General features: G+C 43.3%; 1 protein-coding gene across 1 annotated transcript; it reads right to left on the reverse strand.

Moving 5' to 3' along the window:
- Positions 1 to 105638: 105638 nt before the first annotated feature.
- On the reverse strand, positions 105639 to 243521 carry Rbfox1 (RNA binding fox-1 homolog 1). Its single transcript, XM_051168095.1, has 13 exons — positions 243424 to 243521; positions 231698 to 231836; positions 230264 to 230407; positions 222491 to 222544; positions 215228 to 215320; positions 213399 to 213459; positions 203943 to 203996; positions 182856 to 182936; positions 160840 to 160972; positions 149849 to 149888; positions 138024 to 138088; positions 107409 to 107484; positions 105639 to 105794 (listed from the first exon to the last, which is right to left on the reverse strand). Exons 1-13 carry the CDS (start codon positions 243519 to 243521, stop codon positions 105672 to 105674), a joined length of 1161 nt encoding a protein of 386 aa, XP_051024052.1. The 3' UTR covers positions 105639 to 105671.
- Positions 243522 to 281331: the final 37810 nt, after the last annotated feature.

Genomic DNA, 281331 nt, shown 5'->3' on the forward strand with positions numbered 1-281331 from the left:
TAGTTAGTAGATGGTGAACTGGCCCATATTTCATGTTTCTAGTCAACGCTTGCTCCTTGCATTACCTGAAGGGCCTGAGTGCTCAGCTGATAAATGCTTTGTAAGCTTAACAGATCATTTATCACCACCATAGCTAATGTCATTCTGAAACTTAATCCAAAAGCACTCTGAGAAATGCCTTTTCTGCCAGAAAGTGTCTCCGCTGTCATTCTTTAAGGTGCTGGTGGGGCTGCCCTACTTCTTGATGCCTCTCTGTCTGTGAGAGTCTGTGGCAGTGCTGGACCCAGTCTCTAGAGCTCGCTGCTCTCGGGCATCTTCTTCTCAGCATGTCCAGGATGAGAGTCGTATTGTAGTACCATATTCTCTAATCACAGGAGATGATGTTGGTGTCATAGACATAGTCTAATGTCACTCGAGGGATTAGCCTGTGGGTATGTCTCTGAGGAACTGTCATAATGGTTGATTGATGTAGAAGGACCTCACACATTGAGGACAGTGTCACCTCTGGGCAGATGACCCTGGATCCTTTAAGAAAAATGGCTGAGTGTGAGCCTGGGTGCAAGTTAGCAAGCAGTGGTGCTCTACAGTTTCTGCTTCAAGTTTCTACTTGGGTTCCTGCCCTGGCTTTCCTCAATCACGTGACCTGGAAGTGTAAGCCAGATAAACCCTTCCTTCTTCCAAGCTGTTTTTGGTCAGTGTTTGATTGCAACAACAGAGTAGAGCTTTTGGAAACACACTCCCTAGTGGGTAGGAGGATCTTTGTGGAAAAGCTAAGATAACCGAAAGCCAGGCAAACATTGCAGCACTGAACTGGAAGGCCTTGGGGTGGGGGTTAGAAAGAAAGGACCACTGTAGTCCCCAAAGTGAAGTGTTAATTGGGTTTGCCTCATTTCAATAGGCAGCCCTGTCAGCTATGGGAAGAAATCAACCCAGTTGTACTTATGTAAATATTAAAGGGTCAGTGGTACGCATAAAACCATTACCAAAGAGATAAGGAGGATTTTGTCAGGAACAAGTCTATGGCCATATATTCACCATTTCATAAGCCTTCTCTACTGTCAGGTTGGCTTTGAGTAGACACCGTGTATGTTCTATGTTTAAATGCGATATAATAAACATGATAAGGAGATTTAGAATTTTATGAATATCACCTATGTTTACTAGACCTGATTTTATTATATTTCCTTTAGGTATTTATCCCATTTTTAAAGGAATAAATTATTAATCTGAAGGTGGTGTGTCACAGTCTTCTAATACCAGTTACCTGGGAAGCTTAAGCTACAGGACTACAAGTTCAAGGCCAAAGTGGGCCAAGTACTGAGGCCCTGGCTCAATACAAGAGAGAAAAAGGCTGGTGATGTAGTCAGTGTTACAGCGCTCGGATAGCACACCCAAGGCTCTGGCTTTAACCCTTAGTATTGGAAAGAAGAAAAAATATACGGTATATTGATTTCAGAACTTTTATTTTCAGGTATATTTCTCAAGTAAAATGAAGATATATATTCTCACCAAAAAGCTACTTATAAATTTTTACATTTTATTTATTATAATCATGTACATCTGGTAATAATCTAAATGTCTTTCTTTCTTTCCTATTTTTGGTTTTATGAGACAAGGCTTCTCTGTGTAGTCTTGGCTGCCCTGGATTTGCTTTGTACACCAGGCTGGCCTCAAACTCAGCCTGCTTCTGCCTCCCAAGTTCTGGGACTAAAGGCATGCGCCACCACCACCAGGCCTAAATATCTTTCATGAGGAAAGAAGTGATAAAAAATGTGGTACATCTGTGCCAAGGAATACTATTTTTCATTTAAGTAATTTATTCATATTACATCTCAATTGTTATCCCCTCACTTGTATCTTCCTGTTCCTCCCTCTCTCCCTCTTTCACCCTATTCCCCTCCTCTAGGCCTGTGACAGAAGGGGACCTCTTCCCCCACCATATAATCACAGTCTATCAGGTCTCACTTGAGTAGTCTGTTTCCCCTTCCTCTAAGTGCCACCAGGCCTCCCCACCAAGGAGAAGCAGTCAAACAGGGGGCACCAGAATTCATGTAAGCAAAAAATACTAAATTCGTGCTATGGAAAACAACTTTAATACATTGTTATATTAAATATGTAATTTATATATATTATATATTAAATTATATCTGATTTATATAATTATACTATATATAACTTAAATATATGTAACAATTTAATAATATGTAATATATTCTATATAATTTAATAATATAATTAAATTACACATATAATTTTATACAAATATATGCTATATAATTATACTATATATAATTATATAAATCATATATAATGTAATATATGGACATAATAATTAGTATATACTAAAAACCTGAGAGAACCTAATGGAGGGATTAGGGAGTGAGGAGATGAGAGGATTGGAGTGAGAGGATGAGGGGATGAGGATGAAGGGATGAGAGGATGAAGGGATGAGAGGATGAAGGGATGAGAAGATGGAGAATGGGGGATGGGGATGAGGAGGTGATAAGAGGGTGAGGGATGGGAGATTTGAAGAGTCTGTCCCAAGAGTTTGATTTGTTGTTGCTGAATAATTGTTTTGTGAAATTCTCAGAGGGCCATCTTTATGTTGATTGGTTGATTGATTGATTGATTGATTGACTCATGGAGATCACTGCATATACGTGATGTGTGTGTGTAAGCTGGAGAACAGCCTGTAGACATCAATTCCTGCCGCGCGCCATGTGATATCTGGTTATCAAACTCAGATTGCTAGCCTTCCTAACAAGCACTGTTACTGCTGCTCATCTTGCCAGCCCAGGATTACACGTCATAATGTGTCCTTTTACTGCATCCAATTTCTATTTCAATTTGGAAAAAAATGTAGCTTAAGCTTTTGTGTGAATGGGGTATATATATATATATATATATATATATGACTCAAATCTAGTGAGGCAACCTAAAAAAGACAATCGGTTTTTTGAAAATGAGGAGGTGGGGGAGGATAGGAAAAATAGAACGATAAAGGGTTTGGGGATGGAGGATGGTGCGATGTATATGCCAAGGCTGGGAAAGGGTTCCAGACTTTTGGGAGGGTGATACATAAGACAGTATCATGAACTGGGTAGGAATCCAAAATTCAAAACATGGTGGTGGTGTTTCAGTCTATGTAAGCACCCGTGGTCCTCGGTTAGCTGACTCTGTTGGTCTTTTTGTGAAGTTCTTGTCCCCTCCACGTGTCTCTCTAGCCTTCTCCCGACTCTTCTACAAGACTCATGGAGCTCTGCCTAATGTTTGGCTGTGGGTCTCTGCATCTGTTTCAGTTGAGTGCTGGGTGAAGCCCCTCAGAGGACAGTTATTCTAGTCTCCTGCCTGCAAGCACAGCAGAGTGTCACTAATCGTGTCAGGGGTTGTCTCTCTCCCGTAGGGCGGGTCTCAACTTGAACCAGCCATTGTTTGGCCCTTCTCTCAATCTCCGCTTCATCTTTTTCCTTGAACACCTTGTAGGCATGGTAAATTTGGGGTCAGAGATTTTGTGGATGGGATGGTGTCCCACTCCTTTCACTGGAAGTCCTGCTTGCCTATAGGAAGTGGCCACTTCAGTCTCCATATGCCCTGCTGCTAGGAGTCTTGGCTGTAGTCACCCCCATGTCCTTGCGGAAGCCTACCCCATCGCAGGTCTCCAGCTTGCCTCAGAGATGGCCCCCATCTCTTTCCCTTCTCTCTCCCAGCCCTTTCACCTCCCACCCCTGCTCTCCCACCACCTGATTCGCACCCTTGTTTCCCTTACCACCTCTTCTCCCACACAGCCCTATTTCTTCACCCGCTTCTGTTGACTACTTTACTTCCCCTTCTTCAGGAGAGTCAAGCATCTTCCCTTGGGCCCTTCTTGTTACTTAGCTTCTTTGGGTCTGTGGGTTGCAGTGTGGTTATGCTGTGCTATATACCTAGTATACACTTACATGTGAGCACATACCATATATGACGTCCTGGGTCTGGGTTACTTCATTCAGGGTTATATTTTCTAGTTCCATCCAGTTGCCTGCAAATTTCATGAATTTCTTGTTTTTAATTGCTGAGTAGTATTCCAATTTCTTTATCCAGTCTTTGGTTGAGAGGCATCTAAGTTGTTCCCAGTTTCTGGCTGTTCCAAATAAAGCTGCTATGAGGGGAGTTGTGCAGGTATCCTTGTGGTATGACTGGACCTAGGTCCCCTACACATATGTCACTGATGTGTAGCTTGGTCTTCATGAAGGTGCCTTAAGAATTGCAACAGGCAATTTCTCTGACATAGATTTTGTTGTTTGCTTTTGGATCACTTTGGATCTCTCTCTCTCTCTCTCTCTCTCTCTCTCTCTCTCTCTCTCTCTCTCTCTCTCTCTCTCTCTCTCTCTCTCTCTCTCTGTGTGTGTGTGTGTGTGTGTGTGTGTGTGTGTGTGTGTGTGTGGTAGGGGGACTCTGCTGGATAAGTGGATAAATTTGACTTCTCCAGGTATCTGAGTTGTGCTCACACTATGAAGGTGGACTCCCTTTTCTTGGCAGGGCTCCCACTACCCCTGAATTGGTAAAGCCAGGTTTTGTAAGGAGAGTCACATAGCCCTAAAGGAAACTTACAGGCCCTTTCCTGATAAAGAACTTGTTCAGGCAGCCCAGGGAATTTTGGAATTATCCTATGCTGAGGAGATCCTAGCCTCCAGCAAATGACATTTAGCTGTACTTAGAAGCTATCCCTTCACCCATAAGAAGTACTGCTTTCTCTGTGTGATAGGACCCCATGTCACTTCTATATAAATGAGGTACTCTACCACTGTATGTAGATTAAGAATCCTTCACCTTTAGCCCTAGCAAATCAGACACATTTACCCTTAAAACCCATCCCCACTGCCCAAGGTTTATAAATAAAGGCTGGCTGGCATGCTCAGGCGCTCACTCTCTTGTTCACCCTTCCTCCACCATGACCTTCTGAGACTTCATTTATTCGGCTTGGGGGTGGGGGGGGGGGGGGGGGGAGAGGGAGAGGGAAGGGAGGAGGAGGGGAGGGGCAGTGCCACTGAATGCCAAGTGATCAGACAGCAATGGCTGAACTGTCTTTGCAGCTGCTGGGGCCTTCTTCACCTCTGCGGCTAGTTAGGTGCTGATCCCTTATGAGACTGGGCACCTGGCCTAGAGCCCAGGCAACTGGATTTACCCTAAAGTGTTCTAGCTGCCCTGATTGAGAAGGGGGCCCTTGGGATCTTTGATCATCCCAAGGTCTTCCTAGTGTCTCTAGAGGCAAGCAGTGCCTGGACCAGCCTGCAGCATGTGGTACCAGACCACCCACCTGAAGGACAGTGAATGATCTCTCGCCTCCCCCACTTCCCTGTCATTTCTTTCTGGTTTGTTTCCAATGGAAATTTGTTGCCCTGTCTTTTCCTAGGATTTACTCTTAAAAGCCTTTCTACAGGGCTGCAGGGGATGACTCAGTAATGTTCCCGGAATCTTAGCTTCTGACTCTGTAACCTGTAAGTGCCTCCATTCTCCCAGCACAGCTGAAGGCTTGGAGGAGTGCGCAAGCGTGCCAGTGGAGTTGCTTCAACACCGAGACCTCTTCAACTCTAGGCGCCCATGTGCCAACCTTGTGGACTTCCAAAAGCTTGCAGAGATACTCAGGCAAAAGGCTCCTGAGAGAAGAAAGCCGCTGACTCTGAGGTCATTTTTCCTCGCTTCTTTCTGCAGAGCCTGTGTTCCTCTCCCTGTCCCAGTGTCTTCCCTGGTTGCAACACCACGGTTTCTGGTTGATTGTCATATACACTGAAAGTCCTCTGTACAATGTCTCTTTTAAAACCATTTTCTAATACTTCTAAAGAAGGGGGAAAACTGCCAGTGAATTAGATCTTCTCAAATTTTCCTCTTTGTGATCTTGATTGGGTCAAACACTTGAAAATTATGTTAAGAAGCTTGGATCAAAGTGAGTCAAATAGGGTTGGCTCTAAGTCCCTATAACTTCGGGCCACCATCACTGAACACAAAGCCATTTCCTGGCAGGCTGGGAGAGGGAAGTTACAGCCACTCCCGCCATAATGAGAAATTGAATGAAATTGGCTGGGCTTCATCTCAGAGGCTGGGGACAGTTTATGATTTATTAAATAAGACATCAGCGAAAAGAGACAGCCAAAACAAACCTCCACTGCTGAAATGTAAACTTACATTGAAAGCGGGGAGCGCCTATCTGTGCTCTAAGGATGAGCGAGCTAGGGGAAAACAGTTATCACAGAATAAAGGGATAAAGCACAGAATGTGAGGGGAGGGAGGCTCTGGGGGAAGCTCTGGGAGTGCTTAGAGGTTATGCCGCAGGGGCGGGGCTAGGGAGAGAAATGCTCTAATGGATGTACACAAAGAATTAAAACATTACCCACATTATTGCTTTGTATTTTAGTAAAAGAAAAAAAGTTTAAAACAAAAACGTTGAAAGACAAATACAATAAACACACACACACACACACACACACACACACACACACACACACACACACACACATATATATATATATATACCTCCCAGAGCTGACCAATAAAAATTGTATAAATTTGCTTTAGGCAAACCCATCTTGTTTTAGGTGCATATGTTTCTCCTCTCCTCTCCTCTCCTCTGTTCTCCTCTCCTCTGCTCTGCTCTCCTCTCCTCTGCTTGCCTCTCCTCTCCTCTGCTTTGCTCTCCTCTCCTCTCCTCTGCTCTCCTCTCCTCTCCTCTGCTCTCCTCTCCTCTGCTCTGCTCTCCTCTCCTCTGCTCTGTTCTCCTCTCCTCTGCTCTTCTCTCCTCTGCTCTCATCCATCCCCACTGCTCTCTTTCTCTCTGCTCCTATTCTCTTTATCTTCTTTCTCCTCCTTTGCACTGTCGCTGTCTTTTCCCACCACCAATAAAGTTGGAGATATCATGATCTGATCCTTCATTGCTAAAACTCAGGGCATTCTTCTACATAACTTAAATGGTCTTTTTCAAGCCATGGTCTGTAAATCTTTCAGTACATAAAACTCAAGAAAAGACCTTCGTTTTCACTCTCTGTGAATTTTCTCTGGTCTAGAATGACTTTGGGCAAAATACATTTTTGGTTTTGGTTTTATTCTTGTGGTGTCTATTCAGTTTGTGTGATTTATTCTATGGACAGGATGAAATGTCAACTCTACCACTCCACTCACTTTACTGGACTGACGGAGTCTCCCTCTGAGGTTTAACATACACTGTTGAGGCCGTAGAGTTACAGGTTGGGGAAAAACCAGCCTAGTGATGTGCTGCAGAGTTTGACATTGAGTCCACACATTGGCCCAGTCTATGTTCTTCAAGAGCTGGCAATGGGTAAAGAAGAAAACACCTCAGGCCTGAGCATGATGTGTAGCCAGGCCCTGCACCAAGGAGACCAGATGCTAGCAAGTACATCTACCACAGTGGCTTTGGTTGTCTTCATTTAAGTCTGATGTTAGTGTACCTGAAGATCACACACTGGCTCCTTAAGATGACCAAATCCTTTTCTAAAACAAACCCAAATGCTCCTATTGCCCTGCTTAGAGTCACACGCAAAGCAAGCAGCCTGGAAAGTGCCCTGTCTTCTCCATAACATTTCGACCAAGCTGTGAGTGTTGACATGAATTTCAGCATTGCCATTTTCTTACTCATCATTGCTTTGTGGAAAGAACATGCAATTTTTTTTCCTTCTAGCCACTTTGAAGTATCTGGTAGCCAGGAATGTCTGATAGTGGTGTACATCCATAAGCCCAGCACTCAGAAGAAGCACTGGGGAAGATTGTAAGTTCCGGGACATTTGGACCTGCAAAGTGAGTTTCAGGTCATTCTGGGCAGCTTTGTGAGATCTTTTCTCAGAATACACTCTGCAGGAGGACGTGGAAAATCGGGGAGAGGAGAAGGAGGAAGAGAAGGAAGAGGAGGAGGAGGAAGCGAAAAGAGAAATAAGAGAAGATAAAAGATAAAAGGGGAGAGAAAACTAAACACCGCATTATCACTGTCTATAGTTTTAGAAACCGAAGCATCCTTCTCAGGCCTAACAGCTACCCCTTAGGCTTAGCTCATGAATTGGCCTTTAACATGACTTATTTCCAGAGACCCCGATTCATTTATACGCCCACCTTGAGAACCCCCTTTCTGGGCAGATGTTGGCAAATCCTTTTTTCTCCTATTCCAATTTACTTACAAAAGGACTGTCCTCCAGTGCTAGCCATTACCCTGAGTGGCTTGCACAGATAGACACCAGTAAGTGACCTCCTCCCCACATGTCTGCCTCTTGTTTTGAAATGGACAGTGAAGTTGAAGAAATTGGGATCTGGATCAGATTTCAGATGAAATCCAGACCCCGGGCAGAATAGTATGACCACACTGTTCCCACTAAAGATCCTCGGAGCCTCCAGGATGCCTCCTGCTCGGGTGCCATCGCTCCTTTCCCCGAAGCAAAAGCCCCAGGAAAGGAACCCAGGGAACTGCTGAGTCAGCTTTGCGTGGTAAACATCTCCTTCTCCTCCTCCTAGTCAAGGCACAACTGCATCTGAGACATTGGTGGAAGAGACTTACTGGAGTTCAGGAATGTGAATTTTGGGGATTTCTCAACAGTCTGGCCCAGCCAGGCTCAGCCATCACAACAGCTGATATAATGTGTTTAAGAGGCAGCAGCAGGGTGCATATTGAGAAAGGGAAGAATGACAAACTTAAACAGTTTATCAGTGTTCTGGCTAGCTTTATGTCAACTTAACACGAGCTAGAGTCGTTTTGGAAAAGGGTCTCTCAATTGAGAAAAATGTCCCCACCACACTGGTCTGCGGGCAAACCTGTAGTACATTTTCTTACTTGATGGTTGATGTAGAAGAGGCCCATCTCACTTGGGCAGTGCCACCTCTGGGCTTGTGGTTCCAGGTACTTAAGAAAAAAGGTGAGCAATCCAAGCGGGGAACTCTAGCCAGGAGCATCTCCATGGCCTCTGTATCATCCTGCCTCCAGGTTCCTGCCTTGACTCCCCTTAGGGATGGAGTGCGACATGGAAGTACATATGAAACTCACCCTTCCCTCCCCAAGTTGATTCTGTTCCTTGTGGTTTATTGCAGCATTAGAAACCCAAAGGCAGAAACTGGTACCGAGTCGTGGATATTTCTATGATGGACCTGACCATGTGTTTTTGAAAGAATTACTGTGCATTTGAACTCTGGCTGGAAAAGCCACTGAATGTTGAGAGCTCAATGGGTGGTTCCATGGAAGCTTTAAAGTGAAAGATGCTAAGAGCGATGCAGACAGGCCTGGCTTGTGAAGTTTCAGAGCGAGGTTTGAGAATCCTTTAAAGAGTTCTTGAAAATCAGCTGTGTTTAATGAGAGAGCAGAACAGCTATGGTAAATCCTTTGCTTTGCTGGAGCTGAGAAATTAGTGGTGATTAAAAAGAGACCAGCATCGGGCATGTCCCATGAATGTCTTCGCTTATCAGGAAAGTGGGACAGAGGGGAGGACATCCTATTGGGACTCTAGGTGACGGAAGCATGGGAGAATGGGGAAATAGAAGGATCCAAACGGTCCTAGAAACCTATAAGAAGAACATTATGATGGGTAGATCTTGGCCCAGGGGTCCTGCTCAAACTATCGAACCCCTACTCAGATCTACCCAATGGACAGGACGTTCTCCACAGTTGAGCAGAGAGTGAGGTCTGACTTTCACATGAACTCTGGTGCCCCATATTTGACCATGTCCCCTGGATGGGGAGGCCTGGTGGCACTCAGAGGAAGGATAGCAGGCTACCAAGAAGAGACTTGATACCCTATGAGCATATACAGGAGGAAGATGTCCTCCTCAGTCACAGTCATGGGGAGGGGAGTAAGGGAAAAATGGGAGGGAGGGAAGAATGGAAGGATACAAGGGATGGAATAACAAGTGAGATGTAATATGAATAAATTAATAAAATATATTTTAAAAAAAGAGACCAGCATCACTGGAGGGAAGTCTTCTGTGGAAGTGTTTCTTCAGTTGTCCGAACACAGCTGTATTCCAGAGATGACCAAGGTTTTTGGTCTTGGTGTTTTATCCAAGCAGTAGAAACCCTAATGAACACAACCAACACAACGGCACATGACACTGAATAAACTGGTTACAAACATGCCATATATAATCATTAAGGAAATTGGAAGACCCCTTTGCTTGGAATATTGTCAATACTTCACTTGATTCTCTCTCTTTCTGTGATGGAAGTATATTTGAAATAACCCCTTTCATCCCTAAGTTGCTTTTGATCATTGTGTTTTATCAGAGCATTAGAAACACTAACACAGAAATTCGTACCAAGTCACACATATTTCTGTCTCTGTCTCTGTCTCTCTCTCTCATGTGTGTGTGTGTGTGTGTGTGTGTGTGTGTGTGTGTGTGTGTGTGTGTGTGTGTGTGTACAGATCTTGTACAGGTACCCACAGGGCTGTGCATTCCCACTTGTCATAGCCATGTTTTACCCAGCAGATAGCATTTCACAAAATTCCTCTCCATCCTCCAGCCATACAGTCTTTCCTCCCCATTTCCCATGGTGCTCCTTGGACCTTGAAGGAGAAATATTTTCAATTTATACTTGATCTTCTAAAACAATCACCTTGTAGTTAGTTTGAGATTGTATGATTTTTGTTTTCCCACTGGAACAATATTCCTTTGTGATTTCCCAGGTCAAGTCATTGGAAACCCACACACAATGTTTCTGGGTCCTCTGCTCAAAGTCTCTCAAAGGTGAAGCCCAAGTGTTAGTCAGTCTTAAATCTTATAAGAATCTGTGCTCCTATTCCAAGCTAGAGGACATTCAAAGAATCCAGTTATTTTATTTTTCCTTTATTTTTAAATAAAAATGGATTTTTTTCATATGATATCTTCTAATCATTTCTTTGTCTCTCCAAGCCATCCTGGATACCCTCCCCAAACTCCCTACCCATCCAAATCCATTAGAATACAATTAGTTTACATCTTTAAAATACATACATTTCATTAGGATACAAGCAAGCCTCTAGTGGGTATAGTACTGAAGGCTGCTGTTCAGACTGCTACCTGTGTGGGCTACTACATGGACAATCGCATTGTCTTTCTTGTCTGATAAATGGCTGATCCATTTTATTGTGAAGTTTGCCTGATTCTCTCAGGCTCACCTGATATGACATCAGCTAGAAATCATTGATATCTCACTTGATTTACATGTATCTTGCACACTCCAGGTGATGACATTTTATAAACATACTGGTCAATGGGAGGTGGAGATTTGGGATGTCATCTTGGACCCCTACCCACTACAACTTACTACTGTTTGTGCGGTTATGAAGATAGCTCAGTTAGTAAGGTTGATAATGCTTGGCTGGTAGGTAGGAATCCCTGAGCTTGATCCCTAGAACCCACATGAAAATACAAAGATGAATATTGTAACTCATGCTTGTAATCCTCGTACTGGGAAGACAGAGAGAGGAAAATACCCAGTGATCACTGACCACACAACTTAGCCTGCTTCGTGAGCCCCAAGGCATCGAAAGAACTTACGTCAATAAATAGGTGGACAAATCAAGATTGACAAGCTGTGGCCTAAGGGATGACATTAGAGATAGTCTTCTGGCCTCCAGTGATACACAGACAATATTCCTTATGTTTACTTTTTTCCTTCATTCAGGCTTGACACTACCCAATTCTAAACTCTTTACAATGCCTTCATATTCCAAACATGATTCCAGATTAGTGTTCCAAGACTCCCTCTGTTACCAACTTGAAGTTTCCCTTCTCAGATACTTTTCTGGAGCTACCCGCCCCTTAGGACAACACCTAAAGGGACTCCCTACCTCACCCATCATCTCTGCTGAATTCATCTCACTTCCCAATTACAGTGTTCATAGTCTGGGTATGTGTTGGGGAAGGATAGCAGGCTACCAAGAAGAGACTTGATACCCTGTGAGCATATACAGGGGGAGGAGGTCCCCTTCAGTCACAGTCATAGGGGAGGGGAGGGAGGAATGGGAGGATACAAGGGATGGGATAACCTTTGAGATGTAACAAGAATAAATTAATAAAATATATTAGAAAAAATAAAAAATAAAATGGACATGAATTCTTTAACAGGGATAACAGGGCTAAGAAACAAGAATAAATTTGTGACCTCCTATTACTTAATGCTTCATACTTAAAGTGCAGCAGAGCCCCAGTGGGGTGTGCCAGCATCTGCTGTAGCCACAGGCAAGTGGTGGAGCCAAGTTACCAGGTTATATAAATTGCCAAACATGCTGGTGTACTTGGTTCCTGTGGATGACAAAGAAACAAACATATGGTAGCTTCTTTTCTTGTGACTGTGGCCAATAGCTGACAAAGACAGCTTAAGAAGGGAGAGTTTATTACGGCTCACGGTCTGAGAGAGCATGAGGGAAGGCATAGCAGCAGGAACAAAAGGGATGTGGCTGTGGTGTGTCCATGGCAATGAGACAAGGATGCTGGGGCTCACCCTGCTTCCTCCTTTCTTATTCAATCCAGGACCCCAGACCACGGAATGGTGCTACCCACAGTTAGGCTGGGTCTTCCCATCTCATTCACCCCAAGCTGGATAATCACTCATAGTTATGGGCAGAGCTCTCTCCTCTCGGTGATTCTGGGTCCTGTTGGGTTGACTATCAATGTTAACCATCATACTGATAAAGGAAGGAGAAAAGTAAAACAAAACAAAACAAAAACAAACAAACAAACAAACACTTGCACCTTGACACATTTTCAAAAAACACTTTTCTGACCTAGTAGTACAGAACTATCATCCTAGTGTACCTGGATCCTGAGGCAGGGGAATTCTAAGTTTATCTTAACTTGGGTGGGCTACATGGCTCCGAGACCAGACTCAGCACCTTAATAAAAGCCTGTCTCAAAATGTAAAAACTGGAAAGAGCGCTGGGGGTCAGTGCTAGAGCATCTGCCTGCTATACACCACAGTTTGATCCTAGAACTGTGAGAGGAAAAACCAGTCAAGGACGGTAGCCATTCTGGGAAGCTGACTTGGTGAGCCGATGCGCCGAGAGTCTTGGTAGATGTCTGTAATGTTCCATCTACAAAAGTGTGTGCAGGCCCTCCTGGAGGTAGTAGTGCTCCCCCAATACCCTTCAAAATTAGATTTACTTGGTTACAAACTGCACACATTAAATGAGCAAAGCCATTAAACGAGGAGGGCTGCTGAGCTAAATAGCTGAGCATTTAACGGTTCACCGTGGCATTACCATTTTTATGGTCTATTAAAGCAATTGGAATAATACCGGCTGAACGACGAATCAGGTAATTTATAAATTACCACATGCCTGTGTAAAACACAGAGCCCCCTTCCCACATAATAAGATGTTGGAACGCAGCCCGCCTGTGTCCTTCTGCTGCTTCTGCCAATGACTGTGACCTCTGACCTTCCTGCCCCCTCTTTCCAAGCCCATGCTTTAGAGAGAATTACAATATTCCAGGTCCTGCCCTTTGATGTGTCTTTATTCCCTGATCTATTTTCAGTCCCAACCGAGGAAGGTGGAGAGTCATTATTAAGAATTAGGAGAGCCATTTTCTAAGTTGCTGCCCTTAACTTTGGCAATTTAAAATGGAAAAGAAAGGCGCTCTGTCCTTGCTGGCTGGCTCCATCTCCTGCCAGCCCCTAATGAAGCTTGAAGCACAGACGTCACCTTCCACCGACTCTCTCCCCCGAACTGGAAAAAAAAATCAGGGGAAAGAAAATGCGCTATTCCCTTTTAGCCAGGAGCCACATGCTTCTGGGAGTTTTAAAGAGAAATATAGAACGGGCAAGATGAGCCTCTCTGCCTACCTAAATGAAAGTCATTTTGGAAATCCTTAACTGTTCCTGGTGCCAGCAGCCCAATGGCACTCCAGGTAGAAGAGCTTGTCACAAATGGCTGCTTCATCACTACAGGGGATAAGCAGAGGATGTCACATGCAGAGTTGCTGGATCCCACAGTCCCCAAGAAGCTATATTTTGCATGGTAGCTTCTGAGAGAAAGCATGGGGGGGGGGCAGGGAAGGGTAGCTGAGACACCTCGAGAATTCCACAGCTGAGAATTATGGAGCCCTTGGGATTTTGGAGGGAGCACGGGCTGAAAAGAGGGGGCACCAAGATCCCTAAACAAATAAGGTCTTCTCAAGAAAAACAAAAGTTTCTGCCACACAGAAAACCTGGAAAAAACTCTTTTGCTAGATTCCTCATTTGCGATTCTTCGTCTCTCTCGATGATGGAAATGTGCAGACAATAGATGCCAGTGAGGATGAGGCTTCTGTGAGGCGTGGACCGCACATCTGCTCTTTTCTGTCCCTTTGTCCTGATTCTTCCTATGACAGCGATATCTCTCTTTGTGACATCATAGAAGGGGCCAGTTAAGACACAGCTATGGCTGCACTGACTCAAACATTGCATTGCAGTCCTTCATCTGCATGGCTGATACTTAAGAGAGCCCGGGGCTCTATTGCTGTGATACCTCAGAAAATCCCCAACACACACTCTAGGAAAACATACCATGATCATTAGAAAATAATCAATTATTCCAACATTTGCAGTTGTTACACTAGACCATACTTTCTAAGCTTGCTTCCCCCCCCCCCCAGGCTGTGGATACAGCTTGACTGTATCTCCATTTAGTGGAAGGGCATTGCCCATGGAACCAGGCTGGCATCTCTTGTTTCATTTCATTCCTTTCCTCTCAGAACCTTAAGAGACAGCTGATCTCGTCTTTAGTCCATCACTGTGAAAACAGTTTTGGAAAGCCAAGTATTGGTGCTGGAGTTTAAGCAACTGGGCACTGTGAAGTTACGCTTGTGTTGGACTCCAAGCATCACGCAACATGATGAAATGAGGTTCCATTTCATCGGTCCATGCATGAGCATTAGTTAATCTTAAGCATTTATCTTCTGCGTCCACATCCAAGACTTACATTTGATTACAGCTGAAGTGTCACGCACAGGCACATGCTTCGAGGGCTCGTGTCCCAGCTGCTGATACCTTTTAGAGGCTATGGAGCCTTTAGGAGGTGGAGCCTGGACATAGGAAGTCAATCACTGAGAGCAGGGGTTGAAGGTTGTTCCTGGCCCTGATTTCTACTTCACTCTTTCTGCTTCCGGGTTCATCATGATGTAATCACTCTGAGTCACATGCTGGTGCCACTATGAACTAAGCCGCCTTCCCTACTGGGACCTTCTGAAATCATGAGCCAATATAAGTCTTCTTTTCCTAGATTGTGTCTTATGGTATTTTTTCAGTGACAAGAAAAGTGGCTGTTCATAGGAAGAAATCTTTGAGGCTCCCAAGCCCCCGTTTCCCTATGTGCAAACTAAGGATGGCAGTATGTGAGGCACAGCATCGCATGGTGGTATGCATGAAGCAGGAGTAAGCAATGGGCGTAGAAGCTTGTCTCTGGCCTGAGAAGATGGGTCAGTGGATAAAGTGCCTGCCGCACAAGTATGAGAATCCCAGAGCCCTTGTGAAAGCCAGGTATAGCTTTCTATACCAGGTGCACATCTGTAACCCAGTGCACCTATGATAAGATGGGAGGTGGAGGCAGGAGAGTCCCGAGAGCTGCTCAGGCCAGCTACCCTGATACACAGAAGAGCAAAGAAGAGATGATCTCAAACAAGGTGGAGAATGAAGACTGACTCATGAGGTTGTCATTTGGCTTCTATAGTTAGTTGGGTCACGGTAAGCTCATGTCTACACACACACACACACACACACACACACACACACACACACACACACACACACACACGAGAGAGAGAGAGAGAGAGAGAGAGAGAGAGAGAGAGAGAGAGAGAGAGAGAGAGAGAGAGAGAAAGAGAGAGAGATTAAGAACTTGGCTTAACACTGGTCCGTAGACTTGGCTTGGATGTTGTCTGCAGCATCCTTTGATTTGCCAGCGTTACCAGTACCATTCATGAAAACATTTTCTTGTGGTACTTTCATGGCATTGTGTTAGCACTTGTGAGTTGTGCATGCAGAATTTGGGTGCATCTGTATTTGTGTGTGTGTGTGTGTGTGTGTGTGTGTGTGTGTGTGTGTGTGTACATTAATGTTCATGTGTGGGAGCAGAGATCAACACCAATTGTCATTCATCGAGTGTCATCTACCTTTGCTTACTGATCAGGGTGTCTTCAGTTGCCTGTACTTAGCACTTCCTGTAAGCTGGCTAGGCAGTAAGCCCCAGAGACCTACTCATCTCCACCACCCCAGGGCTGAGACTGTGAGTATACACTACCATGCTTAGATTTTGTAAGTGGGCTCTGGGCATTGAACTCAAGTGGCCATGCTTGCAAAGCAAGTGCTTTATGGACCAATTCAGCCATCTCCCTAGCTGAGCCTATCTTTCTCTGTGTATAAATTTAACAGGTCTACTGTGGTTTAATTTACATGCCACAAGACTCACCCATTCTAGGAACAATGAGTTTTTGCACACACAGTGCACAAGCACAACCAAAATTCACAGCTTGACATTTTCCTCGCCCTCAACACATTATTTCATGTCTACGTGTAGTTAACCCATTAACCCACCTCAGCCTCAAGCAACCACTGACCTGCTCTCTGTCTTTACAGCTTTACCTTTTCTAGAAATTTCTACATTGATTTTTTTTTTACCCATTTTAAGTTACAGTCCATCTATCTTAAACACTGGAGCTGTTTGTTAAATTCCCAGGCTCCACCACACACTTACTCAGTTGGTGTTAAGTTAAAGGCAGGGTCTTTCTACAGTTCAGAAACTACAGGGGGCAGGAGGCAAGGGTATCTGTAGAGAGCAAAATAAAAGCACCTTTGGGTAAAAATTCCAGGATATCAAGGTTTTTCCCAAGCCAGTAGATCCCTAACAGGTAAGCATAGAGGTACAAGAGAGGCTGGTTCCCTGGGGTGACAATGGGGGAGGAGCACTCTAATCCATTGCTTTTCCAGACTAAGTCCCTCAGAGGGACCCTTAGGTCTGTCAATGAGCAGCCTGGCATATTCTTCCACCTTGAGAAGCCCCTGCTGGACCCAGAGGACAAGGCTTCTTGGCTATCATTAGTTCCTTGTCCCAGGGGAGGAAGCAACCCCACCACATTTCAGGCTGCTCCTCCTTGGACCATCCTTAGGGAACACAGCCTTAGCTCAGGCTGCTCCTGAAGGATTTGTGAATTGTCCTCAGAGAACACTGCCTTCACAGGCCACCATGAGCCTCAGCTAAAGAAAGTGACATCCGAGACTCCAGGGTGGAGTGTGAGGGGTCTTCAGGGACGGCCATAGATGTCCTCAGGGTTTCTTGTGACAATGTTAATGTCAGGATGGAGTTTGCTGAGACTGTGGTGACTTCCCAACTGTGATGTTTTATACCCAAAAGGTGTGAAGGCTGAGGCTGTGCCAGCTTCACTAAGCCATGTGCGGGTCTGTGGAGAAATACATCTGGGAAGAGGGGGCTATGGTGACTTGCAGAATACATGCATCATCTAGAAGGGACAGCCATGGTTCAGTTATTGCCACTTGTCCCTGTGGAAATTGCAGAAGTCATCTTTTTCTTAAAAAATAATTTACTCAGATTACATCCTGATAGTTATTCCCTCGCTTATATCTTCCCATTCCCTTCTCCTTCCTTCTTTCACCCTATTCCCCTCCCTTAGACTCATGACAGAAGGGGATCTCTTGCACAAAGTGCTATACCAACCAAAGACAATACAAACGCCATCTTAACAAAGCTGCTGCTGGTCTGGACTTAATAAAACCCTAATCCTCATGTGAAATCTTTTTTTTCCTTTTTAAAAATTAATGTATTTATTCACCTTACATCCTGGTCATAGCACCATCCCTCTTCGCTTCCCAGTCCCATCTTCCCTCTCTCTCTATTCTCCCCTCCCCTATACCTCAGAAAAGGGGAGGGCCAATTCCAACCCACCCTAGCACATCACTTTGCATCAGGACTGAACATGCCCTCTTCCCCTGTGGCCTGACAAGGCAGTCCCAGCAGGGGGAAGTGATAAACTGGCAACAGTGTCCATGCCAGAGACAGCCCCTGCTCCCCTTGCTAGAGGACCCATGTGAAACCTGAGCTGCCTATGCACTACATTTTTGTAAGGGGCCTAGTTCTAAGTATTGCATGGTCCTTAGTTGATGCTTCAGTCTCAGCAAGCCCCTCTGCTGCTCTTCTTGTGGAACTCTTGTCTCCTCCAGGTCCTTCCTGCCCCCCTCCCCCACACTGATTTTTCCAGAAGACTCCCTGCTCATCACCCAATGTTTGGCTGTGAGTCACACCATCTGTTACCAAACGCTGCTGGGTAGAGCCGCTCAGAGGACAACTCTGCTAGGCTTCTGTCTGCAAACATAGCAGAGTGCTGTTAATAGTGTCAGGGGTTGTCTCTCTCCCATGGGGTGGTCTTGAGTTGAGCCTGCCATTGGTTGCTCATGTGAAACTTACATTGTAGGTGACAATAGAAAGCATATGAGGGCTCGAGTGGGGGCTCAGCAGTTAGGAGCACTTGCTGCGCTTACAAAGACCAGGTATTCAGTTCCCTGCACCATACTTGGTAGCTCACAACTGCCTGTAACTCCAGCTCCAGGGGATCGAATGTCCTTTTCTGCTCTACATGGACGTTGCAATGTTCTTACTTAGACACACACACACACACACACACACACACACACACACACACAGAGTTTTTAAAATTAAGAATCAAACATTAACAGAGAGAGAGGTGGGGAGGGAGGGAGGGAGAGGAGAGAGAGATGGGGGGAGACACAGAGAAAGAGTGAGAGAGAGAGAGAGAGAGAGAGAGAGAGAGAGAACACATGTAATCTGTATGCAACTTTCTTTGCATAGTTCCCTTTGACCTTTTCCAAGAATCCAGGCTAATGTAAGAATGAAAGAGCACACATATGGGCTCATGCTGCCTTGTAGCTGAGGCCCAGCACTGTGGTCATTCAGCTTTATCCTTCCTAAGTTACATTTCTTTTCCTAAAATTACCACCAACAGTGTCCTAGAGGTATAACAGAGTCACAAACATCTGCCTCAATTTTATGTGAAAAAACAAAACAAAACAAAACAAAAACAAAAACCATGGCAGCTTTGCCTGGTAAGGTGTCACATGCCTGTAACCCCAGCTCTGGGGAAGGCAGTAGCAAGTGGAAGTGGACTCTGTGAGTTCGGGGGCAGCTTGGTCTACAAAGTGAGTTCAGTATAGCCAGGGTTACATAGAGAAACCCTGTCTCAAAAAAAGCAAACAAAATGACAACTTTGAATAATTGCACTTCTGTGAAGCTCCATCTCTAAAATCAAGCTGATGAACACCCACTACCACCTAAAATATTTCTCTCTTTTCTATTTTGCTTATGATGACAATGCATCCCACGAGGGCCGGTAAAACAGCACTTAATGTGTGTATGCAAGTTTAATGTGTAAAACACACACACACACACACACACACACACACACACACACACACACACACACGTAGGAAAGAATTAACCCTACAAAGTTGTCCACTACACTTGCATCATGCCAGGCGCACACCCACCCACACTAACAACAACAACAATAATATGGTAAAATGATACACTGTAGGAGACAAATGTTCCTAAATTGCTTAAGTGGACAGTGCAATATTAAAATGTTAAATGCTATTGAACAACTGTTTATCACTAGAGCACTAGGGAAACTGAGTCAAGAAGTGTTTTTTTTATGTAATAAAATACTCTGACAAAGCAACTTAGGGAAGAAAATGTTTACTTTAGCCTACAGTTCCATTACAGTGGGGAGGGTAAGGTGGCAGGAACATAGAGCAGCTGGTCATGCATTAGAAATCCAGGAGCGACGCAATAGAAAAATAGTCCTGTGCTGTCCAACCATGAGGCCCACTCTCCACAAACAGGCATCCTCCAGCGAACATCCATCTTCTAAGAGTTCCACCATGATCCTAAACAGCACCACGGGCTGAGAACCAAGTGTTCACAAGTCGGCTCAGAAGATTTCACATTCAAACAACTACAGAGTTCAAGGTCAGCTTAGGCCATATGACAAGTTCCTGTGTCAATATCATGACAAAAATAATGAAAAAAAGAAAGAAAGAAAGAGGACATCGTATAGATTTGTCTAAGCAATAGGGAAATAATGACAAAAACTATAAATAAAGCTAGGAGAATAGAAACTAAAAATTAGCCTAAGTAAGTACAAGTGGAAGAAAGGACGAAAAACATGAAGCCAAGGAGAGGAATACTTACCCCCAACAAACAAGGAGTTGCAAGCATGTTCTTGCCATTCTAGAACAAATTTAAAAAGTAACAAACATTACTCAAAGGTAAAATAATATGAAAATACTAAAAATACCAATGATAAGCAACACATGCAAGGGACAAATTAAAGCAAGAGGGTGAAATGACAGTGGTGACAGACACCTATCTGGCCTACAGGGAAATTTTTTTAACTTGATGACACCCATAAAAATATTTTTAAAGTATATTCAAGTAATCTGAGTGAGGATAATAGTTATGGGAGATAAACCTGAATGACTTAAACTATAAAAAATGAAAATAAATTTCCTTGTAGGCAACTACTGCAAATAGAACAAGGAATTAAATGTCTTCCAAAACAATACACAAGAAAAAATGTTTTGAAATGTAGAAACAAAACAAAATCTGAATTATACAAATAAATTACATGATATTTTTTCAAAGAAAATTTGATTAAAATATACAAAAGGTATGCTTTATTTATATTATTAAACAAATTACTTTAAAATAACTTTCTAAATTTTTAAGAATACAGAAATTTGATTTAAAATGAAAGGAATTTTATTAGTTCTTGAATTTGTCTAAGTTGCATGTCATATGGGAAACTATGAAGCAAGATGCACGTAAATGTCATTTAGATGCATTCCCAGCCAAAGGAATTGGTGTTCTCTAACTGCTGCATGCAGAGAGCTTCCATAAAGAGTTCAAGGAGGAGGCTGGAGATGGGAGGCAGAGGCAGAGATGGTGATGAACAACACTAGACATTGTCTTCTGACCTCTAGCCACCTGCTGTGGCCTCTGGGGACACACACACACACACACACACACACACACAGAGAGAGAGAGAGAGAGAGAGAGAGAGAGAGAGAGAGAGAGAGAGAGAGACAGAGACAGAGACAGAGACAGAGAGAGACAGAGACAGAGAGACAGAGAGAGATACAACATATAAACACTAATATTATATACGCACATGCTCAGGCTCATATGTGTGCCTCTGTATGTGCATATACATATGTACGTGCACCACTACACACCCTGCATGTATATACACACCCTATGCTCCCCCTCCACAGGATTAAAAAAAGTGTAACAAAAGCCAGAGAGATGGCTCAGTGAGTAAACACGGTTGCCACCAAGTGTGAAGCCCTGAGTTCAATCCTTAATACCCATGAGATAGAAAGAAAGAACTCACCTTGACATCTGACCTCCACATGTGCACAATGGCGTGCTTATGCCTGCACATAAATATATATATAATCACATACATAAATAAGTAAATGTAATTTTAAATTAAAAAGTAAAAGAGAATAACATAGAAAGAAATCGGGACATGACGGTCTGTGTAGAAAATTAGTCCCTGCTACTGAAAACACAGTTTACAATTACCACCTGAGAGCAAAGGCAAAAAAGTCAGCCCCTGTGCACAGTTGCTGAGACGCAATGTGCAGCGCTGCAGAGCTGGCCATTTGCACGCATTCCACAGGTCTAATAAGGGAAGCCAGAGAATTTGAGAGGAAGAAGCTGCACACCAGGAGCATGTTCAGTGCCGAATGTGGCTCTGTAAAGTGCTCACGTTTGTCAACTACGGAAGTCATGGCTACAGGACAATGCCAACCATGACACAGAGCACTGTAAAAGTTAACACTGACATAGCTGAGCAACCTGGAAAGTGTGGAAAAGTGAGTTCATGATCTATTCATGCTGAGAGCCTCCGCTCTTATCACACACTCAAGCCAAGTAATACAGAAAGGAAAGGAATTTAAGGCATCATGATGGTTAGAACGTTCTTATGTTTACACAGTGTGTTTTCTTGTATAAGAGAAAACTCATATAACTGTTTCTTCTTCAGTGACGACAGCTGTACCAGGGGCTCAGCTAGCCTACTTCAGCTCTTCTGATTTTGACACAAAGTATTATGGAATTTGATTCATTTACTTTTTTAAAACTGACACACGCATAGGTTAACATATGTTAAACCTATGTTTGTGTAAAATTATAGCTGCCATATGACTGTTTCAAATGGTTGTCAGTGTTAGTTATTCCTCCCACCCTGCCATCTCCCACACTGCTTAACTCTTGTAGCTCCTGGTAAGTTGAACAAGAGTATAGGAGCAGCATAGATTGGACTTCATGGGTTGTTGTTGTTGCTGTTGCTTTTTTAAAAGGACACAAAGTTGGATGAGTTGGGGTGTGTATCTGGGAAGTGCTTGGAGGCAGGGGCTGAATATCATCAAAAACATTCTGTGAAATTCTCAAAGTATTAGTAAAAGGTGGAAAGAAATAGATCCCTTGAAAACAAACAAACAACACCTACCTTGTTTATTCACCTAATATTAGTTAATTGTGAGGTGAGATACATTTCCCCGTTGAGCTGTTTAGTAATTTCCCCCACTTCCTCATTAAAATACTATAACATGCCATTGCCATGGCAGGCACTTACCATGCTGAAACTGGGGCAAGAAGATTGTTTAAGCCAAGAAATGCAAGACTAGCCTAGCCAATATACTTAGATACTGACTTAAAGATGAATAAATAGATAGATAGATGATAGATAGATAATAGATAATAGATAGATAGAGAAAAGAAGGAAAGAAGGAAGAGAGAAAGAAAGAGGGGAAGAGAAAGTTGAGAGCAGGAAGAATGAAACTGTTTCACTTGCAGAAAAGCAGGTGAAACAGGAGTCCATCATGTGAAATGAAATAAGCTGACCTCAGAATAATAATAATAATAATAATAATAATAATAATAATAATAATAATAATAATAATAGTAATAGTAATAATAATAAAACCCACATATTTTCTTCTCATATGTGGAATCTAGACTACACAAAAATAAGGCACAAAAGTAGACGGGAAACTCTTTTGGGAAGAGGATATGGCATCTCGGCATCACTAAGCAAATAAGTGTATGAAAAAGTAAATAAGTAATCCTAAGAGAGGTCACACAGAGGACACCTTCCCTTCCTCAAAGTTCTTTCCTCCAGTGCATCCTGATGACAGTCTGTTCCATCTGTCTACACACTGTCTCTTTTCATTTCACCCATCTGCAGCCATTGGGACTGGGTAGATGGCTCAGTGGTTAAGAGTGTGCACTGGCCTTACAGAGAGCCTGAGTTTGGTTCACAGCATCAATGTTGGGCAGCTCACAACTGCTTGCAACTTCTATTCCATGGTTTCTAACATTTAGGCCTCCAGGGGCACTGCACACATATGGACACACCCAGAGATACACAGTCATAAACATATCTGAAAGTTGAAAACAAACAGTTTTTTTTTTTTTTAAATTGCAGCAGTCAAAAGGGAAGGAAGCAGACACATCACCCGTCATCAGTGAGCAAGAAGCATGGTGCACTCTCTGTGCTTTGAGATGGATGAGGAAGTCCAACCTCATCTTGGTAGGTTTATGTCTCCAGCATTTGATCATGACTCCTCTTCTGACTTGAATTTTTAAGTAGCTAAAAGACTGAAAACTCTGATGACCTTTTCCCAGCAGGAATCAGGAGGAGGCTAATTGAGACTGTAGGTACTCAGCACTTTCGAATCTGATCTTTCAGTTTGTATGTACATGACTTTTTCATGTCGGAATGTGGCTTAATTAAGCAAAATGTCTTACGTGAGGATTCAAATCCCCATTTAGATTAAATGAGTCTATTTAGGATCCACTAAGACTCTGAAAGTTGGCTCACACTATAGCACATTACATTACATCCCCATACCACAGGGGAATAAAAGAAAAGTTCAGAGACAAAATCACCGAGTGTTACAGCCATGTGGGACCTCAGGGACCATTGAGAGCAACCTCACATTTCTCCCACAAAATCGACTCACGGTCAAAGAAAATTGGCCCTGCAAAAGGAAGCGCCTGATAGTTTTTCTGAGTGCTCTGAAGTAGATACCACCCAGTGGCACTGTGGTCCAACGGAGGAGTGTGTTTCCAAGCTGTACAAGACCTCAGTCTAGTCTCTAACTTTGTCCAGCAACATATTGAGCAAATCCAGAAGAGTCAATTTCTTTCTCTCTCTAACCATCAGTTCCTGTTTCATGGCTCCTTCAGTAAAACCTTTGCTTTGCCAGCATGAGACTCTGATTTCAAGCCCTGACATCCAAGTTTTAAAAAGCTGAGTGTAGCAGCACACACACACACACACACACACACACACACACACACACACATATATTATTATTAACTCATTCATATTACAATTCACACCTCAATTGCTCTTGCCGGGCATCATGGCACACACTTTTTATCCCAGCACTCAGGAGGCAGAGGCAGGTGGATTGCTGTGAGTTTGAGGCCAACCTGGTCTACAAAGCAAGTACAGGGCAGCCAAGGCTATTATTACACAGAGAACCCCTGTATCGAAACAAAAACATCTCAATTGTTATCCCATCCCTTGTATCCTCCCATTCCTCCCTCCCTCCCACTTTCCCCTTATTCCCCTCCCCTATGACTGTGACTGAGGGGGACCTCCTCCCCCTGTATATGCTCATAGGGTATCAAGTCTCTTCTTGGTAGCCTACTATCCTTCCTCTGAGTGCCACCAGGCCTCCCCATCAAGGGGACATGGTCAAAAATGGGGCACCAGAGTTCGTGTGAAAGTCAGTCCTCACTCTGCACTCAACTGTAGAAAGTGTCCTGTCTGTTGGTTAGATCTGGGTAGGGGTTTGAAGTTTACTGCATGTATTGTCCTTGGCTGGTGCCATAGTTTGAGCAGGAACCCTGGGCCCACATCTACCCATCATAATGTTCTCCCTGTAGGTTTCTAGGACCCTCTGGATCCTTCTATTTCTCCATTCTCCCAGCAGCACACATTTGTAATCCCAGTGCTGGAGTGCTGGGGCAAAGACAGGAGAGTCACTGGCCAGCCAGCCTAGCCTAACTGGTGGGTTCTAGGCAAGTGAGATACTTTCTCTGGGACTCTGTTGGAAGGTCAAAGTCTGGCATTTCTGGATAGCCTCTGACTTCTGTACAAAAGCAAAAGGCTCCCTTTCTTAGTGGGATCCCCTTTTCACCTGATCTGGGGAACCCTAGATACCCTAAGGAGCATCACACAGCTCTCAGTGAATACTACAGACCTACAGACTGGACCCTTTCCTGATTAAAAAACAAAAACAAAACAACAACCAAAAAACAAACAAACAAACAAAAACAAAACAAAACAAAACAAAACCTGTTCAGCAAGCACCTGAGGATTCCTGAAGACACCCACCCTATGCTAATAAGATGTCTTGGTGTTTTAGCTTTTATCCAATGACCTTCTAACTGTACCTGGAGATTCTCCCTCACCCAAAGGATAATTAAGTACTACTTTTTCTTCTGTTGATAGGACTGTTTTGTTACATTGTAGATTAAGTTCTCTGGCACCCTAGCCCTAGCGAATTAAACACATTCACCCTTGAACCACCTACCTACCCTCCCCGCCCCACCCGCCTGACTGCCCAAGGTTTATAATGTCCTGGATTCACAAAAATAAAGGCTGGCTTGCTCTCTCACTCCATTCGACCACCAGTTCTGTCTGAGACTCATTTATTCTGGGGAAGAATCGCCATTGGATTCCCAGGTCCTGACAGCGATGGCGGAGCTGCCTTGGCAGCCACTGAAACCCACTCCATTGCCTCCAGATCGGTTCTGACTGCCTTCTGGCCGGTTTCCGGTGTCCTCCTGCATCCTCTGTCATGCTTAGCACGGCAGCTAGACAGAGGGCTGTAACACTGTTGGTACCATTACAGGCTTTGGAACTCCCAAGTTTCCACTGCCACCTGATAAGAGGAATCTCATTTTAAGAGAGCTACTTGTGACACCCAGTGGAAAACTTAGTTCCGCCTCCCCCATGAGACTGGGAGTCTTGCCTAGTGCACTAGCCTTGCCCTGAGATTTCAGAGCCACCCCAGAGTGAGAAATGTGATCTTTTACAGGAGGTCCCAGCTCTAATCCAGAAGCAAACAACACCTGGACCAGCCGGCCAGACAGGAGCCTAGCCCAATGCCTGATGAGGAATGATACTTTCTCCCAAAAAAATGGGATGGATGGGACCTGGGGAGTGAAAACAAGCCTCTGTGTCTGTTCACACACTAATTATATTTGCTTGATCTTGTAAAAAATCAGGACGAGAAGAAAAAAGCCAGGTTCTCCAAACAGCTCAGTTTCAATATGGCAACAGAATCCCCTCTCCTCTCATCTTTAAACATAAGCCTGACCTGAAGTACCCCAGTGTTAACCAATCCCATGTTTTCCACTGTCCATCTCCTTCTGCGCTTCACAAAGGGAGTTACTTTGAAATGACCAGCACCCCCCTCCCCCGCTCTTTCATTTCTTCTTTTCTCAGCTCTTTTCTGCCTATAAAACCACCTCCTTCTCTGCTCGGCTCACCCAAATGGTTATTATTCTATTTTATGCATCTGATTCCTGAATCAAAGTTAAGCCAATTAAGATCTTGAAACGAAATCGTTGCAATTTCGTCTTTTGACAGTGGGTGCTCATCAAAGTTTATTATTGCAGCCATGGAATGCTGATTTAACAGTAACAATGTAATTAATCCACAAGTTGGACTGAAGGAACTGGGGAGACTTTAGTGGAATCTGAGGAACATCCCTAACTCGATCCTGCCTGCCCTCCGCTGCTCTTTTTCGAAAGTAAAGATCCCTCACAGTATTGACACTAATATTGACTTCTAGAAAAATGTGAAAGAATACCATGCATGTGGATGATCATGCTGTTGCGCTTATGTTTGGGTTGTGTTTGTGTGTGCCTGTCTGTGCAGGATAGAGGACAATCTTAGGTGCTATCCTTTTGTCACCTTGCACAGACTCTTTGAGACCACATAAGACCTCTGTCTGGCCTAGAACTCACTAAGTTGATTAGGCTAGCTGCCCCTCAAGTTCCAGAGTCCCAGCTTTCCCCACATCCCAGCAGGGAGTATGCATCCAGAGCGCCACGCCCAGCTTTGCATATGGAGTCTAGAGCTGGGACTTAGGTCCTCTGGCTGGTGCAGAGAAGCACTTAACCTACTGACATGTCTCCTCAGCCTGGGAAAACCAAAACAGTAAAAGTGCTTCCTTGCAAGCAAGGGAACAAGAGTCAGAAACCCCACCCAGCCATGGAATTTCTCTTTGGCAGAATGTGAAATGGGTTCTCTGTACACAGAATTTGCTTGCTACAGAGAGTGAAGGATGCGTGGTTAAATGTTTCTCTAGAAACTCTAGGGTGAATGAGGCCTGTATTTATTTTGAGTGAAGCTGGGCTAAGTAGCTCAGTCAGAGAGCAGTCAGAGAAGTTTAGCACCATCCAGTGAGGGGACGGCTGTCCATTCTCATGAAAAAGACTTGAGCAGCAATGACTGACAATCTAGATGTGATGACAATGCCACATGAACTATCAACAGAGACCAAGGCCAAGGGTCTAGAGCTGGATTGAACAGGGTCTTGTCTGGACAATCTTGAAAATTATCATAATTTCTCTTTTGATTGTGTGTCCAGCTCTGTGGCTTAACCTTTCATCATAGTCTCCAGAAATTAGTCTCATTTTGTTATTTCTTTCATGTTGTTGGTGGAATAAACAACAACAGGGAAATAGCATATAAAAAATCACAGAGATCACTCGACATTGTAGAAGGCTTTTATGCTAGTAGCTCTTGCCCTAAATTTTCTGACTTCTTTTGAGTAGATGAAGAAATGCACCGGCAGCAGAGAGGCAGTCAGTTTAAGTGCTGGACCGCTGTGATTAGCAGCCTAAATGAAGATGTTAGCCTGATGTCTTTGCTGCTGAGAACAGGTTTGAGTTACATTAAGAAAAAAAAAATCAAGTAACTATTAGTTGGGATGACACAGAAATAGTGCATAGGAGATAATTATAGAAGGCTAGGTATGTACATCAGTGGCAGAAAGGAGGGCCTAGCATGGGATATCTGTTGGCTTTAATACCCAGCATAACACAAAAGGAAACAAGTACCAGTGGCATGCCAATCCTTCCAATTAGATAAAAAAATATTTTTGCTAAGTTGTTTTAAATGCCTGAACCTGTGTCCGACTATCAGTTAGGCAACTGAACCCTGAGACCTCAGGCATTCCACAGAACTCCAGTTTACCTCTGTTCCCTTCAGATGAAAGATGAATAATCAAGTCTACTGCATACAGTGAGAGAATAATGTAAGAAATCTCCTGGCATAGAACCTCATAGTAATGACGATTGGTAAGCGAGGATGTAACCACATTCAACAAAGAACATCCAACCAAACACAGACACGGCTGAGAAAGATGAATGGAGGCAGATCTATCTACGGTTCACATCAGGTAAGAGCACAGCAGCCATCAAGGGGGCTCCCTCTGGTCAAAGGATGGGGTCTTGGGGCTTGGCTGAGGCCTAACATGCCATTGGTGAGTCACCTGGGCAAGGGCCTATCCCTAGGTTGGCAGGTTCACTCAACTGATGCTAAAGAGATAGTTGGAGTTAGTGTCATTTTAATAAGCTGTAGGCATCCCTGTCCCTGTCACAAGGTGCCGCACGCCTTTAATCCCAGCACTTAGGAGGCAGAGGCAGGTGGATCACTGTGAGTTCGAGGTCAGCTGGTCTACAAAGTGAGTCCAGCCCAGCCAAGGCTACACAGAGAAGCTCTGTCTTGAAAAACCAAAAAAGAAGAAAAGAAGGAAAAAAAAAAAAAAAAAAAAAAAAAAGGTCAGGCTGCTGGGTAGGTCTGCTGGTTTGCTGAATTGCTGAATTATTCAGAATTTAGAACTCCTTTCTTTTTTGTTTGTCTCTGTTCTAAGCATGCTTCCCTGTCACTCTTTCTCTAAGACTTCCCTCTTCCCTGAGGCAAAGTTCCATGTCTTAACTTAAAGGCCTTGTTTCTTCTTCTTCTTCTTCTTCTTCTTCTTCTTCTTCTTCTTCTTCTTCTTCTTCTTCTTCTTCTTCTTCCTCTTCTTCTTCTCCTCCTCTTCCTCCTCCTCCTCTTCCTCCTCCTCTTCCTTCTTCTCTTCCTCCTCCTCTTTCTCCTCCTCTTCCTCCTTCTTCTTCTCTTCCTCCTCCTCCTTCTCTTCCTCCTCTTCCTCCTCCTCTTCCTCCTTTTCTTCTTCTTCTTCTTCTTCTTTTTTCTTCTTTTTCTTCTTCCCCACCTCTATCCTCTATTTCCCTCCCTGTCCCTCCCCCTCCACGCACCCCTTGTTTATTTCTTCTCTTCTTTTCTCTATTCTTCTCCTCTGGGAAGTTGAGGAGATTTACATGCACCTGCACCAAGGCATTTCTTTAAATGCTAATAATGTTTGAGTCTTTTCTTCAATTATAATATTAATGAGACTAAGAACCCCAAGAGAGGACTTGTGTCTTTTGGGGATCATCTGGCAACCATTCGGGGTTTCCCCAAAGTTTCAAGTACTTGTGAGGAGAGCATAGGAGTTCTTTCTGAAGCAAGAATCTCCTCACACAAAGGAAACGTGGGGATTTATTTATGGGGGATTTATTTATTGTGTCTATTCATGTAGGGAAGGATGGGAGAGCCAGCACACTCCTCAGCATACTCAGTTAAAAAGTACATTTTCCCAGGAAGCTCACACAAAGTCATTTTTTAAGAAGAAAAGATGGCAGACACATTATTGAGAATGCTTAGTTTTAGTTCAACACATTTGAAGGGCTGGAATGACAGGCAGGACTGTAGGGCAACGTTCACTTTCGTATCATAAAAATGATGGAGAAGAACACTTCTGAGCATGCTCAGCACATTTATAAAAATGGCTGATCTGAATGTATCTGGGTCTGTTCAGTTCGTTTTACAAAGATGGTGGGCGGAATATATCTGGGCATGATCAGTTTATGTTACAAAGATGATGGACAAGAATGTATCTGGGCATGCTCAGATGGATGGAAATGTGTCCAGACATGCCTACATTTCTTCCCAAAGCTTTAAGTCAAAAGAAAAGCCATTTTGAATGTGGCCATGTAGGATTTCTATCTTACAGATGGTAACAGAAATGACAGTATGCATCTGGTTGCTGCACCATATAGTGTTTCCTCTTTTACTGCAGTGAGCCTTGCCTGTTTCCTCCTTGGGTTCACTCTAGCAGGAACTCACTGATACATGTTGAATTCATTAATTAATTGGGAGAATGTGGATGTCCTTCCCAGAGTTAACTGACCAGACTGAACACATTCCGCAAGCATGGAATTGTAATATCAATTTCCCCCTACTGATGATTGTGGTAGCATGCTTAAATTTTCAAGAAAGAGCCCACAGAGAGCCATTGTAAAGACCTGAGTTACACTTCCTGGATAAGGATTGTGACAAAATATTCTAGCTGGTGACTACAGATGGTGTCTCTTCCACCATAAAGGTGTCTCGTCTGTTTTCCTTGCCACATTTACTGCATTAAGTACAGAAGCCGAAAGTCCCACTGGCTGCTTTATGTTGTGTTTAAAAAGTTAATTAAATTGCCAAGTTGTTAAGTTGTTAAATTTAAAGTTTCAAAAAAATCTATTAGCAACTTTCCTCCTGATTAAAGCTGTGAGACCCATGTGTTTGATTTTCAACTTGGTCCTCTCCAGCAATAGACATTAAAAAATAAACCAATTCCATTTTATGACCAAGCCTTCTTTGATGCTTTGTGTATGATACATTAGGGAAAACAAAAGAACAAGGATGAGTGTGTGTGTGTGTGTGTGTGTGTGTGTGTGTGTGTGTGTGTGTGGTGGCTAAATTACAATTCATTGGCACACACAGAACTTCCCAAGAACATATTATCTGGGAAGGGTGGGATGGGTAAGCAGAGTGAATTAAAGATGAACATCTGTCAAAAGTTAATATACGTCATGTTGCATCTGATAATCTTCTCTCAGGGCACTGGAAACAAGAGGCTCTTTCTGATCTTCGTGACGCTACCCTACCTACTGGGTGGTGCCTTGTGTGGAGAACATCACCTGGCAGTTTTAGGAGTCAAGCTGATCTGACCTTCATTTCTGCTTTGACAACTATAGGGCTGGTAGACCATCGTCCTACTCTTCCATTCCTCCGGTGCTCCGATGAGACTGTTGCAATGGATACCTCGGAGAAAATGAGTGAGACTGAGAAACACATCAGCCAATTTTAAAAAGTAGCTGCTGTCAGAGAGGCTGTGTGACGTAAAGACCGCACAGAGGCCAACACTTGTGCTTCCATTCTCATAGCAGTGCAGCCAGACTGTGAACTTGGGGAAGTGCCTCAGCTCTGTTGAGGTAAGTCTGGTGACAGCCTATGATTAACATGAACATCAAATAAACAAAGTGATAATTAATTCATAGAAGATGCTCAGTACTAAGTACATTACTTACTATAGATTAGTTCTTATTATCACGGCTTCCACAAAAGACATGTTCTGATGTATGTTTGCATTTGCAGTGTGCCTATGTAGTAGCTTATCTGTCCATATCTATATCCCTTCAGAGGGGAAAATATAATAAATTCACACCTTAAGAATATCTCTAATGGAACCAGTGTTAGAATAATTGAAGTCGTGGGTTGGCAGAGGCCTCAGACAACATCAATTGTACTGGAACTGCTAAGCGAGTCTTCCCTGCCATCCTCTGATGGGTTGTCATTGGGAATGTGATGTGCAACTGTCTGTCTTCTGACAGCCTGCTCTGCCACTGGACAGATCTAAGTCTAAGCAATCTCATTCTCCTATCGATCCGAAGCCAGCCTCCTTCCCATAGAGGGGTTACGCCGAAGACATCTGCTTGCTCTTCCACATAACAGCTCTTCAGAGACTTGATAGCAACAGTCAAGAGTCCCCAGGCTTCTCCTTTACGGGATAAAAAGCTCCCATTTTTCATGAACATGTTTTCAAGAGTCACTTAAAATGCCACCACCCTTTGAAAGTACCCTTGCTCTCACTGGGATATAGAAAACACACTCCTCCCAGGACCCTCAGGCTATCCTGGCTAATGCCCATATTCTCCTTACTATGGCTGCATATTTACATGTTTGCTTTTCCCAATTAATCGTTATCTTAGAGGCTTCGGGTTATTTCATCTCCATATCCTGGTGATACCTAATCATGGCAAAAAAATAAACAAAAAATAGTACATGGTCATCATCAAACAGGTGAAAGTGGGGACTGGAGAAATGGCTCAGAGGTTCAGAGCCCATACTGTTCCTGCAAGGAACCTGAGTTTGCTTGATTTCAGCATCTGTATCAGGCAACTCACAAGTGACCCCAGAGGGATCACTGCTTCTGGCCTCCATGGACACCTGCAGCACTCATGGGTTCATTCCCACACAGATAAACATACGATGAAACTATGCAAAATAGTGAAACAAATGATGTTTTTAAGTAGAAATAGAATTTCCATGCAGCCTAGTAATCCTCTGTGGACATGTAGCTAGCTATGCATGCGAAAAGACTGAGACAGTGTTTTGAAGTAATATTCTTCCGTCCATTCACAAGCAGATGTTTAAATTGTGAGTCACACCTATAGCCCGAAGCAGAAGAAAATCCAGCTTTAGGCTGCACGGAAGTTGAACCCTGAGGATAGGAGGCTAAGAGAAAGAAGCTAGTCACAAGATGTCAATTCCATGCACTGTTTCACTTTGGGAAGTACCTCAGAGACTCAAATGCGTAAGCCGTCTCTCGGACCCTGCAGGTAGTCTCTTGTTCCATAGTCACAGAGCCTGTTTATCAGACAGTGAAGGTGACTTGTGCAGATCTGAGAGGTGGGTATCAACCTCACTGGCCTTTCTCTTTTATTGCTGCTATCAGCCACATTGTTTTGCTTGAAATTCATATTCTATAGATGGGCTCAATAGCACTGCAAGTGTTGGGGGTTCTGCACCCAGTGTCACTATATCCATTCAATAGAGTACTTATCCACTGAGGCCAAGTTTCCCTATATGTTGATATTACCTGAGAGATCCTCTCCATTTACAGAGGATGATTTTGCCCAAGACACCTGATTTCCATCTCACCTGCATCTGGTGAGGGGTTCCATTTTGGGCATGAGAGCTAATAGACGTAGTATTTGCAGTCAGGTCAAACTGCCTCTTGTGCAAGTGCCTACGTTCAATAAATAGTAAACTTGACTGTGTGAAGGAATCTGGTGAGCCTCAGAATTTCTGTCTTTAAAATAGGTAGCGTGACAGAGATCGCTATAGACTTGATTTAAGTTGCAAAGATGTGACATTCAGAGGTTGCTAATGAAGTAAAGAGAAATATCCTAGGTGATAAGTTGCTTGTCTTGCAAGCATGAGGATCAGAGTTGGATCCCAAGAAGCCATGAAAAAAGACAGGTGTGTGGCTGTAATTTCAGTATTGGGAGAGGGAGAGAAGTGAATCTCCAGTGATTTCTGGCCAGACAGCCTAGCTAGCTTAGGTCCTGGTAGGGGACCCTGTCTCAAAAACTGAGGTGGTGCTGGGAACATGAAGGACAGAAGTAGCAGAATGTGGCTGACACACCATAGGTTGAGGGAAACAGAGGCAGGAGTACACCAGAGGCTCACTGCCCAGCCATGCTAGCTGAATCTGAACATTCCAGACTCGGTGCTATGATTTACATCAAAACTTAAAGTGAAAAGTGACACTCAGTGTTGACTGCTGCCCTATATGTACACACAGATTACTGTACCCAAACACTAAAAAAAAAATTAATTAATTAATGAGGATGGCATGTGAGAAACAATATTAAAAGTTGTCTTCTGGCCTCCTCATACACACACACACACACACACACACACACACACACACACACACACACACACAGCCTATTTACCATGACATACAGAACCCAATTCACTTTAGTTTTTGCTTTAAGACTCTTCTTGCTGTGGATGTCCATGCTTGGTGGAAGCTTGGCAGTCCAGCCTAGAGACAGCAGCCAGAGATAACTGTGTCCTTGTTGGGCTGTACTGAGTGAGGACCAGGGGCTTCCTTCTCCATGGAGCCAAAAGCGTGCTGTCATGGATCTTAGGATTCCAGGAAAGCAGAACCAGGCTGCATATGACTTCAGACCCCTTCAGGAGGCCTCACGCCACTCAGCAGACTCCAGTCCTTCAGACTTAGCATGGCATGGTTAAACATCATTGTCACCTCAAATAGATCTGGAATTGACAAGGAAGCACACCTCTGGTCTGATCTGTGTAGGTATTTCCAGGAAGAAATTAACAGTGTGAAGAACTTCCTCCCCCAGAGAGGGAGGGCCCTTCCTGCAAAGCCCAGGAGAGGTCCCAAAGGAAGGGCTGGGTGACTTTGCCTGCCCTCCTCCTTCTGATGAGTGTGTCTACCTTGCTGTTACCAGTATCTATCATTGACATTGGAATAGTTTCTTCAGCCTTTTAATTTGAAAGGAAGACCACTTGCTCTCCGGGATCCTCTATGACTTCCAAGCTAGATCTAAACTGCTGAGGTACTCATCCTCTTAGTCAGAGCAGCTCCCAAGCTCTCAGCTTCTCCCAGTGTAGACCCCAACTGCTGGACTACCCAGACAAGCTTTGTAAATCCACGTTCATAACACGTATTCATCCTAATAGTTCTGTCTGCTGGCAACCCTGACCACTACCTGCACCTAACTTTTCTCTTATGCACACCACACAATTTCTACTTGAAGGGCTACGGAATCCCACAGCATCCCCGGAGCTCTTGCTCTCCACTTTGCTACAGACCAATATTTGTCTGTAGCGCCTGAGCCTGGTACTCTCAATCTTAGTTGCTCCTTTTGAGCTAGTACGTCATGATTTGAGGACACCATTTATACTTCTGTGGTCCTGGGGATTAAAACTGCAGCACACTTATTATGTGGCCCTCTGCAGTGAGCCCTCCTTAGCCTTTTTTTTTTTTTTTTAATCAATTTTAATTTGGATACAGGGCCTTGTTAGGTTTCCCCAAGGTAACATTGAACTCACTTTGGCCTTCAACTTTCAATTCTCCTGCCTCGTCCTCTGGAGTACCTGAGATGACAGGACTGTACCACTCACCATACTTCATTCCAGCCCAATACTACCCCCAGGAAGTCTCTAGCTTCCAGATTGGCAGTCACCGCTATTCTCTGTGGCAAACCTGTTCCATGCCTTATTCATGAAACCACGTTACTACCTTACTCCATACAACCTTGGGGTGCACCTCCCAAAAGCCAGCCTGGTGCCAAATCAAAGTTGGGCACATGAGTCTCCAGTATAGAGCAGGGAGGATGAGCCCAGCTGTCTGCCATGAGTGGCTCACACTGGCTTTGGCTGAATTCCTTACATAGATGAGGCAAACATTCGGTCCTCATTTTGTGAGCCAGCGACTGTGGCTCCACGGTTGCCTGTAACTGGACTCCATTATGGAAATGTTGCTAAAGAGGACCACAGGCTCCAAAACCCATTAACCTGTTTTCTATTGGTTTACACATTCTTCTGTGATAAAAATAGTCTGATATTTGAATTTAAGAAGTCTCTGCCTAAAGGGTAACAGAAGGATATTAAGAAGCTTATAATAAAGAGGGGATTATCAGAAAAAAGAAAATGGGAGCTAGGGAATGGATGGTTCTCACACTTAAGGCAAATCAGTTTTGGGGGTAAAGTGCTTTCCAATATGTGATAGGGCTGTCTCAGGAAGCAAAGCCCCTCAGCATCTTGGTCACACCACAGGGATTTGCAGCACTGTGCTGCTGAGCAGTTGAGTCCACAGCATCTTCCCTCCCACTGCCCATGGCAAGTGTGTGTGCGCAACATCCCTCTCTGAAAGTGCAATACATCTTCTGAGGTCCTTCTACTGCATTCTCAACCTAAAAAAAAAAATCCTTTTTGGGCTGGGGAAATGGCTCAGTTGGTAAAGCCCTTGCAATTCAGTAACCAGGACCTTTATTTAATGTTCCACATGTGAGAGATGGCTGAGTGGGTAAAGGCACTTGCTGCCAAGCCTGCTACTTTGAGTTCAAATCCAGGGACCCACGTTATAGAAGGAAATAAAATACCAATACAGCTTAGAGATGCACTCTGGCCTCCGCTCGAGCAGTATACCATGAACGCAACAACAAAATAAATAGAGAAATACATTAATAATGTTTTAAATTCCAGGTGTGGTGGCACATACTTATAATCCTAGCACAAGAGAGGAGATGCCAAGACAGGCAGATGCCTGCTACTCGCTGGTCAGTTTAGTTGAACTGGTGGCTCTGTCTAGTGAAGAACTTTATCTCATAAAAGAGGGATAGGGCTGGATAAATGGCCCAGAGCTTAAAAATAAATCCAATCTTGCAAAGGGGCTGAGTTCAGTTCCCAGTACCCACTTTGGAAATTTCACAACTGTCTATAGTTCCAGCCCCAGGGAATCCAATGCCTTCTTCTGGCCTCTGTGGATGCCTGTCCTCAGATCTACATATTCTCACACAGACAGATGGACAGACAGACAAACAGACAGATCGTGAACATGTGCATGCGCGTGCGCACGCGCGCACACACACACACACACACACACACACACACACACGCATGCACAAGATCAAAAGAAAGTGAGAGAAAGAGTGGGGGGGGAGAGAGAGAGAGAGAGAGAGAGAGAGAGAGAGAGAGAGAGAGAGAGAGAGAGAGAGAGAGAGAGAGAGAGAGAATTTGTCTTTGTTGTACCTAATTTCCTCTGGTGCCTGTTCTCCAAAATCAAAACCAAAGAGACTGACAGCGCATGTTGCAATAAGTCCCCCAACACACACACTGCAACACCCCGCTATGTGACAATACACCTTCCACACACTAGCGTTTCTGCCAAATTCAGCACACTTAAAATTTGAGCAACATCCATCCTTGGCTCAAAATAACGTTTATGTTAGTAAGCTGGAATTGCTCTTCTGAAGCCAGAAGTTAGTTTTCTGACTATTCGATGGAAGCCCTGTTTGGAAACTATAGCGAGCGCTAAGTGCTAGGCATGTCTTTTCAGCTGGCTGCCCCAGGTTGCACCTGTCCTTTGATTGCCCCTTTACCTTTTCTCCCTTGGTCCTGACAACTCACAACTCCCACAGAACATTGAGAGGCTCAGCTCTGTAGTATCATTAAATTTTCCCAGGTTATCAAACAGAAGCACAGGCTTCTCATGTGAGAATTCTAATGTAATCAGAAACTGTAATTCTCAGTGCTAGAATACCACTGGCCGACAATGAGGCCCAATGATAACATTGTAACTTCATCTCCCACTTGGGTGTTGTTCATCTTGACTCTCCTTATCTGTACATGTTTGTTTTACTCACTGTTCTTCAGGTTAACATAATTTCTCAACCAACATCATTCAGAAATGTATTATTTCATTCCTGGTGGACATGGGTTCTGTTTTGTCACTATCCTTTTATTTCCACAAGATATTCAGTATGGATGCTGGAGAGATTGTTCACCTGTTATGAGCGTTTACTTCTCTTGCAGAGGAACCAATTTCCCTGATGTCAGGTTGCTCACAAGCATCAATAACTCCAGCTCCAGGCGATCTGGTGCCTTTTTTCTGGCTTCCAGGGGTATCTGCACACATACATGCATATGTGTGCACATGTATGCATGCACACACACACACGCATGCACAAATAAATACAACACTTCAAAATATTAAGTATTATAACAAGTGAGATAAAGAAAACTTGCTTAGTTCTCTGTACTGTTGGTGGTCTGTTCTTTACATCAAAAACTGAGTAAAATTTATTTGGGGCTTGGTTATTTTTTAAGAGAATTTAGCAGTGAAATGTCAATCTTCTCCACAAAGATTTGAGTCTTTATGACACCACAGCTCAAATGTTTCTTTCTGATTTTTTTGCCCCGGCCACTCTCTTCTGATTGCCACTACCAACCTAATACTCACCAATATTTAGATTTCCACTTGCACATGAGCAAAATGATGGGTTGTGCACACTCTTTGGTGTGGCTTTTTAAAAATTCTGTATTAGCTGTGTAGACTTAATCTGTATTGTCTTATGTCATTGCTGACCATGTTTATGACTGTGTCGCAATGCACTTCCCCATTCTACTGGTTATACACGTTACTGTGTTTTCTTGTGTCCTTCTACACATTTGGAGATAATATTCAAGGCTTAGTTGGCCTATGCCAGCTGAGCACTGTCCTCTGTACATTGCAGTCTTTGCTCCGAGGGTTTACCGTCTTTCTCTGAATATCTACTTGAGTTTGTTTTTTCCTATCTTTGCTGATTTTTTTTACTTTTTTTCTTTTTAAAAATTTTTTTCTTTGAGACAAGGTCTTAGATAGCTCAGGCTAGCCACAAACTCACCCCTGTAGCTGAGGATGACTCTGAAGTCCAGCTCCTTTTGTCTTTCTCTCTGAAGAACTGTGATCCTAAGGGCGTGCCAGCACCCTGGCTAGTATTTGGTTTCTTGATTCTCCTCGGAAGTGTCTTGAGAGAGATTTCTTCCATGCATTTTTTAGTTGTTTTCATGTGAACAACAGAGGCTGTTATAAACTTTTTGTAACAGAGAGGTGCATACTTACTTCATTTGTCCCTACACCATGGCTGCAGAGAAGGGACCATTTTATCCATCTCACAGGTCAGCAAACTCCCACTCAAAACATGAACGATCCAGAACAGATCCTGATAGCTACCACTTCTGAATAGGATGCATCCTGAATAGTCTATATGTTCCAGGAATTTGATTCTAAATATACTATATTCTCATGATGGCCTATTACCCACAGGGGGTCAAGAGCTAAACATGATACTCAGTAAAAACCAAAAAATACAAGCAAACACAGGAGCTACACAAATATGTTCAGAAAATGTGAAGGTAAATAGAGTTCACTTATTTTGCTTTAACTACAAGACTATAAATCTTTAATAGCTTCTGCGCTCTGAAAATTCCCAAGGGGAAGCTAAGAAGGATAAAGAGTAGCACTTCCTAGATTGAGAAGCCTTTGAGAGGTTATGTTCTGTTTATTTTTTCAAACTTTTTGTTATGAAATTTTTCAAACAAATGGAAGGTTTGAATTATGGAGTGAATGCTCACATTGTTATACAAACTCTACAATGGATGCTTTGCTCTATTTGCTTTTTATCTACCCATCTTTCCATCCATGCAGCCAGGCATCCACTCATCTGTGTGCATCTGTCCATCCAACTAGCTGTTTGTCCATCCATCTATCTATCCATCTATCCATCCATCTGTCTATCCATCCATTCATCCATCCATCCATCCATGTTTCCATGTATTCATCTAACTATCCATACCTCTCCCAACATTTACCCACCCACCATCAGTTCATCCCTCCACTCATCCTCCATCCACCTGCCCTCTACCAATCTGTCCATCTGCCCATCATTTATCCATCCATCCATCCTTTTATCCATCTATCCATGCACCCACCCATTTACCCATCTATTAATCTATATTGTTAAGTATATTTAAAAGAAATTTATGATATATATTCATAAATATAAACTAATCTTTTTAAACGTGAGAAAATTATTTCCCCTCTTTGAGAATTTGTATTTATGTATACAATACATTGTGGTCATCAACAGGTAAAACTGTATGAGGCAAAATGCACAAATTTTAAGGCTCACTTCCTTACCAAACAATGATTTTGACATATCATGTATTTGTATGGTGTAAATTCACCATCCCAGAATGCTGCCGTAGCCTCATCCATGTTGCTACCATTCCCACTCACTCTCCCAGAGAAAACTTAGTGTCCTAGATTTTTTCACTGCCTCAGAGAAAAATCACCATTTGCAGTTGTTTTCAAAAGTGAATTAGGTTTTTTTTTTAATCCTAAAACTTTATTTAAGTGGAATCTGTGTTCACTTTGTAGGATGCTGTGGGAGTCCTGCAAGTGCTTCTCTGTATGTGTGTGTCGTTTCCTTTCTTGAATGTGTCACCAAGGGAAGACGCTATGGAATGCACTTTAGGGATGTTGGGATCTTGATTTGTGAAAATAATGAAAACTTAAGAATATGAAGACTTCTGTCTTTGATATGAAGAGATAATCATCACTTTCAGTTTCAATTTATTTTAGTTTAACTTTTTTTATAAGCTTTCATACATGCAAGAATTGTATTGAACATCAAATTGGAATTTTAAATGTCTCTCCTGCACAAATGTGGAATGTCTCCAAACTAGAAGGAGCAAAAGCGTGAGCATGGGTTTTTTTCTTTTGTTTTGTTTTGATTTTTTTTAGCTTTACCACATAGATTTGTCTGTTTGTGTTTGTGCATATATGTATACATAGGTATATTCACATATGCAAGTACTTTTGCTGTGAAGCGTCTTCCTCAGTCTACACTATATCATTTTTTGAGACAGGCCTCTGGAAGCTTATTATTTTTTTGCTAGTCTGAGTGACCAGTGAGCTGCAGGCTCACACGTGCCTTGCCCTTGCAGAGCTGAGGTTGCAGAAGTAAGATTCAGGGGTCCTGTCTTTACAAAAGTCTCGGGTTTCCAAACTCAGGCCTTTGTGCTTGTGCAGCCAACACATTCCCACCTATGCTGCCTCCCAGAAACCCGGGTTATTTGTAAAGTACCATACTCAGGGTAATGTGTATTTGTTTCTCATTGTCACACACAGTCACTTACTTATCATTCAGGTTTGCGCGCATGCGCACATACACACACAAACCTGGAATACCCAAAATAAAGAACTCTTGGAACTGTAAAGTTCTGTGTGCTTGCTGACTATTGCCATGGGTGCTAATAACGTGAGTATTCTTTCCCCACACACAGGGCTCCTGGGAATTTAAAGCTGTACAACTATGTAGATATTACCTAATTCATGAAGCGTTTTAATTAAAAAATATTTTATTGCATCTTCACTTCTTTCATGTGTGCATATTTGAGTGTGTGCACATGTGCCACAGCATATATGGAGAGGCCAGGGGACAAATGGCAGGGGTGAGTTCTCTCTTTTCATGGGATAGAACTGAAGTCATCAAGGTGGGAGCAGGAGCCTGTACACACTGAGCGTCTTGCTGACCCATGCACTTCAAGTTTTAAGCATGCATTTGAGACCTGAGTGTGGAATAAATAATCAGTTGGTCCCAGCTGATCTACGGTTGAAACATTCTTTCAACTATATCCTTGCTGTGTAATAATTATATCCCTTTTAAAAGCTAGCTTTATAGTTAAAAAAAATCCTTTAAATACAACTTGGTTTTAAATTAAAGACATTTGAAGAAAACTTGTATTCACATGTTGATGTCTACACCACCATGGGGGTGGGGTTGGGGTGAGGGTGGGGGAGGGAGTCTAGCATGGCCCTGGTCTTGGCATAAAGACTCCTATGTGCCTCTAAGGAGTCCCTCAAACCTGGAAAACAAGATGGCTAGAAACCCTAATCTCCTTTCTGATTTGAGGTAACTTCTAATATTCTCAAAGGTCTCTAAAGGACAACCTCATAGCTGCTTCCCCTTATTTCTGCATTTTCTACTCACGTCAGGTGTCAGGACCATGGAGAGCACGTCTTAAGCATCATCGCAGGACAAGGAGTCATCTCTATTTGAGGGAGACAGTAGAGCGCTTAAGAAACAAGACTTCAGGAATAAATGTGTGAAATTGTCAGTGAAGAATTAAAGTTTAATCCTTTTGAGGTCAGAAAGGATACCCTGGCTGCACCTCTGAGGCCTGTTTCTGAATAGCTGGCCTGGTTAGTTTTTGCCGACTTGACTCAAGCTAGAGTCATTCTGTAAGACAGAACTTCAAATAAAGGCTCCCACCAGATTGGCCTGTGGGGAAGTTTCTTGATTAATGATTGAGTTGGGAGGACCCAGCCCACTTTGGGTGGTGGCATCCTTGAGGAGGTGGTCGTGGGTTATATAAGAAAGTAGACCAAGCGGGTAATGGCGAGCAAGCCAACGGGCAGCGCTCCCTCAGTTTCTTGGCCACTCATAGCTATGTTACCTGGGACATGAGATGAAATGAAACCTTCCCTCACCAAGCTGCTTTTGTCTATAGAAACCTAACTGGGCTGCTAGCTATACGCATTTGAACACCTCACCCCCCCCCAAAGCCCCCAAGGCCTTGCCTCTGGAAAGAGGAGACTAAGCATCTATCTCGAGTGACACTTGGTGGACGCCATGAGATCACCTGTGCCCTCTGCTCGGCTGTGTGTTCAGCATGGGGTGGCATGTTGTAAAGCAGAGCCCTCTGGGGAGTGATGGAATTTCAATGTAGTTTTGACTTACATCTCTCTGATGGCTGAACAGTTTTTTTACATGTGTATTGGCTATTTCTACTTCATCTTAAGGGGGAACTTTCTGCTCATTTCATCTGCTTTTTATTGCCTGGGCTGTTGAGGTTTCTTTCGTTTAGCTCTTTCTGTATCTTTTGACGCTATAAAGGATAAAGTTGTATCATTTGCAGGGAAATTGTTGCAACTGGAGATTATTATTAGAACAAATAAATGAAGGCAGTCTCGGAAAGACAGCTCTTTCCTGTTTTCCCTGCATTTGTGGGCTCGAGGCTTTATGGGGGCATAAAATTAGCTATGTACAGATGACAGGGAAGTAGACTCAAAATTCTGAGGAACACAGGTTATGAACGGGAGTGGAGGGGAGAATGGGAACATGTTTCATTACGGGGAAATGTGCTAAGTATACATTATACACTTCCGAAGGGCAGGGAGCTGGCTCTGTGTGTAAAGCATTGCCACTCAAGGGTTAAGACCTGAGTTCAGATCCTAGGCACCCACCTGATTCCAGATGGAGTGGAGTGCACCTGTACTCCCAGGGCCCCTGCGAGGAGACAAGAGAAACCAGGGGAGCTTCAGGGCCAGCTAGCCTGTCCTACAAAACAGCAAACAAAAGAACCTGCTTCAAATAAGCAGGAAGAGAGGACGGACACATGAGGCTGCCCTTTGACCACCACATGCCTGCCATGGTACACATGTGCTGTGACACGTACTCACTTGGATCTATGCACATACACACACATGTGCACACATGCACACACACACACACACACACACACACACACACACACACACACACACACATGATTGTGCTTACCCTGGCATAAAAAAATGAAAATAAAAAACAACAGCAATGTCAATAAAGTTGACTCTTGTACTTTTTGATTTGGGAGCCCAGATTAGAAGGCAGTTTCCTGGGGACACTCCCCACCCCACGCCTCCTGGTAGGATTCAGTGGAGAAAGTTCACTTTTGCCAGATGAAAAGCAGCCTGAACAGCAGGCATTCGCCCCAGCTTGGAGGGTTAAACAAAGAGGTAAGCACAGGCACGTTGGGATGTTTTTGTCAGGCTCTTTTAATGTAAACCTTTTTCATCTGCCCTGCAGCTTCAGAAGACGTCTCGCTGAAGTCACTCTGAGACTTGTGCTGGAATGAGACTTTAATTACCTGTCTCAGGCACAAGGGTGGTTCAGAAAGAGAGAGAGAGAGAGAGAGAGAGAGAGAGAGAGAGAGAGAGAGAGAGAGAGAGAGAGAGAGAGAGAGAAGTGAAAGATTTTAAATCTTCCTCTGTGTCTGCATTCCTTCCTCTTTCTGCCTTTCTTTTTCTTTCCCCCACACAGTGAAACCTTTTGTTCCTGGCATCTTCCATATGCCATCCTTTAATATTTAATCAGCCCCCACCTCAGCAGAAGACTGCTGGCCTCATTAGATAATTAATGGTTGCCCACATCACAGTTGCTTCAGTTAATACATCTGCAGCCAGCAATTAGCGCCTGAGCTTATTCGTCGTTCTGGCTCCATTTATTGGGGAAGCAATTCCATCTTGATTGAAGCCGCTGGGATTGGTGAATGTGGACAGCTTGCCCCCTCTTCCAAGGAATTCTTTTGTTTATTTTTTTTAAAGCATTTTGCTACAGTTTAGCAACACTGTGCATCCAGCCACTGCCTGGAACCATTGATGGGGAAGATCCCCCTTTTATAATTTAGAAGATAATTAGGTAATTCTGCACAGGAGTACACAGAGGCTGGAGGAGTCTCCAACTTCAGAGTGGCAAGGAGGGGAGGAGCTGCTGGCTCAGACCCAAAGCTGAGAAACCTGTGTTCAGGACTGAGCTAAATGACAGGGTCTACCATATGAAGCAATTGTGACAAGGGGGTCCCGCCGCTTGAGAGAAAGCTTCGCTTCCTTCTGTCTCTAAAGTCAATGTAGAGGCTTCGCCTCATCCCCACCCCACCCCACTTTCTGCAGCTAAGCTGAACTGTGTCTTGCTCACCTGCTTCAGAGGTGGACTCTGTGGTGCCTCCTATAAAACCAGTTCATTTCAGGTGATTCAAATCTTGGCATATCACCAAGATGATGTCTCTGTTCCAGCTGCACTTGGCTCCTGATGCCAGGAACCAGGAAAGATGGTCATTAAGAATGTAACAATGGCATGATATCTGGGTGACATTTCATAGGTCTATGGTGAGGGCTGGGGGCTAGGGGTGGGGTTGAAGGGGATGCAAAGAAAATGTACCTTAACCAACAGAGAAGCGAGGAAGGAACAAATAAGAAAGTCACAAATAATGTCTTAGTTATTTTATTTTTCCTGTTGTTGTGATAAAAAAATAACGATAATTACTCTGAACAAAGCAACTTTAGGGAGGGAGCTTATTCTGGGTCACAGTTCAAAGGCATGGGCTTCATGGCATGAGGCTGTAAACAAAAGCTCCTGATAAGACCCTGTGTCTGCAGACTGATCAACTGATTAGAATTTTTGCACTATAGAGAGGTTATAATGTAGTGGGTTCAGAAGCTAATTACCTTGTCTTATGATGGTTCTACCTCCTGGAACAGCCATTCTTTGCCCCCTGTGTTGTGACAGATTAAAAAACACTTTGAAAGCTATTAACTTTGGAGACCAGTAGCTTCCACCAGTCTAAGAACCAAGAATGGCATCAGAGAGCACCTGGAGCCAATGGCAATGCTTTCCTTGTCTTGATGTGCCTGCCTCTCTGATGTACCCACCAATGTATTTTAAGCTTGCCTTGATTTATGACTCTCTTTGTTCTGTGAAATGATAAAACCTCATGAGGCTGCTTCCTTGTTGGAAGAGGGAATGGAGGTAGCCTAAATATGTGTTCCTGAGCCATGGTCGCTCAAAATGGCTTCAGAATAAACTATTTCTTATTGCTATTAGAGTGAGAGCTATGGTTTTTACATCAGCAGTGGCAGGAGATAAAAGCAGCGGGTCACATCAAGTTTTCAGTTAAGAAGCAGAGAATTGTACTTCTTAGCACCCTTTCTCCATATATATGGTCTAAGCTTCCTGCCCAGAGAATGGTACCACTCATTGTGGGCCAGTCTTCAAACTTCAAATAACATAACCAAGAAACCTATCTCCCCCAACACACACACACATACTCACACATATTCACACACATACACACTCGTGCATTGTTGGTGTTTGCAGTCTGAAACACTAATTTCTAGGCACTATCCTAGCAAATTCACTTAGTGTCTCTGGGGTTGTTCTTATATTTGGTATATTTTAAAGTACACTGTTGACTGTGAGGGTCAATATTGATGATCAAATTGACTGAGTCTAGAATCACCCGGGAGATAATACTGGCCATATCTGTGAGAAAGGTTTTAGATTTTGTTAAGTGATATGAGAAGACCTACGGAAATTGTGGATCTCAAAAGGTAGATTCCTGGGCTAAAGACAAAGGAGATATAAACAAATACCATTAATTTTCTCCCTCTGCTTCTGATTGCGGATGCAGTGTCACCAGCTGCCTCTTGGTCCTACTGCCATAGCTTTCTGGCATAATAGCGTATACACTGAGCCAGGATAAACCCTTCCTTGTTTAAGTTGCTTCTGTCAGGCATTTTATTGTAGCAACAAGATGGGTAACGGACACAGGGATTCTGATATGCGTTCAGACTCACCAACTTAAAGGCAGAAGCCTGAGTAAAACAGGGCAACTCAGGGTCATTTGAGTGGTGGGAGGCAAAAGGGCAGACAGAGGAAGCAGAGGATGTTCCCCCTTCTAAGACAAGACTGCAAAGCCCTGGACTCTCAGGCCCTGGATTATTCCACTGTTCTTTAAGTATGGCCCAACCAGAGAGTCTGCCATCAAACATGCATAGCATATTTTCTAGGTCATGGTGACACTCTGCTAATGTCACAGTCTCAACATGCTCTCCTAAAGAAATGCAGCCAACCTGTTACTTGCCGAGGGGTAGAAAGACAACGAGAATGAAAGGAACCAAGGATGGGCAAGCTCTTTCCAACGCCTACAGGGAGTTCCAGCTGAGCCATCATGGTTTCTAAAAACACTTTTCTCTTTGAGAGGATGCCTTTTGCCAAGTTAGGAAAACACCCAAGGCTTATGGTAGCATCCAATTTTTTTGCCAACACCGTCTGAAGTATGAAGTTTGCCTGGGTTTGGATATATTTCACTTGCTAAATGACTTGCTTCACATATATGAGGACTTGAGTTCAAGCCCCAAAACCCATGTCAAGAAGTTGAGTGTGTTGGTAAGCAATCGTTACCCCAGAACTGGGGGAAGCAGAGGTAGATTAAGTTCCTGCTCCATCCATCTCAGCCAGCCAGCCTAACCTAATCAGTTCCAGGCCAGTGAGGACTCTGTCCTAAAGGATTAAGATGGAGGTCAGTGAAATGTCTCAGTGTGTCAATATGCTTGTCCATCAAACCTGATCACCAGATTAAGTCCCCAACACCTGCATAGTGGAAGGAGAGATCCAACGTCAAAAAGTTGTCCTCTGACCCCTACTTTGTACCATGGTATACACACACACACACACACACACACACACACACACACACACACACACACACACACACACCATTTGCAATCCTTGCTCACCAGGTTTTTATTCCTCATATAAACTAAGAGAATGGAAAAAGGCTTTGGGATAGCTATGCATTTCCCAGTACATATCATTTCACATTGGAAAATGGGATGTTTTGGGTGGTCTGTGAGCAAATTTTAAAATAACAATGTTCAGATCTGTGTGAGAAACATATTAGTGGTTTGGATGTATAAGAATTCATTTTGATGCATTTAGCAGATAACGAAGAAAAAATTGTGTACATACTTCTGCTCTATCACATGAATAATTCCTATACTTTAGGAGATATATGCTGATAAAGACAGAATGTGAAGATTTCTTTGTAAGAACAGTATTTTGATACAGACCCATGCCTTTTCAGTTTGGCTGTATTCTTAAAATAGTGAGCATTGTGTGTAGGTGCTAGATTTTAAACTAGTTTATTTGGGGTCCCTTAATGCTTCTACCTCCCTTCCAACCCCCCAATACAAAGTAGGAGAGAAAGAAAGTGAGAAGGGACATGGGACATAGACATCTTTAGACTTAGTTCTTCCTGGTTAGGGTCATGGGGTTCTTGGGAAAATATCTATTTGAGTCAACAGGAGAGCAGTCCAGCAACAGCAAATGGCCAATGCAGAAGGAAGGCGAAGCAGCCTTCTTCCTCCTCCATTGGTCTCCTTGAAGTCCCTCCTTCCCTCTGGGCTCTAATATTTATACTCTCCCAGACTCTTCACAATTCCACTAACTCAAGCTGGCATAGAGCACACTCCACACAGGCCATTATCAGCTGTGGACTAGATTAAGCAGCCCAATATACCACATTTGGTATTAGAGCAAAAACATATGTACATATCACAACTGATGTTTTAAAGAAATCAAAACTTTTGCTATAACAGTGCCCATGTTGACGTCATACATTCTGAACCTTTACTAGGAGTTTACTAGGAAAGCCAGGGTCTTCTGTCACTTTAGGAGAGCCTGGATGCACATTGTGCTGTTGCCTTCTTGCTCCACCCCAGCTCTGAAGAGCACACCATACCTCTGGGACAATTGTTTATATCTATAGTGAATTCTAGATCAGTTTACAGATACCACCTCATGTGTTCCAGTCTTATTTCTGTTGCTGTGATAAAACATCCTGACAGCACAGAGAGGGGAGGCTTATTAGACTTATAAATCCAAGTTGCAGTCTGTCACTGAGGGAGAATCAAGGTAGGAACTCAAGTAGTTAGTCACATCACATCTTCAGTCAAGAACAGAAGAAGTAAATTACAGGCATGCTGCCCACTTGCTTTCCCTTCTCTTTTGACTTTTTTCTTGTATAGCTCCAGACCTCTGGCCTAGGTTATAGTGTCACCCATAGTGGGCTGGTTCCTCCTGCATCAATTAATAATTAAGACTACGCCCACCCCTACACACCAATCTGATCCAAGAAGTTTCTCAGTTGAGGTTCCCTTTAAGGATTATTCTAGGCTAAACCAGCATGCTGAGCCAAAAGCTAAGAATGGATGCTTCAGTGGCCATGGTGATACATGCTCTTTAATTTGAACATGCTAGAGGTAGAGGCAGAGAAATATCCATGAGTCAGAGGCCAACTTAGTCTACATAGGCAGAGAACCTAGTAAGGGGAACATATGGCATGTGAATTGTAGTGAATGCGTGCTTAGAACTTTCAAATCCTTTCAGGAGTCCCCGCCCCTCTAAGGAAAAGCAACAGAAATGTCTAACTCCTCACTAGCTTCCAGGATGACTGCTGCAGCTGGGCTTGGTGGTGTACACCTGTAACCCTAGCATTTGCAATGCAGAGTCAGGAAGATTTCAAGTTCAAGGCGAGCCTAGAATGCACAGTAAAATCCCATTTCAAAAGAAAGAAAAATGAAGAGAAAAATAGATGTGCATTGCTGTCACTCTTATAAAACATATTTTATTAGGCTGTAGTGGGATCAAATATGTTCTTAGATTAAACTGAATGAGACTGCAATGTTTCTTGGTAAAAATATTACCAGTCAGATGTCTCATAATGGAAGAACTGTTAAGCAAGCCTGGACATACTCTGTAATACTGTACAGCCGTCTGTAGGAAGGCTGTGGAATCATATTTAATAAGAAAAATTTCACTCAAAATACAGTCTTTTGAGCACAACAAGACAAATAAAAAGAATAATACATCCAAACAACATAAACAGTGTTGTTTATTGAGAATTCATTTATGCATAGAAAATGACACAGCATGATTTATATCAGTCTTGTGGGCTTTTTCATTTTTTTTTTCTTCATGGTCATGATGGCTTCTGGTTTATTTAGGAGAGCTTTTTAAAATTAATTTTAAATTAAATTTTAAATGGAGGCTGCATTGATACTCTCTCTGCACTCCCCCGTGCCCCCTACCACTGCCACCGCCCCAGTTCTGGTCTCTGTCTTCTCCTGGCACCTTGCCCCCCTCCACCCCCCGGACAGGACTCTAAGTCACGTACTTGCTGCTTTCTCTCTTCAGCTTGTGAGCTGCATTAGGATTGCTCCTTCGCTGAGAAGCCTCCCTGCACCTCTGAACACAACAGGACTCCATGCTCCCGTTTCTGGCCAATCAGAGCTGTCATCCAAGAAGATACTGGTTTCCTTCCTTCCTCAGGCTCTCTCTCTCTCTCTCTCTCTCTCTCTCTCTCTCTCTCTCTCTCTCTCTCTCTTTACCCACAGCTGGATTTCCATCCTTTTCATTCCCTGACCTCATCTAGACCTAAATTGCTACGCGACCAATCCCTTTACCTCAGCTGCTGTTAGTAACTCAGAGTCACAGGAAAGGATCATGTTCCTCAGTGGGATATGTAAAATTTAAAGTCCCATGTCCCCAGAAGTCACACAGTCCTAGACCAACTTTGAGGCTTGGTTTTTTTTCTAGTGCTCATCTGAGTTAGAAGAGATCACTGTGGCAAGGCGCAGAGGCACACAAGTGTAATTCCAGCACTCGGGGACACAAAGGCAGGGGAGTTAGAGGCTAGCCTGGTGCACATAGCAAGTCCAGGACAGCCAAGGCTACACAGAGAAATCCTGTCTGGGAAAAAAAGAGAAGAGTTTACTGTGGACAAAGGATCACTATGCATTTGTGGGAAGGGAAGCCAGATGAGGCCTGGGTAAAAAGGGATCCCTGGATACAAGGATGTCTGCCCTACAGATTTAGAATAGCACTGAGGAATGACTCTGTGGAGGAAATCCACTTAGTTCAGACAATTTCTCCAGCCTCTGGTCACAGTTCTGATGGAATCTTATCATGATACCCCCAAGCTCCTCAGCTAATGGGTGGCAGCCTCTGAGCTTCTGGGACAGCCTCTTTGTCCCCAGTTCTCTGCAGGCCAGTTTGAATCCTCTGCCGCTGTCAAGCTAACCCTTCTCTGTGAGCATCCAGGGGTCCTTCTGCTCTGTGGCACTGAGCACACACAGATGTGCAGAGTGAGCCTATCTGAGTCATTGATACTTTTCCTGTTTCCCATCTTCAAAATGTGAGAGCTCTGTGATCTCATCTGCTGAGATTCCATTAATAGAGATCTCCTAAAAGTCAGTCTCCTCGCACGGCTAATATTAAGCTGTTATTGTGGCAAATGAGCTTATTTTTACTTTCAAATGAAAATATAAATAAGTAATAAGTAAATATTAGCAGTCTCAGTTCCATAATGAATAAGGATAGAATCAGGAGCTGAAAGAGTATGGGCCCATTAAAGAGGCTGGGAGATAACATTTGTTGACATTTTACTGCTCTTAGCTTTAATGTAAACGCAAGGCAATTAAGTTATATTCAACACATTCCTCTTGTAAATATTTTCTGTTTCTCATATAGTAACCAAGATGTCTTAGAACGATGCCACGTTAGTGGGGCCAGGAACTGGGAGAAAGCCTCACCTGTCATCTGCCGGTACAGAAATAGCCCACACACGTGACTAAGAGTCTGTTCCCTCTTCTAGCCATGCTGTGACTCTGCCATTCACTGTTGCTGGTGCATTCTGCTTTTTGAGTTGTTTGTTTGTTTGTTTATGTTGTTGATCTCTAGGTAAATCTATAAACTTCTCGGAGAAGATGAATCACCCAGCGCTTGAATGAAATGAAGACAAAACAAGCTTGAATATTTAAACGTGCTGCAGTGTCTTCGCTGATGGATTCTTTCAGACTCCGGCTCATTCTTTTCTTTGATATCTACTACTGGTATAAAGTCCTAGTTTATCATATAACATTACAATTTATGGTGTAACCAGCTTGTGCACTGACTATAAACCCTTCATCAATGCCACTGTAAAGGGTTTATAGTCCATAAATAGAACAGCAAGACTGTCTTCCCTACTTGTTTTGCCCACGACACAGCACTTCAGACATGTCAGCCTGGTTATTTGTTTTACATGCTGGGTGAGTTACGGGGAAATAAGTGGATGCATTGTTGTGCTCGCCGAAATCCAGAGACAGCTCAGGGTCACAGGGGAGACAAACAATGGGATGCTGGCTGGGAAGAGACAGGAGAACTAGCCTACTCCCACCAGATCATCAATCTATAGGTAGGAAAGACAAAAGTAAGACTCCAACTTCCAGTAATTAGGAACACCCTTCTTCTTCTGAAACCAGCTGACCGAGTAATGACGTCACACCTTCAATGAATGGGGATGGAGAACCCTGCAGTTTTTCTGTGTCCGCCACTTGTCTCACAGGGCTCATTCAGTTCTCTTTTAGGGAATAAGGCAGACCCTAGAGGTGTGTGGAGACCCCTGGGTTCAATTCTAAATGAGGCTATCTTCTTCTTTTTTTGTTGTTTTTGTTTTTCGAGACAGGGTTTCTCTGTGTAGCCTTGGCCATCCTGGACTCACTTTGTAGACCAGGCTGGCCTCGAAATCACAGCGATCTGCCTGCCTCTGCCTCCCGAGTGCTGGGATTAAAGGCGTGCACCGCCACGCCCGGCCTGAGGCTATCTTCTTCTATGGGGTCTCCGGCTTTTCATTCTGATAGATAGATAGATAGATAGATAGATAGATAGATAGATAGATAGATGATAGATGCTTGTCCCAGCTACAAATGCCAGGACAATTTTAGCTCCCTCGCTTTCCTCATTATATGACTATTGAGGTGGATATAAAGGCTGATGTTCATGACAGTGGTGATGTTGGTGACAGGGCTGATATGATCATTCTGAGGGTGGTGACGTTGATAATGACTATTGTAAAAAGTGGTGGTATACTTATGGTGATGGTGACGGTGAAGGTGGTGATATGGTGATGGTGAGGACCATGATGGTCATGACAATTGTGGAGATGGTATTGATGATGATAGTGATGATGGTGTTGGGGATAATGGGGACTATAAAGGTAACGATGGTGGAGATGGGACTGGGAAAAACCACAGAGAATTTTGTAACTTTTTACCCAGTCCTGAATGTATTATGCTTTCAGTCCCAGGCAACTTATTTGGCAGAAGGAATGCTAAGTGTCACTGAAGCCCTGGGGTGTGTCCATAGCCACACAGAATGAGCAGGAGTTAGAAGCCAGCATTTGCATTCAGTAGTCCTCCGTTTTCATCAGGCTGCCATACTTTTCTTTTCACAAGGGATAGATCCAAAGTCACAATCTAATAACACAAATCACGTCTACTCTTCCCCATCAACATAAGAATGCAGGAGCCCACTCTAAAATCTCTAAAGGAGAATACCAGGAGTCCAAGAGCAGATTGTCTTGCCTGTATCTACTTAGCTTCAATGCCTGAGTAGCCAGCTATCAGGCCACCCCATGATAGGTCCTGGAGCCCAAGATGGAGCTGTCATTTCTACAAGCTGAAGCTGACACTTTCTCTGTAAAAGCCGCAGTGTCCCACCAGCTGCTAGTCTCTAAGGATACCTAGAGAGGATGTTCTTTCAATCTCCATGGTACCAAAGATGTGTGAACTTGATAAAAAGTTGAAGAGAATGCACCTCCTTCCTCAGTTCAAACTCTGCTAGTCTCCTAGGCCTCAAATTGTTGCTGAAATCAAGCCCTTTCTCCCAGTGCGTTATACTAGTTACTTGCACCGCTCCAATAGAGAGCCTTTCTCTAACTGGACCAGAAGGATGTGCCCATGGGTACCCATCAAGAATTTGGCCAGTCTTCTTCCCATCATGCAGTGATTGCCCAACTCTGCAATGTTTTGTAGCAATGGGAACTGGAACAGACAACTCTGTCCTTAGTGAGAACTTTTAATCATATTCCAGAATGTTCTGATGCTAACTAGATCTAGAGAGAAAACCTTCCAGGAAATGAAAAGGCTCAGTGGAAAATGTCCTTCAATCCTGAGATGCTGAAGGAGGGAGAAAGGCCCAAGTTTAATTATCGACACATTTGAATATCTTCATTCTGAACAAGGCACAAAGAGGCTCAGGTGAACCCTGGGGGATTTCCAGCCAAAAGCTGGCTAATCTCCAGTTAAACAGGGCCATTATCTCTCACTCCCCGGGAGAAAGTCAAGCAGAACTGATTTGATTAACAGCAGATTAACCTCTCTAACACAGCCATCCTGGGTTTTACACCTGTCACTTTAGTATGACAATTTATATTTATTCAAAAAGCCATGAGACAGTAAATTAAACATTGCCCTAATTAGAAAAGTGTCATATGTTACAGTGGGGAAGCCACTTGATCTAATTTTCCAACAGGCCCCGTGCAAAGAGCACTGTCAGTATGGCATTAGCCAAAGCCTTATAAACACCAGCACTCTTGGGAAGACCAGGATCAAGGCAGCTGCAGTTCCATCATCACTAGCGAGAAGAGAGATTCAGAACTCAATCCACTGAGCATGGATCATGACCCTGCAAAGCCCTTGGCAGTGGTCTGGCCTTTGGAGTTCAGTTGCACCTGCCAGGATTTGGCTCTTTAGGGATTACAGAATCCAGTAAGAGAAGTTTTTACTTCGGTCTTGGTGAGGAATATATATTCCCGATGCTTTGAAGGCAGAAGTGCAATATTTCTATTGAATGCAGCCTTGGGGAAAGGGTGGCAAAAATATTGTCCAGGAATGGAATTGTAGCAGTTAATCTTGATAGTCAACTTGACAAGGTCTAGAATCACCTGGAAGACAAACCTCTTGGCATGTTTGTGAGGGAGTTTTAAAATTAGGTTGAGATGGGAAATCCCACCATAAATATGGGGCAACACCACCCCATGGGCTGGGATCCTGGACTGAAACAAAAGGGAAGAGCAGTCTGAGCACTAGCATTCATCTCTCTCTCTCTGCTTCCTGACCTTGGATGAAATGTGACCAGCCACCTCACTCCCAAGGGTTTACTTTCTCCAGCAAGACTCCATCTTGTAAAGATTCTGTAAGCCTCTCAAATGTCACCGCCAGCTAGGAGCCAAGTGTTCAAATGCCCAAGTCTATGGCACAGATTGAAGACTTAAGCTCTAAAACCCACTCACCACTCTGCCCATCAACACATCCTCCTCCAAACAAGTACCTCCTTCTATTATTTGGCATTTGCTTTGGGATGCACACACTTTAACCAGCGCCACCCACAGGAACGTGGCTGTGAGCATGAGCTTTCCAATGGCTACACCACTGACGAAAATGGCTACCCATCTCCAAGCAGCCATTTACTGCCAATAGCTCCCCACCAAAATGCCATGTGCCACCAGACTCTATGCTTGCCTATTGTTTAATCTGATGCGTGGAGTACAACATAAAGGTTTGTCTGACCGCAGCAGCTATTCATTGTTTTCTGTGTGGTGTTTTTATGGTATTTGGTTTCGTTCTTCTTATTTCTCTGTGGCACCTCATTGCTTGAGGCATCAGAGGTAGTCCATCCTGTTCTAATGTGGTAGGCATTTGGGTTGTCAGCAGTTGCAGAAGCAAAGAACAAAGACAAGGCAAGTATTCCAATGCACATCGTTTGTAGCATGTCATTGTTCCTTCCATTGATCCTATTCCAAGGAGTGAACCTATGTGACCAGCATGTTTTAACAGCCTTGGGAGCTATCTCCACACCACTTTCCAAAATGTGATCACTGTACATTTCTAGCATCAAAGGAAGATATTATAGATAGTCTAATAATATATATATATATATATATATATATATATATATATATATATTTGACTCATTGTGTTTCCTTAAATTTACATAACTGCTATAATTTCAAGGATCATTCTCCTGATTACTTTATTCACTCACCAGGTTCAAGCCAATATCTCCAATATCTACTCAACATCTTTATGCTCATAGACTTTAGTTTTTTTTCATTACAAATTATTTAATAAATATTTTACATACTTCTTTGGGCATATATCTCTTTTTTATCTGGAAGTATATGTGTGGGTTCAAAGAGCAGCACATTCTAAATTTTTCAATATTGCAAAACCCCTAATTATGAATTTTTAATATGTATATGCAGTATTTATGTATGTCTGTTTGTATGAGTTCTTTGCGTGTATGTGTTTGTGCTCATGTGTGTGTATCTGTCTGTAGTGTGTGTATGTGTGTATGTGTGTGTGTGTGTGTGTGTGTGTGTGTGTGTGTGTGTGTGCGTGCATGCTACATGAGTGGATTTGCCTGTATAGGCCAAAATCGAGTATCAGATCTCATGGAGTTGGAGTTACAGGTGATTGTGAGCCACTTGACACAGATGCAGGGAACAGAACTCAGGTCCTCTAGGAAAGCAGAACACAGCCATTGACTCATTCTTCCAGGACATCCTCACAAGTATATATTGATAAATTCATTAAAAGATAAATAGGAGAGGAAGGAAAAGTACAAAGGAGAGATCATGAATGCACAAGATAAGATGTTGCCAATGTTATGTATGGGCTGTTTCTTGGTGTTTCCACAATGAGCTAAGTTCTTGAAGTATTTATTTCCTTTTTATGATTCCTTGTGTTATTCTGGTTTCCATTAAGTAAAAAAAAAATACAGAAGAAAATGGATGTCAAGTATGACTACAACCCTGTGTTGCCTGCTAAGAGCTCTCTTCTCTCATGCACACTCTCAAAACAATAAGAGATTCAGACCATGAAGCCATGGTTATTCACATACATGTGTAAGTGCATCTCTAACTCACTATTGAGGCAAGTGTGGTTCTCTATTCTCCTGTTAATCAGATGAGGCATTTTCAACTTATTGTCAGTGGTCCCAATTTCCCTGGGCCATGGCCTCGAGGTCTTACAGGAAGTGTATAGTCATGCTTCATGCTTGAGAGAAATCCTGCCATTGCTGTGTAAGGTCAAGACCGTGCACCTGCTCAAATCCTCTGGAGCCCTTGGAGAAATAGGCCTGCCAAGTTTTGTTCCACATCTCAGGCTTTCTGCGTTATAACTTTGTGCAGTGTCTGCACAATACTTTACAGCTGCTCTATGGGTGAAGGTCTTTTCTCTGAAGGGAGCCATTTTTCTACTTACACCAGAAAAATGTCACACAGTACACTAGATTCTTACCCTATCACAGTTCCTGGTCACTGTATAAATGACCAAATAGCAGTGATATGGGTAAAGCTTGGACCACTGAATAATGAAGCAAATCACTGTAAATGCTAACACTGAGCACTTCTTGTGTGTCAGGTACTGTGTTAAATGTTTTATACATGTTGTTTTATTTAACCCTCATGACAGCACTATGAATTATTACCTAAAATTCATTATTGAAGAAATGTTCTCAGTCAAGAGAAATGACCCATTCACTCCACAGTTAGTATGATGCACAGGAAAGTAGAGCAGGAGATCTGTCATATTCCAAAGTTGACACTGCTGTTATTTCTACTTATGGACACAGGGAGGGACTCAGTAAAACAGGAAATCACATCAAATCAAAATTAAAATGTTAAATAATCAGGACCCAAACATTAAATTTCCTATGCAGAAGGGATGCAGGGACTATCTGCAGACCTGAAGTTAAGGAGAGCACTATATGGAGCAAACCCAAGTAGTCAACAAACCAAAGAATTGATTAAGAAAATACAGCTTATATGCACAATGGAATTCTTACAAGCACAAAGAAGGGTGACGTTACATCATTTGTAGGAAATAAATGATAAATCTGGAGATCATCTTTTTAAAAGATAAAATGGAAGCCAGGTGTTGGTGGCATTTGACTTTGATTCCAACACTTGGGAGGCAGAGCTCAGCAGATCTCAGAGTTCAAAGCCAGCCTGGCCTACAGAGTGAGTTCCAGGACATCCAGGGCTACACAGAGAAACCCTTTCTCAAAATAAACCAATGAATAAATGAATTAGTTAATGAACAAATGAATGAACAAACAAACAAACAAACAATGACTCATGATGGAGGGGCACACTCGCCATTCACTTCTACATCTACTCTACAGGCACATGGGTCACATACCGGTGACTAAGAGTACACATAAATGCAAAATGTGGGTGATAAAAAGAGCCTAACTTTGGGGTTCAAATGTCTCCTGGAGAACTTGTGATCATTTTCTCTATAAATCTGGCTGGGGGTGGAGCAGGGCAGACACCAGCCATCCCTCCACTGTTGTCATCTCTTTACCTGCTACAGCAGACAAATGGACCCAGGCTGTGCTTTAGACATTAAAAGGAATTTTTTTCCCTCTCTTTGGCTTTGCTGCTTTTCAGTCTTGTGTACAGGAGAGATAAATAATGTTGGAACATAATAAAAATGCTTTCAGCTCCCCCGAAGCTAAGAAAGCATTTTAATGTAGCTGAGTGATGTTACAAGCCCTTCTCTATCAAGCAGCGTGAAGGGAAAGTTCTTCCAATCTGGCTGTGTTCACAGACTTCCCTAGAGAGGGTCAGGAAGGGTTTGGGGAGGGAAGGGCTTGTGTTCACCCTACTGGCTGGGTGTTCAGAAAGAAGACACCACGCTTTCTACTAGCTACCCCGACTCCCTACCAAGCTGACTCATGTGATTTCATACCCCCAAAATGGACGCTGGCTCTTCACCCTACTCTGCCTTGCCAATGTGGTCATCTTTCTTACAACGCCTTCCCTTGTTCTTTCTTCTAATTCATGTTCTTTTTTTTTTTTTATTATTTTATTTTATTTTTATTTTATTTATTTATTTTTTTCTATTAATTTATTCTTGTTACATCTCAATGTTTATCCCATCCCTTGTATCCTCCCATTCCTCCCCCTCCCCCCATTTTCCCATTATTCCCCTCCCCTATGACTGTTCCTGAGGGGGATTACCTCCCCCTGTATATTCTCATAGGGTACCAAGTCTCTTCTTGGTAACCTGCTGTCCTTCCTCTGAGTGCCACCAGATCTCCTCCTCCAGGGGACATGGTCAAATGTGAGGCACCATAGTACGTGAGAAAGTCATATCCCACTCTCCACTCAACTGTGGAGAATGTTCTGACCATTGGCTAGATCTGGGTAGGGGTTTAAAGTTTACCTCCTGTATTGTCCTTGGCTGGTGCCTTAGTTTGAGCGGGACCCCTGGGCCCAAATCTGCCTATCATATTGTTCTACTTGTTTTAAGAGTCTTTTCAGACATTTTGTCCTGGAGAAGTTGTTCTCTGAGCCCTTTGTGTCAGAGAAATGCCTTGATTTTCTGCTAAAATGCACTTGAGTTACTTCATTATGCACATCTTCTTGAACCTCTTCCCCTTCTCCCCATAGGTGGAGCCATAAGGAATCTGTATAATCGAAGATGAGATAGAGGGCTTGCTGCAAATATCACACCTTAATAAAACAAGATGGATATGTCAGGCTTGAGAAACTGCTCAGTGGGTATGAGCTGGTTCTGCTCTTGCAGAAGATTTGAGCTCAGTTCCCAGAATCTACACCCAGTGGATCCAAACCACCTGTAACTCCATCTCCGGGAGATCTGACTTCCCCGCTTCCGGCCTTCATAGATGTTCACACATACATGGCAGACTCTCACACACCAAGACCCATGGCTAAACTAAATTTTTAAATATTTTTTCTAAAAGATGCAAGTGCCAGCTGACCCACCCTAGCAATGAAAGTTGCACAGACCTGAGACTGATTCTCACCGGGCTGCTAAATTTAGAGAAGAAGCCCAACATTCCAGAAGCCAGATGGACACACAGGACTTCAAGTGGCAAGCACCTCTGTGCACCCTAATTATATGCCTGACATGTCCCCAACACCCTCACTGATGCAGGAGGTACCATCCTCCTGGCCATCAAATTTTAGTAAGGTCCCATTCTTCTTCCCATGTGATGGAAGTTAGGGAATTCCAGTGGTGCCTAGTGTTTCAAGGTACTTTTAGAAAAGATTTATTTTTTTATATAAGTGTATTGTATGTGTGTCTGGGTCTATATGCCAAGTGTGTGTGGTTGGTGGTGGAGGCCAAAAGAGCAGGTCAGGTGGCCGAGAGCTGGAGTTATAGGTGCCTGTAAGCCAAATTATATAAGATCTGGGAACTACATTTGGGTCTTTTGGAAGAGAAGCAAGTGTTCTTTAATCATTGAGCTATTTCTGCAGCCCCTAAAAATCACTTTATAAATTTTGCCTTTCATGTTTCAATGTCTCCCTCAGTGTCTTCACACAAGAAGTGTGAAGAATCTCTGCTACCGAGTCCATAAATTTACTTGTTTTTAAGAAGTTTGATCATAAAATGAAAGGAGCACAGGGCTTAAGGATCAACATATCAGTTCCAAGATCAGGCAATTAGGTAAGATGTTGACTGTCAAAAGTAACTGAAGTCAAGACATAAAGCATAAAATAGACACGGTGGTGATGGAATTGTACCTGCCTCATAAAGCTGTTGTGGAGATACAGTGGGTCGAGATACACAAATTATGTAGAATGCATACACAAAACAAATACTTCATATGCATTATGGAATGTGGTTATAATCCAGTACCAGGTACTGTGCTGGCCATAAGGGAACTGGAGATGAAGAAAAGTGTGAGGACCCTGGGGATAAGAGAGTAATACTTACTACCTCAGTATTTAAAGCTTAGCCTAAAGTGCTATTGACAAAGTGACTCCCATGTAATGAGAATAATAAATACCAAGAAGATAATGAGCACGGAGTGAGCCTCCAAAAGGGCCAATTGCTTATTCAATTATTCTAAATCGCTTATGTGCTTCCTATGGATTATGAATTAAGCCTACGTCTTCAGGCATGGTGCTGGACTTGAGTTCCCACACACATCAGTATGGTGTGCATGGTTACTTATTACTCATGGTTGTTTTTATTGTTTCGTAGGTAGTAATGAGAATAGTACTATTTCATGGGTTAACACTTTTTAAATTTTGTATTTATTTATCTTTTATTGCTATTTGTATGTGTGCTGCATGTGTGTGTGTGTGTGTGTGTACATGCTTGCTATAAATGCTGAGATCAGATTTTGTTTTTTATCCATGTTTACTATAAATGACTAAGTGATGAGACAAAAGTTTGTATACTTTTGTCTTTTTCTTTGATTATTGAATCTTTATTCTTTATGTCACTTTTAACCAACTTTGAAATGCAATTATGTACATGAGCTCTGCTCACCTTCAGCTTCCATTTAAAAACAGTTGCCAAATCCATTTATGTGGATGGCTACTACTCCCATCAATATTCATCATTATTTCTGCTGCTCTCCGGCTCAGTGAACTCTACTAGCCACACCCCAGATTCAGGGGACCACCGGGCCTGTTAGACTAGTGAAATTTCTCATATAGTTAGATTCCATGAGTCGGAGTTTTTTATATCATGTTTACTTTGTTCATTACAATGTTTCATATGTCTGCATATTTCTGTGTTTGTCACTCTTTCATTCTATTGTATACCCAGGAAGTATTTCACGGTATAGGTATAACGTGGTTGCATAACCATCTGTATTGTGTCCTTTTTAGTTTTGGGTTATTTTGAATAAAAGTGATATGAACACTCACAAGAACAATCTGTGTGTAAATAACTTTTCAATTTTTAAAGTGAGTTTATAGCAGCATAAATATTGGTTTATATTTAACTATATGAGAAACCAAACTTATTTTGAAGTGAACCATTTTTCAATTCTCTGGTAGCTGCAGTTGCTCCATATCCTTGCTAACATGTCATGTTGTCAGTCCCTACATACTGGACAGCCCTCCATGGATAAAAAGCTGATCTATACAGGTAAGGTCATAGTTTCCCTCTGTCAATGATCCCTTGACATCTGAACATAGTAGAGATGTATTCATACACACTATAGGTTTCTGTTTTACTGTATAGAGAGGGGAGGCTGAGTCCCTTTTAAATTATTATGTTCAGAATGGTGAAAGACTGGGTTTATTTCCACCACATAACAAGATGCTTGAGTTGTGTCTGCCGAGGATTCAGTTATACCTGCAAATGTCCTGTTTGCTTCTTAGGCTGTAGCTCTCATCCTCGTGGTCACAATAGGGCTAATCTACCTCAGAGCAGTGCATCAGCACCCCATGTAGAAAGGTAGGAATATGGCCTGTCAGTGATTTATATTAAAATGTCTATTAGAGCTATGGATTAGAAACATGGAATATAAATTAACCATCCATTATATATTTACACAGCTTTGAATATTTCATCTCTTAAATAGCTAAACAATTTAACACCTAATCCTATTTCATGTTTTTTTCTGAAAATGGATGAAACAACATTTTCATAATGGCAAAATTTGTTTACACTTTTATTTTATTCTTTAAGAAACAGCACATGGAACTGGAGAGGTGGCTTGTTAATGAAGAGTGTTTCTTGCTCTTGCAGAGAACTGAGGTTTAGTTTCCAGGACCCATACTCTGTGTGTTAAAGCTGGCTGTTACTCCAACTCCAGGATATCTAATTACCTCTTCCAGCCTCTGAAAGTTACGTGTGCGCATGAGCGCGAGCATACACACACACGCACACACACGCACACACACACACACACACATGCACACACTCACGCACGCATGCACACATGCACGTGCACACACAAACACAAAGAGAGACAGAGAGAAGAATAAAAATAAATCTATAAAATCAACAAGTGAATTGTGTGTATTTGCTGTGTACAATGTAAACTTTTGGAATATAGATTTACACATAAAGAAATAAGAAAGAAGGAGTAAGGGGGAAATGGGAAGGAGGGAGGGAGGAATGGGAGGATACAAGGGATGGGATACCCATTGAGATGTAATATGAATAAATTAATAAAATATATTAAAAAAAGAAATAAGAAATAACACAAATACTTACAATACGCAGTGACTAAATCTGACCCGTTAGCGTGTGTTGTTTCATGTGTGTCATTTATTGTTTATTTCTTGATTTCTCTCCGTGTGCATGAGCACATGTACGTGTAAACGTGCTTGTATCTGTGCACATGTGGAGGCCAGAAGAGAGCACTGGTGTCCCTCCATCACTCTCGTCCATTCTTTGTGTCAGAATCTCTCTCTGACACTGAGGGTTGCTTTTGGTTTTGGTTTTGGTTTGCCTAGACTGTAAGCCAGCACATCCTGCAATCCTTATCTGCTCATAGGCTGGAGCTGAGGTTGCAAGGTGTACAGGACTTGTTAAATGAGTGTGGAATCTAAACCCTAGTCTTCATGATTGCATAGCAAGTCCTCTTTATCTACTGAGCTTCTTTTTAGATATATACACACCATATATGTATTATTTTTGTGGTAGGTACTTTCACCACAATTGCTTAGCATTCTGTAAGAATGCAGTATTTCATTACTAAGTTAACTCACCACACCGTGCAGTTAAACTGTAATTATGACTTTAGGTTCCAGGAAAATCTTAAGGCCATTAAATATAGAATGTCTAAATATGCACATGTGTGTATACATACACACACACACACACACAGAGAGAGAGAGAGAGAGAGAGAGAGAGAGAGAGAGAGAGAGAGAGAGAGAGAGAGAGAGAGAGCCACACAATTGTTTGGCGAATATTTCTCCTGATTTTAAAACATATATTTATTATGTTCCTAAGAATGTAGCCACTATGTCTACTCTGTGATTTTAATTTGGTATTGATCTGTGTAATGTCAAAACTCGACACAGATGACAGCATTATTGATAGAGTGCTTCAGGGGAAAGGTGTGTGCTTGTGGCAGACCCAGGTGTTCTTTGAAGACAAGCATGGAAAGGTGTCCCCAGGGATTAATGATTTTATAAAATAGACTATCTTGGAGCTCAGCCCTCATAAGGAAATTTAACCATTATTCTCATGTCAGGAGCAGAGAGGTGACTCTCTTCTTGATGGCTCCAAACTATTTCTTATGGGAGCAAAAATGTAAGGGAATAAAGTAGCAGAAAAGGATGCTTTACCTAAAACAGCATTATCTTCTTATCAACACACTGAACCTCCTCGTCTTCTGGAAGCTCCAAGTCAGAAGCAAGCTAAAACAGTTGATCATTTGAGTTAGCACCAAAAAGAGATCAAGAGCCCGTGTGATCAGTGAGTGAGTAAGGGGGCTTGCTGTCTAGCAATCTGATCTCCCTATGTGTGCCATAGCATGGGAATGCCAGGCCATCCTCAAACCAATACACAAACACATGTAATTTTAAAAAGGAAAGATCAGATGAGTTCAACATTAGTGAGTGAATGCAAAGCACGACACAAGCTACAGCGTGGGATGCCCTTTGTCCTGACTGTCTGGTGTCTTTACTTTGTACCTTAGTAGCCTTACAGTAGTCACAGAGTTGTCTGGCAGACTGTGGCATACCAGCATGCCATCAAAGCCCCAAACAGAAAGAGCCTGCCTGGTCAGGGTGAGAGACCAGTCTCAGGAGTTTATTTAATGCTATCTGGACAAAGGAGCTCCTTCCTGCCTTGGGGCTCATAAACCCTAGTAATTCCAGCCCAGCTCTCTCTACAGCACTTGGTAAAAGCCCTTTCCAAACATAAAAGAGGAAATTCAGGGTCAGAGGAGCCAGGCATGGTGGTGCATGCCCATAATTCCAGTTTGTAGGCAGTTGAGGCAGGAATATGATAAGTGCCTTGTCACCATGGACCACAGTGAGACTGTCTTGGAGAAAAAAAGAAAAGCTGGGTATGTAGCTCAGTTAGTATAGTATTTGTCTAGTACGCAGGAGGCTCTAAGTTCAACCCCCAGCACCATATAAACTGGGCGTGGTAGTGCATGCCTATAATTCCGGCACTCAGGTGGAGGTATGAGGGTGGCGAAGGAGTCCAAGGATATTCTTGTCTACATTGCCAGTTCAAGGTCAGCCTGAGCTACATAAGATCATGTCTTTAAAAAAATGGGACTTGAGAGATGGCTCACTTGGTAAAAAGGGCCGAGTTTGGTTCCCAGAACCCACATCACATTGAGCAGCACACAAGTGCTTGTTAGGCTAACTCCAGTGGAAACTGTACCCACCCAATGGGGCCCCTACACTCATGTGTTCCTTCTCTCTCTCTCTCTCTCTCTCTCTCTCTCTCTCTCTCTCTCTGTCTCTCTGTCTGTCTCTGTTTCTGTCTGTCTGTCTGTCTCTCTCTCTCTCTCTCATACACACACACACACACACACACACACTCAGAGTTAAAAATAATAAAATAATTGTCTAATAAAAAGGAAGGAAATAAAGAAGAGACGCTAGTGAAATTGTATCGCTGGACTCTGTGAGTCGCCATGCATCTAGGATTCGGAGTGACCTCCCTGGTGGAGGCTGTTATTGCTTCTGGCAAGATTGAGTTGTTTTCCTTTTCCCTGTTAAAGATAAGTATCTCCTGTCTATGACACTATCCCTATGGGGGAGATGCAGGCTCTGCATCCTAAATATGTGGTGTCTCATAAGGAGAACTTGTAGATACTGGAAGCAGAGCTGGGGAGATGGCTCAGTTGCTAAAGGGCCTTTCTTGCAAGCATGAGGACCTGAGCTCAAGCCCCAAGGATTCATGTTTAAAAAAAAAAAAAAAAAAGTCAGACATGGTAATATACGTTTCTAATTCCAGCCCTGGGGAGGAAGAGGCAGATGGAGCTTTCTGGCCACCCCCGCCCCCTAGGCAACTCATAAGCTTTAGACCAAGAAGAGATTGCACACGTCTGAGGAAGAAGATGGCCCACTCTAGTGGGACACAGGAAAGGTTGTCTTCTGGCTTTCGTGTCATCTGCACAGACATGTATGTGCACCCCTCATGCATGTGTGTGCGCACACACACACAGACACACACACAGACACACACACAGACACACACACACACACACACACACACACACACACAAACTTATTCACATCGACACGTGCTAACTGATCAATAAAACTGTTCCAATCCAAACGCCAGAGGGACAAGTAAGCGCAGAAAAATATAGAGCTTTCAGTCCTCATCCCAGCCTGCCCCAAGCCCGAGCCAAGCAGGACAGGCCCTCACCTGGCTCCTTTTCTGTCTGAGTGGAGTTTTGGCAGATGCACCTCCGACGTGTTTGTTTTTGGGATTCGTTGTCTTGCCCGAGTAAGCACCAAGCACAATGAAACCTCTGTCTCAAGGTGAAAAATTACTTTTAAATTTTCCACTTAGCAAGCTGTGTCTTGGCATCTTCACTGCAGAATAGCAAGGGGATGATCCCTGGGGGGCTCCGAATGGAACGGAGACAGCTTCCAGCCAGGCCTGTCTGCAGACAGACATCTCCCTCGCCGTACTGCTCCCTTTCCAACTCAACTTGTATCTATCTTCTCTCTCTTCCTCTGTCTCTTCCTCTTTTTTTCCCCTTGGAGGGTCTAAAATGACTTTGAAAGGCTTTTGGATCAACAGATTTCCTCTGTGATGCCAATTTGCACGGTGCTTTCCTATTGATTTAGCTTGTAATTTATTTCTTTATTTCTGACACATTTCACTTACATTCCCAGGTAAGGGGGAAGTGCTGGAGCCAGAAAACTGTAATTAAATAATCGGGTGGCTGGCAGCCCTGGGAGAGGCATGGAAACGGGTGTGCATTCTCACCTCTCTGCCTGGCTCATTCGTTTAAGAGGCTGACTTGGGAACGACCAGCGATGAGGAAGCAGGCTTCATATTGTAAACGATAAAGCAACAGTGGTGCCTTCATCGTGCCATGAAATGGTCTCTGATGAGCTCTGGCACGCCTGGTTCACCCAGCTGGAAACTAGGGAAGACACAGGTCTACCGTGTTATCCATACCAGAGCCTTTAATGAGATGGCAGGGCATACAAACTGCACACTGCACAGTATTTTTTTTCTCCTAGACTCAATCTATACTAAGTCGATAGCCTGCTGAAGCCCAAGGTTTCGTGTATTTTTTCAATTTAGTTGCTGTCGATGGCTCTGAAAGTGCTGATCGCATCAAACCGCCCCTCTCCCACACAGATTTCAATAACTCGAGGAAGAGAGATTCCAGTAGCTGGTGACGGCACTTTAAACAAGCAATATGTCCTCTTCCCTCTTCATCAGCTCCCTTTCAGCAGAAGGACTGCTCACCGGGTGTGATGTTGACACTGAAGCCCCTCACTGCCGAGGATTGCTAGCAGATACATATACTTACGCATAGCAGAGTGACCGACGGTGGTTAAAGACAAAGAGTAGAAGCCATCTTTTAGAAAACAAAGGGCAAGCCGAGATGATGGAAGACTGGGTTAGAACCCCTGTCAGTACTGTAGAGGGCTTGGGTTTGGTTCTCAGCACCCACGTGGGACAACTCACAACCATCAGTCACTCCAGCTCCAGAGGATCTAAATACCCACTTCTGGACTCCTAGGGTACCTGCACCCATATGGTGTGGTATATATAGACATATACATTATACATTCAAAGATAAAATCTTGCAAAACATCAACAACAAAAGTGAACCAGCACCAAGAATAAGTCACCTCGGGAGATGTGGATTGCTTCAAGGAATAGTAATCTGGAGTCGGCAAACATTTTATATTTGGGCCACTGACGAACTACTCTGTTTTGTTGGGTTCAAAGCACACCTGATAGGTGTTCCCCACTGTACCAGTTATAGGCTGTTTTATAACCCTTTGAGACATGTTTTAGTTTAAAAATAAAACAAAACAAAAATCTAGTTTATCTCAAAGACCATACAGAGAAAGGTTATAGCTCTTTGTCTTTTTCCAAATGGTGTTTAGTTGAACCTGACCCTTGGAGTTAACTTCCATGGTCATGTGTAAAACCTTGTGTGTCAGTGAGAAATCTTAGGGCTTAGAAACTGTTTCCTGAGTTCAGTCTCAGCCTTATCTGATACTGGTGGGGTCACCTGGTGCTAGTCCTTGACATCTCTGAGCTCCATTTTTCTCATCTGGAATACATGAATAACAGCTGCCTTATCAAAGTCAATTGTAGTCGGCTTTGAAAGCGATAACCTTGAATTTTTTTCCAGTTCAGTGCTCTAACCCTAATTCTTGCAGTAGTGGCTGGCATTCAGTATAGAGTAGATAAGATTAATATTAAAATTCCCTCATTTCTTATGAGAGAATCTTAAAAAACACTACCTACAAGTTTGGAAAATATGACAAATTAAAAGATAAAGAAACACAAGGAAGAAATAGTACACATTTGTTTCAAGAATATATTGAAATAGCTGGACGTACTAGCGCATGCCTATTGTTCCAGCTGTTTGGAGGATAAGGCAAGACAGACCTGCTACACACAAAAAAAAGTTGAATAGGACATGCAGAAGTGAATCCTTAAGCCTGTAGCTATAGCTAAATTCTGAGAGGTATTGTAGGGCAGTCCCTAAAAGTATCTGAACGTCACCAATCCTTGTGGTTTGGTTCAAACTCTGTTTTTAGAGTGTTGCAAGCAGAAGAAATGTTCTTAATGCCGTCAAATGTGTTATGAGCGTGAGAGGCGTAGAGCTGAGTGAGAGTGCCAGTGTTGATTCAAGAACAGAGGGGAGCAAAGAAAATACCTTGTGCAATGACCAGCAAACAGGACAGGAAGAGGGAAAGGACCAGTCACTCCAAAGCTAGTTACCCCAGGAAGCGATGTGTGTTTTTCAAAGATATTTCAAGTTCTACGGAGAAGACTCAGTAGGTAAGGTGCTCCCTGCATGTGAGAACCCGAGCTCCCATGCCCAGAATCTAGCTAAAGCTGTATTTCATGTATACAACGTAATCCAGTGTTCTCTGGGATGATGGGAAAGCGAGGACAGGAGAATCCTTTGACATACAGCCAGTCTGCTGAACATGAGGACAAAAGTAAGAGACACTATTGTGGAAGGCAAAGACTGTTGGCCAAGATTGTCCTCTGGCCTCCAAATGTGCACTGTGACACACACACACACACACACACACACACACACACACACACACACTAAAAAGAAATGAATACTGTAAATTCTGTGTATGTTTCTGAAGTTATCATTTAAGACAGCTATGGGAAATTCTATCATGCACTGTGTGGGGTGTGATGAGAAGAGTGTACAGTAGGGACCATAAAATGAAAGTTCAGAGCCAAGCATGGTGGCGCACGCCTTTAATCCCAGCACTCGGGAGGCAGAGGCAGGTGGATCACTGTGAGTTCGAGGCCAGCCTGGTCTACAAAGTGAGTCCAGGATGGCCAAGGCTACACAGAGAAACCCTGTCTCGAAAAACCAAAAAAAAAAAAAAAAAAAAAAAAAAGAAAGTTCACCTGGGATAAAGCTGATGTGGTAGGAGGTTTGTTACAGAATCTAAGGTATCAGAGAGAAATAGGGAGAAGAATTAACCAAAATAAGGTGTGTGTGTGTGTGTGTGTGTGTGTGTGTGTGTGTGTGTGCAGGTGCCTGTCCATGTCACAGGCATTGAATCCTCTGGAGTTGCAGATTTCTGTGAGCTGCCTGATGAGAAGGACCAGTGAGAATGTGGTTGAACATTCACTTCCTCTACTGGAGCAGTATGCAGTTTTAACCACTGAGCCATCCTACCAACTCCCTTATTCATCTTTTGTTGTTGTTGTTCTTTTCAAAAAATGTTATTGATCAAATGCTTGGGATAAGGGAAAGAGAAGATGATAAAATGGAGGAAGGGGAAATAAGACCTTGTCCTCTAGTCTTATCCACACGCATCATCTCTCTAAGCCTTATTTTATTTTATGTTTTTTTACAAAATAAGAATAATGAAACCTGTCTAGCAGGACCATTATAAGGTTCCTCATTCTAGTACCTGTGAGGGAAAAAACAATCAAGCAAAAGCTAATTATAAGGCCTGTCACACACCTGTAATCACAGCATTTCAGAAGTAGAGACAGGATTATGAGTTCAAGGCCATCCTGTGCTATATGTCTCAAAGCTTACAAGAAGCTACTTGTAAAATCTGAATTTAGGCCAATCTTCCACTTATTAATTCTGTTTTTTTTAATAGAGAATGCATACTCCTAGCAGTATGAAAGAGTTTACAAAGAATGGATCCTCCCTCCCCTCTCTGCCTCTCTCTGTCTCTCTGTCTATCTCTCCCTTGTCTCTCTCTCTCTCTCTCTCTCTCTCTTTCTCTCTCTCTCTCTCTCTCTCTCTATCTCAACGCGCTCTTCTCTTTCTTCTCTCTGTCACTGTCTTCTCTCTGTGTCTCTCTTTCTCTCTCTCCTCTCCTCCCATTGTCTCTTCTTCGACTCTCTCCTTCTGTGTCTCTTCTCTGTCTCTCTCCTCTCTCTCTTTCTCTCTCTCTCTCTCCTCTCTCTCTGGTCATGTGGTTTTCACGGAGAGCAGAAGAGGACATCAGGTCCCCAGGAGCTGGAGTAAAAGGCATCTATGATCTACCCAACATGAATGGTTGGAACCAAATTGCAGTCCTCTGGAAGACCAGTAAGTATGCACTCTTCCCTATTGAACTATGGCTCCAGCAACATCTGTGACATCTCCTGTTTCAGGAAAACGATGACTGCGTATTAGCTCTGCTGCCCCCCCCCCCTCTCTCTCTCTCTGTGTGTGTGTGTGTGTGTGTGTGTGTGTGTGTGTGTGTGTGTGTGTGTGTGGTGTGTGTGTCTACAAAAATACCTGATACCTTTGCTGTCCAGTCTTCAGTGCTCTCCAGCCAGTGTGAAGGAATAGAAATATTGCTGGCATTCATTTCAACCAGAGCTAGCCAAAACAAGCAGGCTTGCCGAATGTTGTTTTCTATCCCTGTCTCCAAGAGCAGCCCATCCTAGGACTCTAGCCCAGCCTCATCCCCTTGGAACAAAGGCTATCTCTTTCTCTCTCTTTTGCAAGCTCTAGGGCCCTAAATCTGACTTCCTTGGAGAGGAGGACAGCTCTTGTCTGCCAAGAGTAACAGAGGCCCCTACATCTGTCATGCTGATCCATTCAGTCCTCTGGCCAGATCTTGCGCGTGCTGATCCATTATGCCGACCTGCAGATACTAACATTAGTGTGTGAATGCCCAGAGCCAAAGGCTGGAAACTGAATCTATAGCAAGGAGCTGAGCGGGCTGGCCAAAATGAACCAGGACTTATTCTATTAGAGAGAATATTCCGTTTGCTCCAATAACGAGAACTCTATTGAGATCGGTTAATTCAATTCTGCCCATCTTATCAGATTTATTTTTAATGAAACTGAACAATAGTTTCATTTGTTATGTTATTAGTTTTCCCAGTAGAAGCCACGAGACTTCAGCACAGGAAGCAATGCAGACAAGCTTCGCCAATGTCTCTGGCTTATCAGTGATGCGTGCCAGTTTGGATAGTACACTGTGAACTACTTACTTCTCTCCTCCGTGGGGTCTCCTTTCTTGCTTTGGGGATTTAGAGCTGTGAGGCCATCTCTCCTCTCATGTAACCTCCCTGGGCTCTGTCTAATCTTGTCATTCCCTTGTTAATCAATCTTCCGGGGCTCCTTACTGCCTCATTTCCACTAGTTGCTAGCTGAGTGATTATGGCAAAAAAAAAAATGGCTTTAACCTTGCTAAAGCCTTTATTTGGTTTTGTTTGTGACTTTTGGAAAGTGATGATAACACAAAACTTTCGTAGTATCTCTGTAACAATATAGTGCATCTTGCAAGTGTTTCAGGATGTTGTATATGGTACATAGTAGGCATTCAGGAAATATTAATCACTTTAGTTTTTAAGGTTTTTCCTCCATCTCTTTAATGTTTCTATTTGACTTTCTTTGAGAGAATATTGACTCTTTGGGGGGCGGGGGGAAGAAGTGTTGTATAAACTAGGCAAATAGTTTTGCACGGAGCTAACCTGAGTGATTTCTAATCTTTCCATTGATGTGTGTGTGTGTGTGTGTGTGTGTGTGTGTGTGTGTGTGTGTGTGTGTGTGTGTAGATGTATATATACAGGTGCATATACCTAGGCACACATGTGTGGAAGACAGGGGAAGTATGGAAAGTCCTACTCTAATCCTTTCTGTTGTAATCCACTGAGACAGGGTCTCTCCAAACTGGAGTTTGACTCTACTGGCTAGACCACAAACTCCAGCAATACTCCTGACTCTGCTCATGAGAATATGGTGTTATGTCTGGTCATACACAGGATTTCTATGATGCTAGGGGTATAAGATCAGGCTTGAACAGTCTCTCCAGCCTCTGTGATCTTTATTGTAAGACAGGGTCTTACCAAGCTACTCAAGATAGCTTTGTATTTACTAAATAGCTTTGGTGGGTCTTGAACTTGTGATCCTTCTGCCTCAGCCTTTCAGGGAGCTGGGATGATTGGCAAGCTTGCACCCCCATTCCTTTCATATTGTGACATTGTTGATATCTGTTTCCTGAGGCTGGCTAAGTAAGTATTCAATGAACACTATCATGGCTGGACATGTTGCTATGTGCCAAATCTACTTCCGTTGCTATCGTGCTTCATTTTGTTTGTTTGTTTTGTTTTTCGAGAGAGGGTTTCTCTGCGTATCCTTGCCTGGCTTTATAGACCAGGCTGGCCTTGAACTCACAGAGCTCTGCCTGCCTCTTCCTCTCTGAGTGCTGGTATTACAGATGTGGGCGACCATGCCCAGCTGCTGTCATACTTTGTTGTATTTTCTCTCTGATGCTTCTCTTATTCTTCCAAGGTTTACTGTGGCATTTCTTCCCTCAAATCTTCTCATTGCAGATACAGGACATTTATCCTGATAGCAAAATACTCACTATATATTTAAATGTTCTCCTGAATTAAAACTCTTCCTCCCTACCTCCCCCCTCTCTCTCACACACTCACACACACACACTACAAAAGCATACTACATTTAGTTCACACCTCAGGTTTAGGAAGACACTAGCAGTTTTTGATCAGGTTCCCCGGAAGGAGAGTCTTTTATTTCTACTTAATAGTTTATATTGTGAGAATATAAGGAGAAACAGTGAAGGAAGGAAGACCAGGAAAACATGCAAGGAAACAAGTGAGATAGAAATACGGCATCCTGGCAAGCCTAGTCTCAGATGATAGAACTTTCTAGAAGGTTGATCATACCACTGAGGTTTCCCAAATATGTTGGTTCATTTTACTTATGTCTTTGTATCTATCTATCTACTGATCTATCTATCTACATATCTATCTACCATCTATCTACTTTTGTCCAGCAGTGTGACAAAAATACATGACAGAAGTAACTATAAAAAGAAAAACTTTTGTTGGGCTCATTGTTTCATGGAATTTGATCCACCATGGCTGAGGTCTGTGGTGGCCACGTTGGCTTAGGAAATGGTGGAGGACATTTGCATGGTGCTCTTTCATGTCTCGGCAGAAGAAGCAGAAAACTTGAGTCAGAACCAGAAATGGTATGCTCAAGGCCTGTCCACAGAAACTGTCTGCTAACTAGGTTCTGAAAATTTCTAAAATATCACCAACTCCTGGAGTCCAGGATTAAATGCAGAAGCCTGTTGGGGACATTCCTTATTCAAACTGTAATCCTACCCATGATGGAAGGAGAAGGCTGACAATACAGCCCTGCTGTTTTGGCACTGGTTAGGTTTACTGTTGTGGATGACATGAATAAAGTTTTAAACATCTCAAGGAGGTTTTGTCCCTGGAAATTGGAATGGAACTGAGGCCTAGTGTATGCTAGGCAAGCAGTCTACAACAGAGATATATCCCCGGCTCCAAAGTCACCGTGCATAGGTGGATACAGATGCGAACAGAGACTAGGTAAATTCTGCACTTCCTGGCCATGGGATGCTGGGATGGGAAAGAAATGAGATCAGGACTTTCAATCAATATGTTCTAATAGTCAAGGAAGACACTGAGCTTGGCATCTCCAGAAGCATTGTGTCCAGCAGCTTACAGTGTCCCAGAAACACTCAGCTTGGTGCCAAGGGATGCCTGGAAATGTCTTGGTGATATTTCAGCATTGAGTAATTTATTGTTTCTTTGAGGTTGAAAAAAAAAAACAACAGGGTGGGAAGAGTTTGGGCAGTACAGTTCTGATACCTTCTCCCCAACCCCCACTTCCATTTTGAACATGTTTAATTGGAGTGTTGTGTAATTAATTGCATGTCTATTGCAATATGGTGTTTACTTACAAAGCACTGTGGGCCATGTCAGTGATTAGCCGCTTTCTCTGACGTCTGCCGGAGTGCTAATTACAAGCAAACATGGTACACTTTCTCTGACAAAGACACAGGCAGCCATGGCACAGAGGTCTCTCCGCTTCTCAGCACACCCCTTTTGCCTGCACGGTGCTCCTAGTTGGCTTTGCTGGAAGTGCTGATCCAGCAGCTCAAAGAGGAGTTGCCAAGAATCAAAGATGGCTAAGTTTCTAACAATGGCTCAATGATATTGACATCTCAGGAGCCATTCCCACCCCCAGTGCATCCTGGCTCTGGAGATTGGAAAGAGTCAGACAACCTGTGTGTAATAAATCACAGCCCTGGAAACTCTGTGCTTGCTCACAGTCTCTGCCAAACAATTATGCAGCGAAATGTTCTAATTGTCCTCCGATTTTAATGTTAATACCCATTTCCATAATTCCTCTGGATCTTTACGACACTGTTTGACACTTGCCAACCAAGCAAATGAACTAAGAGGAGCATGCACAGATGGCTCGCTTTCTGCATTGCACCCGCACACTCGGATCCGCTTTGTTTTCCTTTTGGTTTAGGTGGCCTTTCTGTTCTCAGAGAGGCCAACTCTGAGTGCCTGCCTCCTTTTTAATGTAGCCACCTTAAAACTAGCCCTTCCTGCCTGGGGAGACAGACAACACAGGCGTCAGAGCAGAGTGTATTGTGCTGGATCAGATAAGGTCCTCAGCAGAGCATCATCAGTTCGGTTCCCACCTCACTCAGCTCCCGGACCAGGCCATTTTTTCTGTAGAGGAATACTGGCTGCCACTTCTGCTTGCAAGCGTGCACATCTGGAAAGTCCCACTCCTGTGAGGTGGTGTATAATGCGTCTATGGAAATGAACACAGAAGAAAGGAGTTCAACTGGTTACCAACACTTCTTTGTTTGTGACCTTTTGTTTTCTCCCACAACCAGAACTGCGATAGGGTGAGTTTTTCCAAGTTCCAACACCATGGCCTGTTTGTCTTCATGAATGACGCGCCCTCACTGCAGACAGGAACACCAGCACAGCAGCTGAGTGGCAACAACCACTAGGAAGCCTGACCAGTTCCTCTCCCTTTCCCTTCTCACATCTGTACTGCCTCGCTGACTCCGGATATCTCAGCCTATGGCTCATCGGGCCAGAGCTTCCTGTTCCAGCTCTCCACACACACTGGTAAATCCCTCAGACCCAGTCACTACTTTAAGGCAAGAAGACACTCTACCAAGGGAGTGCCAAGCTAGAACCTGAAGAGGGACTCAACCCCGCAGAGGCCTGGGGCACCTCCCTGAGACTCCCACATCTTGTCCTGACCCACCCACCCCCACAACACACCCTCTACTGTTTCCAATAGCCATGTGTAGCCACAGCTACTATTATCATTATCTGAATTCCACCAGCAGGATGCCTAAGACTTAAGATGCTTTCCCTACATCAAAGGGGAGGGCTGGTAAATGACTATAGTTCTCTGCAGCTCCAAAGGTCTTGTCTGGAAACGTGCACACTCCCTCTCACCATAAGTCTGTGGTACCACTTATGTTTTGGGAGTGATTGAGATGGTGATTTCCCAGAGATAAGGACTCAGGAAACATGAGACAGATTAGAGGTGCAGTGTGTAGGGAGAGGGTATCGGGAAGAAAAGGGTATCATGAGTGGAGATTTGACCCCAGGATATTATACCTTGGGGAAATTTCTGGAATCCGCATAGGTCACAGCACCACTGGAGAAGGTAAAGTGGGGAGGGATTTAAGAAATGATACCTTTAAAGCACTGTGTGGTTGGTGTGTCTGCATCCCTGACATGTATCTTCTCACACAGTCCTCATAGCATCCTACTTGTCCAATGGAGTACACCTTGGAAGCGGTGATGGGAAGCCTAGCATCCAGCCTAGCGTCCAGCCTAGCGTCTCCTCTGGGGTCTCTGCTCCTACGACACAAGGGAGTAGTCAGTGTTATTACCGAGGACAGTCATCAGCAGTCAGCTTTAGGCTGTAAAGGAGGCCAAGAAGAGACCAAAAAAAAAAAAAAAAAAAAAGAGGAATGACTACTGACCTTTGTTCCCGCTTCTGTAGTTTATTAAACTCATACGATGAGTGTCTGGCCTGGATATTGAGTGCTAGTTGCTGGTGCGCCAAGATTTCATTAGAACAATCACTTTGTGTTTTTTAAGGGAATGTGAGGGCAAGAGACAGATTCAGTCCCACAGTCTGAAACTAAAGCTGAAATATAAGGCTTATATTCATACCAGTGGCAGCCACTTAAAGTGCCTCTAGACCCCAAGACACAGATGTATCCTGATGCTTTCATTTGCAGAAGTGTTTGGCTCATCTGTGAAGAGAACATTCTATTCATTCCTGCTTAAAGTCATAGTAACTAACAATCCAAAAGGCATTTGGTTCTGTGCAGAAAGATGTCCTGTAATTTACATGATTCTATTACTACAAGGACGTATATGTGTGGCGTGGGGGAGGGGATTATTTCATCTACATCACATTCCTTTTGGCAAGTAATACATTTAATTAATCTACATGGAGTTCTAGTACAACACAGTTGATTAGCATAGTAGACAGTGCCTTTTTAATATAACAAATCTACTGAGAAATATCTTTTGTTAATGAGTTGCAACATTTGGAGAAAGGCTGTCTTATAACCAGTTCATGAAAACAGCACCACAGTTTTTATACACATGCTCAAAGCTGACAGAGAATGCACAAAGCCTTGCATTTTCTGGGATTCCTTTCTCGGTCTCCCACAAGTTCTTCTCACATGAGCTAGCTGGAGTTCTGTATGAATGGCTGCAAAGTGGGGCCTCCACTGTGGCGGCAAACCTCTCAGCATTTCTGGAGCGGTTATCTGGAGTCGGTCAGTTGAGGTAAGGACACCTGCTGTGAGTGTGGGCAGCTCTGTGCTGTGGGCTGAGTTCCTGGACTAAGTGAACAGAAGAAAGCAATCTGAGCACCAGCACTCATTGCTCTGTCCTTCCTGACAATACAACTGGTTACCCCTGTGTTTCTCCTTCCACAATTCTCCTGCCATGACGGTGTGTATCTTCAAACTCTGACTCAGCACCAACCCCTCCTGTCTAAGTTCCTTTTTTTTTTTTTTTTGCAGGAATTTGAAATGACTATTGCAATCACACACCCTTATAAACCTTTACTGAATGTGTGTTCTGGGTCATTTGAAGGCAGTGTATTTATACTCAACATGTTATAATGAATGAGCTTGAACCTCTTTGTGAACCTAGGTGCAAATTAAGTTTGTTATATTCTGCAGCATTATATATGAATGGGGTATTTTCTACCCTGATTCCACGTTTACACAGAGTGACTCCATTAGGTACAAGGTACAGGTGTGTGTGTGTGTGTGTGTGTGTGTGTGTGTGTGTGTGTGTGTATTTTGTTGAGAAAAGATTTTACTATCTAGCTTTAAAATCTGCCTGCTTCTGTTCTGACTGCTGGCATTAAAGGTGTACGTCACCATGCTTAGCCTCCACGAAGTCTACTTATTTATTTATACGTAACTTTTATTAATTCTTGAGAATTTCACACATATATACAATGAAATATGATCACATGTATCCCCAATAGCTGCCCTCAACTCCCTCAATCAGCCTCCAGCCTGTGACACGTCTGTGTCCTCCTCCAACCTTCAGTATTATTATTTTCTTTTTCCTCTCTTCCTTTATTTTCTTTCTTTTCTTCCCTCTTTTCTTCCTTCTGCTTTGTCTCCTGCATAGCACCCTAAGTCTAGTTAGGATCAACAGTAAGAGCACAGGTGTGGCACCATCCGCTGGAGCCTGAGAAGCTATCAGTGACCACACTGGGGATGCGGGCTTGAGAATACCTCCTTCATCTGTGCTGGGCTTTTAACTGTCTTGATCTTATACCAATCACCTAAATTTTCTGGGAATTCCTGGCAAATACAGATGAAGGCTGGGGTACGATTTATATGTACGTAACGACTCACCCCCAAACTTAACAAACCCACACACCTGTGAGACCAGATGCCTATAAAGATCTAGCATTTGGCCCTGCCCTGCCAGATGGACCCCTCATTTATCATCCTAGCCAATCTCTGCTTGAGTGAGAGCACTGACCTGATGTCTATCACCGCAGATTCATTTTTCTTGTTTTAACACTTAAGCTGAATAGTATTCCATCGTGTATATGTTTCGCATTTTCATTATCCATTTGTCCGTTGAAGGACATTCACGTTGTTTTCATTTCCTAGCTACTGGGAATGGAACAGCAGTGAAACAGCTCCAAGTCTTCAAATATGAGTACATATTCTGGACTAACTGCAAAACCCAGGAAAGTAGAAAGGGACCCTTGTGGAGTAGTGTATGAGCAGTAGAGAGGGGGATAGCAGGGCACGGGGGATCTGAAAGGGGAAGTTAGAGCCCCTGATATATATATATATATATATATATATATATATATATATATATATATATATATATATATATATATATATATACACTTATACAAGTTAAATGAACATTTACCATCTGAGACGACAATGCTCTACCCAAGAGCCATAGACCATGTAAAAAGAACCTCAACATCAGGCATGTGAGGTCCTCTTTAGAGTTATTCAAGAAACTGCCCAAACATTATAGGCTATTGTCACTCTCCTTGTCTGCACAGGTATGTGCTGAGGACACCATGCACTTCAGACACACAGCCTAGAGCTCCCTGAGCTGGGTCAAACCTGAAAGCCTCCTTCCTGTGAATGTGGTACCTGAAGGTGGCATTCAACCTCTCAAAGGAGGGAAGCCATCAGCAAGCCTGCCCAGCTCTGATACCTGTGAATCAAAGCAACTACCATCATGCATGCTAACCCTAAGGGTGTAGTACATGGCATGCATAGCTTGGCAGTAACAAATAAGTCTCTATATAAACATGATATCTGCTTAAAAAGAGGGAGATTATATTTAGTACTGGAAACCTAGCTGGCTACGCAGGGTCAGTGAAATGACAGATTTTGAAAGAGAACCTACAATGCCACTTTGCTAAGTCAGCATAATCCCTAACTAAATGTAAATATTTGTCTTCATAGCCACACGTTAGTGGAAGATTACAAGAGCTAGAGGAATAGAGACTTTGATGTAAAATTGTGTCTCCTAGAAATGTCAGAAGCTACACCCAGGAAGTCTCACCAACATGGAGGCCCAAGCTTGAGCTGAGCGAGGACAACATCAATAGATATGCTAATGTGAACAGGGAAAAAGCCATGAGACCTCAACCATGGACAAAGAACTACAAGCAACTAGGAAGTACTGAGAGCTGAAGAGATAGTCTTTCCAAGGGAAAAGCAAACCAATTGGCTATCCAATCTACATATCACAATCATATATATATATATGATTAAAGAAAAGAAAACCGAATTTCAAAGAGAGCAAGGGAAGGTACATGGGAAGAGAGGGATGGAGAAATTATGTAATTATAATCTATATATGTATAATTTAAAAAGAAAGCCATCTTTTTGTGGTCTACTAGAAGGTCATTTTACCTTTAAGAATAGATACCATAATGGCAGGATACAAGGGATGGGATAACCATTGAGATGTAATATGAATAAATTAATTTAAAAAATAATAGATACCACATTAGATGAAAAGACAGAAAAAAGTATTTCCAGGAAATAGGACCAGATAAGAAACAGGTATCATCATGCTAAAAGCTTGAAAAAGATTTTTCAAACTGAAAATAATCAGAGGAGAACAGGATCAAAAGAACAGTTAACCAAGAGACATTTCATCCTAAACATACATGCACCAAACACTGTCATACCTACATTTCATAAGATGTGTATGTCTAGACTTCAAGACATAGGTTAGCACCACTCGGCAATAGAAAGTGATTTCAATACTGCACTTTGCCCATTAGACAGATATCTGGACAAAAGAATAGTCAGAGAAAGATCAGATGGGCCATTTCTATTATCCAGGCTCATGTCAATGAAACTGGTACCACCAGCCTATGCTGTGTACTGAATCCTGTGTGTGCCTTCAATTGTAAGTGTTGAAGTTCCTTTGATGCAGGGTGATACTGTTTGGAGTGGGAATTTGGGAAGCTTAGGTTTAAATAAGGCATTGATGATATGACATTAACGCTTTTATAAAGAGGTACAGATTAAGCTCCCCTTCTCTTTCTCTTTCCAATCTCTCCGCCCCCACTCTCTCACACATACTTAGTCTTATTTATGCAAGAGTAAAATAAAATATCTTTAAGCAATTTTGTGCAGTGTATAGAATTTGTGCCCTCATGCACTTTGGCTCAGTCTCTGTAGTCTGGTATTATATGAGAGTCAATATTAAGAACAATAATAATATCATTATTTAGAATAATTATCTGCAATATAATTATTAATTATAACAATAATGATATCATTATTATTTCTATTCATAGTGGTATTTGCAGTCTATCTCCTTCACCATTCAGGCTACCTTTTCCTCCATAGACAGTGGTAATCAATAATGGTAAACAGAGGAAGCAAATCACTACTTTCCAGGGCCAAGAGGATGGTTCTGTAGTTAAGACTACTTGCTGCTCTTCGTGAGGACCCAAGTGGGTTCCCAGCACGTATATTGGGTGGCTCATAACTGTCTTATGCCGACTCCAGTTCCAGGGATCCAACACTCTTACCTGTGGGGGGTTCCTATATGCATGTTATGCTTGTTAATGCAGGCAGGTACACACACATGTGCGTAACAACCTATTTTAAAACAGAGTAAAACAGGATCAAACCTCTCATGGCTTTCCTCATGCTGTGCCTGAATTTCTTCATAGTCTTGAGAGGAGGTTTGAATATTCTTTACCTCAGATGCTTGGTGTTTCCAACATTCCCTTTCCAGGATCTATGGGGAGATGTGTTGAGATGAATTTTAGGCAAAAACGTGTTTAGTAATGCCAGGCATTCTCATCAGAGGAAACTGGGATAAGACAACATCAGCCTACAGAACAAAGGAAAATCTTAATGTGTATAGACTTTAGAGACCAGGGGTTTCTGAGCTTAGAAGGGTGGAGCCTCTAAGTTTAGAGGGGCGGGGCTTCTGAGTGTAGAGGTTGGGAGCCTCTGAGCAAAGAGGGACAGGGCTTCTGAGTGCAGGGATGGGGAGCCTCTGAGTTGAGAGGAGAGAGGTCTCTGAGGGAGCCTCTGGGCTTAGCCAATTGGTGAAGGCTCTAGATAGAATATGAGGGGGTGACTCAGGGAGCTATTCCTATTGTCCCAACTTACCGAATGCTGCCCACTCTTGGTAGTTAGTGGCTCAGAGAAGGTACTAAACAGGCTCATTTGTGATCTAATTTCAGAATATATTTTCTGACTTTAACATCATTGCACAGGCATCCGTGAGATATGTTGGAAAGGAGACCCAAGTCCAAAAACAGAACTAATTTGTTTATGTTCACATAATCTAAAGATGTTTTTATGCAAATATTTCAAGCCGCTTCTGTATGCGACAAAGTTTTTGTGTCTGGAATTTCTTCATGTGATTGGCTGTTTTTGACATTCAAAATATTTTTACTTATTTAGGGGCATTCTGAATTTTGGATTTTTCATATGGGATCTTTAGACTGTATGAAACTCATTTTTCAGTTGTGGAAGTTGGGACTTGTGGCAGATCAGATGCAGTGAGATTTTATAACTTCTCATCATTCAACTTGACGAGAGATAGCATGCAGGTGGACATGGGACAGCATGCAGGTGGACATGGGACAGCATGCAGGCACACATGGGACAGCATGCAGGTAGACATGAGGCAGCATGCAGGTGGACATGGGACAGCATGCAGGTGGACATGGGACAGCATGCAGGCGGATATGGGACAGCATGCAGGCGGACATGGGACAGCATGCAGGTGGACATGGGACAACATGCAGGTGGACATGGGACAGCATGCAGATGGATGTGGGGCAGCATGTAGGTGGACATGGGGCAGCATGCAGATGGACATGGGACAACATGCAGATGAACATGGGACAGCATGCAGATGGTGTGGGGCAGCATGCAGGTGGACATGGGGCAGCATGCAGGTAGATGTGGGCAGTATGCAAGTGGACATGGGGCAGCATGCAGATGGATGTAGGGCAGCATTCAGGTGCATGTGGGCAGCATGCAGGTGGACATGGAACAGCATGCAACTGGACATTGGGCCAGCACAAAGCTGGACATGGGGCAGCACACATTTTTATGACATGTTCAGCCAAACAGAGACATGGAAAAATACATCACCCAGCCTTTTAATAGCATGCTCAACTATAGACATTTGAAACAGGCAGTGGGAATTCCAGAGACTCAAAAGCATGGTGTTGATATTTGGCCCCAACACACACCCAGCCCTCAGCACATCTCTCAGAGACTCTGGTTCTCAAGCAAAGAGGTAGGTTGTATTACCCAGACTTTTGGGGTTTTGACCAAGTCTGTTCTTGTCCTCCAGCAATAAATGTCATCAATAGTACTTTTTTTTTTACTTTATTCCCCCCCCCCCGATTTTTCCCATTACATTTAGAAATTTGTCAGTAGAAAAAACTTTGTTCCAATGGAGATCCAGGCCAAGGAGCCAGAAAAGAAACCAAAATATACAATGAGCAATATGAAAACTGTCTCTCCTCTCCAAAGACAGAAATACCAAGAAGATCTTGAAGACCTCAGCCTACCCCAAATGTGTCGAGCTGTAGAAATGCATCTGGAAAAAAAATAAAATAATCAGGACAGAAATAACAGCAGTTTTTGTTGTTGTTGTTTTTATTGTCCCCCAGGTGTAAGTGAAACACCATGCCTTATACTGCATAGCTTCATTATTCTGTTTTATCATAGGCAGCTGTAGGTTTTAGAAGAAGGGACATCTCAAGACCCTTAAAGATACAGGAAAAGAACCATCTGGGATTTGGTAGTTGACCAAAGACACCTTAATAACAAGGCCTGAGATCAGCCACTGGGGGGTAAGCAGACAACAGACACTTGTAGGAAATAAGTGAAAGGCTCCTGCTAGGACATTTGTGTTCTGTGTTATTTTCAGTCTTCTTGTGCACCTCCTGTGGGATGGGAGGGGCTGAGTAGCCCCTAGTGGAACTAACACCCAGAGCAAGGACCTCCGAATACTGCTTGTCCTGAAATAGAAGGAAGAGACAATTTGAAAAGCTTAAATTCAAATAAGAAAAGTTGTTTGCCTCCCAGGGGCATGTTGGTCCACTCTTCTCTACAGGGACACCCTGGGGTCACAGTGTCCTGTTTCTATAATAATATATGGAGATGCCAATGGAGCCTTGCAGGTTTGTCCAGTCACCCATGATGTCACTTGTTGGGGGAGTGCTTTCTATATGGCAAGACAGTCTAACAGCATGCTTTTGAAGAGGAGTCAAGGGGAAGGGGAGGGGTCGGTTAAGATTGAAGACCTGAGTTTGAATCCCCAACACAGATTTAAAGCCAGGCCTTGGGCTTATAATCCTAGCACTGGGAACTAGGGACTAGTAGGAATACAGGCAAAGCCTAGAGTCTCCAAGTTCAGTGAGAAACTTTCTCTCATTAAAAAATAAGATGGAGCATGTCAAGAAAGGCATATGACCTTAACTTCTGGCTTCCACACACACCTGCACACAAACATACTTGTACATAGACACACTCATATACACACTTACACACCACACACACACACACACACACACACACACACACACACACGAATGAGTCGATAGATACCTGTAATCATTTTGACACTGGTCTCATTTCTGTAGAACTGAGGAAATTCATGTTCAAAAGATGAAGTGACTTCCCCAGCTTCATCCACAGAGGAAATGGGAAGGCTAGTTGTTAATATCTTACTTTGCAGACATCTCAGCTTTGAGTTTCCATGTGTGTGTGTGTGTGTGTGTGTGTGTGTGTGTGTGTGTGTGTGTGTTGGGTCCCAGATGAACCTGATTGTGCTGGCTAGTTTCATGTCAGCTTGACACAGGCTAAAGTCACCTGATAAGAGGAAACCTCAACTGAAAAAGAAATGCATCCATAAGATTGTGCTGTAAGGCATTTTCTTAATCAGTCCTTGATGGAGGAGGACCCAATCTACTATGGGTGGTGTCATCCCTGGCCTGGTGGTCCTGGCTTCTCTGAGAAAGTCTACTGAGCCATGAGGAGCAAATCAGTAAGGATCCAGGACCCAGGAGGTTAAGGGAGTCACCAACCTAGGAAACAGACTCTGTAGCACAGCATTGTGCCCAGATCTTCTTTTACTGTTCAGCAGCAAACATTTTATACAGCTTTTGGACCAATGGGGAGTTGACAAAGTTCTGGGGTAACCAACCATCCCACTGTCAATATAGGGATGTACCAGGCCTGCCAACATCTGAGGGAATTTTCATACATATGGGGAAAGCAGCCACTGCCTCATTCTGGGGCCCAATCTGAGGCTCTACCAGTTTGCTGAGATCTTCCTTTTCTGTCATGTAGTTTGCCAGCAGACATGGGCACTCATATTATGATGCAGTGTGGAATCCTCCCTCACTGTCCACAGGGACCCACCAGGGGACCACAGCACCCACGAGCTCCTGCTTTCAGGTTCCTTCTCTGTTTGAGTTCCTGTCCTGACATCTCTCAGTGAGGAGCACTGCTGTGGAAGCAGAAACCAAATAAACACTTTCCTCCCATAATTGCTTTTGGTCAAGATGTTTCATCACAACAGTAGCAACCCTAACTAGTATGACCCTAACTAGTAAGACCCTAACTAGTACAACCCTAACTAGTACAACCGTAACTAGCACATGTTGTTCTAGGCTGTCTTTCGAAGACCAGTTCCAGGCAAATGTGTTATTATTTACCTATGTGTTTTATTTAAAAGAGAATGAATATTCCAAGATGCCACACATACCAAGGCTCTTGTGAATCTTTAGAGAGCTGGGTAGATAGTCATGGATCTATGAAGATGGTATAATCACATTATATAAGAGCCTGCTGCTGGAGCATTCCAGGAAGCACATACCTTTCCTATAAAGCTTTTAAGATTGTATGAAGTTCAATGTCACATAGATTAAATAAAGCAGGAATGTCTAGAATACATGGGAGCATCCACAGCCAGCCTGACACATTATATATGTGTGTGTGTGTGTATATATATATATATATTTGTAGTGCTGGTAGATATTCAGCTTTCAGGGACTGAGGTGACTGCATAAGAAGCACCTCTGGCAGAAATGGGGAAATACATCCCCATGTCATGCAGACAGGGGAGAGGAGACAAAGGACATTCAGATGTGCAGTCAACTAACCAACAGCAATACTGAGCCCCTAGGCCTTTCTTCTGCTTTTCTTTCTCCCTCTGCCCTCTTTCCATTCTCAACCCCCTCCTTCTATTCCTCCCATTTCTGCTTCTTTTCTCCCTTTTAACATGGACGGACAGATGGACAAGTGGTTGTTGCTCCTGTAGACCCTGCTGCCTTTGAACTCTCTATGAAGCCAAGGATGACACTGAACGCCTCCTATCTCTCTAGCCCTAAGCATGGCATGTGCTGCTGAGTACTTTTTTACATGACAAGTCTGATGTGTCATTAATGTCACAACTAAGCAAAAGGGCTAACATCCCTAGTTTGTGACATAAAGTTCACTCATCACGGGAAGAACAAGCAGAGTTGGGAGGCAGACACCTATTGCTTTGCTTCCAAATCCTGTAGTTGTCTGGGTATTTTTAGAATTTTAATATATAATTCGTTAATCTTGAAGTTGCTGTGTGTATAATGCGTTTATCTTGAAGTTGCCATGACACAACGTTTGACAGATGCAACTTAAAAGAGGACAGGGTTTCTGTTGAATGCCAGCTGCAGGCCCTATCAGGCCATAATGGTGGAGAGGGTAAGACAGCTGGTTGGGCAGAAGTGTGGAGCTGGCCACGTGCCTGCAGTATGCAGAAAGGTGGGCTGGGTTAGAACTCTTCTGCCTAGTGGCCTGCCTCTAGCAGCTAGACCCCACTTCTCAAAGTCCCCAGAGCTTCTCAAACTAGTACAACCTGTTGAGGACCGGGAGTTGCAAAATCTAACCCCAACACTGCAAAGGACAAACTCCATGGGGCGTGACCTCTTTCTACACCAAGGATGCGCTGCGCATGTATCACCTGCACTGAGGTCCTTGCTCCTCTACTTGCTAACCTTATTCAAGGTTATCAGTGCTAAGCTTTTCCGGAACTGTCTTTACAGTTGAAAGTTGACGTCACATCCTGCTGGGTTGCTCCTGTCCAATTGCACATAGTTTTTTGAATTCTGTGAAAGGTAAAAGAACAAACAAACAAACAAACAAACAAAACAAAGCAAAAACCACCTGGAAACTGCACAGCCCTAAGCACAAATCCTCCCATAAGTGACACCTAGGTCCCCATCTTCCAGTTTTCTCTGCCTGACATTCCACTCCTGTGGGTTCGTGAGTCCCCCAAGAGTAAACAGATTGAGCAAGAAGGTAGAAAGCAGAGTCATGTCCCGCAGAGCTGGAGGGAGCTCAGCTGTTTGGAGGATGTGCTCCTGGAACTCACATGATGTACTGTACACTGTTTGCCATGAATAATTTACCTCTGCTCACAAAAGATTAAAAAGAAACAGCAGAAGAACATTCATACGACATGTCACCCTTTCCCCGCTGTCCCATCTCCCTTTATTTCAGAGTGCAATTTTCCCACTGGTGAACCCCTCCTGGCTGAAGGAAATCTAGACAGTTTGCCATTGGACGAGGTCCTGATTTAAAGTTTTATTTTTAATATTAAAAAGATGAGTGGTTCTTTCATATCCCAGAAAAGCAATGAGTAAACAAATAAAAAATTCATTAGAGACAGCCTGCTATAGCCCAGATGAAAGTTTGATGTTGGAACTTCACTTTCAAAAGCCTAAACTGCAGTCAGTGGGTTATTAGCTCAGCAGGCATCCAAACCAGGAAGGACCAGTTGCAGAATGGGTGATGTCTATGCTCCTGGTTTCTTCAAGGCTTCAAAAAGTAGCTCCCAGATGGGGAGGATGCTTCGTCTGAGTGGCTACAGTCCCGGTTATGTTGAGAAAATTAAATTTCAACGCTGCTTTGGAGTCTTTACTTGCTAACATTTGTGCCTCAGTATTTACCAGCTTCATCATGTGCCACCGAGGACACATGGAGGAGTGACAAAGTTTCAGGAAGACATAATGTGTTATGGCTGCTCAACTCACGCAGCAGGATGGAGTTTTCACTTTGATCATGCATTCAAGCCCTGGGGCTTGTGAGTGCCAGCGTGCACTCCACACCGGAGGTATGAGACACTACTCTAATATCTTCCCTCTATCCCTTCATCCCTCTATGCCTCCATCCCTCCATCCCTCCATTCCCTCCCTTCCTTCTGTTCATAATCTCTTCCCTCTCTCTTCTTTTCCAACCTCAGAGACATTTCTGTGCCACTGAGGCAAGCTTTCCCAGGAGATAATACCCAGGGCCAATCAGAAGCTTTCTCTGACACGTGCTAGTTTTCTGGCCTGATTTTCCTGCGAATGGGAAGGCTTGGATATCTCTGGGTTTTCTCATAGGTACCAATACAGAGTGAGCTACTCCAAGGAAGAGAAGGGAAGACCTTGATGTAAAGAGTGATACCTGCAGGCCAAAGCATAAAGGGAGATAGAGATGAGGGATGAGGAGAGACTAACTTGAAAACCTTGCAGCTAGAAGAGTTAGGGTTATCTAATTTGAAGCTACCCCAAAGCCCTCCCGGGGCTGGGGATGGAAGGGGACGTGTCATGCTACAAAAGAGCTATACCACTCAGCTACATCCTCAGACACCTTGAAACATTTATTTTGAGACAGGGTCTTCACTAAGTTTCCCAAACTGACCTTGAACTAGCTCTATAACCTAGACAGGCCTATGACCTATGACCCGCCTGCCTCAGCCTCTGAAGAGGATGGGATGAGAGGTCTGCACTCAAGACTTTGGCTTCCTCTTGTTGCTATTACGAAGTCAGTTCAAGCTAGTGGTCCTCCCCTGCAGCAGGATAAACACGGTAGGAAAGCCTTCACTCTGATTGGTGTCTTGAATAAATATTAATTCCAATAAGCCATGCTTACTATTTTTATTGTAGGATTTTATCTTGTCCAGAACACTTTCCTTAGAAGTTCACCAAACTGGAATTACATGGTAGTATAAAAGTGGAGACCCTCGATGTACCCACGCTGTGGCGCAGCACTTAACTACACTCTGTTTTTAAAAGCTTAATTGTACTCACACACACACACACACACACACACACACACACACACACACACACACACACACACGCGCAGAGGTCAGAATGTTTACCCATCCATGTTCTTTTACTTATGATAGGAATGCTGCTGCAGTGGACAACTAAGAACAGGCATCTGCCGATACACTGGTTTCAGTTTTGTTATTCAGTAGCAGAAAAGCTAGGTTGTGACATGGTCCCATTCCCAGGTTTTTGAGGAACCTCCATGTTACGGACATAAGCATACTAATTTCCATCTCCCAAATGGTGTCCAAGGGTTCTCTTTCTAGCTGCACCAAGCCTTGCTAGCTCTCATTGTGGTTTTGATGTGTGTTTCCCTGATGATAAGAGATACTGAGAGTTTCTCATATCTGTGAGCCTTTTGCATCTCTCTGTTTCTCTTACAGAATTATCATTATTATTATTAGTAGTAGTAGTAGTAGTATATTGTGGAAGTTAGAAGCCAGCTTTTGGAGTGATGGGCGCTCTTCTTCCACCTTTACATGGTTCCATAAGTGGAACTAGCATCACCAGACTTGGGCAGCAAGAGTTCCTACTGGAAGCCATCTTTCTCTCTCTCTTTTTCTCTTTCTTTCTTTCATTCATTCTTTCTTTCCTTCCTTCCTTCCTTCCTCTCTATTTTCCTTTCGAGACAGGGCTTCGCATAGCACAGGCTAGCTTTGAATTCACTATGTGGCTGGATATTGCCTAATGCCTTCTGCCTGGTATAATATGTGTACATCACCATATCTTGTTCACTTTTTATAGAACCATGTATTCAGAGACTTTGCCCACTGTTTTTGTTTTCTTGTTATTAAATAGTTTGAATCCTTATACTTTGGAGATGAGCTCATTATCTGTTATGTGGTGTGTGAACATTTTTCCCCAATTGTGGATTGTATCTTCTCCTTAATAGTAAATGAAACATGTCAGGCACACAGGACAAACATTGCTCACTGTCATCCCTTTGGAGTCTAATTGTTTGAACTGATAGAATCAGAGAGTGGAATGGTGGGTACCAGAGAAATAGGGACCATGGAGGACAAAAGAAAGAAATGTGGGTGAAAGGGGGACAAAGTGTTAGCAGAAATGAGGTCAGGCCTAGCACAGCACAAGGATGAAATGCAACACTAGTCAGCCCAATTTTCCCATGGTGTAGGTATATGCATACATATATACATGTATGTGTTTTCATATCTGTATATGAAAACATAACACTGTACTGCATTGATATAAATTATCTATCAATTAAAGATAAAAATAATCAAAATTAAAACCAACCGATGCAAACAAGAAGGAAAGCAAAAAGGAAAGAAGGAAAAGGAAAGAAAACTTCAAAATTTAAATATATATCCTATAGTCTTATTCCTGGATTTAACATTTTTATTTATTTATGCATTGTGTATATGTGAGTGATTTCACATTTTTCATAGTGTGTATATCAGAGGACAATTTGAAGAAGGTAGTTTTTTTTTTTTTTTTTTTTTTTTTTTCCTTGTGAGTCCCAGGCATCTGGCTTTGGCAGAAGACCTCTTTGGCCATCTTTCTGGCCCACTAGTCCTGCTGCCTTTTAAACTCAGCAGGTCAGTTACATTATCTTCTAGAACCTCAGTGCCCACTTACATACAGTGAGCATCAACTCAGAGTCTGGCTGTTCACAGCATGCCCAGATCCTCTAAATCAGAAGCCCTCCCAACCCCACCCCCGGACCCCCAGGGAATGCTCAGGTTCACATAGTGTGTAAAACTCTCCCATGTGGTTACAGTGTGTGGCAAGCTCCCCAGACCCCTCACCTGGTTGAGAGCAACACTTCCTATCTGTGATATCAGCGGCAAGCAGAGCATCTGAAGTCAATTCTGACTTCCCCAATTCCATGGCTTTCTCATACCCAGAGAGTGAAATTAACATTCCTCCATACTAAGCTGCTGAATGGGGAAATAGTGTGTTGTATGGTGATAGTTAACTATTGCAGGGGGTATTGTGTCTTAAGTAGTTGGGCAGTCCATAGAAAGTCCAGGAGACACTTCTATGTGCCATTTCCTGTTGTAAAGACCCAGGCTGATCCGCCGCCATCTCTGTCTTCTCTGAATCATTTTTCCCTCATCTGAAAAATAGTTATGGCTTTGGCTACATTGAAAAGTTGGAATTATAGACAAACATATTTCCTAGGATCTTTTAATTAATTTAACTAATTTTTAAATTAAGTTAATTTTAACTAACTAATTAAATATATTGTTTATGTATTTAATTAAAAAAATTGCAGAGACCACCTAGCCATCTCTTGTCACCAAAGGAAGATTCCAGTACCAGGATTGGCTTACATATAACTCAACGGGGCCCCACAGGAATCTTCAAACACCCCAAGCTGTTGCCAAGACTGTAGGTTGCTCGCCATAAACTGACATTGCTGAAGACCACACCCACACAGCTCACTGAACTTGGAGACGCTGAGCTGACGCCTATAAAGAGTTTTCATCTCTACATGTGCTAGTGTCTTAGGAAGGTACTATGCATGCTACCAATGGAGATTCATAGACACTTAGCCAGCCACAAACACTTTGATTTACAATGCTGGCCTGCCTGAAAAATATGGTGGCAGCAATGGTGGTCCAAAGCTTAAGGGAGTAACCAACCAGTAACTAATTTGACTTAAGGCCTACTGCATGATATAGAGGAGACCATATCCTAAAACCAAGTAATACTTGTCTAAAACCATTTTAAAAAGGCGTAGTGATAATATGACTACTAATGCTACTCTGCTATACTCATAAATGTGCGCCTTGCGCAGCCATCATCAGAGAAGCTTCCTTCTGCAGCAGATGGCAACAAATATAGGACTCACATCCAGATATTAAGCAGGGACTGAGAGACTTTGGAATACTCAGTCCTAAATGGGATCTCTACATCCAATGCTTCTCCTCAGAGCTCAAAGAACCCTCATGGGAAAGAAGGCAGATAGAGTGTAAGAGCCAAGGTAGATGGAGGACACCAGGAAAACAAGGCACAAAGCTCGTACAAACTCATGGAGATTGAAGCAGCATGCACACAGGGTCTGCATGAGTCTGTACCATGTCCTCTGTGCTTACATGGCTTCTAGTTTAGTGTATTTATGAGTCCTGGGCATATAAATGACTAGGTCGCTAATTCTTCTACCTTCTCTTGGGCTCTTTTCCTAAAGTTGGTTTGTCCTGCCCAACTTTGATATGATTTATTTTGTCTTATTATGTTTTATTTTGTTATTTTTTTTAAAGGAATAAATGAATGAATGAAAATCTAGCCACCAAAGTAAAGGATAACATCTGAACTTTCACTTATACCTGTGGAGAGAGGGAAAATCAGTTTTCTGCAATAGAGTGACACTGGATATAGCAAATACTCCAAGGTAGGTCTCATGTTCAGAAATAGTTAGCCAATATATAATGGATTCCACAGTTTTCTTTGTTTGTTTGTTTGGTGTGTGGGGGGGTCCATAAGTGCAATGCCAATGGAGGCCAGGCAAAATTGTCAACATCTCCTAGACCTGGATTTAGAGGAGATTGTGAGTAACCTGCTATGGTTTCTGGGAACAATCTCTGATCCTCTTGCAAGACTAGCAAGCATTTTAAATCACTGAGCCATCTCTCAAGCCCCTACACTGGTGATGTAAACAAGTGTCACGGGCAAGATGTTAAAGTCGCCTTTAAGGCTTTCTCAGTCTCATAAAAAGGAATCTTGGTTTAGTTCTACTCTTGCAAGTAGGCAGATTTGCCTGGTGATAGTAATAGATCACTCTAAAATTGACTGTGTGCTGGTACTGAGAGGTTTCCATGGTTGAGCTCAAGCCAATCAGAGAAGATGGATGCTTAATTCTCATTCTGAAGGGCAAATAGAATAGACATCAGCAGCGGTTGAAGAGAAGGAACGTGATGGGAGCCTATCATACATGTCCTCTGAAAGACTCCACCCAGCAGGGAATGGAAGCAGATGCTGAGACTCACAGCCAAACTTTGGGGTAGAGAGCAGGGAGTCTTATGGAAGAGGTGGTGGGTAGAAGGCACTGGAGGGGACAGCAGTGCCACAAGGAGACAAATGAAGCCAATAAATCTGGGGCCCAAAGTTGAGGGTGGGGCCTGCAGAGACTGATGCACTAACCAAGGTCCATATATGGTGAGGACCTAGACCCTAGGCCCCTTGCTCAGATGTAGTTGATAGACAGCAAAGTCTCCTTGTAGGTCCCATAATATGGTAAATAGGGGCTACCTCTGACATGGACTCTGGTGTCCACACATTGATTACTTCCCCCTGCAGGGTGGCCTTCCCAGACCATAGAGGAAGAGGATGCAGGCAGCCCAGGTGAGACTTAATAAGTTGGAGTCAGATGATAAGGGAGGAGGATTATTCCTTCCTGAGGACTAGGGAAGAAATGGAGGGGATATGAGGGAGCGAGGGTGGGCACTGGAAGGATACAAGGGAAGAGGCTACAATCGGGATGTAAAGTGAAGAAGAAGGAGGAGGAGAGGGGAAGGAGGAGGAGGAGGAGGAGAGGGGAAGGAGGAGGAGGAGGAGGAGAAAAGTTCAGCCATTATCACTGTGCTTGTGCTTGTGGACCCAGACAAATGTTCCTACTGTGAAGATCCCAGAATCTGACAGATGTCACCTGCTAAAGGCTAGCATAAGCATAGGGTCCCCAAGGAACTCAAGAAACTGCTAATAACCATAATGGGCTCTGGAGATGTGTCTCTATTGTGGTCCATATCCTCTTTTCAGCTGTGGTGATGCTGGCCCTTGAGCCCATGCAACCCACCTTTGGAAATGGTGTTGTCATAAATATGTGTCAATTTCTTTCTATGAAAAGGTATTTTTATTATTTTCCTACCTAACTAGGTGATGTAGGAAATACCACGAATATACCAGGTTGCACTTTTCTCAGCTGGCAATGAGACACAAAGCAATAGTTCCTTGACGCCCATGAATCAAGAGCAGTCAGTCATCTGTCTTTGGTAGGATTCAGTGTCTTAAGACATAGGTGATATTGTCTGAGTGGGCACCGACCTTGCTGACTTGCTCTGTCATGAGACCTTGCTCAAGTTTTTTTTTTCCTCCTAATTTGGTTTTCAGCATTGATTGTGTCTTCCTTCATTATCATGCAAAGGTTCAGGTGGAGGAATAGGTTTCACGTGTTTGTATGAAATGTCCACAGAAGGGCAGTGGCACACTATTGTCACACTGTCCAATGTCAAAGCAAGGTCTACTTTGCAATTGTGGTCATCTGGAAAAGAAGAATCTGTAAATTTATGACAAACGTTACACGAAGCTCCCATTTTTGGGTTGGAAATAGATCTTTCCAGATCGTTCTGTTTGATATCATCCATTTTAGTGCTGCTGCCATTGTGTCTCAAGACCCTTATCAAATGACGTGAAACAAGATATTGTGAGGAGAAACTGACTCTAAAATCTGCTTCTGGACACATGGATCTTCATTCCAGAAGCTGCACGTTCAACAAGGCTCGGCTGGTGCTGTCAGCATACTGGTGGTGTGCTACAGAGAGAGAGAGAAACCACACACAAGCCCTTGGGCTCCACCAAACCTTTTGGGGGTGCTTGCTGCCTCACTCTCAGACCTACCATCTTGCCTCAGGTGTGTTTTTTTAATTCTTTTTTTATTATTATAACTGATTTACATTACATCTCTATTGTAATCCCCTTGCTCTTACCTTCCTGTTCCCATCCTCCCTCCCTCTTCAGCCCTATTCCTGTCCCCTAGACCTCTGACCAGTGGGGTCCTTCTCCCCCACTCTCTGACCAAAGCCTATCAGGTCTCATCTGGATAGCCTGCATCCCCTTCCTCTGTGTTCCCACAGGGCCTCTCTGCCAAGGGGCAGTGATCAAATTGAGGGCACCAGTGTTCATGTCAGAGGTGGTCATCTGCTCTCCCCTCCCCTTCTCCCTGTGGAGAATGAGCTGTCCATCGGCTACATCTGAACAGGGGGTCTGGGTTCTCTGTTTGCAACGTCCTCGGTTAGTGCATCAGTTTGCTCAGCCCCCACCCCTGGGTCCTGATCCTTCAGCCTTGATAGTCTCCTTTTGGACCTTCTGACACTCACCCCACCTAGCTGCCACCTCTCTTCCACACAACTCACAGCTCTTAACCAAGAGTCAGGCTTTGAGTCTCAGTATCTGATGATCTCCAGATGGATGGAGTCTCTCAGAGCACATCTATGTAATTTTAAAGATACAGTGTACACTGTTTTCACAACAAAAGGCACCAGTAATCAAGGGCAGCGTCAACCTCAGAGTGGCTGGCCAGATGCTGTAGTGGTGACTTATTGTGACCATGATTCCTTTCCTGTTTGCCTTTTTCCCACAGGTCAGAGGTGGAGCTTTGTTGATGAGTGGAGGGATGTATAGGGAACACAGAAACAAGTGGGTGAGGGGCAAGAGCGGGATCTGCAGCACTGCTGTGCACTCTAAGACGTCTATGACTGCTATACCTTCCGAGTTCATGGTTCACTACTTTTAGCACTCAGAATTTTCTACCTTGGTCACAGCAACCTCCCAAGAAATGGGTTAGGTTTCAAGAGTACCTTCAAAGTACATTATAGCCCTGTATATGAAGCTCAGTATCATGCACAATAAAGACTGTATTCCACTTTACAACTGTTGACTAGTAACTACAACTAGATTAAGGAGTGGCCCTCTGAAGACAGCAGCTAGTGCAGGCAAGCCTACTTTCACCTTTCTGAGAAAACAGAGGAGAGAGAGGGCAAGACTTCACCTCGACTCAGCTATAGGACCATGAGGACCGTGTGATGATGGCATCCCCCGTGGGGTGGCTCCATCCCAAAAGTTAGGTTACGAGAGCTTGGGATGAATTCAGACAGATGGATTATGGTGGCCTGAGGATGTGTGGTCTGATGTGGGATCCCTGGATCAGCTGTGGCTCTAGAGCCCTAGACAAAGGACTGGTCCAACCAGAGGCATGCTACAGTGTGAGTTCCCACAGACAACAGAGCATCACAGGGGGGAAGGGTAGCAAAGTCATCTCCCTTTGCATAATTTATGTTTCTAACACGTTGAAACAATAATGCTTTTAGTAATCAGTTAAGTGTATTTTAATTATTATTTTATATTAAGTTTTATTATGTATATATTTATTTAATAAAACATATTTTATTGTTATAATAAGTGAATTATTAATTATTAAGTGGGTTATTAATTATTAATTTTGTGGACATGGAGACAAAAATCCCTGCTGTGCAGTATGAAAAGCCTGATTCAGTGACTCATGCCTATAATCTCAATGATGGAAGGCAGAGGCAGGAGGATTCCTGCGGCTGGGGCTCACAAGCCAGCCAGGCTAGCCTGCTTGGCCATCTCCAGGTTCATTGAGAGACTCTGTCTCAAAACAAAAACAAACCGGGTATGGTGGTACATGCCTTTAATTCCAGCACTGGGAGGTAGAGGCAGGCAGATCACTGAGAATTTGAGGCCAGCATGGTCCACAAAGTGAGTCCAGGACAGCCAAGGCTACACAGAGAAACCCTGTCTCAAAAAAAGCAAAACAAACAACTTAAATAAGGATTGAGATAACTAAAAGTAAAAGTACTTGCTGCCAAGATTGCCACACATGGCAGGAGGAGGGAAAAGACACCTGCAGATTATCTTCTGACTGCCACATGTGTACAACAGCAAGCACATGCTCACATACACGCACACACACACATGTAAAATAAAAGCTTCAGCGAAGTCTTGTTTTCACACAAGCTCTCCAGCTCACCAGCAAGTGCCATAGTTGCATGTCGAGCTCAGTGGCAGAGCGCATGCCTCCCTTGACAGGGCATTTGTTCCCCTCAACACTACTAAATAATTAGATTCGGGGCGGGGGTGGTGGTGGTCGTTTACTATCATGTTGTATCAAGCGAGAAAACAACCTGGCAGCTAGGGACTCAGAACATGGCTGATCAGACATTCATGAGAGTCCTTCTGGAGTCTGGGATCTTCATGGTTGAGCTTTGTTTTCTTTTCTTGTCTTCTCTCCATCACCCCCCACTCCCACCCCGTGCCGCTGCCCACAACCCTCAGTCCTCCTAGAGGGAGGCTTTCTCTATGCAAGAACCCTGGTTGTCCTAGCACTTGCTTTGTTGACCAGGCTAGCCTTGAACTCACAGACATTCATCTGCCTCCGCCTCCCACATGCTAGGATCAAGGCTGTACACCACCGTGTTCTACTCTTCTTCCTTTTCGTTTTCTAATCCTAGAATCCATGTGTGTGGGACAAGAGTAGATCTTGGTAACTGTAGTGTGTGTGTGTGTGTGTCTGTGTGTGTGTGTGTGTGTGTGTGTGTGTGTGTGTGTGTGTGTGTGTGTGTGTGTCTGTGTGTGTGAAGAGAGGGGAGAATGATAAAATATATGTGTTGTAATATTGATAAATATGCCTCCATGCAACGTATTTGTTATAAGGAGATTTATTATACAAGGGAAGAGGAAATGGGGGTGGGGTTGGGGGAGAAGGGGCGCCCAGGGGGACTGAGGGAAAGAAGGCCAGGAAGTGGCAGAAAGAGAGGGGTGGAGGGTAGGGGGCAGGTTAAGAGAGAGGCATGGGGGGCAGGCGGGTTATATCCTGCATGCCTGGTGCCGGTGATGACATAGGACACAGGTAGTGACATAGGATGTTGTCAGGACCATAAGGGCCTCTGAGGGTGGGCCAGTGAGTTTCCTGCACACAAATACAACAACGTGAGTGAGAGCTGTGGAGGCCAGAGGACACCTTTGGGTGCAGTTCCTCAGCAGTTACCCACTTCAGTTCCTTTTCAATTTTTTCTTTTCCTCCAACTCAAGTTATTATGATTATTTTTCCCAACTCTGTTATTTGAGGGCGTCAAAAGATCCAATTATCTGCCTGTCCCATGGTGCTCCAAACACATCCTCTGGTGTTTCTGTTACCTTTTTGCCCCATAGGTTATGTTGCTTCAAATTCTTGATGTTGAGAACTAGAGTTGTGATGGTTGTGAGCCACCAAGTGAGTGTTGGGAACGAACTCACGTCCTCTGAGATACCAGCAAGTGCTCTTAACCAGAGGCCACGGCCTCCCTTACATGTGTGAATCACAAAGTCGGGCTTTGCTATGTTGATTCTTGGGTTCGAACTCAGGTCCTCCTATTTGTCAGGCGAGTGCTTTACTGACTGAGCCATCACCCCAGCCCTCCAGGTCAAGGCTTGAGGTTCATGGAAGGGAGGAAAGATCAGCGAAGTGGAACCTATGGGACTTCTCCCATATTCCTGTATTCTGAGAACTTTATTGTAAGTCTCTTGCTGAAATCAGATCTCAGGTGAGTTGGTGTTTCCCTTCCCCATTTTCTAAAAGAGGAAGTAGATTGGAAATGACCACAGCTCTAGCCAGGGTCAAGTGTGATAAATGGGAGACACACGTGAGGCAGAGAGCCTCTGGAGCTTAGTTCTTCTTTCTTCTGGACGTAGGCACCCTTTGCTGCTGTGCGGACCCAAAGCACAGACTGCCAGGATCTTACTGGACAGGCTGGTGGGGCACACTGAGCCACAGCACACCGTGAAAATGTTCAAAATGTTTCCGTAAATGTTTTGTGTTTTTCAGTCGAACCTCATCTGGGGTTCTTGTCTTTTTTTCTTTTTTTTTTTAAAATCAAGCCTTAAATTAGGGGCTTTATGTTTGTCCCCAGACCAAAGGTAATTGATTTTCCAGAACCCTCAGCTTCAGGGTTGTGCAGCCTTGAACCCACACTAAAGTCTGATTGTGGGGGGCGGGGGGTCTCACCGATAGGAAAGCTCAAAGGAGGCGAATTCAGTTGCCTAAGACCACAGGGCTCTTCGGGAAGAGGTGGGGTGTGGGGACCCGTGAGGCAAACAAAGATGGTGAGAACCACTGTGAGATTACAGAGGAAAAAGACAAATTCAGCCAGACATTATTTTAAAAAAAATAAGGAAAACCCCTTCAGCCACTAAATCTTGCTGTCCCCCCTTCCATCTGTGCAGCTGTCGTAAGTAGGCCTTTGACTAAATGGGTGACACCTATTTATCTGTGTGTGTGTGTTGTGTGTGTGTGTGTGTGTGTTGTGTGTGTGTGTGTGTGTGTGTGTGTGTGTGTGTGTGTGTGTGTGTTTTAATCAATTTGGCAGAGTCTTTTCGTTTTAAGTAGCAGAAATTTTGCTTTTCAAACTGGGAAGTTTTATGTTTTCCTTCCACTGTACCAGGGCAGAAATAATTCTGAATATCAGTATTTGAATGGCGTAATTAAAATGGAAAGATTTGCAGAATTTTTTTTTCATATGCTTCTATTTGTTGTAGGTTAAAGCATCATTTCAGCTGACTTTCTGAATTACCCCTATGCCCACCACACACATTCAGACCAGTGAGAGGAGGACAGGGCAATGCATCACCTAGTCACCATAACTTAGGACAACTTAAAAAGGAGCAAGCAGCTGCCAGCTGGTCCCCTGGCTGTCCCACCCGGCCTCATCAGGGCTGTGGGCTCCAGTCCTTCATACAGTAATGAATTGCAGTACCTCACTCTAGTCAGCATTGGAGTGTTTGGAGGAGATAAAAGGCAAGCTGTGCACACTGCCTCTGACCTGCTTTCTCGGTTCTCCACCACTTCCTGGTATGGCTGCAGGATGTTTGACTTCCCACATGTGAACAGGAAGAGGCTGCTTTGCCCCCTGCAGTCATTACAGTCTGCTTGAAGGTGGATTTTGCAGGGAGCTGGAGCTAAGATGCTGGGGCCTTGGGAGATTTAACATTTTGCTGGCTGAAACTTCCAATTTGCATTCTGAGCCTTCCAAGCCATTCCCTGCCCGCTTAGCACCCTTACCCTACTTTATTTGGGTTTCCGCACTTCTATTTCCTACCTACACCTGCTATTTTTTTCCCTTCATTTCTTGAGCCTGGGGAATACTTCTGCTCTTCCTGACTTTTTTGCTTCACTCAGGCGACACGCCATCTGTCTATTTCAGTCAGAGAGCTAGGATGTCAAAGTCACCAGCACATTCTCGGTGTCCTGAGGGATATGGTGTGTCCCTTCATAGGCATGCAAGATTGCAAGGTAATGTCCAGGAGAGGGGCCCTTGTGGTATCGCATCCCCTAAACCAAAGTTGCTTAAACTGCGTATTACTGTGGGGGTTCTGAATGACCAAAAAGCAATTCAAACCGACGGAAGATGAATTCAGGTTGCTTCCGTAAGTGCTTACCTGTGCTGAATCTGAGAGTACGTTGCAGCTTCTGTTCCAAATGTAGGACACATGCATGTGGCACTGTGCACACGGTCATAATGAGTCACACTACCCAAGGTACCCAGAATATCTTGGTTTAGAATTGATACTGTTGTATCTTACAAATTGCAGTTAAAAAAAATTTATTTTACTATCATTTTATTTATTTTGTGTGTGCACGTGTGTGTGTGTGTGTGTGTGTGTGTGTGTGTGTGTGTGTGCTGGTGGTAGGAGTGTACCATGTTGTGCATTTGGAGGTCAGAAGACAACTCATGAGAGTTGCTTCTCTCTGTGTTACCAAGTGAGTCTTGAAGAATGAGCTCAGGTGGCCTGGCTTGGTGGCAGGCACCTTTACCTCTGCTGAACCATCTTGCTGGCCCAGCTGCGCTGTTTTTACAGTACACACAAGTTTTTCCACTTTTCTAGAATGGTAATGGTTTAATTATGGAAAACAAACACTTTCAAATATTTCCCTGTCATCATCTCTCAGCATGTTCATATAAAAATCGGTGTATCTTTGGATTGGCTTGTGTTAGAAAAACAAGCACATCTATGTTTAGTGGGCATATTTGTACTTTAATACATGTTCAATTCTATACATGCCATGATTGTTTTAGGATGAATTTCTTTATGGTGTTTATCCAAGACTGATTGGTATATTTATTTCATACACTTATACACTTGGGGTTATATTAAGATTTCTTGAGGAAAAAAAAAGATCGTCAGTGGAAAGAGCTCAAAGGAGCCCTGATCTAGACCAGAGTTCCCTAGCCAGCTACTGGAGGCCGGTGCCTCTGAGTGTGCAATACGTTGGCGAGGAAGGGCCTTGTATTTGCTCTGTATCTAAAGTGCTTACAGGTTCTGGGTCATGGGCAGCTACAAGGATGAAGGTCAGGGTGTGTGTGAAGTGTGCATCGGCATGGAGCAGTAGATACTGTGCAGCCAGCCATTGTGTCCCGTATTGCTGCTTAGAGCTGCTTGCCCTGGGCATGTCCCCAGCCTGCTGGAGCTTCGATTCTGGTGGGTAGACACTGGCAGTAACACTCATACCCACTGAGGGTTCAGGAGGACCCAAATAATAAGAGCTACAATAATAATACTAACAAATCTCTTTTGCTGATCACCTACTTTAAGTAAGCATGTCCTTAGGGAGCTATTTGTTGGGCATACAATTAAATATATTTAGTGAACATGCCTAAATCGATTTACTATATTAGAGCAGGGAATGCTTGAAATTACAGAACTTGGGAAGCTAAGGCTGGGGAATGTTCTGACCAAAGCTAGACCATCCTAAAACAAAGTAAAATAAAACTGTGGGCAGCAGAGGTAGCCTGGGTGGGAAGGTGCTTCACATGTAAATGTGAGGCTTGAGCCACAGGTGGGGTGGCATATGCTTGAGAGATAAAGCTGGAGGAGAGATCCGGACAGCTGGGCCCCTGCCTGAAGCTTGGTAGCCTATCAGCTTAGCCTACTTGATGAGCTCAAGGCCAATGGCAGAGTTTATTTTAAAAGCCCAAGGTGGCCACGTCCTAAGCGATGACACCAAAGAGTGCCTCTAGCCGCCATGTTGGTCAGCTCACACAACTCATCTGCATGTAGACTTGAATCTATGTGTGCCTGCCTATAAATATATATGTTTCAGGTGTAAGCCTGTGTGTGTGTGTGTGTGTGTGTGTGTGTGTGTGTGTGTGTGTGTATATATGCTACTGAAACATGTGTGTATGTGTTTGTATATGTATGTAAGCAGGATTCCTTATTACAAAGAAAAACTGCTATATCACAGGCCAGGTTTTAATGCATCTAATTACCCAAGAACACTACTGGACAGTTAGATCCTGTATTATTTTTACTGTTGAGGCAGCGGAAGTTCGGCGAGGTGAAGTCACGTCTTTGTGTTGCCAAGATGGCTTCGCAGATGAATGAGTTTGAGGCCAACCCTGACTACCTGAGCGTGGTCCCCCAGGTTCCATACAGTGAATGGAGAAAACCCTCGTACAAGATGTCATTTGAATTCCACGAACACACTGGGGAGGGCTGCATGTGTGCATGTGTATGCATATGAACATACATTATCTCCCACATATATACCTACATATAAAGTAAATAAATTGGAAAAATGTAAATATAGCCTGTTTCCTTTATATCGACAAATGGGAATTGCATATATATGTGTGCAAGAGTCCCAAATATAAAAAAAAAAAAAACTTCTCTGTGTGAGTGTTTTTTCTACATAAAAGAAAAGTAAAAGAGCCACTGCCAAACCAACATCTGTAAATTTCCCACTAGAAATGCCTGCTTCCTTTCTCCTGGTGTGGAGCTATTACTTTCATATTTAGTTTTTTACTTCATTGCTGATGAAAGTAATCCCAGGCTGTGGAGAGGAAGGTTGAAAGCACACTTCATGTGTAGGTGCATGTGCTTGTGTGCATGTGTGCACACAGATCTTACACACATGCATATGTGAGAACATACATTCTTCAGCCTGCATGAAAGTGGAGCTCAGGCTTGGTCACTACGGCCGCTGGAAGATGGTACCTTCCATACAATGATGGCTTTTCGCTGTGGAAGTTTACCAGCTGAGTGACACTTGTGATTGGCTCACCAGATACAATGTAGAGAAGAAGTCAATGAAGTTCATGTTGGTGTGACACTGTTCTAGTAGACAGAGACAGAGAGAGAGGAGGCGGGGGGATGGAAGGGAAGGAAGGAGGTAGAGAGGGAAGCAGAGAAGGAGGAAGAGGAGGAGGAAGAGGAGGGAGGAGCGGAGAGAGAGAGAGAGGAGAGGGGGGAAGAGAGAGGAGAGAGGAGGAGAAGGGAGGAGGAGGGAGAGAGAGAGAGAGAAGAGAGAGAGAGAGAGGAGGGAGAGAGAGAGAGAGACAGAGAGACAGAGAGAGAGAGACAGAGAGAGAGAGAGAGACAGAGAGAGAAGACTGGTGCTTACAAAGGTTAGAGGCTGTGGATTTCTCTGCAGCTGGGATTATAGGCAGCTGGGAGGGGCCTGGTTGGGGTCTGGGAATGAACTCAGGTCCTCTGGAGGAACACATGCACTTTAACTATGGATCCCGATGGTCATATTCCATAGAATTAGGAGGTGTGTGCTTTCAGGACCTCAGGCAGATGAGTGAAAAGCTTGTGGCATAGGGCTATGGGTTAGCTTTTCTTTGCCTCTTTTTAAACCTTTACTCTGTTCTCAGATTGACAGGCTTGTTAAGGTATTTACAAAAGGCAGCATTAAGATATCTTTAATAACTACATTGGGTAGATTGTTCAACCATGAAGGATTTCTTTCTTTTAAAAAATTAATGTAATAGAGATAAGGCTCAGTGGTTAAGAATATGCACCGTCCCTCTGGTGGACCTGAATGACTACCCAGCACCCACATCGACAGGCTCTTTGAGGCCTGTAATTCCAGCTCCAGGAGAATCCAAAGCCTCTGATCTCACATGAAACTCTGTCTGTCTGTCTGTCTGTCTGTCTGTGTCTGTGTCTGTGCCTCTCTCTCTCTCTCTCTCTCTCTCTCTCTCTCTCTCTCTCTCTCTCTCACATACACACACACACACACACACACACACGCGCGCGCGCGCGCGCGCGCACGGGCACACACACACTTAAAAATAACTAATTTTCCAGGTAGGTTTTCAAATGTAGCCCAGACTGGCCTTGAGCTTGAAGACAATCATCCTGAGGGCTTGGATTGCAGGTATGAGCTTCTACGGCCAACTTCCAGTGGACTTTAAGTTTTTATATTTTGTGTGTATGTAAATGCATGTGTATGCTGAGGTGCAAGGACAGAGTTCAGAGGACAACCTGTGGTAGTCAGGTCCTCTTCCATCACATGGGCTCTAGAGATTGAACTCAGGTCCTTAGACTTGGCCACCAACACATTTGCTTTACCTTCCTAAGTCCTGAGGGGATTCCTAAGTGAAATAAGAAACGCAAAAGACAAAACCTGTTGCCTGACCCATCCTAAGCAGCCGGTAGTGTGAGCTCTCAGGTTTCTTTACAAATGCCCCTTCTAATTACTTGTATTTGAAATGTACAGTGTGCTGATATTGCGGTTATACCACAGACTGTGCCATACTGGAGGACAGCTAAAGTGTTGTAAACTGTTTCTTATACATCCCCACAAGGGTTCATTAACTTCTTTGGATAGACAAAAAAAAAAAAAAAAAAAAAAAGATCTAACCCAGAGGAACAGAATGGCTTTAGGATCATCTGGTCTACCCCTGGCCACTTGGTGGCACCCACTTCAGTGTGTGTGTGTGTGTGTGTGTGTGTGTGTGTGTGTGTGTGTGTGTGTAAAATTGACCCTGTCAAGAAATCCCCAGAGGCAGAAGAACTGAAAACACCAATTTAGAGGTACCTTTTCAGACTAAGCTTTTATTTTTGATATTACAAACCAGTTTTCTTTATCCACAAACCACTGTAAGTGATATAAACACTAATTTCTAAAGACAGATAATACACATTTTCTGGGTTTGCAGATTGAGTGACGTGTGTTAAGAAGCCACTATATGCCGCATTAATCATTTTTTCCATAATTCATAATAGCAATAGTTAGTTAGATAAATGAAAACATTCCAAATAAATACTGTTTTTTTTTTTTAAAAATTCAAAATGTTTGTTCACACCTCTGACATGACATTTTAAAACGACTTATCGGCAGCTCAGCGGAGTGCCTGGACAGGGATTCTGCGACATTGGTTGGCACCCACTCACTCTAACTGATTTTTATTAAAACTACATACAGTCATGGGGGGAAAGTACAGTTCGTAGATGAAAATCAAAACTGCAAATGAGTTTTACTTTAGCCAGCACAGTAAGAATTCCATGTTTGTGATTTCATACACAATGCAGGCTCTGGGCTTGGAGAGCTGGGGCGGCTGGGAGGGATCTGTTGGTCCTTCTGCAGCCCACTTTTTCTATTACTATCTGTATCCCATCCGGGGTCGAATGCTACAGCATCATAAGAAACTGTTGCCTTGGATAACATCCACCAGGCGCACACATGGTCATCCCACTGCAGCAGGTGGAGGAATGAGGACCTTCAAGTGATGCTGCCAAGCAGTCACCCTCAGACCCCCGTCTCTCATCTCTCCCTACTCAAAGGGGTCCTGGTGAAAGAAGACCAATTTCTAGATCCTTCCCTCCTCATCAGTTCAGCAGTATCTCTCCCTTCCCCTCCTTGCCTTTTCCTTTCCTTTCCTTTCTCTCCCAAACCATGATCATCCGTCTTAGATATCGAAGCTACAAAAAAAAAAAAAAAAACTTTTGTTTTCAAATCTCATGAAACTTTATTGATGGTTTAATATCCAACCGATCTTACGGGCATGCACGTAGGATGACGAGGAAAAGCTGGATCACAAACACTTTTTTTTTTTCTTTTTAAAGTTTTGTTTGGTTTCGATTTTTAAAGCAGAGTTGTTACAGCAGATTGGCGGGTTCACAGCGTGAGTTGATAACTTACTAAAGTGCGTGCCATGGGGCCTGCACTGCACACACAGGCAGTAACACTACTCAGGGGACAGCTTGCTGATATTTTATAATTTAAATACAAACACAGGAAGACCCATGACAGATACCCCAACTTAGATTAACTTGTAAACAGGACAACATGGGGGGGTGGAGGGGATTCAAACAGAAGAAAATCACAGGCTGCAATTTTTCGGCTGCGTCGCTCTGGCCCTTTTCCAAAAAAGGATGGGGCAGACTCTGTTCTTTTGGGAGGGTTAGAACGGTTCTAGTTTCAGGTTTTTGTTTTTGTTTTTTGTTTCTTTTTTGCCTTGTTTTTGCTTCCTTCTGACAACTGTCTTGGGCCTTGGAGACAGAAGTAGAGATAGCAGTTTAACATAACCCTGGGGCACTGGGGAGAGGGAAGGGCAGGCTCTCACAGACTGAAAAATTGCAAGTTGCTCACAGCGCAGTCATGTTTTCAAAAAGTATCAAGCTGATGAAAATACCGTGATTATCTCTATTCAATGATTGCGATACTTGTAAAATGCGACTATAAATCCAGATATGATTATCATGTAATTCCATAAAAATTATACGTCTGTCTCTAACAGTTAATCTACTAAGCTAAAACTAAAGCCTCAGAGACTCTCTCTAGAACATAACTCCACTGCACAGATGTAAAGTTTATACATATTTTTTAACTGGTACAAAGAATTTAAGTTTTTATTACTTTCTTTTTTTTGGAAAAAAAGAAAAAAATAGAAACAGTGCTTTTTATCACCTTTTTATTAATGTTAATTTTTCCCTCCCATAATATAAAAGTCAGCAGTGATATCAATAATTTCTCATACTGGAAGAAATATAAAAAGAATGCTTATTGATGGCCTAACTAGTAGTCTTTGCTTAAATAACTAGTGGGTATGGAAGAAGCTGAGTACCGCGGGTGGAATGATCAGAGAGCAGACCTACACAGCTTCCTTCAACTCCAACCTCAGTCCTATATGAAGCAGATTCTTAACACGGCCTTTGGCTTGACTTTGCCAGGAGTAACTTAGAACCATAGATTTATTATCGTTGGTGCAGTGGGTCATTTAGATTCATCAGTTACTATATATATATATATTTTTTTTTTTTTCTTTCAGCCAAACCCCAGTCCCAAACCCCTAAGCCCCTCCCGGCCTCCCCTTTTACAGAAGAAAATAAATAGATGCAGAAAGAATGACTTGTCACTTAGACTCTTCCCAAACAGCTTAACCCCAGTAGCTTCATGTTCAGCATATATAATTCATTTACATAATATAGCACTCTGGATATGGCCCTAAATCGGTTTTTATTCATATCTAGTCTCTCTCTCTAGATCAACCACAAAAATTCCTACAGCCAGCAACTGAACTACGAAAACCTTCAGAAACCAAAGACCCACAATATTAAAATACACAGAACAAAATATCTGAGGTATAAGATTAAAAAAATGTAATTTTTTCTCTCTCTCTCTTTTTTTTAAATTTTTTAGTTGTTGTTTCTTTGAGTTGCTAAAGTGATGTCCTACTACGTGTGGTGGGACACTCAGGCCTCGGGAAGCTTCCTCTCTCCCCACACTGGAAGGTTGCTTGTTTGTTTGTTTTGTTTTGTTTTGTTTGTTAATGGTTCTGTCACTTAATATGGAGCAAAACGGTTGTATCCCCCTCGGTATATACTAGCCTGCAATGAAGAAAGAACGAGACCCACATCGTCAGCATGGCTCCTAGTCTTGGCATCAGTCAAGGGCGCAAAAGCATTCTGAAACAAAGCAATTTGAGGGGTGTCTTTTTTTACATGTTTCCTTTTGTAACATGTGGATCATCAAAAAGACTAATGTAAAAAAAAAAAAAAAAAAGTAGATACTTAAAACCAACCAAAATAGAGGGCACCCCCTTCCCCATCCTGGGACCTTTTCAGAAAGCTAATGGTATGGTCAGTCCTAACCTCCTTCTGCAATTCCTTATGAAAAAAAAAAATTATTTCCAGGAAAATCAATTAGATCTGGTGGTCCTACCAGCTATGAGGACTCCGGTTTACGAACAGGAAAGAGAATGGGTAGGAACCGGTTCGTTTTGCTGGTTTGCTCCTTTGATGAGCAGTTAGTTAATATGATGTTCCACTGGGAGAAGCTCTATCTACACTCAAAGGTGATTCCGGATGATTTGTTGACTGTAGGGATGTGCCATTCCTTTCCACCCCTTTCCTTAAGTGGCCTAGGTGTTGAAGCGGGGTTGTCCAATGCCACGTTGAGATAGAAATAAAAACCTACTTCTGGATTTGCCTGGGCAACCTACGGGTTCTGATGTTGTGGTGGGGGTGGGACAGGGGCACTGCTGCGTGTGGTTAAGCTTGTGTTGAACCGGAAGCTTCTAATCCTGCTTGGGTTTCTATGACCCGAGGTCCAGGGAACTTTCTAGCCATAGCTTCCTATGGCGATGAGGTGACACCTAAGCATTTCCTCTTTGCTACAGCTATTGGCGATTCCAATGAATGCCCATGGGACTGAGTTTTCAGAGAGGACTGATATTCTCAACTCAAGCAGAAGACTGCATGCCAAGGCGCTGTAATGATCGCATATGCTCTCACGCGATGGGCACGTCTTACTGGACTCAAGAGTTTTAGTGCATAGAAGTTTGAACAAGTACAGGCAAATTCACCCCACCCTTGCCCCCCACTTTTGCCCTCCCCCTTACCCTTCCCAAAAGAAAACAGAAAAAGAAACCGAAAATCCCAAACTCCCCACCCCCCCCAAGGAAAAAACCAAAACAAGACAACCCCCAAAGCCAGCTGATTCCTTAATTCCTTATGTACTAGGCACACACACAAAGTGTGCCCCTCTGTCTACTTTCTCTCCTGGGCGACTATGACTTTAAACATGAATTGTAAAAGGGGAGCAGAAGCAGGCAGATGCTCAGCTGCCTGACAGCAGAGGCCTGGAAGTGTGCAGCTTAGCTCCTCTGAAGTCTGTGCAGGGGCTGGAACCTTGGGGCTATGTGAATGAGCAGCAGGGGAGGGAAGGGAAAAAAAAAAAAAGAAAAAAAAAGTTCTGCATTGACACTGCATTCCGTTAGTGATGGATTTAATTATCAAAATGACTAATTATTCCATTAAGGTAAGTGCTCGCTAGGTGAGACTTGCAAAATTAGAAATATAATAACTTACATGCACTACATTGCCAAGAAATTAAGACATTTATCAAGTTTACTGGGAGGATTAATGTGGCATTTTAGCTGCTGTTAGCACAAGAGACAAATTCAATTAAGGGAAAGTGAGAGGACTTCAACCATCAGCCCATACTGAGGCCCCAGCTTGGGGTGGGAGGGCAGGGAGGAAGGCAGGAAGAGCGGAGGACAAGGAGGAGCCGCTACTCACCATGGCACCAACGCCGTAGGTGGGGGCTGGAGCAAGTGTGTGGTGGTAGGGGTCGGCAGCATAAACTCGTCCGTAACTGCAAAGGAAAGAAGAGGTGAGACTGGTTCACGATGTACACTTCCACTGCAGCAACTCCAGCAATGAGATATAAACATCGAGACGGCATGGAAGGGCTGTACTCATCCTAAACCATGAAACACCCCTCCTGCATGCCGCTCCCGCCCGCGTATGAGGAAGTTCAGGCTGAGTGTGGTGATCCACTTAACACAGCTGGTCATATGGATGTGTTCCATATGCAGTCATGTGCAAGTCAGTGACGGGGACCCACTCTGAGGAGCACCTTGTTATACGATTGTTATCTTTGAAACATCACAAAGCACATTTACACAATCCATGGAATCCTTGGTGGTAATATCTCAGAGGACTACTGCATAGATGTGGCATTTAAATGTAAGCATATGTGCGCACGCACACACACACACACACACACAATCACTCACATCCACCCACCCCCACCGTGATGTAGCTACTTCAGAGGTAGAGGCAGACAGGAATCAAACATGAGAGAGACTGGTCTTGAGAATTCCAGTGTGCCCGACAGAATTTAATGCTGAAGAGTAGATGAGTTGGATGCCTTTGCATATGATTTGACTGTCACCGAGCAAATGAGATCAGGCATATCAGAAAGGGCCCCGTGATCTGCCTGTGCAGCTCCTATCCAATGCTTCAGGAATCCAAGAACCAGCTGCACTTAGATGAGACACCGTGAAAGGTCCGTGGGGCCCCTGGGTCAAATTCAGAAACCATAGCCTGGCTTGGCTTCCATCTTAGCATTGAAGTATCTTATCTATCCTTGGCCTGGTTTCAAAGAGAGGAACATTTGGAGCATGTTAGTCCAGTTTCCTAAACTTTTGATTTTTCGTCTGTCTTCGCTGTCTTCACTCTCAATTACAATGGCTTCAAGGGCTGGCATTAGAATGAAAACAAACAAGGCCTAGAAACCAAGTGTATGGGGTGTTCAGTGAATTTCTAGTTTACATCACACCGCTGTAGGCAACATGGTAGACAGAACTGGAGCAGACATTCAAACCTGCCAGGGTGATATGCACACTTTGGTCCATAGCACACATATCCTTTTTTTTTTTTTTTTGACACCCATCCCCTTATATCTTTCTGGAGATGGTTGGAACAGTGAGATTTTGATACTGACCAATGCTCAGTTGCAATCTTAGGCTAGGATTCCTGGAAGGCAAGTGGAACATGAAGACTCTAGCACAAGTGAATTATGGAGAGGGTGCTCTCTAGAGGAGAAAGGGGCAGGCATAGCAAGAGAGAGGAAGAGAGCAGGGGATGGTGAGTTGGACACAGGCTTTGATCTATTCTGCAGGTTGCATGTTCGAGCTGGTCTCTCCAGGGAGGCAAGTAAGCAAGTTATACAATGCCGAGTAATACAAATGTAGCTGGAGGGCTTTGCTGTGGGGGGAGGGGAGATAAAGCACTCAGTTGAGATAGCTTCCTTTAGTGGTGAGCCAGTGTTGGAGCTGCGGTGGGCATGGCTAAGCTGCCTTGGTGGACAGCACCCACAGCAATTGGAGGATGGAAGATGGAGGATGCCCCAGTCCTACTTATCGGTATCTCTGCATTTTTATCAGCTTTTGATTCTGACTTTAATTTTTTTTAACTTTATGTTATGGAGGAAACTCATTGTTGATCCCTCGAAATGCAAGTTGAGTACACTTTAGTGCTGTTCACTATCTTTCCCACATTTTCCTTCTAATCGTTTTTCTTGGAGCCTATTAAAAGCAAGAGGTGACCCAAGACACCAGGGCAGGACTCAGGGCCAGTGGCAGGTCTAGGAGTAGACGGTGAAGGCACAAGACCTTGCCCTCCTGCTCACCAGATGAGAATCTATCCAGTCAGTCGACTTGCTTTGCACAGTAGAACACAGGGAGGTAAACTGAGCGACGGGCCTTCTAAGCCTTAGACTTAGAAGAACAAAACAACAGAGGATTCCAGCTGTGGCAGGAACACCCCATGGGTGGTCTCTAACAGTCACACCCGTCCTGCATGCGTCCAATGACCAGGAGCTGAAATCCTGTGGTCTGACCTCCAGCATCTAGCCAGGGCGTCCCCCATCCCCAGCAGCCCTGCTGCCGTGAGTCCTGCTGCTCAGAGGCACACTTCTCTCTGACGTCAAGAGATGGTCTGCTCCTGCTCCCTTTTCTTTCACTCAAATACCTTTGTGTCTCTTTGTTCCTTAGAAATACACATTTCTATCAGCCAGCCCACTGTCCGCGAGGAGGAGTAGATGGAAGGTCGAGGCATGAGGATTCTAACATGACAATGGCATTTGGTTTTATTTTTTAGGTTGTTTCTTAATACGTCACCTGGTAAATGTGGTTACATGAAGAGAAGGCAAGCAGAAGACTCCCAGTGCTTATTTTAAGCGACAAGCCGCAGAGTTCTGCAGATTGAGAGTGAAGAGGGGAGTTTTGGACGATTTGTTCTTAACTTTGAGAATAGACAGACTGTGATGACAATGTCCACTTCGGGCTGGGGAAGTAGTTGGATTGGTCAAGTGCTTGTTTTGCAAACGTGAGTTAGAGCTCCCAAACCCATATTTTCAAAAATGCAAAGTATGGTGGCCCTGGGGCAGTAGATTCCCACAGGTCCCTGGGGATTAGTGGCCAGACAGGTTAAATTACTTGACAAGTCACAGGTCGGTGAAAAATCATTAGGAAACATCTCTTTAAAAATGTGTGTAATACCCTGAAGAATGACACTTGATGTTGTCGCCTGGCCTCCACACACATGCACGCACGTGTGTGCATAAGTACTGCACATATCAATGCGAGTCCACTGCCCATGAGCCCTGTGAATAAACTGAACGAAAGCACAGCTTCTACCTTCTAATCCGCTCTAATTATTTTTGGAATTCTAATACTGGGCATAGCTTCAACCTTTGCAGAAAACCCAAGGTAACGCTTTGGCAAAACTCTCTTCCAAGACTGAGGAAAATGCAGCCACCCCCAAACTGTTCCTCCCAAGTGAGAAGGCTCCTGTTCTCCTCGGGGTGACCTCTACCTTCAGAATACCATGGTTTTTATGATGATTAATAAATTTCATTTCCACCAAGGAAAAGGGACCATGTCAGCTCGACCAGAGAGCAAGGAAGCTTCTTTTCAAATGCTAATTTCTAAACACGCCCTTGTGTGACAGGACAATTTAGACACAAGGTTATTAGGGAAGATGGGGACTTGAGCAGTACTTCTTCAGCAAACATGCCAGGCACGTAGACACCCCAATGTCCTCGAATCTGGGTGAGCACAGCTTGAACAAAGAGCAGCAGTTTCCAGGGATCCCCGCAAGAGTGAGGGTACCGTGGCTTAAGGCTGCCGTGTCAGAGTCTGATCTGGGATGAGGCTGTCTTTTATACCAGCACTCTGGTGAAACTGGACACGTGGCATAATCAGACCATGAGACTCTCCTGGCCCCAATCCCAACAAACCAGCAATCCTGACGAAATATGCTCTCTGCATTTCACATACGGTATCATTACAGAAGGTACCAGGTCAACCCAGCAACCTATGCCCCCAACTCAAATCCTTTTAAATCAAAAGCCATTTACCATTCTTAGAGGTGCATAATCTGTCCATCTATCCTTTGGTTTTAATCCATCCATCTATTTCTCTACTTAATTAAAGGTAAATCTGTACAACTTGTATCTCATCATTCTTCTGTTGAAGACCCTCCAGTGGGTTTTCAGGAGTTCTAGAACCATATTCTCTAGTCCTCCTTCAGTCCTTAATTTGTCCCATGTGGCCTAGGTATTCAGGTCTCACCTGTAGTCCTTGAACACAGGCGAGCTGAGTCTCAGGTCCTGACCACTCACCCCTCTTCCACTTGAACCCTTTCTTTTCAATGTTTATGTTTGGATCAAATGTCCAAATGCCACCTCCTCTTCTGACCACCCTCTCTAAAAGCTACTTTTCAATCATGTCTACCCTTAATGTCACATGGCACATCTCTGATAACTTCATTTACTTTTCTACACACTTGTTCACCTGTTTCCCTCACAGTAAGAAAGGTCCATGGAGCTGAGGCTGTGTCTGCTCTGTGGCACGGGCCATTTGGAGGAGAGAGGAGTGAATCAGGATTTTAAAGATGCTTGAACTCATAATTTTTCTTAATTTAAAAAAAATATATGGTGTGTGTGTGTGTGTGTGTGTGTGTGTGTGTGTGTGTGTGTGTACTACTATCATCCTTCACACTGTTGCCTTAAGTCCAAGGTCTCTCACTGAGCCATCCTGGCTTGGCTGGCTGATCAACCGAACTCTAGGAATCTAGGAGTCTGTTTGACTCCCCAACTCCCCAATGTGGGGGTTCCAGACACATGCAGCCACGTGTGATGTTTTATGTGTGCACCCTGCTTTTCACACTTAGAGGGCAAGCACTCTTCCCCATTCAGCTGGCTCCCCAGGACCATGCTGCACACCCTACCAGGACACAGATTCTTTAGTGTGTACTTCCTGATCATTCTCCTTAGCCATGGGCAGACACTCCAAACCCTTCAAGATACTGAAAAAAAATCTGGAGACTCTTGCAATGGAATGCAGAGCTTTGCAGCCCTGCTAGATCACAAACAGTAGACAAATGACCACAAAGTCTAAATCCTTGTAAGAAAGTGAATCATAGGGTAGTGGATGCCTCCTCTGTTGGCTGCTCCATCATGGGTTGCAGCCATAAGGTGTCAAGTTAAAATGGGGTGGCAACATGGAGTCCCTGGGGGAGAAGGCCAAGAACCTCCATATCCAAGTTCTGTCTTTACACTGTCCTTGGTCTTCTAAGTCAGACAAGACTCTTCTGTTTCCCAGTTCCACAGCCATCCCACTGCAAAACTGTGTGCCTCTACCTGAGCTCCAGCAAATTTGCATGTGATACATTTAAAAATTGTCTACAGAGACTAGAGAATATTAGCATGCAGGGCTTCTTACACAGGCTCTCCCAAGCTGGCCTCTCTCGACTGCTCCTACTTTTGATTTCAGAGGCAACCGAAAGCTTCTATTATAATGTACTCACGGGCACTTCGAGCAATCACATTACAGCTGCTGTGATATCAAGAGCTACCTAATTTATAAGTTACAGCTGTAGCTTTAATGACCCTACTTGAACTCAAGGTTACGTTGCAGTGACATGAATGATTCTTCTACCTCTTGAATGAGAAATAGGAACCCATATTTCCATTTGTATGCATCTGTATGTGCAGGGTGTGTGTGTGTGTGTGTGTGTGTGTGTGTGTGTGCGTGCGCTGTGTGTTTGTACATGTGTATAAATGCTGATGTATGTAAATGTCAGATATTAATATCAGGTATACATGTGAGGCTAGAGGTTAACGCTGGGTGTCTTCTTTGCTTGATGTCCATTTCATGTACTGGGACAGGGTCTCTTACTGACCCTGGGAACTTGCAAATTTGGCTAGTCTAGCTAGCCAGCTTGCCACATGACCTGGCTTCTATGTGAGTGCTGGGGATTCTATCTGCCATCCGCATACGTATATGGTAAGTACTTTATCCATTGAGACATCTTCCCAGTCCTGAATCCATGTATTACAAAAATGTTTTGTCGATCTTAATGAGACATATCAATAGTCCTTATTGTTAATGTTTTCAAAAATCTAGTTAGGACAAGCTGAGTGCTAATGGAATCCAGTGTGCCTGGGTGGGTAGCCCAGTTACGGCAGCCTCACAGCTTTCTTCTAAGTGAGGTGTAGTTAATTTCACTCCTTTCCAACTAAGAGTCTTTTATGATCTCCTTAGCTTGATCTTCCCACAGCTGGGAGAATCCCTGTGTGGCAGGAAGGTGGGTGAATTTGGTTTCCCCCTAAGATCAAGTTTACAGGGCAGTGTGGTCTTCCTAGCCAGTCCAATTGTGACAGAGAAGGAACTGACTTGTGTCCCTTCGGCAAGAAGAATGGCTGCAGAGGGTACCTTCACGTGAGTGTACCCCTGTCTGTGCAGTGCCTTTAGGGACTATTGTACTCCCTTTCTTTATAGCTGGCCTATACAGTCTGTAAGTATATAGGAAAGTGAATCCAGGCTAACCATATACTTATCAAAAAGGTATGTGGGTCCAGTGGTTCTAAAGCCCTGCTATGTGGTGAGTGCTGGGGTTGGACAGTGGATCTTCTCTTTCATTTTCTGATTGAGAGCCAACAGGGATCTAGTATTAACCAGCTTGTTGGCCTACCCTAGTGCCCACTCTTGGTGAGACCCTCTGAGGCAATGAGGAGGGAGGAGGTGGAGAGGTAAGTTGTACAGAAGACATTATTATTCCACCCAGATAGTCTCCCTGTTAGACCACTCTCATCTGGTGAATTCTGAGGACTTTGCAAAAATGAAGAGGAAAAGATTCTGAAGAAAGCTCGTCAGCCACTGCTGCACTGCTGACAGGATGCGTAGCTGAGCTGTATCTCCCTCCTATCCAGTGTGGAATGAATCAAGAGCACATATGAGAGTTTGACCAAATCAACACTCATTTAGACCACACTGCCTGCTCCTCCCAGGCATGCATCCCATAGAGAAGAAAAGGCTCTTGGAAGGCACATGACCTTTGGGGTCGTCTTTTTCCTGCAGCAGGATTCTTTCACCCAATCACCATCCATTTTCCAGAAGAATTACGAGCATTACTCTTTCAACTCAACCCGTTACTATTCCTCACTTATAAAAACAGGCAAGCAAACAAAACCTTACAGATGTCAACTTGGGGATGCCTGCTCAGGAGGCCCTTGTAATTCTGTAAGGAATCTGGACTCCATGTCCCTGTCAAATCAGATAGAATAATTTCTCCTGTCATCTAAATGCAGTTTCAATACCCTGCATTAGTCTGAATCTCAGTGGGGGAGGTGTGAAAGAAAAACCTTGATTCTAGATTTACCAAGCAGAACAGCAGCCAGGCAGTTAGTTAAACACAATAAGTCCCACATCGGGCCTTGCAGTATGTTAGTGTGGAATGAATGCCTCACCAGATAGGAGAGACATGGGCATATGCAAGACAGCCTCTTAGAAACCCTCTTTCTCTTTGTCTCTACACCACTATCGTAAAAGTAAGTAGGAATTTCCCATCATGCTTTGAAATCACCGTGGCATCCCAGTGGCAGCATAAAATACACAATCATGGAACTGTATCCTTCATCAGATCTACAATCTGATAATATCCTGCTGAGAAGTGGAGAGGAGCAGTAGCTAAGGATCCTTGGGTCTGAAATCTCCGGAATCATCTGCCTGTGCTACTCCTTTGCTAACTAAAGGCAGGAGTCCTCACAATACAGGGGTTGCATCTACAGGGAGAATGGAGATGAGTGTGAGTCACCAAACAGGCATCAGTTGCTGACTGAGAATGCTGTAAATGATGCCCTCTGTCTCTTGGATGTGGGGTGGGGCATATATGTGAGCGTTCCCCCTATTGGGCTGACCATGGGGGTTTGGGATGCTGGTCTCCCGTATGCTTACGCAAGCAGATCAAAGACTGTCAGAAGTAACACAGTGAGAAAGACGTAGGTTCTGGGCTCTGAACCCCAAGTTGTGTTCTTTTATCCTAACCGCAGCAACAACAACATCAGTAAAACAACACACACACACACACACACACACACACACACACACACACACACACGCTACTTTACTTGGAAACACAAAAGCATTAAAGTAGGGAGCACAGTACCAATGAATTATGTTTTCTGTAGAATAATCCAACTTCAAAGAAATAGAACAGCAGCCACAGAGGTAAGCCCGACATCTTGTTTGAAATTCCATTGAGGTCAGTTGGACATACGGTTTTGTTTTTATTTATCTCAATATATTTAAATACAATCACTTTACGATTATTAATGGAATGGTGTGGACAACAATGAAAACCTACATGTTTATGAATTATTCTGTATACTTTAGACTTAGAAATACAGATGGGCTAACCACAGCTCAGGGATCAAAGTCACGGAAATAGAAGAGCCACATCCAAAAAAGGGTCCAGTATTCTCCTTACAAATGGGTAGAAAGACTTCCCAGGTGTGCGCCTAACTCTGCTATGGAACTGCCTGGCAGAACTTGCTAGAATGCTGACATTCGGGTTTCTTTTCAGACTCAGGAATCCATGCCCAAGGTTAGGTAGGGGTGGGTGGGGTCTGAATGGGCTCTGTATCCGAAGTAGGTCTCACACTCTAAACTTAATAATGATCCTTCTTTCCCTAGTTTTTACTGCTGTCACCTCCTTCTACTTAGGCAAATTCAGTTACCTATATATCCCTAATTTTCCCAGGTAAATGGATAAGGACATTTTATTTTTATGAGGACATTTTATTGTTATTGCATGCCATAAGCCTGGAACAGTGCCTCATACACAGCAAGCTCACAATAAACGGGATTATTATTTTTACTAAATACCTTTGCTTACATGTTCCCTCTGCACCTGGTACTTCTAACAAAATGCACATCACACTCCACTGGAAACAACACCAATTAACTGCAAATCAGTTTTCTCCATGACAACTTTGCTGAGCAATCAGAACAGCCTGATGCAGGGAGGACAATTAGAGGAAGCTTGCTGAAGGATCCATTAGAGGAATGACCAATTTAGCAATTTCTCCTAAATATTACCTGAGTGCTTATTGCAGGTGTGTGCATGCATGCAGGCTCAAAGAGGGTCAAGGAAGGAAACAATGCGCATCTCTAGCCCGGTGCCCTGGATGTGCCAAATATTGCTTCTTTAAGAGATCGGTCTCACAGTGGATGACTCAAACAGCTTTTGATATTTTCATTTAGCTAAGTTTATTTTAAATAGACACCTATCCCTGTTTGAGTATCACAAGCATTGGGAATTGGGGCTACTTTTCTACCTGGGTTCTGGGGCTTGGACAGCAGGTCTTCTTGATTGTGCAGCAAGAACTTTACTGACTTAGCTCTTTCTGTAGTTCCTACTGTGATAAATTGTGTGTGTGTGTGCACGCGTGTGTGCATGTGCATGCACGCGTGCACACGCGCAGACTCATCTACACATGTACATATATAGCTTATTAAATGCTAACACACAGAATTCACTCAATAACAGGAAGTGACTGATGCATCATCCTGAATAATTCAGGAAAGTCCACAAAAGAGATAGCTGTTACAGGGGCAAACGACTTCATGTCACCCTCCACACTAGGCGGTAACTCTCATACCGCACTAGAGGAAGAGAGGGGGTGGTTATGGTCAACACTGATTGTCAAGTTGACCAGGTCTAGCCTCATCTAGGAGAGAAACCTCTGGCACATCTTTGAGGGAGACTCCAGATTGGTTTGCTCAAGGAAGAAAGATCCACATTGAATATGGATGCCACTATCCCATGGGGAGAGGCCATAAAGTCAATAAAAAGAAGAAAGCATTCATTCTTCTCTGCTTCCCAACTTTAGATGCAGTGTGACCAACTGCCTCAGACTTAGGCTGCCATGCCCTCCTCACTAGGACTATATCCTTAAGCTGTGAGCCGAAATAAAAGCCTCTTTTCCTTAAGTTTATTTGGTCAGACATTTTTGTTCCGACATTAAGACAAGTGACTTAATACAGGAGTTACATTTAATATGCATTGGATTTGTGCTTCCTAACCCTAGCACCATATCCTGCTTATTCTCCTATGAAATATTATCCAAAACAACTACTCAAACTCCCATGGCCAAGAGTCACTGTAGGCTGTCATCACACCTTCAAGGTGTCCATGGAAGCTTTTTTCTACTGCTCTTATAATAGAACTTTCTGGTGTCTATCAAGATCTCTGCCTGACTGTTAAATAATAAGATTGAAATGAAACCTACAAGAAGAACATCACGATGGATGGATCGGGGCCCAGGGGCCCTTGCACTAACCAAGGACAATAATACAAGTAGTAAACACCGAACCCCTACTCTGATCTACCCAATGCACAGTTATGTGGAGAGTGGGGACTGACTCTGACATGAACTCTGGTGCCCCATATTTGACCACTTCCCCTTGGTGGGGCAGATTGGTGGCACTCAGAGAAAGAATAAGCAGGCTCCCAAGATGAGACTTGACAGCCTATGACCATATAGTGGGGAGGAGGTCCCCCTCAATCTTAGACCTTGGGGAGGGGAATAGGGTGAAAGAGGGAAGGAAGGAGGAACGGGAGAATACAAGTGATAGGATAACAATTGAGTTGTAATCTGAGTAAATTAATTAAATAAAAAAAAAGAATTAAAAAAATAAATCCTCCAACGATTATGGAAAATACCAAATGGCTTCACACCCTCCTAGTCTTAACTTGTCTGAGCTACCTTCGTGAGCTCCTGCTACCTCCTCGCTATCTCCAACACACACACACACTTGCTCTGACCTCCATGGATACTTTGCTCCTGAAACAGTGAGCATGCCCAGTCTCAGTGCCTTCGCACTGGTTCTGTGCTCAAAATGATGACTTCTTAATTGAGAAATCCGCTGTGATGATTAGTTTCAGCTGTCAACTTACTACAACTTAGACTTTTTTGGGAGAAGAGTCTCAATTGATTTTTCTTTAACAGGTTGCCCTATGAGCATGCTTGTGGGGGCCTGCTTTGACAGTTAATTGATGGAGCAAGACCAAGCCCATTGTGGGCCATACCATTACCTGATCAGAGGGTTCTGCCCTATCCAGGACTGGAGCAAGCTAGATGACAGCAAGTATGCAGTGCCTGCTTGCCCTTGACAATGGAGTGATGTGACTCGAAGCTTGGGTTCCTGCCATGGGATCTCCAAAGTGAAGGACTGTAGCTTAGAATCACAAACAGAAGAAACCCTTTCTACTCCTAAGTTGATGCCTGTTGTTGTTTATATTACAGCAACAGAAATGGAATGTATGTGTTTCATTCCTTGAGTAGATTTATGTGTTCTACAGTGACACCATAGTGAGGAAAGCAATTCTGATCATGGGAGCTAAAGCTGCATGGCACCTTAAAATCCTTCTCCCCAACTCCTTTTTGAATACTTAAATCTGTTCTTAGAACATTTCTATTGTTGTCCTGTGTGCATGCGTGTGTATGCATGTGTGTGGGCATGCATGTGACATGGCAGGCAAGTGGAGCTCAGAAGACAGCTTGGGGGGGTTGGTTCACTCCCACTATGCAGGCCCTGGAAATCAAATTCAAGTTGTTAGGTTTGATGGCAGGCACCTTTATCCAGTGCGCTATCTCACTGGCTCCAGTCTAACTTTATATACGAGTATATCCCATGTTTCTTCATCTGTGCCATTTGGGGTATGCTCACCACAAATTTGGCTTATCCCAAATTATTTGATGCTGTGACCTCAGGGCTTAGATGCATCCCTAGCATGTGACCACAGCTTCTTAGTTGCCAACAAACTTGAAAGAATTCCAACCGTTAAGTAACTTGATTTTTCAGCAGCCTCCATTCTCACGTAAGACTCATCTCGTTCCACTGCAGTCACTAGTTCATCCTGAAAGTGGTCTAGTAAAGCACAGAGGCAGGAGATGGTTCTCAGTTGGTAAAACCACACCCTCTCCCCTTTCCACCTATCACAGTATCCAACCTACAGAAGGTTCTTGATGTTATACATTAATAGATTTATCATGTGGGCTAGGTAGGTGCAGCAGGGCCTTCCACGCTGCCGCTAAAGGGACAGTCTCCACTTGTTCCTTCCAGGATTGGCCCCACCCAGAGGAAGACTGACCAACTCAAATATTGGAATTTTAAAAATCACTTAGTCAGATAATTGTTGTTCTCACACAAACGGTCTCACGAGAACAAATGTGAATGAGCAACTACTCCACACAGCTAGCAAAAGAGTCACCACGAGGACATCTTCTGCAAAATATGCCCACGGAAAAGCATCCCACTGTCTTGGGGAGCCCAGGGAACAGATCGTGACCTGCCTCTGCTGATGTTTAGGGATCATTGTGCCACCAGTACATTACAAACTGCATGCTCACATCTCCCACCATATGCTGTCTTTTCCAAGAACCCATCCTTCTAAGAATTTTTAAAATAAAATCCTGCGAGCTCTACAAACCAGAATTTTAGGAGTCTTGATTTTCTTTTCTTTTAATTCAATGCAGGGGATTAAGCCCAGAGGTTTATTTCTCCCAGGCATGTTTTCTACCACCAAGCTCATCCTCACATGAATGGTTTTCTCTTCTTCAGAAAAACATGCGTGCTTGGTGTTGTATCCTGGTTGTTGATAGATACCAGGATGCCACAGGCCTGCCCTCTGTGGTGCTTCTTTGACAAGCAAGTGAATGAGCTGCATAGGGTGTATGTGTACTGGGATTTCGCAGCTTGCAAGGGAAGGTCCCCAAGATGACATGGGTTCCATTGCTGTTCTGAGTTCTCATTTTGACTTTGTATGGGAAGCAGGCTAGCTGCAAGAAAATCTGATGGATATGGGTATCATTTTCTTCCTGTTTGATTCAAAACTTCCACTCCTCCTTATGCAACACACAACACGTTATTAATATGGCCATCAGAGGAACAGTGCCATCTTTGAAGTGCAATCTATAGCAATTCATTAAGAATTTGCTGAGTATCCCCTCCTAGAGAAGACAGGATAGGGGGAGAACCAGGGCATGCTCATGCAAGCATTACATGTTGCTTCTATATAGAAGGTTGCATGTGGACCACTTGCAAACATAACAGGGGTTGTCAGATCTATTTTTGATGTTACCAATTTTCTGTTTTTAATCTATGATGTCAAAATATAGCCCGAGACACACTGGAGAACACATAAAGTTTAGCATGAAAGGAAGTGAGTCTACAACAGCACAACCACAGACAATACGGACTGAAATGTTAAACCACCATTCCTCCCAACTCAGGTCTTTTCCCCATCCCATCTCTTTTCCTTTACTCTAGAGATGTTAAGCTGTTCCTCTGTCCCAGGAAACTATTCCTAACCCTGCCACTCCCAGAAATGCGATTAACACTCCATTTTCCAGTGTAAGGCATTAATGTACTATTTGCTATGGCAGCACTTCTGATTGGGAGAAGCAGAGATACGTGAGCATAGAGATAAGGGGAGGAGAGAGCAGCTTCAGGAGCAAAGGAGCTTTATGTAAACATGGTGAGCAGTTGCCTTAGAAAATGAGCTTGTGTAACTCTTGGAGTAAAACCTCAATCCATTGACAATGCAGAGAATGCCTTTATAAATGACCCAGATGTGGAGACCTGTGTGGCCCCGCCACGAGCCTGTTCCTAGCTCTGTCCTTCCTTTCCTTCAATCTCTTTAAAGACTCTGAATAGAGCCTGAAACGTTATTAATAATGTTCACCTTCGTTTACTACTCCGTTGATAAAAAAGTGACTGGGAACAGATACATGCTCCATGTGTTAGACTGGGTGGTATGTATGCTTTCGAACATCTGTGGTATGCTGTTATATCCACTTTCCTTGGTCAAAACCATCCACTGGCAAGACTGCTTAGTGATTATCTGAGGTAACTAAGGTTTTATCCCTCCCCCAACATATACAAGGAGAGAGAGAGAGAGAGGAGAGAGGAGAAAGAGACGAGAGAGACGAGAGAGTGCGATGAGAGAGAGAGAGAGAGAGAGAGAGAGAGAGAGAGAGAGAGAGAGAGAGAGAGAGAGAGAGAACAGTCTGTATTCATTAAGGAACTATCTAGGAACATAATTAAGCAATTCCAAATTTAATTGCTCTGGACCACATTAAGGTGAAATGACAGGGGTTGTTTTGACGGACATATCATGCAAGTAGGCAATTTCTATTAACCAATGGCCTGGTTTTGAACACAAGATAAATCTTCCTTTCTCTAAGTCCTGTGTTGAAGGAAAGGAAATGGAGGATCTTTAACTAATGGGCAGAAGATCCCCTTCTTATGAGACAGATGTAATTACATTTCCTAATGCCACTGGCTTTGTGAATGCAGTCTCTTATGGCCAATAATATTCCATAAAGATACCAAATAATTTCCATTTCAATCTCTAGGAACCTAGTACAATATGTCAAAGAAGCGTGAGAGTCACATCGTGTTCCTAAGCTTCCTTGATCAGTATTTTATAAGAGGAATACCACTTATTCCATGATTTCTGCTGTGCATTTGTTTGCCACCATGCTTAGTCTTCTGAACCAGGTATCAGTCAAATCAGACAGTCAAACATCAGAGTTAGGGAAACGCCTCAGGTATTCTTCATATGGTAGCCTAAAAGCTTCAGCTACACTCAAAAGTATATGGTCTTCTTCTCTCTTTATAAGAACTAAACTTTCTACAGTGACAAACTGCAGCATGTGAAGAAGATAAAAAGGAAAAAAAAAAGGATACTGAGACTCAGATGGGAGCATCAGGAAGTAGGAATGTCTGTTACCTGCAGAGGTGTTACAAGAAATCTCATCTGTTGCAACGAAGACGAACTGATTTCTGGAAGAGAAGATAAAATTCACAATACTGCTCGCTCAGGGGGAAAACGTGCTCTCTGGCAATTGGTTCCATGTGCACAGGTGAAGGGTGGGGAGGGGGCTGCGTCTGCATGGGTGTGGCCAGGAAATGTGCCGATGGACTGTGGACTTGGAAAGCTTGGAAAGATCACAAAACAGGCATGCGGGACCACGTAAATGAACTCATGAGGACATAGGGATGTGGGCGTGGACAAGCTATTGTGCCAGGGTATTAATACTGCGTGTTACCAAAGCATGCCAGGGTAGATGGCTAAGGCCAAGCTATTTCAAGTTGTGCTTACACATATTTTAATGTTAAACACATACTACAACTTTTTAAAAATCCAGACTATTACTAGGAAAAGAGTGTACCAGGACTAACTGGGAATATCATAAAACTCCATACATTATGATATACTATTGAAAATTGTTTTTTAAAGGAAGGAGAAAATACTTTCATTACAGAAGTGAACATTATATGAAATTAGGTTATGGGTAATAATTTCTTTATCGAATTAAGCTTGTTATATGAAGGCAAACTGATCTTCACCAACTGAAATAATCCCTATCTTTCCAAATTATTCTTTTTTAAAAGGGGGCATTGTATGTCATGATGCACATATGGGGGGGGTCAGATAATAACCTTGCCATCTGCCTTGTTTGAAACAGCATCTCCTGGTATTTCCAGCTGAGTACACTTGTCTACTTGGTCTGTGAGCTTCTGAGGATTCTCCTGCCTCTGCCTTCTACTGCACTGCAGGAGTGCTGAAACTATAGGCACACTCCACTGTGTCTGGATTTAAGTGGGTCCTTGAGGAAACTGAACTCAGATCTTTATAGCTACACAGCAAATTTAATTGCTGAGTCATTTCCCCACCTCTCTTAATTTATTTTGTAATGATGCATATTGGAGAGAAAATTAAAAAAATAGAAAACGCTATTTCACTTTGATTTACTAAATCCAGAAAGCTGATACAACTCCTTTTAGGTGTTTTCAATGGTGGTAGTTCCACAGTGTAAGGTGTTCAGATGCAGAGGTTCTGTTTATTTCCACAAATATATATATATACATATATATATATATGTATATATATATATATACACCTTGCTGACTGGAATGGCTCAATGAGATTGGCTAGAGTCTCAAATTCCTTAAAAGCCCCCCAAAAGATGCTGGGTTCTCATTTGTTAGATTTTTATTGTGCATAGGGATCAAGAACCCAGATAAATGCATTTCTGGGGGAGTCTTAATATGATTGCTTTTGTTCCAGTGTTTCAAAAAACATCCAGCAATTGAGCATTTCATAAAACATCTTAAGAGAATTTTACTGTCGCAAGAGGTGCACTTCTGAATATAAACAGAGATGCCTCTAGAATATTCCCTGGAACTTAACATTCAGTTGAAAATTCTAGTTGCTTCTCAACCAATAAAATCCCAACAAAATTATAGACACTCTGAGAATACTGTCTTCTATAAATCAAAAGTCAAAACTAAGTTCATTTATCACCTACCTTAAAACAATAAAAGTTTTGTGGGATCTTTCCTACATTTTTATTATGACCCAAACTTTTTAAAACATAGAAACTATTGGGTTTCGGATTCCCTAGGTTTGATGATCTATCTGAAAATGAAAGAGATACGTGGTGTGGAATTTGATTTGACCTAGATAAAGGGTGGTGAGATTTGGCATGCCTAATCTGCAGGTAGAGTAGCATGCATTAGACAAGCACTTAAAAGGACCTCTATTCACAAGGAGCTCAGCCATAGTTGAGCATGGCAGCCTTGTCCGTTCACAAGGTGGGCTCTTAGGAGAAGCATTCCCATATGCATGCTGTGTGTGGGTGTTATTATTTAAGCAACTCTGCCTGGCTCATAACCCCCAATTCCATAAGACACTGCAAACATGTATAGTGCATCTGCATGGTCCCCTTCTAAGGAATAGTCTATGTAACCAATGATGACTTTGAACTGATCCTCCTGTCTCTAATTCCAATGTTGCTACTACAGGCATATGCGCCTACAACTAGTTTTATGTGGTGTCAGGGATTTAATCCAGATTTTCACGTATGGTAAGCAAGCATTCTACCAACTGATCTACAACGCCTACTCTTAGGTTGCTAGGTGAGGTGCACTGGGCTGACTGTAGGCAACTCACACAGATGTTAAATGGTTATTGAAGGAATAGAGATACATGGCAAAACTAAACCCAGAGGTATTATTATAAAGTAATTAGATCTTAAGCTTTCCAGAATTTTATGCAATATGATGCCTTTAACAGTGATCGTTCGGATATCATGACTTTGAACACTTATAATGCTACATTTCCCTTGTTCTTTTTCTCTCTTTTCTTTCTCTTTCTTTCTCTCTTCCTCCCTCTCTCCCTCCTCCCCCTCTCTTCCTTTTCCCCCTCTCCCCCTCCTTTTTCTCCACCTCTTCTTCTTTCCACCCTTCTTTACTTTCACTCCTTTTCCTCTGCCTTGTCTCCCACCGTTCCTTCTGGCACCCTTCTGCTCTTGGATTCTCTCTTCTCATTGGGTCTTTTTTTAATCACTTGTTTGGAAGTAGAGTCTTATTACATCACACAGTCTGGTCTCAAGGTGCTAGGATCAACAGATCTTTTTGCCTGGGGCTTCTGAGTAACTGGGCCTATACCATATCATTTTTATAACTCTTGAAGATGTTTTGCAACAAAGGAGATCATATCTACTCTGACAACCTACTTTCTATAAGGGATTGGTTTATCTGGCTTCTGTTAAGTAAGATGAAAGCTCAGAGGTCTAAGACTCATTTCCGTTAGTGACAGAGAATGAAATGGCGCCCACTCCTGTAATACCAGAATGACTTACAAAAGGCTTTCCAAAAATGAGGACCAATTTAAGCATGAGTTCTGTGCTATTCTGCTTTATTTTCAAATACATATAACCAGCTCCATTCCCTTCCAGAAAGATCTCCCATTAAATGAAGCAAAGTACCTTTCTATAGAGCTCATCAAATATATGAGATCAGTCTGTGTGTGCAATTGCCTTCTAAGCTTTCGCTTTTACTGGTTGATTATGGATAAGATCAATAGGAAAATTGCATCAAAGAGGCTCAAAGAGGAGGTTGGTGTGATGGCCCGAGGAGCAATGGTTCGGGACTTCTCAAGGGCTTCACATTGGTGATGTCTGTCACTGTATACTATGCCATTTTATGGCCATTTCTGCTCTTTCTATGCTAAAGGAGACTTTAAGACAAATGTTCTATTTAGATGCCTATAAGTAGGCTATGTGTGCATTGGTTGTATGAGGCCACTTATCCCAAATTACCAGAGAGAGAGAGAAAAAAAAAAAAAACATGATGAAAAAGTGCTGTCCACAAACAAACTCAAAGAATTAAGTGACCTGAGCAGGGCATATATAGGGAGCCAAGTCTCACCATAAGAAAACAGGCAGGTACCACGAGCCACCTCCTTATGCTGGCCATCATATGTTTTCTACTCTCCGTACAGACCCATGCGTTTAAACATCCCTCTACACTTTATTTTCAACAAACTGTCCTGTACCTTGGTTGTAGATGACAGTGTCCGCCATTTTCAGCCTTGGTAGGACATGTTGGTTACCCTGGGAGAATTCCTTGCAACCACACTGTGCCCAAGACCCATCGAGTGAGCATCTTTATGGACAGAGCCCAAGCTTGGGCTGCTTCTCCTCTCCTGGTACCTCACGTGCACGTGAGTGCTACTTGTATGTTTGAGTGGCTTGTAACTTGAGTGGTCCATAGACATACAGGGAGAGCTAGGGGAGTGCCAGCCACTGGCTCTTCTCAGCTCTGGGTTCTGGCTTAGCCGATCAGCATCAGAGTCTGACAGACACTCTGAATATTAACAGCCAACACTGAGCCGGGAAATCTTGCATTTCAAGTGTGGAGAGCTATGCTTCTTGAGACTCCTGACTCTATCAAATACAGATTGAACATTTGCCTGTGATATGAGGCTGCTAAGTGGCATTCATACCTACACATGTTTATTTCATCTTCCTTACCACCCCTCTTATGATTATGAAAGATGAGTAACCTGAGGCAGGACATTATCTGGAATCTTGCCCTCTACACTCACTTCCTCTGAGATTCTGCTCAGGGGCCATCATATGGGGGATGCTCTATCGCCTCTAGGAAAATTTCCTATAATATTGCTTTGAACATGCAACTTTGTTACGACAAAACGATAGTTATTTGAATTCCTCTCTGGGTATGATGTAACTGAGGCTTGAGAGAGATAATTATATAGATATTCAACTGTCCATGATACAGAAATGGCACGTGTCATTTTATCCACAGACAGCCTACCATTTTAAGATGGTTTTCATAGACTGATCATCCAGAGCCCATCTGACTCAGCTGGTGGCATGTTTACACTAGTCTTGTGGCTTGCTATAGATCAGCTTTATTTCTCACTCCTCCCCGCCCTAGGTTAAGTCTCATCTACTTGCAATCTTCTTCCAAAAATAATGACCCACTGAGTTCTAAGTATCAAGTGAAAAAAGTAGCCTGGTAGTATTTCTCAAGGGGATTTGAGAAGCCAGAAAGAGGTAAAGGGCAGGCGTCTGGCACGCATGAGCAGGTGAGGCCAGATGGTAATTGTCCCTTCTCAAATAGCACTAGTGTTGCTTTACTATTAAAAGTTCTATTGTCTCCTCACTTTTGGCACCTCAGTTCTATACTTTCATTGTTAAACACTCTGGGTCCTGATGCTCATAGTGAGTCTTTGCGAATCAAATGTTGCAGATGTTAAACCTAACACAACACTTATGCACATTTAAAGCACTGCACGATGCTGGCTACAAACATCCATCCCTACAGCTGCAGGTTGGTTTCTTGGCCTGGCAGATGGTAGCAGGGGTCTCCCAAGACTGTAATGAGAAGAAGTCAATTTGATTCTACCTGTAGGTTCTGGGGGATCTGTTAGTTATAAAGCCCAGAGGGTTCCAACCTTGACTGACTTTAAGTGTGTGTGTGTATGTGTGTGTGTGTGTGTGTGTGTGTGTGTGTGTGTGTGTGTGTGCTACAATTCAAATTTGGGTGCTGTTCCTCAACATTTTATTTTTATTCTTTGATGATAATAATGACGTTTGTTTGTTTGATTCATTCATTCATTGTTTGAGACAATGTCTCATGAGGTAGTCCTAGCTGTCCTGGGACATGCTGTGTAGACTAAACTGGGCTCATAGGCACAGCCTGCCTCTCTGCCTCCTCAGTACCAGGATAAAAAGAATGTGTCACCAGACTCTAATTAAAAATATTTTAAAATTGCATTCATTTATTTGAGTGTATGGCCACACATGCCACAATATACATGTGGAGGTGAGAGGGGAAATTACTAGAGTTGGATCTCTTCCACTATGTGGGTCTGTCGGATCAGGTCATTAGGATTGGTGGCAGACCCCCTTACCCACTGATCCACCTTGCTAGCTCCATTGCTTTTTAAGATGGTCCTTAACAGTGGGATGGGGTGTGCCCTTAGGGCCTCTGTATCATTGGAGAAGGACTGTATTGGACATGTCTATCTTCACCCTCAAAATCTCAACTGTGCTTTGCTTTTGATATTTAGAAAAGCAGAGTGAAATATCTACTTTAGATGAGTGTTCAATTTTTCTTCCCATGCCCAACTCTAAAATCCTATTCTAGAATGTTCAGGTCCCAGTGCGTATATTTGCCTTTCCTGTGGAGATATATATATATATGTGTATGTGTGTGTATGTGTGTGTGTGTGTGTGTGTGTGTTACATAGATGAGGTGTGACATATACAGACAAAGCAGCAAATAACCAAATGAAGTAGAAAAGGCTCCAAAAGGATCTATCATGACCCCTTTATTAAAAAAAGATGGATATATGAAAGCACATTTAGAGTCACTTCATTTGGACACAACCCCTTCGCTTATATTGCATTAATAAGGCTTAAATTAAATGAAAAAGAGTTGCCAGTTTCTGCTAAGTTTGACTGTGTAATTAGACGACCCTGGACACTACATAGTCACCTTTAAGTGTCTTTCCCTTACCTGGAGACAGTGTACACATTGCTTGTCATCTACAGCTCTCCAACATCTACCCTCCCACCCACTATCACCTAATACGTATTTCCACTCAGATGAACAGAGCTAGCAGAGACTCTAGAAGGCAGAGCTGCCACTACAGACTGTGTCTCATTAGAAAAGTCATTTCAGCTTTCAGGGATATCGTTTTATCCCTAGGAAATGGAGCTAGAGAAGAAAATATGTGTTCCTCATAGACTTTGTACAGATTTAATGGAAAATGAAACCAGTGTGGAAGATAGAATATCCTCTTCTGTCTCACTCGGGGCAGGGGCAGGGAGGAGGGAACAGTCAGCACCGATCTGGAAGTCGGATTTGTCCTGGAAAGGGTGAGGGTCTCTTTTAGAAAGCTTCTACATCTCTGGTGACTCTATCTCTGTTGTAGGTGCACGAGAAGAGACTCCATATCCAATGAGGAGCATGGATGCTGTGACAGTGCGTTTGAACTCATTGAACAGTCCTGGAGTTGAGTGACACCGCTACCAAAGACGATGGCAGTGAGGATGGGCTACTGAGTGCTGAGCTCAGGCTATAGCTGAAGAGCTTCCATTCAGAACCATGTACAGCCTCACAGGAAGCCATGGGGTAAGTACCACCCATCGCTCTCACTTTATGATAAAGCAAGAAGAAGACTGAGAGTCTCTATACGTTGCCCATGTTCTCTCTTGCATTAAATAACTGTACTAAGATTATATTCTGGCTTAAACATAGATTTGTGATTATCTTTTGTAAATCAGTGGCAAAGACTGATTGGCACAAGTATACATTAAAGAACAGGAACAATAAATAAAAGTTTCTATTTCACACCATCACTCAGCTGCATCCTGTTGTGGGCTACTGAGCAATTTATGGTGTCTCAATATGCTACAGTTCCGGTGGGTCTTGGAGTTGATCAGGATGAAAACCAACGCACGGTTTATTTGGGTTGTGAGCCTAGACTTTAGCTGCTGAGCCATCTCTCCAGCCCAACAACGCACACTTGAAATGGAGTCAATATATTGCTGTCGCTCCTCTCAAGCCAGTGCTTACAATGAATTGTCTCTATGCTAATCCATCAATCAGAAAGTAAGTAACAAATAACATTTCCACTCACTAGTTCACCTCACTCATAGTTTGATGGGTATGATTTGTCCTCTGAGTAGATGAGGAAAACTAAGGTTCAGTGACATTAAAGGAAACCAGATGTGGCTTTTGGAGGGTTTGTTTTATATTGATGGCACCCTATTATACAGTCAGTGACAAGATGCTATCATGGAACCACTTTCTCTGCCTATGGCCTTGGGGGTTGAGAAAATGATAATTATGGCCATCGGTCAGTTAAAGCAGGTGACCAAAGAGGAATATATTTTGAGAGATATCAAACAATAAAGAGGTTACTGAAGGGCCTGGAGAGATGGCTCAGTGGTTAAGAGCACTGACTGCTCTTCTAGAGGTCCTGAGTTCAATCGCCAGCAACCACATGGTGACTTACAACCATCTACAATATGATCTGATATCCTCTTCTGGCATGCAGGTATGCGTGCAAATAGAGCACTCATACATAAAATAAATAAATAAAATATTTTTAAAAAGAGGATACTGAAGAATGGAGAGTGGACAGGGGACAATAACAGGTAGGTGGAACCATGGATGACGGTTATTGGAGGTGTGGCACCCTTCTGTCATCTCTGGCAAAAGCATTTCAAGGTAAATTATGAAGATAGCTCAGGAGAAAGAATGTTTGGTTTAGCTTTTTGGACTCCTTGAAATCTATTCATCTGTCTAAACATCATGGGTTATTGTACAGAAAAACTAAGCTGAGATGGAAGGCCACAGAGCTAGCTAATTAAGAATCTCCTCAGCTCTCATCCACCAACATCCCATCCCCCAACAGTAAGCTGTTTCCCCTCCAACTATTTTGTATGTTAATTAAGTATGAAGTGCACTACAATTTTGAAGAGCACTGAATTCCAGAGGAATCCATCACTGTGACCTACACTGGGGAGAAAAATCATCAAGAGTCATTCGTTTCTGTCAGATGGGTTTTTTTTTTTTCATGAATTTCTGCATACAGATATAGAAAAACTTAGATGCCACGTGCCAAAAGGAGCCAGTTCAGAAAAAGCAGCCAAGCTGCACTCTCAGGTGTGTGGTCATAGCTTGCTTTGATAGACTGAGAAGGAGGAGCAGAGATGGGGAAAAAATCCTTCTCACCCAAAAGATAAGAGGGTTAGCATAGGAGCTAGTATCAGAAAAGGGAACAGAAAGACAAGGGCTTTAAATTTGTAATTTTAAGTGTGTGTGTGTGTGTGTGTGTGTGTGTGTGTGTGTGTGTGCAAGAACACAGGTCAAAATCACAGTAGTCTTAGCTTGGCTGGGAAGGAAGATCTAAAGATTTGACTGTGTCCCAGCATTGAGATTCCAAATGCTTGCCGCCATTCCTGGCTTTTACACACTCGCGGGGAACTTGAACTTGCGTCCTCATGTTTGTTCAGCGAGGACTTCTCCCAGCTTCAGGCGGAGCCATCTACAAACGTTTCACGAACTAGTATTCCACTTCAGGTGTGTTTCCTTCCACTCTGCTGGGTGACTGCCACCGAGAGAGTTCACCCTTTATTTGTGGTAGAAAGGATTCGCTCCGAGGCTGTGTGGGGTCTGTGTTCTCAGCACAGGTTTCTGACAGACCTCCAGGAATCCAAGGCTTCCTGAACATTCGTGGGAGGGCCCTGATAGCAGTACTTAAAAGATAGATTTCATTTGCTTTTTTGTGGCCCATCAAGTCAATGATCTGCAGCGCGAGAAGCATGTAATTAGGCCATGACACGACCCAAGGAGCTCTTATACCTTGCCTTGTCACCTGCAGAAGTGGCTCCCTGCATGGCTGTGACGGCCATGGTCTGCTGGGTTTGGAATGCCTTTAATCTCTCCCTGGTCCCTTGTTGGTCCAGTCTGAAGATTATTACAGGTCTATTTTTTTTTAAGTGCCTCAATTACATATTCACCCAATAGTGCATAACACTAGAGAAGCCATGGTAGGTTATGAGTAAAAGATAATTAGTTCTTGAGGCAAAACTTGGGCATATTTAAGGTGTGTGTGTGTGTGTGTGTGTGTGTGTGTGTGTGTGTGTGTGTGTGTGTGAATCGTCTCTAAGTTAAAAAATAAGAGAAAAATCAGAAAATAGATCCCTTTACAACATCAGTATTTCTCTTTGCCGTTCAGAGTTTGCCATCTCTGGACCCAAATTTCAAGCCCTTTCTGCTCCTTTCTTTACAGTTTCAGAATCATCTTAGCTGTTCTCAAATTAAATCAATGACAACTTCAAGGGTACATTGGGAGAAAACAGGATTAGCAAAGTTGTAACTTTTTTGGGGGGAACGTAGAATCCGAACAAATTTTAAAAAGCAGCAACGTGTGCACATGGTGTATTAAAGAATTTGCCTGACATTTGAGTCTTATATGATGGTATTCTCAGAAACACATTCCTTTTTCAATATCCTGGAATTATCTGTAACAATTAACTTCTTCTCTTCCTGAAGGACTTATGTGTCACCCAAAACAGTAACTCAATCTGTTACATAGTAAACTTTCAATGAAAAAGCAAAAAATAAACAGATATAAAAATAAGACAATACACACATATCTGTGTGTACACGAGCATGCCATATAGATATATAATTATATATATGTATATATGCTTTCTATATATGCTTTCAATATAGATGTTTAATAAAATCCTGAGTGTAGTTGCAGCAGTGGCACTGCTGAATGGATATAAATAAAGACAGTAGTGACTCATTCCTGCTACATTCCTATGATAAGGTGACAGCGCATCTTTTGTTTTAAAAAGAGCAAGAATTGCTCATCACAGTGACAGAAAATGACTGAAAACTAGAACCAGGAACAACGTCAGTAAGCTGCTATCACAGGTTGCAGAAAAGGCTCCTACTCTCTGCCACTTCCTACCTGACAGACAGGAATGACTTCAGGAGCTTTGTCTCACTGGGCCATGCCAGATGATGCTCTTGGCTCTATCCTAATCCCTCTTGAACTTTCACCCCAAGTCCTGCGTTGACCTGGGACCATCGTTCTTGCTTGGCATGACCACATTTTGTGACACCCTCTCCAGGTTTTCCCAAGAGTTTTCTCTCGAAAAGTAAAATGGAAGCCCCACCCCCACCTCCCCTACCCTCACCCCCCACAACTGTCAAGGTTGATGTTTTCAAGGCAGAGGACAAAAAGGGAAATTGGCTATAAAGTAACAAAAGAAGAAACAACCCATTGTTTTCTCTTGCTAGGAGAGGTACCTTTTAGCTTCCTGGCAGAAGGAACCATGGGCACAACCCACTAGTCCCCAAAGGGAGTAGATGGTCGGCCTCCATACCCCACTTTCCCAGCTCTCCTGGCTCAGGAAGGCAGTGGCTCTGTGAACTTGAGACCTCTCCTCACACATGTCCCTAAGAACAGGCATGGGCTTGCTTCTCATGTTCAGAATAGTTGGAATTCTTATTACATCTGGTTTGGAAAAGGAGAGTTGAGAAACCAGAAAATGCAGCCAGCCCCTCCTCTGGGCTGTCTGTGCTCATTAAACCCCCTACACAGTGTACACATTACACACTATATTTTAGTGCATGACTAGAAAAAAAGAGTCAAGTTCAGATGATACAATGATTTTTGTGAAATAGCCTTTTCTATAATAATAATAATAATAATAATAATAATAATAATAATAATAATAATAATAATAATTCCTGAAATGGTGAGCTTTTTATTCAGGATGCTCCTTTATTTTTTATGGTATCAACATTAATTTCCATATACATGTTTATCTCTCTCTCTCTCTCTCTCTCTCTCTCTCTCTCTCTCTCTCTCTCTGTATAATTGTATAAGGTATATATAAATTAGATAAAGATGCAAAGTAAATGGCTTATCTTTGTTTATTTGTCTATTTAGTTATTTTTGTTTTTCAAGACAGGGTTTCTCTGTACAGCCCAGGCTGTCCTGGAGCTTGTGTTGTGTTGTAGACCAGGCTGGCCTCAAACTCACAGAGATCTGCCTGCTTCTACCTCTCAAGTGTTGGGATTAAAGGCATATGCTACCACTGGCCGGCCATGACTTATCATTTTAAATGAAGCCATTTGCCTATTCTCATGGTGGTAATTTGGCAATCTTAAATCTGAATCCAGAAAAAAAAAAAACTCCGAGGCTAGACGGAGGGGTTGTGCTGCATAAACGGGAGTGGACTCAGACACCTCAGCTGCTTTAGTCGCCAGACTAAGGTTTTACCCAAGAAGTTAGTTCTTGTTTGTGGATTTGATCATGATGAAATGTTAGAGGAAGGAAACGTGGACTTTTGTTCCCTGGCCCTTGTTCTTTCCTTTCCACTCTGTCCTTCCCTCTGTCTTTCTTCTCTGTCCTCCCTCTCTGCTTTCTTTCCCTTCCACTCATGGCTCTAAGCATCCTCTCTTTCTCTTCACATCCATCCATCTCCCCATCTACATATGTTTTTATTTCTGCTTGCATCATCTATATAATTTTTAATGACACCAAAGGCATGCCTACTCATGCCTATTACACTCTAAGAAAGATACTAATCTAATCTTCAGCTTCAGAGTCCCTGGTCTGGATGGTGGTTAACACACACCATGATTGCTTGAACTCCGCAAATCCTGGCTTTCTTGTTCTGAGATTTCTCCCCAGACTCTCAGAAGTTGCCAATAAGTGTGTTAGATGACACCATTTTGCTTATGTTTATTTTAAGTTGAGGTATATGTGATTGTCAATATTAAACTTTCTTTTCTTATCACGTAAAAACAGTGAAACTTTAAGGACTCAGGAACCAAAGAAAGCTACATTGAAAGCAAAACCCTGTTGCTCGCACGTTAACTTAGCCTAAGAATGCCTATGTGGCCTGGTTCTGCACTCTGATGTCAACTCTCGCATTTGTAAATCTGTATTGCAAGTAAATATTTCATAGTTTCAGTTGAGTTTTAATAAGCACCTCCTACCCAGAATGTATCTGTACATAACTATTAATATTCCATTCTATCTATGTTCTAGAACACATCATTCTTGGTTATTTTAAAAAAATGCATTTTTATACTATAGCAACTCAAAGAAAACCCCATTATAGTAAAAATACTAGAAAACGTATTTCAGATAAAAATAAATTTCAACATAAACGGATTTCCTAAAAGTGTCAACTGGTGGGCACTAACTTTCCAATGAGCACATTCTTATCTACACACAACTTGATAGAAATCTTCCTTCTTGCATGATCCCTCAACTTTCAGTATTATATACTACCTTACTTTTCAAACTAATACTGTACTTTTTGACAAGAAAACCACATATTAGTCGGTATAAGAAATAGACCCTGGTACAACTGTGTTTACTGTTACACTTGACAGTAAGACATTTCATGCTTGGCTCTTTTCTAAGTGCTCTGTTTCTAGCTCCTGTCTTTCCTAACGTGGAGGGGCACTTTCATGCACCAATCCTTAGGGAATGTTAGAGTATCGGCAAGCAGACAAGCATGACCAGGCTTTGTCTTTCTAGGCAAAGTACTTCATCTATGCTCTATACACATCACATATCCCCCCACCCCCGCAACTACGAGTGGCATAATACATTGAACAGGGCATCTTCCTCTCTTCCCACCTCCCATTTGGACAGCCAAAAGATGCAACAAGGACCAAGCCATAAAACACAAAGAACCAAGAGCCAATCAGTAAAGAGAGACCTGCACCCCAGGCTTATTCCAAGCAAGCCATTCATGGAGCTAATGTGATGGACTTGTCCAACCCGGCACGTACCGCAGACACATCAGCAACACCGAGTAGCATGCAATGACCAGATGACCACAGGCCCCACCGCCATGCTCTGATTGGTTCAAGCTCAGAAAACAATTTCCTTGAGAGTCTGGACAGCTGGCTTCCATTACACCAAAGCAAGATTAACAAAATGAAGAATTGATCAGGTTGAGTGTTTACCGAATTCTTATAAGATGCCTGGGAAAGCTGTCCACCTAACCCTACTCAGTTGTCAGTGAGGCGGTGAGGTTTCCTACTTCATTTCAATCTTTGTGGCTTGGGAAAAGCTTGGCCAGCAGCAGATGGTCTTTGTTCAGAAGGTCAACACACAGAGACCCTCCAGCTGCTCTGAGGTTGTCAATATATGATCATTTAGCCAGAAGATGGTGGACAGGGAGCTGGAAGGTACCCATTAAAGACCTTCCCGGCAGTGCTGAGGTTACCTCTGTTCAATACTTCTTGAAGGGTTCCTGAATCTTTAATTGTATAAGGGTGTAATGTGTGTTGAGGAAAGTTAAAATCCTACCAGCGGGTAGGGGCCAGGGAGCCCTGCAGACTTGTTTCCACCTTGGAGAAGGCTGAAGAGTGAATCTCAGGGAAGGCTTGATATTGAGCTGCTTTTGATTAAGTTGATGACCTGTGACCCTTTCTCAAACATTCCCCACTCTGATGATTTTCCTTTGGAGTCTGAAAAGTTTTCTTTTGGTTTGGAAGTTTATCTCTTTGTCCTCCTGTCTCTCTTGAAGAGATGAGGAAGTAAGAGCTTGTTGCTACCGATGCTAATGACGGGATAGTATAAAAATACAACAATTCATCACTGCCCTAGATAGACTCTGTATCTTCTGTAGAGCCTCAATAGCTATCGTGATAACTCTCTATTTTCCTCTGACCATATTTAAATAAAGCCCCTTCTTGGTCTGCATTGATTAAAAAATAAAAAGTACCACAATTTAATAATGATAAATCAAACCAGAAATTCCATTTTAGAGATTGTTTTCTGGTAATTGACCTGTTACTGAGTTTACCTCAATGAATAATTCCATAGGTGATAAGTATTCTGCTCACAATAAAGTTAAATAGAGCCAGTAATGAATTTCCACAGCAACCAAGAGGACCTAATGTGCAAATATGTCTAATAAACAGCAAGAGGCCAATCCCGTGGAAACGAACATAGTTAGTGGGTTCCATCAGCTGCAACTGTTACTCTAAGCTGGGAATTGCCATTATTAAACATTTACCAGTCCAAAAACGAGGATAGTTTTTCTGTAGAATAAATCACCAATAAGAATTCTTAGTAATATTAAAATTGCAGGTTTTATACAGATATTTACATAGATGGTGTTTCACAATGCAGAGAGTTTTAACAGTCTCAGATGGATGCACGTGGAGATGGTGCACTTCCCCCAGTAACGCTAAGAGTAGTATTAAACATTGTTTGTTTCTGTCAAGTGTCTACATTAGTCTTATTGAAGAAGGCGATTTAAAGTCTATCTTTGTAATTAACCTTTTCTCAACTTGGGGCTAGATAACACTTATTCTTAGGAGAAGCAAGATAAACATTCAAAGAAATAAATCTGTTTAAGATTCTTATAATTATACAGCAGGCTAAAGTTACTATGATTATAATTACGTACAAAGTGGGCGTTTGAGAATTTAGCATCTAGAGATATTTTCATAAAAATAATTAAGGGCTGTAGCCGAGCCACATTACAATTGAGACTGTGTGGATCTTCGGTGCATGGAATTTAATAACATTTAAGCCTTTTCATTTGTAGAATGATCTCAAGTATTTCAAGATTGTCATCATTTTTATTAGCCTCTTTGACCCTCTCAATTGTCCTAATCCAGTGGCAGAGAACACTGAAGATAATAATTTACATGAAGCATTCTGTCTCTTGGCAAACTGGCTGATTGGGTAAATGGATAATTCATGTATTTACAAGTCTGTCTGGCCAGTGTCTTGGATTTCTTTGAAGATTTTCTACAATTTGGAAAACGTGTTATGAGTGCTCATGAGAAAATAGTGATAATTGCTGTGTGTAGCCAGACAGCAAGCCGCAGCTCATTTATGCCGAGTTTGTGTGTGGGGCTAAGTACGGCATCTTAAATTCAGGGATTTCTTTTTTGCTTTATTAAACTGCAGGGGAATTCTGCAGCTGCTGCATGCTAACAACCCTTCTTGTGAGAAATGGGATGAGGTGCAGGAAAAGGGCACCACAGCAAACCGGGAGGAACAGCATGGCCCCAAGCCAGGCTGGTGCCCAGTGTCTTCTGACAGTTCTCACTCATGGGCCACACCCCTCACCTGCTCGCTTACCTGTCTGACCCAGCATGCCTCAGCCACACATGCAAATCGTTACCATTATTATTTTTATTCATGAAACATCTCCTCAAATGAAAAAGAGTCATCAGGAAAATAAGCACCCTCCGGGACATTCACGCATGCAGAGCACCTAAACATTCACATTGATTCCTCAGAGAACAGAGCCAGGAAATCGCATTCAATATGGAAACACACGCATTTTGTTGTTTGGCTGGTTTACTGCCCCTCCCCCTTCCCCCCATCCCCCCCACCCCCACCAACCCCCAACAAGGCACCTACATAGAAATAGCTATAACTGTTTTTGGAAACATCATCACATCGCCAAAGCCTGGGGACCAAGGCATTCATACACATTCATTCGGAATTCTGCATTTCTCAAATACACTTCTGTACCTCCAGCAGCCAGTCTCCATGTGAGGTGTGCCGTGCAAATAAAAGTTGGCTTATGTTTGTAAGTTTGGGCACTGGGTACTGCTAAGATCAATGACTCCCCTTATGAAAGCCAGGTCAACTGCCCATTCCTTTATTTTGAATTCAATAGAGAAGAGGGGGGTTGTTTTCCTGGGTGCCATGTAGCAAAGGAAGTGAACCTGTAGGCTTATTACCGTCTCATTCTCTTCCTATGAGCTAGGTACATAGAAGGCCATGAGAAAGTTGTACCACAGTGTGTGTGTGTGTGTGTGTGTGTGTGTGCGTGCGCGCGCGCACGCGCTTGCTTGCTTTCATGTGCAAGATGCATAGTTATAGGAATAAAGAGATCTGAAAAACAGCTATCCAGGGACAAAGCAGATTTTCTTAGCATTACATCAGACAGGGTGAGGAGCTCACAATGAGCAAAGCCTAAGCACCCATCTTGGTTCCAAGTAGCCTGTTGCTTCACCATGGGACGTAACTTGTAGGGGTTTCCTCCTCAGTAGTCATGCACTTTTCTTTTTCAAGCAAGATCAAATAAGAATAAGAATCTCCTGTCCCCACCGGCTGTCTTCAAGCCATCTAGAAAAGGAAGCCTCTTACCTGTCACTGTAGGCAGCGGCAGTGGCAGGGGTGGGCTGGGCGTAGCGGTATGCAGCATAACCACCCTAAAACACAAGGAAAGATGAGGCTTAGGAACACAGAACCCAGTTCAGCGACACCCAGCGGGGAGGAGCCCACAGCAGAACAGCAGGTACCCAAGTTCCACCCATCCAAGGCTGAGGTTAATGAAAGCTTAGTATCAGAGCAGAAGTAGAAAAGTACTGAAGAGAGAATAGGTTGAACACCAGGCCTGGCTGTGTGTTAAAGGTTAGAAACCCTGAGCACATCTTCCGAAGGCAGAACCCCAGGGCCCTTTGGAAGAAACGCACCTAAGTGTTAATGGCAGTGTCCTGGGGGTGAGGAGTGAATATTCTTCCGACTTTACTGAACTTTCCAGGTTTTCAGAAATGACTATGCTTCAGCATAACTTACCAAATATTAACTTAAATTTTATTAAGTGACCTTCGATTATTTCTTTATAAAAAGTAAATACTCTTCTGCCTGATATTAATTTTGAAACCAGAGGAGTAATTTTGTGTGTGCGCGCGTGTGTGTGTGCGTGTATGTGTGTGTGTGTGTGTGAGTGTGTGTATGTGGTCATTTAATCACTGATGTTTTATAGAAGGCTTTATTAAGATTCCATAATTATTACAAAAGTTAATAATTGTCAAAAATTCTGTCATTTCAGCTGAAAATATCACACTGCTACAAGCCACTGCTACAGGTCACACATATCCCTCACGTGCATTCAGATATGGGATTTGGATTAAAAGAGGGGAATATGATAAAGCCTTCCAATTTGTAAATAAAAGCATTATGAGAAAAAAATCTGAAAAGGAAAATAATTAACATTTAGTTCTGTGTCCCAGTAATGGCCATTGTTCAATTAAGCAAAGAGGAAGAGCAAATGGGCTTATTGAAAAGGAATTGTGTGCAGTGGAGCATTGATTATCAAACTGAGAAAATAACGGCTTCTTGCTCAACAGACCAGGGCAATATGTCAGCTACCACCAAATGATCTCAGCATAATTAACAAACTGGATCAGCAGGGCCTTACTCAGGCTCTAATGAGAAGGCACAGTACTGCAGTCCTCCAAGGGATGGAGTCTCCGCTTCGGTGTGAGGGGCAAACTCAGGGCAGAGGGCTGAGTTAGAGGGCTGACAACAGCAAAATGCCCAATGGCAGGGGGGCAAAGTTGGCAAGTGTCATCCATGTGGCCTTATACACAGGGATGAAGCGAGGCTGCAAAAGTAACTTTAAACATGCAGGAAACAACTCTCAATAGTTTCTTCCAATGTCCCTTCCTGCAGTCCTCTACCCTGTACATGATAGCTCAAAAGAGCCAGTTTTTCTATGAGGAAATTTGTTCTTTGGATCAGCCTTAGTAAAGACACACCCAAGACATCTTGGTGGATAATCGCCAAGAAAACAGAGCCAGGAGTTTTTGTGTCAGCTTTCCTTAAGGAAAAAAAAATGTGTAATCTAAAACAAAAAAGGTCTTAGCCAGACACCACCTGGTGCTCCAAACACCGAGTTCTCTAATGAGGAATGGGGGAACTCATTAAAAGTGCTGAAGAGTCATAAAAACAAAGCAGGTGTCAGAGCTGCACGGAACTCCAGAGGAGGGATGATGGGCCAAGGAGAAATCAGGTCACCAGTTTTCTAGAGTTGTTCTTTTAATCTACTTGACTATTTTTCTTGGCTTTCATGAACTATCAGAATGATATAAGTATGTGAGTCTGTGCATTGAATTTAATGAGGTAGGAAGGTGTTAGAATTGCTTGGCCAATGGCTATGAGGCATTAGCAGCAATTGGATGGTATGTGCATGTGGCGGTGGTGGTGGTGGTGGTAGTGTGTGTGTGTGTGTGTGTGTGTGTGTGTGTGTGTGTGTGTGTGTGTGTGTCTGCCTGTCTGTCTCTTTGTCCACAGCAATACATAACTAAACAAACAAACAAACAAGAAGCAAACAAAGCTATTTGTTCTGACTTCTAAATAAATTCTAAATAGTGACATGGATTCTGTTGCCAGCAATGTCTCCTTTGCAAACTCTTGCGACTCAGATTACACACTGTTCTCTCACCATCTGCGAAGGATCTGCCATGACAGTGAGCAGGAAGTGGACAGTGGGAAGACAAGGGCAAACAGAGGTCACCTAGCTTCCCTGCCTTTATCCCGGGAATGGAAGTGCAGCTATGCAAACCTGCACTGTCTTTAAACAAACACAAACAAACAAACAAACCTGTTTTTCTTTTTTTTTTTTTTTAAATTCTATTTGTGAGATTTCCAACAATCCAGTCTCCACCCCTTGAGGTACACAGAGGAGTGGGCTGGGCTTTCTGCGTGTTAGGCAAGCCCTTATCAACTGTTCTGTATCCCTAGCCAAGTTTATGTTTCAGTTTTTATTTATTTGTATCTGTGTAGATGTATGACACCTGTGTGAATGTGCCTACAGAGGTCAGAAGAGGACATTGGAGCCCCTGGCTGTGTAGTTAAACATGGTTGGGGGTACCCAAGGACAGGGCTGAGAACTAACACTGGCCCTCCTATGAGCAGCAAGCCCTTGTAACTGCAGAGTGGTCTCTCCAGCTTCCACCAAGTATTCCTCAGACTCAGTATCCTACTCTGCTGCCATCTTTAGAGTGAGTGAAGTGGTTTTGACCTTGATAACATGATGATGACAACAATGTCCTCCCTGCGGCTTGTCCACCACGGTGGCCAAATGTCTTAGGCATTTTCTTAACACTTGAAATGTGGGCAATGCAATTAATTGACATTTCAATTTTACTTATCTTTCATTGATTTGATTTAATTTTACTTTATTATTTCTATTGTAGGTACTAGGATCTGGTAAATGCTGATACGATGCTCTACCATTAAACTATTTCCCAAGTGTTTCTTAAAAACAAAACAAACCTTTCTTCTTTTTATTTTGAGACGGAGTCTTATAAAGTTGGCCTTGAGCTGATGATGTAGGTCAAACAAATTTTGAACTTGTGACCCTCCTGTCTCCATTTCTCAAACACTGGGATTACAGTTACACCAGACTGACTAAGAGTACATCAATTTGTGTTATATGTGTGTTTGTGTGTGTGCACATATGAGAGAGTTCATGTGTTTAGGGGCCAGAGGACAACCTCCTTAGGCACTGTTCTCTTTCTCTCCTTCCTTCTTTCCTTCTTTCCTCCCTTTCTCTTTCTGTCTCTCTCTGTGCTGGGTCTCTCATTACTCTACGACTTGTCAAGCAAGCCCTATAGATCCTACTGCTACCTTTCCAGCTCTGGGATTAGAAAGAGACGCCTCTGTGCTCGCGTTTAAAAACCAAATGAACAAGCAAAAGAAAACAGAAAAACCCTTAGTTCTGAAGATCCATCTTAGGTTTTTCTGCTTGCAAAGCAAGCACTTTACCAAAGGAGCCCCCCTCCCCTACGGTTCCCAGTTAATTTTATTTAAATGTAAGCATCCACCAGGCTGCTGGCTATAGTGTTGGTCCCTGCAATATGTGATAATGGGGTGAAAAGGATTTGGTGGCTTGATCACGCCACCGCTCTGCACTATACATTGTCCTTTCCTAGCTCTCTTCTGCATGAAATTCATATTACAGCAACGGTGGGACTGTGCGTCGAGGCAGTGTATGTGCACACACTGTAAAATGGCCCACAGATACAAACTGCTTTAATTTGCTTTTCTAAAAGGTGACTCAGATGAGCTGTGTTGCTCTGTGCTCCACAGCTTGTTGAGCAGAGCCACAGCTTCTGCGTTATTTTGTGCTGATGTCTGAAGAATGAAATCTGCCTCCTGTTTGAGGTCAACAGACCCAGGTCTTGTCGAACCTGGTGCCTCCAGACCCCACTAACGAAAATAATGTCACAGAAAAGGAGACATTTTCTTTCTCCAAATCAAAGGAGAAAAAATAGGTATCACACAGTTGTATCTATTCTATTCATAAAAAGATTTGTGTGTGTGTGTGTGTGTGTGTGTGTGTGTGTGTGTGTGTATGTGTGTATGTGTGTGCGCGCTTTACTGGAGAATGAACCAAGGGCTTTGTGCACAGCAGACAGGTACTCTATCACTGACCTACAACCCAAGCCTTCTTTCTGGCTTCAGGTTTTGAGACAGGATCTCATTAACTGACCAAGCCTATACTAGCCTTGAACTTGCAATCCTCCTGTAGCTGACTCTCAAGTGCTGGGATGGCAGGGCAGTGCCATTGGGCCATCTGTGCTATCACCTCTCACTTTGCATAGCAGTTTTAATGTCAGCTGTAGACCACATTTTAAGACTTTTTGCCAGTGGTGGATGGATGTATTGACTTTTGTTTTTTTTTAACTTCCTACAGATTTATTCCTTTGGTGTTTCTTTAACAGTGAGGAGCAGGGTTAACAAGTGGAATAAAAATTTTCTGGCTACCTACAGTGAAAGCAGGGACATGACAGGAGACATTAGATATGCAGAGTCTCACGGAGCGAGGCATGAGAGGTTGCTGATTTAAAGATTCTACTGTATTCTAAGAACATACCAGAGATTAGAGAAATCCTATTCTAAAAAAGCTATAATCCCCCACATACTTTGTGGCCTGTGTGTGTGTGTGTGTGTGTGTGTGTGTGTGTGTGTGTGTGTGTGTGTACACATGTGCCATGGCTTGAGTGTGGGTGTCCCCTTGCATGTTGGCCCTTGCCTTGCCCTTTGCTGTTTCTTACAATGCACAGGAGCCTGGTTGGCCTGTGGGCTTCCTAGAATCTTCGCCTCACGTCTCCCTGTAGCAGTGATGAAACAGACAAGGGGTGCTATATCTCGCTCTACCTGGTTTCTTTGGTTCTCACATTTGTACACCAAGGGCTTCACCTGCTAAGCAGTCTTCATAATCCGAAAATTCTTTCTTTCTGGTAAATTTATATCAAGTCTAGATACATTTTAAGGCAGGATTTTATCATCGTTGTTATTGTTAATCATTATTTCTGGATTTGTTGTGTGTGTATACATGTAGTGAGTGTGGGGGGGCATGTTGTGTGGTGTGGTGTGCACACATACCACAGTTTATATGTAGGGGTCAGATGACAACTTTCAGGAGTCACTTCTTTCCTTCTACCTGGGTTTCTGTGCGTCAAATTCAAGGAAGCCACCAGGCCCTAGCAGCTAACACTTTTACCCAGGCATCCAACTTCCTGGCCCATTAAAAAGACACTTTTTTGATTGTTTAAATTTTGTGACTCAAAAAATGAAAAGCCACATTCGACCTCTAACATGGCAAACTCATGATCTATCCGCGTCTACAAATACAATGCTGATATTTGGAAGAATATGTCCCAACCCCACTGCGGACGTATCAGAAGGCAGCAAAGATAAATCTGCATTAAAACTGGAAAATTCAGTCAAGGCTGCATAGCTCTAGATTAGAGACCATTTGCCCTCCCGAGAATTGTCTTGTTAGTCAGGATTTCAGAACAAACCCACAACCACAGTGATGAGGGCTTTCCGTCAGTCAGAAATTCATACCTGTAGCAATTTATTGCCATACACTGGCTCCTGATACACTACTCTATAAGGAAACAGAGATGTAATGTTTTCAATGCAAAAAAAAAAAAATGAAATAAATAAAAGAAAGTGCACAAGTCAGACAGCAACCCTGGAGCGATTCATTTACAAGTTTGCTTCTCTTATAGCTCAGTATTGAGAGCGACCTGCCAAACCAAAGGCGGGGGGGTCAGTTACAATGTAGGTGAACATGGAGCTAGCTCAAACTGCATGCTCTGCATTTGGGAGACACCGATGCTCACTTTTAAGAAGACGAAAGGATATCTTCATGGCTTCTCACCTTTTACTCGACACCCCTACAGTTTCGGTATTATGGATCTCTCTTTATCTCGTGGTTGGAATTTTCTGGGCTTACCTGAGGATCTGGTTTTTATGCCAATGACTTCGGAGGCTAACATAACTGCGCAGCAACAACCCAACCGAGACAACAGCTTTTAGCCCTTTCTGCTCACACAGCAAAATGGCATCTCACAATGGCAGTGATCACACTGAGGGCTTGCGTGGTATTTATAAGAGCCTTGGCTAGTGAATCTGTGGGTGCACATAAGACAGCCATGGGAGGTGCACACACCCTTTATATGCTTAACTCAGATCTCAGCTCGGCATTGTGAGCCGCTGGGAAACGAGAGAGTTGCTTCTGGAGCTATTTCACATGGGCCGCTGGAGGTGGAAAGAGAAATAAGTCTCTGCCTTGACATTTAGGGACCTACCCTATTGGTCTGTGTATACACTTTTAAAAGTCACTTGGCTTTCCTTCTTTTTAATTGCACTTTAAGTGCACGGAGCTGCACTTATCCATGTTTATTTAAATTCCCTCTCACTGTCTTCTCTTTCTCTCGCTCTCCTCCCCTGTTTCTCTTTTCTCTCCCCACTTCTTACCTTTCTTCCTAGTTTTCATCGTTCATTTGAATGTTTCAGATATGGATATTACTGTCTAATGGTCTGCTCACCCCTTTAGGGTTGAGCTAGCCTCTTCTTCTTTATCTTATTTTTGTTCTGTCTTTGAGTGTGTGAATGGATGTTTCTTGGGCAGCTCCAGAGGCCAGAATTCTAATACCTGGCTTGTTACATGGTTTCCAGGGCTGGACTCTGATCCTTAGGATGGAGCAGCAAATGTAAAGCCATCTCTTCAGGCTCATTCCCTCATAACCTCTATATTATCTTCTCTTTCTCTTCCCTGCCTTTCTCTTCCTGAATTCCACCATTTTAAATGGATCTCATGTCCAGTGCTTAAGGGTTGAACTCTGTCTTCAGACCACGTGGGCTTAAGCCTTGGTGTTAAGGAAGATTTTGGAATAAATTATTTCATCATTTTTTGGTGGGGGCTGGGAGCGATTCCTCTTGTGAAGAAAATGGTGTGGTAAAGTTCCTGCCTCATGGGCTGTGGTGAGGAGGAGATGCTGTGGTAAAGATTGGATGATAAATATCCTCTCCTAGCTCAGCCTCCTAGAGTCTGAAGATGGCTAGTCTAACACTGATCCCCACCTGGACCCTTTTATCATAAAGTCTTGGGAAGGATAGGCTTGGTGTTGAAGGTTGGGGTGGGGGATGCCTCCTATCTGTGTTCCAGGCTCTCTTCTCCTATTCCCAAGCTCACTCAGCATGGAGCGCACCTACTTACTGGCGGAACTAAGAAGTAGTTTTGTTGACACAGAGTACCGCCCAGAAGCTCCAATAAAAGGGAATGTGAGCTTTACATGTTGGGGGCGGGGCTCAGCCTTGCTCCTCCTCTTCAGAAACTTAAGAGTCCTCTTAATAAAGACCAGGCAGTGCTCGTCCTGTCTGTGCATTCTGTCTTCCTCCTCCCCGCTTTATCCTCTCGCCTAGTTTACTGCTGTCTTACCCCAGTTTCCAGCAAGCATTCGCTACATTCCCATTGACCTACTGTAACCCTGCCCTGTCTTTTTGTTCATTTTCCATCATCATCCTTGATCAGATGCCCGTCTTCTTTTACTCCCTGCAAATGTCAGCTGGTACTTATTGTCTACGTTGGGGTCAGTGTCCAGCTTTGTGATGTCTACAGCTTCCCCTGCGAACAGAAGACCCAGCTCTGTAGGTCCAGGGAAGTCTACTTCCACAACTTTCAATTAATACTGCTCTTACTGTTCTTTCATTATTATCAAATTTGACACATTTTTTTTTAATTAAAATGAGTGTGGTGGTTAATTAATTATCAGCTTGGCAGCGTCTAGCTTTGCCTAGGAAGCAAAACTCTGGCGATGTCTGGCAGGGAGTTTCTTTGCAGGGCTAATTGAAGTCTGAATGGCCACCCGTCCATGGGCAGAGGTCTCAGGCTGCATGAATAAAGACAGTGGAGTGAGCACTAGCATGCATTTCCATCTGCCTCCTGACTGTGGATGCCATGTGACCAGCTGCCTCAAGCTCCTACCACCTTGACTTACAGTCATGACTGAGTGTACCCTCAAACCTGGTCGCAAATAAGCCTCTCTTCCTTAAATCCATTTTGTCTGTAAGAAATTTAACTAATAAGTTTATTCCAATACTTTTCACTAAGATACACGTTAACTTTCAGACTTTGTATGCTATTTACAAAAATGGAATGCCTATCTTTTGAAATAGAAGTGTGTGTTATAGCCCCCTCGGGAGGAGGGCTTCAGTGATAATCCTGCCAATCCCTTGTTCCGACTCTGATAAGTTGCTGTCTGCATGGTACACAAGTTTATCCCAGAGCCTACATCCTGGCATGGCACCACCCCTGGATAGGAGGGATACACTTTTCATAGCTTTTCCTGAGCATGTGGTCCATGGCTCTTCCTGACAAAACTGTTCTCTATGGCGACTTCCAGGCATCTGTGATCATTTTCTCTCTTCCCTCAACCTTCTCCGCTCTAAAAACTTTAAGGCGATCATTGAAGGGAGGAGCCAGTGGCTTGCCTGTAATGAGGGGCGGGGTGTCGGTCTGGAAGGTTTTTCCAATCCTTGGTGCTATGGCAGTACTAAAAGGTCGGAGAAATGCTTAAGAGATTCAACTTTGGTGACAGGGGAGCGAGACCTTGGTGGACAATGTCAAAAGGAGGGAGGCAGCAGGGTGCATACAGGGAGTAGGGCAGTGGCTTTGGGGAGCTCTCTACTGTGATAGCGGTTGACCCTCTCTGATGGGCTGCAGGGTGGGGGAGGGACTGAGCAGGAAGGATATGCCTTGATCAGATGGAACCAAATCAGTGGCTTGTTGCCTTTACCTAATGGATTATAGAGAATCAACTGGAGACAGATCCAGCTTAACGCATCCTGGAACCCTGAAACTATTTGTTGTATTAATAAACCGTTCTTTAAATGCGTCAGAATCTGGAAATGACTTTCAAGAAATCTCTACAGCCAGCATGACTTTAAACGTGTGGTCCTGAAGGAGTCTCTACTACTCAGTCTGCAGACCAATACCTCTGTGGGTCAGAAGCACAATTGGCATCACATTCAGGTGATGCTTTCAGTGCGGCTCAGCTTTGCTCTGTGAATTCCAGAGTGTAGGCAATAATTCACGCCACTTACTTCCTTTGAAGTCAGAGCTGCCCATGTTCCTCCTGCTCTGCTGCTGAGGCGGAAGGTCCCAAGCTGTAGTCCACTCCTATGACACAGGGACACACCTCTCAGCAGCACCGTGCCACGGTGCTCTGTGTGAGCCCAGAGGACAACCGCTGAGTGACTGAGAGGCCAACTAACCTAGTACCTCAGCAGGGTTACCTCATCACTTGGAACAAACACTGAAGTCACATTCCATTGGTTGGAATGGAAGGAAAAAGTAGTATCGGCAGTTTGCAAGACGTGTCACCAGGCAGTAGGACCTGATCTTTGCCGCAATCTTCGTATTTGTAACTTTGGGGGCTGTTCCACTCAGCACAGGGAACTTGAATTTCTGGGTTACAAAGGCTTCTAAATGTACCCCAAGGACACAGGAAGCCTCTTCCTGCAGGACTACTGATGCTCCTGTGTGAGCTTCAGTGAGCTCAGGCAGTTGCATGCCCACTCTCTGAGCTACTTTGTTTGCTCTCACATGCTCTGTGGGCTCCTGATGTAGCCCTTAGGACCCCAGAATACACAGTGTACAGTGCTAAAATCAGTCCTTTCCTCCCCTCCCTCTCTTTGTCTCTCTCTGTGTGTATATGTGTGTACAAATGCACACATATTGGAGGTGTGCACACAGATATGCAGAGGCCCGAGGTTGACAGCAGGTATCATTTTCAACTGAACCTCTGCCTTACTTTGTGAGATGGGGGTCCCTTACTGAACCTGGATCTCACTAGCTCACTGGGCTGGGTGTCTGCAAAATCCTGGGGTTCCTCCCTTTTTTGCTAGCCCAGTTCTGGAATAACAGGCATGCACTGAGAAGTCTGGACATGTATGTTGGGGCTGGGACTCTGGACTCTGTTTTCAATTTTGCATGGCAATCACGTTCCTGACTGAACTATCTCTCCCCAGCCCTGTTTCCTGTTGTTGTAGCATCCTTGGCCCTACCTAATACTTTCTTCATGCTACATAAGAATCCACAAGGCCAGACAAAAGATAATACATTTGAAATATGCATGGGAAAGCACAATTAATAAATTATTTTACATATGAGAAACTGAGGCACAGAGAGGTGGCTACCCAATAACGGACAGGTAATTGCACTGCTTTTATTTTTAACTAGGGACTCTCATATTTCTTTTTTCTTGAACAGATGTTAATAGAGTCTGTTTTATTTCCACTGGATTTTATCTCTTAAGTATATCCTCTGACCTCCCAGATTCAGTGAGGATAGGTTCATTTGCATAATCCACACCAGGCCACAAGGAGGCTGTGGCTATGGACCTGCTCTTTGAATTCATTTTACACCTGAGGGTAGGACCAGGTTCTGCCCACCTCATACTTGAAATAGCATGAATTCAAATTCTGGGGAAAAGGGCACAGATGGGGCAGCTTAAGTGTTGTAACAGAGGGAAGTCAGTTGTTCTCGGGATAAATGAATAACATGTTCATTCATGCTAGTCTAAGCAAGAGGGCAAAACTGTACTAACCGGAAGATGACAACAAGTGTCTTGGATGTGATCAGAAGGAAACTAAGACCACCACTAATGGAGATTATTACCTTGCTGCAAAACTGCAGCACTGTAAGATTCAAAAGGGATGAAATAAAATAACCAGCTATTTTCTGATAAATAGCAACAATTTGTGCAGATACATCGTTTGATTTTTCTTATATGAAAAACAAGTAAGACTGTTTAATCATGCTCATTCATTAATGGTAAATCTGTGTGTGTGTGTGTGTGTGTGTGTGTGTGTGTGTGTGAGAGAGAGAGAGAGAGACAGAGAGAGACAGAGACAGAGACACAGAGAAACAGAGAGACAGAGAGACAGAGAGAAATAAACAAAGAGAGAGAAAGAGACAGAAACAGAGAGAGAGACAGACAGAGAGACAGACAGAAACACACAGCGAGAGACAGACAGACAGAGAGAGAGAGGGAGAGGGAGAGAGAGAGACAGAGACAGAGAGAGACACACAGAGAAAGAGAAACATACACACAGACAGCGAGAGACAGAGACAGAGACAGGGGCGGGGGAGAGGGAGAGAGAGAGAGAGATTTTGGAAATGGATTGCTCTACTGCCTGCTTAGTTTATTCCAAGCAATTTTCACCACGCCAGTGTTGCCTCATGATGTGGCACACCCTCCTAAGGAGGAGTTTCATGAAATGGGACAAATCAGCAAATAGTTCTAGATCTGTTTGGAGAGATGGAGACAGTGAGAGGTTAGAGAGGAGGGCCTAACATTCCAGGCCTTACACATTGTGGTGGCAGAATTAGATGTTTATTGCTGTGTTCAGAGAAAAGGGAGAAATGGAATATCCTAGCCTGTCGATAAATAATTACTTTTATAATGAAAGCATAAAAAACTATCAGCCATGAAAACACCTTTCGCTTCTCTGCAGCTGGTAACTACAGCTGTTGTTCCGCATATCAAACTTAAAGTGCACAGAGCATATTGAGAGCTTTAGAGAGAACGTCACTGTGGGTGGGGTTTCCAATTTGGCATGAGAGAAAAACCACCTTTTTAAATGGGTGCAGTTGTGTTCGTGGCTTCCAAAGCTGACCAGGTGCGAGTCATTAATTCCCCTCAAAGAGCAAATCACGTGTCCTTTGAGCTCATGACCGGCAGCCCTTCCACCTTGAAAGACATGGTGGGGATTCCCTTTTGACCCAGAAGAGGTAATTTGTCCCTACTGACTTTAGAGCAACCTTGTATAAAGAATGACTCCTGGAGGTAAGGAGGACAGCATGCACGTTAATGAATACTTACATAAATGTCTGCACCATAAAATCCATCCTGGTAAACAACACTGTAAAGGTGCACACACAAAGAGAAACATTCAGATTAGTGCAATTCCCCATGCAGACGCACCAACCCCGCACAGGCCAGGTTAGTCTGGTCTCATGATCCGAAACACAGGAACTGAAGAGAGTTTCAAACTGATTAAGGAGGTTGGAGACAACGGCTGCCCATCAAATTGGGAACTTTGGGCTGGGTTCCATGGAGGCTGGGTTTCATTGTGGACCAGAGTCAGGGCGTTTTTGCTTGGGCACCAAACCAATCTTCCCACTCTTGGACTGGGGTGCATTGCGTGGCTTGGACACACAGAGAGGGCTGTGTGTATTTTCAAGTAGCTTGCACAGACTTGAGCATCTATCTTAACAATATTAAAAGTTTGGAACGAAACCACAGTTGCCCTCCCTCGCCGAACACAAAACACAGCGTCTGTTTAAGAGTGGCCTTGCAAGGGGAGAGCCTAGGAGCAGTTCACCTTCATGGTGGGATAGAGCTGAAGGGCCTCAGGGGACACTCGTGTAACACAGGTGGGTTTAGGCACTTTCTTTTGTAATTCTTTCATAATGTAGTATTACCCGTGCTGGGTCTGTGAGACTTTTATTGTCAGTGTAGCAGAAACTCTGTTAGTGTACGGTTGTGTAAAGATGTGCAGATATGCATGGTTGCGAAATACGTGTGCTTTTCACATGTACAAATGTATGCGAGTGCCTGTATGTGTTTGTATGCTCCAAGCCCTTAAGTATTAATGAGTGTGTAGTGGGGAGGGCTTAGTTGTGTATATGTTTAAAAGTATTCAGATAAGTCATACTGAAACTAAGGCAATGTTCCATGTTGTGACCAAATAAACATAATTTGGAGGAAGCTCTGCACCCCCAAAAGAAGCCATGTCTAGGGGGCAAAGAATGGTCTTGTTCTCTAGTGTCTTGGAGTACCAAGGAAAAGAAGCCCGATGCTATGTCATCAAAAAACTCCGTTCTATTTCTTAAGTATCTGAGTGGGTCACAGAGGCCATGTGCACCCTGGTCACATGGCAGGCTTCTGCAAGAACAGCAGACATCCTGAGTGTAAAGTGCTGTACATCGAAACTGCTTTTTGCAGAGGATGGGAGTTGTCAGCAACCTCCCTTAAGCATCGTCCCATGAAGTCTCTGGATGATTCATGATGCTGGCAGCGGACCAGGGAATCCATTGTTGAGTCGAGCCAGGGCTCTGATAGAAGCGCAGCTTTCAGGAGCAGAATGGGCATGCAGAAGAGCCAAGCATCTTAAGCCAAGGGAAAGGGCATCTCACCACCTAAGCACACACTCACACACAGTAGAGACGCGGCTTGCTGGAGAACACAGCGGTACACTTCAGAGTTGATTGGCTAACTCCCAAGTACTATTATCCTCAAAGTGTGGCAGGGATTTCACACACTAAAGAGGTTGGGAGGCATGGCTTTCAGCTGTTGTTTGTATTTGATCCTGGTGGGATACAATCCACAAGAGCACTCATCAAGCAGTGCTAAACCCTAATAGAAAAGGCAGCCTGAGGTGTGTAAGGTCCTGAGCTAGCCTTTGAATTTGCTTTTGACATTAGCAACATAAAAAGGCACTGTCGTGGGGTCAGAATGCAAGGTTGGCTTCTACCAAGAGGCCTTAGAACAGATCTGATGAAAAGTAGGCAAGCAACAGATAGTTACTTAGGGCCTCCAAGCGCAGACCTGAGCCTGGCTACAGCAAGATCACATCTATGTCATGGTTTCATGCCATCAGGCCTTTGTTCATGTTACCCCTTGGTTTCTAATGTCTTCTGTCCCAGTATCCTCATCCAAAAGCAGCCAGATGACCACGTAAGCGCCAGGCAAGGTGCAGAAACATAGACATTTGCATTAAAGTGCAACTTTGCGGCAAATGGCTCTGCATCTGGGACCAAGTTACTAAGACATCTGAGCTTGAGTGCCTCTTTAAGGTGTGAAAAAAAGAAGTGGGTGTGCATGTGCAAACATGTAGGATTTAGTCAGGTAATGCTTTCAAAATGATGACCGACATGCTTAACATTGAAGCAATACTTTCTACAACTGTGATCCAAGGCCTGCCTGAAGCTGAGTTCCCAAGCTCCCCCCCCCCCCCCCCGCCCCGAACACTAGCGGCAGTGTGTCAGGCTGTCTGTCTGGGCTGCTCATTAATTTCTTCCTCGTGCAAAATGCATTTGGGTCTCTGCTTTGTTTGGCCATAGAAGTTAAATCCATAGGATTCTTGTACATTGATTGCATCTCGTTCGAGGTGTAATAGCTATCCGTTCAGAGATGGTACCCAGATCCTAGAGAGGAGTGAAAGATGGAGAGTCTTTTTTTTTTTTCCTTTGTCAACTCCAGGCTGGATTTAATGACTGGTCAGAGGATGATGCCACTGCATTGTGGGTACTTATAATGTTCCCACTTAGGACTCATCAGTTTCAGGCCAGCTTGGGCCACTTGGTGAGACCCTGTCTTACGATTTTATTATTATTAGAGTTGTTGTTGAGCACCTGTGGTCTGAGAATTGTGTCTGGTTTGCGTTTTCAGCTATAATGGTTAATTACATCAGAGGGAAGGAAGAGATAAGATTGAAAAACAATCCCAAATCCTGCCAGTACAGAAGACTAAATGGGTATTAATACTTTAAAACATAAGTATTCATAGGCAGGCATGGGTGGCGCACGCCTGTAATCCCAGCACTCGGGGAGGCAGAGGAAGGTGGATCTCTGTGAGTTGGAGGCCAGCCTGGTCAAGAGTATTCGTTTAAACATGGGACGCCTTGCATTTCCCTCAATGTGTATAGGCTAGACAAGGTCTGTTTTATTTTGTGAATAAGAAAAAGAAGAGAAGACCTAGACCTTGGAGGCTCAGTGGCACACAGCACTGAGCAGGGGTGGAGAGCCATGTGGCATGTCTGAGACTGGGTCTTTGCCGAGAAAATGGCTGCTGCTCTCTCCAGAAAGAGTGTCTTGCATAGGGCTTGGTGTCCTGCCAGGCACATTCCCATGTATCTGTATCAAGAGCCCCCGAAAGCCAGGAAAGAACACACAGTGACATTTGCCTTCAGGGAGCCTTTGCTCTGAAAAAGAACCCAGTTGCTGTGGTGTGTAGTCTGCCACGGTGATAGAAAGTTATTCCGAGGCCTCTGATATCCAAGTTTATGAGACATGGAATTGAAAGCAAACCATGGACCAGCTCCCTCACTCTCATAGGCACAGGCAAATAGGATGCAAGCTCTGTCTTTCTGCATTGGAAGGTTTCCTCTGCCCCACCCACTGTGCTGGGGCATCATGAGTGAGTCTCTCCCACCACTCTAGAGATCTAGAGTCCCCAGAGAGGAAAATACAGCCACAGCCATGCATCAAGTCCGAGTTGCAGCTGCAGAAGGGAGGAACAGAGGCACCCTAAAAGGGAAAATGATAAAAAGAGGCAGCAACGGTGAAGCCAAGAAGGACTGGCAGGCAGGCAAAGGGAATAGCAAGTCCAAGAACCTATGGTTGGAAGATGCCTGGGGGAAGCGCAGGCTTGGTAGCTTTGGGTCTCAGAGTCTTTTAGAAGATGGTGGCTTTTAGGCAAAGAAGTCAAGAATTCCAGCTGTGAGAAGGACCTGCCCACTTGTGCCAAGTACATTTTGGAGGCACAAGGGGGACAGTGATCTCCCTTCATGATGTTAACAACTTGGGAAGCCATGAGGTGACATTATCATCTTCCTCTCATTGGCAGAGTAAACCTAACCCACTGCAATGGGTTGCCAGTTTTACAAAAGTGCACTTTCCCCCTGAAGTATTAGTTACAGGACAAGCGACACTAATGTTTGCAGGTCGACTGCTCTGGGATGGGTTCCATCAAAACACCCTGTGCTTACACCCTCCTAGTGTCCCTTCCAGGGACAAAACCTCTTTCCTCTCCATAGACACCAATAAGTTGACTTACATAATAAATATTCTAGCCTAGGTCTTGTGGTTCCATAGCTGAGGTCCTATTGACATGGCACACAGTGGGGGTTGAACTAGAATGTGCCTGGGACTCACCTGGAGGCCTAACTGAAACACAGATGGCTGGGCCCTATGCCCAGCACAGAAGTCTTGATTCAGTAGATCTGGAAGGGATGGCTGGCTAAACAATTTTTATTTTTTTCAAGAAAAAATAGTCCAGGTGTTATTTTTAATTGTATGTAAGACACCACTGAAGTTCAGACTCTTTAGGATCCTCTTCTCTCTCTCCTCCCCTCCCTGGGTCTCATATAGGCCAGGCTGGCCTGGAACTCACTAGGTAATCAAACACAACCTTGAACTTCTGATCTCCCTGTTTCAGTTTCCCAAATGCTTGGGAAACAAGAGCGCACCACTATGCCAGACTTTGCTGTGCTAGGGAAGAAGTCTAGGGTTTTGTGCATGCTAGACAAGCGTTCTATAAACTGAGTGACATTCCAGCCTCTAAGGTACTGTTCTTGGGGAGTTGTTGAGAGTGAGAGAGCCATTACAGAGTCCTAGGGGCCTTTCCAGGAATGGCTCCCATTGCTTTTCTAAAGTCTTAACAAACAGGTGCACTTAAAATATCAGATACATATGTATCCGTAGGAAAAGATGATTGGGACTTACATAGAGGAAGCAGCTATGGATACACAGCAGGTCCGGTGCTGCAGAAGGGAGTTGCGGTCATGAAGTGAACAGATGTAGTCCTATTTTAATGCAGAAATGGTCTGTCTAGCCAGGCAAAGGTAATTGTGTTGCTTGTCAATCACTCCAGGACTGCAATATGCTTTTGCCAGTACATGATGCAAATGCACATCTCATTTTCTTAAGAAAGTAATAGTGGTAGTTAAATATTTGGATGGAGGCAAACAGGGAGTGATTGCACTAGCGCAAATTAGTTTACTTTGTAACAAGAGAAAGGAGAATAAAGAACAAGGAAGCAACAAAGGCAGAAGATGCCCCGGACTAAGCAATCTGTTTGTGTAGCAGAATATATCCCAACCACAAATGTATCTTTGTAGGAAAGGCATTTAAAAAACACCTCTTCCCTCCTGACCCTTCCACCTGGAAAATAAATTACATTTTTTAATATGCTCAAACATAACTGTTCAGAACGGTTATCGGGTGGCTCCATGCATAGCCTGATATTTGTATAGAACTGTATATGTGTTTGTATCTGTACACTTCTTCAGGGAGAGTGCATATTTTTAATCAGATTACCAAAAGCATCTGTGGAAGTCCTGCCCTCACTAGAGCCATTGTGAGTATGTGGGATAGGCCACACCTTTCTTGGGTCCAGGTGTCCGGTGACTATTTTGCCCATGTTTGAAATGTCAGGCTCCTGGGGACTTGCTGGTGTCTGGCACAGGCCCCTAAGCCTCGGTGCCCACGTCTTCCTGGTGCTTGGTTGTTGGGAGCGGTTACTTGCTATGCATGCATATGTGGTTGTGTGTGTCTCGGGGTTTATTCTTATATGGGATAACTTTAAGATGCTTGCGGTGCCCACGTCTTCCTGGTGCTTGGATGTTGGGAGCGGTTACTTGCTATGCATGCATATGTGGTTGTGTGTGTCTCGGGGTTTATTCTTTAAGCATCTTTAAGATGCTTGCTCCTGGGGCACAGTATGACCTTTATTACGGTGATGCTGAGTTGCCCTAAGATACCTTTCTAGGTAACTTTGGAAATTGTGTGCAGAGTATCCTAATAAGTTACTTGAGGATGCACAGAGTGTCTTAATCAAAGACTGCTGTGGCAAATGGATGGCTAATAGATTACCAACTGGACAGGATTGAGACTCACTTCCTGACACACCCCTGGGCGCCGCTGTGAAACATGTCTAGATTGCGTCAACTGTGGTCGGAGAACCACCTTGACTGTGTACAGCAATGATTCTTGGGGCTCAGACTGGACAAAAAGAGAAAAGGCCGGGAGAGCACAAGCGTCCACCTTTCTCTGTTTCCTGATTGAGGATGGACTGTGAGCAGCCATCTCAGGCCCCTGCTGGCATGCCTTCCCTGCTGTAGAGGACTGTACCCATACATGATGGGCCATCATGAAGCATCCCTCCCTTCCTTCCTTGAGTTGCTTTTGTCCGATATTTTGTGGTGGGGGGAGCAAGCAAAGTAAATGGTATAGATACTATAGAAGAAAGACTAAAGGCCCATAAGCAACATTGGATATTTAGGCTTCCATCTCCTGTAATGCTTCTGAAGGGCAGCATATAGTATCACCATGCGACATGCATAGTACAGACTTCTTAGTATCCCCCTAGTAACTATGTGGTGAAGTAAGGCCTGTGCTGCTGTCCAAGGAATGGTATTAACTGCTGTGTCCTGTGTGGGATGCTGTGGTCACTCTTATGAATGTGTACCCAATTCCATCTAGAGTGCCAGACTGCAGTCTCCTTTAAACAGCAACTCCGTAATGGATAATTTCTCATGAATATGACTCATTGGATGATAGGACATTGTGGCTTCTCCTTCAAAGCTTCAGTTAAGACAAGAAGAAATAGGAAGACACTCATCCACTGGACTTGTTGAGACAGTCCACTTTGTTTAGCCTGTGCAGTCCATAAGCTTTTGGCATGTCACTGTCTATGACTGTGTCTTGCTTTGGGGGTGATATGGGGTTTTTGAATTTCAAGGGCTCCCTAGCAAAGAGGTAAAATACATATAAAAGCAGAGATATTTGATCGACTCGTGTGCCCCTCAAAAGAAGGGGGGCACTCAAGAGAGAGAAGCATAGGCAACTTACAAAAATGTCAATAGTCACATCAAGCTCAACAAGACTAGCTGCAGTTCAGTAAATGGGTCTTCACATGGGCCTTACTCAGCCATGACCATGTACAGCTCTTCCTATTTCATCCTTCATCAACCCTACGGAGCTAGGTGCATGTTTTACTCTCCTGTCAAGGAAACTGCATATCTCCTTGTAGCTTTCTAGGGTGGTAAACTGTGTTTACTATGCATTCACTCTCTGGAGTATGATTCATTGGCAGCTGATAGAGAGTTGCTGGCTGTGTTTAGGGTTCTCTGCTTATTCCTGTGATTCCTTTACTGTTCATCAGCAGAAGTATCGCTCCAGGAGCGATGACCATATGTCAGTATTACCAGAGACTTTTACTTAGGTATGCCAGAGAAAACAGAAGAAGACCCCTTCACCATCGATGTAGTTTAGTTGCTGGGAGGGGCAGAAAACAGATGCAGATAGTTTACTTATTGAGTTTTCTTGGATGCTTAGATCAGTGTTGTAACATCCAAGAACTACTCCAGGCTCCACAGAGGTAGCCGTGAAGATTCTGTTATATGTCACATTTGAGTGTGTGAGGGTGTGAATGTGTTTGAGTATGTGCATTTTCTTGGAGTGAATGTGAGAAAGTGTGTGTGTGTGTGTGTGTGTGTGTGTGTGTATGTGTGTGTGTGTGTGTGTGTGAGAGAGAGAGAGAGAGAGAGAGAGAGAGAGAGAGAGAGAGAGAGAGAGAGAGAGAGAGAGAGAGAGAACATAGAATATAGAAGGCCAATGTGGACACCTTTCAAGCTGGGAATTTTAGTAATATAGATCCACATTGGATATTGCATGAAAGGCAGGCTGTGGATAGATGCATCCTCATTTGGTGATAATAAGAATTTATCTTCAATACATGTGCTTTGTGAGACAGTGCCTCAGAAAAGACAGGTGATGCCTTGGTGGGTGGGTATTCACAGGGAAAGATCCTAATGTGGCAGTCTGCAAAGAGATGGACATAATCTTGTCACTTCTTCTCAAAAGCCTTTTCGGAACACCCATGCTGGGCTAAGGCTCTACCTCTGGTAAACAGGCCTCTAACTCACCATCTACCATGTCAGTTAGAGTCATTAGCTTGTATGTTGGGTGCAGACCCCATCCAGAGAAAGTCTTGTGAATGTGGTACAGGCAGCGTACAAAATACCACAAAATGTAACTACTGTTGAGTGTTGGGTGATTGGCTCAAGAGAACTGGAGTAAAGATATGAGCCAAGCCTAGAAACCTTCCTTCAAAGGTCTTTTGAGACAGCAGCTTTGGGGATCCACAGTTTCTAGATCACCTTCACCATGATATTTCAGGCACTGGAAATAGACATGGGCCTGCAGCATCTTTGTTTATTGCTTCTATTCAACTCAGAAGCAGGCATCTTTCTCCTCTGGAAAACTATGCTCTGGGTACCACTTTGCTCCCTTCAAGAGATGGTCTGCCTTCCTTATACTCTAAGCCAATGAGTCCAGAAAAAAATGAAACTTTCCTCTTACATTGTGGTTTCACCCCTTTTATTTGTAAACAGCTGCGTTCTAGCTATCTGTAATCCAATAAAATTCCTAGGTAGGGAAACAAATCTCCATTTTCACCAGTACTTTGGGTCTTACAGATTCTTGACATCAACCTTTTGCCCCATGATGATAATTCTTTATAATCAATCAATTAATCAATCAATCAATCAGTGTATGTGTGTGTGGTGCTTGCACATGTGTGTGCAGGAAGGGCAGTGCAGGACCTATGACATCTTCTATCATTCTTTATCTTGCTCTCTTGAAATGGGGTCTCACTTAACTAGAAACTCTTTTGTACTGGTCTGGCAGGCCAGTGAGCTCCCAGTGCTCAGGTCACGGGCTTGCCTAGCTTTTCAACATGGTGTTAGATTCAAATGTGAGTATTCATGTTTGCAAAGCAATTGCTCCATCTCAGTGAGCAGAGCTATTGCCCCAGCTTCCGACACTGACAGTTCCATTTTTATTGCTGAGTCCAGGATTTCAGCTGTAAGATCTTACCCCAGCCCAGATGAACTCAATCCCTTTTTTCTCAGCACATGCCATTGTCTGTGCTCTGTTGTGTTCTATGTAGGCCAATAGCATGTTCAAGGAAGCAGATGAGCATAAGCCATCATTACAACCAGTATGGTTAGGACTCCGGGAATATTACGTTTCAATCCCTTCCTAAAGTGTCACAAACATGTTGTGTACTATTTGGAAGTGCCTGATTCTCCCTGGCGAATGTGGCATTAATTAGTTATGCATGGTTATTCCCGGCAAAAAGTACATTCATTATAAGTTAGTAAATTTCAATTTTATGGCAGGTGTGTTATGTTGAGGTTCTTATAAATTGTTCATGGGAGGTTAGGCCATATAATTTTACTTAATTTTTTCCTGTTCAATATAGTAGCGAGGTACTGACTAGGGGTGTATATACAGAAAAGCTACAATTACCATGCACTAAGACGATGATTTTTCAGACAGAATAATGTAGTATAAATGTGCTATTTTGCATTTATGGCTTATGAATCTTTCTTTAGCAATAACATGAACCCAGATGGCTACTTATCTCTTTCTACTCCCGCTTCCCCCAGTGTCCTCCATAACCCATGTATCAAATGGCTTGTACTGAGTGAGTGTTACACAGAGTGTAGAGCCAAAGGTTGTTTATACAATGTGCAAATACAGTGAGGGCATGGGAAGACTTTAAAGGCAGTTGCCTCTTGTTTTCTTTTCATTCACAATCTTTCTTGTCATCTTGACCCACTAAGAAGCGTTGCACCCACTCACACTAATGGCCTACACAAGAAACCGGATGTCGGTAGCCCTGCTCCCTTCCTTGCCTTTACCCTCGCACTTTCTCACCTCGCCTCACTCCTGCTTATTCTCCAGCCTGCTCCATAGGCTCTCACGCCTCACTCCTGCTTATTCTCCAGCCTGCTCCATAGGCTTTGTTTAGTCACACACTTCAGCTCAGCTCTTCTGGAGTGGGTGAGACATGAATAAATAATGACAAGAGGATTTCCCTTTGTCATCAGTACAGCGAGGGAGCTAGGGGATGGGGGGGTGTTAACTCAGATTTCCTAAAAGATTTATATGCAGCAAAGCTTTTAAGAAAATGCATTTAACCCTTTTCATATGGTTCTGTGCATAGACCTATGCTATCTACCAGAAAGCTAGTTAGTCACTGGCCTGGAAAAGCTCACACCAGATTCTCCAGAGCATCATCACGGCGGAGTCTTCTATGCTACAGAAGTAAGGACAGCAAGATCCACACTTTTAGCTCTGCCCTGAGGGTGGGGCTGCCCTAAGGATCACGGGATGCTTAAGCAACATCTGCAGTCTCTATGTTAGATATCATCGCCCATGCCTACCCTGTTGCAACAATCACAAGTAGCCTAGACCTTGTCCTAATGTGAGGATACTGCCTTCGAGGCACCCCTCTTTGTGCTCAGAGGTGAAGGAATGCATTTCCAAGACTCCCTAACAGATGAGCGAGGAGGTACCACTTCAGGGTGGCTTCCTTTAAGTCAATCCGTCTCTTTTTTTCTCCTTTCATTTCCATTTCTCTCCTTTCTTCCTTCCTTTCTTCCCAACTATTCCTAGATTTTTAGTTGTCAGGTAATGACATCCTATCACAGTAAGCCTTAACTGGCAGTTGAAAAGAGAAAGGACAGGATGGGACATTTTGGAAAGTGCAAGTAAAAGGCAAATTAACTGTAATTTCATTCCTGTCTAGACTGTTGTGTTTGACTCAATCACCTCATTTTCTCAGGCAAAAGGTCACACACCTGGGAGTGCAAAATACCTATGGGGAGGGGAATAAGATCACCCCAGTGATTTTTATGTATGGGAAACCTTATGTCCCTTTGCATTCAAGGGGTAAATATAGTCCAACCTCCTTAATAGCCAGATGCTTGCAGTCATCAGAAATACATCTTTGGCTGTAACCATTTCTCTGTTCTCCAGCATTCAGCCTCAAAGAGAATTTACATAACAACATGTGACATGTAGAATGCTTAAAGGCACCAACCATGACCAGACAAATTACACTCATTTTTCAATACTCTTTGCAAGGTGCTTTGCAGCAGGCGCACATTAGGCTGCATGCTGGGGAGGTTCTGGTGGGGTGGTCAAGACCATCATGCGCTCACAAACACTCCGTGCCTCTGGGGAGGGAGAGCAGGTGCAGGGAGCCGCCCCCCCCTCCCAGGAGGGTGCAGCACTTACCCGCCATAGGCCGGGATTGGGGGTGGGGGCGCTGCAGCCCTGAAGGTGTTGTACACTGTACGGCCACGGCCTCGCAGGTGAGCCCCTCGGTAGGCAGCTGCAGCAGTGGCGGCTGGATATGGGAAGCCAGGCACTGTAAGAGAGAGGAGAGAGCAAGACACCATGAGATGCACATGTGGCCTGGTGAGGAGCATTTTCTGGACTCTGTTTATATGGTGAGAAGGTGGAATGATACAGCCTACCCTCTGTTAGAAAGATTCTAAAGGCAGGGAAAAGTGCTGCAAGCTTAGAAAGGAACACGGTAAGCATGGTGTAGGTACGGCAGATGTTTCTGACCGTGAGAATATGTGAAATTACAGACATTTACAGAAAATTCCTAACAGGAGAAAAGCTCCCCGCATAAACTTAAATTATATATATGTGTGTGTGTGTGTGTGTGTGTGTGTGTGTGTGTGTTTGCAAAATCTCACAGTCTTTTGGAAAACATGTTTGTCTAAACATGTTTTTGAAGATATACGACGCATATATACACAGTCACATGTGTGCATATGCTCCTATTTGTGTGCATGCAAGTATTCACACATTTATATATCTACATATATTCATGTGTATTTTTACATGCTAGCAGTTATCTTTGAGGTCAACTGCGTACAATGAAGAGTTCCTTATGATTGTTCATAAGTTTCCCTATCTGCTTTTACTTATATTCCACATTTCTTTTATCTTCATACCTGCCTGGTCACAAACTTAATGCTCTTGCAGGGAAGTTGTGGGGGACAGAATACAGGGCTTTGGCCATTCTTCCTAAGCAAGTGCTCTTCCCTGGAGTGGCATCCCCACCTCAGCAGGAACTTTTACTTGAGGCATTACTGAAGACACGCACCCTGAGTGTGAACATAGCCTTGTGTCCTTAACAGTTCACCAGCATCTCACAAGCCCAGGAGCATCAGTGCATGGATGCCTGCATCTGTAGACAGGAAAGTCTGACTACTAAGGGTTAGGGAAGAGGAGTTCCTGGGTTCCCTGGCCTGTGGAGAAAGAGTCAGGCATGGTGAAGAGTCAGGAAAGGGGTATGCCTGGCAATTTCTTGAATCGCCTCTTGTAAGGTCCTCAGGAAGGTTCAAGCATTCATCAGGAAACAATTCTGCTTCTAGCTTCGGGTCACTTGCTGAGCCTTACCGTGTTCTGCCTGTTGCGACTCCCCAGTTTACCTAAAAGGCCCTCTACCGCAAACCTTATCCCACACAGAGACTAGATTTCCGAAAAACGTTAAATGAAAAATCTACTGTCCATAAAAGCTAGTCAGGTCCCAGAAACCACAGAGGGGCACAATAGGAACTCTGTAACAGCTCACACACACCCAAATTCCCTTTCCCGGGCATCTGAAGTACTTCTAACTGCGCATTATTATTCAAACCATGCTAAAGATATTCTTCACCTGGTATCCACACCACTGAAGGGGGCCTAAGCTCCTTCCCACTAGGACCACTAGGAGCAGAAGAACCCTGCCCCAGGGATCTTATCATATTCAAGAGTCCTTCTCACACAGGCTCAGGTGTGAACCTGGGAGGGGATTGTAGGAGGACCGCAAAAGACAAGAAAGAAAATTAGAGACTGAGACATACAGAGACTCCCTCAGGAAGCACCGGCTCTCTTGGAGGTGGAGGTGGCCATGGAAGTCTCAGAGCAAAGCCCTTCACTGTGCACAGAGTGCATTTGTACCTAAGTGGTGGGTGAGCCAGGCCTGTTCCCAGTTCTGCGTGAATTCTTTGCAGGGATGATTTTCTTGAAGTGAAGACCAATTGCCAGCAATTGTCTGGAATTTGGTCCATGTTCTCGAAGGCATGGCAGTCTTTTATACTTTTTCTTACAGCACGAGTAAAATGCTAAGACCATAAAACAAAGACAGACTGCCTTTATCCTCCTATTTCTACCTAAAGTTTATTTTTGAACTGTTTTATGATTATGATTAAAGACAAATTATGTGGTTTTATAGAGCTCTCGTGCCAGTTCCTAGCACACAAGCTTCCTGGATTTCAATCAATATGGCAGGCATAGAGTCTTATGTCATACTGGAAAAAAACCAGAAAGTCCTGAGCTCATTCAAGCGTATTACGATGCAGCACAAAAGATGCTTTAGGATTCAGGACAGAATGAGTGGGAATGATTTGATCCTGATTCTGTCTCACCATAAGGCAAATAAAAATGATCACAGAATGTTTTCTATTTTCAGAATAAGGAAAATAAGAAGTGTACAGTGTGCTTGAGCTGCTGCCCTGCTGCATGAGGGCAACCAGTAATTCTGTTGACCCATCAATCTCTTCATTGGAGCCAAAAGAGTGAGACCAGAACCCTCTCAGGTGATGACCAGATTTGGAGGATTTAGATGTAAAGGTGTTATGTGAAGCTGATACTTGACACTGGAGTGAAGGCAGCGAGTGCTGCTCAGAGTGGAAATCCAGGCTCTGTGTTTGCTTGGGTGGAGAAAGTGCTTGCAGATACTGAGATGAGTCTCTGGAATCTATCAAGCGAAGCTTGTTAGCACTATCCTTTCCTTTGTATACCCGCCCACACACATAAAATTTCTTTCTGAAGACAGATGCTATAGACCTCCTATGTCAAAACCGAGTAGCTTGGATTGCAGAGAGAGAGAGAGAGGAAGGACTCTTGCTTGGTGCTAGAAAGCAAGGCCCATCAGAGCAGGGCTATCTATCTGTCCTGCCCTTTGGTTTGGAGCTCCTAACCGAGCTCACTCTGGAGGTTCCTCATCCTTTGATACCTAACCACCTCTGCTTCTAGGAGAGCAGTTCCTCGTTTTCACTATCCACTTTCCGTCACTGCCAGAACTGCAAATAAACACAATGCAAGTGACAGAGTCTGTCACAGCCCTAGAAAGAGCATCTTTACTGCAGTCCTGCGAGATGCTGCACTGGTCCAGAGATGCCACTTGATACAGAATCCACAAGTTTCTGGTGGAAGGAGAGACTTCTTGAACAAATGTGGCATTTAGAAGTATCAGAATCCTCAGTTTGTTTAGGTCACTTTGATTTTAATATACATGGCATTTCAAAAATGGTTCTTGGGGCTCCTCAAGAAAAATGCTTGCATTCACAGCACAGTGGTGTGAGTTTTTGAGTCTAAGACTTTATATTTAAAAACAAATTAAAAAAAAAAGGCATACTAGTACAGGCTTACAGCTGGCGAAGCAGTCAAACCTAAGAAGTGAGTCCCAGACCATAAGAGACCTTGCCTGAAAATAACACAGTGGATGGCACTTCAGGAGGATTGGGATGAGGTTATTGACAGGCATTCACACACTCTCCTAATGACCCTACACACAAAATGCTGCTTTTTCTAGGTAAATTTGTCAAGACAGGCAGTGCCTACTAAGAGTGACTTATATTGCTCCACCCAGATATCCCACAGTGTCCTTCCCTCCCAGCAACAGCTCTCCCTGAGCACAGCTAATGCCATCCACACTCACAGAGTCACTGCCTGTGTTTCTTCTCTTCTCTGTTTTTGTCCCATGGCTGCTGATGATAGTACAGCTGGTCAGGTGCCACAAAGTCACATGGTCAGTTTCAAGGGCAAAGAACATATCTTTTCCTCAGACTTCTTTTATACTCATAGGGTGGAAAAAATGGAAATTTTCTTACTTGCTTACTGAGTGCAGTGGTTTATAAATGCTGACATGTGGTTAAATGTGTATTTGAAGCAATTACCTGGGCAGATAACCCAGACACAGATTAAACACAACCAGAATGGATTTATTCTTCAAATATACATGGGGAAATTTTCCTCTTAATGATTCATTTCCCCTGTGAGGCAACAGTTATCTTATTGAGTTAAAAGTATTTTATCATCTATGTACATTTTGGTTCAAGAGTTTGTATCCAGTAAGAAGATAATAAATGCTTAGTAAGTGCAATGTGGAATGCTAAATAAAAATCATATACTCTCTCTCTTTCTGGAATGGAATAAGCGGACATTAAAAGAAAATACATAAATCTGTCACCTTGGCTGATATTTCTATGTGAGCTGTGGGTCTAGTGGTTCCTACCTGTAATACCAGCATTTAGGGTGCTGAGGCAGGAGAATTATAAATACTGAGGCCAGCCTGAGCTACATAGTGAGATCCTGTCTCAAAGGAACAAACAAACCAAAAAAAAAAATCCAAACAACAAAAAACAAAGAATAATGCAAACAGAACAAAAAGATGCCAATGTACAGGCATCTTTAGAACCATAACCCCTGACTTATCTTTTTCCACTCCTGATCAATAACTTGAGATTATTAAATGCCTAAATAAGACCAACACTAAGTGACAACGGAAGTGTTCAAGTTGATTTGTGGATTCGGAATTTAATTCTGGATTTCCTCCTGGATGGAGAAATGAGGGAGGGAAAACTCGGGCACACCCTCTTAAACCTGTGCAGTGTGAATCAAAGTTTGGAAAGTCAGGTGTCAACAATATAAACTTGGACTTATCGCATAAGCCACAACGGACATTAGAAAAAAACTGGATCAACAATCCCCTAGGTGTCTGGCATGAGTCCATTCCCAGCTCTACCCAGGCCCTGCCAAAGCTCTTCAATTAGAGAAATGAGTACAAGAGCAGGTATGTAGAAGGTGGGCTGTCACCTTGCCCTTGGGATAAGGACTCTTTCTGCACCAGGGAAATTCAGTGCAACAGAAACAAGAAGTCCTCTGTGAGACTCAAGCTCCAAGGTAAATCAAGAGTTTTAAGTGGAGGAAGTGTGGGTGTATCAACCAGCCCGATTAGCCCTTCACCAGAGTGTCTACTGCTTCCTGCCACCTCTCCCTCAAAAAATCCAAGCTCCTGCCTCCAATGCGCCTCACGTTCATGTTCATGTATTTACAGTGACTAGTCCTCCTCCCTTTCTGTCTCCTTTGTGAGCATGGTGCTTACCTTCGAAAATAAACACAAATGAGAACATTTCACCAGCCCAGAAATCCCAGGAGAAGAAACACAAAGCCAGTGGAAAATACTTGAGGGTTATAAACTGCATATTAAAGTTTTAGAGCTCTGGGAGAGACAGAGGAATAGCAGATGCCTACCCCGACAGGGGGGCAGATCCTGCAACACAGCCATAAAAATATACAGCCTGCTTTAATGGGCAATTATTCTTTGCATTTGTGCGTTGGGTTGAATTTGCATGAGATTGCCAGATGTCCTGGTAAAGGTGTTGCCATCAGAGCGCAGGGTTCTCTTTGTTGTGTGCCTCCTAGCACTTTGCACTCTGAAGCCCTGCTTGTTTCCCCGCCCTTTGAAGATGCCAGAGCACTTGCTAATTTGTGGTTGAGTTATTCTGTAGGTAATGGATGGTAGGAAGCACTCAGCTGCTTGAATTTGGGGGTGCAAATGTGCCTTCGACAGCAGGTTCAGGGTCTTCCTGGATTCCCTTGTGGTGAGGACTCACATTTCCTGTGTCAGGCTATAAATTAAGATATGGTGCCATAGTTAACAAATGCACCAGGGCACCATAAACAGCCAGCCTAGCCCCTTAGAGGCAAGCCGTTGTCAGGAAACATCTCGGCAAGAGGTCCAAAAACCCTGATTACTTTTTCCAAATGGCCAAAAATGTTTTCAAAATGATGCAAAATTAAAGCCAACCAAGCTGGTATGGAACACAGGAACAAGACCACATCATCCTCTTTAGCAGTGTCGGGTGCAAATGTAATGTGACAGGGCGTATTAAGTTCTAGGTCAAAAAACAAAGGTTTCCTTTTAATCCAATACTTTTAGGGCTTGGGGGGAGGGGCGGTGGTGTGGGGAAAATGATTCATTCTTTCAGGCATTTATATAAAGACCCAAATAGCCCTTGAATTTGTAGAATTTCTGGTTCTTCAACCCACATTTGGGATCCACTCTCGTTACAGCACAAATGATGTTAAATGCTGCTTCTTGGAAGTGAATAAATCTACATTTCGGACAAACTGGTTCCATATAGGACATCCTCATTTGAAATGCATTGAATGGGAAAACAAAAAAAAAAAAATTTCTAATTAATGTACAACTCTAATCACCATTCCCCACATGGAAGAGTAATTTTTCACTGTTCATTTGCTTGGTTTAATCTCAAAACTGACATAACAGAAATGCAATGCCCTATAAATCTCCGCTCGTTTCTTTCTTTAATATTCATATTCCATTGAACTGCGGAGGCTTGTTGCTGCATTCTGCCACAGAATCCGAAAGTGTCGATAAAAATATTGTGAAAGGCAAGATGTGTTCCTTGCTGGCTGTGCTGGCCATTTGTTGGGGGGGGGGGGGACACACAATAAATGGCTGGTGGATCGTCCCTCGGCTGGCTGGCTGGCGGGTGATTACTGATTAATTACCTTGCAGCAAATTGACACGGCACCAGGAAATTGACACAGCCCTGATTAATTAACTTTTTATGGGCGGTAGTTACTCACAAAACACTGCGCACCATAATTGAATCTCTTTACATAACAGTCATGGTACAAAAGTTTTAGTCAAATCCAAATTAGCCAGAAGTTTCTAAGGCGGTTGTGTGTCTGATTAGGATGTGTTTGTAAGAACTGGCAAGAATTTGAACTTGGAGAGAGATATGTGCTCTCGAAAGGAGATGGGGTGGCGGGGGGGGGGGGGAGACAGGAGACCATATAGGCGTGACTTCCAAGGCAAAATGTATTGATTTAAGACTTGAGCTAAATTTTGAAAAGAGACTGAGATGTGGCTTTTTCCCCCAGCCTGATGCGTCTGATGCCCCTGAGTGGTGCTGGTAGGTCTTTTTTTTTTTTTCCTTTCGTTTAACCTATGAAGACTAGTATGGATTCCATGAGGCAAATGTTGGCCTGTTGCTGGGTTTCATTTTCTCATGTCACTTCTTATGTCTTGTCCCTTAAGCTGATGCTACCATGTTCCCTCACCTTCTGCTTCCTATTCCTATTCTCTCTCTCTCTCTCTCTCTCTCTCTCTCTCTCTCTCTCTCTCTCTCTCTCTCTCTCTCTCTCTCTCTCTCTCTCTCTCTCTCTCTCAAATTTTTGCTTTTTGAGACAGGGTTTCTCTGTGTTAGCCTTGGCTGTCCTGGACTCGCCTTGTAGACCAGGCTACCCTTGAACTCACAGCGATCCGTCTGCCTCAGCCTCCTGAGTGCTGGGATTAAAGTCATGCGCCACACCTGGCCCTATCATTTTTTCTTACCACCTGTTTGACTGACACATCCTTTTATAGCTCTCCATTGGACTATGCTGAGAGCTACATGTTGGGGACTATGGTGTCTCCAACATGGACAAAATGGGACAAAGGGATCATCCAAATGTTATATTATCAGATAATCAGAATTTTGCAGCAGTTCAGTTACAGAGAAAACTGGATGGCCGGGTAACCTGAACTTGGAAGTCTTGTTAAAAGGCTACCTAGGCAGGTGGCCCACTCAAAAAAAAGGCCTTGGTTACTCAGGATTGCGAGCGCTGAGGGATCCTGGATCTCACTCGTCAAAACCCCAGGCAGTGATCCGGGGAGTAATGCTAGCGAAGATGTGATCGCAGTTGGCAGAATCCTAACCTCTGAGACTCTGTTATCAGATGGAAGGGATTCAGCTACAGGACAGCAGCCTGGGTTTATCAACAGTTGCTAATTGCCAGATGCACAGATTAACCCATCAGATCTTTGAAAAACCACATGAATCTGGGTTATTGGTATTTTTTGCTTTCCTTGGGGCAATTGGGATCTAGAGCAACTCTGTAGCCTGTAAGTTGAGACTCTGGGCCTTATCTTTTCATCTAACCACTAGATAGCCCCAGTCCAGTTTCTACTGTGCTCTCTGTGTTCTTGAAGATAGCCCAGCATGGCTACCCTCCAATTGCCTGCATAAGCTGCAATGCCCTCTCCTGTGTTTCTACTACATCCAAGGGAGCCAGCCTCAATCTATCATGGTCTGGGAGAATCCGCAGGATGCTTCGTTGACAAAGTTCCTGGAGAGTTCAGTACACTCCTTATTGGGGAATATCCTGGGAGAGGGGCTATGCCCTTATGTATTTAGGATCTGAGATGTCAAGACATTCCTGAAAGCTTCATTTCTCTCTCACACAAATTGGGCACAGTCCACAGATTTGTTTCTGAAAATCCAAGGTTAGCCTATTTTCCTTTCCTACTGGCATTTATATAGATAAATAGTAAAGGGATCACCCTGAAAGCAGCGAGAACCTGACTTTCATTCTCAAGACCCATATTTAAAAGTTGTATGCTGACACAAGCCTTTAATCCCAATGCTTATTGGGGGAGGGTAGAGACATACAGATCCTTGTGGCTAACTTCATTGGCCAGCCACCCTAACCTAATCAATGAGCTCCAGGCTAGGTGAGAGACCTTGCCTCAAAAGTAATATGGGGAAAGGCAAAGGAAGGTGCTCGGGTCTACTTCTGCCCTCCACGGGCACGTGCACATAGGCCATGCACACCCACGTCCACCAACAACCCATATCTAAAGTTGGGGCTATTTGAATACAAAACCACCCTTCCACTTTTGGGTGCTGTACTTTTTTTTTCCCAATATGCAATTAATTTGTCAATACTGTTATCACATGTCATTCTACCCACATCTTGGCTTGAAATAAATCTCTTGCTTGTGCATAAATGGATGAGCTAGAAGAAAACCGTATAGAAAACCAGGCAAGATGAGCACACGGGATTTGTTCTGGGTCACAGGATTGCTGTTCCTGAGGCAGAAAGATTTCCTCCCTCAAAAGAGTCAATTCTGAAAGTCAGAACAAACCCTACACTCCTCACCCATGGACAAGAATATTCTCAAACCGTTCATCTGTGTGGGGCCAAGTGAGACAGCAGCTTTGGGCTCACTAGCCACCACACTGTTCCCACTTGCCATGGAATCCAGCCATTTTCTCTCTTTGTGTTACAAATGGCAGAGCTATTCCAGAAGGGTACTTCATGATGGCTGGAGGTGTAGTCCCATGCTTTTGGTGGAAGAGGTCCTCCCTGTCACAGATCGCTCTGACTCACAGGTATTGACAGACCTTCCCCAGGAATAGTTTTGTAACATTTCATTCAACAAAATGGAAATGAATGAATCTCCATCCTGGAGTGTTTAACTTGGCAGAGCTACAGCCGGCATTTGCAAAAGTGCTTTCTGTTGTTGGAGGGAGCAGAGAAGCTGGAATCTATTTTAATTTAGATGGAGCCATTTGCCATAATCTCTTAGTTTGACAAAATCAGTACCAATGTCAACTTATTTTTCTTTTATTTTTTTCCCCAGGAAACCATCAGGGGCGGGGGGGCAGGGGAGGAACCAAATAGTTTATATAAATAATGGCTTTATCGAGTGCATATATATACAGTAAAGGTTCAATTGTTAAATCATTCATGATCTATCTAACAGCTGGCTGGAACAGTGAGCTCGATGGATTGCCTCTCCAGGTAGGAAGCAGGGCAAGTGAGATAAATTATCTGCCTTATGCTGGGCTAGATTTCCCATGGTTCTCTGGGGCTGCTGCAGCTTTTGAGCTTGCAGTCCTAATGGGAGAGGGGGGCGATGGCCAGTGACTCACAAGAAGTATGAAACGCAAATGCGTTTGCTCATTTCACATGTAGCCATCACTGGTCTGTCAGCGTTGAGGCCATGTGCCTTTCAGCATCTGCCCGATAGTTTAAAAACAACATCAACATAACAACAACGAAACCTGAGTTTTTGTCAACACCCAGAATGAACTAGTAGGCTATGTGCCATCTGCTCCTGCTAATCACGTGTCTGATTTAGGAGTTGGAATCCCATGGCCCACTTACAGAAGGATGGCCATTTGGAAATTGCCCAGTAGTCTAGTCAGTACACTAATAAAACCTTCCCAATCGGTTTCTGTGGTGAGCTTTCAGTGATTCTGCAGAAGGTAAAGAGAGAGAAAGAGAGGCCAGCCTATTGCTTGAGTCGCTGTTACAACTCCAGAAGTCTGGAAAGAACTTGCACGGACCATCTCTTTTAATGCCCACATATAAGGAAGAATGCCAGACAGTTTGCATAGCATGGACACTTGGTCACATCACAGCTAGAAGAGAAGCAGATGATCATCACACTGCACTGCAAATCCTTCCTCCTATGTGCTGGGAGAACTGTGTGAGGCCACTAAATGGAAACGGGGTGCATTAGTGAAAAGTAGGACTCTGTGCAGCTTGAAGCGATTGGTTTATTGGGGGTGGGAATACGTGAGCCTTCAGAGGCTAGGTAGCCATTAGATATCATTGCATAGGCTTGTTTTTGTTTTGTTTTGTTTTGTTTGAGATAGGGTCTTTCACTAGCTTGGTCAATGCTATCACCAAACTGGGTGTTCATCAAGCTCCCTGGATATGCCTGTCTCTACATGCCCAACCCTGAGATTACAGTATGTGCCAACACACCCAGCTTTTCTTATATGTGCTTTGAGGACTGAGCTCTGTCCTCATGTTTGCACGGCACACACTTTACCATTGAGCTATCTTGTCAGTTCTTTCCTGTTTTTACACAGAAAGAAGTGAGGTGTCAAAAGCCTACCTTACACGCAAACAAAAGCAGCAAGGATGGAATCTATGTACACAGCCAGGGTATTTGGGCCTAAAGCTGCATTTCCTTGCCACTGCACTCAAGTTCTCTGGCGGCCATAGGTCGCCATGTAGTGACTCTTATCTGTAACTGATAACATGATTTTAGAAAGCTTGCGTTAGAAGTAAAGCAAATGTTTACATTCTTGGGTGGATATGAACTCTCCCAGATTCTCTTTCCTTCCACAAGAGGCTAGCTCATCTTCCTTTCTGACATCCTTGTACTGAGTGGGGGAAGTTTTCTTTTGATGAGGAGGAAAGAAATCTCAAGTTGCATTTCTGTCTCTGTGATCAGAATGCCATGCAAAGAGCCCCTGGAGCCCCTGGTGCAGCTCTTGAAATACTCTGGCATTCTTTCCCCCATCCTTAGTCCTGGGACGCTCTTCTGCAGGTCTGCAAACCTGGGCTGTTAGGGTTAGTTGCAAACCTGGTTCAATTTGCAAGTCTGACTATCCTGGGATGACACACTGTCCCCTGTCCGCTTTCAGGAATCAAGCTTGCTTTTAGCTTTTCACCTCTAGAACTTGCATGGGCAGAGATCTAAACGGACAGTCTTCCTCCCAGCCCTATTTTTAAATCCACAGTAGTTTTAGGAAGCAAAGGAAGTGCAGACCAGCACTTAAAAAAATAAACCTCTCAACATAAGTTTCTCAAACTATGACGGATTTCTCTGTTGCCCCTGTTGAAGCTACAGACTGGGTAGGCATTGTAAAGGCGCTGAATGTTGGAGCAGCACTGGGCGGTTGATCCTCTTAAGCAAATGTGAGCATTAAAAAAATGTGTTCTCTCAATGCTATCACAGGCCTTGGTGTTTCCAGGGAATTCCTCCAGCACATCTGCCTCCCTGCTTTTCAGAAACATCTCATCTCGGCCTTGTTCCCCGGCTTTGTGTGTGCTGGAATCCCAAGGCAGCATAGTTTATTGTTTTAATATCTGTCTGACACAAAGCAAGCACAGCCTCCAGTGACTCCTTATCTGTCATATGTATTTCTGTGAAAGAAATATCAAGACAAATAAGATGTTTGGGGGCACACCACGGGATGGGCGCTTTTGCAACTGGCAGTCTTTTACAGAAGGCAGACCCCCACTTGAAAAAGACGAAAGCCACTCTTCGACATTGAGATTAATAACCAAATGGAGAATATACGATTAGTAGTCACATGAGAAGAGCTTGCTGGCTGGCAGATCCTTCCCTTCAAGTAACTGGGGGAGGGGCTGCAGCTGGGTGTGGTAGCACGTGGCGACCACCCGAGCTCTCAGGAAGCTAACCTAAGAGGATGGAGAGTTTGGAGCTAGCCTGGGCTACGTTGCGGGACCATATCTCAAAGTTAGGGAAGCAGCAGCAATAGTCTGGATGGTCAGGCAGTCATCCTGTTTTTATCCTCTAGGAAAACAAAGTGACCAGCAGCCACCATGAGAGATGTGCTACTGCTCTGACACAGCCAGAGTAAACCCATCTCAGATGCTGATGAAGGAGCTGAAGTGCTGGTGGCAAAGACGCCAGTGAACTTGTTTAAACATTTGTTTTAATATTTTAAAGTCTTGTGTATGTGTGTGTACATACGTGCACAGATGGCTGAGACCTCCAATCCACTTGGAGCTACAGTTATAGGCAGTTGAGAGCCTGATGTTTGTAGCCAGCAAGTCCCCACTATCTTTGTCTCTTTGCCCCTTCCCCAAGACTGGGATTACAGGCACGTATGTGCCAGTGACTAATGTTTTACGTGACTGTGGAAGATTTGAACTCAGCTCCTCATGCTTCCTTGGCAAGTAATATTACCCACTGAGCCATTTCCCTAGCCCAAGCTTGTTTTTAAATGTGATACAATTATACAAGAAGCTAATGGTACCCAAAGATGATTATTAAAAGGATGTGTTGCTTCCACTCTCAGGTAGTAGCTAGCTGATACGCTTTGCCTTTGCGGATGAGAACGAAGATGAGGAGGAGGAGGAGATTGGTGACAGAGTGCCCTCGAGGCCAATCTGGCTGCAGATTATTCTGGTAACTAAAATTTTATTGAAGCTCTGCTGTTCACTGATGTTCAGGTGGAGAGTCTCTGGTGCTCTGATAGATGCTGATAGGATAAACCTAACCGTCCTTCTGCAGAGCAATTCTGTGAGGCCTTGTTCAGAGAGGAAAAACTGCCTCTCCCAAATCCTGGCATAGGCCTGAGAAAGTGGATCTTGGCCCAATTAGAGATGCTAGTCAGCTTGTCTAGGGTACCAGAGAACAATCCTGCTCTGGTATTTTTAGAAGCCTAACATGAAGTTGTTTCCAACATCAAGTTTTAAAGGTATTTAGTAGGAAAGACCCTGAGGGTTGAATGTGAGGAGGAAAACCCATATAGCTCTGGGACAGTTTCCTCAATCCATTTAGGCTAAATTTCCTGGTGAGATAAGATGGTATTATAGTAACCGCGGTGGTTTTCTGAGGATTATAGGAGAAAGATCATTAAAAGGGTTGAGTAATGACAGTAAGTAAATAGCCATTTCCTTTCATTGTTTCAGTTCTAGCAGTAGGTACTGTCTAGTAGCAACTGGGACTGTCACCTTAGAGGGCAAGCAGCAAGTTAGGAAAGACCCCAAAATTCAGTAATCAATAGTTTTAAAATCAGTTTTCTGAAAAAGTAATCCATGGCCAGCACATAAAATGTAGATGACGACGCGCCATGCTGAGGTGTTACACTGGACTCATTTGGCAAAAGAAAAGAAGTAATGTTTCTGCTTGCCTCTTCGACAAATTTCAGTATGTATTCCTCATGGTTCTTTCCCATTAATCTCGAAGTTTAACAGTATTATATTAAAGTATTAAAGTATTCCCACCTCGTTTCATCCTCTCTTTCTGAGGGCTCTTTGCTTTCTGTCTGAAGCTCGCATGCCTCGCTTGCTCATCTTGATCCTGGCATTAGGATTCTTATACAGCTGCCCCAGAAAATATTGTGAAAAGTCATCTGAGAGGCAACCAGGAGGCTCCCAGCACTGGCCACAAGACAGAAAGGGCAGCCCTCTAAACCTATCTATATTTCAAGAGTACGTTGACCCTCGTGTGCTTTATCTGTGAGCTGAGCAGTGTCTGCTGCCGCTCCTGTATGGAGAAGAAGGAAGGGGCAGCTAGGAGTTAGTTTTAGTCTTTACTTTAATTACAGAAACCAACAGCGGTTCTACCTGTGGCCTGAACTTAAGCTGGTGCAGCTCTGATTTATGCCTTTTTCTGCCAAGCCATTCATTGTTTTAGGGGTGTTATGGAGCCACCTCCATAAATCCTAAGGTCTATATAGCAATTAGAAGCATGGCATCACCACTTGCCCACGAGATTCATAGAAGTGAACAAAGCAGGGAATGAGTCTGCAGTTTGGTAATATTGAGGTTTCTAAGCATTTGCTTCTAGTCTCCTATGTCTATGGAGTAGGACTAGAGATAAAATTGACTTCTTCACGTTCCCCTTTCTTGTTTGTCCCATATGACTGCACTGTTCATCAGTGACTCCCCTAGAGCTATGGAAGCATGCATGTGTGCACTGGCAACAGATGGACCGGCAGAGACATTTCTGCAGGAGAATGGTGTGGTAGCTCTTCATCAAGGTGCTTGCAGCCAACGGAAGTTCGTCTTTCTCCTCCAGGCCCCAACCCTGATGTCCTGATGCTCCACAGACTATTTGGCTATGGGGCTTTAGAGAAGGGGTTAGATTTGGGTGAAGAGGTCTTCAGAAAAAGATTAGGGAAAAAAGGTGAGTGTGGAGCTCCTGTTTGATCTGTTTACCGTGTGAGGCTGTAAGAGGTGAGCCATCTGATCACTGAGGCAAGAGTCATCACCAGGACCCAATCATGCTGGCACCTTGATCTTGGATGCCATCTTTCTGAGTAATGGCAAAATAGATGTCTGTTTCCCAGGCAACCCAGTTGATGGCACTCTGCTATGCTATCAAACTACTGGGCTCCTGGTAGGGATTTTTTAAATCTGCAATGAAATTTAAACATGACAATACATGACAAGACAGATATATCTGCCCCTTACAACTAAAAATGTGTAATAGCGTTTGAGTAACAAATAAAAAAAAAAGGTACGTTTCAATATCAATGCTTGTCACAAACAGCAATAATACACTAAAAAATTGGAATGTATAAGAGGTTAAGTACAATTCACAGTTAAATGCGTGAAAGATGGTGATTATGATAAAGAAGACACTCATGCAACAGAGAACAAAGGCAGATGTCTTCTTTCACCTGTATAGTTGGCAACATCCACAAGACCCAAAACATGTCATTACAGAGGAGCGTGTTAAGATGGGCTCAGATGTCATGACCGGGGCTGTGGATGAGGACTCTGAAGCATGGGTACTCACGGTTGCCATGAACACATCAACCACAACCTTCGGGAATGTGGAAGCGGCTTTCTTTGTCTGGATCTGAGTGATGGCCCATTGACTCCATGAAACAGTTTAACAATGCCAAAGAGGCCTCAGGCATGATGGCCACAGCATGTTAAATAAACCCAAACATGATAATAGAGAATATGCACAGAATGTGTATACGAGCACTTCCCTCTATATCAAAGCACAGGACTAAAACTTTCCTCACCCAATTGAAGAGTATAGTCCTCAAATTAACATGGTAGAAGAATATTCAAGAAGGCCACGTAGATTACAGATTTGTAAAAAAAAAATTTTCCAAGTGTGTGTGTGTGTGTGTGTGTGTGTGTGTGTGTGTGTGTCCAAATGTGCATGAGTGAGTGCTTTCTGCTTCCCAGAACCACCTGTAAATTTTCTATTAAAAAAAAAAAAAAAACCTATTCATTGGGCTGGAGAGATGACTCAGTCATCAAAGGCCACGCTTACAACCAAAAATATGAAAGAATCTATTAATACATTTACAAGAAAACAGCACCAAGGGACATTTGCTGTGATGTACAAAAGAGTTGGTGTTGACCAAAAGCATCACTCCACGTGCTAATTCAAACCAGGAGTGGGTTTATCCCTTTACGGAAGCAGTGATTGCCTTCCCAATAGCATCACCTTCCATCTTTAGTACTGTGAGCTATCTGCCCTTTCTGTTTACACCAAGTTAAGCTTGGGGCTATTCAGTAATATCCAGAAGAGGTAGGCATCAAGCAGATCACCAGCCCTGCCCCTGCTTATCTCAAAACTTCTCTGGCCAAGGACCATACAGCTCACAACCTGTCTAATAACATCCTCAGTAAGCATGTTACATTTGTAGAAATGTATCCTGCCTGAATTCTTGATCTTCTGCTCTGACTTTAATTCTCGGACAGAATGTACAAAGTGTATCCGGTTTCTGAGAGTGGTTTACTGGATTATATGGAAGGCTAAACAATATCCTATGATATGTTTAAGTCAGCAAAAACTGTGGGGTCAGGTGGGAAGAGCGAAGGGACTGGGTTGTACTGAAAGGCAGTCCCAAGTAAAAATCTCCCTCTTAATGCATACTTGGATCACATCAGCAAGATTTACTTAGTAGGGGAAACATTATGCAAAATGCATCTTAAAAAGCAGACAACTTCAGTGGGAATTATTTTCCTTACAGGTTCATCCAGCAGGGTTCCCTTAAAAGCCATCTCCCCTACTGCATGGAAGGGTGTTATTTACAGATGATTATCTTTGCCTAAGATTATGGACAATTTAATTTGAAAACATTTAAGGCTAGTTTAAAAATAGAGAGCACCTCCATTGAGAATTCTGTTTAGATATGTACTCCACTTCTAATTGTGTTATTTGTCTTCTTAATATCTAGTTTCTAGTGTTCTTTATATACTTTGTATATTAGCCCTTTGTCAGAGGTGCAGTTGGTGAAAAAAATCATCTCCCATTTTGTAGGCTGCGGCTTTGTTTAAATGATGGTGTCCTTTGCTTGACAGAAGCCTCTCAGTTTCATGAGGTCCCATTAATTAAGTGTTGTTCTTCGTGTCTGTTCTGTGTTCTGTTCAGAAAGTCTTTTCCTGTGCCAATGAGTTCAAGGCTACACCCCACTTTCTTTTCTATTGGATCAATGTCTCTGGCTTTGTGTTGAGATCTTAGATCCATTTGAAGTTGAGTTTTGTACAGGTATGGATCTGTTTGAATCCTTCTACAAGCAGACATTCGGTTTTACTAGCCCCATTTGTTAAAGATGCTGTCTTTTATTTTTAACCAGTGTGTATTTTTGGCTTCTTTGTCAACAATCAGGTGTTCATGTGTGTATGGACTTATGTCTATGATGTCAACCCAATTCCACTGATCAACAAATGTGTCTGGTTTTGTGCCAATACCATGCTGGCTTTATTACTGTAGCTTTGTAGTACAACTTGAGATTGGGGAAATCCAAATGACCAGGAAACACTTGACAGCGTCCTTAGCCATCAGGGAATGCACACCAAAACTACTTTGAGATTTTTTTTCATCTTACATCCATCAGAGTGGCTAAGATCAAAGACACAAGTGACAGCTCACTCTGGTGAGGATGTGGAGTCAGAAGAATACTCTTACACGGCTGGCGGTAGTGAAAACTCATACAGACACTGTAGAATCCTTTGTGGCAGTTCTTCAAAAGAGGGGAATGAATTCATCTCAAGATCCAGCTATACCATTCCTTAGTACGTCTGTAATGGAAGCCTCATCCTACCACAACGGCATTTGTTCAACCATTTCATTGCCAGCAATGGGAAACAATGCAGCTGTCCCTCAGCAGAATAATGGATAAATAAAGAGTGATACATTTATACAATGGAGTATTACTCAGCCATTTAGGAAACGGTACCATGATGATTGCAGACAAGTGGACGGAAGTAGAAAAAAATCATTTTGATATCACAGATCCAGAAAGACATATATGGTATGTATTTCCTTTATGTGGAAATGAAAATCAAGTTACAATCTGTAGAACCATATACTGTAGGTGTAGAGTGAGGGATTAGAGGGAACAGACAATGTATAGGCTGCTGTCCACCATTGCTGAAGACAACACTACACAGCTCACCAAGCATGGAGATGTCGATCTGGTACCTACATGAAGGCGCCTCCACCTCTATGTTCTAGTGTATTTGGTATAGGAAATTACTTTGTATGCTACCAAAAGAGAAACATAAGCACTTAGCTAGCCATAGATGCTTTGACCTACTATGGAGTAGTTTGCCAAATATGCCACAACAATGGTGGCACAAAGGATTGTGGGAATAATTAGTAACTGATTTGACGGAAGGCTCACTGTACAAAAGGGAGCTACACCCAGCACTGCGTAGGTAAACAAGAACTTGAAACTAGTTAAAACAGAGTCCTTGGGTAAACCAAATAATTCTCGTCTTAAAATAAAAACAACAAAAAATAGTCATGAAATGGCATTCTGCTATATTCGTAGTTCAGTGCCTTGCTCAGCCATCACCGGAAGAGCTTCCTCCTGCAGCAGATGAGAACAACACAGAGACTGACAGCCAGGCATTAAACAGAATGTGGGAGACCTTGGAAGACTCAGCCCTAAAAGGGATGTGTCCATCAATTTCCTCCCCCCAGAGCTCAAGGAACCTCCAGAAAGAGGAGGCATAAAGAGTGGAAGAACCAGAGGGGATGGAAGACACCAAGGAAACAAGACCCTCTAAATTATCAAATCAAAGCTCATACAAGCACATAGAGACAGAGTGGGATGCACATAGCCCAGACAGTTCTGTTCTGCACTATATTAATTCTTCCGGTTTAGTGTTTTTATGCAGTTCCTCTGAGTATGTGATTGAGTGGCTCTCTGATACTTCTGTCTTGCCTGAAGCTTTTTTTCCTTCTGTTTGTTTGTCCTTTTGAACTTTGATTTCATAGTTTCTGTTATTTTCTTACATTAAAACTGAAAGAGAGAGAGAGAAAGAGGGGGGTGAGAGAGAGAGAGAGAGAGAGAGAGAGAGAGAGAGAGAAGAAGAAGAAGAAGAAGAAGAAGAAGAAGAAGAAGAAGAAGAAGAAGAAGAAGAAGAAGAAGAAGAAGAAAGAAGAAAGAAGAAAGAAAGGAAGGAAGCCATTAAGGCAACAGAACTGTCATTTATATCTGCTGGGAGCAAGAAAACCAGTTTTCTCCAATGTAGTGATAACAACTCCAGGGCAACTCTCATGTTCAGGAGGAGTTGACCAACATATAATAGATTCCACAGGATTGTTCTATGTGTCTGTGCTTGCATTTGGTTACAATTTGGTGGCTTTTGTTTTGTTTTCTATTTATGTTGTTTTATTTTGCTTTCTTGGTTTGGGGAAAGTTTGTTGTTATATTGGGGTTTTGCTTGCTTTTTTGTTTGTTTATTTTGGTGTTTGGTTTTTTTTTGTTTGTTTTTGAGGAATAAAGTTGGGTGAACAGGGAAAGAAAAAGGATCTAGAAGGACTTGCGGTGGGGGGGGGGAGGAGAAGAATATGATCAAAGCATATCTAAAAATTGTTTTAAATAGTAAAAAATGTAAAACTGTAGAGAACTCCCCGATTGATGAGTAACTTCAGAAGTCAGTTAACATAGGAATAGTTCACAGAGTCTAACTGCCACATGCACCTTTTTCTCAGGAGCACAACTGTTAGTCAAAAGTGAGAAACCCTGCATCTTCGAGGTTAAAAAGGATACCCTAAAACACCACTAAGAAGTAAGGGAGCTCCACTTGAAAGAAGAGGTGGGATTTCAAGAAACACTCGGCTTCATTCAGATCTCAGAGCAGAGAGGATGGAGCTCTTTGCCCTGCGAGAGTCTGACCTGAGAGGAGAGGGCCATGGACACAGTGGCTGCATGCTTGTACAGCAGGAAATGCACCTTTGTTCTAGAGAGTGTGTTTTTACCTGGTAGGAAAGAGAAAACGGGACAAACCTTGCCAAGATGCTGTCTTTCTGCAGACAGCTGGGCCAAAAGGCAGCGAAGAAGAAGAAGGGAAGCCTGCGTGGTGTGACCATGGAAACCTGCGTGGTGTGACCATGGAAGCCTGCGTGGTGTGACCATGGAAGCCTGCGTGGTGTGATCATGGAAGCCTGCGTGGTGTGACCATGGAAACCTGCGTGGTGTGACCATGGAAGTCTGCGTGGTGTGACCATGGAAGCCTGCGTGGTGTAACCATGGACCCTGCGTGGTGTGACCATGGAAACTTGTGTGGTATGACCATGGAAGCCTGCGTGGTATGACCATGGGAGCCTGCGTGGTGTAACCATGGACCCTGCGTGGTGTGACTATGGAAGCCTGTGTGGTGTGACCATGGAAGCCTACGTGGTGTGATCATGAGCCATGAGTAACCTTTCCATGGTGCTAGTGGAGTCCTTTACTCTGCAAATTACTCACCCATCTCAGCATTCCGAAAACCATTGCTTAAGATTGCTTAAGTGTTTACCTAGGCAATATTCTTAGTAGAAGAAACTAAGTATCTCTCTTTTAAAAAGAATAAAAAGAAAAAAAGAAAAGAAAGAAAGAAAAGAAATTAGCTATTAATTGCTTCCTTTAAAACTGCTATGGGAAAGGGCATTGCTTTTAATATATTTGAAAATAATTGCTATGAACTTGAAGATTCCACAATTGGGGCAACAGATTAAAATACAATTAAACAATAGCATATGAGAGGACATTAGCATATTTTCTAAAGGTCACATGGCCGATCCGTGACAGTAAGAAGTTGAAAACTGTGTAGGTGAGGTGACAGATGTTACTTTATTAAGAAGTAGCTAAGCTTGTGTAATGTATGTGAGGCAGTAATGCCATCAGAGTCCCACTACTAAGAAGGCCCCTTTGCATTGATGCTTAGACACTGATTCTGCAAGAGACATTTTGTAATAGCGTAAAGTACCATGAACCTATAAAGAATACACATTGAAATAATATAAATACAAAATGCTCATTTTTTTATGACAAGTTCTCACTATATAGCTATAGGCCTGGCTGGTATCGAACTCAGGACACACTTGGCTCCTTAGTTTTCTAGTGCTGGGAAACGTCGTATGTCTTCACACCTGAGAGTAATAGACATTTTCACTCAGTTTGGCTTACAATCCTCAGAAAATGGGTAAGGATAGGGTCTGGCTCATGGCTTTAGTTTGCTAACTCCTGACATCATTTTTGCCAACAGAGAGTTTGTGTGAGTGAGTGGAAGGAACAAACTATATCTGTAAATGCCTCTGAACATTGAGTAAGTCCCCTGGATCCAGGTTAAGGCACTGTCCTTGGAGCCCTCCATTCCCTCACCTGTAAAACAAGCAGTATAGCACCTACCTGAAGCAGGCATGGAGAAGGCTAGCATCTATGATGACTCACAAGGGACAATTTACCTCCATTCAGAAAGAACCACTTCTTATTCGGGATAGAATTCCGTGAGGCACAGAAAAATACCCTCCTCATTTAACCAGTTCAAGACTGAGTTTAAACATGAAATAGCTGCCGGATGATCCCACCTCTTACAGACTCAATATGTCCCAGGACTGTCACCTTTACAGTTTGGGCCCCAGGTGACTTCTCTAATTGGTCTCACTTTCACAAGCTGGTAACTGAGGTGTCAGGTTTTCCCCAGCAGTGAGAATTCTCCTTCCTTTCACTGTTGTGATTATCATGAATTTGCATCTCAATGCTACTCTTCCCTTAGCCCACTGGCCATCCCAGGGATCTTCAGACCTGGTTATTTTTGGACACTAAAACTAAAGAGGGCACATTTGCCAACTAAGGGAATCTCCCAGGACTGCTAATAGTCTCTGCATTAGATAATAAGACTCAGCCCTAGCTAAGAAACAGAAGAAGGTGGTATCAAAGGTCTGGCTGTGCTTGTCCAGTCTGCTCTGGAATCAGGTATGGTGCTCCCCAGGCCTTCCATCCAAGTGTTTAGTTTTCTGTTCCTGGCTCTTGGTGGCCATATTTACATGTATATGTATTTATATACATATATACAATTTAACCAGAGCATTTTTGTATTGCTATCTTCTAGTTAAATTGGGGGGAAAAAACTTTAATTTCTCTCCCTTCACTTTGGACTCACAGCCTTGCAAAGGAGCCATAAGCTGGCCACATTTCCTGTAGTGAATCCTCCAATACAAAGGGACAGAACAAGACACCTGCTGGGTTATGGGGTGGTTTGCACATTTAAAATACTTTACCATTAATTTGTAGAGCTATGGTTATGCATTAATATTAACCATTAATATGTAGGCAATGGCCTTTACTTTCTCTTCCTCCCACAACCTTTTCCACCAACCAATGTCCATGTCCCATTGTGACAGTCACTCATGACAGGTTTAATGAAGAATGGCTGGTATACGTCTGGGAGGTGGGGTTACCATGAAAGGGAGCAAGCAGAGGGGTTCTGATTCTAAGGCAATGGAGAAACAGACATGCTTATGAAACTCCACTCCATCTTGTGAAGAGGACAGCCTGAAGGAAATTAAATGGGGTGTAGAGACTTACATGGCAAGGAGGATGAGTGGACTCACGCATGCATATCACAAACAAAAAGAGCCACAACTGTGGGCTTACTTGCGGAAGTATATACAAGTGAACTGGGGCCACTGTACATGGAAGATCCCTCCTGGTTGGCCTGGCACAACAGCACCGTGCCTACAAGAGAGAGAAAGAGAGAGAGAGGAAGAGATGGCGTCTGGTTTGTGGACAGCGCACTACATCTGCGATCATGGTAACACAGACGAGAAAGGCAGAGAAATGAACACACAGCCACATCTCAGAGCATAGGAAGCCAAAGAGACCGAAGGAAACCCACCCCACCCCCCCTTCCACAGCTCACCAAACACATGCCGTGCCATTTCACAGGACGGTTAGCTAGAGGGTCTGCTTAATGCTGTACAGCCCACTTTCAGGCAAGCAATGGGAGGGCTATGGCATTCTGGAAAGGGATCTTAAGAAGTAGCAGCAAACCCGTTCCCATCCCCCTGTAAGCATCCCCTGAGTAAACTCATTTGATGATAAAAAAAATAATAATTAAAAACAAAAACAAAAACAAAAACAAAGGAGAGACTTTGGAAAAGGCAATTAGTATGAGTGAGAAGAGAAAAAGAGAAAGTAGTGGAGGAAATGATGAAAAATATATACATGAAATGCCATAATGGAAGCCATTGTCATGTATAATTAATATAAGCTCATTTAAATAAACCTTTAAACTATCAGTAAAAACCAGACAATAAAATTGGACTGAAATACTCCTTTGCTCTGTGATCTTTATAAGTCATTGTCCCTCTCCAGGCCACACTATTTCTAGCTGAGAAATGGGCATAAATATACCTACCTTCAAAAGGTGTCCATGGCAAGGGTTGTCATTTTATAATTGCTCCATGAATGGGAAGTCTAGGGATCGGTTTGTTCAGTGACAACTTTTCCTAACCCTGCCCTAAACTTTTATCTTGGGGGATGAGTTCTTTGTGGGGAAGGGGGGAAGGAGGAAAGGAAAAAAAGACTGCTAGATACATCGTCCCTATGGCCCATGCTGGATGCAGCCCAACACTGTGGGAGATGACTGCTGGCCTACTTGCTTCAGGTTGCATCCCAGGAGCTCGCTGCTTCCTGCTGCAGAATCTGCCATGCTGACCTGCGGGCAGCCCGGTACTGCAGTGAGGGCTCGCCTCTGCCTGATGTGAGGGACAGAGCAGCTGGCTTATCCTTGTAAAATGGAAATTTACAGCAGGGAGGAATGGTGGAGTTCTGAGACATTTCCTTCTTCTGTGCCGTGCTTTGAACTACCCACTCGCATCAAGGATGACTGGCCCGGAGGCCTCTTTTCAGTGTTAATTTGCCTCCTCTACTGATGTTAAATTCAGACTCAAAGACTGCAGAGAATGCAAGCTGCTTGGTGCGCGTGGGGTAAACTGATGAAGGATGCTGCAAATGCCTCCCTGGTTTCTGTTGGTTTCCCTGACCGAGCTGGGTCAACTTCTCTCACTTATTTTGGTACTGCAGCAGGAATGTCATCATCCACAAAATGAGCACACCTCAGGAGCCAGTCTATCTTGGGGAAGGAGTCTACCATCCTGCCCTGCATGCCATCAAGATCAACAGACATATAGTTCAAACTCCTAAGGGTCATTTGGGTTCCAGAAGCAAGAAAACGGATAGTCCTGTCTGCCTATGTTAAAAAAACAAACAAACAAACAAACAAAAAAACCTTCAGGTTCTAACAGGACACATAGTACACCAGAGGGACCTTAACAATTGTCCCTCAAGCCCACGTCCACCTTCTCTAGAATTTGAAAATTATTTCGAGGTTAACATAACGGTGTATGTGTGAGTGCCCACGTGCCATCAATCAACATCAACTCTCTTCCATTGTTCTCTATCTTATTTTTTGAGATGAGGTTACCTACTCAGGTAGGCTGACTGGCAGGTCACTGAGCTCTGTATGTGGGTGCTGGAGGTCTGAACTAGGGCTCTCATTGTTTCTATGGTACGTGTTTCACCCTCCTTCCCCCCCAAACAAAGATGCCACTGTCTTCCTCCAGCCACCATGTCTATTAATGCTATTCCTGTCATACATTAAAAAGTAGCTTGAATGCATCACACTTGTCTTATCCTTGTGCCTGGAACCTCTGCCACCCAACCCTCTTTTTCCTTTGCCCTCCAAAGAGTCCTGGCCTAAGCCCAGGCATGGCTTGCTAGTCAGTATACTAAGAATGGGTGGGGCCCTGTCATGATCAGCTTTTCATGACTTGATGTTTTTTTTTTTTTTTTTTTTTTCCTGTCTACTTCATTTACGTTTATCATAATACAAGAGCTGTGCCGTGGTCTAGTTGGCCCTCCATAAACATTTCTGGTCACAGCAGGTAGTTGGCAAGGGGACTAAGAGAAAATACCTAGAGTGAAGAGGGGGGTAGTTCTAAAATCAGCCCCCGGGAGGTGAGTTATTCACCAGGACAGGTAGCTGTGACAGCAACAAGTCCTCTGTAAAGCACAACGCATGACCTCGCCATGGGTGGGTATCTCGTCTGAGTTTGCACACCGCTAAAAGTCTCACAGAGCAACAGAGGCTACTATAGGACACAGAGAAAGCGAGCCTTCTGAATCTCCTCCCTGAAGACTCTGGGCGGGGGTGGGGGGGGATTGTAAGACAGTTCCCCCACGGCTCTCTCCTGCACATTCCTAGTTGAAAATCAACCTCTAAAACAAGATCTGAAGTTTCTTGGTTGAGAGTGGGCCAGAACTTTAGAGAGAGAGAGAGAGAGAGAGAGAGAGAGAGAGAGAGAGAGAGAGAGAGAGAGAGAGAGAGAGAGAGAGAAAGCATCCAATTTTAGCCAAAAACACAGCTAAAGGATGGTTCAGTATCTGCTGTTAACCCCCTGGGTCAAGTTTCAATATCCTTCGTGAAATGTGGAGAAGTCTACTGGGACACAGCACAGATTCTGGGCAGAAAGCTGAACTCTGGCAAGGTTGAGTGGAGCTCTCTTATTACTCTCGGGCTGTGGCTCCTAAGAGGCCAGGCTAGAATCGCTTCTTTGCATGTTCCCTTAGTAGTAAAAGAGAACAAAACAATCTTTACGCAATGACTTTGACCTTTTGGAAAACAAAAATCTATGCTAGGTCATAAGACTTGGGTTTTATTTTACCTAAAAACATCCTCTAATTGAATTTGCAAAGTGCTTATGGTGAGTTAGTGTCCTGCTTTGTGACCTTTGTTTAGAGGAAAGCCTGGAATTCAATAAAAGCACAGCAACAGAGAGGAACAGCGCGGGCCCCCATGCATCTCAGGGACAGGGCTGGTTAATGCATATTTGTTTTTAAAAGTAGGTCAAGTAGCTAACAGGGTACAACCAGCCCTATAAAGACTGTTTACAAAATTATCGTAAGCACTTCCCAATGCCGCATATACACATCCTCTTGGCAAGTTCCTTCAATTCTGTGTTCTCCCAACCCCGGGCAGAGAACACACAACTTAGCCAGCACCATAACCACTGGGCAGTTCTATCTACTCTTACATATGGGATCCTCTTGGTAAGTGAGGAGTGGCAATGGGTCTAAATTACACACCTACATAGCCACTCTGTAACCAGGGTAGACATCAGCTTTCATATCACCTATTAGTTTGTATTGTCCTGGACTGCCCAGAATCCTGCTCAGCGTGACTACTGGCAGTTGCTACCATTTGCTGTGAGTTGGTAGGGAGGTGAGAGCTCTATGCCCTCCTTGCCCTGGGGGCTGAGTTAAATCAGATGGAACTGGCCTTTCTACCTCTGACAGGATTGAATATTAGTAATTGCACGTGGTGCAGCCCTTTTAAAAGTTGGCTTCTCCTGACTTTCTTCTGCATAGTTTAAAAGTGACCTCTTCCTGTCCCACTCATCAGGAGTGAATTAATTAGTTCCTCTTCATGGTCTTATCATATTCATTTTAATTCCCTGGCAGATCCTTCCCCTTATCTACATATAGCTTTTCCCTGCAGAACCCCCTATGGCAGGGCTAAGTCGTACCTAGTGAGATACCTACCCTGGGCAAGGACTAATGAGTGCAGTTGAATTAGAACACTTTTTTAAGGATCTACTTTTTATTTTCTTTGTTAAAAATGGTGTTTTTTTTTTTTTTTTCATCCAACCTCTGAGAGGCACCTTCCACTGCCTGGTGTTTATGGCTGGAAATTCATTTGCTTAAAGCTTAAATACATTCACAAGTTGTCTCTAATATACTCATCTATTTCACCACTGTCCCAGGTTTATTGACAGAGAGAGAGAGAGAGAGAGAGAGAGAGAGAGAGAGAGAGAGAGAGAGAGAGCATTGTGGTACATGCATGCAGGTATACTAAGCCTGTTACTAACCCTGCATGCAGAGTAAGGGCTCTTCTCCACTAAGCATATCCCCAGACCCTTTTGTGGGTTCCTTTAAGGTTGAATTATATGGTTGGCTGAACAGCAACCCTAGCCACCAGGCTCTGAACCAATGATAACTACAGCTGGTCTGCATCTACAAGCAAGATGGACTTGAATCTGAGGGTGACCAGGCACTTTTCCAAAGCCTATCAACCTTGTGCAGAAGACCAGAGGCTTTAGCATCCCCAGTTTTGGGAAGATGTCCCCATAGGCCATCTCAAGTAAGATTTATAAGTCTCTATCTGGCAAAGGGAAGCCATTGCGATGTCTGAAATGACATCAAACCCTTGTTCATCTGGACATTTGCCCTGGCATTGGATGTGGGGGACAGGGTCATTCCTGACCCTGGCAATTTAGCCTGGAAGGGACATGTCCTTTCACAGACAGGAAGCATGGTGTCAAAAATTTTAATCCTGTTGTCGATCACTAAACAAACCAACTAGACTTAAGCAAGCATAAACAATGATGTAACTTTATAACCTCTGCACAGGCAACTGCTCCTCCCAGGAACCAGTGCCCTGGCCCCCATAACTCCGCGCCCGCTGCCCGCTGCCTGCCTCCCCCTGGCTGTCTCTTGCAGACAGGGCTCTGACTTCTCTTTCTCCAAAGAATTGGAAGTACGTCCCTTATATCCTTCCTTCATATGCTTCTATGTGGATGAGCATCTTTCTTTCCTTTGCTCTTTCTAACTGGAGAGGTTTACAGTTAAGCTACACATCCTTCCATTCCCCTGGGTCCAGGAACCCAGACCAAGAGATGAGAAGCAACTGAAGACAGAAACCCTGGCTTCTGAGCAAGTAGTAGGGGACATTTCTGAGCAAAAATAAATAAATAAATAAATAAATAAATAAATAAATAAATAATTGAGGAGGATGGGAAGGATGAAGCAAAGGATGCTCAGCAATGTCCAATCAGAGTGAGAGAAGCAGAGGCCTTGGCCAACATCCCTGTGAATGACTATGCTTGGTCCTAAAGGACTGGATAGCAAAAAGAAAAGAAAGAAAGAAAGAAACAAAGAAACAAAGAAAGAAACAAACAAACAAACAAAAAAAAAACAAAGAGAGGCTAGAATGAAAAAAAATGCTCACATATTTGTGAAGCTTTTAGCTTGTTTCAAATAAACAAGGTAGAATTTAGGAACGATAGCCAAGGTTGACGCCTGATGCTCCCTCCAAATGCACATGGGTATAACCACATGCACATACACATGCACACAAAAAGGGACATTCTGTATGCCTGGCCACTAGGAGTGGCCAATTCATTTCTTTACCCCAAGACTAATATATTATGAAGATTTTTTTTTTTCTGTTTAAACATATTAAACAAACGGATATCTGGGTTGCTCTGAGATCAAATGAACAGTGGTACACCCATTAGGAAGGTTTTGTGTATCACATGCTGCCTCGCATACAACTGCAAACCTCCATCAGGCTAGTGAAGTCACAGAAGAGCAGAGCTCTCTGCTGGCCTCCTCATGGGGTTTCTCCTGTCGCTTGCCCCTGTAAAGTCTCAGACTGTAACAGCGTATGAGAGAGGAAGGCCAAGGGCTTCGTGAGTGCAAGGAGCCCATTTCCTGAGCTCAGCCTGCTCTCTTCCTGGGTTCATCTGGGGAAAAATGAAGCTGTAAGGATCAGTGTTCAGTCTACAGAGATTTTTAAGTGTCTGCCATGTGTGAAGTGACTTGATGGCTCTGGAGATTTTCTCTCGAACTCTTTGGGTTTTTTTTTTTTTTTGTTGTTTTTTTTAAAACTCCTAGCATACTAGCATCTCTAAAATGCACCCGATCAGAGACAAAGACAAACACATGCAAAAACAAAGAAACAAACAAATTAGAAATGATTCTGAACACCAACCTGAGGCTATGTGATCAGCTATATGATTCGCTGGGATTAATAAAAGTAAGACATTATTTCAGCACAATTTGCTTTATATATTTATAGCTGGCAAGAATGGTTTTTGTTTTTCTGCTGTCTGCTACAGCAGGCAAGACTGAAAAGCTTAGTCATCATCAATACCAGAAAATATATTTATTTTGGCTGGGGAGGGCATTGGGGAGGGTCTAGAGAAGCTGGGGAGGAGAAAACACCATCAAAACATATTGTAGGGAAAAATTAAATAAAAAGAAAAGTATAAGTGTGTGAACATGTGTTCACATGGGTGCAGGTGCATATGGAGGCCAGAGGAAAACCACAAAGTGTTGGGAGTTGTTTCTCAGACACCAGGTTCTCTCACTGGCCTGGAGCATGCTCAGTAGGATTGGCTGTCTGGCTAGAGAGCCACAGTAGAGATCTTCCAGGCTCTACCCACAACATCACTGAGATTATAAACGCACATCATTATGCCTGGCCTGCTTAAAAACAAAACAAAACAAAGAACCCCCAAATCTTCGTGTTTGGGGATTGAACTGAGGTCTTACAGGGTAAAGTCGTTTATCCAGAAACCGTCTGCACAAACACAGAATAGAATTCTGTGCTCATCACTTGCCAAGGGATGTTTACCTGCCTTTGTTCACGCCCAGTTAAGACTAAGAAGGTCAGGTGGGTATTGGTCTTTCAGATTTTTTCAAAAGGCAAAAACAAACAAACAAAACCCAATAATGACAACCATTTTTTTTTCTTTTTTTTCAGCTTTCTTACCAATCAGACAAATTCTGGGGGAAAAGGGAGTTATTTGGGCTCTACTAATTATTCACTTTATCGGGAAAAATGTTTGCTTCTTGCTTCTATCATTATTAAATAATTTTAAGAAGTTTTAAAATTAGCATAAAAGTAAAGAAAAAAACAAAACAACGCCCCCCACAAGGATTCAAAGTGAACAGCCCAGCTATAGGCATGTAGGAAATGGGTCCACTGCCAAAACAGAAACCAGCCAACTTCTTTCTATGTGGCGCTAGACTTTGGAAAACGGTGACCACCCATATCATTAGAATCCTGTGACACAGGACATGTTACATAACGACCACTGAGGCACCTCAGGGCTTCTGACTCTGAAAGTCTGGGTGAACTCTACAGACCTGAATGCCTTGAGTGGTCCCTTGTCATGGATGGACCACACTTTGTGAGTTCCCCACATCTCCAGGGCCCTCAATTGAAGCTTTATACTCCATTGTGGGGATTTACTATAACCTTAGTTGAGTAGAAAACTGGGTGCCCTTCCGGATCTCACCCCAAGGTCTAGTTCAGAGGCTCAGAAATGTACATATCCAAACAAACAGCAGCCACATAAGGTTTCTCATAGGATAAAAGTAAGCCTTAGTAGATCTGTTCCAAATTACTCCTCCCTGCAACACACACACTGAGGCTATCTTCCAACTCAAGAGTTTGAACTGATCTTCAGGCCTCTACCTCTCTCAAGTGCCGGGATAACAGGAATGAGCTACCACACTCAGTTTCTGTAGTGCTGGGGATTGAGCCTTAGGCTTCATGAGTGCCAGATAAGAGCTTCTGTAAAAAACAACAACAACAACAACAACAACAACAACAACAACAACAACAACAAAACAAACAGTGCAACGGTATTTTTGTCCTTTTCATCTGTCACTATGGATGGTTGTCTTTGCTCTGCAACCTGGACCACACTTGTCCCTCCTAGTGGTAGCCTCTCTGTGAACTGTGGAGGTGGGTTATTATCCAGATTCTTCAGAGGACCCTGTGAGTTTTCCTACCTGAGGGAGAGGTGTGTTACGGGAGGGATCGCACAACACACAAATCCATGTGGTCCAGTCCTAAGCCCCAGGAGTTCAGAGCCCAGCATTCCAAGGGGTGATCTTAAAATATTATAACTGGGTTAAATGAGGCCATATGGATGATCCCTAACAGAACAAGCACTGCTCTTCTAAGACAAAATCTGGATACAATCTTTTTTTTTTTGAAAAAATTATTTTATTAATTTATTCTTGTTACATCTCAATTGTTATCTCATCCCTTGTATCCTCCCATTCTTCCCTCCCTCCCATTTTCCCCTTATTCCCCTCCCCTATGACTGTTCCTGAGGGAGATTACCTCCCCCTGTATATGCTCATAGGGTATCAAGTCTCTTCTCGGTAACCTGCTGTTCTTCCTCTGAGTGCCACCAGGTCTCCCCCTCTAGGGGACATGGTCAAATGTGAGGCACCAGCGTACGTGAGAAAGTCATATCCCACTCTCCACTCAACTGTGGAGAATGTTCTGACTGTTGGCTAGATCTGGGTAGGGGTTTAAAGTTTACCGCCTGTATTGTCCTTGGCTGGTGCCTTAGTTTGAGCGGGACCCCTGGGCTACAATCTTGCATAGAAGGAAGACCACATGAATGTACAAAGACGACAGCCATCTTCACAACCTTAGAAAAGGGTCCTCAGAAGACTCCAATGCACCAATGCTTTTGCTGTTAGCCTTCACAATGTTGAAAACAATCGATTTCTGTTGATAGCTACCCTGTCTTTGATGTCTTCTGAAGTGCCAGCACACAGCAGTCTCCTCACAGACCTTGACTTGAGTGCCAGTGAGGCACCTTACCAGCTTGTCTTCCCAGGTGGCACCTTACCAACCTCAGACTTTTGCTAGACTCAAAGAGACTATTCAGTCTCTAAGAGAACATGTTGTTTCTAATTGATGAATGAATCCAGAGCCAGAAAGGGCCGTAGATGCTTCTGAAGTCACATAGTTTTGAACATCAGATTAGCACTAAGCTAACACTACCACAGTTGATATCTAATGTTCTTATACAAGCCTGAAAGATGCACTTCTCTGAGGGGCTACAATAGAGTTTCCAGTACAGGGATATTTCCATTTATCTGGGCATAGCTATCACTGGAAAATGTTGCATGTATATATAATTCTAATAAGTCAAAATATGTTTCAATTTTCCTGGGAGATTTCCATATTTAAAGGGGCCCTGAAGCAAATCTATTCCATAAATAATCCTTCAACCTAATTTATTTTTCTAAGTTTTGATTTTCATAATATTCATAAACAAATGCATCATTTCTTATCTTTCTTTTCACTTCTTCATTTGGCACACTTTTAGGCTTTGCATAAAAGTTACAAGAACAGTTCCAAGAATCTGTTTACCATTTTCTCCCTGATTATTTGAATGACATTTAAAATGACTTTTCTCTTCTTTATCTATCCTCTCAAATTTTAGGCTACCTGTGCTTTTAAAAGAAAATGCTTAACTCAATATGAGATTAACAACAATAATTCCAGAAGCTTCTCAACAGCAGCCCAGACCAGAGAATAAGCATCATTGGGCACTAGGTCTCAGCCCTGGGCCACCTATGTTCTATCTGCACTGTCCCCCTTTGCTAAGAATGGAAAATTCCAGAAAATATGAACTCTTCTAGCTTAATGCAATTCTCACATTGTGATACTTGACAACACTCTTCCTGAACTGAGGATTATGGCTAGCCACAGTCCCTACATCACTGAAGCTACCTTAGGAATTCAGAGATTGTGATTTGGCTGGAACAGCAGATTCGCAATCAAAAACTGTCCATAGAGCCCTCTGGTCACATTGAAGAGCCTCATCAGGTCTTGACATCCAGCAGAGGGTAGCACTGGACAGAATGGATCTTTGCTAGAAAAGAAAACCCTACTTGCAGGACTGAAGTAAGACAGAAGAAAGAAAACCCAGACTGAAGAAGTGTTTGATAGTATAACTCAAAAATAAAAAGAAAGGACCAAACAATGGCACCAAAAAACCAGGTTTCAAAAATTTTCCACTAGCTTTTGTTTTCTGCCTGGAAAGACTGACTCTAGGGTAAGGAATGAACTATTTCGAGACCTCATTTTCCTACACCTGTAAAACAGGGATTAAAATGGCTGGTTGATTACGTAATGTTATGATTTGGTCAACACATGAAAGAGTTGGACAAGTAGTTGTTGAGTGGTCACAGTAATATTAATAATTATTAAGAGTCTCAAACTATGACATTATCAGAACTATTTTGTTCCTTTAAGAAAGTGGCAGCCAAGATTATTACTGTTAATCATAATGATGAAACTAAGGACAAATACTTTGAAAATGGCAATTCACTGCAAACCTTCAAATATGGTGACTGTCTATGACAATACCTCTTTGGCTTAGGGTGTGGAACTGAAAGTCAGGGCCACTGAGGGCTGTGGTCTCTCCTCCCACATTCCTATTGGGCAAGGACCACTCTGGGTAAAGGTACAAAGGCAGTTATGGCTGTATTTGTGACATGTGGCACCCAAATCCACCAGATTGCATTTATTTGTCACTTTTGCTCCCAGGTAAAATCAACTCATTTGTAAAGTCCATCCAGTGAATTCAGAAGTGGCCTCTACCTCTCTTTCTTTCTGGCTTCCCCTCCCCAATCCCATCCCTGGGAGTCAGGCTGGTCTCTAAGACAGAGGAGAGTCACAAAACCTGCTTGGAGAGGCTCCTGGTGCCTCCTCTTTACATTATGCATGCTTTCACAGAACTCTGTTCTAGGATGCTCTGGCTATTTCTCTGGAATGGAGGAGACTAACATCTTGAGTTACCTTTGAAAATATATGCTATCTCTGAATCTCTCAGAAAGTTACTAGATACAATTACTTAAATGTGCTTCCCAGAAACACTCGCATATATCACACACATACACACACACACACACACAAAGAGAGAGAGAGAGAGAGAGAGAGAGAGAGAGAGAGAGACAGACAGACAGACAGAGACAGACAGACAGAGACAGAGAGACAGAGACAGAGAGACAGAGACAGACAGACAAAGACAGACAGACAGAGACAGAGAGACAGAGAGAGAACTTAAGTATACATTTTATAATAAAAGCAAATATATTTCAGATAGTGAACATTATTCTCAAAAAATGACAGAGAACTTTTATTGGACCATACAGGGTTCCAATTTTCTTCATATCACATGCACATCGAGGAAACAGCCAGAAGACCCAAGAGAGGATTTTTTTTTTCAGGGAAAACATCAGTAATATTGGGGTGTTTGTGTCTTAGAATGATAAAGGGCTTAATATAATAATGACTATACATCGATTAACCTTTGCATCAGATTTGAATATGTAACCCATTAACTAATTTAATCTCTCAAACAATAACAGCCGCTGGCATTATTCTCTGAATAGTCCTTGCTTAGTTTCCATAATGGCATACAGTTAATGAAAACTCCATTAGAATGTTGCATGTGGTGTAATTAATTCTGGCTGTTTTCTTTTGGTGCAAATAGCTAATGTAGATCCTGAATTCTGTTTTCTACTGGCCTTATTAATTTTTCATAGACCAATATTTTGACTGCAATGGGTTGTAACAGTTCCAATGAAGTTTGGAAAGCCTATTAAGTGCTAGTGACGTGGTTCACCCAGATGGGACCGTGCCTTGTGTGAGCTGCCTGGTCAACACCGTGACATTGTACCAAGCTGGTGCAGGGTTGGAGCTGGTGGTGTGGCTCAGTGCTCAGAGCTCATATTGGTCCTGCAGAGGACTGACCCTGGTTTCCAGCACCGATTTCTCACTGGGCAGCTCACATCCAACTGAAGTCCTAGGGGATCTGATACCCTTGGCCTCTGAGTATCACTGCATTTGGCAGCACCCCCGACACCCATACTTTTAACACTATTTTTAAAAATTAAAATGAAATGAAAAAGTTTAAGTCTGCAGAGTACATAATTAGTGTAAAGGTGTGTGGTGGACTATTTGGCTGATTTGAAGCTACTTAGATGACAACTTCATTAGTTGGACAAGTAGGCGTAGCTGTATTTTTTTTTTTGAAAGAATATGAAATGTGGAAGCAAAAATAATAATCAACAGCACTGAATAGTTTATAATCAAAGGGCAGTGTAACATAAATAGTTCTAAAGACACTCATTGCTTCCTGTTTGAGGTGTCTGGACATTGTCTCTCCCGGGAAAAGGTTTAGACTGAGGGAATTGAGTCTATGATCTCTTCCTTGCTGGTCTTAGCTTAAATCATCAAATGTTTGATTCGGGGGACTGTTGAGCAGAGGCTGGTGGGGATTGAGGTGTGTGTGTGTGTGTGTGTGTGTGTGTGTGTGTGTGTGTGTGTGTGTGTGCGCGCGCACGCGCGCGCGCGCTCGTGGAGCAAAGAATAGAGAACAGCTTGAGTGTCATCCCTAATTTTCTTTTTAAAATAGAGTCTCTCACTGGCCTGGAAAATTCCCTACAGGCTCAGCTGGCTAGCAAGTGAGCCCCGGAATTGATTTCTGCCTCCCCATCCCTGAGTATTTAAGCAGACACTGATATGACCACTTTTATAAAAGTGGGTCCTATGGATTGAACTCGACTCTCTTTAGCATGAGTTTGGGGGATCAAACTTGGGTCCTTTGTGTTTGCAAGTCAAATAATTTACTGACTGAGCCACCTCCCCAATCTAGTAACAGCCTTTATAATAAATGATATCTGGGTACTTATGCTCTTTTAAATGTCAAATTTTAATTTATTATCTTATAATTTCATCTGTATATATAGTATACTTTAAAATTAATTATTTTTTCTTTTATTTTTTTAATGTTTAAAACTGGCACACAATGACTGTATTAGCCACTATTATTTAATTTTCCAGGTACGTGGGTATGATAGACTCTTAGTCCCTCTCACGTCTTCTGCCTCTGCTATTTGGAGCCTCCTCCTCCTCCTCTCCAAGTTCCCCCTTTCATGACCTATGTGTCTTCTGCTTCCCCATGCTTCTTCATCAGCTATCTCTCGGTGTAGGATGGGTAGAATGGACCAGCAGAGATTGTCAATCATTTGGTTTTTAGCTGTGCTTTCGATGACAGCCTACCCCTCAGAGAACACATTCCAGAACGCATATTCCTTCCTGTAGTATTTTCAGCAACATTTCTGTTGAAGGGATCCCTTGATCCCAGCCAGTCAATATGCCTCAGCCTTTGAAAAGAACTTAACTTTTTCCAGACATTGCCACCTGAGGTAACAGATACAGATGGAGGCCCTATACCTTCTTCATTCTTTCAGAATTTCTTTTTTTTTTTTTTAAGATTTTTTTTTATTAATTTATTCTTGTTACATCTCAATGTTTATCCCATCCCTTGTATCCTCCCATTCCTCCCCCCCCCCTTTTCCCATTATTCCCCTCCCCTATGACAGAATTTCTTAATGGGTTCTAAGGCTAAAAGTTGAGCAATGCCTTGGGACTCTACCTGCCTTCCTACCTCTGCAAAAAGCTTTTTCTACTTTTTTTTGGTCAGTTAAATTCCTATTTATCCTTAACTACCCAATTCTCATCAGCTTTTTTGGTTCCTAATGCAGGAGTGAAGATTGTTGTTCTTGGCAGTGTGTGTATGTGGGTACATATGCACATGTATGCAAGCTCCAAGTTGCTGTTCTTGCGTGAGTGCATATGTACGTATTTGCAAGCTCCTGCGGTATCATTTTTTGTACACTGGGTGTCTTGTTTGGCATCCTTGGATGCCCTTTGGCCTTTGAAGGAAAGCATGGTTCTGTTCTTTCTCACCTCGGCTAAGTGTCCTTTGTCCTGTAATTTTGTAGTGAAGAAGAGTTGGGATGGGGGGAGGGCGGGATGGCTCACAGGGCAAGGCACTTTTTGCAAAAGCGTGAGGACCTGAATTTCAATCCTTAGGGCCCCTGGAGAACCCGGTCTCAGTAGCTTGTGTGTGCATCCATGTTCCGACAATGAGATGAGAGGTAGGCACAGAATCCACAGAAGCTCCTAGACTAGCTAGCCTCACACAGAAAGCCACAAACAACCAAAGAGTGACCTTGATTTCAAATAAGATAGGAGTGGCAATCACACATCTACACACACGCACACACATTCACACACATATAAAACATATGTATACATACTACACACGTGTGAGCCGAGTAAATGATCAGGAAGCAAGTGGCATTTTACATTTGCAGTGGTGTCGTTCTTTGCTCACTCCATGACAAGTCTGGTACAGCGAAGGAGCGTCAGTGGAGTTCTGTGTGTTCCTGCCAAGCCTAACCACTCCAAAGGTGCAGTCCTAAAAGATGCTTGAATTGAACGTCCCTCTCTCTGTGTGACCTACATGCAGCTCTTCTTATAGAGAAAGGCCCAGCACCCTTCTGCCTTCGGAGAAGCCAGCCTTGACAGATTTCCCATGCAACAGAAAAAAAAAAACTCAAAAAAATTTATTTTAAAAATGCATTTAGTTTTAACCAGCTCAGCAAGTCCTGATCCTATCTGAAGATCAAAAACCCCCACAGGCTCCATCAAAGATGAGCTGTGTTCCCTCTGTGGGCCAGGGAAGGACGAAGATAAAAATTAAGGCCAAATGTGGGCCAGGATGGAGTGAAATCTGAGAAGACAGATGGGTGCGGGGGGGGGGGGGGGGGGGGGGGGGGAAGAGGGCAGGAAGCAGAGTGGATCTGGTCCCAATGAGGAGGCAAAGGTAAACAGATGTACAAGATAAGAGCCTCTGAAGTGGAACCTTTACAGGCTGGAAATCCTCAGCTTGGGGACTGAAATAGGGATGCCCTGTTCCAGCTCACTGAAGTGCACTGCATTAGAATTTAGCAGATGTGTAAATTATACACAGCAGCCCAGAGCCAAAGGTTACTGTTGGCGAGTACATTCTCTTTAAGGACAAACGTCAGTCTCTTACGTCCAGCCTGTCCTCTGGGTGAGGATGTCAAGACATTCATGCCAAGAGCGATGTCCGAATATTTACTGCATGGAGGCCTTTGAGTGGCAGTGGGGGCTTTGGAGCATATACCACTGTATACCGAGGTGCTAGGGTTGTGAGCTAAATTGTATGCTTTTGCCCGGAGTTCTGCCACACATGTACCCTGATCTCAAATAAGATGAGCTGTGTGCCTGGGATCGAGGCTACTCTGTGTGCCAGTTTCCTTTCCTGGTGCTGCAATAAAATACCCTGACAAAAGCAACTTAAGAGAACAAGGTTTGTTTTGTTCAACTATTCAAGGGTAATGCCCAGGAAGGTGGAGCTAAACATATGACCGGGCCAGGTCACAATGCGTCCGTAGTCAGCAAGCAAGGAGCAGTGGATGCTCAGGCTAGGATTGCTTTCTCCCTTTTATTCAGTGCAGGACCTCAGCCCATGGAATAGTGGCACCCATATTCTTCTCACCCCCATCACCCTAATCTATACATCCTCAAAGCCATGCCCTGGGCATGTCTCCTAAGTGACAGTTTTGTCAAGTAGACAAACAAAAGACACTACACATGGCTTTTGAACAATATGACATTTTGCAGATGTTAACATGTTCAGGATACAGGAGAAAAGCAGGATAGAAACTCATGCAAAACTATGCTAAAGCTCCTCTATTAAATGGATTGGATTCACTAAAGGACAAGTGCGGGGGTGGGGGGGAACTGATGGGAAAGGGGTTTCGTGCTACCTTCCTCAGGCACAGTTCTGAGACGAATCACAGTTCACAGTGCCTGAGTGCTCACAGAGAACCCACACATTTGTACAGATAATCCAAGGTCAAATGCACCTGCCCTTTTGAGATAAGCAATCGCAGAGCGCTATATTCCCAACCCCTCGGTTTTAAACTTCACGTTGAGATCTCAATCTACTATCCCATCACCTGTTCTCGTATGCAGTGGTCCAGGACCTGGCTCCCTGATATAAACATAGCCAATGGAGGCGCCTCCACTGACCACACTAATCCCTTAAATTATCTACCTTACTCCAGAGCCCGTGAAGACCTCCTGCCTTCATCATTGCCCCTGATCCGACCCATGACCTTGGGATCAGCTTCCTTTAAGACCTGATCACCTTTCCCATGGGATGTTGCAGTCTGGCATCCCTTTTTCTTAGTACCTTTTTTTTTTAAATCACCCCCTCAAAACAAACATAACATGTTTTACTTTTAGGTGCTTCGACCAAGTCTCCTTCTTCTCTTCTCAAGTATTGCTAACGAGACTAATTGCCCCTAGGACTCAACTTCTCCTCCAACATCTTAATGTCTTCCACTGGCCATGCTCTGCTTCCCCCACCCTCCCTCCCTCTCTCGTTCTAATGGCAACCCTTTCTCATCTTTAAAACACAACCCTGTTTTTTTGATCTGAATTTCACGAGAACTTCCTTTCTTTCCTCTATTGCTTGTGTCTCCTGGAGTAATGTAACTAAATTGCAATTCCCCTTTGCGGGCGGGGTGTTCCTGAGCCACGGGAGTGAGTTATGTGTGTTCGAGGGCTACATCTTCTGAATCTTGTTAAGCTGTGCCACACTCTAGCCCCACTGATGGAATATTTAATCTCTGAAATGAGTTGGCAGATATGATATACAATGTGTGGAAGCTCTGCACTGTGGGTCTTACTGGCAATGGAGGAACAGAACGTTGCCGTTTGTCAGGACCACCATGACAGCTCTGAATAACCTTCTGTCTCTTATTTATTTTGCTTCCCTTATTGCGAAGATTAAAGGTATATCGAATCAACGGTTTTATTGGATAAATATCATCTCTAAAAACACTGCATTTTCATTTAAAAGTGGTGAGGGCTTTTTTTTTTTTTTTTTTTTTTTTTTTTTTTTTGGTATGTGTGTGCATGTGGGTGCACATGCATGTACACATGAATGTGTGGGTATGGGTGTGTGTGCGTGCGCGCGCGTAAAGGTAATGGGATGACATCTAGTCTAGTTCCTCAAGAACTACCCACGTTGGTTTTTGAAACTGGGGCGTGGGCTTTGAAAAGTAGTCTAGGCTGACTGGCTGCAAGGTCCCAGGAATCCGTTCTTGTCTTCCTCACCAAGCAGAGATTATAGTCACATGCCACAATGCCTCACTTTAAAATTTGGCATCTGGAAATCAAACTCAGGTCCTCAGATTTGGACCCCCTCATCTCAGTCATCTCCCCGGAACTCAAGTCTGTTTTTCTATTAGAAAAGACAAGTAGGTTTCTCTGCGGACAGGGCTATTTATTGTAAGACTCTTTTATAAGCCTTCTTTATTCTGATTCTTAGACACACTCTTTCTAATTACACACAATAATTTGAGGTATACCAATAGGAACAGATACCCACATATATCCTATTTCTATTAGCACCCCAAATTTTATTTAAACACTGAGATGTTGTGGCTTTATATTGTTCGAAATCTTCAAAAACCTATCTGTTTCTTAATTGACTTATCAATCATTTGTCTTGAGAATAAACCTCACAGGGTCTGAAAATAATTAGACTTGGGGAAATAATCAATACTGCTTAGCTTTATACGAAAACACCCACCTGTCTTTGGAGAAGATTTATATCTCTTCCTAGAATATGCAGATTTATGTATATTTGCTTCACCACACTTGTATTCAATAGGAATTTAAAATAGTTCATAAAAAGTATGACTGGAGGAGAAACCAGAAAAAAAAAAAAAAATCCTCCAAAATGGAAAACCTTTTCAAACAGCTTTCTAAATGCTTCCCAGGATGTGTGTGTGCATGCAAATGTCATAATCTATCAAAGCAAATTAATACTGTTCAGCTAGTAATTAAAGGTCTTCATTAAGAAGTGTGCCCTCCCTCCCTCCCCCCATTCAACATCAGCAATAAAAATGCACTGGGGGGCACCAGAAGGTTCTATAGGAAAATCAATAACTTGCCATTTTATAATTAAAAGAGAAAATAAATGTTAGGAGAAAGTCCACTAAATTAGGAAAATTACCTTTAGGAGAGATTGAAAATATTGATTTTAATTTACAAAATCCGTGAACTTTCCATGCCCCATTTTGAGAGACAATTGGAGGCTGGGTGGTTCATTCTACATACGCTCGAGGAAAATCAATAATTATGCTATGGGAGTGTCATGGAATCTGTCATGAACACATCTTAGACTGAGAAATGACTAATGAGTTTGGCTTTCCAGCTTGGACATACATGGGGTGACCTATGAAATATCCAAAGCAAGCCAATGGCAAGGTCTTCACCTCAGATATGAGGTGCCCTCCAAAGTGCAGGGGAAATCCAGAGGAGCTTTATAGCGAGGAAAGTTTACAGAGCTTTGTAAATTCTTAGTCATGAGTGTGTAGCTGGAAGGCATAGGTTATCTTATCCAGACTTCACATTCATGTGATGCTTTCCCAACTGAGCTAACGTCGTGGTCTCCTTCTTTTTGTTGTTGTTGTTGTGTTTTTATAAAACAAGGTTTCTATTTGTAACCCATTCTGGCCTCAGACTCAGGGAAATTCTTCTGCCTCAGCTTCCCAGGTGCTGAGGTGCGTGCATACACTTCCATGCCTGGTTTCTTGCTTTAAAAGACAAACTTTAACTCACTGGAAAATAATATCATAGATATCCTTGGTTGTTTAAGTTTCTTCGAGTTTGTCCTCACACAACCAGTTCATATTCCTAAATGTAGTAGCTGTGATGCAACAATTCCAAATGACCAAGTGGCTTTTGTGGTTTGGACTTAACACAGTGGAAAGACCATAGTGCAGAGCCATGCAAGTATAGAATTAATATTTATAAAATATAAAGAACCCATGATATCTACTTACAAAGAACTAAGGCGCCCAAGATTAATCAAAACCCAACATTGTGTGTGTGTGTGTGTGTGTGTGCACATACATGTGTGTGTGTGTGTGTGTGTGTGTGTGTGTGAAATCCTAAAGAAAGGCATATACCCTTTGTATAACTTTGTGTCTTAATTTGGAAAAGTGTCACAGGTATTTAATACATCCGTGTGTGAACTGTACTTAGAACAGTGCCAGCCCACAGAAGAACACTGAGCACACAGTATGGCTCTTCAGCTTCCCTCCTTCTCTATCCTATGACCTCTCTGCTGATGCTGGGCCTTGATGTAGTTCCAGCTAATGGTCTGGTGCTATTGAAGAAATGCAGATTCTTTTGTGCATGCATAGCTAAGTCAGTCTAACACTGTCTTTGTGTTCCTTCCCATCAGCGGGCATGCACCGAGGGACAGAATCCTGGTGAGGGGAGGCAGGGATGACCATTAGGAAGGAAAAAAACTATACAGTGCTCTCAGGTCATGCCCATGTCTGTGCCAACCTCCCCAAGAGCTTCCTGCTTCTTGCTCTGGTGCTTAGGGTCCCGAACACAGGCACACATCACAAGTGCTCACATGGCTAGAGAACCTGCCACTGCCTTGGATCTGTATTTTCATGGCTGTCTCCTCAGGTATGTGAAAAACATATCTTCTCTGAGTTTGCATATCTACAGCACTGGACACGATGTACCCCAGAAATAACAGTAGCCTTCCAGGCTGCATCTTGCTCCTGAACAGATAGCCATTCCCCTAAGCCCAGATATTAATGCCCCAAGTAGACATGCTGAGGACCCACAAGCAAGTCCTATTCCGAGTTAGAAAAGCAATCTGAGGCTGAGAGTGTGCTCAGAGCTCAGCAGGATCAGCTGGCAACATACCTACCTCCACCAGGGCACAAAGGGTGAATATTAGTTTCCTCATTCTTTTTTAACAAACATCCCCTATAGTGCTGATTATGTAGCTAAGGGTTCTCATACTCCTTCCTTATATTCTAATAAACTGCTTTGCACTTGGTGCTGCCATAATCCCCATTTCAGAGATGAAGAAACTGAGGTATAGAAAGGCTTAATGACTTGTCCAGAGTCACATATGTGGCAAACAGGGGAAGAAGCGGTTGAATGTGGGCTGTCTGGTTCATTCCCCAACTTGTTTACTCTCCTGGGTGTCATCTTAGGAGGCAGGGTACACACTATAATAGCTGAGAAGCCTTACAGCCAAGTGTGTCCTCCCCTGTAAGAGTGATCACACCTGCTCCATGTCGTGCAATCCATAGGCACAATCTATGCTCGCACCCGAGGAGGAATCCCAAACACCGTAGAGTTGAAATGCAGATTTCAGCTTGTGGATGGCCCCTCCCCAGCTTTCTCCAAGGTTTCATTTTTAGTTTGGTTCTGTATAAGAGGAGCTAAGTTCGGTTTCTTTCACATCCTTTAGGGGTGATATTTAGTGTCAGAAAAATGGCAGGAGTTGGGCAACAGGAAGCAGTGAACCAAGATTTGCCTCCATCACTGATCTGCTGGGCTCAGTTCAACTGTTTACCACTTATAAATGCCCCAGAAGAAACATGCCAAGAACCCATGAGGAAAGCCTGCTACTAGGTAGGCTACCAGACTTTCAAGACAGCATTGAAGACATCAGGATCAGGGACAGGCTAACCCACCATAGAAAAGCAAGGAATCTTAGCTCTGGAAGGTTCTAACTCCCTCCCCTGATTTGTTTGCTGAGTTGTTTGAGTCAGTGGATTTCCCTACTAAGAGGTAGGTGGTCCTCACTCAGGGAAGAGGGGAGAAGAGAGACATATGCGTGAAGCAAAGAAGTGAGAAGGGAACTGGTTAAGCCAAACTGATCCATGGAGAAAAACCTAAGTTATTTTTCCCTCCTAACTTTCACATAAGCTCTATCCTAGTTTACACGTGGCTAAACTGATTGACCCCACCCTCTGCTTTATTAGGAAAGAGGAAAGCAGCTCTGAAGGAAATGCATAGCTAACAGGGGAATGGGGAGCCACTGCATTAAAATGGGTATGAGCCTCCACCCATCTGTCCAATGTGCTACTGAGCAAAGACCCAGTGCTTTCCTAGGGCAAATCCATGTGAAATGTCGCAGGGAACAGAGCCTCGTGTTTACCTCACAAGGTCACTAGTGTGACTCTCCTTCAGTTACTGAAGAGTTTCAAACACTGTTGGCTTTGCCCAAAGAAATCATTGAGAACCTGTTAGGACATAATCCCTGGTTTGGACTGAGCTGCAAAACCCATGACTTAGGGACAGGCAAAGCACATTTAGAAAAGACCAAGCAAGACTTTTGCGTGCAAAGCAAAGTTCCTTACCTGCATAGAAGTCGGGGCTGTAGACCGCGCCCACAACTGGATTTAATTTCCAGCCTTAAAATAAGCACAGAAGGATTACATCACATTTGAGTCAGGAACTTCTATCCCTTCAGGTAACCACAGTGAAAACTGACTGAAATGGTGCACTTGTTTGCATGTGGAATTTTCAAGGCTGTGTAAATTGAACATGCACAACATTGCTTGCAAACTCTGGAGTCTATGGTTTTGGTTTTCTGCGAATGTAAGTGAATGGAATGAAAAAAAACCACTGACCGGCTACAGGTGAACCGTGTGAAAAGGACAGAACATGTTTGAACCATATCAGTAATCCCACATGCGTTCACTTTTCCCCTTATTTTATATAGCATTGCTAGATAGTCCCTTACGTGGTTTCTTGGGTTGAAGTCACAGATCTTTCAAAGCTTGCATAAACAGAACTGTTTGAGGAAACATACTCTGACGATCAGTTGTTCTGATCATGACCTCTAAGAGAGTAGAGAATTCCAATTCTCTGCTGTGTGCTTTGTGAGTAACAGAGACAATGGTAGCTTATGCCCTAGAGATCTGGCCTGGAATACATTTCAATGCACTCAGGAAGCATAAAAAACCTTAGTCAGTGGGAAATATCTAAGGTAACTTTCAAATCACCTGTCTATGACATTAATTGTATTCTCTAGTTTTCTAAATGTTACCAATGGAAAGAGGCTTTAACTATGAACTCTGGCTTCTTAGAAATCCTCAATCAAGAAGAAAGCATACAAGAATAGCTATAAGCTGAAAGCACATTATGGACCAGTTGGCTGGCTCGTTTTACTTACTTACTTACTTACTTATTGCAATATAAGGAAATAATATATAATATGCCTCAAAGCTTGTGGTTGGCTCTGATCTTCCTAGTTAATCTCTATGGAAATTAGAGCAGCACAGTTGTCTTTGAGACAAGGTGCTTCATAGCCTACCAATCTTATGTAGCCTGGGCTGAACTTGAACTCACTGTGTAACTTAGGATGGCTTTGAACTTCTGATATCCCTGCCTCCTCTGGAGTGATGAGATTACAGGTTTGCGATACCATACCCAGGTAGGTTAAGACATTCTGGAGATTGAATTTAGCGCTTTAGTATGCCAGGTAAACATTTTCCTAAGTGAGCTCATACTAAGGGCCAATTAACAAATATCTTTCAGCACATGAACCCAAGAAACAGAAATGGCTGGTTTTTACACGCTGCTATGGTTTGAATGAGATGTGTTCCTGGTGGGCTTGTGTGTTTGAGCATCTGGTCCCTAGCAGGCGGTGCTGTTTTAAGAGGGTGAATAGCCTTTAGGAAGTTGGACCAAGCTGGAAGCAGGGGTATGCTTGGTCTTGGACCTTGAGGTATATAACACAGCTTCAACATAAAAGCCTGCTTAAGTCATCCTTAGGCCTCAGTGACTGTGCTACATCCCTTACCATCTCTGACTCTTTCCTTTAAACAAGGCTGCTCACTATGAGATGAGTCAGGGAGCTTGAAATCATGGCTCTTGTGCTTACATTGTATGCTGCCTTCACTTCTCCCTTTTCCCTCTCAAACTTGATTCTCATCCTATGCTCCCTTTCAACCAGGGGCACCTCTAATAAACAGATCACTCAAAAATTTCCTCAGTAGTTGCTACCTTATCGTCACATCTTGTGTGCAATCCATTAAAAATACTTCATTAAACATGGGAGAGTGCCTTCCTTCTTTACAAACAAAACAAAGCAATAACAATAATTAAAAACCACCACTGGGGCTGGAGAGATAGCTCAATGCACTGCTTTTGCAGAACAATGAAGCTCCGTGCCCAGCACCCATGTTAGCAGCTTACAATATCCTATAACTGCAGCTCCATGGGCCTATGACACCTTCTTCTGTCCTCTGCAGGTATATATACTCACATGAACTTAACTACACACCCACACTCACACACGTGCAACAAACACACACACACACACACACACACTTAAAAATCATTATCTTTAAAAATTAGAAATAAAAGACCCCATGTATTTTTCCTTCCTCTCCATCCATTCTATTCACAATGGCCAAAGAGTTATGTATGGAACCAACCATCTACTCTGTTCTGCTACCCATAGCTCTGCATCTTCCTTCTAAACTCAGGGTAAGACAAACCCCTGGCCTTAGACTAGGAGACCACTTACTCTAACCAAAACCACTCACTGTGTGCCACTGTCTCCATCTCTCTAAGATATGGGGCATTGATCTTTTTCATCTGAAAACCACCCAGGCCAAGTGAACATGCAGAGGTTTGCTGCCTATGCTTGGAGAACCCTTTCCCAACAATTTCCCAAGTGTCCAGTTACTGTCTGGGTCTCTAATTCCTTTACAAAGCTTAATATTTGGTGCCACTCTCCTGTCTCCTCTTATGGGCACTCAATGATTCCTTTCCCGGTTACATTTTCGGCATGGCTGCCAACTATCTAATTCTATTTTCTCTGTCTTTTCTTTTCCTCCCCTTCCCTCCTTTCTTTCTCTTCTTGTATTCTCTTTCATCCTCCCACATTAGAATTGAGAGTAAATCTGGGCAAGATTGTGAAACATGAGACCCAGCCACATAAAAGCATTTGAAAAATACTAAATATACCATAAACATGGACGTGGCCTTATACTGAAGAAGTAGAAGTCACAAAGGGCTTTTGCGAATGGTCTCATTTCCTTCTGGCTAGGATTTGGTCTCCTTCTACCCTCCAGATGACAAATGTTCTACACACAATGAAGGCCTTGTTCAGGACTGCCATCTTCCAGTGAAGGCAATGAGAACTGCCCTTGAAAGTCACCTCTGTGCAGAATTGCTCAGACTCACAGACCTCAAATGGACTTATGTAAATGTATGCAAATCACACACAAATGGACTTATCCTTTCTGTGGCTCCTTGTAGTACCTGGAAGAGACCCCTGGGATAACCTTGCTGGAAACACAATCCTGCACTGTCAGGAAGACAGACAAAATGATGCCAATTTTAATTTCTGAGACAGTTTATGTATGTCCCCAGGCTTCACAAACTCTGAGATTTTCATCAGGGACATTAAGCCGAACAATGAGGCTTACAAAACAGAGAAAAGCAGATAAGGCCCACCACTCCCAGCCTCCCAGGGCCCCATCCAACAAGGCAATGAAGCAAAGCTCAGGCAGGCAAGTGGAGCCTTACCCCTCTGAGCTGGTCCTGCAGGGAGTTGCATCAAACCAGACTCCCCATCTTCCTGAAATGTAGCTTGTCCAGGGTTATGCACTAGCCTGCTTTAGAAAAATGCTGGGCAAGATCCCTGGTGTACAAGCATTGCTATAGTGAACATAAGAAACTTCAGAAAACAACCTGCATACATTCTAAGCAGGGGCCTCATAGACTAAATAGAGCAGGAAGCAATACCCAAATGACAAAGTAGTTTGTCCCCAGTACACTGGGAACATGACAGTGCTGTCATTTGAGTCACTTGATACTCCTTTCTTTTTTTATTAGTAACATGTATTCATAGGCAACATATAGATTTCACCTAAAGGGTAGCGTTTCTGGTTCTCTTGAAACGTTGGAAGAAATGACAACTTTATGTTTGGAATCCCTTCAGACAGCTTTATTAGAGGTGACCAGAGGCTATGATGTGTAACAGCCCAGACATTAACCATCAGCCAAAGCTCCCTACTGAGGCCGTCTGTTGTTAAACTGGACTGTTCAGTATGTTCAGAGAGAAATCTCTTGCTCTACGCAGTAAACAAACAGAAGATAAACGTCTTAGCCTGACTTTCAGCCAGGCCTGTCATCCTAGACGTTTGGAAGCTGGAGGCAGGAAGATCTCAATTTCAAAGTCTGTAACGATTACAGAGTGAGTTCAAGGCCAGGCTGGGCAACTTAAGGAAGACCGTGTTTCAAAATGAAAAGCAGTAATCAAGCTCAGGATGGAGTTCAGTGGCAGGGATAGATTATAAACAAAAGCAAGCTAGAAGGTATGGGCTGTGAAATGCTGCTTTGAGGGCATGGCACACTTCATGACCCTTGCAATAACCCAGGACCTGCTCAGGGGCCAAAAGTAGGATGGGAGTCATGATGCCCGCCTACACAGGGGAGCTCATGGTAGCCTGAAGAAGTCATTGTCTTCATTGCTGAAGCCACTGTTGAGTTACTCTGGCTCCACTGAGCAGCTCCACACTCCTACTCAAACATATGGCCTTGCTTGTGGCCACAAACAAAACTAAACTGAAAACAAAACAAACAAACAAACAAAGCAAGGAAGTGGGACAGATAGGGGGGGGGACTTGGTAGAAGGGTGGGGTGGGGCTAGGCTAAGAGAGGAAATAAACATGGGTGTCACCAGAATGAATCAAATACATGAATGATACAGTCAAAGAATAAACAAATTCTAAAAAGGAAACAGACAAACAAATACCCCCAATGAATGGAAGAAAAAAAAAACAAAACAAAACAAAAAAAAACCCGAGACTGAGTTTCTGAGATTCTGCTTTCTCTTTTGTTTCTGTGGACCCAGCACGGTTTAGCATCTGAGTCTTTGATGACCACTTGAGATTGAGGCTTTTCTGCAACTAAATACTGCTGATGCACAAGCAAGCAGTCAAACGAGGGCACTGTCTCTGCCTTGCACCAGGGTGGCACTTTCCTTTCTCGGAAGATTCCAGTCACCTGAGGTGTTGGTTCCAATGTATGTCTAGCTCGGACCACACAGAACCGTGTCAGGGAAACTTGAATAGCTTGGACGCGTGTCAGTGGTCGCTGGCACAGCTCGTACTGGAAGCAAGAACTGCATATCTCCATGGTCTTGGGTCTTTTGGCCCAATTTGAGCTTTGGAAAAAGTTCTTAGGAAACAAAACTCCTATCTAACAGGTGCACTTTGCCAAGTTTCAAGAAATCCCTCCAAATCCAGTTCTCAGTTTGTTATCCAATGAATACAGGGCTTCCCTCTCCCCCCTCCCATGCCCCCTCTAGCCACAAACATGCTTCTGAGAGAAACAGAGAAATAGAAAAATCGAATTCCCTCTTTTGAGGAGCGTTCCGACAGGTGGAATTTGCAAAATTTCTCTATCTCCTTCTTTGTCCCCTATCATGTGCATAGGTCATGACACCATGGGAATAGCTCCTGTAGCTTCCACACAGGTATTAGCCACAGTCCTCTGCTGCAGACCGTCCTGCCACATGGCTTTCATTGCACTAAGACCAGTCTGAGACATCATGGAGACCCTGGAGCAGTTGAAATCTCAGGAAACATACGAGTTAAGGAGCTCAGAAACACAGTATTGACAACTAAATTCAAAGTCTGACAATTTAGAATTTTTGGAGAAAGTATTATTTCTATGGTTTATAAGTCAATCAACTAAGGAGTGAACCTCAAAATGGTAACTTTCTTATTCCAAAATGGCTGCATAGGTATTGACATCTTCTCAGTGATGGTTTTAATATGAAATGTTCCCCATAGGTTTGTGTATCTAGGGTGCACTTACCAGCTGATGAGGTTGGGAAGTGACTAGATTAGACACAGATAATGTGCTAAAACTCTGGATGGATTCGTTACATGGTGGCATTTGATGGAGGAGGGGAAAGGTGGAAGATGCAGGATCTTTAGCAGGTGACCTCAAGTAGTGTGCCTTTGAACATTATTTGTGGTTCATGGGTCCATCTCAGCTTCCTGTTTGCCATAAGGAGAATGGACTCTGCCACATACCCAGCCACTGTGATGCTCTCCACTGCAGAGGCAGGGACCCTTCAATATTCTCAGCTAAAATGGACCTTTCCTTTTTATGCCAGGCATTTATCACATAACGCAAAGCTTCATTAATATATTCTCTCCGAAACCAATACCCTCTTAAAGATTTTGAGGGCCTTTTCCAAATCTTATCCGATTGTAATTTGTAGAAAATTCTAGTTCATATGCAAAAGAAAAGGCTCCATTAACTACTTTATTTTCTCTGTTTCAGCCTCTTTGAAATAAGGTTGATGGTACTGTCTTTAAGGGCTTCATTCTGCTGCACAGTCTTCGAAACGTCTGCTTTAAAACATTACACATACGGTTACAGAGATACCCGCTCTTTCGAATGGGCTTTGAACTGTGCTTAAAATTCCCATGTGAGTTGGTTTACATTCCTTGGATATGAAATTGATCAGGAAACTCTGGTGCCCCGTATTTGACTACCTCCCCTTGGTGGGGAGGCCTGGTGGCACTCAGAGAAAGGATAAGCAGGCTACCAGCATGAGACTTGTTAGGTTGTAACCATATGGTGGGGGAGGAGGTCCCTTTCTGTCATAGACCTAGGGGAGGGGAATAAGGTGAAAACAGGAGGGAGGGAGGAATGGGAAGATACAAGTGAGGGGATAACAGTTGAGATGTAATCTGGATAATTTAATTTAAAAAAGGGCTCTTCCTTCAAAATACATTACATGGCTTATAGAATTACATTTGATTTCTTTGTTTTACATTTCTAGATATGTATGTACAATGCACATGTGAATATGTGTGTGTTTGCACATATGTGAATATGTAAGTGTATGTGTTAAGTTATATATATACATGGAGGCCAGAGGGTGATGCCACTGTGATCCTGTCTGCCTTCATTTGTCTTCACTTTATTTACTACGGAAGGGCTTTCACCAAATTCAGACCTGCATGATTCATGTAGTTAGCTAACTAGCTTGCTCCAAGAATCCCCCATCTTCCCGTATCTCAAACGTGGACCCCGCACCTAGCCTCATTCACAAGGACGTCACCCATTGAGCCATCCCCCAGTCTACTTTTTGTTTGTTAGTTTTCTGTTTTACTCTACACACTTTAATATCTTTACCGGGCATGCAAGCACACCTACAATTGTGCAACACACACACACACACACACACATGCTATGCTATGAATTTTTGAGTGTACAATATCTGGGTGGATGCCAGTCTGAACGCCTGCCAGTTGCAGAGAGCTATGAATTTTAACCAAGTTGAAAAATCCTCATAAACATGTAATTCAGAGATGTTGGGCACTCAGAGAACTACTTGTACAGTACAAGGGCGTGTCCTCGGTTGCTGAGGCTGGGAAAACTGGACAGTACAATAAACTGTTCCTCTGTTCTTCCCATGTTACATTAAGGGGATACACCCACTTAACAGCATTACTTTCAAAGGGGAGAACACACTAACATAGTCAAATTGGCTGCCACCAGCAGAAACAATAAAAGAAAAACTCTTCAGCGCTAATGTGTTTGTAATAGTACAAAAACAAAAACAAAAATAACGAACTGTCAGTGAACATGAAAGATCTGAATCAACTTGTGGAGTGCTATATAGCGGTGAGAAATAAATGATTCCATCTGTATGGATTTGTGTCTACAGCAGTCTAATTTGATTCATCAGTGCTGATTAAAAGCTATGCATACCACAGTGCTGTTCATGTTAGGAACATGTAGATCACACTGCGAATACTACCCACACAGAGCTATGTCTCTATGTATGTCTATGCCTCGAGATGCAAAATTGATTATAGATAGCAGCCTGTAACAGTGACTTCTTCTAAAGAGAAGGAGGGAGAGAGAAAGCCTGGCTGGCAAGAGTGCTAGCCAAAACATTTTTCACTTTGCTTCCTCCGATTTCTGCCTTAAAATAAGTATGCTTCATGTGAAATTAAAACTTTAAAAATAGAAATTTCATACACTTTCTGGTTGTCTGTAATAAAGTTACATTATTTTTAAAACCTCGAAGCCAAAGAAAAATGCTTCGTGAATTGATGTTCAACACGGCATCCCTGTTTTGGTAAAATAACTGCCCCAGCTGGGATCAGAGGGTAGACACTAGTTTCGTTATCCAGGTTTTCTTTTTCTTTTCTTTTTTTCTCATTACAATCCCACGATTACCTTTATACTGCTCATTTTAATGGCCATACTGTTCTATCAAGTTCTTATACTTTAACTTACTGGCTCATTTCTATTTACTTATTATTTATGTATTTATTTATTTAAAGTGTATGTATGTATGTGACTGTTGTGTGTGTCCATTTACACATGTTAGGAGCCCTGAAGTGAACCTTGAGTGTTAGTTGACAGTTCTCTGGCCTTTTTCTTTCTGAGACAAGGTTTCTCATTGAACCTACAGTTAAGCTAATAGCCAGGTAGCTGCAGTGATCCTCCTGCCTCCGCTCTCCGTAGAGCTGCCCTTACAAGCAGGTGTCTAGTCACACTTGGCTTGCAATTGGGTGTTGGGATCTAAGCTCGGCTCTGCTACCTGCTAAGTCATCTTTCTTCCTAATTAACGTAAATCAGAAATCTCCCTTCTTACACTGTATGTTGAGAAGGAGGAATGAATCCAACCACGGGAAACCTATTTAATAAATATGTTCATATAAATGTGAGGCACAGTTTTCTGGTGACAGTGGGAATTGAACCCAGAGCCTCACGCATGCTAGCCAAGCACCCTACCACGGAGCTACATCCACAGCTGCATGTCAGTTCTTTTTAATAATAAGCCCTGGTGAATATTCCTGGCAACCACAGAAATTCTTTGTGCTAACCGGGTCTGCCGTACACATCCATAGCCTTGGCTGGCCCCAGGGCACTCAGGGATACCGGCTTGGGAAAGAACAACGCATTTACACAGCCACTTTCCCATGGAGCTCAGCCACCGGCTTCCTCAAAACACCTTAACCTCCGACAAATATGAAATCCCCAACCAAATTCTGTAACTACACTTCCAAGAGTGACAAACTCTTCAGAAGATATGGATTTAAGAAACAAACAAACAAACAAGACTTTTATTCGCTCCTCACTTCCTAGAGTTACAAGAAATTATGTGATGCAAGTCATGGCTGTTGTCAGGCCTGGGGGAGAGTTTCTCTAGAGAGATGGGATGGCTGAATTTGAAAACCGTATTGGTTTGGCTGTGGAAATCATCTCTGAGGTAGTTCACTGTAGCCGGTCAGCAATGAAACAGTAGCCATGTGGGGCCAGTGTGGCAAATGTTGCACACGAACTGACAGCAGCTGTGGTTGCCTGGCCAAGAAGACCTGCACAGGTAAAACAAATCCAGGCATAGATTGGAGGGAGGCTCCTCAGGCCCTGTCCCTGGTGGAGGAGCTGTTGGCAGTCTGTGGCTGCTGGGCCTGGGAAGGTCACTTTTCTTTAGGAATTTGACCACTGATAGGTTCTTCAAGACCACGGTGGATCATCCTATGCAACACTAACTGGAATCAGTTTGTTCAAGAAATGATAAATGAATAAATAAATAAAAATAAGAAAGAAAGAAAGAAAGAAAGACAGATATGAAGTAGGGTGGGAGATAAGATGGGGATTCTTTGGGAAAAAATGGATGGGGGGCAGTTAGAGTGCATATGATTAAAAAATATAGTGTACACATGTATAAAAATGTTCAAAGAGTAAAACAAAAAAGGAAAGAGACTCCCTGATTAAAGAGCTTTGTGGTCTGGTGAAAGGCAGTGTCTACTTACCATTGGTGTATGGGTTCACAGTCTTTTTGTTAGTCATGACACGTGCTGTTGCGTTATTCACCTACACACATAGAAAACTCCAGTGAGTTCGATGCCAAGGCCAGCCCATGATCCAATTAGTTGCATGCATTATGGCAGTGATTATTTATTAAAATCAAAAACCGAAAACCAAAAACTTAAGCAAAACTAAAATGCATTTTAATTTACAAATGACAATAGGTGCACAACCCCCCCCCAAAAAACCATACATTTTTATAATTACATTTACTCCATAACCAATTTAACTTACGAATCATTTCAATAAAGCAATGTCATCTCATTTAAAAGTTTAATAAAGAGACAGTAAAAGCAAATTAAAAGATACTGCATAATTGAAGATTTAAAAGCATGCGTGTGCTCCATGGTAACACAGAAACAAGAGATAGGTTTTTTAAACAGAAAGTAAAGTTAATGTGGAAGGAGGCATGCAGTGGAGAAGAGGGAGAAGACAAAGTACAGGGGACATAAATGTCAAAGAAAGGGACAGACAGGTTTAAGCCGTGTGCAACACTTGGGGAGGGGAACCACTGGGAAGCAACATCTAGCATTCAACACTTGGAACAAGAGCCTCTTACATCGCAAGAATTAACGAGTCATTCAAGCTTTAGAGTCACAGCTAACGAAAGGATAAAGGAGAGGGTGCATTGTGTAACACAATATGGAGTTAACGATCTGAGTAAGATGTGCTCTGGTCATAACTCAGTCCAGTCAGAGCCTCCCAGGCTAGCTTAGAACGTACACTCAATTACAGGCGTACCAAAGACCCAAAAAAATAGAGCATCAAGAAAACTTAATACAACAAGTCAAAAAAATTCACGTGGTAGAGAGATATGTATAGAGATATATCAGCACTAAATACGTGAAGCGGCAGATGGACTTCGTCACTTACCATTCACCACCATCGCCAGCATGGGTTTGTATACAGTTACCATGGTTACTGAGAGTTTGGTGAGGGGCCTAAGCGTTACCGTCGAGGGGGGGAAAATAAAAAGGCAAAATATGCGACATCTTACTCCAAAGACTGAAGCATTTTTAATTGGTAATTTTTTTTTTCGTTTTAAGATTTAACATATATGACCCTTTGGTTGTGTTGAAGAGGAACCCAGTGGCACAAAGGGTAGGTTACTAAATGTCAGAATGTGAGGTCTCCATTTCCAATCAAGGGGCCATGTGCTGAAATGGGAAATCCTGATTGCTTATTCAATGTCTAATCAGAAGAATGCAAAAAATTCAAGCTGGCTTTTCTTTCTAAGTGAGAGATTTAATAACAAGTGCCTCGCTCTCTCTCTCTCTTTTATCTGTATTAAGATATTGAAGATTATCGCCTTTGAAATTTGGTCTAATTTGCAAACCACTGTGGATCCCTCTTCAACCCTAAGTGGACTGAAAAAGAAACAAAACAAAACAAAGCTATATTTGGTTTTGTTTGAATACTGTGTCCTCTTTGGATCCTACGGCACCCGTTCATAAAACATGGAAAATAAACTAAAACAAACAAACAAAAACCTTTCATATTAACCTTCCTTTCATTTCTCTCTTTGCCGTCTACTCTCAAGCAGTAATATAAAGAATAATGTAAAGTAAAGTTTAACAAAAAAGTAAAGCCAGTTTTCCTTTTTATATATAAATATATATATATATATATATAAATATATATAAATAATGAGAAGGGAGTAGGGTCACACACGAGACACCAATGATGCACCTGGAAGGACGAATGAGCGTGAAGCAGACATTTATAAATAAAAAAAAAAAAAAAAGAGGAAAAGGAAAATATTTTGGACATGCACCTCGATTTTACGGCCCTCTACCACGGTACCGTGCAATTTCTCCCTCGCCCTGTCCGCATCCGCACTATTTTCGAAAGTTACGAAACCAAATCCCTGCATGCAGGAGGGAGAAGGAGAACAACATGCAGATTATTATTTCAGTCAACGACCACTTGGCAGAGTTCTCTCGCTTTTATTGCTATTTCTTGTCCTGGTTTCAGTTCTGTAACATGCAAATTAGAGAAATTATAAAAAAAAAAAAAACACTACGATGTGCAGTCATTAAGCAACAAATGTGAACGAGATCTTTTTTTGTTTTTCTCCCTGTCACCCGTTAGCTGGAACCCCTAAAGAATTAAAGATGGCTATGAAAACAAAAACCAAACCAACAAACGAAAGATACCTTTCTAAACACCGCTATGGAAGAAAAGAAATCAACCAAAAAGAAAATGAGATAAAAATAAATGTACAGTGTCTTCACAGAGAATAAATTAAATAACAAGGAAAAAGAAAGGGAACCAGTTTCTTGACATGCAAATTAAAACAAAACAACAACGACAACAAAAAAGAAAGTGTGCACAGAATTCAACAGTGAATGCTCAAGTCCTGTCACATTGCCTACGGAATCATGCTGCGTGGATTTAAGAACAGTTCTTCTTCATGCAATTTTAGGGTTATTCAATTCTGTCAACTGTACAGCCTTTGCTTCTCAAAAATAAAAGTAACAAGCCTAAAAAAAAAAAAAAAGGAAAGACCTTTTTTTTTTTTTAAATAATAAATCTTGATCTTGTGATTCTAATGAACAAAACAAAAAAATCACATGAAATGAACAGAAATAAACTTTTGTTGGTTAATAATATAGATAAGCAAGTACAATTCTACATTTGTTTTTTTTCCCTTCCCCTTCCCCCAAATAATAAAAGACATTGAAATTTGACCTTTTACATCATTTTATCAAACAGAAAACACAGTTCTAAGGCACTACACTGGCAGTCATTTGCTATATCAACAGTAGCAAAGTTAAGACATTTTCCGGATAGGGGTAATTTGTACAGAGTTGACCCCTTCTTTGAGTGATAAATGCCAAATATACCATTTGTTTCTTCACAAGTACAGGTTTTGCTTTTAATATTTCAGCTTCTAATACCAACCCCACTAATTTATATTGTCAAAATGCACCTTTATTTTTCACTGGCACTGTTTCTATGATGAGTATAGAGAATCTGACCTATTACTTGTAAAATCCTCAAACACTGATTTTACATTTTGTTTAGAAATACATACACCAACCTTTGAAATAATATGGGTACATTGGGTCCACACAACCACCACATTGGTGTAAGTTGGGAGCAATTTTGCACTGTGTGGGCAACTACCAATTTGCACGGAATAAACCTGACACACAGTGAAGACACCTGCTCCATCCTCATGGATGGCATTCAGTTTTACAAATCAAATGTGCAATAATTATACATGCAGAATGTGAGTTGCCATCTGTTATAGCCCTGTGTCCTATAGTTGGTACCTATGATGACCTCATAATTGAGGACTATTCGGAGAAGTGTTGCTGGGCTCAGTAGCTAGGAGACACTGTAAAACTGGCTTGTCTGTGGAGGAAATGAGTTGTGCATGTGTTCAGGTGCCAGGAGATGGATGTGTCTGAGTACCAGACACAGAAAAGGATCAGATGTAGTGACTGTGGCTGAATGCCTTCTCGTTGCTTTTCCCAGAGTGAAAACTCCTAAGTAGGACATGCCTGAGTGGTCTAAATAATAGACAGTGACATATTCCGTAAAAGTGTCGCACGTGACGTGCTGCCTACCTAATCTGGGTGCACAGAACTACTTGCTAATAGTATTCTAGTTTTGGTAAGAGAGGAACAAAGTTTTCTTTAATGGCAAAGGACAGAATGTGAGGGGACCGGCTGCTGTATCTGACAACTCTGTCTCCTGGCTTGTTGTCCACAAATTCAGCTGCACATCAGAAAGGAAGAGAAAGAAGCACGCTCATGGTTTGATTCCTGGGCATCATGTTGGTTTGCGTGTCAGGAAGCCTGAGTGGAGACCAAGCATCCTTTTGCCTCACAAACTCACCGACATGATCCCATGGCTGGGTTTTCATGCTCTCTCTCTTTATTACACACCCACAGAAACAAGGCTTTATGTGTTGGAATAGGTAGAAAGTTATACTGCTTTAGAAAATGACACCAGCAGGGCAGGATGAATTATGGCTCTCTTCTTTTGTGCATAGATGTGAAGGACACAGCTAAGATCATGTGCCCAAGATGTCTCAGCCACCTTCTTTCTCCCTGTGGGCCTGAGTTTACCAGCATCCAAGGCTTAGGAATCAGTAAGACAAATAAAGAATGTATAGCCTCACTTCAGGCAAGAAAAGGCAATCTATATTTGCTGCTTCGTGGATGGAGGAAAGGATGTTGTCATTTCTCTTGGGGTCAGAAGTCTCTCTCTTACTGAAGCACCACAAAGAACATAGAGGGAAACATTGTCCTAGGAAACTCCTAAAGTTTCCACTTGAACCCAAGGCAAAGCCACTGGCCTAATGCACATCATGCAGGCTAAGAAGACCTGAAAATGGAGCCATTACAGAGAATGGGCAGAGATCAAGAAAGGAAAGATCCATGGGTAGCCCTCACTCCAAGGTGCCGAATGACTCGTAAAGACTTGTTGAATGACATGTTGAGACCTGTGAAGGTTAGGGTCAAAGCAGAGCTTGTCCTTGAAATGGTCCTCTGAACATCCAGCAGGCTTGGAAAATTCCACCTTCCATCCAGAGCAGAAATGATATGTTTTTTGGGGGGCACCAGAAAATGATTAGAACTCCCATATGGAAATTGCCATCTGGACTAAAGAAATGGTCACCTGCCCATCTCAGTTGTCAGGTGTTTTATCTCTAAAGCCCTGAGTCCTGATGCTTCTGACAGTGAGAGATGAGATGCTGTGGCAGTTTCTATTGGCCTATCCTGTGGTCAAGATTTAAAGGAAACAGTATCTTGTCATTCTTTTTGTGTGTGTGTGTGTCCTTTTTTAAAAAAAATTTTATTAATTTATTCTTGTTACATCCCAATGGTTATCCCAACCCTTGTATCCTCCCATTCTTCTCTCCCTCCCATTTTCCCCTTATTCCCCTCCCCTATGACTGTTCCTGAGGGGGACTTCCTCCCTCTGTATATGCTCATAGGGTATCAAGTCTCTTCTTGGTAACCTGCTGTCCTTCCTCTGAGTGCCACCAGGTCTCCTCATCCAGGGGACATGGTCAAATGTGAGGCACACGAACTCTGGTGCCTCATATCTTGCCATTCTTAAAAATATGATTATTTTTCTCTGTCTTGGAATGGATAGGGGCAAAATGGAATGTTGCTGTGGAAAAATGAAGAGTGTAAGAAGACAGGCCTTGAAGAGAGGGGCAGTACAGTGCGGTCAACCCAATACCTGGGACACTGGGTCTATCTAAGCGCAAGGTCTGTCTAAGTGACTCAGGGAGACCCTTGTGTCCAAACAAAAATAATAGGGGTCTTGGTGTGTGGTTTGATGACAGAATGCTTGTCTAGAATGTATTAAGCTTAATTGCTAGTACTGCATAATTTAAAAAGAACACTAAAGGAAAGGAAGGAATGAGGGGATAGAAGATGGGAAAAGGGAATGAAAGATAAAGGACGTAAGGAAATGAAGAAAGGGCAGAAAGGGGAAAGAAGGAGGGATGAAGGGAAGGAGGGAAGAAAGAAAGGAGGCAGAGTTCAGCTTGTGGTCAGATGCCCTCCCACTGAGAGACGTGCCTTCTCAGGTTCTGTTTGGATGGGTGGTCAGAGCTGGGAGAAGAGGGCATCCTGGAGGAAGGGTTTGTGCTGGCCGATGGACATAAGGAACAGGCCAGGTGACCTAACATAGAGCCCTAGAGAGCAACTTGATGACCTCAACGCCTTCCAGAGAATTATAAATTCTCACTATTTTGTATCCTACTCACTTTTCCTTTCTGATAATGATTCTTCAAGTGGTAGATTGTCTTCGGGGGCACTCATGTGGATAGTCTGTTCTTTCGGGGTTTGGTTGGTTGGTTGGTTGGGGTTTTTGTTGTTGTTGTTGCTGTTGTTTATTTGTTTGCTTTATCCTAAATCAAGATTCTAAAGCTCCCTGGAAGGAGGAATTCACACATTCTATTACAAATGAAAATTCAATTCTTCCAGTCTCCAATGCGGAGAAATCATGTGTAGAGCAAGGGAGACGTTGAGGGAGCCATATAAATTAATATCCCTCATGACTAAGAGCCTCACATTTGCGGTCTTTCCCATTAGTTTTGCATAATAGCCTTTCTTTGTGAGATATCTTCATTTCCCTCCTGCCCTTCCTTCCTTCTTTTCCTTCTTCCTTCCTCCTCGGCTTGGCTCCTCCTCTTGAGAAGCCTCCCTACCTCCCACCACATGCTTAGAGTTTCAGCTGCCCCTGGTTATGGCAGTTGCTGAAGGAAAGCCAAGGTCTAGGAATATGTCTGTCTTGCTCAAGAATAATTTACTTGAAGAGGAACTGGTCCATAGATACATACGGACCATACATATACACACAATAAAAGACCAAATTGCACATTCCTTAGGTATAATGGAGAATATCTACATCTGACTTATTCCAGAAAACAAAGCATTTTAGAAGCAAAGGAATGATTTTTATACCTTTTAAGAGAATAACTGAATTGTGTAATTCATTACCCCATGCATGTTCTGATGATCAAGTGCGTCATTCCTTTTGAAGTTGTTCCTTTCCTCTAGTGTCCATTTATATAGAAAATATTCAGGCTCTGTGTTTCTAAAGCACTTTACAGATACTGCTTGTGGATGCGCACACACACATAAGTGTAGGGTCATTGTCACTCAGCTTTGAGTTTTCTGTCTCAAGGAGTGCCCTGTGGATAATAAGGGACCAAGAGGAGAGTTTCTGGCCCTTTGGAGTTATGGTTGCCTGGCCAGGAGAGGCAGGAAGCAATGGAAATGAGATCCTAACAATGATTCTGTTTCTTGAGGGCTGAGGTGGAAATGCTCGTCTAAATGAGGCCCTTGCCTATGAGGGATGCCAAATGTGACAGCTATCCCTGTGTAAGTTATTGCCCCAGGCAGCATTCCCAGGGGCATTTCTGTGACATGACATCACCCAGGACCCACACCTTCAAGGCAGAAAGTGAACGCTCCTACCCAGAGAGACACAAAGGCCATTCTGGATGTCACCTAACCTAAAAGAGGGGGAAAAAAGGAAAGAAAAACAAAACAACCCAGCAAAGTGTAGGCTGCAGATGCTGAAAATGGAAAGGCTTTTTTTTCTCCTGAAGCCACCAGGGACAGGCTAATCAAGGAGATGATGGAAAAAAAATCCTAAGAATAGCACCACTATTGTACTTTGAAAACCGCCAACAATACCACAGTGTTGTCCCCACACATCTCTCAGAAAGGGACATCTTCAACTGACAAAAATCTTACTAAACAAAATATAAATTAGGCAGGAATTAAAAAAAAAAACCGCCACAGCAACCAGGAAGGAAAAAACACCCACAAGGCAATGGTATAATAAAGACCATCAGAACAAGAGAGACTTGGAATGTGTTGGACTTCATCTTCACCAGTTTTCCCAGGAATCCACCAAGCCCACACATGAAGGTTTAGCCTTGAGTATATCTTTCGCTTAGTTCGCCTTGCTCTGCAAGTATTAAAATGCTCATTTCAATGGTCCGCATCAAGAAACGGCTAACCTCTTTCCCTTACCCCAGCTCAGAGATCAGACCACAAGAATGGAAAATAGCTCTAAAGTTGACAAAGAATGACAAGGTGCCTGAATGTGCAGAATTGCAGACTTACAAGTCTGGATCGACTTTGTATGTGGCAACGCGAGTCCTCAAGCTTTATTTCTTCAGTTTGATCAACACTGTCTTACTCAGTCAATGTTAAGTCTACTTAGGATGGAGTGGGCAGAGGGCAGATGATGTAAGGAATATAAATCGTAAGGTTTGCTTTATAGTGTAGTATGGTGCCATGTGACACACTACAAAACCAGTGATGCTTAGGGTCCTTCATGGATGCCTACTTGTTCTGAGTTGCCTGTAGAAGAGGCATTATTAAATCTAACCAGCATCTAGCTATATCTGAGGAAAATGTTCCCAATGTCTACATTCAGAGACTAAGGATGGGAGGGAGATGGGAGACGATTGACTACAGGTGTGATAGCATCTGGGCATCTGGTTCCTAGGACCACTCTGCCTATCCTCATGCAACATCCTTCTCTGTAACTACACAGCAAATGCTGGAACTTCTTATGCAATCATTTTCTATGTGGGGTGTTTGCATAAGGCTATTGAATCTCCTCAGGGTACATAAAGATAAAAAAGAAGGTCTTACGACAACAACAGAGACAGTGATGAAATAATTGTGGGCAAAGCTATTCTATATTCAGGTGAGGACTTGACCTTTGGGAAAAAGAGAAACACCATGTTTTCATTCTTAGGACAAGCTCAGGAGGTGTGGATTGCTGAGACAGCTTCTGGGTTTTTGATTCAGTAGGTCTGGTCTGGAGATGGAGAGTGAATGTCTTTAATAAGCTCCTGGATGCTGCTGATGCTGTGGATTTGGGACCACACATAGCCATGGGTAGAGCACACACAGCGGATGTCTTAAATGTTTACATGTCCTGTGTAGGTACTGGAATGTTCTCCTAGAGCCTTCTGTGAATATTTGTCAGCTCTGGGGAAAAGGGGGTTTAAACTTTGGTTTCCTAGTAAGAAAACAAACTAGAAGCAATAGCACAGTACAAAATGAAGATCTGTGACATATTAAGGAATGAAATTATGTTCAAAGATTGGTGTATATGAGATTTTTTCTCCTCTGCAACCCAGGAAAAGAACTGCACTTTATTAATACAGAGTAATCACATATTTACCTGCTCATGAGACTATCAACTCACTTTTTAATATAAAGAACATAATTATCACTGAAAAACAAAAAATGTAGCAACATCATTATTTTTTAGGCATGGGTAATTTTCTGTGGAAACTTATGATATGTAATTACATATATACATATTTAAACCAGCAATTAAAAATTACCCCATATACATTTTAAATGGAACCCAATACATTTCCCAATATTTTGGAAATGGGAGGCAGTCTCTAAAGAGATTCCCACTAAAGTGCGTTTCGCAGGGCGCCGACTCAAGCAGTGCAGTTATTTCCCCGTGTCCCTAACAGACATGTCACAACGAGCTAAGACATTCCAAACTGAATCAAGTTGCTTACCTTTGAACCTCGCTCATTAAAAATAATTTCAACATCTAATATTTTACCAAATTGCTGCAAAGAAACAGAAATATCTCATGAGCAAAAAGAGAAATTAGATAAATTATACAATATACACCAATAATTAGTCCTCAAGTCAGAGAGCTTTCCTTTAGTTCAGAGCATGCATTTTATTTTGTTCTATTACTAAGTAACATGCTTACAATGAGAAAATGCTAGAAAGGTTGGTGTATTCATTATCTTCTGATTACAGCTTTGTCTACCAGGTAAGGTGCCCTGTCAGGGCTCAGGACAAAATGCTAACCAAGAGGTTAATCCTATGTTACTCATGTGCGTGTGTGTGTCTCCAGTCCCTGGAAACTTCAGATTTTATAGAATAAGTAAGCCCCTCATAATATTTAGGTCATAAGATAAGATACTTGCTATTTATCTAAAAGTCAAATCTGATTATTGTGCATTGTGTGTATATGTGTGTGTGTGTGTTTTCCAAGGCACTGAGCTGCAGAGGTTAAAAAATGGCTAGTCATTCCCTATACAACATTTCCACCAGCCAGTGGGATAAACACCCCAGGGGAGCTGAGATTTTGATAATAAAATACCCAACTAGAATATGATGAAGGTTTTAGCTCTGAGCTCACAGCAAAACCAGGAGTAACCAGACCATGAGGGGAAGTGGAAACACAAAAGTTGTACCATCATCCAGACAGCCGCAGAGCCAGCATGGGCCTCCCCCACATCCCACACATCTTAAACAATATTCTTAAACAAACACATCCCACACCCCTAGCATAGGCTGGCTCTATTAAAACTGCCAGAAATAACATTTTCAGTTACCAAATAGCCAGACGGGCAAATAAAATGCAATTGACCATTGGCACACGGAAACTTCAGATTTTTAAAAAACGATTTATTTATTTATGATGTATACAGTATTCTGCATGCATGTACACTTGCAGGTCAGAAGAAGGCACCAGATCTCATTACAGATGGTTGTGAGCCACCATGTGGTTGGTGGGAATGGAACTCAGGGCCTTTAGGAAGAGCAGTCAGTGATCTTAACCTCTGAGCCATTGCTCAAGCCCCTGGAAACTTCAGATTTTATAGAATAACTAAGCCCCCCTTAACAGTTAGGTCATAAGATAAGATACTTGCTGTTTATCTAAAATTCAAATCTGATTATTGTGGTGTGTGTGTGTGTGTGTGTGTGTGTGTGTGTGTGTGTGTGTGTGTGTGTGTGTGAAAATGTGACATTTGGCAGTCTTGGTGAATACTGCCCATTAACAATTCCTGACTGGGACTTCTTTGAAAGTGTGAACATCTGACAATTCAGAATCCTTCTCTCTATTTTAAGGTTCTTATGTTTCCTAGATGTCATAGAAAATGGTGTAAGTCTCTCTAACATATAGTTTGTTCCCCATAATCCTGGTGAAAGGGGTTATCTCAAAGCAGGCAATCTGGCCCAGGGAAGAATCAGATGGGAATTTAGCCTCAGTGCAGATGAAAGGGCAAACACTCATCTTAATGACTGAACAAAGAAACAAAAGCCTCTGGACTGCATCCCGGTGCAGGCTTTGTTTCCACCGGTGCTTTCCTGTCATCCCTGGCCTGCCTGTGTAATCTGCACAGCCACTGCAGTCTTGCCTCCCTAGGCCAGTCTGTGTTGCTCTCTCTCCCCTGCATGGGAGTGGCAAGCATTGCGCTATAGCAAAGCATAGCAGGGTTTGGATGAAGGCGAGGCAGGACCAAAATGGGACAAAGAATAGTAATTCTAAGAAGCTGGCTATTTCCTCTGACCAACGCACCCAGGTTGGTAAATTACAAGAAATTTGAAGACTCAATGGCAAAAGGTCCGTGCTAGTAGTCAAGAAATAATTATTCTTTAAATTTTTGAGATTTCTTTTTCTTCCTTCCTTCCTCCCTTCCTTCCTTCCTTTCTTCCGTGTGTGTGTGTGTGTGTGTGTGTGTGTGTGTGTGTGTGTGTGTGTGTGTGTGTGTTTACATGTATCAAGGCACGTAATTGGAGATCAGAGGACTGGGCATTGAACTCAGTGCGTCAAGCTTGTTGTCAGCAAGCACCTTATCATCTGAATCATCTTGCCAGCCCTTTAGAAAAAAATTTGTGCCAATGTTTAGGGCTGAGAAAAAATAAACTCACTAGAAACAGACAAAGAAAACTTTCCAATGTGACAAATGAAAAATTGGCCATTCTGAGGTGAACCAAGTTCCATAGTAAAGAATCCTCCGCTGTGTGAACACTTCAAAAGAACAACTGCGGGCAGAAGATCCCATTCCTGCAGATGCTTTTATATTTATTTCAGGCATCAGAGCCTAGAAGCACATTTATTTATGGAAAGAGAAGGCTGAAAAAGACATCTTCCAACACCATGAAGCAAATGTCACCCATGGAACGCTCCTTAAGCAGTCTACACAAAACATTTCCCTTAAAATAAGAACTGGATGAGACGAACCGATCAGAAAGCCATCTTAGCATGTGTCATCCCCTAAATGAAACAATGACACCATATGCCCTGGAATGATCTCCAATGTTTGCTTCCTTGGCAGGTGGCACTGGGTGGATGGTTCTGGAAGGCAGTGAAACGAGCCATAAGAAGAATGCTGAAGCAAGCCCATTTTCTGAGACAGTTGTGCGCTATATTTATAGTATCAACGGTTTAATTGAGAAGTTTGGTGCTAATGATGCCAACACAGCTGGCACATCTTCCATTTAAACAGACATGACTCGTTTGCAGACATAACTAGCATTTGTTTGCTCAACGACAACGTTCGGGAGTGTTCAGAGCACCTCGGACCCATGTGAGGTGTTTCAGTGGCTGCATCAAGACCACAGTGCAGAAGCCTACAGAGATGTGCTCGAGCAAATATGTTCTGAGCAGCCTTAGACATCCTGAGATCAAATACTATCACACACACACACACAGACACACACACACACACACACACACACACATACACACACACACACCCTGCGAAGGATGTCCATTAGCTACAGTAAAGGATCCCTCAGTGTCTGTGCTTAGAGGTGAAAAAGATGCTTCATTCTAAACAGTCATAGGGGAGGGGAATAATGGGAAAATGGGAGGGAGGGAAGAATGGGAGGATACAAGGGATGGGATAACCATTGAGATGTAACAAGAATAAATTAATAATAATAATAATAAAATGTTTTCCTTTTTTCTACAATTTAATTACATATCTCCCTTTCATTTCCTCCTTCCAAACCATGTCCTACACCCTTCCCGACTCCCCCCTCAAATTCACGTTCCCTCTTTTTACTAATGGTTACTGCAGGTATAAATGTATATGTCTATACATCCGTATTTCTAAATACAACCTCCTCCATCCCTCCAGTGCTTCCGGTTTGTAGGCCTTCAGGGCTGACTGTTTGGGAATGGGCCATCAGTTGGTGTGCTCTTCCCTAGAGTTCTTCCTCAAGTGGTTTCAGGATAGAAAACAGAGGCACTGTGACACATCCGCCAAACGAGTTTACTATTCCCAAGGCCGTGTTTTATGGAGCATTGGACTAACGTGAAAGGTGCAAGAAAGTCCATCTGTACTGTATCCATAAAAAGGCATTATCCAAGTGTTTTTCACATACAAACAGTCATGTTTTGCTTTTAGGACAAATGACAGCTGTGATTAGATCGCTTTCCTATACACAGTGTCCTTATTTATCATGTATGTGTGTGTGTGTGTGTGTGTGTACTTCCATACTTCTGTGTGTGTACAGATGCATGTGCTTGTGCCAGTGCCCCTACATGTATATGTGTGGGCATGTGCATGTTTGTGGAAGCTAGACATCCACCTCACGAGTAGTTCACGTAACCTCCCTATATCTTGTCTCCTGATGCCTTGGAGGTTGCTAAGGGATACTAAGCTGGGTGGTCAGCAAGTCCCAGGGAGTTCTCCCGCTCTGCTTTCCAGTGCTGGGATTAAATGCACGGATCACAACTCCTGGGTTTTTTTTTAGTACATACGTAGTGAGGAGTGAACACAGCTCTCTGTATCTGCATGCCAATCACTTGACTGACTGAGCTATCACTCCAGCTCCTGGAGTACCTTAATTTTTCTAACAAAACCAAGAGGCTGTGACATCAAGGGCAGGCTACAAATTGTAGGCTGCCAACTGACCACAAAGTTTCTGAAAAACAACTCCTGAAAAAAAACACAGTACTTGTGATGCCATGGGTTGTACCTGGGGCCTGGAATGCGTTATGATCTACTCTCATCAAAAACCTAGAAATATTGAAAATTTAAACGTTAATCTATATTAAGTATCTTTTCACTCAAGAGTGATACATTGGAGTTAATTTGATTGTAGTCCACATGACTCTCTTGTGAGGTCAAGAATCCAAGTGTAGAACTCTGATATGGAAGGTACTGATGCTTCCCGTCAGGACTGTCTGTGAGCTACACACATAACACTTGGAGATAAGTAATGTCACAATCCTCTCCAAAGTCAAGGCAGTGAATTCCCCAGCTGATTCCCAAAAGATGTACTAAACAAAATGTACTTATTGAACACTCTCTAAATATAGGCAAGACAAGTTCAAAGAGGCCGTTGGATGCTAGCATCTCCACCATTTTGGAGGATAAGGCAGGAAGATGGAGAGTTTGGTTGCAGCCTTTGCTACACAGCAAGTTTGAAGCCAGTCTTTGCCGACGCAGTGATAGCTTGACTCCAAAGACAACAAAATAAAAACAGAACTAATGAAAGAGGTTAAACGTAGAAGAATGTAAGCATAAGTACTATCCACAGTGCCCACGCAGACCTCAAGAGGCACACAGCCAGGCCTGAGATCAATAACTTCTCAGCTCTCCCATGGAACCGTCTAGATAAAGCTCTGCCAACCCCGCTAGCACCCAGTCACTCACAGCACTATAGGTGCCTTGAAAGGGCTCTGGTTACTGCTTTGTATATTGTAGCAGGTAATTTCGCACCCAGGGAGTGAACCCACCACCTGAAGTATCAGCGTGAGGAGGGATGTGATATGAAGCAGGACTTAAGGTCAGCCTCAGGAGAAGTGACCCCCGACGAAGATGAAAGCGGAGGATGGGAAACTCCCGAGGCAGAGAAGTAACTCCAATGCTGGTCTCACTGGAGATGCACAGAAAGAAAACATGAGATGCCTATCAGAACCGTTAGGCTCGTGGCTGCTGTTCAGAGGGTGAGGAAAGTTCTGGCTCCTAGAGAAGCTGGGAGCTGCCAAGCTCTAGGCAATTAGAAAAAAAAAAGTGGGCACTTTGTGTCTTGTTAGGGCTTAGACATTGAGATTTCTGTGCTTCCTTTGAACAATAGAATCGAAAGGGGCAGGAGGCACAAGACTGTTGTCTTTTTCTCTGTAACTGTCCTCCTTTAGCCCTCAGCTCATGCAAGGAGACAGAGACAGAAGATAGCATGAAAAAGAAAGACATTGTCTCATGGCCGAAGGACTTCGAGTAGCTAACCGAGACTAAAACATGGTTGCTTACAGTAACTAAGATCTGAAAGAGGAAACTGTTGAATCCCCTAAACGCCACCATGGGGTGCCAAACAGACTGTCCCAGATGCCTCTCAGTATGATTCATGCTGCTAAATGTATCCTATTATAGAGTGGCTTTGTGACCACTGATGTTCATCTCAGGAAAATTCCATTTCTTTAAAATAGCAGTTGTAAAAACCAAAGAGGACTTCCACGTTACTGCAAGTAGTCCATGAATCCATATGGCCCAGTGATTTTTGTAGGTGAAACCCACACTACACAAAATCCACACGTACTCTTCAACGTCGACACGGATGTCGTTTGTGATAAGTAGAATTAATTTCAGTGTTCCTGAATGTATACCACACTCCCTTAATTGGCAGATGCTAAGGGTATATCTATCATCATATCAAATCAACATCTTGTTAGCTAGCTGCATAAAAAATTTGACTCAAAAGAAGAGGAAGAAGAAGAAAAATGGTGTTTTTGAAACAAATGGATTTTGATCTGGGTTCAAATACCAGGTAGCATGTCACATGACAATTTTTTTTCTCAAGGCCATCTGCCTTAACCCTAAAGGACAGAGAGATTCGGATATTAACACATGCAGCACCTCCTCTGTGTGGCTTCCAGCTGCGAGTATTTTGACTACATCTCTGACTTAGCCCTGTAGCCTCAGGTAAAGTTCAAGATAATCAAAAGGTCCCGGGAAGAAAATAGACCCTTAAGGGTAAGAAGCTGGAGTTGGCTGCCTTGCATGTCACCATGAAAGATTGGGAGAATGGTCATTAAGAGAATCCAGTTCAAAGCCAACATCACAGTGACACTTGATGAGTAAAGACAGACTGAATAGGAAGACATCCCCGTGGCTTGACAGGGCAAAGAGAATGTAATTCCTCCAGCTGCCCATCAGTCAAGCTGGGTCCCACTGCTTTGCACACACTTAACCTCGACTCCAACTTCCAATGCTTTGCACTTTTCAAAGTCATCTTTGACCTGAGAGTGCCCGAGGGTATCTTCCTTCTGCAAGAGTTAGAGGGCTTAACTCAAGGTTATTACCAAATGAGAGAGCGATAAAAGTGCAAGAGTTGACCTTTTCCTCTGAAATGTCAGGATTCAAGCCTGGGTATCTTAAATATTAGGATGCCTGCTCCGCTTTTGTGTCACATGCATACTTGATAAGCATCGTGTGTGGTAAAGAAATAAAAGGTCCAAGATCACCCCCCACCACAGATCATGGAGCCCCTGAGTAATGAACCAGGGCTTTCTGTTCATGCAGAGAATGTGAGCTTTGCTCACAATGGGACATCCGACCCGGCCTCTTCTTGCTGCTTTTGTCATATTTGCAGCTCTCCACAAACTCTTAGAGGAGTCTCCAAGCATCCTCACCTTTGTTCTGAGTCAAATGTTAAGGATGTAGTTCTTTGGTTGAATGCACAGATGCTTGCTACCACTACTGGGATGTCATGGAAATACAGGGTGACTGCATTTCAAAAACACAAAATGTTATCTGAGCCTTGTCAAAGCTTTGTCCTTGGGCACAGCTGAGACCAAATAAATGGTAAAGACTCCCTATCCCTGGGTGGATTGGTCAAACATCTTCCAGAAAAATAAGCAGGGTCAGGATGACCTGTGAGAATGCAAAGCCATCACTTATTCCCTCAGGGTGAGTGGTGGCTTCTGGCTAGCTCAGGTTCACCATGGTGTCTAGACCAGGCTGCCCTTTTGCTGCCATTAGTAGCATAGTAAATGCCTTTGAACCTTCATTTGGGAAACTGCACGCTGTACAAATCAAATCAGATTTAATAGCTGGAAGCTTTTGTTAGTGGTGGTGGTAGCTGATTTTGAAAACCAAGCTTCATATAGAACTAGCCATTCAATGTCGCTGCAGTACACAGTGCCTGGGAAAAATTGGAATGGAGTCACTACTCTTGGGTTGCTTTTCTAGCTAAACAGTCAAGGGATTCAACATGTGTTTTAGTTACAAAGCAAGGTCCAGGGCTGCTGGATTTGGGACCACCAATGGATCTTTTTATCAGTGGTTAATAGAGGTGTCTATTTTCTATTTGACAGTTAAGTTACTTGTTAGAAGATAACCAACTGGCAATGCAGAAACCCAAGAAGCATCACTAAAACAAGCAAATCTATCTTGCCTCCCTCAAGGAAGCTGGCCACTAAAGACCCAGGTATTAGATGCTAAAATGCCTTCATCCCAAAATAACAGGCCACCATAAAATGGTGAATCCCCAGAACTCCCACAAGGAGAGAAACTGAGGACAAAAACAGTACTTACACCAAACATTTGTCGGAGGTCTGGATCCCGGAACCGGAAGGGGATGTTGGACACATGCAGCCGCTTGGGCTGGGACTTGTTTTCTGTGTTTTCAGAAGGTTGTGTCTGGGGCTGGCCGTCGGTCGGTGCTGCATCATCTGTCTGCTAAAGGAACAAGAGGAAAGCAAAAAGGCTCTGAGTAGCTGTACGTACTCTATCCCAATGTCTTCTCCCTTCCCCTACAAGGCAAGACGACATCAGACAAAGCTTCCTGATCTCATTTATGTATTTATTTACTTAACATCAAAGAAGTTTGTTTGGAGCATCGACTGAGTGCCCAGCCATAGATCTGGGATTCTACACCAAGCAAAGCAGTCAAAAGTCTCTGGATACATTCAGTGTAACTCTCATGGGGCAAGGCATAATTAAAAAAAAAAAATTCACAAATAAATGTAGAGTTGCAAAGAGGAGATGAGAATTGTGGGAAAAATAAAGGAATCATGAGGGGCTGGGGGTTCAGGGGGATAGTGGAAAACACATCAGAAAGGGACTAAAGGTCATTAAAAATAAGAAGTGCATCCCTTAATGCTGCCCAGATCCCCATGCTACGCACATATAAGTACTAAGGCTCTACTGATAAAATATTAATAAATGTCAAAAATTTGCAAAGGTCCTTTGGTGGTTGCCATTCATCCGCTGAATCAGATGACTGACTCAACTTTTTCTTGCGGTCCTAACTTAGCTTCTTAATTGCATAAATCTGTGTTATCTGCTGCTACAGACCCCAAGGAGATCATTTACATTTCAAGGAATGAACATTAAGTAAAATATAAATGAGTTTGTTTGCATTTGTTACATTCTGAAATCTCAGTAGCCTCACCCAGGTAGTACCTGTGTTGGAAAAAAGCAAAAGCAGAAAGGTCGCATCTGTACAAAAGCTCTGCTGGCTCGTGCTAATGTAGACAATGTAAGGTTATTAGCACAGCCCATTATTTTCTTCTGCTCTCCTCCACTCAGAAATAAGCTAGGATTCTATGTTATTACACTGCTACCTACAATGTAGGCAAGAACTAAGAGGAAAGGCACATGAACTGGCCCCTTTGAGGACACTCTGTTTTTCTGTACTTTCTCTGCAATTAGCATATCCTTCCTGCAGGTGGCAGAAGACACTGTACACGTAAGTGTGTCTTTGAAACTACTGTGGTGGGGTCTTTGCCAAAGCTGAAATTCATGAGCAAAGAATCATCCTCATCTATTTATAAGCCTTTTAGGGGCATAGAATGAGGACAAAACTATCAGTGCAGGCAGCCAGGTGTAAAATAATAGAGGCTTGGAGGAGACAATCTTACACAGTGAAATGTAAAAGAAACACCGAAATAACAGGAGCATAATTAGCAATTTGCTCAACATTTCTCCTATGTACTAGAACATTCCACTTGCATACTCCTTCCTCACATAACTGAATTCCATGATGAAGTCAAGAGCTCCCAGTGCCTCGTGCACCATCCATTTAAACTGATTCGGCACCAGAAACTTTACCAGATGACTGCCAACTTTCCAGCGCAAGGTGACCCTGACAACCACGTTATTTTGCCTAAAACATGAAGAGAAAGATAATGTAGAAAGAGGTGGGAAACCAACACCAACTCTAATGCAGGCAGTTCTCTGTCGCGGAGCAGGCTGAGTGAACCCAAGTCACACTTGCCACTGAAGGTCCCAAACACACTGACTCTGGCATAGAAGAGAGTATAAGAATGGGGGGGGGGTGGAAACAGATTCTACGGCAAGGGGGTGCAAAGCCTGTATAAAGATAAAAAGACTTAAAGGGAAGCCCCCCCCCATTTTGGGTAGGCTGTGTGGAGTCAGGATGCATGGAGGATGAGCAAGAGGGGAGGTTTCAGTTGTAGGTAGAAGTTGTAGACCCCAAAGAGCCATGAAAATAAAAAGCAAGCAGCTGTTAGAAGCCACTGAAAGGGGACAGCAGGAGTGAGTTGTGGCCAGCATGCTAGTTACTCAGTGGCAATGTCGGCTAGGGAGGAGGTTGACTTGGTGAAGGCCTTCCTGCACAAGCATGAGGACTTCGGTCTGTGGCCCCAGAAGGCACAGAAAACAGGACATGGTAGTTCATGTCTGTCATCCCAGCATTCCTACAGTGAACTAGGAGGCAGATACAGGGGAATTCCTGAAAATGCACACCCAACTGGTTCTTGTACGTACAGCAATAATGAGAGACTCTCTGAAATCACGAGGAAGACATGAAACTTTCTTGCTTTCTGATCTCCACATGCACATCGTGGCACCATACTCACACACATATGCACACACACACACACACACACACACACACACACACACACACACACATATATACATGCACACATACACACACTCACACATACACGCATGCAAGCATACACACATACACACGTACACTGACATACATACTCTCTCTCACACACACACATACTTCCCTTCACACATATATGCATGCATACACACAAGCACCTACACAGGCATGCAGGAACACAGGTACACAATCATTATGAAACCTGAGACTCACACAGAGCAGGCACCATGTTTTGTCTTTTGTTTTACCCCAATAATAGCGCATCAGGTTTCACATCAATGGCAAAGAAGTGACATTTAAATCATGATGTTGGTACTTTGGCAAAAAGTAAGAAGTGTTAATGCCCCACCACAGACCCTTGGTTGGCATAAGCAATAACTAAGACCCCAAGTTTCTAGCCCATTCCCCCACCCTATTAGAAATTGCTATGTGAATAAAAAATTAAAATGAGCTTCTCTTCCTCCCAAGAAAAGGACTTAGAGTTGGATTTGTGCACAATTGCTGAATGGTTCAGTTTAATAAACCTAATTAGGAATTACAGAGATTATGATTAAACATATTAAATGATTAATAGCATTATGCTGCTCATGTAAAAATTAAAATTAATCATCTCTAGTCAAACAGGACTTTGGAGAAATCTTTGTGGTGTTTCTTTTGATAAAAACATACAACGCTCGATTAATCATTTTGTAGTGTACACATTTATACAAATATCCATAAATTGTTATGTAGACATACCTATGGCAGAATTAATTTTTACAGAAAGTATGTAAAATGAAAAGGAAATCCAAATTGTTTCTATTTTTATAGGTTTGTGGAAATGAGTGAAGAGGGGTGTCAACTTCTATAGGGTGGGAAAGAACAACAAACAAGGGAATTTTAAGGGGAGTGTGCCTGTGTCTGAGCTGATGAGCTGTGCAACAGACAGCGTTAGTCACTCCCAGCCGTATGTAATCCTACTGTGGCCAACTGGTAACATGGAGCAGGGCCTTTTACATCTCTGTGCCTACAGTTCACACATCTGTGTAAGCACAATTATGGTCCGTGGCCTGCAGGTTTAGGACAAGGACCAAAGTATAGGCACAAGAGGCAGAAACTTCAGAGCAAGGAACACCCATCGCTTATACTGAAGACAGCACTTGCTACTTCTTATTATGCCAAAATGGGCTTTTTGTATGTATATCTCTTGGAATTTTTAGAGAAAATGTCCCTGAAACAAACCTATGGTTTTTTTTTTTTTTTTTTTTTCTGACTGATAGCATTTGGATGTGTTATATGCAGGCTTGGTGAGTAACCCTTGACATTTTGGGAGTGTGCAGCATCTATAACAGGTGGTGCCCCTTGGAAGGAAGTGAGGTCACCGAGGGTACTAGATCTCAACCTGTTCTTCCTTTTCTTTTCTAGGCAGCTACCAGTGAGAGAAGAGCCCTTCTATGTACATCTCCACAATTCACGGTGCTCCACTAACCACAGTCCAAAAGAAGCTCTGCGGCCAATAGCAAAAGTACACCTCCCTACTCTATCACTTGGCTTTCTGTCACAACAGCTGAAGGCTGACCAACACAGTCTCTCATCAGATCACCACAAGTTTAGTGCCTTAAAATACTAGAACTTTTTCATACCATAGAACCAAGGTGTCTACAGGACCAGGATCCTTTTTTCTTTGCCTCTTCTAGCTTCGGTTTCTGGGCATTTCTTGGCTTGGGGCATCATGCTCTCCTCTGCTTCTATGACATGGCCATCTTCCCTTGGTGCCTCACTCGAATCGACCACAGTTTATAGACACTAGTCATTAGACTTAGAGCCTATTCTAAATAAAGATGACTTGAGGTCATTGATTTCTTTTCATCTGCAAAGACCCCTTTCCTCACACAAGGCCTCAACCATTTTTGGTCTCTGTCACAATTGACAGAGGTTTTACCAAGGGAGAATTGTTTTAGAGGCTGGCATTCAGCCAATGACAATTACTTCAAAAAATACAAAACCAGATGTGCATAGTCAATTAGTAGCTATTTTCCGGGAATGACGATATTATTTTTTAGTCACATTGGTGGGGTTTCGGAAACTTTCAAAAGAGCTAGCCTCCACCAAGGGACAAAAGGAGAGTGTTCTAGCCTGAGCAGAGAAGGGACAAGAACCTCCTCATGATCAGGGCAGGTTGGCCGCCCTCCCCTTATGGACTTGGGTATAGATGTAGATGCTTGACTCCTTCTGCAAGGGTGAGAAGAAGCCCTTTACCAGTTTCTAGAAAGGTCATCAACATTGTACAATTTAGTCTGAAAATGAATAGAATGATAATTATTCACCTGCTGTGGGCTTTTCAGAATGAGACAATAATGGTGAAGCCCTATTTAGAAAGAGGAAATATTACACCAATCATGGCAGTCACCAACAGCACTCATCTCAGCTCTGGCCTGGTTCTCTGGCCCATGGACATACGTAGTTCTGAGAGGCATCCTTCTAATCACACAGAAAGACCCACAGACCCTATGAATTGGAGGTCCATTAACCCCCAGAGGCAGGTCTCTAAGAAGCACTTGGCAGAAGTTTTGAGCAAGCGCATTAAGACCCACCACACCGGGTTCAGTGCTGGCCTTCGGTGATACAACCTTATCAGGAGGCAGGCTATTGGCTGAAGAATTTTTCTTAATAAACAAACTCCCCAGGTATTGGCACAGGTTATAAATGTTAAGAAAACACCACCGGCACTTTAATCTCCTGAAGATCACTTAGTGTTTCCACAAAGACCTTAATAAAGAACCGTGGGGCTCCCTTCGCTGTAATCGTTCCTAATTCAATGAATAGCTCTGAGAAACCCACAGCTAATCCTAGTGAAATTGGATTTTGATATCGACCAATCCAGGGATGACTGTTTGAGAGAATACACATAGAAATTGGCTCCTTTCAGAGTCTGTCCCTGCCCCAGTGTTATATCAGTAGGTTACTTAGACAATGTAGAGTCAACATCCCCATCGCCTCCTTAGGGTTACTAAGGAACTGGGTGTAGAAGTGTCTGGGAAGGGCTATTTGCAAATAGACGTCCAAGTTAAAAACCACTTCCATCATGTGCTAGTCCAGTTCCTTAAGTCATTCTGAACCTGAGATTCTCCAGATACAGACTAGCCCAGGAGACTTTGTCTGTGGCTCATGACTGCTACAGATAAGTTCAAACTGAACATGGGAGAGTAAAGGATGGTAGATGTAAACCTACAAGAGAAGTTAGAATTCAGAGAAAATGGAGTTCTTTATTGCAGCCGCCAGCGAAGGAGAGGGACTGTGCGATGATTAGAAAGCAAGAAAGAACCAAGCTATATTTGGCAGGAATTAAAAATACATGGATGCATAACCCAGCCCTAGATATAGCTCAAGGGTGCTGAGGAAGCATGCTTGGGCAGCCCTGAACAAAAATAAAGTAAAATGAAACATGAATAGCAGATGTAATTTTATAACGTCTGGAAGTCACATGTTTTTAAGAGTGAAATGAAATATGAAATCAATTTTAAGCATATATTAATTTTTAACTCTATTTAACAAGCATAGTCCTGTGATACATCATTAGTGCAAAGGGCACATTAAGTATTTTTTTTTTTTTTTTGCTGAAGTCTTTGACACTTCTTGTATACTTTATGCTTATGGGTCCTAATCTTAGCAAGGCACATTGATCTCTCAATGAAAATCCTTGATCTATATTTAAGCTTCAAAAAAAGATGACAGTTGAACATCCAGCTTTTCCACTTACGGTTCAAAAATTCCCAATGATTGAATCAAGGATCACTTCTTCTGTTTAAGATAAAGTTGAATTAAGTAAAAATCCTTGTTCCATTGGCCATAGTAGGATACTTTAACAAGCTCAAAGGTGACAGGAGGAAGATCCCTTAATGTTGTTCTAAGACCTAGATCCTGTGAAAACTTGCTTTATGGGACAAAGAAGTGTGAATTGCATAGACAGAATTGAAGTCACTTATCACCTGACCATGAACTTGATTTTCTCAGATTCATGGGGAGACCAGTACAAATACCAAAATCCTTTCAAAGGTCTTTAGAAGTAGGAGACACTTGATGAGATGTGGGAAGAAATCCACCAGCCATTTTGGGTCTGGTGATGAGATGATGGAGGAAGGACAGGAGATCAAGAATTAATGTAATGGAAAATGTAAAGGCTCTAGAAAGAAACGCCATCCCCATGGCTGAAGTTCACTAGAGTCAGTATTTGCTGCAAAGAAAGCTTAATGTCACCATTGCCTATGCAACAAAGCAAGGGAATATGGCATGTCCAGTATTCCAGACATTTCCAACAGAAATATGAAGGAATCATGGGAGACAAAGTGGAGAAAGATGAAGAGAGAGGGAGGAAGATGTTTCCCCAGGGCAAGAATGGGGCAGCGCTCTACAACGGGGAACAAGACTAAGTCACGTCAGCCTGGAGAGATGGCTCAGTGGTTAAGAATGCCACCTGCTCTTCCAAAGGTCCTGAGTTCAATTCCCAGCAACCACATGGTGGTTCACAACCATCTATAATGAGATTTGATGCCCTCTTCTGGCCTATAGTGTGCATGCAGGCAGAACATTGTATACACAATAAATAAATAAATATGTATTTTTTTAAAGACTAAGTCACGTCCAGATTAGCGCTTCAGGTGGTGATGAAACGTGTGCAGGGATACACAGAGGTATGGGCTCCTATGAGTTTGATGAGTATTCTTAAAACAGGTTGCTTAGACACCATAGAGTCGGCATGTCTGCCGTCTTTTAAAGAATGAAGACTGAGGTTAGTGTCCATCACATAAATAGCCTGTGTCTTCTGAGCCTATGTCATCTGTGGCTCTTGTGGGGATCATGACTACTGTTATCTGTTACTATTTCTGTCATCCCATAAATATCTGTGTATTAATGCACTTCTGTACTCTTGAACACACTGAGGCTACACACCCATTAGTAGGGTGTCTGTGGTGGGGACGGGGATGCACATATCTATCTCAATATTTCAAACAGAATTTCAGAACATTTCCAAGCTACCTAGAAGGTACACAGATGCAAGGTATAATAGTGACAGAGGAAGGCCACTTGCTTTTGTCCTGCCCAGACTGAGACAAATGGTCACTAGCTATCAATGCTGTGTTAGATGCTCCCTTCCAGTGTTGGGTTATAAGAAAATGTAGAAATACCTAAAAGCGATTGAGGGAATTGGAAACTCTGCTCAGATACCATGAACTGGGGACCATAAAAAGAGGTGTTCATGCCTCACCTCATGGAACTTGAGGTTAGAAGAACTTGAAAATGTGAAACTCAGAAGAGTGAGGGTGGCTTACAAAGGCAGGGCGCAACAGGGGATCTGACTCTGTACACTGGATTGCTTTTGCCCTGTCACAAGCTCCCAAGGGGAAGGGGAAGGTTGTTGTGGAAAGTTAAAGACAAGACAGAGGACAACCACAAAACATATACAAAGGAATAAAGACCCACTGCAGTTCTCATGTCTGTGCTTGGGATCAGTGCTGGTTTGGGATGAGAGCTCTGCTAACGTACTTGACTGCTGAGTCTGTAGCACATCCAGACTGCTTCAGTCACCTCCTGGGAGTCTTGGGAGTCCTCTTGAGCTCTTATTAGTCATAATTATTTTTAGCTTTCTTAAGAAAAAAATGCTCCTTTCCTTTTCCTTTTTACTTTAAAAAACAGATCTATTTATTTTCGTAAATATTGAAATTTTGCCTGAATTTATATCTGTAGGAAGGTGCCAGATCCTTTAAAATTGGAGTTACAGATAATTGCGAGATGCCATATGGGTGCTAGGAATTGAACCTAGGTCCTCTGGAAGAACTGCCAGAGCTCTTAACCACTAAGCCATCTCTTCAGCTGCTTCTTTTTGACTTTTAAAGATTTATTTCATTATTTCTTTATGTGTTTGTGAGTGAGTCTATATGTGGAAAGGGACATGCACACAGGTATATAAGGAATAGAGGAAGGGACCAGATCCCCTGGAGCAGGAATTATAGGTGATTGGGTACTGACTAAGATGGATGCTGGAAACCAAATCCCAGTCTTCTGAGGGAGCAGCAAGCATTCTTGACTGCCGAGTCATTGTTCCAGGCCCCAGTCTGGAGCTTAATTATTAAGCCAGCCTTGTAGACATGAGCATCTTCAATGCAAGTGTCCTATCTAATATTTAACATAGTTTTGAATCCCTTTTCCAGGCATATAGCAGGACTTCAGTATGTCTTTCCTGAGTCCTTCCAGTCTGTCTGTTTAACTCTCTGTCTCTGTATGCACATGTTTCCTGACTTCTACCTTCACAGCATGAAAACCTAACACCCTCAAGACGACATGAATAGCTCTTGGTCCCCCCCCCCAGCAGATTAGTGAACACACAGCATCTTTTCTCTCATGCCAGTTTTCTCCCCTCTCTGTATAACACTCTTCACACTAATAAACAAAATGTGCACTTCTGAATAGCTCCTGCTTCTCTCACTCTTTCACCAATCAAGTTGCTTCTTAGAAAAGGAGAAACTTCTGAGAGTCTCGGAGGCATGATTTGATTAAGTTGACAATATCATTTGAGCAATGGTCGAGTGCCCAATGCGATATATTTTGGACCAAATTGATTTGTGTAACAAACACTTGCTTTGTCTCTTCTAGCGGCCTGAATAGCGGATCTTGATTTAGCTCGTGATGCTAGGTGTCTGGTGAATTTACACAGTCCGTGGTTGCTCTTTCTGCAGAGTGGAGCAAGGCCAGAGCATAGGCTGGCATAATTCAATACATTGTGCTATAAACTCGAAAAATAATATCACACAGCTCTGCAATATACCTATTTGATTTGATTTGTAAACCTGATAAAAAAGCAATTGGAAAAAGTTCAGGGGGAAAATATATATGCTCTAAGCAAAACTGTAACCATATTGAATGAGTACAAAGAACCAAGGATGGGAGGAGAAAAGGCTTAGAAAAATCACGCATATCCAATCAACTTCCTATCTGGCATTAGACAATGTTGGAATCCCCCATGTAAAGTGGGAAAAGGCTGTAAAAAGTTATTTTCCATTAAAGTTAATCACACAGCTTTGGATATAGTTAATGCCTCATTTTGAGTTCGACAGGGCCTGTTCTGCACCTGGATAAGGCAGGCTTAAGGAACACATCACATTTCTCCCAGCTCAAATGAATCCAATGCCTACCTCATATGATGGGGTTCCTCAGAAAAAAGGGCAGGAAGCCCCGAGAGGGACTGACTCCAGATTCCTTTGCTCTTTTCATCCTTTGGAAATGGATGTACATGAGAGGCATCAGGGGCTATATCAGCCATCTCTGGCTGCTGAGACAAAATGTCACCAACCAGGCACAATATGATCTTCTGTCTCCTTGTTTGGGGAAGCTGGACCTGTAGCACCAAGGCGCATAGTTCGATGCCTTCTTGTTGTACTTTCACAGGTCAAGGGAAAATAGCTTTATTCGCCCTCTTTTCTTAGGAAAGCATTAATTCCAGCCTGGGGGATCTACACTAATGACCCCGTTTAATCTAATTACTTCCCCCAAATCTAATCTCCAAAATATCATCACATCAGGGCTATGGACCTCAGTGTAAGGTCAGAGGGGAAGCAGAGTAACACAGCTGAGGGAAACTCACAAACTCTTGGAGATAGGAAAGCATGCTTCTAGGGGGACAAGGGACAAGGTCCCCTCATAGAAGCAATCAATCATTCAAGATGTATCTATTGAGAACATGGAACTGATGAGGCAGCACTGCTTATCAGAAGCAAGAGTGACAGCGGCAGGAGACCATATTAAAAATGATTCTTTCCGACTCTCTGAATTCTAAAGCTCAGGCTTTTCATGCCGTACACAAACAGTTAAGGATGACTGCTGCTAGAAGCTATACTAAATTATTTTGTGCTTATGACAGCTCTGGCCTTGACTGCTGACATCCATAGCACAGTGTCTGATATTGGGCTGCTTTTCAGTGGCCTCTGTGTCAATGCAAACTACTCCCACACCTAACTGAAGGCATACCATTCGCCACAGAATCTTGCTTCTGTTTTCTGGAATCCTAAAGACAAGCCTTTGAGTTTGCTAGATCATCCAGTTGCAGATAAAAGAGCCAGGAGATTCCTCCAGGCCTGTACATCTGGCCCCCTCAGTAGTGACTCCCTTGCAGCTATCTCCCCAAACCCCAGCTTGCCTTCCATCCTCCCGAGGGACTCAAAAATCCAAACTACCTCAAACCTCTATTTAAAACGAAAATTAATGTTTTTTATAAAAATATTGAATTCTCAATTGCACCCATCTCAAAGATTTCCCCTTAATGTATTATGCAAGATTTAAATGAACCAAATGTTAATTCTATGCATTATGGTAATTTTCTAGGACTGAGAAAGCTGCCAAAAGCACAATTCAGTTATAGAACCTGGAGATGAGTTTAAAAATGGAACTGACCTTAGTGAAGATCCAGGGTTTTCCTGACTAATTGTCTCTCGTTCTTTTACAAATGATTCAAAGGAGCATGGTTCTAAGAGCTTTGTTCTAAAACTGCCCCACCGCTAATATACATCATAGAGTGTGGATACTACGTTTGGGAGGCACAATAGGTTTGTTCCCATAAATAAGGCAAGAATCCTGCCATGTAAAGTACACATTTCTGCAAAGCAACATGATTTGGCTTGATTTTCAAGCTGCAAATTTCCATTTCTCAGGGCTTACTTCCTCTGCACTGCAGTATGAGGCAGAGCCAGTGCACTGCATGTTGCAAAACAGATGTGTTCAGAGACTGTCATGACATAAACATGTTTGCACTTCCTCTCCAGGGTGTTCTTCAGCCTCAAGGTAAATAGCTTTGCTCTGTGGGTCATTCTGTAACAGATACACACTAATGCAGCCATCAGCGATATGTAGAGAAATGAACTGTGATCCAGGCTGCTTTCCAATAAAGCTTTATTTATAAAAATCAAACACTGGACTAGATTTGTACTGTCCGTCATAGCTCTCTGTGTTCTGGGTCTATAATACTGCACATGTTTATAATTTAAATGGTACCTGTTGGTTTTATTATCAATGTTCAGTATCGCTTAGTGTGAGGATGAAAAGATATTCTCTCAGTCCTTGAGGAATCTCTTATTCTATAGAGTAGAATAATAATAAGCCATGTAACTAAGAAGAAGAATGCACAACAGTTGGAGGACTTTGGAAAGACAATTCAGCCAGAGGAGATGATGGAAGAATTCTTCAGGAAAGTATTTTTTTATTTAGGTACTCAGTCATCATGTGCGCACTGAAGCCCAGACAAACCTTTGGTGCTATGAAGGACTAGGTTCTTCCATGTGTGATGGCATGTTGCCTATAATACCAGCATTTGTGATGCTGAGGATGGCACAGTAGTGTAAACTGAAAGCCAACGGGGCTTAGATAATAAGTTCCAGGCCATTCTGGACTACAGTGTAAGGCCCTGTCATAAAGACAAGAAATAAAGGTGCTGCAACTCCTATTCTAGGAGGTCTGATGCCTCTGGCCTTTGATGACACCTGCACTCATGCACAGATGCATAATTAAAAATAAATCTAAAAAAGAACAGAAGGAAAAGAAGAGGAGGAGCAAGTGGAAAGGGAGAAAGATGAGGAGAAGCAGAGAGGATGAGGAAGAAAAAAAAAGAGAAAGAAGAGACAGAACAGAAGAAAGATGATGAAGAAAAGAGAAACATCTACTGTCCCTGTTGTCTTCCATCATCTGTTTACACCATCCATGCCTTTAGTGAGAAGATGGGAAGTGGTAAGATCTGAGCACTAAGCATGGTGCTAAGTGATTATGAGCAAGCCTTTCTGTAAGTGACCTTCATTTCCAATGAAAAGCCTCGGGGAATAACAATATCTGCCCTCTCACATCAAAGATAAAGGAGTGAAATTTTGCTTTAGAGCACATTTTGGCAGTTTCAAGGTGCTCCTGCATCTATAGCTGATGGTTTCTATTTTACTGAGGTTTCTGATGACATAGGAGGGCAACAACATGGCAGCATGCCTGACATCAAATGGGTTTTCTGGAGAGCATGCTTGAATTCAAGCCTACCTCATATCAGTTCCTCACCATGTCATGTTGGGACAGAATCTATCTTCCACATGATGAATCAATATCATGGATTATTGTCAAGACCCAATGACTCAAGGGTAGAGACCACTGGATGACAGGAAACCCTTGGTAGGTGGTCACTGGTCACCTTAGGTGTGACGTGGAAATTTCGGTCTAGATGGAGAGGTTTTCCTACAGCTGGCCACCTGTGAAGGGATTGGCCTGGGCTGCATCAGTCTATGGATGTGCATAGTCTGCCAAACCTGTGTCACCTGGAAAAGCTGGCTGGAAAAGGCCAATCCCTAGTCTCTACCCTCAAGCTAGCCATGGGTCCAAGGAGAGAAGATTACATCATGTCCCCAGGACTTGTGGTGAGAATTAGCTGGGACAGGGTTCATGCAGATGCGCAAAGACCCGACTTCCATCCCCTGCATGACATAAATCTGATGTGGTGATATGCACTTACCTATCAACCCTGCAATGGGGAGGTACAGGCAAGCAGCCCAAAAGCCCAAGGCCGATTTTAGCTATATAGCAAGTGTAAAGCCAATTTGGGCTACATGAGGCTCTACACAATAAATAAATAAACAAATACACAAATAAAGAAATAAATAAGACAATTATGAAATCCTTCTGTCCTTCTGAGTGGTGTGTATCTATATTTCAAAAACCAATCCTTTGTACTCTAGGCCAGTAATGATGTCATTTTATTTGTCTGGACTTGTAAACGTATTGTGATTAGGTCCTCTGATTCCCAGGCATTTGCCTAAGGAGCTTTATTTAGTTCTACCCGTTGTGTTGTCTACTTTTTTCATCTGTGTTGACAAAAAGCCACTTCAGGAAGAAAGCATTTATTCTGGCTTGCAGTGTGTGAGTGCAATCCGCCATGGTGGCCAAGGTACAGGGGCAGAGGGCACCATTGTGGCAGGAATATGGGTCCCTCTGCCTCTTCTCATTTCATCAACATAGGCTGCAGTGAGGGGATGGAAGTAGGGCTGGGCTGTCAACTACACAGACCTCTTCCATGCAACCCATTCCTCCAGCAATGCTCCACTTCCCAGAGGTTCTACAAACTCCCAAAACTGCATCAGCAGATGGGACCAAATGCTCAAGCATATGAGCCTGTGTGGGAAGTCTTGGTTCCCTGTCATAACAACTTTCTATGCCTTACATCTCTCAGTGGTAGTTGGCCTTTACAAAATCAGTCATTCAAATATTATTTGTATGTATATGTGTGCGTGTGAATGTGAAAGTATGTGTGTTCCATGTATAGAGGCCAAAAGTCAGCATCAACTGTCTTTCCTGGTCACCTTTACACTTTGTTGCTCAGGACAGGGTCTCTCAATAAATCTGGAACTCAACAATTTGGCCAAGAAGCCCCAGGACAGGGTAGCAGCTGGAGGTAGGAGGTACTTCAAGTAGCTTCTCTGGTTGAATTTGTGCAGACCTTCCTTACAGACCTTGGGCTGCCACAGTTCCTGTGAGGATATGATTGAGGGGAGAAATGTAGATTCACGGGTCACAATGCAGTTGCAAAGCTGAACTCCTTGTGAGACAGAACACCCCAGTGGGGGATTTGCTGCTCCCTCAGAGAAGCCAATGTTTCTTTCCTGGATATTGGATGCTAGACTACAGGCTGGCCATCCCACTCAGCCTTGCCCTTTCCAACATCTTTACTTTTGCTTAAACTCGTCATGAAATGCCTCTGAGCTGTTCTCCTAGGCTGGCTATTAAGAAGGAGGATTACTGCCTCCCTAAGTAGGTGGCAGCCATGCCCCCATTGAATGATAAAATATATAACTTGATTCACTTTTGAAAGTGAGAGGTGAGAGGGGGGCTCCTTTTTAAAAAGAGTGACAGTGAAATATATTTAACATAACAGCCTAGAGCATGGGCCTGGAATGAGGAACTTATTTGTATTACTGCTTGTTTATCTTATGTGTGTTTCCTCCTTAGAGGGCTATGACACTGGCTCTGCCATTTGTCTGTTGAAAAAGTCAGAGTCCAGATCTCTGCTCTCTCTCTGTCTCTCTGTCTCTCTCTCTTTCTCTCTCTGTCTCTGTCTGTCTCTGTCTCTGTCTCTGTCTCTCTCTCTCCCTCTCGCTCCTCCTCTCCCTCTCCTCTCCTCTCTCTCTGTGTGTGTGTGTGTGTGTGTGTGTGTGTGTGTGTGTGTGTTGGCTTGATCTGGGCCCTATGATGAAATGCTAGCATTACGTATGTGAGTTCCCATGGATTGGTAAAGTCCAATCACAAAGAACTGTGGGAGTTTGCTGTGGTGATAGGTTGAATAAAAGGTGACGCAGACATAAAGGTAGTGAAGGACTGGGAGAGGGCTCAGTTACTATAGTGCGTGCCATGCAAGCATGAGGACCTACATTTGAATCTTTACAAATCTACATAGATGTCAGGTCACAGCACAGCATGGGCTATGCACCAAGCTCTGGGAAGATGGAAGCAGAAAAGTCTCCGGTGCTCATTGGACAGAAGGTCTGCTAAAACAAATGAGTGAGAGTCAGTGAAAGACCCTCTGTCAAAATGTAAGGCACAAAGCAACTGAGGACAGCACTAGAAGTTGACTTCTGGGCTCCATATGCATCACATGCATACATGTGCACATGTATACATCTACTTACATGTATACATATGTCAAGTACAGACACAGACAGGCACATAATACACAAAGGTCCTGAATGGTCAAAACTCACATTACAATACTCTTACTAGATTTCTATAGTTAGTGCTAAGACTCCATACCAGGCCCAGCTTACATGTTCCTTAGCATACTATATGGTACCCATTCTACACAGTGCCTAAGCTATCCAGGAAACTGAAGCAGAAAGATGCCAAGTTCAAGACTACCTTGGAATACAAAAGGTATTCAAAGCCAGAAGAGCAACTAAGACCCCATCTTAAAACAATATTTGGAGGTCTAGCAAGGTGGCTCAGCAGGTAAAGGCTGTCACTTCACAAGTCTGGCAAGGTGAGTCCCATCCTCAGATCCCATAGACAAGGTGGGAGGAGGGACTTCTGCATTTCACTCCTAAGTCTGTGTGCACTGGGAAGCGGGGACCGTTACACATCAGCCTAATTCTGTATGGACCCATGAGGTATTGGTTGTTTGCAGAGAGTCCTGTAATCATCCCTTGGGGACCATGACACCTCTGTGAAGTGATGCTAAAACTGACTACACTCTTCTCAGGTGAAGAAACAGGCTTGAAAGAGGCTCACATAGATGAGAAGGGGAGTCGGTTCTACAGTTAAAAATGGGCGCCTCCAAGCTAGTTAGGTCTCCCTAACAGCAACCTCTGTGACAAAGCTATTTGTATGAGGTTATAGGACTTGGAAATAAACAGACCCAGGTAGAAGAAATTCTAAGCCAAAGTTTTAGTTCATGAGCTATGAAAAAATGTGCCAGCACTCCTGAGTTACCTGGGACCGAGAAAAAGAGGAAGGAAGGAAGATGCCCCATACTTCAGTCTTGAGGAGCTACAATTTTCTAATTGAAGTTATTGGCGATCTGCTATCGCTCTAATGAAGAGGGGAAAGGGTGTGAAGTTGGTATATTTGAAATCATAATGAATATGGCATCTGGAGAGCCAGGGCTGTTTAATTTGATTGGGGACCTGTGTGACCTTGGGCAAAGCTTAAGCCTTATCTTTGATGCATCAGTGGCGGCAATAGTGTTTCCGTTTGAGACCTAGAGAGATAGCTCAGCGAGTAAAACACTTGCCTTCAAGTGCAAGGACCCTAGTGAGAAATCTAGAACCTATGTTTGTGAAACAAACAAGTGAACAACAGCAACAAAATAAAGGTCCAATGTAAGTGCTGATGAATCCTTGGAACTCACTGCAGACACTCTAGCCAAACTGATGATCCCCAGGTCTGAGAGACTTGCTGTCTCCACAGTAAAACAAAATAATTCAAACAAGTAAACAAACAAGAAACCGAAAACCCAAAACCAAGATGGATGGCATTAAGAATTGGCAGCCAAACTGGATTCTGGCCTCCAGATGCATAAATACATGTGCACACACATGTGTAGTTGCATTCACATGCCCACACAGCCACAGAGATACACAGAAAGATAATACTTACATTTAAAGATACTATGACATCTCGACAAAAATTTACCTTAGCTAAGTGTTTACAGAATGCTTTGATCACCAAAGCAACCAAGTGGCACCATGCCCCTTGGATTTGAAATTTAGTATTTAGGTTCAATATATATCCATCAAGTGTACACTAGGTTCAATTCTGGGTGCTACAAAGCCATTATAGAAAAGGACATTAAATGATCCTTTTGTTAAGGAGCTAGAAATCTAGTGAGAGAAGGAAAAGATAAGTCCCGGCATGATGTCTGAGAAGCTGGCACAGAATAGGCTGGAAGTGTAAGCACCCCGAGGTCAGGTGGTAGCCAAGAGGGGAGGATACAAGGGTTGGGCTTAAACTTGCACTAGAAAGCTTTGGAGAAGGTGGCATTGTAATGGAAGTCCAGTCGAGTCACAGGAACCGCATGCAAAGGTCTTGGGGTCAGAAGATGCCACGGAAAGAGGCAGATATGGAGTGTGAGTATGATATGGAGTGTGAGTATGATATGGAGTGTGAGTATGATATGGGGTGTGAGTATGATGATATGGGGTGTGAGTATGATATGGGGTGTGAGTATGATATGGGGTGTGAGTATGATATGGAGTGTGAGTATGATATGGAGTGTGAGTATGATATGGGGTGTGAGTATGATATGGAGTGTGAGTATGATATGGGGTGTGAGTATGATATGGAGTGTGAGTATGATATGGGGTGTGAGTATGATATGGAGTGTGAGTATGATATGGAGTGTGAGTATGATATGGGGTGTGAGTATGGCATGGAGTGTGAGTATGATATGGGGTGTGAGTATGATATGGAGTGTGAGTATGATATGGGGTGTGAGTATGATATGGGGTGTGAGTATGATATGGAGTGTGAGTATGATATGGGGTGTGAGTATGATATGGAGTGTGAGTATGATATGGGGTGTGAGTATGATATGGGGTGTGAGTATGATATGGAGTGTGAGTATGATATGGAGTGTGAGTATGATATGGAGTGTGAGTATGATATGGAGTGTGAGTATGATATGGAGTGTGAGTATGATATGGAGTGTGAGTATGATATGGGGTGTGAGTATGATATGGAGTGTGAGTATGATATGGGTGTGAGTATGATATGGAGTATGAGTATGATATGGAGTGGAGTAGTGATATGGGAGTGTGCGTATGCTATGGGGTGTGAGTTTATCTGTGAGTGGTGGCGTATGCTATGGGGTGTGTAGCGTATGTATGGAGTGTGAGTATGATCTGAGTGTGAGTATGATATGGGGTGTGAGTATGATCTGGGGTGTGAGTATGATATGGGTGATGCGTATGATATGGGGTGTGAGTATGATATGGGGTTGAGTATGATATGGAGTGTGAGTATGATATGGGGTGTTCTGGACATGAGAGTGTGGTATGCCTGGAGTGTGAGTAGCTATGGAGTGTGAAGTATAAATGGGGTGTGCGTATGATATGGGGGTGGAGTCTATGGAGTATGAGTATGATATGGAGTGTGAGTATGATATGGAGTGTGAGTATGATATGGAGTGTGAGTATGATATGGGGTGTGAGTATGACATGGGCTGTGAGTATGACATGGAGTGTGAGTATGATATGGAGTGTGAGTATGATATGGAGTGTGAGTATGACATGGGGTGTGAGTATGATATGGAGTGTGAGTATGACATGGGGTGTGAGTATGATATGGGGCCTGTGATGAGGCCAGGGGTACAAAGATGGAGCAGAGCCAGGTCATATCAGCTGCTGCAGAAATTTGGGTGCTTAAAACATTATTTTGCACTCTTAAAATGGTTTTAGATTTATGGAAGAGATGCAAAAATATTACTGCATGGCGCGTATGTGTGTGTGCACATGCATTTGTGCACAAATGTGTTTAGAGGCTGAGCAAACAACCTCAGGAGCCATCCTCAGAAGTGTTGTCCATCTCCTTTAAGATAAAGCCTTCCATTGGCCTGGAACCTGCTGGGTAGATCAGTCTAGCTGGACAGTTTGAGGCACATGGGATCTTCTTGACTCTACCTCCCCAGCACTGGGATTACAGAACACACCAATATGGCCCAACTTTTTGTGTGGCTCTCGGGGATCAAGCTCAAGTCTTCACACTTACGCACAAAGCACTCTTCACCTGAGCCATCTCCCAAATCCTGGAACATGCGGTGTCCTCACATGCCATTACCCAGTTTTCTCCTAGCACGGATACTGCCCTTCAACAGGAACACTTATGAAAACAGAAGACGTTGAATTTGCTCTACCTCCATGAACCAATCCCCATGTTTTATTCACATCTCCTCAGCTTCTTCACTGGTGACTTCGCTTCTAGCCTGGAATCCAACCTATGATCTCAGGCTGCAGTGCCAGGATTCTAGCTTTTACCATGATAGAAATGAGAGTCGCTAGAAGGCTTTTAGCAAAAGAAGGGGATAAAATGGCTTTCGTCTTAGCAAGATGTCTGAGTGTTTCCTTTCTGTACTAGAATTTTCGTTGTGAGCAAAAGCCAAGGAAGATTACGGGAATTGTAATTGAGTAGGTTCCCACACATACTCCTCCCACTACCCACAGGAACAGTAAATGCCTTTTATCAGAATTACACCAAGAGAAATGGCCAAAACCAATTATCAGGCATTTTGCAAACACTTGAGACTATGGAACTGCTAAATAACCAACAGTACTTCATTTCTTTAGTGTTCAACTTGACTTTTATTACCACGATGTTAATTGTCCCAACACCTTGGATTTATGTGACTCCATCCTCCTAATAACCCAGTATTTTCAACTTCTATTTTCCTAATTGTTTGAACTAATAACCTCACCTGGTTAGAACATAGAGATAATATGGCAAAAAAAAAAAAATACAAGTTTGATGTCAAGCATTTGGCTTTGAACAAGAGGAGTGAACAAAATTAGATTGCTTAATATTCACACCCATACAGGAACACTCACGCACACACACATACACACACACACACACACTGAAGGGAGGGGGAAAGGGAGGGAAGAGAGAAGGGGGGAAGGGAGAGATCGATTATTCCCTTATGGACTGGTTAAGCTGGGTGTCTAGTTAAATAGCAGGGAGAGAGTAAAAGTACCAGATCATTTCTCAAGCCCTTCCATGCCTGGAAGGTAGCTGTTGATGCCTAACTGTTTATGTAATGGTCATGGATTTGTGTGAGTTACTTTGCCTTTTATCTGACTCTTTCTAGTTCTACCTTAGAATCATCCTAGGAAAGTAAGACAGTCTGTTAATTAGCCCATCAGCCCACTAAAACCGTGAGCTCTGAGACAATGAAATTTTCTGTTAAGTCTTTGTCTTTGCTTTTAAGAAGTGAGATTCCCTATGTTGCCCCAAGTGGCTGCAATGACCTTCTCTCCTCAGCCACCAAGTTGGTGGGACTACAGTGGAGTTGTGTGGCTCCATTTTCTTCTTCTATTCTTCATCCCTGGTGCTCACACAAAGCTGGTCACTCACTCACAGCATCTGAGCATATGTGAGCTCTCAGAGAGCACAGCGCACATAGCCTAGATGCAGCTGAGGTTGGACACTGTCATTTCCTTGAAGTCTTGTATGCTCTTGGCACTAGAGCCAGACCTCTTGGCACACCATGTCCAGATTGGGTTAAGATTGTCTTCACAAGTCAGCCAATGCCATCTTGCTGAAGAACACCTGGCAGCTGCAGCTGATCATGTCACTCTATCCTCATCTGAGGAAGCATCTTCTGCCATGAGCTGGGCCCTCCAAGAACCCCAGTAATTGGACTTACTCATCTGAGTCATGAATCCTGCACATGGACCTACCTCATCTTGCAGAGGATACACCAGGAACGAGAAAGGCCTTTGCTGTGTAGGCCTAAAAACATTCTGTGCAGTGCAGCTAATTGTTCCTGGAAGATTTTGTGCACTATTGAACATTGAATATTCAAGAAAATTAAAAGCATCAAGAAAATTGGGAAGGAACAAGAATGAAGGGAGGGAGGGAAAGCTCTGGAGGAAGAGATTAAGGAAGGAAAGGAGGAGAAGCAGAAGGAGAAAGAAAGCAAAGATGGGAAAAGGTGGACAGGGAAGTGGGTTAGGAAAGAATAAAGAAGGAAGAGGCGAGAGAGGGGAAGGGAAGGAGAGGGGACGCTGGAAGAGCAGTACACTGCCTGTTCCTTCTGGAAACTTGTTTAGCCAGAAAATATATGACTAAAGGTTTGAGTGTGACAAACAGGCACTGCCCCTACAAAGCAGACCTTGCAGAAGCCTGAGCTGCAACCCACACAAGGTCAGGGACCATTCATTTTGTCTTTGCTTCTGTAGCTCAAATTAAGAGTCCAGTTGGGGCTTGGCTCAAATTTTATAATAAAATACATCACTGTCAATGAACCCTGACCTGCTGATGGCTCGGGCCATCAACCCTCACAGCCACCCCAGCATGCTCAACTCTGCAGCTTCAGGGACAGTCTGGGCTCAAGGGGACACTTTTGGGAAGAGAGAAGAAAAGATCATCTCTAGTCTTGACCTTCTGAAGCTGAAGTCCTCTCTTCTGTGGGAACGCCAAGCATCCTAAAGTTATATAAGGAGCTGTAGGTACAGCCAAGGCCCTCGCAGACAGTGCAGCGTTTCTGGGAAGAGGTAAAATTCCACTGTGAAAGAGAAAGAGATAAAGACTCGGAACAGAGGAAAGACTCTGGGAACAAATATGAAGATTTGGGTACAGAAACAATAAGGCATTCAGCTGCACGCATGTGGCTAGCTCTCTCATAGCATACAAGATGAACGATGACTGTTCTATACAATGGCGTGGGTCTTTCCAAAACTGTACCTGGCCAACCAGCTGAAAACACATTGCAAGGGCTAGGGAAATGGCTCAAGCAGTAACAGACTTGGTGTGTAAACAGGAGGACCTGCATTCCATCCTAAGAACCTCCATTAAAACATAATACCCGGGTGCAGTGCCATGCACTTGTAATCCCAATGCTAGGGCTGAGAATGGGGACACAGGCAGGTCCCTGAGGCTCATTTGGCTAGTCATAGTGGACTACTTAGTAAGCTTCAGGCTAATGAGAGACTCTGTCTCTCTGGCTGGCACCCAAGAAATACCACAGGTGCCCAGGCATCTGCACTGATATATGCACTGCCCCCCCACAGACACAGAAACAGACAGACAGACACACACACACACATAAATGCACACACTGGTACACATGCTCACATAGACACACACACACACACTGATACATACACACACTGGTACACACACACGAACACACACACTGATATATACATACACCCACTGGTACACACGCACACATACACACAAACACACACAGACACACTGACACATACATACACCCACTAGTACACAGTGACACACACACACAACCTATAGTGTCTTTACAGTAAGGGGTTCACTATGACTTCCTTCAACTTGTCAATGGGATAGATATCAGTGAACCTAGACTAGCATATCACGTCCCTGTGAGCCAGCTCAATAGTGTCTAGTATCCACACACAGTCACAGCACTCTAGTGCAGGACAGTCTATAGTTCCTTTTACCATTTCTCACATTCTCAAATGTCCCCAACTGCTTGACTCGGGGACACTCTCTTTCTAAGGATTGAGGATCAGCAGATTCAGAGCCCACTGGACCTGACTGCTTCTGTGTGCTCAGCACTTCAAGGCAGTCCCCACCAACTACTCCACAAGCTGCTGTGTCTGCCTCCACCTCTGACTCGTGGCTTGGAAACAATCTCAATGCACAGTACACAAGCCACTCACCCACCGCCTGGCGCATATACTCACCCAGTACACTTTCATGTTTCTGTGTGCAGGAGCATGTGTGCTTATGTGCATGTGGAGGCTGAAGGGGGGTAGTCGGCGCCTTCCTCAGCATTCCCCACTTCAGTTGTTGAGAAAAGCTCTCTTTCTAAACCAGGACTTCACTGATTTGTTTTGACTGCTGGGCCAGTGAGCCCCAGGGAGCATCCTGTCTCTGCTCCTTAGCTCTAGGATTATAGGCACACCCAAGGTTGTAAGCAGATACTTGGGGTCCCAGCTCAGGTCCCCATGCTCTCTCCGCACTCCACTGACTAAGCCTTCCTTCCATGCCCACTGACCACCCTTTAAAATTATGTAAGGCAGCCGTGTAAACCCAGAGCTTGTGGCTCCATTACAGATAAGAATGGAAATCCCATAAGCTGGACGGAGCTAGGGAAAATCAGACAGTCTCTGTATTTAATGAGAATGTTAAAATTCTGAGCAATGTCTGAAAACTCTATTCTAGAAATTTCTAAGCCTTTTGACTTCTATTAGGTCAGATTTAAAAATCAGAACCCTTCTTGAGCACTGTTTGTTAACATGAAAAGCATCATTTAATTAGGACCAATATAAGAGGCTCTGTAGAGTGATAATTTAATAATTCGGCCGTTTTATTTGTACAGTGCCTCCAGGCTCCTCGTTAAAAATGTACGAGACCTCCAAAGGGACAACGTGGCTGTTGCCACACACGTGTGAAGTGCTCTTAGATCATAAAGTCCGCCCTCTGGGCCTTGGGAGCGCCATCTCTCTTGCCTGGAAGAAGGCATTTGTATTGTGACCCAGTCCCACTTGGATATGGGAATCCCTGAAACCCTTAGCTTGCCCTGGCTGGCTGGGGGCTGGAACTTCCTTATCCCACCAGAGAAAGCTCTAGAGAATGGCACGCTTGCCATTCAGGAACTCTCCAATAGCTCTCAGTTGGATCAGCTCTATGTCAAGTCTTGGCAGTCTAGGCCCCACCTCCTAAGTTGAAATACATCTTTGCTGATTCAGTTTCTGAGGTGCTCATCCACCATCACAGTGGTTTGAGATTAGGGGCTGTTTCCTTGACAGGTGTCTATTTTCTCTTGTGTGTGCCTGTGTGTTTCTGTGGTCGCATGCATGTGGAGGGCAGATGGAAATCCTGAATGTTGGCCTTACTTGATGCATTGCAGGATTTCTTTTTTTTTTTTTTTTTTTTTTGGCATACACTGGCAAGCTGACCTTAGAGCTTCTGGGGATTCTCCTGCCTCCGTCCCCCTTCTCACTTTAAGATTACAGATACACACTACCATGTGGGTCTGGGGAATCTGAACTCAGGTTCTCACATTTACACAGCAAGTGTTTTCTCCACTGAGCCGTCCCCCTAGCCCAAGAAGTACCGATATGGGGGGCCATATTCACCCCGCAAGTATTGTGAAAGTGTCTTCAATCTTTCAGATCAAAGTCCTTGCATCTTGGGTTCCTATTCTTAGAAGTCCCATTCCCTCCACTGCTTTCCAAACTTGACCTGTCATTTATTTAGGCATCAGCAAACAGCCATCTTGCCAGAGTCCCCGTGCCCTCTCCAAATGACACACAGCAACCATCTTGTCCGTTCCTCTCCTACCACAGACAGACTAGCAGGTGGAAATAACATTTTGACCCTTTGGCATACAAATGTTGTGATGGTGGATCCTCCTTGGACTTGTTCAATATCCCTTCAGAACACTGGGAGGTGGGCTCCCTAAGAGTGAACGCTAGTTCCTAATTCTTCAGGTGGCACCAAAGTGTGACTGTGCCTAAAATTCTATGCCTGCCAATTTCCCATCTGTAGCTTAGCTGGGGACTCAAGACTCAAGTACACAGGATGGTATCACAGGTAGAGGAAATTTGATTCCTCCAGTGCTGTCTCTGCTGAAGGGACAGAGGAATAAAAGGAAAGAAGCTGAAGACAGTCCTGTAGCTCCTGTCTGTGGTCCTTCAGTGTTCTGCTCACTTCAAACTACATCCACCGTTTGCCTTTGTCTCTGGTACTGGCCTGAGATGAGACTTTGATGGGTATGCAGGACGCAGTGTTTATGTCTGTATGCCCAGTACTCGTTGCCTAGTTTAGTTTTGCCCCTTCCTCTCTCTCTCTCTCTCTCTCTCTCTCTCTCTCTCTCTCTCTCTCTCTCTCTCTCTCTCTCTTTCTTCCTCCTCTCTCTCTCCTCTCTCCTCTCCTCTCTCTCTCTCTCCTCTCTCTCTCTCTCTCCTCTCTCGCTCTCTCTCTCTCTCTCTCTCTCGCTCTCTCTCTCTCTCCTCTCTCTCTCTCTCTCCTCTCTCTCTCTCTCTCTCTCTCCCTCTCCTCTCCCTCTGTCTGTCTCTCTCTCTCTTTGTGTGTGTGTGTGTTTGCTTGTATGTTGTGGTTGTGTGTATAGGCCACACATCAACTTCAGGTATCATTCATCAGGAAATGCCTGCCTATCCTTTTGAGAAAGGGTCTCTCAATGACTTAGGACATGCCAAATAGGCTAGGCTGTCTGCCCTCTGTCCCTACAGATCCTCTTATCTCTTCATGCTCAGTTCTGGGATTACCACCCTCTTCGACCATACCTAGCTTTTCTACTTTTCTAGGATTTGAACCAAGGTCCTCATATTTTCCCAGTAATTACTTTGCTGAGCTATCTCACCAGCCTGTTGGTGCCAAGTATAAATGTTTAGAAACCTAGTAACTAAAGGATCTGTGTGAAGACCCCTGGCCTATGTTTTAGAATATTTCCCGGGGTGAAGAGGATAATGCACACATGATGCATACATGGTTCTGTCTCTGTGTTGCAGCACTTTCTTTAAAACAAACTCGGCCAGGCCTGTCACCAGATGCAGGCAAATGAAGAAATGCTTTGGTAAAGTCTGCCCACGGTGCTAGGAGTTTGTTTCATCACCAGAGCAGCAGAGCCACATGGGCGCACACCTGGTCTGTCACCCATCCTCTGTCCCCTGGATGGAAGAAGTACTCTGAGCTTTAGGATCCACACAATTATTATTCACAGTTCCACATTCTTAAACTTCAGTCCATCCCAGAACCAGAATTACAACACCTGTTTCCACCTGAATACAATTGGGGGGCGGGAAAAGGAGGAAGCTGGGCCCCCAAGACACAAACTCCTAAACACAAAGTAACTCAGAAAACAAGTTTCTAAACACATTTGTCGCCTCCTGCTACAGGTGCTTGTCACATCTCCTTCGCTCTGACTTAGCATTGCCAACTCCAAGGCAGGCTCACACAAAGTTCCTATATGGGGAAAAAATGATTGGCTTTGGTTTTTCTTCAGTAAATTATGCTCTTACGTATACCTAGCTCACAAAGGGCTGAAAATAAAACGTCTAATCATGTTTTTCCCCCTACTGTTCTCTCTATTCTTTTCTTTCTTCTTTCTCTTCTTCCTTCCTTTTTCTCATCTTCCTCATCCTCTGGTCTTCACCTTCTTCCTCTCACCTTCCTCTTCCTCCTCCTCTCTTCCCTCTGCTTCTTCCTTCTAATCCTCCTCATTTGCTTTATCTTGCTTCCATTTTTTTTTTTTTTTTTTTTTTTTTGCATTTAATACAAGGCAAGGGAGTCACTTTTGAGGTGGTGTTTGCGGGGTGTGCTCGGCCAACAGACACAATTATGCACTTGTTGACTTAGTGGCCACTTCTGGCAGAGTTTGTAAGCCACTGCACTTCACTGTGAAAGGTCCCAATGCATCATTATGATCTAGCAGGTAGCCTGCTGCATTTTACAGCACTGCACACTACATTAACCTTTGCTACCGCTGATATTTATGACCTTATTAGAAAGTATTTATCAAGCTGAAAGCCAATATGGAGCCCATGTTTTAGGCAGGGCTGTTTAGAGCCCATTATCCCTTCTTTCTCTGGGCATTTTAAATCTCTCTGAGATAATGCCTGGCTGGGATGGGAGACGAGAGCCCAGGCATTCCATGCAGGTTGATGGGAGCTTAAATTTTTTCCAGAGGATAGTACTTAAGATTTATCTGACTACCAAAAGATTTTTTTAATGTGCATTTTTACTCTTTGACCCATTGATTCTAAGGGATTTCACAGCTAGCATACCTCCAGTTAACACAACACTGGACAATGAAGCACAGAGTACAAGCAAGAGAGGGCGAGGGGGAAAGAGATTGAGATTAAAGGGGTGCTGGGAAGATGGGTCAGTCAGAGGAGTGTTAGCACAAGCATGAGAACCTGAGTTTTAGGTCCCAGAACACACTAAGAAAACAACCATAGAGGACTGGCCCTGGGGTCTCTGCACTGGGAGGTTGGGACACGAGGATCCCAGAGGCTCTGGCCAGCTACGTGTCTAACATGTATGGTGAGAACCAGTTTCAATATCTCAAAAGTGAAGACAAGAATGATAGAGGACAAAGCCATCCATCCAAGCATTGCATGGGCATGCACGTGAACACACATGTATACCACACATACCTAGACAAACACACACACACACACACACACACACACACACACACACACACACACACACACACACCATTGCCATCACTATCACCAACAAAATTATTTCCAAGGATATTATTATGAGTATTTTCTATATGAAATGGGTTTTTTGCCCTAGCTGGTCTCAAATTCCCTATATAACCAATTCTCAGCTCCATATACGCTTTGTTGTTGTTGTTGTTGTTTTGAGACAGGGTTTCTCTGTGTAACTCTAGCTGTCCTGGACTCACTTTGTAGACCAGGCTGGCTTCGAACTCATAGTGATCTACCTGTCTCTGCCTCCCTAATGCTGGGATTAAAGGTGTGTGCCACCGTGCTTGGCCATTACATTACAATGTAATCCCACAAAATAGTACAGCAGGAAACATGTTAAAATTCTTCTTTATCTTAAAATTTTTTTAAAGTATTTCAAATCCAAGGATTAAAAGCACCAGCCAATGAGGTGAATCGGTGGCTACAATTGTGAGCATTGCTTGCCTGGGATTTGTAATTTCCTTTATCAAAAATTGATCACTCACATCATTTAAAAAATTCTGTGGGAGTGGGCCTGTCTCTTTATCCATGGTGCTTAGTACAGGACCAATAACAGATTTTCTTACATTTTAAAATGAGTTGAAGGTTCACTGAATCAGGTGAGGATTGCATCAGTTGTTACAATACTTTATGATTCAAAAATAACTTCCATCTGAATTTTCCCAAGAGCCTCTAGGCAGTCCTGTCAGGCTGCAGGAAAACCTCAGCATGCCAGGCTGTGTTCGTCAGGTGTTAGCTTCGCAGGTATAGAGCCTGGGACTCCAAGCACACAGGTGATGTGCTTGATGGTCACAGAGTCAAGGCTGCTGAGCTGAGTGATCATCTTCTGGCTCCTGAGCATCCATTACGTTCTCTCAGTTGTTTATCTTTTCTGCAAAGGATAGCCAACGTGAACAAGATGGCCACAGGTCCTTGGAGACACCGTGGAGGTCAACTCTTCACTTGAGGCAATTGGCTTCATTCTAAATTCACTGGGTTGGAGGCTGGCCTTAGCTGTGGCCGAGCCAGGACTCAAGAGAAGAGACAGTTGTAGGACCCTGAGCCCCTGAACCAGAACAGTGCTGTGTAAGACCTATTAACATGGCTTGCAGCTTGTGGAGGCAGCAGAGAACAGAGGGGGAGCTGCTGCTGGAGTTTTGATGTCTCCTGGAATTATCGACTAATATGTGCCTGTTGGACAGGGAGAGATCAAAGCTTTCTGAAGAGAGCAAAGGCGGAGGCCTGGCCTCAAGCAAGGGCCTGCAAATGATGCCCCCTCCCTACGCTTCACTGCCAGAGTCCTGCCTCTCACTGGTGGGCTTCCTGTCTCACAGGACAACCGCTGCTTCTGGAAAGAGACGGTGGGCCTCTCACCTGCCAATCTCCATGGAAACATCCTTGAACTCTGTCCACAGAAATGTTCAACTTCACCTTGGCTCTTGAAAGGGCCCTAGAAGAAAAATATCAGCCCTGTCTGGAATGGTAAGTGTAACAGCTTTGGTTCTGTATGTCTGCTTTTGGCCAAATATTGATTGATTCATTTTTAATATCCATATCCTCAGCACAGCTCCTTCCTCCCTTCCTTCCTCTCCTGCCCTCCCTACCCATTCTTTCTTAGAATCCTTCGTCCCTTTCTTCACTCTTATGTTCTTCCCTCGCCCCCTCTCTTCCTTTCTTCCTTTATTTATCTCAACACGTTTTTACCGAACTTGAGCAAAGTGTCAGACACGCCATGACCATGAACAAGATACAACATGGCTCTGACACCCTCCGATGCCTGGCGGGCAGAGGAATGACTAACCAAACTAATAAACAGGATGATTGCAAGTTGCAGCAGGAACAAGAACAGCAAACAAATATAAGAAACAAATAACTCTGACGTTATTGGTTTTGTACAGTGGGCCATAACAATTACAACAAACTTAGTGTGTGAAATAATGGAAAAGCCAGGTGGATATGGTGGTCCACAGCTCGAATCTCAGTGCTTGACAGGCTGCCAGCTTGGGCTGTACAGTGAGACCCTGTCTCAAATATCAAAGAAAAATAAAATAAAACCCAAACCAAAAACCAGAGATGTGTGTTTACACCATTCCAGGGCCAGAAGTTTAAAGAGTGTTGGCTGAACTGTGTTCTCTTCCAAGACTGTAAGAGAGGTTTTGTGGGTTCTTCCTAGACTTCAGTAGCCCCCAGGGCCTGCATGATCATAGGCTCATTACTCTAGTCCCCCCTGTACATGTCTTTCTAGTCCCCATGTGTCTTTCTTGGCTCTATATTTTTATGTAAAGCTTATACAAAGACACCATTCATAAAATTTAGGTCTCATGCCTACAGCCATACCATTATTCCATTTTCTATGGTCTAAGATGCTAAGGAGGGATTGTCCTACTTAGTGCCTAGATGGGAGAATTTATTATGTGCTCCAATCTAATATAAGGTCATTCAATTCAATTATATATATATATTTTTTTTTCCCTCTCTCTTTTGATACAGGGTTTCTCTGTGTAGCCTTGGCTGTCCTGGATTCACTTTCTAGACCAGGCTGGCCTCAAACTCACAGTGATCCACCTGCTTCTGCCTCCTGAGTGCTGGGATTAAAAGCATGGGCCACCACCACCCAGCTTCATTTATATATTTCAATGGCTCTAATTTTCAGTGAAGTCTTATTCCAAGGTTCCAAGTAATATAAATTTGTCGAAGATGCTAGACAATCCAGGGCCACTGCTAACATGTCCTCAGGTGCATGTCAGGCTGATTCCAACATTCTCTTCCTTATTTGTATTTTTCCAAAGCAGCCAATGAACAAGAAGGAGAGAGAAACACAACTCAAAGCCCCATGTTAGGAAAAAGCTTATAGGCCCCTCAGTCTCCTGAAATCGCTCCATAGAATTCTGGGACCCTCTCATGCTTTGTAAAGTTACAAAGAAGACAGAGGTAAAAGTGCTGTAGACTCTTAGAGACTGTTCAGCAAACGGCAGATGTTAGATAAATAACAGTTTTCAAGAAATCTTCTAGTGATGACTCTAGACGTTTAGGTGCAAAAAAAGTGTTTGAAATGTTGTTTACAGGCTGGCTGAATGTCTCAGTATGTCAGAGACCTTTCTCTGAAATAATGAGGAGTGAGTTCAAATCCCCACCACTCACATAAAATGTCAATGATGAGGCGTAGTGGTTCAAGGGCTAAAGGCAGTTACTTCTTGATGACATAAGGGCAGTGACCTGAGTTGGATCCCTAAAATCCACACAAGGAAAGAATGAACTCCACAACGCTGTCCTGTGACTTCCACACATACACTATAGTGTGTATACACACCAGATCTCTCTCTCTCTCTCTCTCTCTCTCTCTCTCTCTCTCTCTCTCTCTCTCATTCACACACACACACACACACTGGGGGGGGAGAGAGAGAGGAGAGGAGAGAGAGAGGAGAAGAGAGAGGAGCGAGAGAGAGAGAGAGAGAGAGAGAGAGAGAGAGAGAGAGAGAGAGAGAGAGAGGCACTAGAGTGTGGCTACAGGCACACACAAGTGTCAAATCTCAGGGTTGGTATCACCTCATCTGCAATCTGCAAATGGGTGATTTTAGAGTGGTTCCCCATGTTAAGAGACAAAACTTTAATGACTGATATCTAACTGGCCCTGGGCTGTGGCAGCTGTTGGCAGCCATCGTTACTGTTCTCAGGCCTGTTGCATCAGGTTCAAACACGTTCCCGAATCACACAGCCTTTATTCTAAGGGGCTTCAGAGTCTCCCACTGAACAGCATTCCTCAACCTCTTATATGAAGTTCTCTCAGGCTGGTTTTGCAAACTCGTTGCAGGAACTTGGAAAACTAGGTTCCAAACAGGCATAGTGGTACACACCTATGATTTTAGCTCATGGAAAGCAGAAGCAGAAGAATTTTAAGTTCAAGGGCAGGCTGAGCTCCATAGTGAGAGTGCCTCAAACAGATAAACTCTCCAAACAAACAAACAAACAAACAAAATCTAGATTCGTCCAGCCATATCCCTAGGTCCTAATTCAGTGGGTCAGGGGTCTTAGTATTTAATAGCCACCCTAGGTGACTTCAAGTCATCTTTCTATATGGAACAATAGGAGGAGAGGCTGTCATAGGCTGTGCCATTGTTCTCTTGACTTTAAAGCAAGGCTGTCCACTCATGTCATCTTGTGGAACCTGGAACATTCAGTGAGGCTCCACCCTCAGTGAAGGGCTGCCAGGCCCAATAGCATCAACTTAGAGGGCATTGTTACAGAATTCCTGCCTTAAGAAAAACCAAACCTTAAGTGGATCTAGTTATATCCCCTCATCTCTGTCCCTTTCTTGTCCCTCCCTTCCCACTTACTTCTCTCTCCACTTCCTTTCCTTTATGCTGTACTTTCTTCCTTTCTTTTCCTTCCTTCCTTTCTTCCTCCATTCTAGTTTCTTTGATTGTCCCCCTAGCCCTCCCCCCCCCGCTCTATTATTTCCCTACCTGCAGCTGCCTACATAAGTACTTCGAATCTGTCCTGTGATTCATGCAACCAGACAGGATGGGGCTGGAAAGTCAATACAAGGTGGCATAGCTGGCTTCAGACTCCAGGCTGAAGTTGTAGGGACTAATGCCACATCTGTCACATCCCTGTGACCATCGAGGCATGATCCAAACTTACCTTCATATGTTAACAAGAATATTGGTCTCCTCTGTGGTCATTTTCGTCTGTGAGTATCCCCCAGCATGTAATGTGATGTGTGTGTGTGTGTGTGTGTGTGTGTGTGTGTGTGTGTGTGTGTGTTGAGAAGGAAGGTCACAGAGTTAGCTTGGAATGTGTAAGTTCCTTCCTATATTTAATATTATTGGACATATGCTTGTCCAATGAGGGAGGAGTGGTGCTCACAGGCATTAGAGAAAGCTGTTTATACCCATATCTCCTGTCGTTGGAGGAGACTTTCAGGGGCAAGTCACAGCCAGCTCTACTAAGTTCAGGACCATTTCCCGAGTCTCTAAGCCAGCTCTCCACATAACAGCAGTAGCACAGCCTTTTGGATCTTGGCTCGATAGGAAACTCGGCTTCTCTTTCCTTAAGATGTCTTTGCAGACACTCAAACTACAAATGGCCTGGAAGATTCCCTAAGCACTCACATCACTCATATGATTCTGTCTCATCTTCATGACAACCAACAAAATCATTTGCCAGGTGAAGGAATAGAGACATGGAGAAAGTGACAAGCCCTCAGGACATGTGGTTAGTGAGAACACCCGCTGCTTAGACTACAGCTGACGGCCCGAGCATTTTGAGCATCCCTCAATAGTCATCCCCAAATCTCAATGTCAAGATCAATGAATAGAAATTCCCTAAACCTATACGCACACAATAATACCTCGAGCATTGCTGGCAGAATAAGCAACATTTTCATAGCAGATTCACACACTTTCCCTACATCCTGCATGTTAATGAACATCTAACTGTATAGAAAAATAAATATAAATATCACACCCATAAAAAGGCACTATCATCATTCCCACTTGATATAGGCTGGAGTAGTAATGAGAAGCAAGGACATTAGCCTGGGATCGAGAACTTTCTGGAAAGAAAGCTGGATGTATAAAAACATGCTGTCCTGTGCCTAGGACACTCACTTGACTTTGCAGTCAACAAAGGGTAAATGTTCCCTTTTACAGCTGCCAGGATGAAGTCGGCTATATAGAGCCTCTCCTGCTATTTGGCTGAACAACTTATCTTTGAACCTGAGTGGGAGCTCTTTGTACTTGTCCTTAGATATGTTTCCTGGATAATGAGAGTGAATTATCTTTCTGTTCAGGGTTTACAAAGCAGCCTGGGGGCAGAAAGGGGCTTCTGTGAACTGCAGGAGCTTGGGATTTCTGCATAGGGCATCTTGTGAACTGAAATACCGTGAGTCTGGGAAAGGGAGGGTGGCAGTGAAAAGTGGCCAGTCTGCCATTAGAATCAACCTAAGTCTTCCTAAGGAAGGCTCTTGAGAGCCATCCAGAGGCTGTTTTCTAAGAGATTTAGACCTAGAAGGAATGAATGCGGCGTGGGTGCATGAAAAACAGAGTTTGAAGCAATGTAAAAGACTTCTCTGGGCCTCAATTCTTTTAAGCATCCAAAATAGTGTGTCCTGTCATATGATTGCTGATTTAGCTTATTGCTTTTTTGCAGAGCAGGCTCTACTGAGTACTGATAGTACCAGCATATGCTAAAGACTAGTAGAGGCAAGCATTCATCTATCAATAATCTGTGAGGAAATCCATTCATCCAATGACCCAACCATCTACCCATCCATCCATCCATCCATCCATCCATCCAGCCAGCCAGCCAGCCACCTATCTTTTCAGTTTAAAATAACAGCTATAGTCAGCACAGAGAAAACAATCTGTGCCCAGAGCCATGCTCCATAAACCTGACACTAGGCTTCCTTTACAGTCATTTGTTTGTGTTGGGCTCATTATGATCTTTTGAGACACTTTCAAAACTCTCATTGTGGAGTTGATCATAAGTAACACAGAACAGTTGTGTCACCTGCCAGGTCTTGAATGGGTCCTATATGAGGCTATGGGGGAAAGCCTGTACTCTGTCACATCAGTCCTAGTATCCAAAGAGTACTGTGTCGCACAGTCTTAAACCACAACTAATAATACAACTAGACTTTCTGATGAGGGCAACAGTGATCAAGGCACCATGATGACTCCAGGGACAACAACAGGCATTCTTCCTGGGTAAGAAGGGGCAAGCTAAGCTTGCAATGTGTAGTTTTGAAAACAAGAAACAAAACATAGGTTAGAAGAATCTCATCACTCATAAAGCTTGTGCCTCTCTGAGCTTTAGACAAGACCCTCCTGTCTTATTATAGTTCTCGTGTTGGGCAGTAGTAGTTCAGGACCAAGGCCAAGGCTCAAGCTGACTATACACAGAAGGTCCCACTTCCCCACCTTGACAGAGTCCTGATACTCTAGGCACAAGCATGTTCCTGTGTCATGATGATATCCCTCTGGGAACTTTTGTTAACCAGACACCACCATGCTGAGAGGAGCCTAAGCTATCTAAGCGGTGGCTGTGTGTATAAAAGGTAATTGCCAGTGTCCAGACTTTTCAAAGAAATACTGAAATGCACTGCAAACTTCAGCCACTAGTAGTGAATCAACTCCACTAATCTGCTTGGCCTGAGCCTCACCCAAATTCCTGAAGCCCAGGATTGTAGGCAAATAAAATGGTTTATATTTCACAAGGGGAGGGTAGTTTGTTAAGAAGCAAACACTACAAATTTAATTATGTTGTCATGGCCTTTAGTTGTTTCAATCTGTCTCAAATGTAGACAGATTGTCTCAAGACTATGGCTAGTTTCTGCCTATTCTTGCATCCTTTGTGTTTGCTATAGAGTAATCAGTCATCACAGAGCTGCAGATGAGCTATTATTAAATAATAAGATGGGGCTAAAGAGCACCGGCAGTAACACCCAAAAGAGTGCTGGACTAGTGAGAGCAGGGGCTTGGCAACGATGACACAACGCTTCCCTGGGAGCCAATGGGGTATGTTTAGCATGGCTGCAATGTAGGAGCATTAAACCAGGATCTTATGGACTGAGTGAGGAGCAGGTGGGCGGAAACCATGCAATTGAAGTCATAGGCAGGTCACCCCACCCCACCCCTTTCATGGCTACTCAGCCACAGGTCTCTGGCATGTCTCTGTTCTGCTGGCTTTGCTATATGTCTCAAATATAACTCTCTCCATACTTACAATGCCCCCCTTCTCTCAGCTTCAAGGTTTAAGCCAGAGCCGATGGCTCTCTAGGTCTCACTATTGATTTCTCATTCTTCCTGGGTAGGAACAATGTCTCATGCATCTGTTTCCCAGCAAGATCCTGGCACACATTAGGTGCTGATAAATGTTTCTGAACAAAATGGGTTGAGACCAATGCCTGAAAGCCAGATTATCTCATTTTCATTGTATGTATGTATGTATGTATGTATGTATGTATGTATGTACGTACGTACGTACGTACACACACACACATACACACACACACACACACACACACACACACACACACACACACACACACCGTGGACTTCTTCTTATGTATTATGCTTTGCACAAATTAATTTATCCAGAACTGTTTTCCCATCCACAGCTTCCAAAGGCTATAGCCCACATTCCAACAGCAGCAACAACAAAAGGTCTGCTCCAGGGCCCTGGCTAACCTCTATTTCCCATGTGAGCCTCCAACACCACTGATGAGTAGGCCCAAGGAAGATGACTGGGAGAAGTCATGTCATAAGCAGTTTCCCTTGACAAGATCAGGACCATGCATTTTGTAGATACATCTGAATCGGTTATATTTCAAGTGGCTGGGACAAACATGGCACAAGTAAGTGTAAGGGAGGCCAGGTTTATTCTTGCTCATGGTTGAGAGTATAGTCCACGCTGGCGGGAAAGCCACAGTGGCAGGAGGTAGTGTCTAATCACATTTTATTTGGAGTCAGGAAACAGATGGAAATGAATGCAAGTAGTAATCTTGTTTTCTCTCTTTATTAAGTTCAGGGTCCTAGCTAAGAGAATGATGCCACCTACCTTTAAGTTGGGTCTTCCACCCCAATTAACCTAATCAAGACAATCTCTCACCAGCATGCCCTGAGGCTGATCCAACCAGATAATGTCTTATAGGCATGCCCCAGGGCTTATCTCCTATGACTCTTGAACAACTGGTCCCAGCCAGCAGTCAGTTGTGACCCCTTTAGAGGTCACATAGCAGACATCCTGCATATCAGATGCTTACATTACAATTCAGAACAGCAGCAAAATTATACAAAATAATTTTATGGCTGGAGATCATCACAACATGAGGAACTGTATTAAAGGGTCACAGTGTTTGGAAGGTTGAGAACCACTGCTCTAAATCCAGTCAAGCAGACAATCATTATTAAGCATCCCAGCATCTCCTTTAATCTGCTCACCTCAACTTTAACAGCTTCTTTACTCTTGCAGAAAATGGTGGGAGAAGTATGGAGTTTAAGTTACCAGTGCAACTGTGGGCAGACAGGACTAAGGCAGACCCACAAGTGGTGTGGCCTTGAGGTGAGGCCACCAAGCCTCAGCTTCCTCAGTTATACCCAGAGCCAAGTCACATGTACGTCTAAGGGCCTCTCTAAGGATTGAACAAGAAAGTGTTACACTAACTCAACTTAGTTACACAAGGGCTCATACATTCAGGCTGCTTCTTAGAAAGAATCTAGGCAGACTCTGCAGCCATCTGATGTTATCTTCGAACCATTGCCCAGATCATATGAGACTGTGGTGCCCTTTCTTGCCTGGATCCTTTCAGGAGGAATTATGAATCATTACTTCTGTCATGACCCTTTTGCCATTATGGCCTTTTCTAACATGTGTCTCGCTTTTCGGTCAGATCATTTCTAACGTGACAGTGAATTATGGTGTTCCCTCACTTAAACAATGACCTCTCATCGGTACTAATGACAGAAGATGTCCCAATATGGTCAACAGTGTCCTGTGTATTTCTTACCTGCCTACTTGTATTTGCTGCAGAAACACCATCTTTGTGCCTCCGGCTAGCACACTGGTGTTCTTTCATTTGAACTAGGCCCAAATCCTTTCTGCCTTGATAAATGATGACTATTAACAGGCAGTTCTCCAGCAAACCAGACCAATAAATCCATACCTGACCACAATGCCAAGTCCCCTGGTATAAATAGTCTCCACAAACATCTCAAGCTCCATTAGGAAGAGATACAGGTGATAATTACAGGTTAGTCAAATCAGCTTCTGCCTCACTGTGGACTCTTGGTCCAACTTCTGCTGTTCCTTCTACCTAGGATATCAACCTCCTGTCCCCTTTCCTAGTTATTGCTTGAGTATTCAGATTTTAGACACCTCTATAAGGAAGTTTGCTGGTGGTCCACTCTGATTGATATACCCCCTTGGTACCTGTTTACATCTCAACTTTCACTATTAATTCAAGTCATTTTCTTAAACTTAATGATATTTTTGTGTTCCATTCTTTTTTAACCCATCTATGAGTTTCTTGATTCACCCCTGCATCATCACGGCCTCTGATCCTTCTAAAACAAAGGACCTCAAAAACGGTGAATCGATGACGGATACATACCCACATTGCATCAGGGACTATGCCGTACATTAGAATAACATGAAGATTGCATAAAGTGTAGTGGTGACCCGAAGGACCTTGTAACTCTTGTAGCTTTACAGCAAAAGTAATGTTGTATATGACTGCAGAACTCTTGCACGTGCATTTAGTGGACTGATCTGTTTTTGACATCTAGGAGGCGTGCAATAACTATTTTTGGATGTCAAGCAAAAGGATGTTTTCAAGGCATGTACAGTGTGAGAAAAGAGAATCAGCCCTGGTCCTGAGATGGTATCTGGAACATGTTCAGAGAGAACAATGAGTTGATAGAATCTCCAGCACAGGCAATTACGAATACTTCAGAATTGGATTCCAGCGTGAGCGGCTCCCTTCACTCTCCAGCTTCCTGCCTGAGTCCGTCTAACCCAGTTCATTTTATAACTATGCTGAGTGTCAGCAGTCGTCTGTATTACTGAGCAGCGGCACACAGTGAGATGTCTGGGAACTTGGCAGGCCAACATCCCCACCGTGAATAAAAATGATGTGGGCCAACTGCTCACATCTGTGGAAACCTAAGTGACTGTGAAGGCAGACTCTCGTATCCAAGCTACAGAAGTACCTGCACGTCCAGCAAGCCTCTGCTGGCCCCCAGAAATGATGAGAAACTCAATTTCAAAAGGGCTGTTTGCAAAGTAATCCAATACATACAGGGTGTGCATTATTATTGTATTATATTGAGTAATATCCCATTTAAGGGGATTTCATAGCATCCCAGCCATGCACAAGGGAATATAAAAGCAGTTCATAAAGAGAAGAACACAATTTCCCTTCTATGTTTGTTATGCTCCCATTATCCTCTGAATAATAATCAGAGGTCCACTTAGTCTGACTTGGGAAGGAACAGATCTGTAATTACCTCAAGTCTACAATGCCCTTCCAAGGGCTCAGGCCCAGTATTGGGACAATGAATCCACAGAGAGATTGCAGCTCTCAACACCTAGGCTAAAGAAGGAATAGAAAAGCCATTCTCAAGGTACCCCTTGCATCTCCCATTCTGGTGAATTCCAGGGTGGACATGCACTAGAACAAAGGCAGTCTATGAAACTGCATTCTGTTCCCAGTGATTTTCCTGGTTTGCACCAAGGAAAGGAAGCACGTGATCCACCCTGATCTCACCACCAACTTCGGTTCTGTCACTGCTGAAACTCCTAAGGGAAATGGAAAAGTAACATGCTGAAGATCTCTTGAGAGAAATAACACACACTTTAAAGACTTGATCCAAATTGACCGTCCTTGACTCTACCCATGTCTTGTGAGATTCTTCCTGAGAACAAATACTTATCTACAGAAAGTCATCCTGGGTTGCTTCACCATGTGTGTCTCTCTAGACAAGGGGTATCAGCTACCAATTTTTATCAAAATATTGCTTCTATTTTCTGGAACTTTGATAGGGTTGCCATGGTATTTAAAAAAAAATGATGTCAGGCTAAGGTTATAGTGCACACCATTAATCCCAGCACTCAGGACATGGAGGCGGACAGATCTCTGGGCTCAAGGCAAGCCTGGTCTACATAGTGTGTTCTGGGACAGCCAGGGCTATATAGGAAAACACTGGTCTAAAATATTAATTTAGAAAGAGAAGATGAGGAAAGAAAAAATTGTAATGAGCTTCACCACTGTTCAAAAACAGGAGTGGGAGAGGGGAACATGGGATCCATGTCACGCATCTCCCACTGAAGTGATGCCTGAGGAAGCCCCTTGCATCTCTTCACACAGCTATAAATGCTATAAATGTGAGGCTGAAACTAGCCTCAGTAGGTTTAGAATTAGTGGCATTTGATCATACACACACTGCATATTACCCATGCCTGACATTTACCCCGTTGAAAACTGATCATGAGGATGTGTGTTATCCAAGCATAAGGACGGCTGAGGCGGGACAACCATGAGACTCCAGCCAGCTTAGACTGCATGATAAAAGGCCCTCTCTCCAAAAATAAATAGTGACGACAACAGCAACAACAAAAATAATAACAATTTCATTGCTCATTCTGTGACTACACCTGCCTGGATTAAAATCAGAGTGATGTAGGTTACTACTTCAGAGAAGGAAACACAGGTCACTATCTCTATATATTTTATATATTTATCTATCTAAATGACTATACATAGAGTATATGCATGTATACGATACAGCTGTGTGTAGGTTGATGGATGGTGAGTGGGTGATGCTTAGAAGTTTGAGATATATATTACTGAAATCATAACCTAGCAAACAAATCCATGCAAGTAGAGCAGGAATGAACAAATGCCTATGAGGGTCAGTTCTTGCCACTGGCACACAGACCTAGGACATATCACTTCCGACTCCAGAATTATATGTTGTTAGATTTTTTTTCATCTTTTAATCAGGACTACCTCTGTCTATGAAAGCTCTCATTTGAAAATAAAACTAAGGCATCTCATTCATGAATCCAACAACACATGCCTGAGGTCTGATGAACAGCACATAAATATTTGCCAAGATGAGGCTTGGCAACCCTTTCTCTTGCAGGTTAGACTGTATGTGTTGTTGCTCCGTGGGTCACATTTCATTGTCACAGTCCTTCAGTTCTGAGGCCATGATGCAAAAGTGGCCAAAGGCTACTCAGGAATGCATTGCTACAGTGTGTGCCAATAAAACTTTATCTTTGGAAACATGTGGTAGTTTAGAGGTGCATCAGAAGCCATAATTTACCAACTCCTGGACTAATTTATTATTATTATTATTATTATTATTATTATTATTATTATTATTATTATTATTATTATTAAATTTGTTTTTAAACATTTATTAATTTTACATCCTGATCGGAGCCCCCTCTCTCATCTCCTCCCAGCCCCCCCCTCCCTCCTCCTCCCCTCCTCCCCTTCACTAGTCCTCAGAAAGGAGGAGCCCTCCTCCCCTACCAACTGACCCCAGCCTATCCAGTCATCAGGAGTGTCTGCTCCTCTTCCTCTGTGGCCTATCAAGGCTGCCTCACCAGGGGGAAGTAATCAAAGAGCAGCAACAGAGTCCATGGTCAACCCAACTCCTGCTCCCCTTATTAAGGGACTCACCTGGAAACTGAGCTACCTATTGGCTACATCTGATCAGGGGGCTAAGTCCTCTCCATGCATGGTCTTTGGTTGGTGTTTGCTCTGTTGGTCGTCTTGTGAAGCTCCTGTCCTCTCCTGGTCCTTCCATCCATCCACTCCCCTATAAGACTCCTGGTGCTCTCTGGCCTAGAGTCTCAATGCTGAGACAAAAAGCTCGGAGGGAGCTTGAGCTAAGGGAACAAAAGAGGGAGCTTGAGCTAAGGGAACAAAAGAGGGATCATCAGTAAAGAGTCTGCGTCCTACTGATAGTTGAACCTAACAGGGAGGATATGTGTGATTGTTTGCTTCAGATTGAAAAGTTCTCTCTCTGATTAAAGGGAGAGGCCCACTGAGCACTAAGTTTACAAGCCTCAAAAGGCCCTTCCTTGGAGTTACAGAAGCAGTAAACAGTTTCTGGGGGTTGGGGGAGGGGAAGGAGGCTCTTCTGTGTAACCACTGGCAATTTGAGCAGAAGACTCCAGAAACTCAGCATCTAAAAGTTATCACTTATAGTGGGTTGGCATTTACTTTCATCTGTCATTTTCCTCTGTATTTGGGGTGAATAGAAACAGTCTCCCCAGGAAGTGTCATGTGGCAAGAGCCTACAGTTCCAGAAAGTACTGCCAAATTCCCTTTCTCAGCTTCTCTCATGTCCCCTCGCTCTCTTCCAGTAAGAGCTTACTCACTCCAGTCACTTCATACTTCAAGGACTTTCCCCATTTTTTAAAAAAAGAATCTTCCTGGGTTCAATTATTCTAGCTCCAGGAAAAATCATCCTGGGCCAATTCAAACAGAAACACTCCTTAAACCCGAATGCCATACCCTGTCTCCTACTGGTCTCTAAACTTCTATCTCCCGGGGGTAGCGTGATTGTGAGGTATTCTCACATGCATGGCCTGTTTCTCCTCACCATTCTTGTGGAGCCCCCATAGGAATGCCCCAGAGAGATAATGCCTTGAATCTTTGGTAATTCCTCTAATAAATGCTGGCCTGACTCCCACTTGTAAGCCAATTAGAGAAAAAGGGGGCCAAGTCCATCTTCTATCATTAGAGCGCTACCATCAAGGCTTGCCTTAGTTCAAAACAAAAGGTAGCTAATTTCTCCCCTGAAAAGGACTAGAGAACAATCTGTTTAAATTACAGGGCTACAATGTGAAGCAAAGATGCACAAGTCAAATACAATTTGTGTTATAATTAGTGATTTCCTTGTAAAAAGATTCTCTGGGAAGTCTAGATATCTTCTAGTTGGCTTACCAAGAGTTTGGAGGCCATGTTCATTCTCTGGGATAAGTGGGAGATGGAGGGCTGGTGTTGGAGAAATGAAAAGAGAGACAGAGGGAGAGAAAGAGAGAGAGAGAGAGAGAGAGAGAGAGAGAGAGAGAGAGAGAGAGAGAGAGAGAGAGACAGACAGACAGACGGACAGATAGACAGACACAGACACAGATAGACAGAGACAGACAGAAACAGAGACAGAAAGATGCAGAGACAGAGAGACAGAAAGATACAGAGACAGAGAGAGGGAGGGAAGAGAGGAAAAAGACAAAGACACACACACACACACACACACACACACACACACACACACACACACACACCTTGTTTCCTTCCTTTCAGCCCAAGAAATTTTATTTATTTATTTTTCTCCATTTCAAGATGGAAGTTTATATTTTCCCTTTAAAAGACTAGAATTATTAATTTCCCTTATATTTGACTTTTATAATGTGCAACTTTTTCTTAGGGAAAATTCACTTTTTACTCCCCAAACAGGACTTTCATCCTCAGCCCTTCAACTTGCACTGGTCCTGGTGACCTGGTTTGTTTGAGCTGCACAGTTGGAGAACATACAGTCTTTTTTTCCCTTTTAAATGAACGTGGCCATGTAGCTTTCCTCTCCAGGGCACAGAAACTGCACAAAAGCCAGGTCCTCAAGGATGGAACATTCCTTTCCTGATGCCAGAAGGGTAGATCACTCCCAAGATAGGAATGGCATTCTCTTTAGAGGCCTGAGCATAGTCTATGAGGCTTTGGGACCTCTGAGATGCCCAGTTTAACTGTCTTGTGAGGTCTCCTTTCTCTCCTGCAGTGGAAGGAGTTCAGTGTCATGGCCCGGCAGACCTTTTCCAATGACACAGACATAGATCTGCAGGAGAGGTTACCATCTGAGAATTTAGCAGCTACCACAGATCTCACAGATACAAGGGTCCAAAAATTCTGACTCTGGAGTGACTGGCATCAGGGGCATCAAGGAAATGCAAATCTACATATCTAAGAACCAAAATGGTACAGAAAAGGAGGCATAAGCTATATTGTACAAATATTGTTATAAGGGGTGCCACTGAGCTTTGTTCACGCCAGTGCACAAGGTCGCCTTAAGTGCATGCATCCCCAATCTATTGTGGAATTCAGAAAACAGAAAAAGGAAAAGAACAAGTGGCCAGAGGGAAGAAGATGCTACAGAGATAGGTATAGTCTGGGGACATTTATTTTCCCTGAGTTTAGTGCCCTTCTGGTTTTTGCTGTGTTGATATTTGCTCTGTGAGTCAAGCCGACTAACTCCCCTCTCTGGGCTTTCATAGACAAAACAGGTAGCACAGACAGCTTGGGGTCCTGCCATTCTACAGGTGTTTATAGTCAGGTTAAAACACCCAAGAAACTTGAACTGTTTTCTCTCTTTAAAAGGTAAAACTCCTAATTTAATGCCTTTTGTTAATAAAATATGACACTACATGATTAAACTAGGAGTTATAGTTCTTAATCAACCAAGGAAAAGCTGGTAACAAAAATTTACAAAACAGGAATACACTGGGAGCCAAATTGCTGCTTATTCTTAAAAAAAAAAAAAAAAAAAAAAAAAAAAACAGACATAACAACTCAAAATGGCAGCCAGCAATTCAAATATGGCAGCTGCTAACATCCAAAATGGAGTCTACAACCCTGAGTGGCAGAGGCTGGATGATCAGGACCTCATCTGTTTCTCATAACTGTAAACCCAGGCTCTATCAAAGGGTTACGAAGCAACGTGGCCGGCATGTGACAATCCAGTGTTAGTGGGGAATGTGTTCCATTACAGTCCCTTGCTTTAAAAGTGTCTCCATCATGAACCAGTGTCTTTTAAGCATGGGCATTACAAGCCTAGACCTGGAAGTATTTCCTGTACTAATGTGATCAGTTTAGAGTGTGTGCCGCAAGAAGATTAGACTCGGTTCGGTGCCATCCAATTCTAGCATGTCAGATCTGGATGCCCTGTTCTTGCACCTCTATTTTCAGAACGTAGTTGGCTTCCTTCTACTGCCTTCCATGTAAAAAGAACACAGATTTTATAGAAGCTAGTTGTGAACCTGAAGAATAGGAAACCACAGATTAAGGATGTGCACTGATGCCTGCCTGGCTGGTGAGTGCTCCAAAGAGGATCGGCAAAATGGTATGATGCCTCCTTCAACATTGTCTCCAAAGCAAACAAGAACAACAAAACTGCACCTTGTGCCTATGGATTTAGCAGCAGCATGTGTGACGCTTATTTTCATTATCCAATCACTACCACAATATCTTCAAAAGCCCCTCTGTTGATATGCTCTTAAAGATTAGCATTTTTATCAAGATGTTGATCCTGAGAGGGTAAACTTGACTGAAATAAGCATAGGCATGAAAAGGCACAGAGCACTATATACAACGGTAGATGGAGCCTCTGATGGGTACCACACTTGCAATGGGAACAGGAACAAAGCCCCCTACCAAAACACTCAGAGTGTACTGCAGCTTTCCTCCTTTAGCAAAACAAACTGTTCTTGGGTATCATGCACAAAATATCAGAAATCTATTTTTCTAATAAATTTTGCCCTGCTCAGCTCCTGGTCTGGACTCAGGTCCAGGAACACCTTGTTATCAATCCATTGTACTCAGACACAGTATTTAAAAAAATATTTATCTGCGAATCGTTAAATATCAAATTGAATTTTTAAACCAATTTGGGAATTTGAGATTTACTTTAACTTAACAGAAAGCATTTTTAGGACTCCTATGGTGCATTTACTTTCCTGGATTTTAAATCTCCATCCATCTCTTTACCTCCTCAAACTAGTGTTGAGTTTGGTAGTCAAGGAAGCCCTTTAGCATATGATCCTCTGAGTTTAGTCCCCCAAGTGGCAGGGGTCACAGACCTATGGTACAAGGTCAGACTCCTGAAAACAAATCATAAATATGAATAATTTCAGTCTAAGGATGCAACCTTGACTTGGTGGACTGGTGTCTTTATCATTGTGCCTAGCTCTTTGTTGACACCTCAGAAATAAAAGAGTAATCATGTGTCCTATGTAAAAAAGAAACAAAAGGTCACAGAGGCTACTTGGCATGTCTTTGATGTCCCTTGGGGCTAGAAATGAAGTGAGACCTGTACCTTTCTGTATGTATGACCGTGTGTGGCGTGTGCACAGGACATGAGCAATCATAGGTGGATGTGTGGCCTGGCATCTACGTGGTTTCATGTGGCTCAATTTTCTTCTTGTTCTCTCCTGGCTATAAAGCTTCTAGCTGCTCCACAAGCTTCCGGAACTTCTCTTGTTTTACCCCCTCCTACCTTGCTGAGGGACTTGAGGGGCTGCAGGGATTTATAAGTGCATGGTACCTCCACCCAGTTGTTATGGTTTCTGGGATTTGAACTTATGTCTTCATGTTTGCCAGGCGAGGTCTCTAGCCACTGAGCTAGAGGACCATATGCTCAACCTAAGAATGGTGAGCTCTTTACCTAGACGCTATGATGTTTATTTGGATCACACCTGAAGAAATTACCCAGACCCCTTTTCTTCTAACCTGTCATAACAATTTTCTGCCATGTCAGCATTGAGAATGAAGCCAAAGGATTTTGATATCACACGTGATAGAAATCTGCCTTTAAAAAGACACAACACAGAGGGGAAGGCATCCTATTGGGACTCTAAATGAGAGATGCATGGGAGAATAGCAAAATAAAAGGATACAGAGGGTCCTAGAAATCTACAAGTAGAACAATATGATAGGCAGATTTGGGCCCAGGGATCCCGCTCAAACTAAGGCACCAGCCAAGGACAAACAGGAGGTAAACTTTAAACCCCTTCCCAGATCTAGCCAATGGTCGAACATTCTCCACAGTTGAGTGGAGAGTGTGATATGACTTTCTCACGTACTATGGTGCCTCACATTTGACTATGTCCCCTGGAGGGGGAGACCTGGTGGCACTCAGAGGAAGGACAGCAGGTTGCCAAGAAGAGACTTGATACCCTATGAGAATATAGGGGGAGGTAATCCCCCTCAGGAACAGTCATAGGGGAGGGGAAAATGGGAAAATAGCGGGGTGGAGGAATGGGAGGATACAAGGGATGGGATAAACATTGAGATGTAACAAAAATAAATTAATAAAAAAAAAAAAGAAAGAAAAGAAAAAAAAAAAAAAAGACACAATGGCAGGGCCTGGTGGCTCGTGTCTGATCTCAGCCACTCAGAAGACTGAGATAGAAGAAGGACAAGTTCAAGGCCTACCTAGATGACTCTAAAATAAAACCCTGTGTCAAAAACGAAAAGTTAAGCCAGGTGGTGATGTCACACACCTTTAATCCCAGAATTCAAGGAGCAAAGGCAGACAGATCTCTATGAGTTCAAGACCAGCCTGGTCTACAAAGCAAGTCCAGGACAGCCAAGGCTACAGGGAGAAACCATATCTTGAAAACGCAAAAAGAAAAGGAACCATGTCTAGAAAAAGAAAAAAGAGGGTGTGGGAAGGTGCTGCAACCCAGCGCCAGAACATTTGACTACCATGTATGAGGCCCTGAATTTTATCACTGGTAAATGGGTAAAAAAACATAAAAGAAAGAAAGGAAATATATGATTTTAAAAATCTTGAGTTATGCAAGAGGAAGCTCCTCTGGGGAAGTAAGATGAGGAATTGGGAGAATGATTTAAAATGCCATGTATGATTCTAGGAAGATGTATCTTCAGTGGGATCATCTAAAAAAAAGAAAAAAAAGCACACAAACAAAAACACATGAGCACCCAGGCATCAGGGTAAATGGTAAGTACACCAAGGTGCTGGGGGAGCTGGTGACATGGAGCAGAGAGGTCTTTTTATATTGTCTGTATGCACACAAACACCAAGTTGTGCCTCTTAAATACATTTACTTGTTAATGATAACCTGGCTAAGCTATTGAAAAAAAGAAAGAAAGAAAGAAAGAAAGAAAGAAAGAAAGAAAGAAAGAAAGAAAGTATATCCCCTTTTGTAACTCAGCCAGGGCTGTTCCTAACTGCCCCTTGCAGAGAGCTAGTCTTGACATGATGTCACCAAGACTTGAGTGTTTCTATTTTCCCCAGAACCTTGACACCATTTTGTTCTGTGTCACCTCACCAGCACGCAGGCCCCATCCGAGCAGCCCCCCTCGGCAGCCCCAGGCTTACGCTATTACAGTTTTCTATTATTTCTACAACTAGATCACAGAAGAAAGAAAGCTTCCCAAACACTATAGCAATATCTCAGGCTGACAAGAGCGCATTAGTATGATTAGGAAGAAAATTGAAGTGTTTGCTGAATAGATGGGCACGAGCCTTCACTGTGATTGGCAGCTCATATGAAATGGCTGAATCTGGAGACCACCAGGGGCAGAGGATAGCCACTTCTGCACTCCATGGGGTGACTGTCCCACAGAATGGAAACCTGGGACATATCTTTCTAGAATCTGAGCATAAGGGACAGTAAATATCCTTTTCTGGAGGTCTACGCTTTTATGTAGCCACCCAACCTCAGCCATGGCTGACGTCCTGCCCCCAGTGCTGCAGTAGAATGGGCAGAGCAGAAGGAAGCAGGCCCTTTTCCTAGTGCCCAGGGGTTAGAACTGTTATGGTGGAAGAGCTGTGTCCCTGGTGGCGGGGGCGGGGGGGCACTGTTCCTTGTAAAAGCATTTAAACTTGGGCTAAGCTTTCTTCTCTTAAAAGTGCCATCTTCAACAGTGCACAGCTGATCCTCCTCTCTAAGTAAAGACATGGCTCTGTATTTGTGCCTGTCCACATTGCCGGAGCAGAGCCTGAGGTCTCCTGTTGATGACACATAGTGAGCTTTCTACCCTGGAATCCTATAGGATGGCCAAAATCACATGTAACTGACCACAGAAAACAGGGGAGGCTGTTATTTGTTGAGCTTAATTGCTTGTATCCATCTCTCTCTCCCTTCCTTCCTTCCTTCCTTCCTTCTTTCCTGACTGTAAAACTGTATCCCTTGAGACCACGGATGTTTTAGGCCCCTGGACTACAGTTTCTTATGCTTTCTGCATATGTGTATGCAGACTGTGTGAAGGATGGTGGAGTTATGGGGGTGGAGGTGGAGGGAGGGAGAAGTTTCCAGAAATGGAAACATTTGAATTCAGGTTTTTTTTTTTTTTAATTCTTTTGACTTGACTGTAATTATCACACCGCATGTTTAGGCTATAACTAAAGGGTGAATTGTTATATAATGCCCTGTACTTATATATTTTTTAAAAAGACAGGATTGAGGGGCACTGATGAATGAGGTCCCAGAGTTAGATCCAGTATCTAAAGGAGGCCAAGTAAGGATGTCACAAGAGGGCTCTAAGTTAAGCCCTCCTTTTCCATTGGCTGCTTTTTATTACCACTGGGGCCATCACAGCTATGTAATATGACAACAACAACAACAACAATACACACACACACACACACACACACACACACACACACACACACCAGTAAGATCTTTACTGGGAACATTCCAAGTCACCTAATAGTTGCATTAAGTCCAAATGCATCTCTCAACACACTCTCTAGCAGTGTCCTTGGAACTGTATCCAGTTAGGACTCCACTGTCACCATAGACAACCTGATACTAACCTCTCCAAACTCGAGATGAACAAAGGGGATCTGCCAATGGCATGCAGACCCTAGAGTCTCAGCAAGCTCGGTTTGATGTCTGTGGGAAAGTGACTTCAGTGTGTGCCTTGATTTTTTAGTCTGTAAACAGAGAATAATGAAACTCACCATTTGCTCGTAGTTTGCGGGAAGGTTTAGCTGAGAGGCCACCTTTTAGGACTGAAGGCCCTCATCTGGACCTGAGAAAGTGTGCTGGGACTCAGTCCCTGGGATCTGGGGAACAGTTCTGTTTGCAGATCTCTAATGGTGCTCTCTTCCCTTCTCTTTTTTTCCCTTTTCTCCTCCCTCAGGGTAATCAGGAAGCAGCAGCAGCCCCAGACACAATGGCTCAGCCTTATGCCTCAGCCCAGTTCGCTCCGCCCCAGAATGGCATCCCTGCAGAATACACGGCCCCTCACCCCCATCCGGCGCCAGAGTACACCGGCCAGACCACCGTCCCCCGACCACACATTAAACCTGTATCCTCCTACACAGACGCACTCGGAGCAGAGTGCTGACACGAGCGCGCAGACCGTCTCCGGCACCGCCACAGTAAGTGTCCTGCATCCGGAGGGTGCTGTCCTTGAGCAGGTGCCCAGGCCCTGCATCCTAGTAGTGGACTGTGTAACCTGTGTGATGGAGATTTGGCAAGCAAAGCAGCTCTAAACCTCTCCTTGTACTACCACGTTTCCAGAGGTTTCCTTAGCAGTTGGGCATCCTTCCCTGTTACTTAGAACATGTTTTCATTCACTATATTAATTTGTAAAAGGATGCAGGCATCTATGTTTTTTCTGTCTCTAAAATGCTGAGTTCCCCACACTGTTATGCCACCGGAATGCATACATTTAAAGCATTCATGAAGCCATGGGAGTCTGCGGATGTAACTGGAAGGTAGAGCGCTTGCTTGTGTAGCATGCCAGGCTCTTGGGTTCAATGTCCAGCGCTGCAAAATGGGCAAGGACACTAACCACAATGTGGACTCCTATAGATACAGCAAATTTGCTCACAGTAAGTGTGTGATTTGCTGATTTGGGGGACATTTACACAGCTGTGCAACCATTGCCCAAATTTGATTTGATTTTAGAACATTTTTTATTAACTAAGCTTGTGACCATTTCCGGACCAGCGAGCTTCATTGTTGGGTGACAGGCTTGGAGACTCATCTGTATTATATCCGTTTGTCCATGCTTTCTGATGTGTTATTTGTAGGATCATGTCTCAAGTAATCCTGGATTGTTTGCAGCGCCCTGTGAAGGTGAAAATGACCTTCTGATTCTCCTCTTCTGTGCCTCTAAAGTTTTGGATTACGGGGTTCACCGCCATACCAGTTTATGCTAGGACTGGAACCCAGGGCTTGGTGCATGCTAAGCAAGCATTCTACCAAATAAGCTACAGTTTGTGGGCTCTGTTGCTGGTTACATATGGTAGGGATAGATGTGAGAGAATATTGGTTGTGTAGGAAAACTGTGTTGGGCCTTAAGAGTATAAACAGCTGGGCATGATGACGCACGCCTTTAATCCCAGCACTCCGGAAGCCCAATCAGGTGGATCGCTGTGAGTTCAAGACCAGCCTGGTCTACAAAGCGAGTCCAGGACAGCAAAGGCTACACAGAGAAACCCTGTATCCAAAACAAAAAGAAAACAAACCAAAAACAACAAACAAAATAAACAGAAAGTTGGATTAGATGGAATAGAAATAAGCAAGCAGTGAGAAAACAAAGATACATTTTATCAGCACCCTATGTTAAAACTAGCATAGTGGGACAGTAATCAAACTTGACCATGGGCACCAATAATTACATTAAAAATTAGATGGTGTTCATCTGTGATCCGCCCATGATAGTTAAGGATCCACAAACTTGTGTGGGCCACATTGGTAAGAAACTTCCTCTGCAAAATTCCTTATAGACACGGACGCACACACACTGTCCAGACTAAAGCCTTCTACAGATGTTAGGTAATGCTGTCTCTGCCTTCTACCCTCAAGGCCCTGGAAATGCAGAATGCTGACACCGTGCCTGTGTTGGGCACATGACACATTTTGGGAAGTGTAGCAAATCACTGGGTGATTTTGCTGCTTGGCTCTGTATCTATTTCAGGGCCACTCTTTGAAGGTACTAAAAGTAGCATGTACTCTGAAACTTTCTATGCCGCCACCCTCTTTTGTTGTTGTTGTTTCTATAAAATGCACATATCACCTATAATTAATGTCTAGTATACCAAATGGGAGGCATGGGTACATTCCCAGAAACTGCAAGTCATCCCCGCCATCTGCCTCCAGAACAGTTTCATCTCCTCAAAGCAAATTCCGCCATCCCCCACCCCCCATCCCTCATCCCCCACCCCTGCCATCCCTCCACTCCCCTAGTCGGCTGGCAGCTGCCCTGGCCTGTATGGATTGTCTCTTATGGATATGCCTCACAATCGAGTCCTATACTACAAGGCGTTTAGTGTTTGGCTTCTTTCACTGGTTTTAATGTTGCTGAGGTTCACTGGCTTGGTATTCTGTTGTGTGCACAGTACTCACCTCAGATGTAGTCGTCTGCTGAGGCCCTTGGGGATGCTTCTTCCTTCTTAGTATTGGGAATGTTGCTGCTGTCACCTGGTGCTATTTTGCTGGCCTGCCTTGGGGATGTGTGCATTAGATTTGTTTTCTGGGTTAGCAGGTTTTGGGGTTTTTTGTTTGTTTTTTTTGTCTTTGTTTTTTTTGTTTTGTTTTTATTTTTGTTTTGGTGGCAATGCTGACCAACAGGTGGTATCTAGTGACACAACATAGGCAACACAAATGCTTGCCCATAGACAGATTGTGGTATGTCAGCGCAATGGAACATTACTCAGCAACGCAAAGGACCGAGCTTTTGACACCTGCAACAGGGGCATGAAGATGATAATGCCAAGTAGTAACAGAACAGAAGGAGGGGTTGTTTGTCATTCGTTGTTAATTTTTGATGATCAGGCATAGTAGGGCCTACGTATGTTGTTTTAGAACTTATAAAAGTTTGAATTACACAAAGTTATTAAGCTAACTTTGAGATGATGAAGTAAGAAAGGAGTGACAGAAAAGAAGTAGGTGAGTGTGGGGTCATAGGGACCTGGGGCCTGAACTCAGGACATTGTTGATTTGGCAGTATGGGCATCAGTGAAGGCCTGGAAGTATAAAGTTTCCCTTCTTTCTTTCTTTCCTTCTTTCTCTCTCTCTCTCTTTCTTTCCTTCCTCTTTCTTTCTCTCTCTCTTTCTCTCTTCTTTCCTCTTCT

Source organism: Acomys russatus, chromosome 25 (assembly GCF_903995435.1).
Source record: "Acomys russatus chromosome 25, mAcoRus1.1, whole genome shotgun sequence".
Classification (NCBI taxonomy): domain Eukaryota; kingdom Metazoa; phylum Chordata; class Mammalia; order Rodentia; family Muridae; genus Acomys; species Acomys russatus.

Excerpts from the sequence above, each read along its gene's own strand:
- Rbfox1 (XM_051168095.1), bottom strand. The coding sequence starts at position 243,521 with ATGGCGGATTGCACTCACACACTGCAAGCCAGAATAAATGCTTTCTTC. Across the intron at positions 182,937-203,942 it reads CAGCCCCGACTTCTATGCAG|GCACGGTGCTGTTGTGCCAG; the intron begins GTAAGGAACTTT and ends TCTCTCTTGTAG. Across the intron at positions 107,485-138,023 it reads GCCGCTGCCTACAGTGACAG|TTACGGACGAGTTTATGCTG; the intron begins GTAAGAGGCTTC and ends TTTCCTTTGCAG.